The sequence below is a fragment of the Xenopus tropicalis genome, chromosome 4 (genome assembly GCF_000004195.4).
Source record: "Xenopus tropicalis strain Nigerian chromosome 4, UCB_Xtro_10.0, whole genome shotgun sequence".
NCBI classification, from domain to species: Eukaryota; Metazoa; Chordata; class Amphibia; order Anura; family Pipidae; genus Xenopus; species Xenopus tropicalis.
This window is the reverse complement of record NC_030680.2, coordinates 16,759,223-17,047,580: the sequence shown is the minus strand read 5'-3', so window position 1 is coordinate 17,047,580 and position 288,358 is coordinate 16,759,223. Positions and strand designations below refer to the sequence as shown.

The following is a 288,358-nucleotide window of genomic DNA, read 5'->3' as shown; positions in this document are numbered from 1 at the left end:
GGTTTTTTGACAAATTTTACTGACTTGTCCCAAACCAGACAAACTTGACCAGAATGCAACCCTTAGGGTGAAGACACACTGAGCTACTAGTAGCAGCTACTTTTTAATGGCTACTAGACTCCAGAAAATACCCTTCCATAGACACTACTGAGAATTGCCTCTGCTAAAACACACGTAGAGACAATTATCATTATCATTATCAGTAAATGATCAGCACTGTCTATTTTAGTAGCCGCGACAAGTAGCTGCTACTAGTAGCTCTGTGTGTCTGCACCCTTATGTTTCTGCACTACAACTTCAATGAATGGTTTTCTTGGATAATTAATATGTTTTGAGTATGCTGAGATTTGTAGTCCAAAAACAAGTAAATAAATGTGGTTGTATAGTAGGGTTTACTGTCCCTTTAAAGAAATATTGCACCCTTAAACTTTTCCCCAGTCAGTAGATTAGTTCTTATGCAAAATAATCCACCAATTAGAATCCCAGCTGATCTGTGAAAACCTGGATCCATGTTCTTTTTTCCTGCTACTAGAGTTGGACACTTAAATCACAGGTTTCCCAAAAGTCTGTCCTTTATCCCCATGTCAGATTCCAGTGCAATATTATGAAGCCAAAATACCATTTTAGTCTCCATATGTATGATGACAGCAAGTGCTGAAAATCAGCATTCTCATTGGTGAATTCTTTTGCTTCTATAATTAAACTTCTGTTCAGTAGAATTCTATTTGAGGAAAAGTATACCAAGCGTAATTAATTTCTGAATTTTCTGAACTTTCATAGAGATCTTGGGGGTGGTTGGGGGCTTTAAAGGGATGGTTTATCTTTAGTATGTTATAGAATGTCTTACTCATTGACTTTGCAATTGGTCTTCATTGTTTATTTCTCTTTGAGACTACAATGTAATTCCTAGTGTCTTTCTATTTAGTCCCTCTACTATTCATATTCCAGTCACTTGTTCAAGCCACTTACTGGTTGCCAGGGTAAATAAGCTAGCAACCAGATAGCTGCTAAAATACTAGACTGAAGAGGAGCTGAACACAAAGCTCAATAACTGAAAAACCACAAAAACGTATAAAATGAAGACCAATTGCAAATTGCCTCAGATAGTGATGAGCAAATCTGTCCCGTTTCGCTTCGCCATAACATTCGCAAAACGGCAAGAAAATTTGCGAAATGGCAAAAAATTTGCAAAACGCATTTGTCGCACATTATTTTTGTCGCCCGCGTCTATTTTTTGTCGCCCGCAATTTTTTTGTCCAATTTGACGCGACCGCGCCCGATTTTGACTTGATTTGACGCGCGTCAAATAAAGTTCCAAGAGACAAAATTTTCCCTGGCGTATTTTCACAGAAGTTCTGCGAAACAATTTGCCTATGGCGAAATGCGGAGATTCGCTGCAAATCCATGCCTGCTCATCACTAGTCTCAGAATATCACTGTCTAAAGCATACTAAGAGTTAATTTAAACTACCCCGTTAATGGAAAGCACCCTGGCTGATTTACCTGGACCGGTTACAGACAGACCTTTGCCCCAAACGCCTTGATTTTCTTTCTAATAAAACAAATCCCACTTACATTTGCTTATTTATTTCTCATCTATGTTAGGCTCAGGTTTATTTAAGCAAACATGTCAACCGCAATCATCTCTCACGCATCCTAATCTCGTACGGCACTGGCGGCACTTTCTTCGGATGGCGGTCGGGCGGAGGATTTCACCACGGTTTCCATTTCTTTTGCTGAGTATGAACAGAACTTTATTAAAAAAAGAACTCAACATCTTAAACTCTGACATTTTCTTTTAAAATCTCTCTCCCCGGCTACAAACGTTTGAAGGTCCCAAAGGCTTGGATCTGTTTTATATTTTAACATACTTGACAGCTTTAAAACAAGTGCCAGGCTTTTTCCTCAAAGAAGGTGCCGGAATCCCGGCATTCAAAGCCGCGTTAGAATATTACAAGGCTGGAGGTGTTGCGCTGACTATGGAGTTTGGAGTCGGCTTTAAAGGGGCGCCATCGTGAAAAAAATAACAGCTTGAATTTGTGCCTGAGAACAATGTAATGGGGTGTAAAGGAGAGGAGTTTTTGGAAGGAACATTTGATAAAGTTGTGGGTTTGTATCTGCATTGGGAAGTTTCTTCAAATGGTGAAGTCTTTTCCTTCTTGTTTCCAAAGCAGAGCATTAAAGCTATGGTGATGGGGTGCAAAAGGCCTGAATTCCCCCCAGGGCTTGGACTAGGGGCAGGCAGCAGAGGCACGTTCTCAGGGCACAGTTGGTGGAGCATTCAAGGGTAAGGGCACGCTTGGCAAGGAGATGAAACCAGTGTTGGGGAGTAGTGATGGGAGTAGACCTGTGGGACCTGTGAGTCCGGTGGGTTTGGGACAACCTTTATCCGTGGGCTAGTTCGGGCTGATGTCTCCCTTTCGCCCTCCCAGCCCAAGATCTTAGTCTGCCCAGTTTCGGCCTCTGGCAGCCTGTATTTATAAGTGCACGCCTTATTGCCCCACCCCCTTTGTGGCTTTTTATGATGGGTGGGTCAGACGTAGGTCTATAAATAGTGAAGGGTGAAATGTTTCGCCAGGCATGGATTTGCGGCAGAAAAATTCACCGCGTGTCCAAAAATTGTCGCAAGAATAGTTGCAGGAGTCAAAAGAATAGTTGTGCGTCCAAAAATTGTCGCAAGAATAGTTGCGGGAGTCAAAAGAATAGTTGCGTGTCCAAAAATTGTTGCAAAAATAGTTGCGGGGGTCAAAAGAATAGTTGCGTGTCCAAAAATTGTTGCAAGAATAGTTGCGGGGGTCAAAAGAATAGTTGCACTTCCAAAAATTGTTGCAAGAATAGTCGCGGGTGTCGCAAGAATAGTTGCGGGTGTCAAAAGAATAGTTGCGTGTCCAAAAATTGTCGCAGGAATAGTCGCGGGTGTCAAAAGAATAGTCGTGCGTCAAAAAATTGTCCCAAGAATAGTCGCTGGTGTCAAAAGAATAGTCGTGGGCGACAATTTTTTTTACGCGCAACATTTTCACCGTTTCACAAATCTTTTGAAAGAGTCACAAATTTTTCGGCAAACCGAAACGGGACAGATTCGCTCATCACTATCTATAAATACAGATGCCTTTGGGTTGGGTTGGGCACAGGTTGGGAGCAGGTAGATTAGGGTTGGGCACGGGTTGATAGAATGTCGACCCAAACATCACTAGTGAGGAGCCTCTGTGTTTCTGATTTGTAACTTGTCAGTGGTAAGGGGGGCGTGGCTTTGGGTGATGGCAGGAGTGAGGTAGGAGGCTAGTGATTGGGGGGAAGCTAGCAGGGCGGTAGGCCAAGTGCACCTAAGAGCGCATTCACTTACCCTGATACAGTGACTAAGGTGCACATTCCAACACGGTCGCCATGTTTTTTTCTATCACAATTCCCCATTCTTTCCCAGAATTTATGCGTGATTGTGTTCAATGGAAGGCAGTTGCGTTGCTTCTGACTCTGGCGCATGTGTGTACAATTCCTCAATTTGTATGAATTATAACAGCGTTGCATCATTTGTGCACGGATTTGTTTTAGGCCGAAAGAATCAAATTATTGTATTGAAAAACATATCTGCAGGGCCAGAATGAATTGTGTAGTTTCACAAGCACCAAGCCGCACATAAGGTATCCCATAATCCCCTTAGTTCTGCTAAAATACGGATATTTTCATGCATAGTTGATTCGCAATGCTTTCCCCGCCCCTTTTTTTTACTGTTTAACCCTTAATGATATTTTAAAATCTGACTTTTATTTCCCTTTCACACGTTTGTTTCTCGCTTTGTCGGGGGTGGGGGGGGGGGGGGTGGGAAATGGAGTTGGAAATGCCAAATGAGTTCACACAATGTGAAAAATGTGCAGTAAAATACATTTGGCTCAGGGATATTCATAAATTCCACTTTCAAAAAGGTTCATGCCAGACTTTTGCTTGACAGACTTGCACTAAATTCGAAATTTACCCACTGAATCAAAATTGTAAAGAGCTTTCTGGAAGGGCTTCCTTTTAACCCTTGGGGTTCAGGAGGCACTCTGAACCCCAAGCTGCTACAAGCTGCTACATGTGTCGCCAGTAAACACCGCCATTGCGCTCTTCAAAGTGCAGCCCGGAACCATAAAAGTAATGGCACCTGTCCGGGTTTGTCACAGAGGCGGGGAAGAGGCAGGGCTGTGAGGTCACTAGGTGGAACTATGATGTGGTGATCTGCAATTGGTCAATTGCCACATCAATCTCAATGAGTCCTGCCTGGTTTTCCTAATTCGGAAAAGGTTTTGACCTGAACAACCCTTCTGAAAACCGGGCCAATCACCACGTCATAGCCCTGCCCAGTGACATCACTGTCCCACTTCTTCCCTGCCCCGTGACATCACCGCCCTCCCCCTGCGGTCAGCAGAGGTGGCAACCCTAGCTGTAACTATTACAATCGCTATCACCCCAATATTGTTTCTCCTGCCAGAGGTGCAGGCTGACAGAGCTCTCACTCTGATTGGAGCCCCTGCTACCCTCACCGGAAAGGCGCTCCCATTGCAGGCAGCCATGTTGTGACACACGCATGTGCTTAATGGCCTAGCGCTGGTGGGGGATGTTTTTTTTCAAGAAAAACTATTGTTTCCCCCCAACTGGAGTTTGGGCTCTTTTACCCTGCACCTCTGGTGGGGGGAACAATATAGGGCTGATAGGTACCTGTATACCTGAGTCTGAGTGGGTCAGACCAACTTGACCTTAATTGCCCTACTTTTTAATATTAATATTTTTGTAATGAATGATTAAGGGAAGAATAAAAGGCTGATCCTTCTGCAACTATATCTGGCTATACAAATACTGAGTAAGCTGCATTAATTTTATTTTGTATGATGTTTGGAAAGTGAATTCTGCCTGGACAATCCCAGCAAACTGGTGGCCTACAGGTTGACAGAGTTGACTTGCACTTGACTTTTATCTTCCCCGGCCCAACCATTAGCCAATCCGACCCACCATACTAGTCATACTTACATACCAAGTATGCTAAGTAATGTTACTGGAGAAGGCAGGGAGGGGTTATAAATAGTGATGAGTGAATTTTTTCACCAGGCATGGATTCGCAGCGAATTTCCGCATTTCGCCATTGGCGAATTGTTTCACAAAACTTCCGTGAAAATTCACAGCGGAAAAATTTGTTGCACAGAATTGTGCGTGTCAAATTGGGCACGGGTGCACCAAAAAAAATTGGGCACGGTTGCGTAAAAAAAAAGGTGCAGTTGCATCAAAAAAAGTGCGGGTGACAAAAAAATAGACGTGGGTGACAAAAAAGACACTGGCGACAAAAAAGACGCAAGTGACCAAAAAAAAAATTGTGCAACAAATGCGTTTTTCACTAATTTTTCGCCGTTTCGCAAATTTTCTTGCCGTTTCGCGAATTTTATGGCGAAGCGAAATGGGACAGATTCGCTCATCACTAGTTATAAAGGCCAGAAAATGGCTGGAGGAAGAATGAAGGAGGTGCAGAGGTCACAGAGGGGAGGGCAATGGGCCCTCAACCTGCTAACAAAGTGTTGTGCCGGCCTTCACAATACTACAACCAATATCTAAGTGCTGGAATATGTAATCTGCCTGGCTGTCGGCTAGGGTTGCCATCTTTTAAAAAAATGTAATGCCAGCTTGGCTGAGCCTGTGGGGATATGAGTGACGGGAGGGGTGGAGCAATGATAAAGGGGCAGGGCTTTGCCACAATGGGGCAGGGTTATGGCATATGTAGAAGGATTGGGAGGCAGATTTTGGTCACATCAGGCCACAGGGGAGGTGTGAAGCCTGTAATGGGAGTCCAATCGATGCAGGTCTGGGCCTATATGGATGGGCCAGGAGTAGAACAAAAGGCAATTACAAATTTGTAATACTGGCCCCAACCCTGGCAGATGTTTGACTGAATATTGTTGCCCCAAAAATAGACAACAGTAAAAAGGTGCCCATATCATGGCCCAACATGCAGTATCCAACTGATCTGCCCTTGGATCGTTCCATGTATCCTGAGTCCCATCATTCTCAGCGAGCCAGTGACTGTCCATGAATGCTGGGTAACAATAGTTACAGCAACTGGAGGGGGGGCAGACATCTAACATCCTTTCTGTAGCAGCAGAACAGTGACAGTGTCTGTCAGATTAGCTGATAAATCAATTTATACAACAACACAGAATGTGAATTTAAGGTAGATGTGATTGTTACCGTAGCAACTTTGAGGAAAAATGATTGCCTGGAGCGTATTCGCTTCGCCCGCCGCACTTCATGATAAGGATTTAAACTAAAAAAAAAAAGAGAAAGGTAATCCTAGACATGGCAATTATGTCCAAAGTGGAAAAGGGAGTCTGCAAAGCGTTTAATAAGCACAGTGAGACAGAACACATGGACTTTATTGCTTGTGATAAACAAAAGCTATTTCTTATACAGTCCGAGAGCAGATGAATCGCTTTTGGGTTGGAGCAATGTCAGCTGGGTTACTCCATCCAACCGGAACTTTTTTAGGAGATTAAAAGCCACAGGCAAACAGGTGCTGCATAAACTGAGGGGAACAGTCTCCATGAATACTGCAGAGAGATACCTATATATATATATATATATATATCATGTATATATAACCAGCTGGATTTGCTGACTCCATTCAGTTTTGTTTGGTTCTGCATGAACTTGAAAAGAAAATCAACTGCTGTTCCAATAGGAGTTACATGGTCCATCTTCATTGCCACCGGCTGTCACTTATGTCATCAAAAAGCATCAATGAGTTGATTGGATTGGGAGCCAGCCGTAGCCCATAGGGAGCAGGAGATGCATATACTCCTACAGAATTTGCCTGTAAAACTTGGACCTCTAATCCAGACTGTAAGATCTGATCAGGCCTTACAAGCTTCCTGAAGGCCAGGAGGTGATCCAAGCCACAGTTTATACAGGAGCAAGTGGCCAGCTCCATGTTGTAGCTCCCATCATTCCTAAAAAGGGCAATCATTTGGGAGTTTCGGGTGAATATGAAGGACAGGGGTCAATGTACCATAAGCCAGTGATCTCCAACCAGTGGCTCGGGGGCTACATGTTCCTCACCAACCCCTTGGATGTTGCTCCCAGGGGCCTCAAAGCAGATGCTTATTTTTGAATTCCTGGCTTGCATAAATCCCAATCAAAACCTTCTGTTGGCTGCCGGTCCATATAGCCAATAATAGTCCTTATGTGGCACCCCAGGAATATATTTTATGCTTTTTACATTTGAATGTGGCTTACAAGTAAAAAAGGTTGGGGACCCCTGCCATAAGCCTAGCATAAAAAATGACTTTGAGTTCTCTGGTAGCCCATATTGCCCAATAACACTGTCACCAGCCTTTCCCAGTGCACAGATTTCCCATGTTTCCTTCCTTAACGTGTAGGTATCTTCTATATCTGATGGGTCTTTTGGACTTTTTTGCATAATTTCAAATTATGCCCCAATAACCCCATATCTTCCAATTAAATTTAATAGCATCACGCAAAAGCAAATTTATTGGTAATGATGAGAAAAACCTTAAGTCTACTAAAAAATCAATAAAACATTAATTAAACCCAATAGGATTGTTTTGCATCCAATAAGGATTACTTATATCTTAGTTGGAATCAATTACAAGGTTCTGTTTTATTTCTACATAGAAAAATGAAATCAGGTTTAAAATCCTGAATTATTTGATTAAAATGGAGTCTATGGGAGACGGGCATTCCGTAATTCGGAGCTTTCTGGATAACGGGTTTCCGGATAAGGGGTCCGATACCTGTACAACCAATCATACACCACCGCTGATAAATGTTTACTTGTTCGAAAATATCTGCAATTGTATTGATTGAGTGTCTCTGCTTATTGTTACTTGGCTCCTCGGCTGCTGAACGAGTTAAACGGAAGAGCCAGGCTTGTTCTTTGAGGATATGTAAAGTATTATTTCAATAAATCTAAATGCTTCTTTCATTGCTAATATAAAAAATGTCCTCTTACATTATTCAGATCCACTTACACCGACGCCGCTTAATAAGATGGTTCAGGGGAGAGAGTGACACAGTTAGCAAGCCAAGCACTTTCCCTTCAGCCTACAGGGAGAAATGGGTTTGAACGTAGCCGTGAATCATAAACAAGCTTATTCCAGCCGCCCAAGCCTATTCCAGTCTATATGCACTGAGCTCAATGGCCGTGTAGCCTATGTGAAGAATTGCAGTGTGCTGCACAAGGAGATTGCTAAAAGCCTTGCCTTTTAATTGTATTTTAGATTCACACTTTGTAAAACAAAATGACTATCATGGTGCCCAAATAAAATAGCAATCTACGTCTCATGTAGAACTTGGTTATTCACATAAACGAAAATGCAAGAGAGCAAAATGTCAACAAACTCATCATGAGAATAAACCTTTCTTTACTTGGGCTTTGGAACTTTTTTGTTTTTGTTTTGTAAGAAGGAGAACCCCCCAACCTACAAAGCCAACCATTTAAGGACTAATTTTGTAAAAGAGACAACAGATAAATGGGATATAAAAACCTCTATAAAGAAGTTCCCTTTAGCTTCTCTGTAATAACAAAACAGTAACTGTACTTGATCCCAACTAAGTTATAATTACCCCTTATTGGGGGCAGAACAGCCCTATTGGGTTTATTTCATGGTTAAATGATTCCCTTTTCTCTGTAATAATAAAACAGTACCTGTACTTGATCCCAACTAAGATATAATTACCCCTTATTGGGGGCAGAACCAGCCCTATTGGGTTTATTTAATGGTTAAATGATTCCCTTTTCTCTGTAATAATAAAACAGCACCTGTACTTGATCCCAACTAAGATATAATTACCCCTTATTGGGGGCAGAACAGTCCTATTGGGTTTATTTAATGGTTAAATGATTCCCTTTTCTCTGTAATAATAAAACAGTACCTGTACTTGATCCCAACTAAGATATAATTACCCCTTATTGGGGCAGAACAGCCCTATTGGGTTTATTTCATGGTTAAATGATTTCCTTTTCTCTGTAATAATAAAACAGTACCTGTACTTGATCCCAACTAAGATATAATTACCCCTTATTGGGGGCAGAACAGCCCTATTGGGTTTATTTAGTGGTTAAATGATTCCCTTTTCTCTGTAATAATAAAACAGTACCTGTACTTGATCCCAACTAAGATATAATTACCCCTTATTGGGGGCAGAACAGCCCTATTGGGTTTATTTAATGGTTAAATGATTCCCTTTTCTCTGTAATAATAAAACAGTACCTGTACTTGATCCCAACTAAGATATAATTTATCCTTATTGGAGCCAAAACAATTCTATTGGGTTTAATTACTGTTTAAATATTTTTTTCAGTAGACTTAAGGTAGGAAATCCAAATTACGGAAAGCCCCAGGTCCCGAGCATTCTGGATAACAGGTCCCATACCTGTATATAAATGGCCTGCAGGGTTCTATATAAAAAAAATAGAATTTCCTGCAACAAACAAAGATGAGAAGAACATTAGAGAAGGAGCAAAGTTATTGACCCTTGTCCCCACTGAAGAAGTAATAAAAATAGCAAGCTCTGTGTACATCAGCATTCCGACTCATGAAAGCAACGTTAAAGAATGAACTATTTTACATGTGAATGCACGGTTGTCATTACAGAACGAAGACATTCAGCGATGAAAGGCAAACGTGGGCTGCTCCTTGTAGTTGTTGTTGCCTCATTGATGCTTTCTTGGGTTCTTTTTTCATTATTAAGTGAATGTTTATGTCTTAGGGAAGCATTTAGACTTGGCAAGATGTTGGCAGTAAGAGCAGCAAATGGAAAATGTGGAAAATACAAGTGTTGACCCCACTCTGTGCTAAATATGTGAAATATGTGGTTTTTTGTATTTACAATGTTTATCATTTTATGCAGGGACATCCAGGTTACTCTAAGCAACAGCTTCCAAAGAAAACAGAAAGAGCTATCCTGAAGGAAGCTTGGAACGTAATGTACCTTTGGAACTGCTCCTTACATGGAATTCAGCCTTCATACTCTGGTTTCTTTCTTTACTCCCTAAAGCAGAAAATATGTAAGAAGGATCTTATTGTGCTATGTTGTCATAAGTAGATGGTTTTGGGACCCTCAGAGTCCCCTTCTCAGACTCAGAGATGATCTGGTCTCCAGAAATATATCTAAATATACATAACAGTGGTAGGGCCTTCATCCCCTTTGTCATCTTGTTTTAAACTAAGCAACAATCATTGTGATTGGATGTCTGTGACTGTACTACCATCAAGGGTTTAAATACCGCGGAATTCCCTACCAGTCATTTGAACTGAAGAAGCCGCTCGGATGAGTGGTGAAACGTTTTCAAGGTAAAAACTCAGAAAAGTCCAGTTGTTTTAGACTTAATTCTACTAGATACCGTATATTATGGCCTGCATGAATGGGAATGTTTATAGACATAAGCAACAATATAAAAATATAAATAGTGATGAGCAAATTTTTTCGGCAGGCATGGATTCACAGCAGAATTCCGCATTTCGCCATTGGCGAATTTTTTTGTGAAGTGCCTGCAAAATTTCACCGCAAAAAAAGATTGCGGTTGTGGAAAAAATGTTGTGGTTGCGTCAAAAAATTGTCCCGTGTGTCAAAAAAAGTAGTTGCTGCATCAAAAAAGTCAAGTTTCACAAATTTTTCGTAGTTTTGCAGCGAAATGGGACAGATTCACTTATTACTAATGATAAACAAAAATTCCCATGGGATAGGTACAAAATTTGTTGAAAAGAAGCAAAGTTCAAAAAAAAAAAAGCACGTCAAAAAAAGTTGCCTTATGTAATTTTTTCAGGAAGCAAAATGGACGACAGATTCGCTGATCTGTAATTATAAACAGGTAAAAAAATTGTTGAAAAGAACTATTGCTCTTGGCATTAGTGATGGGCGAAATGTTTCGCCAGGCATGGATTCACGGCGAATTTCCGCGTTTCGCCATTGGCGGATTGTTTTGCGAAAGGGATGAAAAAATTTGCTGCACGTCCAAAAATTGTCGCCGGCGTCAAACAAGAATAGTCGCAGGCGTCAAAAGAATAGCCATGCGATGAAATAATAGCCACGTGCGACAAAAGAATAGCTGCGGGCGACATTTTTTTTTGGTGCACAACAGTTTCGCCGTTTTGTGAGTTTTTTGCCTTTTCGCGGATCTTTTGAAAGATTCGTGCATTTTCCGGCGAAACGGAACAGATTCGCTCATCACTACTCGGCATATGTTTCCATTAGGAACAAAAAATACCTTTAAAGTAAGGTTACCCATCAGTCCCAATTCAAAATGGCTGACCCCATTCAGATTCCATGTTCCCATGGAAAAGTGAACACTGTCCCCGGATACCCCCGTAGCAACAGAGCTGCCTCTAGCCAACCGTTGCTGTTCCAGGACAGGATAAGGAATGACCTTTTGTAACCTAACCCCTTCCCACATCCTCCAAACTGCTCTGAAACGGGACTGACGGTAACCTAAATTTTATCCTATAGGAATGAACTGTTCAACTGCATTAAAAATGGTTGGGATTGTCAGGAAAGGGTGGGTAAATAGGAAAAATTTCAATCTACTGGGAATTCTTCAGAATTTAAGATTATTCCTCCATTTTGTTGCAGGTTAGGTAGACCTATTTACTGCCGACCTTTGAGATGCAGCATGGCCTTGGGACATCTTTATTAAGCTTTTACCTGAAAAAAATTCAATTTATACATTTTTTGGTGCGTTTTGGAAAAAAACCCATTTTATAAAAAGCTCAGTAATTGGGAATAAATCATTGACCAAATTAAAAAGCAATTAAGAGCGGTGGCCGTACTGAATGCAGGTTTCGTGCATAGGCACGTCTTAATTGTTTTATTTTGTAAATGTCATCTCTGGGATGGGGATATATTCCGTCTGTGGATGAGAACACAGCACCACTAGAGACCTTATAGGGATCTGTGGGCTTGTGTAAATACTGGATAAGAACATTAAGCTGTTTAGTAAATGGCGTGGCTAATAATAACACGCCACGCTAATAGAAATGTCGTTTAGATTTGGAGCATTAATTGGTGCAATATATAACAATTAGGATGGCACTGAGACGGTGCAGATGAATTCAACCGGCCTCTCTAAAGGCTTTATTCTAAACCATGACAAGCGCAGTGTCGACACTTGCAGCTCCCCTTTTCCACGGGGCACCAATTAAATAAAAAAGGCAGCCATTGTTCATTAATAGTGATACTTAACATAAGTTAACAGATATATGATTAAGCATAACCTATTGTTTCAGGTTGCTTGCAGAAATGGCACATGTCCTCCATGAAGACCAACCCTGACCCTGGGCCTAAAGTCTGGTTCCTGCCTTTTATTCAAGTCTTCATACAAGGTTATCCGCCTCCCTCCAAGACCCCAGGCCTACCCAGTTAGCAACTTACCTTGTCAACAGCCTATTTAACTAAGCACTGGGGATAAGAGTCAAGCTACCACCCCATTAACAGCCTCAGTAATCTCCTCCATGATCCACAGGGAGGGTGAGAGGGATGTGACTATGCTCCTGGTCTTCGCACACATAGAAACCGATCATTATTGTTCATTATTAAGTCCATTAAGTCCCATTAAGCCTGGGAAATTCCTAAAGGCGAATCACATCCCAGGGGACATTTCAGAAATACTCACTGACTTACCAGGCAGAAATTGGTGTACTGTATAACCAGTTGCAAAGATTACAAAGATTCGGCAACAACTGAGTTTAACAAAAGTTTCAGTAGAAAAGAACTTTAACAAACACAGACCTCTGCAGAAATGTACATAAGGAATTGGCAGATAAAATGTCCAGGTTTAGGCACAAGATCTAGGCAGGCAGCAAGCATACAGGCATGGGGTCAGGGCAGGCAACAGACAAGCGAGAATCTGAATGATAGGCCAGAAATCAAATATTATCAGAATAAGGAGACAATGACAGGGCAGGAACCAACTTTCAGGACAGAGGTTTAGGGCAGGAACTGGAAAGGAAGTAGGGACACTTGATAACAGTAAAAGACTAATGATCCAGCAGCAGGGTATGGGAGAGGAAGGCTTAAATAAGCCCTTAAGGGATAGAAGTGGTTGAGGATGTTGTGGAGAAAGTTGTCAGGAGAAAGACAGAGGGCTGATCTGATGATCTTTTGGTTAGGGAAACATTAGCAACCTCTTCCTAACCAGAAGAACCAGAAGAACATCAGATCAACCCTCTTTCTTTCTCCTGACAACTTTCCATGATAACAACATGGTCAGAACTGGAATAATTTTAGTCGATTAAACATTGCTTGGAAATTGATGCTTATATAGTGACGTGCAGTTATGGAATCTTCTACCCACCATGTTTGGATCTGGAAATGACTAAATCCTGACTCAGTGATATTGCGCGTGAATCTTTTGATTGCATCAGATGCAACTCCCCCTCGAGGCAGCAATTATAGCGGGGAAACACGGCAATCTGTGGATGAAATTGCACAATGTGCTTATGTTTATAAATGAGCCTTCTTGAGGGTGGTGGAAGCTCTATGTTCAACAGACTCGCTTGCAGACAAACAGATGTACTATAGCAGGGATCCCCAACCCATGGCTCAGGGGCAACATGTTGCTCCCCAACCCCTTGGATGTTGCTCTCAGTGCCCCCAAACCAGGGAGTTATTTTTGAAAACCTGACTTGGGGGTGAGTTTTGGTTGAATAAAAACAAGATTTCCTACCAAATAAAGCCCCCTGTAAGCTGATAGGGTGCATAGAGGCCCCTAATAGCCAATCACAGCCCTTATTTGGCTCCTCCGTGAACTTTTATGGTGCTTGTGTTGCTCTCCAAGTCTTTTTATATTTGACTGTGGCTCACGAGTAAGAAAGGTTGGGGACCCCTGTACTATAGGGAAGTACAAGGTCAACCACACTGCCCCTAGTGGGCAAAGGAAAAACCAAGATATCCATTGTTTTACTCATCAAAAAAAACAACATTCTTTATTTAATGATCCATAATTACCCATTAGATAATTACCCTCTCAGAGGGTCAGTAAGAACCATATCTCACGTACTGTATTTCATAAGAAATCTCCTATTTATGATAAAACACAATAGACTGGGCTGATGGCATTTCTTCAAAGCAACCTTAATGGGCTAGAAAATATTTAATGATGGTTGTTGACTGTGAATATCACAAACGATTTGATTTCCCTTCTCATCTATGCAGAAATAAACCTTGCATTGTAAAGGAAGGGGGGGGGGGAAATTGTCTCAGTTAATAAAGCAATATCCATGATAAGAACCTTTCTGTACGAGCCGTTTGGAAATATAATCCGTCCTGCGATGCCTTTGCCTCCATTCACAGGATCATTTTAGGGTTTTATTACCATCTCCCCTTGTACGCCACTGGAAATTTGCCTCCTAATGTCTGTAATGTGAGGCGTTCTGCTGATTCCTTGGTTTTGATTCTGCTCTTGGTTAACTCACTGCTGAGATTCTATCTTCCTACCTATCAAAGTCAGTGCGGAAAGTAAAGGGAATAAATAGCTCTTTGACAGTGTACTGAAAGAGGTAATTACTTTCTTCATTCTGGTTATGACCAAAGTTTTACATAGTTGAACTTCCCTGTAGCTTTTTCTCCATTACATTAATACAGCCTGCTGCTTAAAAGTTTAACCCGAGGGATCTTTTCTTTATAGGCCTGTGATCAGCTTGGTTTATTGACAGCCTGGCTTAAATTACTTCTTACAGGTCCCCGAGCAAGGATGGGTTTTAAAGAAAAAGAGCCGGGGAAAATGTCAGGCGTAATTCAACGTTATTTTCTTGTCTCCATCCGTTTTCTTTGCAGCGGTGATTCCCCAATTGAAGGAGCCACGATGTAGCAGGGGGTTATTTCTAAGGGACTCACCAATTAATAGGCATTTGAGCAATGCAGCCATGATGTTTGATAGTTGGACATTCCAGTTCTTAATAATCAATGTAGCTGGCTGGCTAATGAATTATTTGAGCATTCTCAGGCTCTAAAGGTGGCCATATACAGGAAGATTCACTTGTTTGACAAGGTTGCCAAGGTGGGCAATATCAGGCTAATTTGTTTGTTTGACCCTAGGGCCAAATGATCGCATATGGGCTGCTGAATTGGAGACCACATCAAGGAGCCAAGAAGGTCAGATAGAAAATCAAACTCAACTGATCGAGATCTGGATGATTTTTAGCCAGATCTTGGTCAGGTAGGCCCATTGGGGGTGCCCATACACAGGCAGATAAGCTGCCGAATGAGTCTAAAGGACCCTAATCTGCAACTAAGATCTGCCTGTGTATGACCACCTTAAGGGGGTTATGTAATTAAAAGCAATAAGTTTGCCCAGGAGCAGTAACCCATAGCAACTAGGGTTGAGCGAAATCATTTGTGCGGCATCAACAAAAATTCACCAAGCATTGCTTTCTTTGATGTGGGTGGATTTGTCCCCTGTCCCCCATTCCCCCCCGCGCACATGCACGAACATGTGATTGTCGCGTACCCCCCCCACTCGCGATCGCGCATGGGCAGGTCCCCATTGCTCCGTATGCGGGAAAAGTTTGGCATTTTGGTGCGGCGGGGTGGCATGCCACCCCCAAATTTGTGCCGCCCTAGGCCAGGCCTTTGTGGCCTTTCCACAAATCCGGGTCTGCACGGGTGGCGCTTTCTCTGACGCACACATTAATCTCTTGATGCACGCGTCCAAAAAAACTGTGCACGCATAAAAAACCTGTGCACACTTCAAAAGCTGGTTCGTGCATCAGAGAAAGCGACGCCAACGTCAAAGAAAGTGACACGTGGCAAAATGTTTAGTTGTGAGAATTATTTCGCTCCGCCCTAATAGCAACCAATCAGCAGGTTGATTTATTATTTACCTGTTTAAAATGAAACGTCTTATTGGTTGCTATGGGTTACTGCTCCTGGGCAAGCTTAGTGCCTTATATTACATATGGGGGTAAATAACCTCAAGATCCTCATCTTCTGGATAAGGGTTACTGGGAAATGCATAGTTCATTATAATGCTAAAATGAAGGTAGAAACCAAACAAAAAAGGCTTGATAGCTCTTTAAATTACCACAAATTTTTATGTGTGTTTTTTCACGAAACCCCCTTTATCTTCCAAGTGCCTCCCTCAGAAAGGACCCCTTTTAACCCCTTTGAACTGGATCTAATATCACCCCTGCAGCTGCCCCTTTGGCCTCTACCTAAGCTGGGAGACTACACACTGGATATGACATGGCCAAACATGGCGGCCGCCTACTTTGCGTTCTCAGATTTAGTACAGGGCAAGGGGGCTGGTGCAAGGAGATCATTAGATTTGGTTCAAGATGGGGAAGGGGGTCTTTCATGGAGGAGGTGGGGTTTAGCCATTATTTATGAATGAGAGTACTTTGTTAGCTGATTTCTAGCAAAAATAACGGCCAATGTCTTTGGCAAAACAAATGAGTCAGAAAAAATGCAGAAAAAAACACTGTTCTCTTCCCATTGACGCCATTTTCCAGTCTTTTCAGTAGTTTAGTGAATTTTTTGGCAAAGCAAAACGGAGCACCCACCCACCCACTGCGCCTTGTTGCGTCGTTGGGTCATTATAATATATTTATCGTGTATTTGTTTCTTCATCTGCTCATTTCTACCAACAGAACCGAATGAGAAAGAGATGGCATAACCCATAATCCACTTAAATGCCTCCCTTTCTGTAAATCTGGGAAAAGATTTCCGTATTCATTGGAATTGCGGTTCCTTTGTCTCCTCGAACAAGCGCTCAGTAATTGTGATCTACGCGCCTTACCTCAGCCCTGAACTCTGTGCTGCCAAGAGTGCTCTTACAGTCTGACAATGGATTTAATGTTCTATCTCGTATGTCTTGTTCCGGGCACAATTTCCAAACTCTTTTAATGACACATTATACTCCAGAACATTAAGGCTAAGTATTCAGTTGTTTGTATTGGTGGCTGGCAGTAGCAATAAATGGACTGGAATTTATAAGCTCGCGAGTTAGCGCTGTTGCCTTGCAGCACCGAATCTGAGCTCTATATACAAGGAACTTGTATGTTCTGGGCTTCATCCCGCTCTATAGAAATATAAAGTGTAATTAGGCCCAATGTATATGTGAAAAATGTTGATTTACTAAAATAAAGGGACAGATTAGTTTAAATTTGTCCTTTGATGCTTTGCGAAGGAACTGTAAAACTATATATATATATTCCATGATTGTTATATTTGCCTCAGGTGTCTTCTGGGGTGTTGTACATGCACACTGGCCTGTAGTGAGGAGTGAATCTGTCCCGTTTCGCTTCGATGAAAAATGTGCGAATCTTTCAAAAGAAAATGACATATGGAAAAAAAAATTGTCGCCCGTGACTATTCTTGCAACAATTTTTGGATGCGCAACTATTCTTTTGAAGCCCGAGACCATTCTTGTGACAATTTTTGGACGAGCTACTATTCTTTTGACGCCCGCGACTATTCTTGCAATGCACAACTATTCTTTTGACGCCCGTGACTATTCTTGCGTCAATTTTTTGGATGCGCAAATATTCTTTTGACGCCCAAGACTATTCTTGCGATGCACAACTATTCTTTTGACACCCGCAACTATTCTTGCGTCAATTTTTGGGATGCGCAAATATTCTTTTGACGCCCACGACTATTCTTGCGATGCACAACTATTCTTTTGACGCCCGCGACTATTCTTGCGACGCGCAACTATTCTTTTGACACCCGCAACCCGCAACAATTTTTGGACGCAGGCAAATTTTTCTGCAGCGAATCTTTTCATCCGTTTCACAAAACAATCCACCAATGGCGAAACATGGAAATTCGCCATGAATCCATGCCTGACGAAACATTTTGTCCATCACTACTGCCCAGCACTAGGGTGTAGAGGACTTCTATGTGTGTCAGGAACCCTGCTTGCTTGTTGCCATACCTACATAGTAACATAGTTACATAGTTAAGTTGGGTAGAAAAAAGACCAAAGACCATCAAGTTCAACCCTTTCAAGTGAACCCAGCACACACAAACCTATACTGACCTATCTATACATAAACTATATATACCAACATCAATACTAAATGCAGATTTTAGTATCATAATTGCCTTGGATATTATATTCGTTTAAACATCATCCAAGCCACTGCAGTTATTACTCAAGAAGCATGTATAATGGGGGGTGGCTCAAAAAGATAAGAGTAGGTAAATTTGTGAAGCCCTTTAGTACTATAGGGCTACCAGCTATGGGAAGGAGAAGCAGTTCTGTTCCTTATAACTATTAATTATCATTCAGACTTTTTCTACCAAAAAGATTATTCAATAAAAACCCAAGAATGACATTGCCATGGCACTACATGGCCAAAAGTGTCTGACCACTTGGATGTCCAATATTTAATTCATACACATTTAGTTGGTAGTGATGAGCAAATCTGTCCCGTTTTGCTTCGCCAGAAAATTCGCGAAACGGCGAAAAAATCCGCAAAATGCATTAGTCACGCATTTGTCACCCCCATGGTCTATTTATTGTCGCCCATGTCTATTTTCTTTGTCTCCTGCGCTTTTGTGACGCGACCGCGCCCTTTTTGACACGACCGTGCCCAATTTGACAAGCGACAAAAAAAATTACGTGGGACGAATTTTTCCGCGGCAAATTTTCACGTTAGTTTTGCAAAACAATTCGCCAATGGCAAAACGAAATTCGCTGTGAATCCATGCCTGCCGAAAAAATTCACTATTAGTTGGTCCTCTAGTGCCTCTTTGCTCCTGGAAAGTTTCCCACTGGAACCTTAGTGGTAGGGATTTGCTTCCATTCAGCCACAATGCTCTTGTGAAGTTGGGTACTGATGTTGGGGTTCAGGCCTGGCTGCCAGTCTGCCTTCAGTTGCATTCTACAGGGGTTTGAGTGGGTTGCAAAGTCAGGGTTCTGTGCAGACCAGTCAGGTTCAGCCACTTCCATTTTGCTTTGTTCATAGGGGACTTTCCCTGTAACTATTGCTACACAGCAGGAAGAACTAAACAAAAATCTTGGGTATAGTTAATCTTTCATTGTAATTCTTTACACTGTAGTGGCAACTTAATCTTAAAGAACCCCTGAAGATTATTACTGCTTCCTTAATGGATCCCCTGGACACTCTCCTTAATAATGTCATGGATCAAAGCCTCTTTCCCAGAATTCCTGTAATGTATCAGCACAGCCAAGAGTGACAAGAGCTACTGGGTTTTAATAACCATAGACACAAGTGGCACGTTGAAGGGTTGAACTTTGTGAACAAATATCTTCTTCTTCAACCCAACGTCTTTGAAGAGTACAGCCTGTTATCTAAAAGTATTGTTTTCATTCACATGAAGGGGAAATTATTACCCACCCAGAACTGCAACAGCCAGGCTGCAATGTGACTCGGAAGGAGTTGAGATAACAACAGGATGAGTTATTATGACATTAATATTGAACTGAATGTGAATAATTGCATTAATAAAGCATCTGAACTGTTCATCCTTCTCACTGCGAGTGATGGCTTCCTGGCCGCTACTCCTTAAAACTAGATTCATCTGTTTAAAAGGAACCAATGATTTATGGCTGATAAATCATATTCCATCGTAACATAAAAAACGAATATCTATATATTGTGCTTCCCTTCAATCTGCCCCAGATAGCAGTGTATTGGCTGCAGGCTGGTGGGTAATTGTAAGCAGAACATTTCATATTTCTATTCTGGGATTCTATCTGTGCCGTGTACTGAGATTCGCCGAGCAATCAAGGTCATTTCAATAATGGCATCAAAGTAAGAGCACAATGCAGTACCAGGGGCAATACTTTGATTGTAGAATAATTATACTTTAAATTGGGCAATGCGTGCCCAAACTACTGTGCCAGGAGAGGCTTTGGTGATTAGGAAAAGTAAGGAATGCAGAATAGGTGTAATAAAATATTACTTACCGGCGCTGCGGGGATGCCCACCGGGCCGTCCTCTTCCTGTGCCGGCATCTTCCTAGTGCGTGCCGCACACGCACTTTCGCGTTTTATAGGCGCATTCATGCCTGCGTGGTTACGCCAGCACACAATGGCACGAAAGTTAAGAGTATTTAAAGGGACATTCCCTACCGTTCATTGATAGGATTTCTTTCCTGGTGCCTTCCTGAGCCTTTGTGCTTTTGTATTCTGCTTGTGAATTCCTGTGTTTGACCCGGCCTGCTTTCTGACTATTCTGATATCCATAACATGACCCCAGCTTGTACTTCGACTTCGTTTCTGCCTCATCCTTCTGATTGATTACCCGGTTTTGACCCTTGCCTGTCTGACGATCATATTATCTGCCTGCCTCGACCCAGCTTGCCTGAATACGAACTTGCCTAACCCTATTGTACCGTGATCTTCAGCCTAACTGACTTTATTACAGTCGTGCCCCTTTGCTTGCCAGAACTTCTTGCCAGAACTTCTTGCCATGACAATAGGTTTCCCAGAGGGTAAAGTCCAGTCCCAAGTGCACAAAGTCAGGCTGCCAACCCAACTACATGCCATGTATGATCCTAACAATGCAATGGGGGTGTATTTGGAGGGGAATGAATGGCTGAAGAGGGGAAAAAATAAGGGTCGAGTGGCCTGGCTGGAATGGAGGTTGTGTGAGTGGTTGGAGGTAATAAGCAGGGCATTGGGCCAAGTAATATTGCTTTGGGCATCAATACTTTTTTGGCCCTGCTTTGCTTGATAAATACATGGTTTCCTGCTTACAGTTCCACCAAGCTTGGGGTTTTATGGCCAATAGCGATGGGCAGAAAAATGTGCCAGGTATGGATATGCAGCAAATTTCCGCATTTTGCTATTGCCTGATTTTTTCGTGAAACGGGCGACAAAATTTGTCGTGGAAAGATTCATAGCCTGTCCAAAAGTTGTCGCCTGCGTCAAAAGAAGTCTCTTGCCAAAAAGAATTTAGTCTCTCTAATCAAGAGAATTGTCTCTCTCATCAAAAAGAATTGTCTCTCTCATTGAAAGAATTGGTCTCTCTCATCAAAAAGAATTGTCTCTCGCCAAAAAGAATTGTCTCTCACATCAAAAGAATTGTCTCTCTCATCAAAAGAATTGTCTCTCTCATCAAAAAGAATTGTCTCTCTCATCAAAAGAATTGTCTCTCACATCAAAAGAATTGTCTCTCTCATCAAAAGAATTGTCTCTCTCATCAAAAAGAATTGTCTCTCAGCAAAAAGAATTGTCTCTCAGCAAAAAGAATTGTCTCTCAGCAAAAAGAATTGTCTCTCGCCAAAAAGAATTGTCTCTCAGCAAAAAGAATGGTCTCTTTCATCAAAAGAATTGTTTCTCACATCAAATAGAATTGTTGTGCAAAATTTTTTTTTTGATGCACAACATTTTCTTTGTTTCGCTAATTTTTCACCGTTTCGCAAATGTTTTGCTGTTTCGCTTATTTTTCACCATTCCGCTAATCTTTTGAAAGATTTGCAAATTTTTCAGTGAAGCCAAACAGGACATCACAAATGGCACAAGTATTTTCACGTGGTCTTTTCCATCTGGTGGAGAAATCCAGATACAGTACTTCTCTGCACCTCGTGTCATTAAGATGAGTAGACACCTAAAATTACCCTTTAGCCCCAAGAAGAACATTTACCCATTTTTGGGATTGACACTGAATGTCACCATTGACGACAGGGGGTGTCCATTCATCTAAATAAAATTTGGCACAAAGACTTATGAAAGATTTCTTCACCAATGGAGAAGCATTCCATGCAGCAATGACCTAGAGCTACATAATCCCCATGGCTGACATCACAAAAATGGGTGCTAAAGTTGGGTGCACACAGTGATAACCTTTCTCAAGTTCTAGGGCAATTCTCCCAGGAGCCCCCACTTTTCCATTTCATTCTTTCAGACTGTTCTCCTCTGCAGAGCTGATATATTTAGCTTCTGGTGTTTTTTTTCTCTTTGCTTTAGACGTTGTTTTTCTGCATTAGTAAATTACATTTGCTCTGTCTCATTTTGGTCTGCCAGAGGTACATTTATTTTCCACATCAGGTTTTGGACAGCATGTACAAAATACAGAATGCAAAAAAAAAAAAAAGCCCCTATGAAACAGAACTGCAAGGCAGGACACCTCGCGCAGAACAAATGGCGTTTATATATCCATACATTTTCATAAGGTCTCGGACAAAATTTCCATATCTTACTGAGAATGTAAAAATATGTCTCACACGGGAGTTCAATGTGAAGTTTGAGTTATAACCATAAAACATAAAGAGACAATGTGACCAACAATATTAGATTTTAAAAAAAGGTACCTTAAAAGCAATATAACGACAATACATTTATTTTAGAATATTTTAGAATCTGCCTGGTTTTCAGATTGTTGTCAGGTAATCCAGCCAATGGTGCTTGAGTGGTGCAGTAACCCCACCCTGGTCATGCCAGGAACCCCCTTCCCCTATCCCCTACTACTCTGCTGCCAGATTTAGTTGCCAATAGTGATGGGCAAAATGTTTCACCAGGCAAATTTCCACATTTAGCCATTGGCGGATTGTTTCACGAAATGAATGAAAAAATTTGCAGCGCGTCCAAAAATTGTCTCAAAAATAGTCGTGGGCAGCAAAAGAATAGTAGCACACCCAAAAATTGTCACAAGAATAGTCACGGGCGTCAAAAGAATAGTCGCGAGCGTCAAAAGAATAGTCGCGAGCATCCAAAGAATAGTCGCGAGCGTCAAAAGAATAGTCGCGCGTCCAAAGAATAGTTGCGGGCGTAAAAAGAATAGTCGCACGTTCAAAGAATAGTCGCGAGTCCAAAGAATAGTCGCGAGTGTCAAAAGAATAGTTGTGCCTCCAAAGAATAGTCGCGGGCGTCAAAAGAATAGTTGCGCCTCCAAAGAATAGCCGTGGGCATCAAAAGAATAGTCGTGCGTCCAAAGATTAGTCGCGAGCGTCCAAAGAATAGTTGAGCATCAAAAGAATAGTCGCGGGTGTCAAAAGAATAGTTGCGCGAGCCAAGGAATAGTCACAAGCGTCAAATGAATAGTCGAGCATCAAAAGAATAGTCGCGAGCGTGAAATGAATAGTCGCGCATCCAAAGAATAGTTGCGAACGACAATTTTTTTTTGCCAAGCAACATTTTCGCCGTTTCGCGAATCTTTTGAAAGATTCGCAAATTTTTCAGCAAAGCAAAACGGACAGATTCACTCATCCCTAGTTGGGAATTATCCTGCGGTGGTGGTGAAAAAATGTTCATTGACCTTGTAGCCACACAAGTGCCGCCCTAGGTGTGGGTCCTCAAGTGCCTCTATAGTCACCCCACAATACTAACAGCTAGGAGAAATAAAGCATTTTGATTGGTTCTGCTATTGGTAGTCAATGGCTGTGTTTGGAATCACACTAAGCATTTTGGTGACAATCTCAAGCAAAGTTCTACTTGTTTAATGAACATCTGCTCATTGGATGGTGGGTCTTACAGCTCCCGCCGTAACGGCTCTCCCCTTCCCATTGAGGTTAATTAGAATTCACTGGGACCTTTTTTTTTTTTTTAGTGATGTTCCGGAATAATGAAGAATTACTTGGCTGGTTTTCCTCGATCTCGTACTTAATAGGGCTGCATATTAAATAATTTCCAATCACCTCGTTATAATTAAATTTGCATTGCCTCGGGCTATTGTTCATATTTCCAATTCGTAATCTTTCATGGTAATTATGGGCTGTCATGAAACGCTTGGGATGTTTTTTTTTCTTTCTTTATGACACCATGTTTTTGGTCGTGGGCCTTATCTGTGATAGGTTTATGGCTGTTGGCTTATTGCTGTCAGCTGTTCCAGAACAGAAGGTGTCAAAGTAAGTTTTATGACCGAGTCCTTCAGGGTTTCTCAATGCCGATACAGCGTTTATACTCGGAGAATGACTCACGCAATATATTTTTTACTTCTTTGTGTCAATTTTTATATCTTCATACACTTTTGCTTTGGGGACATACACCATGTGGCCTTCTAGTCATTGGAATTGATTCTATAAGCTGCAGCCATCATGGCTGACACAGGTATTACTACATCATACAATCACATTCTTCAGAAGTCCATGCTTCTTACCCTGTGGCAAAAGTTTGGGGAAGGCCTTTTCCTGTTCCAGCAAAATACTAACTCCCATGGGCAAAGTAAGGTCCATATTGAATGGGTTTGCAGAGATGGGAGTGGAAGAACTTGACTGCTCTGCACAGAGCCTGACTTCAACCCAACTAAACACCCATAGGTTGAATTGGAACCCCGACTGTGAGTCAGGCCCAATATCTGAACTAGGGGGCACGTGTAACGCTGGATGGTGCTAGGCACATAGTTACATAGTTACATAGGATTGAAAAAAGACCAGAGTCCATCAAGTTCAACCCATCCAAGTAACCCCGGCACACACAACCTATACTTACCTATCTATACACTCACATACATAAACTATATATACAACCACTAATACTAACTGTAGATATTAGTATCACAATAGCCTTGGATACTATGCTTGCTCAAGAACTCATCCAGGCCCCTGTAGACATAGCTCTTGTCTGCCCACCCCTAGTCCAGGCCAGTGGCGTAACTATAGGGCGTAACTATGGGGGACACAGATCCCATGGTCAAAAGAGGTGGGGAACAAGGGGGCCTGGACAGCCTCTATAGCCTGCTTCCTCTATAGCTTTAGAAACCCCCCCCTCCCCACCACTCTCCTACCTGAGAGCTAGTGGGCAGGGAGTTTGGACGTGAGTGGGGGCAGGGAAGGGGGATGAGAGGGGGTGTGGAAATGGAGAGGTGCTTGCATTGTGCTCTGGGCCCCCCTGAAAAAAATCTTTGGAGGGGCCCAGTGCACAATGCAAGCACTACCCACCCCTCCCATTCCGCACCCACCCGCCCCTCACACATAACATGCTGGCTCAGAGAAACCGATAGTGATGTAAAAGGGTGGTTCACTTTAAGTTTAATATGTTACGGAATGTCCTATTTCTAGCAACTTTGCCATTGGTCTTTATTAGGTATTTTTTTATAGTTTCTGAATTATTTGCCTTCCTCGTCTACATCTTCTTAGTCACTGACTAATAAACTATTGCTGTAGCTTCTATTTATATTGGAAAGTAAAGACAGTTCTGCTGCCTGTTGGTAAAGTGAATATAGAGAACAACATAACAGCAGTATTTCTAATGTTCAGTAACTCCCGTCACTCCCACCGACCTCTAGTATTTACCCAGTCGTTCCAAAATGCGTATACTGGGTCCCTTTTAGCAAACACTATTCTGTGTGTTTTTCACCCATGTGTGTTTGGAATGTCAGCGATACAATGGTTCTCAGGGCTCCTGAGGGCGGCTATTCAGGCTTCTCCTATGTACAAATACACAGTGCTGTTGTCTTTGCTTGGAGCATTTATTTCTTTTTGAAGTCAACAAAGTCAACTATGCCCCATTATTCTCCAAGCTGACCCTCAGTTAACCCAACATCTTCCCCTACCTACCATTCCCCAATGTATTACAGTTCTACCTACAGTAGATGTGACCTCAGTTGGGTTTTGGTGGTTTACTAGCCATGTAATATTGTCTTAATCTGCTGATCTAAAAGCTTTCCTTCACCAGCATGATGGCAAATGGTCCAAGACAGAATTCAACAATCCAACAGGGTTCTTCCCTCACCATGGGCTGGATGGCCAATAGGGACTGGGAGAATCAGGAGGACAAAGTGTGCCGTAGAAAGAGATGGAATTGCAATCATCAGCACAATTTTCTGTTTTTGACTATAGAACTTCTATAGTTCCCATGGTTATACCCTGCTAGAGAAATGTCCAACCAGCAATGAGGATCTAGAGGACACACATTTATAGGTCTGTATGTTTATCACCAAGAAGGTGCTCCATCGCATGAGCAGAATGCCAATGAGCCTTCTGCATTGATGTCATATTGGAGTCATGTGACCCTAGGGCTGTTGGTAGGGTTAGACTGTCTACCTGCCCCTAGCAACTAAACACAAAGCTCATTCAAGTGCCAGTGTGGTAATGAAACCAATACAGATTTAGGGGTTGTTCTTGTTCACCTTTACATTAACTTTTAGTATGATGTAGAGAATGTTATTCTGAGACTATTTGCAATAGGTCTTCATGTTGTATTATTTGCATTTTTTTAATTATTTAGCTTTTCGTTTAGCAGCTTGGAATTTTAGCCTCTATCTGGTAGTTAGGGTCAGTTTAACCCAGCAACCAGGCTGTGGTATGAAAGAGGGAAAGGGATATGAATAGAGGAGGGACTAAACAGAAAGATGAGTAATAAAAAATAACAATAAAATTGTAACCTCACAGAGCAATAGATTTTTTGACTTCTGGGGTCAGTGACCCCCATTTGAAAGAGGATGAAGAGGTAAAAACTGTAAAAAAAAAATAGAAAATGAAGACCAGTTGAAAAGTTACTAGGGCTGGGGCATTCTAGAACATACTAACAAATTAACCTGAAGGTGAGCCATCCCTATTAATAAGAATCCACAGACAGTGTTTCCCTATAGAAGGAGTTATCGTTTTAGACATCAGTCATTCCACGCTCCACATAACGCCCCACAAGATAAAGAAGCACATGTTTAATTCAACGCTCCGGCATAAGGCAGTGCAATCATTGTAGGCAGTGTGGGGCTCAACTTATTTCCATTTTGATCATCTCTGCAAAAATAATCAGGAATCCTCTTGAGAGAAGGGCCATTTCCAGCCTCTCAGCTCCCGCGGATGCCAGGCCTGCGTTTCATGATTACGGGTTTAGCCCCGGCCGGAGGAGAGCGGCCTTAGCATTTAGCATCAAGCCATCAGTGGGGAAGCGCAATCAATAAATGCAACTGTTTCGCTCTAGGAAAGTGGATTAAAATCTCCATTTTAATCAATAGTAATGCTCTGCTTGGGGGGAAAAATTAGTATTAAATTATTTTAAGTTCTGCCAGAAGGGAGAAAACATATGTCACTATTATTTCTTCAGCCAGATATATTCTGTGTCATTGCTTTGAGTTCTAGTCGATTTCTGGTTGCCGTGAAACACTGCGTAGTGTGTGCTTATTTACTCTGGGTGTTTGTTTGTGTATCTGTAGGAGGAGGTGCTGCTTAGAAAGCCAAACAAGGCTTAGTATAATCTGTTGTATCGTTGTGAATGGTTGGTAATGGTGGTGAGCAGGGTTGGACTGGGCCACCAGAATACCGGGAAAAAACCCGGTGGGTTCCGGCCCTGGTGGGGGGTGCAGGGGACGCGGCCGGCAGGGCACCTTGGAGGGGGTGCGGGGTCACTGGGGTGGGAGCCCCCCAGTCCGACCCTGCTGGTGAGGATGTTTATGATGTTCATTAGCAGTGGTATAGTGTGTGTTACAATTATTTTATAACAGTTAAATACATATCTATATAAATCTATCCAGACCTGCATGTTGCAATCAAATAGGAGTCTGTATATTGGATAACCCAGGACATACCTGTAAATGGCAGAACTGAGCCGTGAAGCCATGATTACGTGAACGCAAGGTTTTAATGAAGACAAAATTGGCAGGCAGAAACGGAGTTCATAAACTGGGCTGGTAGTTGGGACAGGCAGCTGGCAAGCGGAGTTGAAGATCAGGCTAAGGCCAAAATTGGGAGATCTACAACAACAGGTCATGGAGGGGCACAGGAGAACAGGAACAGGGCAGGGAACTAGGGACCAGATGGGGGGTCTCAGGAACAGGAATCACAGGACGGTAAGATCTCAGCTAGTAAGCTTAATGACCAACACTGAGCAGAGGTCAGGGGCAGGCTTATAAAGGGACTTAATAGAATAATTAGCGGTATATGTGGTTAATGAGGTGGGCCGAGGAAAGAGCAGACAGCGGGAAGTACAAGAGGTACATAGGTAGAACCAATGAGGACCGGCCCAAAGAGCCTCCAGGGTTTGAATCCTGGCTGGTCCTGACACTACATAAGAATCTAGAAAACACTAAAATGCCCCCACTCATGTATACATTTGCAGACTCCTATTTCTTCTCTTTTCCTTATTGTTCCCCAAAGTGGCCAACTTTATAAGAATTTCTAAATCTGTGGTTGTTGGTTTAGTTCTATTCACCGGCAGTATTATACAGTGATATACAAGGACCAAGCTGGAAAGTCTTCTTTATATCTCCTATAACCATGACTGTTTAAGAGAACCTGGGTGTTAAAGTACAGTCATCACTAACATATTGTTTCTATTCCTGGGGCCCTGTTTAGATGGTCATAGGACTGTAGTGCTATATGGCCAATTCCCTGGCACACAGGGGCCCCTAGTTACTGGCCGCTCCTGGGCAGTAGGCAGGAACCCAATCTACTTGCCATTAGTTTAGTCTTCTATTTAGTCTTCATTCCCCTACCTGGTTGAGGGAGCACTGATACGATGGGCAAAACCATCATGCATCACATTGCCACTCATCAATCCCCCCATCCCCCACACCTAATTGAGGGAGAGGGCGATAGAGGGCGGGGGTTTGTTTTGGGCGCCCCTAAGCCTCGGCCCAGCAATGCTTGTGCCATTCACAAGTGCCCTTTTGTTCCTGTATATTAGAAATACCCACTTGCAGAACAGAAAGGCTTCAAAAATAAAAGAAACAAGCCTTCAGTTGCAAATTTAGGGAAATAATGAAAAGGAAAATGTGCTAGGCATTAATTAAAATGTACAAGGAACAAAAGTACCTCTATAACAGAACAATGACGTGAGCTAAATGCAACAGAATACACAAATCCAGACTAGAACATTTTAAGAGAGGAAAAAAAAAAAAAGAAACTCATTCAGGTATAAAAAGAAAGACAACCAGAAGCTGGAAGCTTTGTAATCAGGGATATAATGTGGGTTGGGGGAAGGAGAGAAATGTGTTCCACCAGTTCAAGCAAATAAGCCACTGCTAGAATCAAACAGCTGAATCATTTTAATGTAGATTGTAAGCTCTGTTGATCAGGGCCCTCCTGTGTCATGCCATAGACTGGGTTACATTTTTGAGCTCCCCATCAGAATTCAGAGGAAATTTCATGAGATAGTATAATACATGGGGCCAGTTTTATACAATCAGTAGACTCTAACTCCCATGTTAATTCATTTTTGGTTGAGCAAAAATGAGGTAAAATGAGGTAAAAAAAAAAATAAGCTTTATCAGAAAGGTCCTCTATCAAAAGAAACACATGATTTCTTGTCTTCTTTTGTGTAAACATGTTCTTAGGTATCAGACTTCCTCTCTAACAAAAACCTTCTCCTGTTCCCTCCTCCCATAAGAATTCACTCCCCCTCCCATAAAAATGTGTGATCTCAGCTACCAATGGCTAGAGCTGCAGAAGGAAGCTAGTGAGACAAATCAAAAATGGCAGCTGCTATCTTAAACAAACAGAGTGAGCTTCAAGGGCTCTTTACTCAGTTATGGTAAAGCTTTCTGCAGAATAAATATAGCATTAGGTGGCACTAATGTGGCAAATCTATTGGCAGTAAAATGCCAAAATTACTTTCCTTCACCTTCAAATATAGCCAGACGGCCAGGCAAAACAGAGGCAATGGCTGGTCTTGTTTAATAATAGACAGAAACCAATCAAAAGTTTTGTTTATTTCTGTAAGCGAAGTAGACTGTCTTGCACATTAGGAGACCACCGTGTTCTTTTAGGAAGAATTTCTAGACTTGCTGGTTCTCAGACGTGTCCCTCTGATGGAGCCATGCTCATGGTACTATGGGCACGTAACATTTCCCTTGCATCAGTAGGTGACGACAAGTTATTAAGCCAAAAATGTCCTGGCGCATGTAATGAAACTGTTAGCCCATGTTGCCTTGTTTCCTTGGTCTTTGCCCAAGTTGGCTTCTGATTATCAGTTCCAGCTAAAGCACGTTCTCTATACACTCTATTTCTGGTTTTGACTTCTATTTGATATTTGACTGATTCTCGCCCCAACCATGACCATGACCTGTCCTTGACTTTGTATATGTCTCACCCTAGTGCCATTATGGTTAGTTCTCTGAGGTGAGTTGAGTTCCTGTTAGTAAGGCAGCAAATGGTTCTGGGCCCTCCTAAAGGTGATGTGGAAGACTGGTGTTAGCTTCTGTTCTCAGAAAAGTCTGACTAGAGCTGACTGTCTGCTTGGATTCTGCTTTACAGTAGTAACAGTACAAGTAAAAACAACTATTGCTATTGAAGCGTCAGTGGGTAAGAACAGGGCTCCATTGCTGCCTGTGCCACCAGTGCCCCCTAGCTTGTGTGTCCGAGTGAAGTGCAAGTTAGGGGACTGGTAGGAGGTTCATGGAGAGACATCTAGGTGCCTCTCCCCATCGCTCCTCATAAATACAGATCTACTCAGGCAGCTCTGTATTCCTGGGGGGCGCAGGTCTCTTTCTAACATGCTGTTCAATTTCCAATGACCTTAAAGCAGAAGGTGGAATAGGCTGAAGATGCACCAGTCTAGGGCTCCTGCCTACCCCTAGTCCTGGCTGTCTTGCCCACGAGACCAATACTGATTTGAACTGTACCCCCCCATTTGCGGTGACCAGACAGGTTTCCTAGGGCAGCCAGCTGGCTTGGCCCATCCATGCCTCAAAGCTTAGGCTTTCAACAACAGCCCAGAACACACATATGTAGTGTCAGTGCCACTCAAAAGATGGCCTAACAAGATCAGAAGATGGGCAGATGCTGAGGACAACTTTGAAGCCATTACTGTTATAGGGCTGCTAAATCTCTGGGCCAGTACAGTAAGTTCAGAGTATAAAAAACTGCATTTCTAGCCATATTCTTTCTTACGCTTTAGCTCTCCTTTAGATCCGTGAAGAGCTGGGGAAAAACTGGGTCATATCACCATTCTGAAGTGAGGAAGGAACACGCGTCTTCGTGCTTCAAGCAAAACTGAAAATGATTTTAGAATGGATTTCACTTTCTCCTCAGGATCAACAGAAAGTAGGTCTGAAACAGATCAAACATCTCGCTACAAAGTATATTGTATTCTATTCTAAAGCTGGCATCTAACATACAAACCTCAAGAAAAAGGCAACACTGGGGGCATTTATTAAGGCTACGGAACAGCCAATAAAATGAATAAATCACATAATACTTTCACCTTTGGCAAATCCGCAATCCACTATTAATGACTGGTTCTCCTCCAGCACAAATGATTCAGGCCGGCTGCAAGCAAATCTGTGGATAAAACAGATTATTAATCAAACCAGTCTATTGTGCTTGAGTTGCTAGGATTAGGATTGGCTCACACCCAAAATATCCAGTTCAGGTGTAATACTAATGTTTATTGCTGTTTGAATACCTAGCAGGGCTTGTAGGAGATGGACTTTTTTCTGGTCCTTCATATCCCCATAACTACAGAGATAGTAGACCCTGCAGATGAGCAATTTCATCATTGTAGAAAAGGTCAACTTTTGGGGATGTAAATTAAATTTAATATGGGGCACAGTAATTCTAAACTACCAACTGCCCATAAGGATAAGATATAGAGCTTGGGGTGTACAAGTATATACTCTTTCATCCAGATATAGGCCTGATCTTCTACTCAAAAAGATCTGTATTTCTAGCTAGACAATAGGGCTCATTTATGAAGTGCGGGTACTCTAAAATGGATGCAATGGAGATTATAATCATTTATAAAGAAATTGCACTTTGCACACTGCCCCAATGGGTCTACACTTTGGCCCATATCGGTGAGTGTAGAATAGTATCTGTGAGCTTTAGATTAACTATGGATAAATAAGCAGTCAAAGGTCCAACAGCTTCAGTAAGGTATTGGTCTGGGCCGGTTAGATCCTAATCCCAGACAAAAGATACCATTCTGGAGTAAGGATAATGGGGAGCAGAGCAGACAATATGCAGTTTAGGGTTCCTCAGAGCTTACTGTGACAGTATCTGTGACATTCGTTTGGACATTAAGCACATTAAGCACATTGGTCATTAGTTGGAATGGGGAAGATCATTCTCATTTGAGAACATCAAATAATGTTTGATAGGTGGTCTTTCTGTAATTTGGATCTCCATTGAAAAATAATTTAAACATTAGTTAAACCCAATAGGATTGTTTTGCCTTCAACAAGGATTACTATATATCTTGGGTACTGTTTCATTATTACTGAGAAAAGGGAAATTATTTTTTAAAAATTATTCGGTTATAATGGAGTCTACGGGAGATGACCTTCCCATAATGCAGAACTTTCAGGATAAAGCATTCCCTTTATTGGGCCAGGTTACCTAATGATTAGAGCAAAAGAATGTAGGTAAAGATGGAGCACTCCAGGAACTCTTTTCAGTAAAAAATTATCTTTATTTGCGTGTCCATAAAAACATTCTTGTTGAACTACAACTCTAGCCTAATGATTAGATCTTGGGAAGTTATGGGAAAAGTCAGTTTTGGACAGATCAAGGCTTTTGTACCTTGGGCCAACAAATACTGTTGATCACACAGGGTTAGTACTGCTGTCAGCTACATTGGCCGATGTATTCCCTGTCTAACCAGATTTAACACTTCACAGATATTATGGAACACATTTATATATGAGTAAATGATCCTTTAGCCCCATTTATGGGCAAGTGGGCTACTCATGCTGGATTGCCAATGTTCAGCAAAGAACTATACTAACTCCAATATAGTGTGGAAATAATACAGTGAAGAATAACATCATATATATAAAGAGTTCCGTGGAATAAACAACCCAAAGGATCAGTATAAATATTAATTTTATTTCTGTGCCATGTGGGTTATTATTATTATTATTATTAACATTTATTTATAAAGCGCCAACATACAATAAGTGGGTTCCATACATTGGACATACAGAGTAACATATAAAGCAATCAATAACCGATACAAGAGGTGAAGAGAGCCCTGCCCAAAAGAACTTACAATCTACTTGTGCCTAGAGGGGCAACTCTCAGAAATAAACTTGCTCTCATCCAACAGAAAACACTACTTATTCTTATGTAAAGGGGGTGCATTCAGATCTAATGAAATTATTGAAAAAGGGGTTATTTTATTAAAACAATAGACCTTTAATCTTACCCCCTTCTTTGAATGGATCAGGGTGATCTTTCCAAAGGATACGTTGTATGATGACTTGGCATTTACTATGCACTGGTAGAACAAGTGGACCTATTGGGTTACACAGATATCCTATTTTATTCCCAAAAAGCCACTTTGGCCTGGCTGGGATGGGCTATCCCCTGCAAGAGCATCGTTCTGATATGTATCAAGCCCCACGTGCTGCGCCCTCGAGGCTCAGGGGAGCTGACTGCCACCTTGTGGTGGCCTCAAACAGAATCTGCCGTATTCAAAGCCTTGTTTTCTACATGTTCTCAAACATGACATGAAATCAAAAAGATCCCTTCCCTGCAAAATATCCTTCTATATAACTATAGAGATGGATTCCAATAAAATGGTGCAATACTATTTCAATTTCCTTGGATTTTTTTTCATATTTCCTTTTCCAATAAGCTATTTAATTAAACCTTATCTGTTTAATCACTTCTTGTTCTGCTCCATGGATCAGCAATTACTTGTTTCCTTTTGTACTTGTTTCCTTTCTTACCGCAAGGATTTAAACATCCTAGACATGTTAACCCCGTGCCTTTTTAAGGAAAACAATCCACTTACAACATGGCCTCATTGCTCTGCTGCATTATTATACATCTCCCTGACTCCTCCGCTGCTTAAAGAAAGAGCGCAGATAAAGAAGCCTTTGATGCAACAAGAGTATTTTGTAACAGTCATAAATATTTATATGCACATTCTCACTCAGAAGTGAACATATCCTTCTGCTGGTTTTTATATGCTGAGTGGGAACAGACCTTTGTGGCAATATAAACTTCATGGTGTCTTCATAGCGTTCTTCTGCGTTTTACACTAGTCTTCCCATATGGGGGGAATTCTGGTCACCAAATGAGCAGATCTTTCTTACCCACGTGGTCAGCCGAATGGAGCTGATTAGATCTTGCAGTCTGTGGGTTAACGATTGGATCACATAGGGGACCTGTGCACACTCAGCTATAGAGCACATCCATGGTCTGATGGACCCTTAGCCAATGGCCATATCAGAGTAGGTGACATATAAACTGAAGAGGACATTTTTTTGGTGCCAAACATGGACCAACCAGTTGCTGACTTATCACCTCTTGGCCAAGTCTACAGACAACTGGCCTCTGTGTGGAAAGCTTTACAGTAGAAGTAGGGATACCTGTTTTGGACAGGCAAGTACCAGGATCCCTTGCATCTGTGAATGCTGTGCCAAAATCTCTATTAGCTTACTAATGGGAACAGCACAAGTTCTTAGTGTATGGAGCTTAAGTTGTAATGTTGCATCCACAAACCCTTCCATCCATGGGCGTCCGCAGAAAATTTTCCAAGGGGGGGCAAGTAAGCTAGCATCATCCTGCAACAGATAAATATATATATATTTTTTTTTTTTTGCAGGATGATACTAGGGGAGGCTAAATATGGCCCATACACAGACTGACCTACAGCTAATGTGACACTTAGTGGATTCACTGCTGACGTAAAAAGTTAACCTCCCAACTACCTCTTGCCGTTCCCACTGACTCCCAGGGATACTGTACAAAAGTGCGGGTGGGGGTGCTTTTTTTTTTTACCCTAAAATGTTTAGTATTAGTAGTAAAAGTATTCATACGCGCACTTCTGTTAGGGGATCTGCAAACATTTGTGTTTGGGATCAGTTAGCTTAAAGGGGTAGTTCGCATTCGAATTCACTTTTATTTTTAATGGTTTTTCAGTTATTTAGCTTTTTGTTCAGCAGCTCTCCATTTGGTATTTCAGCAGCTATCTGGTTGCTAGGGTCTTATTTACCCTAGCAACCAGGTAGTGATTTAAACAAGAGATGGGAATATGAATAGTTAAGGGGCCTACTTGGAAAAATAAGTAATACAAAATTATAATAATAATAAAATTGTAGCCTTGCAGAGCAATATTTTTTGGCCCCCATTTGAAATCTGTATAGAGGCAGAAGAGAAAGGCAAATTATTCAAAAAAATTAATTAGGAAGACCAATTGCAAAGTTGCTAGGAATAGGCCATTTTATAACATACTAAAGGTTAACTTAAAAGTGAACCACCCCTTTAGATGTGTTTATGTTAGTTTTATAGCAAGAAAGGCAGTGGGTACTGACTCCCCATTATATACAGTGAGACGCAGTCCGTATTTACAAACCCAGCACATTATATGCCATGAGAAGCAGTGGGTACAGATGGCAGATATTCAGGCCCTGGCATTATAACACTGGCACTGATACACAACATTGGCCCCACTGTAACTAACTATAAATGAACAAAACAATGACAAAAAAAAAAAAAAAATAGTAAGTGCAAAAAACAACAACACGTATATAAACACACAATGAGCTTTTTCAGAGGGAAAGAGTTAACTTACCCTCCATGTGTTAGGGTAGGGGATAGATTATAAATTAAACAATTTAATGTCAGCTAGTGATTCTTTAGAACTGTATAGTACCTGTGGGATGAAAACTGCAGCAAAAGTTGAGAGTTGGTTCTCAGGTAAAGTTACAGCTGCAGATTCATCTTTTCAGTCTTTATTTCTGTTTCCAGTTTGCAAAATCTCCCGATCCCTGTGTGCATCTGTGCTCTGATTGGTCAATTTTACTGTCTGTCAAGGAAGCTGTGCTCTGATTGGTGAATCCACAAGAAGAAAGATCCAATCGGAGCACAGCAAAAACGGGCTTGAGGGGAAAGTGCAGAAACGGAGTAAGATTTTTGGTTTTTTTGCTACTTTTCCAGGGGGGGGCAAGTGCCCCCTCTTGCCCCCTTCTGTGGACGCCCATGCTTCCATCCCACCTATAGTAAAATATTCTTATACTACTATACTAAAGGTGGCCATACACGTAACGATCCGCTCGCCTGGCGAGGTCACCAAGTGAGCGGATCTTCTCCTGATATCCCCACCTACGGGCTGCAATATCCGGGGAATTTAGGCTGGGGGCCAAACGATCGAATTATAACGACTGTAATGGGTTCAGGGACCGCATCAACGAGCCGATGCGGTCCCCGATCCGACTAAATTTTTTAACCTGCCTGATCGATATCTGCCCAATTTTAGGCCAGATGTCGGTCGGGCAGGACAGTTGTTGTTGCCCCTACACAGGCCGATAAGCTGCCGAATCTGTCCAAGGGACTGATATCGGCAGCTAGAATTGGCCAGTGTATGGGCACCTTAAGGTCACAATGGGAGGTCATAAAATGAGCATTGTACAGTGAAGAAAAAGCAATGGCCCCAGGACATAGAGAACACCAACTGGAAAGTGCATAAGGGTTGATATTATAAGACATAGGGACATCTAGAAGGACAGTATGAAACTCATTCTAAAGTGATCTTCAAATGATAAGGCTGAGAATACTATTAAGCACCACAGAATTGGTGGCTAGTGGTTACTATGTGCAATGCCAGTAGTGCGGTGTCCATACCAATGTCAACAAGCTGCAATTGAACCTGCTCCAATCAAAAAAACCAAAACACGGCACTTTATTAACAGTGTTAATAGTGAAAACATTTTCATTTAAACAGTCATTATATCTATTGCAGTTTGTTTGCTGCATGTTCTGTTGTGTTCAGTTGTCTTTTGCGCGTCGGCTAGACAAAAGCTCAAAGGCCTCGGTGTCAATGAAGTGCATCAACCTCTGAATGTGATCAATAATGATGAGCGGGATGGAAACAAAAAGGAACCTGAACTTTCTATTAACCTTCATTTACAAACCAACCCAAAGATCAATAACCACTTTTTTTCTGGGCAAATGCCCCAACAGTGGTGTCACAAAAGGCTGGGAGATAAATAATAAATGGGCAAAAAGGGCATTTGCCCAGGGCCCACCAGAATAGGGTGACCATTAATGCACCTTACATCTGGAATAACTTTTGGCAGAATAATCCTGTAGAGATGGCGATTCATGACCGCATTTTAATCAACTATAGAGGTCTAGGGTATGGATACCCTGTGGGTCCAGGGGGGAATACCGGGGGAACATGTCTACTTCAGTAAGCACAGACTTCTGTGCTTGAGGATTTTTCTATTACAAATTTCTTGGGGCAGTGGGGGCCAACCAGTGGAATTTTGGTCCTCTTGGGAGACTCCAAAAAAGAAAAAGCCAAAAAATCATGGGGAAAGGGAAGAGTGATCTGAACCTCAGAATATTATTGATGGTGGTCCACTTTAAAATTCCCTGGTACATAACTGAAACCCTAAACCCTTCCCACTTTTGGTAAAACCAATGCTCATGTTGGTTCCAGGCTGAACTGGTCATCTCTAGAGAACATGGCCTGTAATAGTTTAGCTATCATGTCATTGTGAGACCAGAATATATATAAAAATATGTAATATATTTCATTGTATAGGTAGGTTTTATCCAAGGTACTTAGGCTTGTAACTCGCAGCATATTCATGAACAGGTTATTATTACCATTATAAATAAAATATGTGTTTTTGGTGTTGTATGTTTGCACGGGGAATTTCATTCAGCATGTTCCTCACACAATAACCATAATGAGATACTGTTTTGCTGCCATAGATAATAGAGCAGCCCAAACACTGATGAGCCCCAGTAGAGTAAAATAGATACTGGTAGGTGGGTAATTGTGATGCCTGCCAGGTATATACAGCCCAGAGCGCTACAGCTGTTGCTTATCTAAAACTCATATCATCTCAGTCAACCACAATGGGAGTAGAAGCTGAAGAACACCTGGAGAGATGTGAGTTGTCTATCATTTACTAATGCAATTTGCTCATGGTGGTGCTTGCAGAATCCAGGAAAGAAGAAGTCTGCAGGGATCTTTCTGAATAGATGAAAGCTAAATAGGTTTGTTATGAGCCTCCTCGTTTGCATATCTCCACCCACACAGGCTATTAGTTGTGTGTTTCTGTATGGAATGCAGTTTTATGCACTGAGAAATGCCTTCTATGAAGGTATCTACCTTCTATGCTCGTCACCTCAAAACTATGGCCGGACATTTCACTGCTATCCCCCCCATTGACATTTTTATGGTTTTTGCTAATGCAAAGTTTACAATGAAAAAGTAGGAGCAGAAAATGCAAAGGTGGTCCTCCTGTATCTTCTGATGTTCTGAAGGCCTCATTTATAACTCAATTGCAGTGTGCAAAGTGCAATGTAGAAGCAAGTCGCCATTTTTTAACCCATAACACAGCTATTTTTGTCCCATAATTCCAGTATTATTTTGGCTACTCCTCCCCAATTATACCGTATTGACACATATAGGGTGCATCTAGAATTTGAGGGTGTTTTCATGGCATTTGCATCTGATTTACTGGCAGCAAGCCTGATAGGATTATTGACACAACCTGCTGTGCAAACTCTGAAGCCACTGCTGGGCAAAGGGTGGCATAACTCCATGGTTCCCCAGGGTTCATAGACACACCATTTATTAGAAGAGGCAGGGTGGCCACCCAACCCAGTCATAAAACTTGGCTGTGATCAGGAGTGGGGGTGAAGTGACAAAAGTTCCTGCTGGGCATCAGGACTGAGTTAGCAGAGCCAGGGTTTAGCTGGATTATTGCCAGTGTCCTGTCGGCCCAGTCCGACCCTGTCTGCTCTTATGTAAATAACACCTTATGTGGATTTAGAGCCAACCAAAAGTTACGTCTTATGGCAGATTTACAACAGATCTTATTTTCTGTAATTCTGTGATATTTTGCCATTTCTCAATTGAAGGACATCATCTGCACATTGGGGGAACGTGCTACACAGTTGCCCTTTCGTTGTATATTCCCCCCAGGCAGTGCCATCTATGTCGTACACCTCCCACCCCTTCAAATTCCAACAGTAGAGACACAACACAAAGTACAGTAGGTAACTGTAGCACTATATAAGTTCTTCATTTAATTTCCTCCACCTCATATTTTATTATCAGGGATCTAGAGGTCACCAGTCGACACAGCAGTTTAAGGACTATTTCCAACAAGCGGAAATGAAATGAAATTGTCATAGGCTCAAAGCCCTGATGGGGTGACCTTGCTAAAGGTTTCTCTAATCTTGTCGGATGAACATGTTTATGCTTTGCACAGCTGGTCCCCTGCTCATTAAGTTTCTCCTAATCATATTTTTCTACTTAAATCCAGAGACAAGCCCAGTATGACAATAAGAAGAATTACATGTCAGTAGCATGAAACGGCCAGATCCATCAAGATATTTTTAGTCGGGGATGAAACATCTATATGCATCTATAGCGCTAACCCAGGCCAACAACAAATCAAGCTCAGCAATTATAATGTGTGTGTTCTGTAACCAACCTCTCAACAGGGATGCGGCACTCATCCGCCGCTCTTGGATCCTCGCTCCTTCTGCCGTTGTTATGCAACATGGTTGACTGTCATGGAGATATCAAAGAGAGATGGTTCAGGCTCAGTTTGACAGATCGGGGAGATTTGTTCCAGGAAAAATGCAAATAAATCAACTCAAACAGAACGAGGGAATTTAATATAGCAATTGCCTTTCTCTACCAGCCAACTGAATGTGCACGAAATTGCTTTCTTAATAAGTGTTCTTCTACTATCGCAATGCCTTAGGCTAATGGCACTCAGGGAGCGTTTTGTCCGCTGCTGTCACCCAGTGACTGTCAATTTGCCCCTGTCCACTTGCACCGAGGTCTCAGTGTCACTGTCTGTGTAACACAGGGTACTTTCTGGGTTCTTCCTGATGCCCCCCCTTCCATTAGACTTAAGGCGGCCACATACGTAGCGATTTTCGATCTTTTGCGCACAAAAGTTCCTTTCCTCCACAGATGTTCAGGGTCAATTGTCAGATATGGAGGTAGAAACAATAGAAATTCTACCTCCTTCTGCCGGTTCATCCCTGAACGTAGATTTTGCTCGGTGCCCAACAAAAATCTTTTAACCGGGCCGATCGAGTCGACCATTATCCGCAGCCTTTGCAATACCAGTCACCTCACCAAGTCGCCATACACGCACTGAATATCATACAAAACAAGGTTTTGCACTATATCATTGGTGCGTGTATGGCCAGTTTTAATGTACTAACCTTAAAGAAGAATGAGCACTAGACTCACTTTCTGTTGTTTAATTGTTTAGGCAGTTGGCCTAAATGAAAAGAACAATATAATAGTGGCCATGTACATGTAACATGTGTACATGTGGCCAAAATGTTACATGATGGGGTTGGAGTCTCAGAGTTCTGTATCCTCACTGATTGGATTCTGCTTATTAGAGAAATACCAGTGACTAAGGCTGGTCATACATATATACATGCTGGGCCAAACCAGGCTGATCCAATCATGGGTCCAAGTTGATAATTAATCATTATATGTTCTGACCTGACCAATAGATTTGTGGCTAATATTTGTCCACATGTCAACCTGTGGGCTATTAGGAAGAGGTCATACACTAGGCAACAGGCTGCCTGGAGTGGGCCAAGTTAGCACATTGTATTGGCCTGTGTATACCCTGTGCCATTAGTCTTAATGGAATAACCTTGTAGAAGAATTGAAGGGACTGTAGAATTACTGGTGAGTACCAAGTTGTTAGCCATCTCTTAGTGATTCTAGTCATTTATCTCTGATCTCAAGCCAGCCTTTCCCAGGGTACATTATGTGCAAGAGTAGCATGTCATTTTCTTCCCTGTCTCAGGAATTGCCTGTGTTAACTGAAGATGGCCATATGCACAGTATAGAAATAAGTGAAAAAGTTCTGTACCAGGCTTGGTCTTGCCCAGGAAGGCACAGGGGATGCCTGGGATGGGGAAGAAAATGGCAAGTAAAGTTCCCAGGGCCGGTGCATATTTTGTTGATAAGGTGTGTCGGCCTGGGGTATGAGGTAAGGAACTAGAACCACTGCAGGAGAGGGGTCAGGGTGGTGACATCATGGGGTGGGACTGTGACATCATAGGGGCATGAAATTGGTTGGACTGGGGAAGGCTGCAGAGAGAAGCAGAGTTTGATTGCAGAGCCCATTGCCCTTGGCCAGTTGGCCAGTCAAATACTCCCCAGGTGGCTGCCCTAATTCCACCTTTATGTCTTCTTAAAAAACCTTCCAGATCACATAGTAATCTTATAATAGGAAGATCAGATAGGCATATAGGTAACAAGTCACCGAGCATTTGCTTCTTCAATGAAAAGAATAATTAGCCAACAATTTATGAAAAGTTCCCCCACAATTAACTTGTTTTGCAACTTTCCTACCTCTAACTGCTGTTACTGATCCCAAATGTTCCTGATATCTGAAATTGGGCAACTAGTGTCGTGTATATAAAGTCCTGCAATGGGGGCAGGATAATGAGCTTTCATTTATGTGGGGGCGGTTATTTCCTGTTTCTCATGTCGCCGTCTCTACTTCCTGTCTGCCAGATGTCCCATCCTGCTCTGTGGTTGATAGGATCAGAACCACTATTTTTTCACAAGGCTGATGACAACGTTAATGGGATCCCATCATCTTGTGGGAAAGAAAAATCCACGGACGTGGGCTGTGCGTTTATAGCCAGTAGCACTCTAAGATTTATGAATAAGTTGCTATTTACTTGACCCAATTACATAATGGGGATGATGATATAGATCTGGATAGGGACAATTTCTGTTGGAACTCTGTGGCTCCTCTTCACTTTCTGCTGGTCTGATTGTTCATGTGGTCGACCCATGTTTATTGAAAGTGCAGCAACATTTTGGTGGTGTACCCCTTCATATGCCTGAAGAAGGCATATGCCCCCCCAAAACGTTGCTGCACTTTTACTAAACACATAGGGGCTAAGCCCCGCTTGCATTGTACTTGTGCCAAACAATAGAAAGGTGGCCATACACATGTATGTGTATACACAATTACACACAGGGAGGACATAATAAATAAATACAATAAATAAATATATATATATATATAAGTGCCATGTGGTATGAGACACAGTAGGAAGGAGGTCCCTGCCCCGTAGAGCTTACAATCTAAGTGGTTGGGTAACATACAGGCACAAAGTGGAAGGTAAGAGTGCACCAGGTATGAAAAATGTGTACACATAGCCAGTCTGCCTGATTGGCAATTATATGGCCATTGGGGTGGGGGCTCAGTGCTCTGTATTCTTACTGATTAAGTTATGCCAAGTTCCATCGCCCCACCACAAATACATGCCAAGTTCCATCGCCCCACCACAAATACATGCCAAGTTCCATCGCCCCACCACAAATACATGCCAAGTTCCGTCGCCCCACCACTAATACATGCCAAGTTCCGTCGCCCCACCATGAATACATGCCAAGTTCCATCACCCCACCATGAATACATGCCAAGTTCCGCCGCTTCACCACTAATACATGCCAAGTTCCATCACCCCACCACGAATACATGCCAAGTTCCGTCGCCCCACCACTAATACATGCCAAGTTCCGTCGCCCCACCATGAATACATGCCAAGTTCCGTCGCCCCACCACTAATACATGCCAAGTTCCATCACCCCACCACGAATACATGCCAAGTTCCGTCGCCCCACCACTAATACATGCCAAGTTCAATCGCCCCACCACAAATACATGCCAAGTTCCATCGCCCCACCACAAATACATGCCAAGTTCCATCGCCCCACCACAAATACATGCCAAGTTCCGTCGCCCCACCACAAATACATGCCAAGTTCCGTCGCCCCACCACAAATACATGCCAAGTTCCGTCGCCCCACCACAAATACATGCCAAGTTCCATATCCCCACCACAAATACATGCCAAGTTCCATCGCCCCACCACAAATACATGCCAAGTTCCGGTCGCCCCACCACAAATACATGCCAAGTTCCGTCGCCCGACCACAAATACATGCCAAGTTCCATCGCCCCACCACAAATACATGCCAAGTTCCATCGCCCCACCACAAATACATGCCAAGTGCCAACCCCCCCTACCACAAATACATGCCAAGTTCCATCGCCCCACCACAAATCCATGCCAAGTTCCGTCGCCCCACCACAAATACATGCCAAGTTCCATCGCCCCACCACTAATACATGCCAAGTTCCGTCGCCCCACCACGAATACATGCCAAGTTCCGTCGCCCCACCACAAATACATGCCAAGTTCCGTCGCCCCACCACGAATACATGCCAAGTTCCATCACCCCACCACGAATACATGCCAAGTTCCATCGCCCCACCACAAATACATGCCAAGTTCCATCACCCCACCATGAATACATGCCAAGTTCCGTCGCTTCACCACTAATACATGCCAAGTTCCGTCGCCCCACCACGAATACATGCCAAGTTCCATCACCCCACCACGAATACATGCCAAGTTCCATCACCCCACCACTAATACATGCCAAGTTCCATCGCCCCCACCACGAATACATGCCAAGTTCCATCACCCCACCATGAATACATGCCAAGTTCCGCCGCTTCACCACTAATACATGCCAAGTTCCATCACCCCACCACGAATACATGCCAAGTTCCGTCGCCCCACCACTAATACATGCCAAGTTCCGTCGCCCCACCATGAATACATGCCAAGTTCCATCACCCCACCATGAATACATGCCAAGTTCCGCCGCTTCACCACTAATACATGCCAAGTTCCATCACCCCACCACGAATACATGCCAAGTTCCGTCGCCCCACCACTAATACATGCCAAGTTCCGTCGCCCCACCACGAATACATGCCAAGTTCCGTCGCCCCACCACTAATACATGCCAAGTTCCATCACCCCACCACGAATACATGCCAAGTTCCGTCGCCCCACCACTAATACATGCCAAGTTCAATCGCCCCACCACAAATACATGCCAAGTTCCATCGCCCCACCACAAATACATGCCAAGTTCCATCGCCCCACCACAAATACATGCCAAGTTCCGTCGCCCCACCACAAATACATGCCAAGTTCCGTCGCCCCACCACAAATACATGCCAAGTTCCGTCGCCCCACCACAAATACATGCCAAGTTCCATATCCCCACCACAAATACATGCCAAGTTCCATCGCCCCACCACAAATACATGCCAAGTTCCGTCGCCCCACCACAAATACATGCCAAGTTCCGTCGCCCGACCACAAATACATGCCAAGTTCCATCGCCCCACCACAAATACATGCCAAGTTCCATCGCCCCACCACAAATACATGCCAAGTGCCAACCCCCCCTACCACAAATACATGCCCAGTTCCATCGCCCCACCACAAATCCATGCCATGTTCCGTCGCCCCACCACAAATACATGCCAAGTTCCATCGCCCCACCACTAATACATGCCAAGTTCCGTCGCCCCACCACGAATACATGCCAAGTTCCGTCGCCCCACCACAAATACATGCCAAGTTCCGTCGCCCCACCACGAATACATGCCAAGTTCCATCACCCCACCACGAATACATGCCAAGTTCTATCGCCCCACCACAAATACATGCCAAGTTCCATCACCCCACCATGAATACATGCCAAGTTCCGTCGCTTCACCACTAATACATGCCAAGTTCCGTCGCCCCACCACGAATACATGCCAAGTTCCATCACCCCACCACGAATACATGCCAAGTTCCATCACCCCACCACTAATACATGCCAAGTTCCATCGCCCCACCACGAATACATGCCAAGTTCCATCACCCCACCACGAATACATGCCAAGTTCCGCCGCTTCACCACTAATACATGCCAAGTTCCATCACCCCACCACGAATACATGCCAAGTTCCGTCGCCCCACCACTAATACATGCCAAGTTCCGTTGCCCCACCATGAATACATGCCAAGTTCCGTCGCTTCACCACTAATACATGCCAAGTTCCATCACCCCACCACGAATACATGCCAAGTTCCGTCACCCCACCACCAATACATGCCAAGTTCCATCGCCCCACCACGAATACATGCCAAGTTCCGTCGCCCCACCACTAATACATGCCAAGTTCCATCGCCCCACCACAAATACATGCCAAGTTCCGTCGCCCCACCACTAATACATGCCAAGTTCCGTCGCCCCACCATGAATACATGCCAAGTTCCATCACCCCACCATGAATACATGCCAAGTTCCGCCGCTTCACCACTAATACATGCCAAGTTCCATCACCCCACCACGAATACATGCCAAGTTCCGTCGCCCCACCACTAATACATGCCAAGTTCCGTCGCCCCACCATGAATACATGCCAAGTTCCGTCACCCCACCACTAATACATGCCAAGTTCCATCACCCCACCACGAATACATGCCAAGTTCCGTCGCCCCACCACTAATACATGCCAAGTTCAATCGCCCCACCACAAATACATGCCAAGTTCCATCGCCCCACCACAAATACATGCCAAGTTCCATCGCCCCACCACAAATACATGCCAAGTTCCGTCGCCCCACCACAAATACATGCCAAGTTCCGTCGCCCCACCACAAATACATGCCAAGTTCCGTCGCCCCACCACAAATACATGCCAAGTTCCATATCCCCACCACAAATACATGCCAAGTTCCATCGCCCCACCACAAATACATGCCAAGTTCCGTCGCCCCACCACAAATACATGCCAAGTTCCGTCGCCCGACCACAAATACATGCCAAGTTCCATCGCCCCACCACAAATACATGCCAAGTTCCATCGCCCCACCACAAATACATGCCAAGTGCCAACCCCCCTACCACAAATACATGCCAAGTTCCATCGCCCCACCACAAATCCATGCCAAGTTCCGTCGCCCCACCACAAATACATGCCAAGTTCCATCGCCCCACCACTAATACATGCCAAGTTCCGTCGCCCCACCACGAATACATGCCAAGTTCCGTCGCCCCACCACAAATACATGCCAAGTTCCGTCGCCCCACCACGAATACATGCCAAGTTCCATCACCCCACACGAATACATGCCAAGTTCCATCGCCCCACCACAAATACATGCCAAGTTCCATCACCCCACCATGAATACATGCCAAGTTCCGTCGCTTCACCACTAATACATGCCAAGTTCCGTCGCCCCACCACGAATACATGCCAAGTTCCATCACCCCACCACGAATACATGCCAAGTTCCATCACCCCACCACTAATACATGCCAAGTTCCATCGCCCCACCACGAATACATGCCAAGTTCCATCACCCCACCATGAATACATGCCAAGTTCCGCCGCTTCACCACTAATACATGCCAAGTTCCATCACCCCACCACGAATACATGCCAAGTTCCGTCGCCCCACCACTAATACATGCCAAGTTCCGTCGCCCCACCATGAATACATGCCAAGTTCCATCACCCCACCATGAATACATGCCAAGTTCCGCCGCTTCACCACTAATATATGCCAAGTTCCATCACCCCACCACGAATACATGCCAAGTTCCGTCGCCCCACCACTAATACATGCCAAGTTCCGTCGCCCCACCATGAATACATGCCAAGTTCCGTCGCCCCACCACTAATACTGCCAAGTTCCATCACCCCACCACGAATACATGCCAAGTTCCGTCGCCCCACCACTAATACATGCCAAGTTCAATCGCCCCACCACAAATACATGCCAAGTTCCATCGCCCCACCACAAATACATGCCAAGTTCCATCGCCCCACCACAAATACATGCCAAGTTCCGTCGCCCCACCACAAATACATGCCAAGTTCCGTCGCCCCACCACAAATACATGCCAAGTTCCGTCGCCCCACCACAAATACATGCCAAGTTCCATATCCCCACCACAAATACATGCCAAGTTCCATCGCCCCACCACAAATACATGCCAAGTTCCGTCGCCCCACCACAAATACATGCCAAGTTCCGTCGCCCCACCACAAATACATGCCAAGTTCCATCGCCCCACCACAAATACATGCCAAGTTCCATCGCCCCACCACAAATACATGCCAAGTGCCAACCCCCCCTACCACAAATACATGCCAAGTTCCATCGCCCCACCACAAATCCATGCCAAGTTCCGTCGCCCCACCACAAATACATGCCAAGTTCCATCGCCCCACCACTAATACATGCCAAGTTCCGTCGCCCCACCACGAATACATGCCAAGTTCCGTCGCCCCACCACAAATACATGCCAAGTTCCGTCGCCCCACCACGAATACATGCCAAGTTCCATCACCCCACCACGAATACATGCCAAGTTCCATCGCCCCACCACAAATACATGCCAAGTTCCATCACCCCACCATGAATACATGCCAAGTTCCGTCGCTTCACCACTAATACATGCCAAGTTCCGTCGCCCCACCACGAATACATGCCAAGTTCCATCACCCCACCACGAATACATGCCAAGTTCCATCACCCCACCACTAATACATGCCAAGTTCCATCGCCCCACCACGAATACATGCCAAGTTCCATCACCCCACCATGAATACATGCCAAGTTCCGCCGCTTCACCACTAATACATGCCAAGTTCCATCACCCCACCACGAATACATGCCAAGTTCCGTCGCCCCACCACTAATACATGCCAAGTTCCGTTGCCCCACCATGAATACATGCCAAGTTCCGTCGCTTCACCACTAATACATGCCAAGTTCCATCACCCCACCACGAATACATGCCAAGTTCCGTCACCCCACCACCAATACATGCCAAGTTCCATCGCCCCACCACGAATACATGCCAAGTTCCGTCGCCCCACCACTAATACATGCCAAGTTCCATCGCCCCACCACGAATACATGCCAAGTTCCGTCGCCCCACCACTAATACATGCCAAGTTCCATCGCCCCACCACTAATACATGCCAAGTTCCATCGCCCCACCACTAATCCATGCCAAGTTCCATCGCCCCACCACTAATACATGCCAAGTTCCATCGCCCCACCACAAATACATGCCAAGTTCCGTCGCCCCACCACGAATACATGCCAAGTTCCATCACCCCACCACAAATACATGCCAAGTTGCATCGCCCCACCACGAATACATGCCAAGTTCCGTCGCCCCACCACAAATACATGCCAAGTTCCATCACCCCACCACAAATACATGCCAAGTTCCATCGCCCCACCACAAATACATGCCAAGTTCCGTCGCCCCACCACAAATACATGCCAAGTTCTGTCGCCCCACCACGAATACATGCCAAGTTCCATCGCCCCACCAGGAATACATGCCAAGTTCCATCACCCCACCACGAATACATGCCAAGTTCCGTCGCCCCACCACTAATACATGCCAAGTTCCATTGCCCCACCATGAATACATGCCAAGTTCCATCACCCCACCACTAATACATGCCAAGTTCCGTCGCCCCACCATGAATACATGCCAAGTTCCATCACCCCACCACGAATACATGCCAATTCCATCGCCCCACCACGCATACATGCCAAGTTCCATCGCCCCACCACGAATACATGCCAAGTTCCGTCGCCCCACCACGAATACATGCCAAGTTCCATCGCCCCACCACGCATACATGCCAAGTTCCATCGCCCCACCACGAATACATGCCAAGTTCCATCGCCCCACCACGGATACATGCCAAGTTCCATCGCCCCACCACGAATACATGCCAAGTTCCATCGCCCCACCACGGATACATGCCAAGTTCCATCGCCCCACCACGGATACATGCCAAGTTCCATCGCCCCACCACAAATACATGCCAAGTTCCGTCGCCCCACCACTAATACACGCCAAGTTTACATGAAGATCCAACACTGAAGCCCCACAGACCAATACAAGGAGGCCTTTAGAATTAACAGGCATTCAGAAAAACAAGTGACAACGTAAAGCTGCGCTCGCTAATCATAATGAACCAGGGCTCTCTACCAACTAATTATAAAGGCCGGCAGGCAAATGGGATTTTAATTGTGCCAACCTCCCTGACATTAGCCAGATCCTCCAGATTGTTTTATTCAAGAAGAAAGGCTGTGATAAGCAAGTGTTGTTTTCTAAACACATTACTGCAGAAATAATAATTACATTCCCCATTCCTAAACATAAGGACTTGAGGTTGGCCCAAAGAGCCGCCTCCAACAATGGGCCCTGTGTTTGGGACATAAAGCTACTGTTAAGTTGCTGCGGTTTCATCGTGCCAGGCTGATAGGATTGTATCACCTTCCCCATCTCTGTTTGAAATGTGGAGACCAAACAATTCACCCCAACATTCACATTTCTACTCATAGTGCCTAGAAGCTCCCATGGCCCGTTTAGAGCACAAGGCAACCCCTTTAATGATATTTGGGCATTTGTATAAATGAAAGAAATGTACCATTTTTCAAAACAGTCCATGTTTTCCTTGGGGCTTATTTATACTTGCAAATTTCTAGCAGTAGAAAAAAGTCCCTTCTGCGGAGCTAGTGTATAGCCTCTGAGCTATAGACTTAAATGAGAACTAAAGTCTTACTAAAGAAATAGGGCAGAAATATTGCACATTATTTTTATGGCTTCTGTACCAGTGCAAGGCCCCCACAGCCCTTTAGCAGGGAAGATCTGTGCCCCCAAAGATGCCCCAGTAGCCCCCCATCTTCTTTTCTGCTGATTCCCTGCACATACTCTGTGCTGCTGGCACTTACCTGAGCTTAGGCTGATATAATTAATACAGATAATTACTATACGGCAGCTCAGAAACCAGTGCAATTAGATTCAGAATGTAATAATCTGCTATGTAGCATCAGCTTATATGACAGGTAAATCTAATTTTCTGCTTGATAATTTATGATGGTCCCTAAGCTCAGCTTCTTAACAGCTGCCCAGAGCCCACTGAGCATGTGCAGTGTCACTGACACTATCCAAAATGGAGAGCTCCTATTAATATTTAAAAGTCCTGGGCCATTGCTGCTTCTGAGATGTGGAAACTTTAGACTAGTGCAGTAAATACAGTAGATAAATTATAGCATTTTTAGCCATATTTGTTTTAGGGTTCAGTTCTCCTTTAGGGGGTCATTAAAAAGCACTTAGCCCAGTGTGAAATGCATGCTCTTGAACCCAATTGGCATGTTTGTTACCCACAATGCCAACTGACCACTGTGGGAACCCTTTGTTTCCAGGGTTCTTGTGCATTAATAGATGAAGGAGGAGTGGGAGGTGCAAAGTGCAACTATAAACAGTGTATGGATTCCAGTACCTTTAAAGGAGATGGCAAGCCAAAATTTATAAATGGTACTATTGAATAGAGCTACAACTGATAAAGAAAAACGCCACAGCTTTGGTTCAATTACAGCAAGAAAAACGTATGAAAACTTACTTCAAAGTTTTAGCTCCGTGCAAAGAATGGCGCGGCCATTTTGGAAGTGGTATGACTCTGGCAAACTGCAGTCGTAAATGACCCCTTTAGATGAGGCTGCTGCATAGAAACGCCAATCTGAGTCTTGTACATGGTTCTTCCGAACCCCACATCCTTCATTGTGACGCAGAAAATAGTCAGGGTTGGTGGGACAATGGCCACATATGTGCAAGAGGATCTGGGAGCCATCTTGATGACTTCAGTGGATCAAAGATGGTTGCCGTGATCAAAGGCCCCAAGCAGGAGGCAAAAAATTGGTAACATTTATGGAATAAAGCACCTTGAGAAATGGATATTTGGCATTATTTGATGATATGTGGATCATCTTCATTGTATATATATATATAGATAAACAATGAATCACACAGTGAATAGAGAGAAGATATTGATGTGAGCTTGTGTGCTGGTCCTTCTTATAGGTATTTATATGTTTTGAACTAGCACCTATTATTATACTGGTTTGGAGTCCGGACACACAACTTGACTTATGACGGCTGCAAATGGGAGATTTCATGTTTTAGGGGTTTGCTTTGTCCCCAAACTTTTTTACACCATGGCCCCCGGGGGGGACGGGGGGGAGCATTTTAGGCACATAATTAAGCAAAATAAACTAGCCTTTTTCAAAGCCATTTTCATTGTTTTTGAAGCCATTTTCATTGAAGCTGTTATCGACTTCACCTGGGATCCAACGGGGACCGGTTTGGCACATCCCACGGCCCGGTGGTTGGGGACCAACATTTTGTACAGTTCCTTGGTAACATCTCATTTTCAATGTGCATAATCCTCTCTATCATACAGCGCCCCCCGGAGCAAACCCAGTGTTGCATAAGAAAAAAGAAATACTCTTCAGCCATGTCGTCTGCATGTTATTACATGTGCAAAGCATGATTATGTAGGGCTCACAGGGCATTTCTGACACTAAGATCATGCAAAGCGACCACATTCGCTACGGCTGCTGATGTTCCTCGCTACATCTGTTCCCTGTGCCGGTAAATCATACACACTAACGACCTGAACAAATGGAACAAACACAAAGGATGACCATTTATAAAGCCCACTCTGTTTCCCAAAAAAACCCCCTCAGACTTCCAATTCCCCCATCATACGGGACAGCGAACGTTAATTGAGTCATTGAAAGAGCGTCTCCTCCATTCGTCAGGCTTTGGGCTGGAGAGCAGGCTGCCAGGAAACGGTTAATAGGAAGTAGAGAATCAATTAACTTTTAAATTAATCTTTGGCGTATACAGATTTAAGGCACGGCACTCAGAGGAACCCAAGCGTTTACGTCTAAAGCCTCGCAAGGGAATAGAAGCAGAAACCTCTCTCCGTACAAAGCTCGGAACAAAGATGAATTGTACCCAAATGTATCTGATAACAAATATGTTTATGGCAGGAACTAGATCCTTCCAGTTTATTTCTCCATGTTTAATACAGAGTAGCGATGAGCAAATTTTTTCACCAAGCATGGATTCGCAGAGGATTTCCGCATATCGCCACTGGCGAATTGTTTCACAAAACTTCTGCAAAAAAATGCTGTGAAAAAAATCATTGCACATCAAAAAAAGTCACGGTCACGCCAAATTGGGCGTCGTTGCGTCAAAATAGGCACGGTCACATCAAAATGAGCGCAGCCGAGTAAAAAAAAAAACGCAGGCAACAAAAAAGTTGTTTTTCGCCGTTTCGCTAATTATCGTCGTTTCCAGATTTTACGCCAAAGCGAAATGGGACAGATTCGCTCATCTCTTATACAGAGCCCAGGGTTGGACTGGGGGTTGTAGGGTCCACTAGACTGGCCCCCCCTGTGCCCCCCATGGTGCCCCCGCTGGCTGCATCCCCCACACCCCCCACCACCCGCCTGACATCCTCCCCTGAACATACAGTAAGTGAAACGCGTCAGGGGAGGACACAGACAGCCGGGGGAGCAGTAACAGGGATCAGGTCTGGCCCACCGGGGCCACCCAGTCCGACCCTGACAGAGCCCCACAGTCACGTCAAATTGGGCACAGTTGCGTCAAAATAGGCGCGGTTGAGTAAAAAAACAGACAGATTCGCTCATACAGAGCCCAGGGTCGGACTGGGGGTTGCAGAGCCCACTGGACCCCCCTTGCACCCCCAAGGTGCCCCTACTGGCTGCGAGCCATGTCCCCCACACCCCCCACAGGGACCCCCACCACCCGCCTAATATCCTCCCCTGAACGTACATAAGTGAAACACGTCAGGGGAGGACACCGGCAACCAGGGGAGCAGTAACAAGGATCGGGTCTGGGCCGCCTGGGCCACCCAGTCCGACCCTGACAGAGCCCCACACTATAAGAGCAGGCACAATACTGATAAAGCCGCCTATTAAATTTCCTTCATTTATTCCTGATCTCTAAGCACCCTGGGAAATCGCCAAGTTAGTATGGATTTTGTTTTGTTTATACATGAATTGCTTTGCCTGAGGTTGGGTAATTCAAACAGAGATGCTAATTCCTTAATCTGTTTAACTCTCTGTGCCCCGGAAACGAGCGTCAGCCCCCAAAGCGGCATACTGATGCCTTCCGAATGAGACGACTTAAAGGGGAACTACAACCAAAGCTTTTTTTGGCGCACAATGGGAGAAAGGGCCGTCCTAAGAAACTTTCCAATAGGCATTCATTAAAAAATATCAATGGTCTCAATGTTATTTGTAAATATAATTGCTAATGGAAGCGAGACCTGTCTGGCAGTTTCATTATCACTCCAGAAACAATGTTGCAAAAACTGCCTTCTGCTACATTGTATCCACGGAGACCCGAAAGGGACCAGGAACTGCTCTCAATGGCAATTATATCTACACATAACTCGAAAACCATGGGAAATCGTTAATGAATGTATATCGGAGAGCTGCTCGGAATGGGATTTTCTTTCATTGTGCAAAAAACCCGCTTTGAGGTGGAGTTCCCCTTTAAGCCCTGAACAGATGGTAAAAATATACATTTTCTGTTACGTTTTTTTTTTTCTTTTCTTCCTGTCTGCACACAATCTCGAGATCGATCGACTAGTTCGTCTGTGTAATGACTCTCCCATCTGTCGTACAGAGGGTCCTACGTTCTCTTAAAGAGACAGAGATCCTGGCAAAGATAAGTCGTTTGTTTGAAAGGTCAAAGTTGTGTCGTTGGAATATTAAAAACATATTTTCAATATTTTCTGGCAAAAAGAGGACTTTTTTTTTTTTTTTTAAAAATCGCCATGGCAACAGGAAACAAAAATCAGTTGGAGATTTGCTGTTAAAGTTAAAGAAAGTGAAATACATGGGGTTCTAGTGCTATATATACAGTTATACGATCCATTGTCAGGAAACCCGTTACCCAGAAAGCCCCAGAATACAAGAGCATTTCCCATAGACCTTTTTTAAATGTCTTTTAGTCCTTACTGACAAAATCCCTTATCCCTAAACAAGTCCCAAGCATTATGGGTAATGGATTTAATGCCTGTATATATATATGTATTTGGAATGAACAAAATCCACTATTTTCGGACCCCAATTCCTGCGTAAAAGATTCGGCCGAGTACGGAACTGAATCCGAACTTACATCTGAATGTAAATGTGTAAATTAGGATACGGAAGGGTTAAAGAGAAAAAATGTCAACTTTATTTATGTGAAAATCTATCTGTCTATCTATCTATCTATCTATCTATCTATCTATCTATCTATCTATCATCTATCTATCTATCTATCTATCTATCTATCTATCTATCTGTCTGTCTGTCTATCTCTCTACCTATCTATATATCTATCTATTTATTATCTATCCATCTATCTTTCTCTCTCTGTCTATCTATATATCTGTCTGTGTCTATCTCTATCACTCTATCATCTATCTATCTATCTATCATCTATCTATCTATCTATCTATCTATCTATCTATCTATCATCTATCTATCTATCTATCTATCTATCTATCTATCTATCTATCTATCTATCTATCATCTATCTATCCATCTATCTATCTATCTATCTATCATCTATCTATCTATATATCTATTATCTATCTATCTATCTATCTCTCTATCATCTATCTATCTATCTATCTATCTATCCATCATCTATCTATCTATCTATCTATCATCTATCTATCTATCTATCTATCTATCTATCTATCTATCTATCTATCTATCATCTATCTATCTATCTATCTATCTATCTATCATCTATCTATTAACTATATATTATCTATCTAACAATCTATCTATCTATCAATCATCTATCTATCCATCTATCTATCTATCTATCTATCTATATATCTATTATCTATCTATCTATCTATCTATCTATCTCTCTATCATCTATCTATCCATCATCTATCTATCTATCTATCTATCATCTATCTATCTATCTATCATCTATCTATTAACTATATATTATCTATCTAACAATCTATCTATCTATCTATCTATCTATCTATCTATCTATCTATCTATCTATCTATCTATCTATCATCTATCTATCTATCTATCTATCTATCATCTATCTATTAACTATATATTATCTATCTAACAATCTATCTATCTATCTATCTATCATTTGTCTATCTATCTATTAATCTGTCTGTTATCTATCTATCTATCTATCTATCTCTCTACCTATCTATATATCTATCTATATATTATCTATGTAGCTGTCTGTCTGTCTATCTATCTATCTATTTATTATCTATCTATCTATCTATCTATCATTTATATATTGATCTATCTATTTTTCTAACAATCTATCTATCATCTGTCTATCTATCTATCTATCTATCTATCTATCTATCTATCTATTATCTATCTATCTATCTATCTATCTATCTATCATCTATCTATTATCTATCTATCTATCTATCTATCTATCTATCTATCTATCTATCTGTGTGTGTGTCAGGAAAGGTCACTGGTATAACTGAACCCAAAATCCTTACCAGCTAAGTAACCATCAGTAATACATGTGTCTATGGCTCCTAAGGAACCGGTGCAGCCTGCAGCATGTACTCATTTCTAATTAGCCTTGCAGCACATTCATTAAGAGGTGGGTAATATTAAAGGGAAACCATCTGTACCCCAGGCACAGGGTGAGGAAGGAGTTAACGTCCCTATTCCTTGCTGCCCCATTACCCCTTGGGGAGACGCAGCCCAGTAATCCCAATACTTCCCCTGACTGTTAAATAGTTAACACCCCAGGCATCACAGCTTGCGTTCCTGCGCCATATCCATAGCCCCCCGAATGCCCAGAGATAATAATATAAAGTCAGTGGCAGACAGAGGGGAAGCTTTGCTAACTCCCATATGTGTAGTAACTATAGAGGGAGGAATGCGCATGATTAATTCCTGGTCTGTCAGCCCAGAGCTTTGTTGGATGTGAGGGAGACAGCAGCCTCCCCAGTCTCTGCTATTTCACCAAACCCTGTGAATGTAGCTGGGGAAAGTAAACATTACTGAGCTGCTAATCACAGGCTGGGAAAGAAAACAGCACTTCACTCCGGGATCTGCCCAGGATCAGACCCTCTCCCTCTGCTTTCCCGGCTGCTTCCCACTGGATACTCTTTGTCATTCTTTCCCCTTTCCTTATTATAGATTTTTTTTTTTTTTTTTAATCCTTCTTCTCACTTGGAAATGGGACTGATTTTCCAGCCTCTGTTCTTGCAGTTTGTGGCAGCGTCGTACGCTTTAATGGTGCTTGGCTTTCTGGACGAAACAGTAGAAAAAGCTATAAAATCCGAGGGGTATTGTAGCAGAATCCTACGAGCGCAGGGAAGCACAAGGAAAGAAGGTTACAATGAATTTAGCCTGAGAGTGGAAGGGGACCCCGAATTCTACAAACCAGGAAACACTTACAGAGGTGAGCGACTGATAACTTGAGTTTGTCATCTACAAAATTGGGCTAAATTGCCTTCATTACATAAATTCACTGAGAAAATGTAACATGGAAGACCAAGTGCAAAGAAAAGTGAGTTGAGAGATCTGGTTTCAAAGAGGTTCCGCAGCATGTGTTGGCTAATAAGCTTCCAGCTGCTGCAGAACCTCTTGACTAAGGGATACTAACTAAGTAAAAAAGAGGGTTGAGAGATCTGGATTTAAAGAGGTTCTGAAAGATGTTTGCTAATAAGCTTCAAGCTGCTGCAGAACCTCTTGATTAAGGGACACTACTAAGTAAAAAAGAGGGTTGAGAGATCTGGGTTTAAAGAGGTTCTGCAGGATATTGCTAATAAGTTTCCAGCTGCTGCAGAACCTTTTGACTAAGGGACACTACTAAGTAAAAAAGAGGGTTGAGAGATCTGGGTTTAAAGAGGTTCTGCAAGATCTTTGCTAATAAGTTTCCAGCTGCTGCAGAACCTCTTGACTAAGGGACACTACTAAGTAAAAAAGATGGTTGAGAGATCTGGATATAAAGAGGTTCTGCAGGATATTGCTAATAAGTTTCCAGCTGCTGCAGAACCTCTTGACTAAGGGACACTACTAAGTAAAAAAGATGGTTGAGAGATCTGGATATAAAGAGGTTCTGCAGGATATTGCTAATAAGTTTCCAGCTGCTGCAGAACCTCTTGACTAAGGGACACTACTAAGTAAAAAAGATGGTTGAGAGATCTGGATATAAAGAGGTTCTGCAGGATATTGCTAATGAGTTTCCAGCTGCTGCAGAACCTCTTGACTAAGGGACACTACTAAGTAAAAAAGAGGGTTGAGAGATCTGGGTTTAAAGAGGTTCTGCAAGATCTTTGCTAATAAGCTTCCAGCTGCTGCAGAACTTCTTGTGTAGGAGATGCTACTAAGCTCATATGCAAGGAAATTAGAGTTGAGAGATAGTTTCAAAGAGGTTCCGCAGCATGTGTTTCCCAATAAGCTTCCAGCAGCTGCAGAACCTCTTGCCTAAGGAGTGCTACTAAGATTATGTGCCGATAAAGGATAGCTGGGAGGTCTGGTTGACTAAGGGATTCTACTAAACTCTTGGGATTAAAAAAGGGGGGTTGAGAGATCTGGATATAAAGAGGTTCTGCAAGATGTTTGCTAATAAATTTCCAGCTGCTGCAGAACCTCTTGCCTAAGGAGTGCTACTAAGATTATGTGCCGATAAAGGATAGCTGGGAGGTCTGGTTGACTAAGGGATTCTATTAAGCTCTTGGGCTTAAAAAAGGGGGTTGAGAGAGGTTCTGCAAGATCTTTGCTAATAAGCTTCCAGCTGCTGCAGAACCTCTTGACTAAGGGATACTACTAAGCTCATGTAAAAAAGAGGGTTGAGAGATCTGGATATAAAGAGGTTCTGCAAGATATTGCTAATAAGTTTCCAGCAGCATCAGAACATCTTGATTAAGATGCTACTTAGCTCATATGCAAGGAAATGAGAGTTGAGAGATAGTTTCAAAGAGGTTCTGCAGTGTGTGTTTCCCAATAAGCTTCCAGCGGCTGCAGAACCTCTTGCCTAAGGAGTGCTACTAAGATTATAGTTATAAAGGATAGCTGGGAGATCTGGTTGACTAAGGGATACTACTAAGCTCTTGGGCTTAAAAAAAGGGGGTTGAGAGAGGTTCTGCAAGATCTTTGCTAATAAGCTTCCAGCTGCTGCAGAACCTCTTGTCTAGGAGATGCGACTAAGCTCATATGCAAGGAAATGAGAGTAGAGAGATAGTTTCAAAGAGGTTCTGCAGCATGTGTTTCCCAATAATCTTCCAGCAGCTGCAGAACCTCTTGCCTAAGGAGTGCTGAGAGATGGAGGGTTGAGAGATCTGGCTTTAAACAGGTTCTATAGCATGTTGCCTAACAAGCTTCCAGCTTCTGCAGAACCTCTTGCTTAAGAGATACTAATAAGCTCATGTATAAGAAAAGGAGAGTTGAGGGGTTCAAAGAGGTTCTGCAGCATGTTTCCTGATACGTTTCCAGCTGCTGCAGAACCTCCTGACTAAGGGATACTACTAAGCTCATATGCGAAAAAGAGAGTTGAGAGATCTGGTTTCAAAGAGGTTCTGCAGCATGTTTCCTGATAAGTTTCCAGCTGCTGCAGAACCTCTTATCTGAGGAAATAGGCGTATGTTCAAGAAAAGGAGAGTTGAGAGATCTGGTTTTTAAGAGGTTCCGCAGCATGTTTGGTAATAAGCTTCCAGCTGCTGCAGAACCCCTTGACTATTGGATACTACTAAGCTCATATGCGAGATCTGGTTTCAAAGATGTTCTGCAGCAGGTGCTGTCACCCCAGTTACACATTGAGGCACATAGATACTAAAACTTCTTTACTACCTTTATCCTTTTGGCTTCAGGATGAAATGTTTACATTGAAAGTCCTCATATTCCTGTTTTATAGTTGATTCTGGACAGAGTTCAAACCATCTGAGGCTAATTGCACTTTATTTAATAACAAAGATGACTTGGATAAGGCAATTACCTAGTAAAAGGTTTACCATTTTATGTATATGCATCTAAGTGGCTACGGTGCATTGGGAGGGAGATGCGCAGGTCAGATTTTGATGATAAGTTTAGACAAAGTGGAAGTGAACGGCTTCTTTTGTGCAACCTACATATTTCCATTCTGACAAGTCCAGGCAGGGGCTGTTATTGAAGGATGAGTTATTTGTATAGGAAACGTGTTTTTATTTGCTACAGTCTATAGATAGAATTTTTTGTTGACATAAGTGCAGTACGTAAGTCCTTATGAACAGCTAGAACTTGCCCCAATTCATTCTGCAAGTGTTGCTAAATTCCCATATTCCCCAATGGCACTTACACAATAATGCAACATGCAAAAACGTTGTTATTGAGATCCCAGCAAAGAGGCATAATGAAGGCAATTTGGACTATTGCTCCCTTCCAACCTTTTTTGGCGTAAAGCTCCATCCAAAGTTCTGCATGCATAGAGTCTGTATGCTCTTCCATCCTTATGCCATGTCAAACAGCATATTGGTAAGGAACCTGCTTTATGATAGATGTGACTGCAGTGAGTGTGATCCTGCACTAAGGATATGGGACATTCACTGGGTATGGAATGAAATTGTGAAATGATAGCAGATCGTGTTGTCTCTGTATAAACAGGGTGAATTTGGATCAGTTTGTTGTTGTCCACATAAAGAATTCCTTAAGGTCCCCATACACGGGCCGATTCTAGCTGTCGATATCAGTCCCTTAGACCGATTCAGCAGCTAATCAGCCCGTGTATGGGCACTACCGACAGGCCTGCCCGACCGATATCTGGCCTGAAATCAGCCAGATCTCAATCGGGCAGGTTTAAAAATCTAGTCAGATCGGGGACCGCATCGGCTCGTTGATGTGGTCCCTGGACCGACTTTGCCTATACCCGTCGTTATAATTCGATCATTTGGCCCCAGGATCGAATTAGCCTGGATTCTCCCAATATCGTCCACCCGTAGGTGGGGGATATCAGGAGAAGATCCGCTCACTTGGCGACATTGCCGAGCCAGCGGATCTGAAGGTGTATGGGCACCTTTGGTCTGATGATCCCGAATCAGTGGGTTGCTTGGCCACCGACCCATTGGATGAAGCTTCCAGTGGCCACAAAGTAGGTGCTTAGCTTTGAATTCCTAGCTTGAAGACAAGTTTTAGTGACATAAAACCCATGTATACTTACAAACAGAGCCTCCTGTAGGCTGACATGCCACTTAGGGGCTACCAATAGCCAATCACAGCCCAAATTTGTGAAGGTTCAAATGAAGTAAGTAAAAACATGTATTTATTGAATATTATATGTCCAATAAAAGCCTGACACGTTTCGTGCTACATGACATTTAGTCATAGGCTACTTGTGCACACCATACACATCTGGTTATAAATAAAAACCAACCAATGGGAACAGATGGGAGGGGAAAATACTTCTGTAGATAGACCCCTATACTATACCACTCCAAAAGGACTCAGAGACGACCCAAGTAAGTTCTGAGAAGCAAGCCACCTGCTGATTGAACATTTACCCTATCAGAGCCTATTGATATACAATATGATTGTATAGGTTGTGTGCGCTGGGTTTACTTGGAAGGGTTGAACTTGATGGACTCTGGTCTTTTTTCAACCCTATGTAACTATGTAACTATGATGTCTGCCTAGCCTAGAGGTGGCATAAGCATGTGGCTTCACATGCAAAATGTGCCTTGGGACAACATGGATGGCACTACAACTATGGGAATTTCAATGTGGTCTCATACATTTTGAGCTCTTAATCCCTAAGGGCTGTGCCAGATGGGGAGATTAGTCGCCCGCAACAAATCTCCCTTGTCGCGGGCGACTAATCTCCCCGAAATGTCATCCCACCGGTGAGAATGTAAATCGTGGCGGGATGGCATACGCGGCGCGGCGATTTGGCAAAATCGTTGAAGTTGCCTCGAGAGGCAATTTGGATGATCGCGGCGCTGCGTATGCCATCCCACCGGTGATTTACATTCTCGCCTGTGGGGTGGCATATCAGAGAGATGAGGCACCCGTGACAAGGGAGATTTGTTGCAGGCAACTAATCTCCCCGTCTGCCACGGCCCTTAGGGATTAAGATCTCAAAATGTATGAGACCACATTGAAATTCCCATAGTTGTAGTGCCATCCATATTGTCCCAAGGCACATTTTGCATGTGAAGCCACATGCTTATGCCACCCCTAAGCTAGACAGACATCATAGTTATATAGGGTTGAAAAAAGACCAGAGTCCATCAAGTTCAACCCTTTGTCGCGCAGCGACTAATCTCCCAGTCTGCCACGGCCCTAAAAGTAGGAGTATTGCAGAGGAATTCTAGAACATTTCTCTTAAATCAGCCAAGAATAATAAGAATAAGAAATCCCGGTCCCACACAAGCACTGGAATCTTTAGAAGCAAACTGTAATTTCTCCTGTTAATAAGGAAGCTAGTTGCATATGAATAAATGGGGGGGCACCCTATGTGCTCCTCAAACCTGAGATGACTTTACTGTACCTTAGTAATGTTTATTACATATCCATCCCTTGTTCTTATTTTAATGTCTTCATATAAAACCCAACACTTGGATTCACAAGTCCCTTTCCTCTCTTGTCTTAGATTTTTTTTTTAGTGTTAGCGTATTGACAGACACGCGAGTAGCCCTGGGAGGAACCTGGGATATTCTCTTGTCAACCTGGGAGATGCCACTTACACAGAGAATGGCTGGGGTAGATGGAAAATTGTTAGTTTTGCAGTAACCTCTGAATTCCTCAGCCATATGGAGACCTTGTACAGTCAAGGGAAGGTTATTTAAAGAAAATCTCATTTCTGCTGGGTGGAGCGGTATCTGGGTTTAACATCTGCTCAGATCTTTTTTTATTTTAAATAAACATCCGAGAAATGTATATAAATACGTTGCCCTTATGTCCTACGTATCCCTATCCTGTTTTTTGTAATGATGAGAAATTCCAGAGTTTGCCTTCTTTAACCATGTAAGTTCTAGAATACAATACAGGGGATAAGTGTCCTAAATATCATCGTGTAGCCACTCGACGAGACACTGCGTATGGCTAATTGATGAACAAGGATCCTTATTTATTCATAATGATGTTCAGGATTTATTTAGGTCGTAATTAATACCCTAATAAATCTCAATTAGATTTTTCTCCTGAATTCTTTATGGCTTTGTGATAAATCTGTACTTCACGCTCCCCAAGGTTTTATGACTTGTTAATGCTCAAAGAATTTATGATAAGCCAACAGCAGTGGGTGCCAAGAGTACCCCCCCCCCCCTTCCTTCCCAGTTGAAGAGTTAAACATTGGTCCCCAGGCTGCTGAATGTCTAAAGGCATATGACAAGGAAGAATTTAAGTAGAGAAACACGCCGGGCTGTCAGTGGATTTATCTACCAGCCTTGGGACTCTAATTTGCTACCTCCAGCTTATAAAAGGGAGCGAGAGAGAGAGAGAGAGAGAGAGAGAGAGAAGATATAGGATGGCATTTACAATCTGCTGAAAAAATGATAACTTCTACCTTCCGGTGAGGTCCATGGAGAAACCTAAAACGGTGGGATGAAAACAGCTGTTGGCCGCTCCTCTCCGGTGGCACAAACAGTTTTGATGAATTTCTCCAATATATTTGTTATACTGAAAATCATAAAGCAGAGTTGGTTGCAACGTCTAGCGGAGGCCAGAGGCAAGGCAATATTTCAGCATTAGCGCCTCTAGAGCCAGCCTGAAATATATTAGATCTCCCTCATATTTTCAGTTTTGTGAAGCTCGGAGCCTCTAGATTAAATGATTCCCAAACAGATAAAGGGAAAGAAAGATATCACAAACTTTTTTGTGGTCTCTATAACAAATTGCCCCCCAGTAAGTGTGGCATGTAGCGATGGGCGAAATGTTTCACCAGGAATGGATTCGCGGTGAATTTCCACGTTTCGCCATTGGCGGATTGTTTCAAGAAACGGATGGAAAAATTTGCCGCGGAAAAATTCGCCGCACGTCCAAAAATTGTCGCCGGCGTCAAAAAAGAATGGTAGCGGGCGACAAAATAATAGCCGCGGGCGACAAAATAATAGCTGCGGGCGACAAAATAATAGCCGCACAACAAAATAATAAACGTGGGCGACGAAACAATAGCCGCGCGACAAAATAATAGCCACAGACGACAATTTTTTTTGGTCGCCAGCATTTTCGCCGTTTCGCGGATCTTTTGAAAGATTCATGAATTTTTCGGCTAAGCGAAATGGAACAGATTCGCTCATCACTAGTGGCATGTTGATGTGTTTGTGTATTGGGTGCCCCCCAGTAGGTAATTTACCAGGGAAATAACTGGGAAGAGGTTCTTCATGTTGAGCAGGCCCTGCAGGTAAAGTTCTGCTTACTGGCAACCTAGTATAGTTTTGGCACAATGATGATAATGCAGATGTACTTGTGCCTCTCTCCTATGCCATCTGTTAGTGAATAAGTGAATGGTCCTCTTTGAAATGCCAAGGACAACTTGAATAAAAAGTTGTCCTTGGGATTTTAATGAGACATTTATGGCTGAACCTTGCCATACAAATCAGGAGGACCCAGACAAAGGCTGACTAATTCAAAAACCATGAATAGTCACAAAGGCTGACAATACCAGCGTACCTTGTTAGAACTCTCATACTTAATTGCATAAATGTGGATGGGGAGAGCATAGAAAGCTGACCCTCTCGCCTATATTTCTTATAATTGTATAAGCCAACCAGACGTTTGGTTTTAAAAGATCCCATTGGTGCAAAAACCTTGCTTAAACTGGCCGCCAGAATACCAGGCCATGCTCGAGTCCATCATTGACCACAGGGCCGGAACTAGGGGTAGGCAGAAGAGGCAGCTGCCTAGGGCGCCAGACCTGGGCCTGGGGGGCGCCAGACAGGAGCCTCTTCTGCCTACCCCTAGTCCTGCTACTTGTCATTGCCCCCACCGCTTGTAATTAGCGGTGGAGGCAATGACCGATCAGATCACACCCCCCCCCCTTGCGTTTGCTTTGGCGCGCATGCGCCGTTTGGGGAGAGGGGGAGTGGCCGAATGCCTAAGCACACGCAAGGGGGTGGGGGGGTGCAGGGGGGGTGGCCGACCGGGTTGCCTAGGGCGCCCGGTCTACTTGGCCCGCCCCTGATTGACCACCCACTGCCCACTTCATTTCTACACCATAGACCTTTGTAGCATCTTTTTCTCTTAGCAATTCTATGGTTCTAATAAGTGGTCCTTGAATGTCAACTACTCCAACGGGCTTAGTATTTTTAGTATTAGCAGTTCACATTGCTAAGTGCCGGATTTATTTTTCTTTATATTTAGGAGTAATAAGACTTTGGTGTGGCTAGTGAACTAAGGCGCCATCAGTATTGGCGGACCTTTTAGCTCTAAGAAAGTGTATCTGTGTGGGACTGGTAGTGCACATTGGTGTAATATTAGATTTTGAGATCAGTGCTTCATTAGCTTTCAGATTTCTTGATCATTTCTTCTTTTACTTTAATCTGGAAAATTTGATTAGACATGCACGCAGGCTTAACCAAACATGCCTTTTGCTTGCTGCCTCGTCTTCGAGTCCGTTTTCCTCTTTGAAATCAGTAATTTCCAACAACAGGGACCAATAGGCTGTTCTTTTATTGATTGATATAGTTGACAAGGGTCAGCCCCCTGCACTTTATTATTGTGATTCTCCCATTGAATATCAATAATATAACAATGCATGCTTAATCAATGTAACTGGTGTCCTAAGGAGCAGTAAGTGGGAAGAGGGATTTTACAAACTTAATGCACTTACATATTATTGTTGAGTACAAATACCTACTCTGTTTACTTACATTAATCTTTATATCACTGCGACCTACCCTCTCACCTTGGTCAGACTGCAAATCTTCTACATAGTGAAGACCAGGAGAGCAGTCATTGTTGGGCAGCACTGTCGAGAGTACTGATGTAGCTGTCATCATAAATGAATACCAAGCAAGTCAGCTGAAGCACTTTCCTTTGCGCTATTGTAGTCCTTTGGCCCACCACCAGAGGTAATTATTGCCTTCTCCATGTTTTAAGTGAACACAAAGCATATGCAGAAATGTGTTGAACCAGAATAATCGTTATTAAGATAACCATTTCCAAATAATAGCAAGTTAAGCTGGCCGTAGAACGATCTATTCATTACGAAAGGTTACACAAAATAGTTATTTGTTCAGAAGAGCCACTCAAGTGGTGGTCCAAAGGACTTTTCATAACTTCTGGACAATAGCATTATGTAGAAGATTGATGTATGAAACCTCATGGTGGGCCAAACCACTGACAATGCTAAAAGTCCTTCAATGTTTCTATCATAAGCTTATATAATATCTATATACATTCAGCTCTATCTAGCAAGCTCTGGATGATAGGTTCTCCAGTAGGAACGAGAAGACCCAGTCTAACACTAGTGCCTGCACCACTGTAGGCTGTGAACAACATACTAAGTTGAAAGATATCTTCAGCTCACTAGATTTTGTGCCCAGCCTGATGATCACTGTATAATTGTATCAGGTATTATATTACTTCTGAGTAGATATGGGTATTTTTAGACTATAAATGTGCAAGTCATTTACAAGTGGCATCATCAAAAAGGGGGCCACGACTGGGACATTGGGATATACTTGTGAAATAACTAATAACCCTTCAACGTATGTGGGAAATGATTCCATGAATGTATCTGCATCGGTTTCTTTGTAAAATATTGCTGATAAAGCCTCAGGAGCTCAACTGATGCCCAATATTATTTTGCAAACCAACACGATTTTCAGTAGGTTAAGGCCTAAATAATTCAAAGCCCCTTCGAAAGTTCATCCAAAGGCTGCTTATGTTTTAATAGTTGCTATGAACAATTTATAGCTGGTTTTATGAAAGTCCCATTGCCTGGTATGGCACTATGTGCTGCACAGGGGCCCATCTTGCAGATGTGCCATAGAGCCGTAGTGAATGCCAGTGAACTGCTTTCCTCTTCTCATTCATTTTGTTTAAATCTTCCACAAAAATAATTGCTGAGAAGGCTTCACGGGCTTCAGCAGGAGAAGCAGAATGTAGGAAGCCTGAAATCCCTTCATAAAACAGGGTGGGGAACCTATCTGTTGTTACAAGTGATTCAGCCTTGGAGAGCTGATACAACTAATATTCTAAAATACAGCAACTGCACAGCCGTCCAAAAATAATAACCTGCACATCCCACACACTACGGCACGCTGAGCCTTTCCAAACCAGCTCCAGCTGAGAGAGATTTGTCACTATCAAAGCAATGGAGAACTCTGGGGTCCGTGTAACAAAACAGTTCTATGGAAAACAGACACGGTGCTGAGGCTTCAAAGTAGAATTTCCATTTAAAGGGGCCGCCGAGGTTTATTTTAAACAGGTTTTAGTTCTTCAGTACTGGACAATACATTAGTCCTGTTTAGGAAACATAATTAATCCACTGAAGTCCATATATTTACAGCTATCACTAGACACTTAAGCTTATTGGTAGTAAGTCCAGGGGAAAAACCTGACTAATAACCAACCCAGATATTAAAGAAACCTAATTATTGTCCCCGGTTATTAAGGACAGCTGGCACATATACACACAACAGTGATAATGGAGAGGAGGGGGTTGTTGGTTAGATGGACTGAGGAGAAAAGGTGTCCAGGTCTTTGTTTTTGCAAGGTCCTTATGTGGTCCAGAGCCATATTTTGGGGTTATTTCATTAGACCCAGGAAAGATGTCCAAGAGTAAAGGTGCCCATACACCTTCAGATCCGCTCGCTTAGCGATGCCGCCAAGCGAGCGGATCAACTTCCGATATCCCCCACCTACGGGTGGGCAATATCGGGAGAATCCAGGCTAATTCGATCGTACGGGTATACGGGTATAGGAAAAGTCGGACTGGGGACCACATGTCGATGTCGTCCCCAATCCGACTAGATTTTTTAACCTGCCTGATCGAAATCTGGCCGATTTCAGGTAGTGCCCATACATGGGCCGATTAGCTACCGAATCGGTCTTAGGGACCGATATTTTCAGCTAGAATCGGCCCATGTATGGGGACCTTAAGGGGCACATTCAGAAACCACTTCTGTCCGGGGTCTGCCCATGGGCTCTGCATTGATAGAGAAATCTGGTTGGTGTTTTTCTTACTGCCTTACATAGGTAAGTACAAGGTCCAGATATGGTCTATGCCCACCAGTGCTCCCTAACTTGTGTTTCTGAATGAAGTTATGGGACAGGCAGGAGTGGGAATGTAAATGTCCAAATGTCCTCACCCTTGTGTGTTTAGTGCTGTAGTTCATTGAGTGAAAAAACTTTCCAGCTAAAGCTGATGGTCTGCCATCAAAGTGGAACCAACTGGGACTGCTATAGGTAACCCAATGAATTGACAAGGGGCTCAGACAATAAGGTTTTAGGTTTTGTTTAACAATATCTGTGCCCTTGGTGCTCTTTAAAACAAAACTCTGGCCCTTAACTATTTAGTTGCATGGGGTGCCAAGAATTCTAATGGCGGCAGAAGTAGGAAAACCTAGTGGCCCTAGCTTCAACTTAAGGTTATTCATTCACTGGCACAGAGGGCACCTGAATAACAGGAATGGATACACCTGACTAATGCCATATAGGCACACGGAGGATGCATAGAACTGACATTGTGTGCCTCTGCCTTAGGGCATACTGAGCTAATACTGGAATTAAATGAGGCTTCAAAGGTAAACATCGCAGCTCCGTGAGTCAGTGCTCCTCCCAGATGGCAAAGTGAATGGCAGGCATTTGTGCAAGTACTGAAGCTGGCTCAGCACTGGGAGAGCTTTTATGTTTTAACGACTTCTCTAATAAACTCCTTCACATCAGACCTTTTTTTAGACTCTTTGGGTCCCCACTAAGTGGCACACTAGTTGCCCTGACCAATTGTAAAGATAGCTCCCCTTTATTTTTGGGGACAACATTGCTACATGCATATCTTTCTAGCATTGATTCTAGCCCCACAGATTTATTCCAAGGTTATAGACACATATAAGGCATTTCTGAATATTACCTTGCCTTTTCAGCGATTCCCAAACGTTCATGCTCATTGGCCATTATCTTGCCCAGCAACCTGATTTCCCCTCTAAAGAAAATAGTGTGGGAATTTCTGCTTTAGAGGTTCAAATACTCTAGTTAATAGGTTATTGGCTTGTAAATAGGGCTATAGCAACATCCTTTCAAACCAATACTTGCCTGAAGATTGGTTCTATATTTCTCAGACATATTGGAAAACTCCATTGGGTGAGGTGTAGATAAGGCTGCTAATGCAATTCTCTTCCACCAGGTCAGCATAGGTCCCTGTTATCATTTAATCTTTGGTCTGGGGACCAAAATCTTGGATCAACTGTAAGATTTGAACTATATATATCTTACACAACCATATTTGACTCATTACCTGGGTGGCCAAAGAGCCACCAAGCTTTAGGTGGCTTAATGCCCTGTAAATAGGCCCATAATAACAGCTTTCCAAACCAATACCTAGCTGGAGATTAGTTCAGTATTTTTGAAAACTCCACTGGGTGAGGTCCATCTTAAGGTGCCCATACATGTGAATATCTGGTTGCCAAGCGAGCAGATTTTCACCCGATATCCCCACCTATGGGTGGGTGCTATTGGAGAACATGTAGGCTAATTCGATCGTTTGGACCTGGGGCCAAACGATCGAATTATAAAGGCAGCAATGGGGCAGTCAGTTCAGGGACCACATCAACGAGCCAATGCGGTCCCCGATCCGACTAAATCTTTTAACCTGCCTGATCTATATCTGCCCAATTTGAGGCCAGATATCGGTCGGACAGGCCCCTTGTTCCTGCCCCTACACGGCCCGATAAGCCGGCGAAACGGTCCAAGGGACAGATATCGGCAGCTACAATTGGCCCGTGTATGGCCACCTTTAGGCCCCTAATGCAATTTTCTTCTACCAGGTTTTCCAAATATCAGATCAGCCATATTTGGCCAAATCAGGCTTAAAGTGGCTGTACTTGTACAGTGGCCCGTCATTCATGTCATTCACATGTACTATGGATATCAGTCAGTTTGGGAATTGGGCATCTTTCAAAATTGTATCTAGTGCTGATGCACCATTGGTCAATACATGGTAATCTGCAGAGGAAGAACTGAAGAGGAGCCATAGCCGATCAGCTGGAGATTGTGCCAGATTGGCCTGTGTATGGTCACCTTTAGTGATGAACCTTCTTCTATGTGAAAGAAACGTATTTATTAGGCAGCACTTCGGCAAGGACATAACCGGAGAGCGGAATTGTCCATGGCCTTCTTTTTAGATCCATCCATCCCCTGGGAGCCGCCATAAATAAATTAGCTCAGTAAATTATTTCCTCCTTTTTAGCCCATAGGATTTATATTGTCATTGATGCCATGAAATATGGTTCATTATAAAGCTTGTAGGAATATCACAATAAATACATTAATTACATCTAGCGCGGGCAGAGATTCTCACGGTAATGCCTATATTTTATGTAAATACAGTAGATTCCCTCCAACGAGAATTCACGGCTCACAGTAAATCATCACTGTTTATGCAACATTTGCAAAAGTCATAATTTAACAAGACAGGTTTTGTACTTTCTGTTGAAATAATGAAGACCTTGCATGAATTTAGGAAAAAATGGAACAAGAAAAAGCTCTACCGGAGAAGGTATTACTTGCGCTTCAGCCTTCAGTAGCTCGGGGAACATCTGGGTAGAGATGTAGCGAACTGTTCGCCGGTGAACTAATTCGCGCGAACACCGGGTGTTCGCAAGTTCGCGAGTTGTTAGCAATTTGGGTTCGCGTGGCGTTTTTCCGCTGCGTTTTTTCTCGGCCTAAAAACGCCGCACAAGCCACACATGGCGTTTAGGAGTAAGGCACAATCAGGCTGAGGCCTAAAGTTAAGGAGGCCATACATGCTAAGATCTGCTTGCTTGGCGAGGTCATCAAGCGAGCCGATCTTCTCCCGATATCCCCACCTACAGGTGGGCGATATCGGGCTAATTCGGTCGTTTGATGCAGTCCCCGATCTAACTAAAAATCAAACCTGCTGGACCAACATCTGCCTGATGTTGGTCGAGGAGGCCCATGGTTAGTGCCCATACACGGGCCGATAAGCTGCCGAATTGGTCTAATGGACCCATATCAGCAGTTGGAACTCCCCATGGGAAGACCAATGTCTGCTTTAAGCCCATTCCTTAGTGGGTCATTACCTTTGGTAAACCACACCTTCACAGTTATTTGCATTAATGTTATATATATACCAAAAATCTTGAAACTGGGGATACAGAATTTACCAGTGTCAGACTGGCCCACCAGGATACCAGGAAGACTCCAGGTGGACCCAGGTGTCAGTGGGCCCTTCTGCTTACCCAATCATTTTGTCTTGTGTTGTTGTATCTGTGTTATTCTTTATGATAAAAAGGTGAAAAAGAAAGTCAAATGGTTGTATGGAAAGAGAAGAGACTTAGGGTGCCCATACACCTTAAGATCCGCTCGCCCTACCTACGGGTGGGCGATATTGGGAGAATCCAGTTTGGATTCTCCTGGGGCCAAACAATCGAATTATAACGACGGGTATAGGCAAAGTCGGTCCGGGGACCGCATCAACGAGCCGATGCGATCCCCGATCTGACTAGATTTTTTAACCTGCCCGATTGATATATGGCCGATTTCAGGTCAGATATTGGTCAGGCAGGCCCATTGTTAGTGCCCATACATGGCCGATTAGCTGCCAAGTCGGTCTAAGGGACCGATATCGGCAGCTAGAATCGGCCCATGTATGGGGACCTTAAGAGAATAAGGAGTTGTGTGTTCTGAGGGTTTTGTGGTGGGCCCCTGGTATCCCAGTTTGACACTGGTATTTACCCCTTGTGAGATGCAACCTAGTACTTGTGTCTTAATACAGACATTGGCAATAACAGATTCAAGCAACCCAGCACACTAACAAAGATAGGACCACACACAAGTTGAAGCCTGTTTAGATACATACAAATAGACTCAAAAACATGGCGATAATGCACACAGCCTCAAACTGATTGTCACATATGGTCTAGAGAGAATCTAAAGTAGTGGTGGTGATACATGTAGTAGTTATATTTCTTATGCAGGAAAATATGAATCCATTGAGATGTTTTATTCTATAGAATCCTTTGAAGCTGGTTCCTTGGAGGAGAATGTCCTATAATAGGCTGTAGTGCTCTTCTATTTAGAAACCCTTGAGTAACAAGTGTAAAAGAAACAAATCAACCCTTATTTGCCTTAATAAAAATGTTGGCTGGGTAATGAGGATGGAAAAGCAGGAATTTAGATGACTTGAATCAGAGGGGACAGGCAGCATTTAATAACTGCAGGCAATGGAAAAGGACAATTACGTTTGCTAAACAAGATGCAGAAAAGCAAGTCATTAGCAGTACAGGCAGATATTGTCTGTATCCAGTTGTTTGACACCATTTTCAAAAAGAATAAGCTACTCTTGTTTAGTTTTCAATAAGAATAATCTACAGATTGATTATGATTGCAATAGAATGAAATTGATCAAATAAAAACCAATAAGTCGCTCTGATGAAATAGGTCCCAAAGGCCCCATCTACGGGGACTACATAGATCAGGAAGGTCCAACCTCAAAGCCACCCATTGTTATTGACCTACAACTAACACCTTCCACTTTGGAATAGACTCACAATTTAATATGGCTGTGTTCATTTTATCTATAGGGCCTTTCTCCCGCTCTTGGGGCCCAGGACAAATGCTCTCTCTGTCATACCCCCAAAGCAGCCATGATTATCCCTATGATAGGTGCTAAGTGACTGCATAAGGAAGATGTGAAACCATTAAGCAAAGACGGGACAGGTGCTATCGACCACAACATCTGATATATAGGGGCATATTTATTATGTTGCGTAAAACAAACCCCCCCGAAAAAACGGCATAAAAAGCTGTGTAAAATAAACCGAGAAGATTGCCAGATTTTACACTGTTATTTTCCGTAAATTCCGGTGGAAGAAAAAAAGGCGTAAAAAAAATTACACCAATTTTACTCTGGGTTTTACACAGCAAAATAGATATGCCCCAATGTGTACTGAAGGGATCTCATACTGGTCTCAAGTGTAGTGATGGGCAAAATAATTCGCCAGGCCTTCACGGTTCACCATTGGTGGTTTATTTGGCGGAACGGCAACGTGTATAAATTCGCAGCGCAACAAAAAAATGTATGCCTGCGTCAAAAAAAATAATTTGTCGCGCCCGTAAAAAAAATAAGGTGCGTCAAAAAAATGACCGTAAACATTTTGCCAGAATTCGCTCATCACTACTCAAGTGAAAACAATTACAAAAATGACCCTTTAGGAAAGATAGGCTGTCAAAATAATCTCAGGCATTTCAATGAGGAATTAAGGAGGAATTTGGAACAAGGAAATTGCGCTCTTCAGAGAATTACATAAAAAATTGGAATAAGGGGAATTCGTTTGAATAGAAGATAGCAGCTAAATTGCAGGGAGTAAAGAATCAGAAGGTCAGGCTAACAAGGGAAACACTTCAGTGACTCCCGTAATTACTAATGGTACGTTCCTTTTTTAGATTCTCGAGTGGTGCCACTGTTCCCTGGATACCTGGCAGGGAATATCCATAAGACTTACAGTTATTTTAGTAGGAGCTGCCTAAACAATATTCATTGAGCCAGGGAATGGGACTAGTGAAAAGTGAATGTTTTGGGGAGAGGGGGGACCCAACTGATCCTGGAAAAAAATAGGGTTGCACCGGTTTCGACCCAGACAGTCCGGTTTTCGGAAGGGCTACCTGGGTCAATACTTCCTGCCTGGTTTCCCTAATTAGAAAAACTAAAGGTCCCCATACATGGGCAAATTCTAGCTGTCGATATGGGTCCCTTGGACCGATTTGGCAGCTAATCGACCCGTGTATGGGCACTACCGACGGGCCTGCCCGACAGATATCTGGCCTGAAATCAGCCAGATCTCGATCGGGCAGGTTGAAAATCTAGTCGGATCGAGGACAGCCCCGGACCGACTTTTCCTATGCCCGTCATTATAATTCGATCGTTTGGCCCCAGGGCCTAATGATCGAATTACCCTGGATTCTCCCGATATCGCCCACCCTTAAGTGGGGATATTGGGAGAAGATCTGCCAGTGTATGGGAACCTTAATTCTCAGTAAAATTGACGCGGTGATCGGCCAATTGTCAATCGCTATGCCCCTCTGCTGTCACAGCCCCACCTCCACCCGCAACATCACAACCCTACCTCCTCCCCGCCCCCACTGACGTCACCCCACCCCCTGCCCAGCTTTCTAAGCCGGCAAAGGTGGCACAAAAGAGACCTCATACCTAAAAAAAGTAGGTGAAAACATGACATTTTTACTCGCCACAATTATATTATCACTAAATTACTTGGATTTATCCTGCACCCATCCCCTGTCTGCCACCAACACCCAACCTGGGGCTGAATAAACTACAACAGACTGACATACTGTATGGATCGACTTAGTTCTATTGATTTTTATGGAAACAAATACCTGTTGCTGAGCAGGTAAAGGTAAATAAGCAGAGACGTGAATACATTGGAAACTCATCCATTCTGGCTGATACATATATACATGGAGAGCCAGATTCAATAAGATTTATGGTTTATTTCATGAAAGCTCAATAGAAGTCTATGGGGAAACTTGGAAGTGAATTGGTAGATATGTGTTTCTCATGCAAGTGGTTCAATCTGGGCTATAGTGAGAAAAAATAATTATTGATATTAGTTTCAGTTGCATTCATAAAATCTTTGGCAAATAATTATAAAGAGGAACTCTGGCTTCAGAATCAAAATTTGCCCCACACAACACAGAAACCCCTAATATCCCTATCCCTGTAATCTGTTCCACCAAAAAGTAAGAATAAATACCATTTTATATGCTGAAATCCAGCTGCAAAACAGTTCTTCTATTTCTGCATCATTTGAAATCCTGGCAGGGGAGGAGGGACTAAAACATTGATGTTACAAATTGTAACAACTTCTCCACAGCTTACAGACAGCATGCAGGAACTACATAACCCACAATGCATTGCACGGTGATGTTCCTTATCACGTGTGCAGGGAATTGTGGGATTGGGAGGCTGCAGGCTGAAGGCAGGCTGAGGGCAGTCCGACTACTGTTAATCCCTTTAATCTTTAATCTGAAGGGATTGGGTGGGTAATAAAGAACACACAAAAGAACAAGGCTCAATGTCAGGCAGCAGCTGCCAAAGCTTATAAAATAAGAATATAAAGGTACAAACAGACATTACTGCACATAACAGAACTTAAATTGGATAATATAATAAATTAGGGTTAATGGACTTCATCTCTAAAGAGCGGGATAACAAATTCGATTTTTTAAAAAAAAATTCTTTTGTCTATAACAGGGACACTGCTGAGCGGATGAGAATAATCTTTTCAAATAGATTCACAAAAGGAAATTCTCCAGGGAATTCTTTATTTCCGGGACAAAGAAAGTGACACAAGGCCATGTCTTTATTAAAAGATTATAAAATATGTAATACGGGTGCTTGTGCCTTATTGTCACCCTCTCTTCCTCTGTAAATCTAACATTATGGTATGTACAATGATCAAATGGTGAGATCAAATACAGACTTTGCTTCCGGCAGGGTTTGATTAGTTGCATATTGTGGTAATATGTCTTCCGTTTGTCTTGTCTCATAGAAAGCCATTATAAAAATAAAAAGAATCAACCCTCTGAACTCTTCATATGGATGAATACTGTACATTTCAGCCTGAAAATTAAACACTGTAATAGAAAGCAACATGTAGTTGGGGCAGGAGAATCGCTGAGCCCAGCAAGAGCAGACAAAGGGCCTGATTCACTAAAGTGCGATAAAAATTATCGCACACTTTTTTGCGTTAAAAAACTTATACAAAAGTACAGTAAATGATTTTTTGCAATAAAATATGGACTTACAGTGTTATTTATTCAAGTCTGTGTTTCCCCTAGAGTGACGCAGCCGCCAGTTTGCAGCGAAATGTTCATTTTTAATACAGTAATTTTCCGCAAGTATTGGCGTGTATGGCTAACATGGCGTGCGTTCATTTGCGCGACTATTTATATTTGGCTACAAGTGATGAAATGTTTCGCCAGGCACGGATTCGCAGCGAATTTTTGGACGTGTGTTGAATTTTTTTGCAGCGGATTTTTTCATGCGTTTCGCAAAACAATCCGCCAATGGCAAAACGCATGAAAAAATTCGCCATGCAAAAATTCACCGCACATACAAAAATTTATACAAGCGTCAAAAAATAATAGTCACGGGCAACAATTTTTTTGCCCGCACAACATTTTTGCCGTTTCGTGGATCTTTCGAAAGATTTGCTAATTTTTCACTAAAGAAACCAGAACACATTTGTTCATCACTAGTGGCTACTATTTATAAGCATCTACTATTTATATGCTACTATTTATATGCTACCATTTATATGCTACCATTTATATGCTACTATTTATATGCTACCATTTATATGCTACTATTTATATGCTACCATTTATATGTGGCTAATATTTATATACACCATTTATACGCGGCCACAATTTTTATACACTATTTCTAAGCTACCATTCGACTATTCGCGGGCGTAATTTAGCACATGTAACCGCAAATACCGCATTGAAATAGTCTTCGCGAGTTAAATAACGCATGCAATATCGCGCGTAAAAAAGCACGAGTATGCTTATAGTGAATCGTGCGAAAAATCGCCAAAATTAAGCCGCGGTAAAAATTTTAGCGCACAATAAAAATAGCGCACGTTTTATCGCCCTTTAGTGAATCAGGCCCAAAGACTTTAAAGGAGAATGCAAGTCAAAATGTAAAAAGCATACTGCCCAATAGTCCTCCTATTGTTTAGTAAAAACGCCACACTTTTGGCTCACCTAATCAAATATTTACTCAGTCGCACTTACTTCACATTTTCTAGAACAGGCAGCCATCTCTAAAAAGGTATTCTCCCTTCCTTTCCCTCCTTGCTTCATACTGCACATGTGTTTCATTCCCTCCCCCCCTCCCCTCTGCCAGATCCGCTTCTGATTGGCTGGTGAGCATGTGTAGCTCAGAACAGGAGACAGGATCACACACATGCTCAGAGAATAGGAAGGCTGCCGCTGGCACCTACAGGAAGGGGAGAGAGATTTCAGTGATGTCACTGTAGGATTCACCCTGCTGTAGGCTGCCAGCACCATATCTCAGAGAAGCAAGCAGAGATCTGAGAATTTAGATATGCAGTAAGTACTTAAAAAGAATGCCTTTAGACTTACTTTTAATTTATATTAACCTTTCATTGTCCTTTTATGGACTAACAGAAGAGTCTCCAGACTATTTCCATGTAGAATGTAAAATTATGGCTTGTATTATAGTTAAAAAAAACCCCATCTTTTAGAGGGTAAAGGTGCCCATACACGGGGTAATTCTAGCTGCCGATATTGGTCCCTTAGACTGATATTGCCCACTCATAGGTGGGTATGAATAAAACTCCTGGCAAGATTGATTATCATAACCTTGTTAGTGCTGCCCGACTTACTAGTGCCCCACCATGAAAGTACTACAGTGGCGACTCTGAGTCTGTGGTTCCAAATTTCTCTTTCATCAATGCCACAACATCCAATGGCAAGATACTAGGGAAGTGGCACTAAAAGCAGTGATCCCCAACCAGTGGATCAGGGGCAACATGTTGCTCCCCAACCCCTTGGGTGTTGCTCTCAGTGCCCCCAAACCAGGGAGTTATTTTTGTATTCCTGACTTGGGGGCAAGTTTTGGTTGAATAAAAACAAGATTTCCTACCAAATAAAGCCCACTGTAAGCTGATAGGGTGCATAGAGGCTGCCTAATAGCCAATCACAGCCCTTATTTGGCTCCTCCATGAACTTTTATGGTGCTTGTGTTGCTCCCCAAGTCTTTATATATCTGACTGTGGCTCACAAATAAGAAAGGTTGGGGAACCCTGGTCTAAAGTATGTGTAGCCTATGTACAAAAATACATTTATATAAGGAAAAAAATATTGGAAACATGTGACGTGAACAAAAGTCCTTGAGATAATAAGAAATATTTTTGTATTTTATATCTATGTGCCGAATGAGAGTTGAAAATGTTTTATTTCATTTACAGTAACTCTCCTGGCTGCCAGCCCAGCCTACTTCAGAGGATTCACGCTAATTGCACTGAAAGAGGGTAAAGAAGGAGAGAAGGAAGAAGACCACGCAGGTACCTTCCAGGTGAGGCTGCTGCTTCGTACGTCACCTTATTGTATCGACTGTTATCCTTATTGTTGTCATTAAAACACAGGGGTGGGCCGAGCCGACGGGGCTCCCAGTCGCCCACCTCACCCCTGCGCTATCGCATCGCATTCCCCCCCCTTTGTGATGCGAAGCGATAGTTCATTGCCCCCACTGCGTAATGACAAGCAGCGGGGGCAGGGTTGGACTGGGGTGTGGAGGGCCCACCGGGGCCCGCGCCCATAGCGTACCCCTGAGGGCCCCCCCAACTCCCCTTGCAGGGCCCCTCCAACCCCCCTCTCAGGGCCTCCCTAACCCCCCTCGCAGGGCCCCCCACCCGACGACCTTCCCTGAGCGCGTAAATATAACGCGTCAGGGCAGGAGCGTTCGGGCAGGGGGAGCGCTGCCGGGGCCCATTGGAGCCGGGGCCCACCGGGATTTTTCCAGGTGTCCCGGTGGCCCAGTCTGACCCTGGGCGGGGGCAATGAAAATGGAGCATAGACTAGGGGTAGACAGAGAGGCTCCTGCCTGGTGCCCCCCGATAGTTGCGCCCTAGGCAGTTGCCTCTTCTGCCTACCCCTAGTTCCGGCCCTGTTAATACATATGGGCCTACAGTATATTTCTACAAGCAGGCTACTCTTGGTAACTAATTGACCTGTGCTTTAAACCAAAACAATGGCCACTTGACTCATTTCGGGTTGGAACTTGGCCACATATTGTTTGGACAGCTACAGTGAATACACCTTGCTAAGAAAGGGTACATTAACTGAGGATTATCTATTTGGCCTCTTGAAACAGTAACACCAAAAAATGAAAGTGTATCAAAGTAATTATTATTAGAGATGTAGCGAACTGTTCGCCGGCGAGCTTATTCGCGCGAACATCGGGTGTTCGCAAGTCCGCAAATTCGCGAACTTTTGGCGATGTATGGAATAGCTTGCGTTTTTTTTTTGGCGTTATTTTTTTGCGTTTTTTTTTTTGGCGTTTTTTTTACAAAGTATTTTTCAGAGAAGTTTTTGCCCTTGATCCCCCTCCGGCATGCCACTGTCCAGGTCGTGGCACCCTTTAAACAACTTTAAAATCAGTTTTCTGGCCAGAAATGGCTTTTCTAGGTTTTAAAATTCGCCTTCCCATTGAAGTCTATGGGGTTTGCAAAGTTCGCGAATATTCGCGAGTTTTGGTGAAAGTCCGCGAACGGGTTCGCGAACATTTTTGGCGATGTTCGCTACATCCCTAATTATTATATATATATATGTGTGTGTCTTTAGAAACCCTCCAATAGTTATATAAACAAGTTGCTGTATAGCCATGGGGCAGCCATTCAAACTGAAGAAAGGAGAAAAGGCCATACCTTGGGGGCCATATCTGGCGAGTGGGCCATAGCTTGAGGATGCCTAATTTAGGGTATTTACACTATCCCTATATACTTACAGAAGCCCAAGCTAGCCACTTTAGGGTGTGCCTAATACATCCATGCTGCATGGAGCCAGTGAATGTTTAATTAAGAGAAAGATCTGGATGTTTTGCTTTTCCCCAAGAATTAAATAGATTGGAAAGTATTTCTGTGACATGTCTATCTGCTTTTGGTATTAAATGAAGACAAAAAGGAACACCAAGAGCCCCAATAGTGTAATATGTTTTTACAAGGAGTAATGGTAGAATAAACAAATAAATACTCACAAGCCAGGGTTACCAATAGGCAACCACTGTATAGGCAGGTGGGGAGATTGTCCTGACCCCACTCAGGAATAAGAAGTCGCTCTCTGTAGAAGGAAGAAAAATGGGGATAACACCCCTCCACTCGGGGTGGACTCGGTATAGTGATAAGACAAAACAGAGGCGCCAAAAGGATAAAATTAGCTAAAAACACTTAAAAACCCAATGGGTAATTCAGAGGAGGTAGTAGTAAGCTTACCTCCTCCAGGCAGACACCAACAAAAGTGGTAATTTTCAGTAATAGTTTATTCACAACAATATTGCAACGCGTTTCGCAGGCAGACAGAGGCTCCTGGTGTGTATATACAAAGACACTGTTTTTTTTTTTTTGTGCTTATTCTACATTGCCTGATGAAGCAGGAAATGCCTGCCAAACGCGTTGCAATATTGTTGTGAATAAACTATTACTGAAAATTACCACTTTTGTTGGTGTCTGCCTGGAGGAGGTAAGCTTACTACTACCTCCTCTGAATTACCCATTGGGTTTTTAAGTGTTTTTAGCTAATTTTATCCTTTTGGCGCCTCTGTTTTGTCTTATCACTATGCTTTTGGTATTAGGTAGTTTATTTTTCCAGGGTTAATAAAGATGTTTCTGGAACTGTACAAGAATAAGCAATAAATACAGATTTGCTGTCCCTTGCTCATGGACATTTCAAGGACGCGTCCGAGTTTATTTTCCATTAATTAGACAGCAGTATATGAAGGTACTGCGCAAATATTACATTACCTTTCTGCACTTTAACAAGTGACTACATGCTGGGGGTTTGGGTGTGTGCATAGGGAGCTACGCCAGTAGCCGAAGAAGAGAATGCTGAGTAAGAGGGGGGTCGCTAGAGCTAAAATTACATCATTTATGCTTTCAAAATATTCCGCTGGCAACCACCGGGGCCACCAAGAAGCTGGATGTTTAACTATTTATGTTGTGCTTGGGTTTAATGAGAATCTAGAATATGCTGAGCCCAGAATACTACATTTCTGAACATTTGCTTTTCTAAAATGCACAGGAGCTGCCATATTGTCTTAGAAGAGTCAAGCTTTATTGAAAACTACTATGGCTCCAGTAGGGGTTCGAAAATGGTCTTCTAATGCTAGCAAAAACAAAACAAAATGCCTAATTCACTTGGAAATATAGAAAATTGTCTTGGTTTTTCTATTTTAGTCATGTTGGACTCAACTAGTTGAGCGCTGTAATGTGTGTGTCTGAAGTTTTTGACAGATTAATCAAAATCTGATCTTTCAAATGATATTAAGGTTGGCTAATGATAATGGAAGGGCTTATTGGCTGACAACTTTGCAAGGGCCTCCTCTGTGGTTTGTTAACTCAATGTTACTCAGGCACAATCTAATTTGTATAATTAGAACTAATTTATGGAACATGAGTCACATCTGCTGGTCCTGTAACAGGTTCACTCCTTACCTAACTGGTTATAAATGCTGTTCAATGGTCCCCCTAGCTTCCATTCCTGATCCGTTCTTCACATCAGATGCTGTTCAATGGACTCCCTACCTGTTCTTCCATTCCCAACCCGTTCTTCATAACAGATGCTGTTCAATGGATCCCCTACCTGTTCTTCCATTCCCGACCCGTCCTTCATAACAGATGCTGTTCAATGGATCCCCTACCTTTTCTACCATTCCCGACCCATTCTTCATAACAGATGCTGTTCAATGGATCCCCTACCTGTTCTTTCATTCCCGACCCGTTCTTCATAACAGATGCCGTTCAATGGACCCCCTACCTGTTCTTCCATTCCGGACCCGTTCTTCATAACAGATGCTGTTCAATGGACCCCCTACCTGTTCTTCCATTCCCGACCCGTTCTTCATAACAGATACTGTTCAATGGATCCCCTACCTGTTCTTCCATTCCCGACCCGTTCTTCATAACAGATGCTGTTCAATGGATCCCCTACATGTTCTTCCATTCCCGACCCGTTCTTCATAACAGATGCTGTTCAATGTATCCCCTACCTGTTCTTCCATTCCCGACCCATCTTCATAACAGATACTGTTCAATGGACTCCCTACCTGTTCTTCCATTCCCAACCCGTTCTTCATAACAGATACTGTTCAATGGATCCCCTACCTGTTCTTCAATTCCCGACCCGTCCTTCATAACAGATGCTGTTCAATGGATCCCCTACCTGTTCTTCCATTCCCGACTCGTTCTTCATAACAGATGCTGTTCAATGGACTCCCTACCTGTTCTTCCATTCCCAACCCGTTCTTCATAACAGATGCTGTTCAATGTATCCCCTACCTGTTCTTCCATTCCCGACCCATCTTCATAACAGATACTGTTCAATGGACTCCCTACCTGTTCTTCCATTCCCAACCCGTTCTTCATAACAGATACTGTTCAATGGATCCCCTACCTGTTCTTCAATTCCCGACCCGTCCTTCATAACAGATGCTGTTCAATGGATCCCCTACCTGTTCTTCCATTCCCGACTCGTTCTTCATAACAGATGCTGTTCAATGGACTCCCTACCTGTTCTTCCATTCCCAACCCGTTCTTCATAACAGATACTGTTCAATGGATCCCCTACCTGTTCTTCCATTCCTGACCCGTTCTTCATAACAGATACTGTTCAATGGATCCCCTACCTGTTCTTCCATTCCTGACCCGTTCTTCATAACAGATACTGTTCAATGGACCCCCTACCTGTTCTTCCATTCCTGACCGTTCTTCATAACAGATACTGTTCAATGGACCCCCTACCTGTTCTTCCATTCCTGACCCGTTCCTCATAACAGATACTGTTCAATGGATCCCCTACCTGTTCTTCCATTCCTGACCCGTTCCTCATAACAGATACTGTTCAATGGATCCCCTACCTGTTTTTCCATTCCCGACCCGTTCTTCATAACAGATACTGTTCAATGGACCCCCTACCTGTTCTTCCATTCCCGACCCGTTCTTCATAACAGATACTGTTCAATGGATCCCCTACCTGTTCTTCCGTTCCCGACCCATTCTTCATGACAGATACTGTTCAATGGATCCCCTACCTGTTCTTCCATTCCCGACCCATTCTTCATAACAGATACTGTTCAATGGATCCCCTACCTGTTCTTCCGTTCCGATCCGTTCTTCATAACAGATACTGTTCAATGGATCCCCTACCTGTTCTTCCGTTCCCGACCCATTCTTCATGACAGATACTGTTCAATGGATCCCCTACCTGTTCTTCCATTCCCGACCCATTCTTCATAACAGATACTGTTCAATGGATCCCCTACCTGTTCTTCCGTTCCGATCCGTTCTTCATAACAGATACTGTTCAATGGACCCCCTACCTGTTCTTCCATTCCCAACCCTTTCTTTATAACATTCTTAGCTGTCACCTTCTAACGTTGCCTCATGATCTCTCTTCTTTGTATAATCTCCTTTTCATGTTCTTGAATTAATCATTCTTTCACGTCCCCATTCTTTTTTCTTCTGCGATACTACTAAATCCTTTATATTGTCTGAGAATCTGAAGGACTTATCTGGAAACTTTCAGGTTACGCATAACAGTGCGTCGTCAGCAGAATCCATTGTTAATTGTGGCAGCGATATCTCTCCAGTCCTGGAACATACGAAGCAATAGATAAAAGTGAAGGTAATTAATCCCCTTACCAGCATGGAGCCATATAATGAATTATGGCATTGCTTCCAGGGAAAATAACGAAACTGCTGGAAATCATTTTAGATTGATGTGTTTCCTTTATGGCTGGGGCCACACAAGCTTTATAATGAGCTGAGTAACTCATTATAATCAGCTGGTAACTAGGTACCAATAGGCTTGATTGCTTCCCAAAGAGGTGGACTATGCTATATATTTGGCCTATTGGACTTTATCCATAGAAAATAATAAAAACAGTGCATTTAAATGTAGGTTATGTGGTCCTTGTATAGATGTCTTTGAGGTATCTTTTGATATCTCTAGTGCAAGATTAATGGTTACCAGAACCAAGGTGTAAAAGGTATGGGAAACCAGAGATGAACCTACAGTAAATGGACCTAGAAGAAGGATGGTGAATGCAGTTCATAAAAGGCATTCATGTTGTTAGACTGATGGCAGCACCAGGTTAGGTGGCATTTTCATAAGTGAATGACTTGCTTGGTGCTCAAGTCCCACAAAGGGCACAGTTGATCACACTCTGGGCAATCACTCTTTGTAACCAATTGCCACAGTATAGTTTCTTCTCTAGAACGAGCCTCTGAGATAAGTTATTATCAGTTTCAACCAGACTGTCCAACATCTGCTCGCCTAGATATTGATTGGCTGTATAAATACAATCATTGATGGATGGATAAACAGCTCTCCAGCTAAAGACCTATGCCCTAGATATCCTATTAGGGGAATACATCAGAGGGCATTTCCAAATATCTTGAGGGAACATTACAGTCATACTTGCCCTACAATCACATCCTGCTTTAGCCTGTCTTTGCAACTCTAAGAAAAGTGATGACTTGCAGAGCTTGCTTATACTGTAAACTTGGCATTAAACATTTCATAAGAAGATACATTCTCTCTCACAGGTAAGAAGGACATGCAACATCTGATCCCAAGTGGCGTAAGGTTGTTTTTGATCACCTTGGTTATCTCAGAAAGCACTGTTTTCCATTCTTTGGAAAATTGGATGTGTTATCTGTGATATACAATTCCGCTAGGCAAATATTGCTTGGAAATGATGGCTTTCTGCCAGAGAATGCTTTTCCAATTCAAATACTGCTTTTATTAGAGAATGTCTTAAGCCAGGGGTCCCCAACCTTTCTTACTCGTGAGCCGCAGTCAAATATAAAAAGACACAAGCACCATAAAAGTTCATGGAGGAGCCAAATAAGGGCCAAGATTGGCTATTAGGGGCTTCTATGCACACTACCAGCTTACAGGGGCTTTATTTGGTAGGAAATCTTGTTTTTATTCAACCAAAACTTGCCCCCAAGTCAGGAATTCAAAAATAACTACTTGGTTTGGGGGCACTGAGAGCAACATCCAAGGGGTTGGGGAGCAACATGTTGCCCTGAGCCACTGGCTGGGGATCACTGCCTTAAGAGATGAAAAAATACCACGGAGGGTCCCAGTCCAAGAAAAAGATCTGTGCCTCCATTGTCCCTTATCCATCCATTATCTGTGGAAAAATAAGGTAGTTCCATCCTAATGTTTATTGTTTATATGTAAATCACTGTAGCTAGGAGACATTTTAATAGCATTAAGCTTTGGGACAAGGAGGAAAGCCCTGGGGTTCCTCTTGGATTGTGGAGACAATATGGCTCTTTAGCAGATTGATGGCAGTAGGACTAAAGGTGCCCATACACCTTCAGATCCTCTCGCTTGGCTGTCACCAAGCGAGCGGATCTTCTACCGATATCCCCACCTATGTGTGGACGATATCGGGAGAATCCAGACTAATTCAATCGAATTATAACGATGGATATAGGCAAAGTCGGTCGGGGGACCGCATCAACGAGCCGATGTGGTCCCCGATCTGACTAGATTTTCCCACCTATGGGTGGACGATATCGGGAGAATCCAGACTAATTCAATCGTTTGGCCCTGGGGCCAAACGATCGAATTATAACGATGGGTATAGGAAAAGTCGGTTGGGGGACCGCATCAACGAGCCTATGCGGTCCCTGATCCGACTAGATTTTTTAACCTGCCCGATCGAGATCTGGACAATTTCAGGCCAGATATCGGTCGGGCAGGCCCATCATTAGTGCCGCTACACGGGCCGATTAGCTGCCGAATCGGTCTAAGGGACCAATATCGGCAGCTAGAATCAGCCCGTGTATTAGGACCTTAAGGGTGTAGGTGGATCACATGAAGACGGGTGCCATTTTACTGGAGCAGATCGTGTCCTCCATCTCCAAGGAACAGTTGAGGGGGGGTTTGAAGATCTGAAGGGAACATTTTAGTAAGAGGCATACCATGGTATTTGGTGCTAGGGTTGTGGCAGTGTACTAGTTGTAAGGGGGGGGTGGAACTGTGGGGAGGTGCAGTCTCAGGGCTTGGATGGATATTTGGCATGTAAGTTGTGGTGTCAGGTGTAGTCTTTGGCAACTGCTGGATGGTATATCATGTTGGTAGATTTTGTATAAATGAAGTAAGCCTCTCAGTGGGCTCAAAGCCAGATTGGGGGAACTGAGTCACTTTGTTGTGTCTCCTTTGCTCATAATTTCAACACCATCGCAGCTGCCACCCTCTGAGAACAGTGAAAGCATTTTGAAGCAAAAGGGTCAATATTTTTGGCTTCCATCTGTTCGTGTATTAGAAAAAATACAAATAAAAGCCCTGAATGCCATCATTTATGGCCCTGAAACATCTCAAACTGATGGGGAAGAGCCCGGTTTAGTTTAGAGTGGTGCACATATTGTGGCTGCAATCAAAATAAAGAGCAATTATATCCCTAATCCCTCATATTATTTACAGTTATTCTAGCATCACACTGGTGATTGCGGTTTTTGTAATATAAGTGGCATAGAGGCACCAGGTCTTGTATCTCATAGCAACCAAACAGATGTTTACTTTCAAAAAGGTGATGAGTAAATGCTATGTAGTTGTTAGACTTTACTAGCTTAACAAATAGTTGTGAAGTGCAAAAAATGGCAGCAATCCAACATGTTTTTATCCCTTTGCATACCTTTGCATATAGCCTATGACTAAGTGCATAAAACGCGTCAGGGGTGATGCTTTTAATGGATCAATAAAGCCATTCTTTTAAAGAGAATATCCTTGCTGTCCGGTGCTTTGGAGTCGTCTTTGTCATATGATATATCTTCCCAGGCTACAGGTTCGGGGCTTCAGGCACCCGGACCAATTTTGGAACACGATGAGTCTTTCCCTAACCGATTTAACATATACACCTGGGTCCTTCACTTATATGGTATATATTGGATTGACTAATTGGATGAGCCTATTGGGTTTCTCCTTGGACACCAAGTTTCATACTTTTCTTTTTACTTATTTTTTTTTTTTTGGATATTTTTTCTGTATGGTTGGGGGACCCCACAAGTGGAGGAGGCAGGGGGCCATTGTTACGGAGAGCTTCTTCAGCTACATCGGACTCTGATCAAGTGGATCATACAATATATTTTCCCTACACCACACAAATGGGAGGAATCTCACCATAGAGAACATTCTTGACTGGGGAGAGGTCTGTATGGTTGGGGACCCCACAAGTGGAGGTGGCAGAGCTTCTCCAGCTACATGGGACCCTGATCAAGTGGATCATACAGTGTATGTTCCCTACACCACACACATGGGAGGAAACCCATTATAGATAGTGATGGGCGAAATGTTTCGCCAGGCATGGATTTGCGGCGAATTTTCGCGTTTCGCCATTGGCGGATTGTTTCGCGAAACGGAAAAATTTGCAGCGCGTCCAAAAATTGTTACCCGTGTCAAAAGAATAGTCGCACGTCGAAAGAATAGTCGCACGTCGAAAGAATAGTCGCACGTTGAAAGAATAGCCGCAGGCAACAAAAGAATAGCCGCACAACAAAAGAATAGCCGCAGGCAACTAAAGAATAGCCGCGGGCGCCGAAAGAATAGCCGCGGGCGCCGAAAGAATAGCTGAGGGCCAGAAAGAATAGCCGCGCGACAAAAGAATAGCCGCGGGCAACAAAAGAATAGCCGCGCGACAAAAAAATAACCGTGGGCGACAAAAGAATAGCTGTGCAACAAAAGAATAGCCGCGGGCAACAAAAGAATAGCCGCGGGCAACAAAAGAATAGCCGCGCGACAAAAGAATAGCCATGGGCGACAAAAGAATAGCTGTGCAACAAAAGAATAGCCGCGTGCAACAAAAGAATAGCCGTGAATTTTTTGCCGTTTCGCGAATCTTTTGAGAGATTCGCAAATTTTTCGTCGAAGCAAAACGGGAAAGATTCGCTCATCATTAATTATAGATTCTTAACTTTTCAACACCAAAAAATATATACCAAGAGAGTATGATAAAATGTTAGATTCTTTTGAGGTTAGCTTTAGTGATGAGCAAAATTATTATACGAAGCAAAAAAATGCCCATAGACCCCAATGGCTTGTAAAAAAAAATGTTGCCCATTGACTATAATGCATTTTGCTAAATGTTGCAGTTTCGTGAAACGTGACAGATTCACCCATCACTAGTTAGCTTGCAAATCTGTGAGGCACGTGAGTCTTTGTAGAGTGTAAGCTCTTTTGGGCAGGGCTCCCTTCCCCTCCTGTATCGGTTATTGACTGCTTTATATGTTACTCTGTATGTCCAATGTATGTAACCCACTTATTGTACAGCACTGCGGGATATGTTGGCGCTTTATAAATCATAATAATAATAATAATAGGCAGGAGAGATAACTGAGATTGGTAGAGCGGAGGAAACCTACAGGAACAGAAGGATTGAGAGGGTGCTACGCCATGTATGATGACAATGTAAGGAATATCATGGAGAAACTGATAAATGATAATGTCAAAGGCAAAAGAGAACACCACAAATTACAAAGTGAAAACTGACCTTTGCACTTGGCAGTCAGTAAGTCATTAAACATTTTTATGGGCTCTGTCTGTATGGAATGCATGTGAGAATAGAACAGGAAGGCTGGGGGTCAGCAAAGGTGAAGAGACAATGACCCAGATTATAAGTTTCTCAGCAAAATGGTCAAAGGCTGGAAAACCTTGGAAAACAAAAGTAACTGTTCATTGCCAGTCAAATATGGAGCTATTTAACCTGCCTTGATTTATTGTTGGTAATTATGCTTTTGGATTGTAATGGGGTAAAATTAGGGCAAGGAATTAGCCGACAAGCCTTCTGTTTCCATTACCAGTAAGCTTATAAAGCATGGCTTGAGGAGCTCGGTGCTATTTTCTAACCAGTAGTGAAGAATGATCTTTTCATGGGTTTCTTAGAATTGGTCATAATTATTGCAACCCAGTTTATAAGTTTCCCACTGACACTGTGTCGTTTGGAAGCTTTGCAAGGAACGGAGAGGGATATATATGCTGCAACTAGGAGAGGGATGTGCAATTTCTGGAGCAGTTTTGTTACTTCTCTCTGATCTAACAGTATAAATGTTGTGCCGTTCCAGTTTTCATATGTATTTTGCCTGACGAAGGGGCCTTAGAGCTCCGAAAGCTTGCAGTGTATTTTTATTGTTAGCCAATATAGGTATCATTTCTACAATATTCTTGTATTTGTGTTTTTTTTATTATTTTGGAGCAGTGAAAACACACGGAGCTACTAGTAGCGGCTACTTGTCGTGGCTACTAAAATAGACAATGCTGATCATTTACTGATAACTGTCTCTATGTGTGTTTTAGCAGAGGCAATTCTCAGTATTGTCTATGGCAGGGGATTTTCTGGTGTTTCATAGCCATGAAAAAGTAGCTGCTACTAGTAGCTCCGTGTGTCTTCACCCTAATAACTGAATGTAGTGTACAAAGTGCATTGTTAAGTTTACAGCAATAGTTGGGGCAATGCCAAGCGTCTTGTATCCACTGGCCTGAAGCATCATCTGTGACTTACATTCCTGTTATGGGGTCCAAAAGTCTTGAAGCACCTATGCTGGTTGAAAGATACTTACCTGAGATAGGAGAAATGTCACACATAATACCTAAGGCTTCAGGTATAGACCCTTAGACCGATTCGGCAGCTAATCGGCCTGTGTATGGGCGCTACCGACGGGCCTGCCCAACAGATATCGGCCAGATATCGATCGGGCAGGTTAAAAAATCTAGTCAGATCGGGGACCGCTTCGGCATGCGGTCCCCGAACCAACTTTGCCTATACCTGTTGTTATAATTAGCCTACACATTCCCCGATATCGCCCACCCATAGGTGGAGATATCGGGTGAAGATCCGCTCACTTGGCGACCTCGGCAAGTGAGCGAATCTTCACGGGTATGGGTACCTTAAGGCCATTTTCTTACTCAAGTCCCATTAGCACATGTAAAGGCACTTTGGGGTCAGTTTCCACTCAGTGTCTAACCAGGCTCAAAATTTCATCCCCCCATGTATCTTACTGATATATAGGTGGAGCACTGACAGAAGATAGAGGGACCATCAGTTGAATGAGCAAATGAATGATAACTGGCTCCCAGTGTGGGCAAAAACAATGTCTCACTTATTGGCCTGCTGGTCAGTTATAATGGAAATAGCCAAGTCCTTACTGTCTTTACTTTACTTTTGTCTTTACTGTCACATATATTCAAGGAACATTGCCTTAGCCTGGCACAGCTTAGTGTCCATCTTCCAAGAGAACTAGCAGTTCTTGGTGTGTTTGAGTTGCAAGTCGGATACTTATTCTGTAGCCCTGTATAACAGGAACAAACTATAGACAACAATATACTTATTCAAACTAATACCAATGGTATAAAGGCTGATTTATAGCCGGTGATATCTGTAGATCAGTTGGTAGTGCTCCATTGATCTGTTACAATGAGAATAATTTTTCTGGAGGAGCTGGTATCAAGACTACCTCTTATGACCTCTCAAAAACTCAAAAAACTATGGCATTTAAGATAATATATCACTGGTTTTCCTGAAATGACTCTTATCCATGAAAGCTCAAGCTAAATACATTAGACACTTAACTGGAGAAACCTTCCAAAATACATTTGCCAAGTTGTTTAGAAAGTAAAAGGAGCTTAAATGACTTTTGGGTTCTAATCCAGAAATTGCATTTTTTTTGCACAATAAAATAAAAGTTTGAAAGAATATACGCCTTCCATAGGCACAACTGGAACAATAAATGACTTTTTGGGGGTTAAATGAGAGCGAGGGAGCAGCAATACAAGAAGCCACCGACGTGAACACTAAATCAATAGTTAGAGTAAGTGTCACGTTTCACCCTACAGACTTGGCTGCAAATGACTTCCCAGCTGCTGAGGATCTAGTACATTTCCAAGGAAGCTCCCCTATCCAGATTTTATTTTCCCCCCCCCCCCCCCCCCAACATCTGGAGTACTTATCCTCTCCGCTGAGCAGAGTGGGGGATAATATTCGATTAACTGAGCCATGGTGAGAGCTGAATAGTCGAATAGTCTCACAATCTGCCATGACCCGTGTTGGCAGAACATCCTTGAGCAATTCATTTCAGTGTCACATTATTCCGATATAGATAGATCTATAGAGTACCAATATAAATATATACATTTACGGGACAAGGAGGTAGATATTGTTCTGTGTTGAAGATCTCTCTGGGGAAGAACGGCTTATCTCACAAAGGAATATCTCTTTATCTTGAATGTGAATCTATATGAGAAAGAAGGCTGCACTGTGGAAAGCTCACTAAAGGCATTCTGAGCCACGGGGATTACTGACTCAAAGGGATATATTCCCTGTGAATAATCAGGATTTACGTTGACTTTATTATACTATATGGGGCAGATTTATCAAAGATAGAATGGAGAATCCTGCAGAAAACCTCTGAGTGAAATTTTCACGGAGTTGATTAAATTAAGCTATCAGTTTAATCAAATTAAAGTTGCATTTGTGGCAAATATACAGTATGCCTAGGTGCTGTCACAATGCCCCCCCCCCAGTATTAGGCAAGCACTGTACTGTAGGTCCAAATGGGGACCAGAAACTTAGTTGGGATCAAGTACAGGTACTGTTTTATTATTACAGAGAAAAGGGAATCATTTAACCATTAAATCAACCCAATAGGACTGTTCTGCCCCAATAAGGGGTAATTATATCTTAGTTGGGATCAAGTACAGGTACTGTTTTATTATTACAGAGAAAAGGGAATCATTTAACCATTAAATAAACCCAATAGGGCTGTTCTGCCCCCAATAAGGGGTAATTATATCTTAGTTGGGATCAAGTACAGGTACTGTTTTATTATTACAGAGAAAAGGGAATCATTTAACCATTAAATAAACCCAATAGGACTGTTCTGCCCCCAATAAGGGGTAATTATATCTTAGTTGGGATCAAGTACAGGTACTGTTTTATTATTACAGAGAAAAGGGAATCATTTAACCATTAAATAAACCCAATAGGGCTGTTCTGCCCCAATAAGGGGTAATTATATCTTAGTTGGGATCAAGTACAGGTACTGTTTTATTATTACAGAGAAAAGGGAATCATTTAACCATTAAATAAACCCAATAGGGCTGTTCTGCCCCCAATAAGGGGTAATTATATCTTAGTTGGGATCAAGTACAGGTACTGTTTTATTATTACAGAGAAAAAGGAAATCATTTTTAAAAATTGGAATTATTTGCTTATTATGGAGTCTATGGGAGATGGCTTTTCCATAATTCAGAACTTTCTGGATAAGGGGTTTCTGGACAAGGAAACAATATCAATATTTATTGAATACATTTTGCTGCAAGTGCTTTCCAGGAAAAATATTGCTCTGTACACAGATGAGCAGGGCTTTCTCAACAAAATATAGGACCTACAGAGAAAGTGAAACTTCGGGTTCCGAAAACTGCACTCCATAAATCCCAGGCATGCCAGTAAGTTCACTGCAGAAATAGATAAACAATGCATTAGCCCCAGACATGTGAATTAGATCTCTGCAGTAATAGATGAACCTCCATTAGCCTCAGGCATGCCAGTTAGATCTCTGCAGTAATAGATGAACACTCCATGAGCCCCAGATATGCCAGTTAGATCACTGCAGAAATAGATGAACACTCCATGAGCCCCAGGCATGCCAGTTAGATCACTGCAGAAATAGATGAACTCTCCATGAGCCCCAGATATGCCAGTAAGATCACTGCAGAAATAGATGAACCTCCATTAGCCCTAGACATGCCAGTTAGATCTCTGCAGTAATAGATGAACACTCTATTAGACTCAGACATGCCACTTAGATCTCTGCAGTAATAGATGAACACTCTATTAGACTCAGACATGCCACTTAGATCACTGCAGAAATAGATGAACACTCCATGAGCCTCAGACATGCCAGTTAGATCACTGCAGAAATATATGAACACTCCATTAGCCCCAGTGGGGTCCAGCAGGCCTAGAGCCTACCAGTAGCCCGGAAGAGCGAGCCTGGGACAGGTGGAGCGGAGCGAGGCCATGACAAGGGGGGTGAATAGGGACCCATAGGAAGCTGGTGAATAGGATGCTGGGAGTTGTAGTAGCAGAGCATAAGGTGGGAGGAGAAAGAGGCCATATAAATAAATGAAACCGGAACAAGGCATCCATTACCTCGTGGCAGTAGAAGGGAGAAGACAGCGTTCCCGCCCGCCCTGGAGTACGGGATTTGGGGGTAGGTAATAAGTGGGAACTGGTTGATTAGTCGCAGCTTAAGGCGTGGTGGGGCTGCCCTAGGGGGAGCCAAAAAGGGGATAAATAGATGAAGGTACAGGTGTTTTTCTGGAGGGGCAGGCCTGGGGGCTAGGCTTTGGGGGGAAAACAGGCATAGTAGGCACAGGAGGTGGGAAAGTTTGGTTGTGGAGGCCTAGTCACAGGTTTGAAAGGCTTCGGCAATTGTCTAAGGTTAATTTAAGGTTAAGTTATTATAATGGTAAGAATTGTAATGCAGCCTTCAGCGGCTAAATGTTACGTAACCTATGTTTATGTGTAAAGTGTATTGAATTAAACATTGACTACAAATTTGTTGTGTTATCAATAAAATAAGCTGCGGCCTTTCCACCCAGAAAATGCAGGTTTGTCTTTTGTTTTGTGGGGGGGTAGACTGGGGTGTGGGTTAAGAGAAAAGGGGACCGTAAGTACAACCTCCCCATGTCAAGTATTTTTGTTGGCCAGTCCAGCCCTTGATGGAAGATGCAGAAGTCTTGCCATAGGAATATGATTATATATTGGCTTTTAATCTGAGATAAGTATTTATGACTTGCCTGTGTTAGCCCAAAATTACCATTACAAAAACAAAATCATTTTCTTAACACATGAAAGAGAACCAGACATTCCTCTGAAAAAAAACAGTAATTAAAAATCAAATGGCTTTAAAATTAGGGAAAGCCAGATTGTGATAACGTCTAGAGTGGAAAGTTTATGATCGATATTCTCAACTTAATAAAACGTTAGTGGTGCCATAAATCAGGGGAGGAGGGAGAATGTCACATTTTGGTAGTGGTGCCGAGCGCCCTGCGCCGCTATGGAGTTTCACCTCTCAGAGCCATAACTAAAGATTTATAAAACCCTCAGGCAAACGAATGCTTTTCGGCTCTGCCCTCCCGCCGCTCGCTGTGTTTTTAATGCGCATCCCAATGACTCCTCCTTGGGATATGAACACAAGCCACAAACAAAGGCAAACCACGATGAACAATTTAAAAAAAAAATCTATTTTTTAAAGACAGCTCCCTCCTCGCCGGCCCGGTGTGGGAGAATTACTCTTCCTAATGGGCCTGTTTGATTGTAATTCTACTCTACATATTTATGAGCTTCTTATTTGCTATGTCATTTGATATTATCCTACGTCTGGGCAGGGAACGTGGGGATGAAAATGCATTGGAACACAGCCTCAGCTCTCAGGGTTCTACTCAGATATTAAGGAAATTCATGTTCTTCGGAATAGGCAAACAGAACACGAGATCGCTGAATGGCACCCCGAAGCTTTTATGGTAATAGAGTGTCGTAATATGGCTGCTTGGTTCATTCAGCTGATGGGTGGAGGAGGGCTAAATGACACGGTAATCACTAGGGACATTGGTTGGCAGAGATTTTCAGTTGAGGCCCCCCAAGCATTGGGTCAGGGCCCCCTTTAGCTTATAGAAAGGTTATTAATTCAGCCATAGTTCCAATATTATCTAGGACAGCAATTGTTTATCCCAACACTTACTCTATATAACGTTCAAGATGTATATCCAGGTACATGTAGGGCATCATATTGGCAATCTCCCCAAATTTCACACCAGCTGGCCTTTAGGATTAGTGCCTGAGCCATTACTCCAAGTGCCCTTGGGGGACAGCCCCACAGCTTGGGGCCTGTTGCCCTACAGCAGGGATCCCCAACCTTTTATACCCGTGAGCCACATTTAAATGGAAAAAGTGTTGGGGAGCAACACAAGCATGGAAAAGGTTCATGGGGGTGCCAATAAGAGCTATAAATGGCTACTTAATAGCCCCTATGTGGACTGGCAGCCTACAGAAGGCTCTGTTTGGCATTATACTTGGTTTTTGTGCAATACTTGCCTTTGAGGCCATGGGGAGCTGTTGCTAGGGGTTGGCAAGCCACATGTTGCCCCCGAGCCACTGGTTGGGGATCACTGCCCTACAGGAACCCTACACTTCTGCTTCTGTGAAGGTAGATGAGATGGAGCTGTAAAATATATGGCATTTAAGTCTGCCGTGACTGCTTTCCAGTTAATGAGACCAGGCATATCTAATGCTAGTTATCCAAAACCCATAATAATATCAGGGAGGCATTTTATTCCATGGATCAGTAGGTGGTACAGAACATTTAGCTGCTAATGTGAAGCCCTAGCCCCAATGAACTTCTGTTACCCCAAATTGCCTAAAGCCAATGGAATAATCCAATCTCCTGGGACCAGTCATTCTGTCCCTGCAGTCAATATATAGTAATATAGTAGCTGTATTAGAAAACAGACAAGCCCATCACACTGGACTCTTCAGTAACATTATTTATTCTCATAAAGTGTAACCAAAATGCCACAAAGGCAATGCAGAGTTAAACCCATAGACTTTATCCTGGATCAGTAATCAAATGTGTCCCTTGATCAATAACCTTGGACTTCAACAACTACAAATCCAAGATAAGCTTCTCACGTGCATCCAAAGACACTCCTCGCTAGGGTTGTTACTCAGCCAGGATTGATAAAACACCAGCCAAGATCAACGTACTTGCCGGTAAATTTGTAAGACCCTCTTGTTCCACCCCTGATCCTCTTACCTCTTTTTCATCAAAACGGTCATGAATCAGCCTCAAGCATCATGATGCTCCCGAATATCTGTTGATGCATGGGAACCCTGGCAATGTTGGGCCAGGCTGAAAGAGTGCCCAAAGCCAGCTGCCCTCAATCTCACACTGCTCCCCGCTTAGAATCAAAAAAATCCTCCTGGGTGCCAACTGCTACCCTCACCCAAGGCCAGAATTAGGGGTTGGCGGACAGGAGAGGTACATGCCTAGCACGCCCATCAGTGGTAGCTCCAGGGTTCAGGGCTGGAACTAGGGATAGGCAAAAAGGTACAATACCTTTTTGCCTATCCCTAGTTCCAGCCCTGAACCCTGGAGCTACCACAGCATCCCCTAGTGGCAGCAATTATGCTGCATGGCCAATTGCTTGTGAAATATGAACTTAGCATATAGCACTTATGTAAGTAACTGACTTGAAGATTTCAGCATGTGTAAAACTTCTCCCTTTGCTTGTCTCTCAAGTTCCCAGAGCCCAATTAATCCATGTAAATCAGGGTATACATGAAAAATGCCTTCCAGCACTAATATATTTAGCTGTAGCTTTCCTTCCAATGATTTAACGTGGAGAAATTTCCTCATATCTATTAAATAATTCTGCAGAGAACTTGTATATTCTCCCTCCATTGTTTTCCAAATAAATCACTTATCACCTCTTGGCATAACTGGGCCAGGGAGAATCCCAAAAAAGCTCATGTCTTTTCCCTTGGCTTGATTAACCCCAAGAACATGGTTTCTAATTGGATTCAAGTCGCCCCATTAGACAGAAATGTGATCTAATAGTTCAGACAAATGACTATGTAACAATGTTCATTACCGGGTCCGATTGCTTTGCCGACATTCGATATATTACATTTCTCATGCATCCGCCACGAGCGAGGAAATTGCAGGCCTAAGAGAAATTGTTTTCTGTGAATATAAACAACTGTCTGGGAAAAAGAATCGGCTTCGTTTGCTTTCTTTTTTTTCCCTTATTTCAAGCTGTTTCTCTCATCTGTTGCATTCCATATGTTCCAGAATTATGACATTTCGGAATGGGTTTAATAGATTTATGGAACGAGGATCTCATAAAAAGTGTTTGTTGCGGATTCGAGAAGGGGAAACAAAAATGTTGTCTGGGCAAATTCACACACTAAATCCCATTTAATTACTTGCTACATTTATTGGCTTCATGTGTTGTTGGAGGGTGAAATGCGATGTGTATTTCTATGTATAAAACTGAGTAGGAAAGGTCAATAGAGGGGCTAAATAGGTGATTACTGGTTGTGTTTATGGCTTATTCTCACAACGGCTGCCATATTGGGCTTTGTGTGAAATACAATATTAGATGGAAATTGCCATTTTTTTAACCATATTGCAGAATTGTTCCCATCATTTCAGGCACACGTTGGGTTGGGCCTGTAGCAGCTTCACCTCAATACAAGGTACAGATGAGCCAATCTGTCCCGTTTCACATTTTGAGAAATGGTGAAAATTTCACGAAACGAAGAAAAATTCGCAAAATGTCGCTACCGTGACTTTTTTTTGATGCACCCACAACTTTTCTTGCTAAAAAGATTCAGCAGTGGTTTCATAGAATCCATAGCTGGTGAAAAATGTGGCTCATCACTAATGACAAGGGATACGAATATGCTTGCGTTGTAATGGAAATAAGGTGCAAGTAGGGCTGCAAACTGACCCATTTTGGACTGAGCAGCCCATTTTTGTTTTCTGGACTGTTTTGTTCAAAATCGCTTTTGTTTGGCTTTCAACTGTCTGAAACCTGGATACAAATCTGCCCCCTATACCCACCTGTAATGTAACCCCATGTATCATAGCCCGGCCCCTTACAGTCATGGAAGTCACAGACCGGCCCCTTACAGTCATGGAAGTCACAGAGCTGCCCCTTACAGTCATGGAAGTCACAGACCTGCCCCTTACAGTCATGGAAGTCACAGACCTGCCCCTTATAGTCATGGAAGTCACAGACCTGCCCCTTACAGTCATTGAAGTCACAGACCTGCCCCTTGTAGTCATGGAAGTCACAGACCTGCCCCTTACAGTCATTGAAGTCACAGACCTGCCCCTTACAGTCATGGAAGTCACAGACCTGCCCCTTATAGTCATGGAAGTCACAGACCTGCCCCTTACAGTCATGGAAGTCACAGAGCTGCCCCTTACAGTCATGGAAGTCACAGACCTGCCCCTTACAGTCATGGAAGTCACAGACCTGCCCCTTATAGTCATGGAAGTCACAGACCTGCCCCTTACAGTCATGGAAGTCACAGACCTGCCCCTTATAGTCATGGAAGTCACAGACCTGCCCCTTACAGTCATTGAAGTCACAGACCTGCCCCTTGTAGTCATGGAAGTCACAGACCTGCCCCTTACAGTCATTGAAGTCACAGACCTGCCCCTTACAGTCATGGAAGTCACAGACCTGCCCCTTATAGTCATGGAAGTCACAGACCTGCCCCTTACAGTCATGGAAGTCACAGACCTGCCCCTTACAGTCATGGAAGTCACAGACCTGCCCCTTGTCACTGCCCCCCTTGTTCAGTTTCTGCTACTGGCAAAGGGGGGCAATCCCAGGAGCAGGTTGCATCTGGCATATCTGGGGGCCTATTGGTGGAACCTGCTATGGGAATGCTAGAGATACCACCAGGTTCAGGGTGCTGGTCACTCTAGGGTAGAAAGGATGCATTGGCAACCATGTGGAAGGGCAGGAATGGGATTAGATGCAAATGCTATACTTGGCATTTCTGTCAATATGCACTCTCCTTTGGGTCCACCCATACTGATTGTCTAGTCAGCTAATCATTTCAAAGTATGTGAATGGCTGCACAGAATACAGTGTAGTCTGCAGCTTCCCTCTAAATGGATTATAGGTATGGGAATCCTTATCCGGAAGCCCATTATCCAGAAAACAAATCCAAATACAGGCAAATAGGTGATGTTAAGCTCTAAGCCAACAGCCCCTGTGGCATTTGCCAGAATCCACCAATTGCCAGTCCAGGCCTGGTGAGTCTCAGTGGCATGACTATAGAGGAAGCAAACCCCCACAGTCGCGGGGTGGCCTGGGAGGCGGGGAACCCAAATCTCTGGGTCTGCTTCTTCTGTAGGACACAGACGGGCAGAGGGAGGGCCTGGAAGTTGAGCACCAATTAGACTTGCCACCGGTTTTGACCTGGATAGCCGGTTTTCAGAAGGGCTGTTAGGGTCAAAACCTCCTGTCCGGTTTTCCAAATTAGGATTGATTGACGATTGGCCGAACACCGCATCATAGCCCTGCCCAGTGACATCACTGCCTCATCTCTTCTCTGCCCCCATGACGTCACTGCCCACCCCCTGCTCAGCGAAAAATGCCGGCAGAGGTGGCAACACTAGCACCAATCCCCTTTGTAGAGTTTTTTGCAGGGGGGCCCAGCGCCCGGGTTCATTACGCCACTGACTGAGCTCATGCTGCTACACAAGTACCTAGGTTCTTCTGACTGTGAGTCTGGGAGTAAATTGTCAACACTTCAATTCTATCCATCAAATGAAATAAAATCCTCTCCTTATACAAGTGTGTGGCACTCAGGATATCGGTGAAGTCCCCGTCCCTCACTGCCTGACAGATGGGAAAGCCAAGGCACATATTGTCGTGCATATGGACACAATGAATCACAGGAGGATTTATAATGCAAAAAGCAAAAAAAACCACTTGCGACACTGATTAATAAACCCAATAGACTCAATTCCATGTTTTTTTAATACAATTCTAATAATATCCCATAATAATATCCCATCCCCCGCATATGGTGCAACAGTTCTTTGCTTGATTTCTTATCTCACTCTGCAGCGTTTGCACATTTCCGTAACTCAGTGGTTTTTTTTTAGTGTTTTGGAAACCAACTTTACAAACTCAAAAGCTAGCGGCACATTTTTAAAGGGGAACTTCACCCAAACACAACTTAAGCTTTTTGAAAAGTAAACAATTTCAAGCAACTTTGCAATATCCATCAGTTTGATGATTTTTAATGTAATAATATGGTTTGGAACAGTTCCCTAAACCCCGCCCTGTTTCCCTGCTGATCTGGATGACAACTACATCCTCCCAAATCCCACAATTCCCTGCACAAGTGATATCAATAAGGAACATCACTGTGCAATGCATTGTGGGTTATGTAGTTCCTGCATGCTGTCTGTAAGCTGTGGGGAAGTTGTTACAATTCGTAACATCAATGTTTTAGTCCCTCCTCCCCTGCCAGGATTTCAAATAATGTAGAAGCAGAACTACAGCTGAATTTTAGCAAATAAAAATGGTATTTATTCCTACTTTTTGAAGGAAAAGATTACACTTTAGCTTTATGCTTACGAATGGCACTACAGAAAGGTCGGCTGATGTAGTCTGTCAATAAAAATCAAATAAATGGCAATAATTGTAGCACCGCACCATATAACTCCGCTGGTTAGGCCTCAGTTATAACATATTTAAGTTAATTTTATACATATTTATTTTATTCTCTAGCAATTTATGTGCAAGGCTTGGTATCCTGCTTTGTAAGGCAATCATTGGTGATGCAAAAAGTAGTGGGGAAAGGGGGCAGCCCTGTCTCGTTCCTCTGGACAATTGAAAGCTTGCTCTCATTCAAAGAAATAAAGGGGTCATGGAGATTTACTGGTATCTTTTTCTCTGGGTTCCTCTGAATTTATTTGAAACCAATCAGGGAGCAAAGATTTGACTAAATCAGTTTCTTCCTCCACTGTCAGTCATTGGTGTGTTGAATGGGACTAGTGGCCAATGGCAAAGAAGAGCGGCACTTGTCTCTAGTTAAAATGTAGCATTGCCAGGGAAAATTTGTCTGCACAATTTGTAGTGTGTAACCATTGTGGTTGTGTTTCCTATTGGCTTTTTGTAAAACCAGATGTGATTTAAATCTCATGACCAACATCTTTAAAGTGGGGGAACTAGAGGAGAATAAAGCTTCATTATACACAATTAATGTGGAAGCCTTTTGAAATCAATGCAAGGCCGAGCAAGCGTGTGTAATGCCATTCATTAAACCGCTAACACATGTAGACATGTTCTATAAAATGATTTATTCATTTTGAGCATTGAGGAACGCATAAAGGGCCTGTATAGCAAGGTCATACACAATACAACCTATTATTGAACGGGAGTGTAATAAACAATCATTTCATTTTGCAGATTATTGATGATGAAGATACTCAGTTTATGAGCAACTGCCCAGTGGCGGTGACAGAGAGCACGCCAAGGCGAAGAACGAGGATCCAGGTGTTATGGACAGCGCCCCCAATAGGATCGGGCTGTGTGATACTCAAGTAAGGAGTTTATACACATGTCTCAGTAATGCCGTAGCCTCATCAGCACTATATGGGATGTTGTAACATAAGCATATTGGAAGTAACCTCAAGGAGTTCAATGGCTATATAAAGGTCTATATATGGTAGATCTGGTAGCTTCAAATTGGCTTCCAATATCCTTGTGTTTTAAAAGGATGTGCGTAGTATATTCTGGTGTGGGTATATGCTGTGATGAGATATGTTTGAATGGAACACATTGGGCACTGGTCAATGAATTTGTACATGGCACCGACGAGTACCATACGCATAAAGGTGGCTATACACGTTAAGATCCACTTGCTTGGCGAGGTTGCCAACCGAGCAGATCTTTTCCTGATATCCCTACCTATGGGTGGGCGATATTGGGTGAAGTTAGGCCCTGGGGCCAAACAATCAAATTAGAATGCCGATAATAGGTGCAGTTGGTTCGGGGACCAAATCAATGAGCCGATGCGGTCCCTGATCCGAATTTTTTAGCCTGCCCGATCGATATCAGCCAGATTTCAGGCCAGATGTCGGTTGGGCAGGCCCTTTGTTTGTGCCCACACACAGGCCAATAAGCCACCGAATCGGTCTAAGGGACCGATAGCAGCTACAATCAGTCCGTGTATGGGCACCTTTAGCCTTCAGCTGGACTTATAAAGGTGGTCAGATCCCTAGCAACAATCAATAGCAGTGGCTCATACCACAAGTATTTGCCTTTTTTCCACCCATATTACCTACATATAAACAGAAAACAAAGTTTCCAAGAGGGACACATGTGAGGAAGGTTGAGATATCCATGGGGAACCGTCTCTAGGGCAAATACATCCTCATATTTGTCCCTGTCTCATAAATAAAACCATACATCACTGTCTGTATATTAAAGCCCTTCAATATCATATAGTATCCCAATTAAAACCCAGATGGATAAAAAAAAACAGATATCATCACTGAATAAATAAGGAATATATTTTTATCTCTGACCCCATAAACCATATTAGAATAGAAACAGATGATTCTATCTCCTCAAGCAGCAGTTCCAAAGGGTTCCTGTAATTGGGGTTTCTGTGTTGGACGGCTGTATTTGGTTTCCAGCCTAAATATTTGTTATTTTGATTCATACACTAAAATGGACTTATCTGTCCAGGAAACATCATTTCTAAATACTTGTGGATGGTCCAGATACTCTTTGGCAAAGCTCAGGCAGACTCAATGTTCTCATTCATTTCTTCCCGAAATATATGAAATTCAGATTAAGCAACAGGAATTTTTTCATGGTACCATGGAACTGAGGGCAAAGATTGTAACTTGGATAGACCCTTAATCTGTCACCTACCCAACAAACTGTATTAATACTGCATCTACTCTACTTAATACACATATATACACAAAAGTTAAAGGGGAAGGAAAAACATTTTGGCATTTCACTGCCAATAAATAGTGCCACCTAGAACGCTATATTTATTCTGCAAAAATCTTTACCATACCTGAGTATACAACCCTAGTTACTCCCTGCTGCAGCTCTAACTTTTGGTACATGTAGTTCAGATTACACAGAGTTGGGAGGGGGAGCACATTCTGATGGGGGGGGGTGCAGAAAAAGGGTGAGAGAGAGGAAGAGAGGGAGAGAGGATCAAACTTAGCAGACTCTTGCCTGTGCCTGCTATAGTTCCAGGGGTACCCAGGGCACAAATAAGCACTCACCCCAAATCCCCCCCTAACTGGCCTTCAGGCTGGACCCCCTTAGCCCATAACAGTGTTACAGATATATAGAAACATTGGGGTAACAGTCACCCTGCTATAGTTCCAGGGGTACCCAGGGCACAAATAAGCACTCACCCCAAATCCCCCCCTAACTGGCCTTCAGGCTGGGCCCCCTTAGCCCATAACAAGGTTACAGATATATAGAAACATTGGGGTAACAGTCACCCTGCTATAGTTCCAGGGGTACCCAGGGAACAAATAAGCACTCACCCCAAATCCCCCCTAACTGGCCTTCAGGCTGGGCCCCCTTTAGCTCATAACAAGGTTACAGATATATAGAAACATTGGGGTAACAGTCACCCTGCTATAGTTCCAGGGGTACCCAGGGCACAAATAAGCACTCACCCCAAATCTCCCCCTAACTGGCCTTCAGGCTGGGCCCCCTTTAGCTCATAACAAGGTTACAGATATATAGAAACATTGGGGTAACAGTCACCCCGCTATAGTTCCAGGGGTACCCAGGGCACAAATAAGCACTCACCCCAAATCCCCCCCTAACTGGCCTTCAGGCTGGGCCCCCTTAGCCCATAACAAGGTTACAGATATATAGAAATATTGGGGTAACAGTCACCCCGCTATAGTTCCAGGGGTACCCAGGGCACAAATAAGCACTCACCCAAATCCCCCCCTAACTGGCCTTCATTGTTAGGTGAGATTTCACTGACACAGTCTCTGTAATGGCCGGACCTCACTCCCACAAATGATTATGTTTGTTGTTCTAATCATTTGAGCTGCCTGAGTCTTCTATTGAGATTTCTTCCATGTAAATTCTGTTGGTTAGTGGAATTAATAGTTTGTGTTCATAGACATTCACAATCAAACAAGAAAATACACCATCATTTCCTCGTTTCATTTATCAAATGAAAGTCGCTGTTAATTTCTAGGTCTGACAGCTGTACGGCATTTCCTAGTCAACAGCAGCTGTCAGCGCTACCCTGGCTTCTTTCACAAGCAGATGTTTAATTTGACTTCGCTGATATTGTCAGATATTCCGAGCAAAGGAAGAAGGGAAAGAGAATAATCAGAATATTCATGATTGCAGGTCTTTTAAAAACATAAATCAAAGTGACAAATGACAACATGAAAGGAACTTTGTTGTGTTTTCAGCTCGTACATCTTTATCAGTTTTTCCCACACAAACCGAACAACATATTCACTCCATAAATTCATATTTTTTTTGTGAAATATATTGTGGAAACAAAAACATACTCACTCTATAAATTCATATTCTTTTTGTCAAGACAGATATTGTTAAAGCTGAAACTGTCTGTTTATATGGGTTCTTTCTCCCGATACCATAAATATATGTTCAAGTTACCATTTCTTGGTTGAATTATAGATATCAAAGGACCAGTAACAGCATATACTGTCAAATAATTCATTTAAACCGAAATGCCTGGTATTTATATTCTGTAGAATTTCTTAGGACTATATCGGACATTGGGGTCCAATTACTATTAGTGGGAAAAGCACCTATTACTGCTGTGGGACAAGATGGAGAATAAGGTGCAAGGACAGAGAAGAAGGAAGAAGATAGAGGCTCAAGAAGAGACTGATGCAAGGGAAAAGTAGCAAAGGGCGGCACAAGGAGAGGGGTGGAACAAGGGGGTAGAAAGGGGGAGGGGAAGCTGGGCCAATAGGGAAACAAGAGGGGTTTGTACTAGGGTTGGAAAAGAGAATGGCATGGAAGAGGGCGAGATGAAGGTGCAAGGGGGAGTGATTCCAATGCTGGTAGAATTTACAAGGTGGCACATGAAGAGAAGGCTGAAGATAGAAGGATAAAGAGTAAAGAGAAGAGGGTTTTACTGGTATTGGAGACTAGAATAAAGAATATTGCAAGGGCATATAAGCAAAAAAAAAAAGGTTTTGAGATAAAGTTGAAGGAGATAAAGACTGAAGGGAAGTGGAGAAAGAAAAATAACTTTAGGGGAAAAAGATTGAGCAGAGAAGAAGAGGAAAACAGAGGAGGTAATGGTGAGCTGAAGTGGTGGAAGGCAAATATCAAGAGTAACATAAAGTTGGGAGAAGAAAGCAAAGACTGATGAGTGACAGCCAAAAAGTTAGCTTCTTCTTAAGGGAAATGGCACATTTAGCACGTTCAGGTACTTTTAGCAGCACTTTTAACCAGCTCACAATGCGACAAAATAATCCCCGTTGGTGTGCTTTGTAATCCCCTGAAAGCACTTGTCATTCAAAAGTAGCCCAGAAACGTGGGGCTCACTTGCCAGACAGTATCCTAAAATATAGCCCCAAAATGTTCAAAGAACAAAGTATTTTTTCTAATTTGTTACAGTGAGCCACAAACGCTGCAGGCCATTTTCATCTGCAAATTTTCCTTGATGAGAAAATTGGGGCAAAGAAACGGGAATTCGAGTTTTCTTCTGTTGTAGATGGTGAGATGAGGTACCTGATGGTTTCAAGTTTTGTGAGATTATTGTCCCCTGTTGGGACTTCCAAAATATTATACATAGCATACCAAAATATTTCCACCACCAGTACATATATGGAGATATTTGCTCACCTGGAAAAGTATTGAATATCGGCTTAGTAATTTGACTTCATGACTTTGGATGAGCCCAATAGGTGGCCAAAGTATCTGGTTCTGCTCCTGGAAAAATTCCTGAGGAAGCAAATTTTTACTGTCTTTAGCCTGTGTTGGTCATGGGCCATGAGTTCCATGCAGACAAAAAAGCTTCTCTCCAAAAATGCCTTAAACATGGCACCCCTGTGCCCACATATGGTGCTGTTGCATGGGCATTGGCCATGCTCATTGGTTAGATGCCCCCCTCTGTTCTTCTGTCTCACCAGCACCTGACAGGGAGGGGGAGTCTTAAACTTGCAAGGTGTATGGGACAATGGTGGGTCATTGCTTCAAGTGAACAGTCTAATGCGTCTGGCTGGTAAATTACCAGCTAAGACTGGGGCCTGTTTAGAAATTTACCATTAATGCACTCTTTGGTAAATTTCTAATAAGTAGTCAATCCTCCCCCGGCACGGCTCTGATCCACCCCTTCCTAGCTCCCATATAGTGATGGGCGAAATGTTTTGCCAGGAATGGATTCGCGGTGGATTTTGCCAGGCGGAAAAATTCGCCGCACGTCCAAAAATAATAGCCACGCAACAAAATAATAGCCGCGGGCGACAAAATAATAGCCGTGCGACAAAGTAATAGCCGTGCGACAAAGTAATAGCCGTGCGACAAAATAATAGCCGCGGGCGACAAAATAATAGCCGCGGGCGACAAAATAATAGCCGCGGGCAACGAAACAATAGCCGCACGACGAAATAATAGCCGCAGGCGACTAAACAACAGCCGCGCAACAAAATAATAGCTGCGGGCGACAATTTTTTTTGCCGCACAACATTTTCACGAATTTTTTGCCGTTTCGCTGATATTTTGAAAGATTTGTGAATTTTTCGGCGAAGCGAAACGGAACAGATTCGCTCATCACTACTCCCATATACTAACCACTGTACAACCCTGCCCACTTGTGGCATAACTCCGCCCATCTATGTCATAATCCTGCCCACCTACATCACGACCCGCCTCCCACCCCAGTCAGTATCGATTTAATCTAAAGGTGTGTGTAACATATACATTTACACATCTTACCACTTTATTTCAGTAACAAGCAGGACAGATTACCTATCCTCATCTTCATCAAAACAACAGCCGCTCTAAGGAAATTCAATTCGTTTTTCTCGAAACAATCGTTGAAAGACAAAACATGCAAATGAGTCATCTTCCGTCTTTCCACGAGACAAACAAATTCCATCTTTAGAAGACTGATGATAAACATCTTACTTGCTTAAGGTCTAAGGTCTAAGATGTTGTTTTTCTTGCAGGCAAAGGAAATGATTGGCGCGTATTTGCCAAACCCATAAATCAAACATTTGATCTGAAAATTGCAAACTGTTTCAATTGCTTTTATTGTGGTAAACATGGTGGGTTTTTATGGGTCCTCGGCCTCTCCAGTTGTTTTATTTTCCCCTGCCTGGGGGCAGATCCATCTAGGCATGGCAGAAATGAATAACAGGCAGTGGTCAGGGGCAGGCTGAAGGCAGGGAGAAGTCAAATAAACAGGCCGAGGTCAATACCAGGAGATCCAACAGAGGTCAGGGACAGGAGCAGGGTATGGCACACGGAACCAGGCAGGAACATGGGCAGGAACCAGGCAGGTATGGGCACTGGATCAAGGAATAAGGCTTAATGATCAAACAACCAGGAGTTGCTTATAACAGGCTTATAAAGCCCATTAATTGTCAGATTGCAACCACCTGGGCTTACTGAGGGAGAAGGAGGTGAGAATGAACAAAGAAGTAAAGAGGGATTAACAATAAGTGTAGGACTGGCTCCCCAAGGTCTCCAGTGGCTCCGTAAGGTAATGCAAAACCTGCCTAATATACAGTCCAGAGTTCAAGCACAGGCAGGTCCTGACATTTGGTCAGGCCCTTTTTTTTTTACTGTTTTTTTCATTAAAACAGTGCTAAATATCACTGTGATGGACCTCAGAGGTCGATCATTCAGTGGGTCAGTAACCTTCCATTTGATTTAGCATTAACATCTCCATACCTTTACAGCCCCTGTTATTCCTAATACTTACCAATAGAGAGGCAAGGTGTACCCCATTTTATTATTTATACCAGCTATGTAAGGAATAAGACCTTAGATGCATTGATCTGCATATTTTTTGCTTCTGGTTACTTCTGGAACCTATGGGCAGTATGGGCTGGAATGGGAGGACATCATCTGGGGGCACAGATCAGGTGGGGATTGTGATGACTTCCAGTAAAGCAGTCTGGCAGGGGTAGGGGGGACTTCCTCTACCTGGTGGCGGCACAGGAGCAGCATTGTGAGAAGAAGCAGGATATGGGTACCAAAATGTAAGAGGGACTAGCTAAAGTTTATTGGGTTTCATGGACAGGGACTTTAGTTCAAAGGGAATGGTCTTCATTATATATAATGGAAAAAGTTTAATGGTAAAGGTGTTTACTGCATTAAGTGGGTTTCTGAATAAGTTGGCGGTAATGGCAGTGGTCCTGGGAAGCAATGGAATGTAATTATTATGGGCTGTAGATAGCTGAAAAGCTGGAGAAACTGGACAACTTGGGAATGGGTTCCTTTGGTGACAACAGGATGAAAACCACTGAGTTGGCTTACTGTGGTTGGTGGGTTCTGAATGTCATGTGGGTGCAGGGGTACTGAAGGAAGGCTCAGTGCACAGGATTGTAATCCAGGGACATTTTCATAGGGTTTTAGGCTTTTAGGCACATGTCTAATATATTAAGGGTCTGTTGGCGCAATCTGCTGTAGGAACCCTTAAAGGGGAACTTTGGGTCAGAATCCAGAGTTGCCCTCTATATTACCGCCATGTTCACATTGTTGGTAAGTCCAGGTTTCACCAGCATTAATAGGGGCACTCGCATTGGATTTAGCAGAAGAAACAGGACAGAAACATATGTCCATCTGCGTTTGTATATTACCCCCCCCCCGGAACCCTGGAACAGGGGAATCCATGTGTTCTTGGTTGAAACTAAGGGAGAATGCATACATCTGAAAACTAAAGAGATTTAAATCATACATATTTTTAATTAGGGATAATTCGTTACTTGCAAGTGCCTACTAGCCTATTTTTCAGCCTAATTGTTTGGAAAATGGATTTGCCGCTTTTTGTAATCATAAGACGTATTGTTATAGCTTGTTTTATAATTGTACAACTGAAGAGACGTTGAGTTAATTAACTTCCCTATAAAAAACCCATTTTCTACATATTTATATGTCGCAGTCTGCTTTCATGTGGTACTAGAATCAAAGCAAAGTTAGTGTTAGAATTTCATTTCAGTACGAAGAAGGCACGAGTGTTGTGGGCAAAGTGCAATTTCAGACAAAAATTACCATTCTTTTACCCATAATGCAATGGTTTCCCCCCACAAATTCAGCATTATGTCAACCACGCTCTAAGTTGTGTCTATTACAGTGCCTGATGGATCTAAACAGCCTTTTGAGGCTCATAGGATACACTTTGCATCTTGCATTTTCAGAGTGGGGGGGAGGGGGGGTGGTGTCACTTCTCAGAGAATGCATTTAGAAGAGCATTTGCATCCGATTCACTAGGTGAAATGTATACAATCCATTGTTGGAACCTTAGGGCTACCATCAGGTCCATGGAAGAGGTAGCCTAAGGGCTCCCTAGCATTAATGGGTGCAGTACTGCACTACTGATCAGAAGAGGCACGATGGACACATTGATGATCATTTGGCAGAAGGATGTTTTTCTTGTAACACTAGAACTTTCTTTTACTCTTCTGCAAGGGAAAGGGTGAAGTGAAAAGGCAAGGAAAATGAGCATAAGGAAGGGGAGAAAAGATAGCTGGGAGAGAAGAGTAGGGAGTAGAGATGGAGATGGTGAAGGAATCAGCGAGGGGTATAGACTATAGGAGAGAAGAAGAAAATATGGGAAAAGGGGAAAGATAAAATATAGGTAGAGAATAGTAGCAGACTGTGCAATTGTGAGAGAATGATATATATGAAATAATGTGGGGTAGTACAGAATATGCCAGGGTTGTGCTGTGTTACAACACTCAATTATCAGGGAGGGGGCTGTGTTGACAGAAGCTGATTAGCCAGCTAAAACAATTGATATGCACTGCCACATACTTTGGTAAACCGATGCATATTGGGCATCAAACTGTTCAGCAGATGGAAATATGGCATTGCTTTAAAGTGGGTGAAACTAGTAAGTGCTGGTGGGTGAGGCTTATTGTAAGGGTAAAGACACACTGGGCTACTAGTAGCTGCTACTTTTTCATGGCTACTGATCTCCAGAAAATCCCCTGCCATAGACAATACTGAGAATTGCCTCTGCTAAAACACACGTAGAGACAATTATCAGTAAATGATCAGCATGGTCTTTTTTAGAAGCCTTGACAGGTAGCTGCTACTAGTAGCTCCATGTGTCTTCACCATAACAGTGGGTGTGGCTTATTATTATGGGAGGAGCTTGTTTTTTGTCACCCTGTGCTACACGCAGCAGACATTTTTCACTCCAATTCAAGCACTGTGTTTGTATCTGAGCACCCTAATGAACTGTGTCAGTTTGCCATCTAGAGCAGGTCTAAAGAGCAGGATGGACACTACTGGTCATGAATGGGTTGAAAAAATCTCAACCCGACCCGACCAATTTCAAACGAGTTCAAGTCTGACTTAATTCTTTCCTATACAAAACCCAAACCCAACAGTGAAGGTGCCACTGATGTCATGAAGTGTAAGGGGGCCGCAGAAAGAAAAAGCTGAACGACAAGCTGAAGGTCTAAGAAGCAAGTAGACCCTTTTGAGGACCTGGACTCATTCAAACCTGTGCCTATGACTACGTATCTTTTGTATACGAAACGCGTCAGGACCATTTTGTTTTAAAGATTTCTACAATAAAGACAAGTTTTTAGTGGACCAAGGAGTGCGTGCCATTTCTCTTCAAACTAAGAAGCAAGTAGACCCTTTTGAGGACTTGGACTCACAACTGGTCATGCATAGGTTGAAAAAAAACTCAACCCTAACCCGACCGATCTCAAACAAGCCCAAGTCTGACTCGATTCTTTTCTATACAAAACCCAAACCCAACAGTGAAGGTGCCACTGATGTCATGAAATGTAAGGGGGCCGCAGGAAGAAAAAATCTGAGCAACAAGTTGAAGGTCCCTTTTGAGGAGGTGGACTCATTCAAACCTGTTCATCACTAATAGATACATTGGCAACCATGTGGAAGTGCAAGAGAACCCTAATGAATTGCGGGTACACTGGTAAATTTATTACTCCTTCTGATATTCTGATATGGTTTGCAGTTGCAGTTGGTCAACCTGTTCAATTCTTTTGGAACCCATAAGTAAAACCTTGTTAAAACCTTGGTATGGGTGTAGCACCAGTTCCTCACTGAATTCCATTGTATTCATAGAAACATCTATGTTTTCCTCTAAGCTCAGTCTCCCTAAAGAAACTTTCTGTACACAACACTGGATACCCAACCGATGGCGGTGACATTTCCCTCACCCATACGGCAGGCACTAGAGAGCTGGAGTGATTGCACATTTTTAATCAGCACGCTTGGAGAGCTATCATCAGAGTATCAAATCTGCTGCTGCTCAGTGAATAAGATTCCCTCAGAAATAGAAAGCTCTTGTCAAGCGCTTTGATTCACAGTTCCAATCTAATTATGAAATTGAGATTTCTTTTTATTTCATCTCGAAAGATTTAATATGTTTCCAACAAGCACCATTTCAGGCACATACCCAGCATATTAGTTTTCAATGGAAAGAGCAAAACAACTACAAATGCTCAAGGGCTTTTGTTTTGTTTTTTTTTTGTTCAACTTGAAGATGGAGAAAGAAAAAAAAAATCAGTCATAAAACAATGCAGTGATAACATAGTATTGACTTCAAAAACTCATAATGCTTTTATCACATTTTGGGGTTTTATGGCAACAGCTTCTTGATACAGAATGCCAGAAAATCTGTCCCTCTAGATATTGTGAGTTATATCTCCCAGCAGAAAGGGTTCGGCCATGTCTAAGTGAAAAAAATCTGGTCAAAACTCATTTTTTTTCCAATAAAGGAAGTTTATGTTGGATCATTTGCTTGCACTTTTGTACCAAAACTCATGGAGAGTGGCTTTTCTAGAACATGTGCTTGGTGGGTTCCATATAAGAGGGTGCAAACTAGTTGTGTTAACCAAATGAAAGACTGCTGTTGCTTAGCAAGATGGTTATCTACCAAAACCAAGAGCTACATTCTTGGGGCCCCCATATTGGATATTATTACACTGTGTATTAATGGTCTGGTTAGGGACCAATTATTCAAACTTCACTTGAGGCAGGTCCATACTCATAAAACGAATGGATTATTTGTAGATATTATAGCATATCGTCATGCTATGAGTAAGTGCTAGGTACAGCATGAAACGCGTAAGGCTTCTACTACAATATCTACATATTACCGACTCAGGTTGATCTTTTGTAATTGTGCCTCAAATGAAATTCAAGCAATTTAGAAAGTATGAAAATGAGCAAAATGGTTGAAATGTGACCGGTTTTTCATGTTTTATTCTGACACAACCCAACTTTGACAGCTTTTGCTTGAGTTCCTCACTTTATAAAGAACAACTATGGCCAAAATACTGATGAAATTTGTTCTCTAGGAATTCCATTCTTTCCTAAGAGAGCATGAAGACTCTTAGTTTGGCAAAATGAAGGAAATGATCAATATTTTACTGCCTGGCAACAACTGTTTTGAAATGATGGAATTTCACTAATGGTTTTCTGCTCTGACCAAAGTTCTATTACTGCATAGACATCAATTTAAATCCATTTAACAGCAACTTTTGAGGGCGAATTCAACATTTTGAGGCAGTGCCAGCATTAATTGGGAATGTTGGAAGGTAGCAAAGTAGTATTGTTTATAGGTTGGGGTCTCGGGAGAACCTGCTTATTTCCAACTGTTGTTTGTATACAATTTCCATAGCTGAAGGTTATGCTGGGATCCTGTATAAGCTGGAGTTAAAAACAAGCTGGAGAGTTATTGGTTGGACATCTCTGTTTTACTCTCCTTCAATATTCAGGGCTAGTGATGGGTGAAATGTTTCGGCAGGAAATGGTTTGCGGAAAAATTGTCACAAGAATAGTTGGGGCATCAAAAGAATAGTCGCGCGTCCAAAAATTGTAGCAAGAATAGTCATGGGCGTCAAAAGAATAGTCGCGCGTCAAAAGAATAGTCGCAGGCGACAATTTTTTTTCGCGCAACAATTTCGCAATTTCAAAAGATTCGCGAATTTTTCTGCGAAGCGAAATGGGACAGATTCGCCCATCACTATTCAGGGCCTCTTCAACTCCAGTTGGACTGTCCCACCAGGATACCAGGAAAATGCCCGGTAGGCCAGGGTGACAGTGGGCCCTTTTGCTCACCCAACCATTTGCCTTGTATGCCTATACCATGGCCATTACTCAAATCTATATGAGAAGAAACAGAAGAAATTGGGGAAAGGATAGATAATAGTATGTAAAAAGAAGTAATTAAGAGACTAAAGAAAGTGAGTGAGAAGGGGAGAGTTGGTCTAAGGTCTAAGGTTTTCTCCGACCCTGGCTCCAGTCCACATAGTCTGAGGGTCATTAATGTTATTGAGGTTTCTGAGAGTTCAGGAAAGGCCATGGCTTTATATCAGTATTTTAATGACACCTTCCTAAGGCTTGTTCCTCCTCTAGCCATTAATATGTATTTCTGGAGATCGGAAATATGCCTCCATATTAGATCAGCTCTACTGTTTCCCTTGCTTTTATCATCCTTATTCAAATGGTTTATTTATAATTTACAAAGCATATTGCATAATGTTGCACAGATGGCAGTCAGCCTTGTTGCTCAGCCTGGTGTCAGCTAGCACAGCTAGATCCTTATCAGCCCCAGATAACCCCTACAGTTTTGACATTTAACATATTCATTTATTTGCTGTATATTTGCATTTTTGTCTTGTTTCCCAAAATAGAGCTTCAACAGTATATTGTAGTAAACAGTGTCTAGAAACAGTGTAAACAGGTAATTTTCAGTTATTTGGTAGCCCCTATGTGGACTGGCAGCCTATAGGAGGCTCAGTTTGACAATTACACTGGGTTTTATGCAACCAAAACTTGCCTCCAAGTCAGGAATTCAAAAATAAGCACCTGCTTTGAGGCCACTGGGAGCAACATCCAAGGGGTTGAACCCCTTATAAACTCTATGTACCTCCTAAATAGAATGTAGAGGGAACATTATTGGGAGCAATAGCCATACTTTCCAACATTTGAAAAGGAAACACTGGGGGGCTTTTTAGGTCATGTCCTTCATCCACTTCCGTCATCTCCAACTATACTCAGACATGTACCTGTATGTAATAGACATGTTTTATAACTAGGAAAGTCTGCCACTCAGAAGGTTCCAAAAAAAACTGGGATAAAACCAACCGGTTCTATAGCAATTATGGCATTGGCATCTATAACCTATAAGTAGCTCACCTATTGCTGCACAGGTTATCCAGAAACCCATTATCCAGAAAGTTCCCAATTACGGAAAGGCCGTCTCCCATAGGCTCCATTATAAGCAAATAATTCTAATTTTTGAAAATGATTCTCTTTTCTCTGTAATAATAAAACAGTACCTTGTACTTGATCCCAACTAAGATATAATTACCCCTTATTGGGGGCAGAACAGCCCTATTGGGTTTATTTAATGGTTAAATGATTCCCTTTTCTCTGTAATAATAAAACAGTACCTGTACTTGATCCCAACTAAGATATAATTACCCCTTATTGGGGGCAGAACAGCCCTATTGGGTTTATTTAATGGTTAAATGATTCCCTTTTCTCTGTAATAATAAAACAGTACCTGTACTTGATCCCAACTAAGATATAATTACCCCTTATTGGGGCAGAACAGTCCTACTGGGTTTATTTAATGGTTAAATGATTCCCTTTTCTCTGTAATAATAAAACAGTACCTGTACTTGATCCCAACTAAGATATAATTACCCCTTATTGGGACAGAACAGCCCTATTGGGTTTATTTAATGGTTAAATGATTCCCTTTTCTCTGTAATAATAAAACAGTACCTGTACTTGATCCCAACTAAGATATAATTACCCCTTATTGGGGGCAGAACAGCCCTATTGGGTTTATTTAATGGTTAAATGATTCCCTTTTCTCTGTAATAATAAAACAGTACCTGTACTTGATCCCAACTAAGATATAATTACCCCTTATTGGGGCAGAACAGTCCTACTGGGTTTATTTAATGGTTAAATGATTCCCTTTTCTCTGTAATAATAAAACAGTACCTGTACTTGATCCCAACTAAGATATAATTACCCCTTATTGGGGGCAGAACAGCCCTATTGGGTTTATTTAATGGTTAAATGATTCCCTTTTCTCTGTAATAATAAAACAGTACCTGTACTTGATCCCAACTAAGATATAATTACCCCTTATTGGGACAGAACAGCCCTATTGGGTTTATTTAATGGTTAAATGATTCCCTTTTCTCTGTAATAATAAAACAGTACCTGTACTTGATCCCAACTAAGATATAATTACCCCTTATTGGGACAGAACAGTCCTACTGGGTTTATTTAATGGTTAAATGATTCCCTTTTCTCTGTAATAATAAAACAGTACCTGTACTTGATCCCAACTAAGATATAATTACCCCTTATTGGGGGCAGAACAGCCCTATTGGGTTTATTTAATGGTTAAATGATTCCCTTTTCTCTGTAATAATAAAACAGTACCTGTACTTGTTCCCAACTAAGATATAATTACCCCTTATTGGGGGCAGAACAGCCCTATTGGGTTTATTTAATGGTTAAATGATTCCCTTTTCTCTGTAATAATAAAACAGTACCTGTACTTGATCCCAACTAAGATATAATTACCCCTTATTGGGGGCAGAACAGCCCTATTGGGTTTATTTAATGGTTAAATGATTCCCTTTTCTCTGTAATAATAAAACAGTACCTGTACTTGATCCCAACTAAGATATAATTACCCCTTATTGGGGGCAGAACAGCCCTATTGGGTTTATTTAATGGTTAAATGATTCCCTTTTCTCTGTAATAATAAAACAGTACCTGTACTTGATCCCAACTAAGATATAATTACCCCTTATTGGGGGCAGAACAGCCCTATTGGGTTTATTTAATGGTTAAATGATTCCCTTTTCTCTGTAATAATAAAACAGTACCTGTACTTGTTCCCAACTAAGATATAATTACCCCTTATTGGGGGCAGAACAGCCCTATTGGGTTTATTTAATGGTTAAATGATTCCCTTTTCTCTGTAATAATAAAACAGTACCTGTACTTGTTCCCAACTAAGATATAATTACCCCTTATTGGGGGCAGAACAGCCCTATTGGGTTTATTTAATGGTTAAATGATTCCCTTTTCTCTGTAATAATAAAACAGTACCTGGTTTATTCAATATTTAAATGATTTAACAGACTTAAGTAATGGAGATCCAAATTACAGAAATATCCCTTGTTTGGAAAACCCCAGGTCCCAAGCAGTCTGGATGACAGGTCCAATACCTGTATATATCTTTATAATATACAGTTTGGTCATTTCCCAAACTGTAAATGGTGCTAAGTGATGTCATCAGTTATAATTGGAGCGTAGCGATGTCATTTCTGTCACATGACTAACTAAAACTTGTATATTATAATAAATAAAGTGACTTATAATACTGTATCCCTAAATGATATAGAGCCATGCATTTACTGTAAATTATGTTCTCATAAATGAACTCAGTGATATCATCTGTTATAATTGGTGCTTAGTGATGTCATTTATGTCATATGACTCACTTAAATGTGTGTATTTTAATAAATATGAGAGTTCCGTGACCTTTATAAAAGAACTTGACCTTAGGCCTTGTGCTTCTGTAAAGTCATGGAACTCCTCTGTGACTTATAATAGCCTTATATTATACAGCGTGGGGTACTTTATTCTAAATATATTTGCCAAAGTGTAAACTGATAGCACAGAAATCTGTAATAAAAGAGTTTGGCACAGTTCCCTAAGCCCCGCCCCCTGTTCCCCTGCTGATCTGGCTGACTACTTTGAGACTCAGATAAAATTAAACAGTAGTCGCCTGTCGTCAGCCTGCCTTTAGCCTGCAGCCTCCCAATCCCACAATTCCCTGCACATGTGATGTCAATAAGGGAAGGAACATCCCAGTGCAATGCATTGTGGGTTATGTAGTTCCTGCATGCTGTCTGTAAGCTGTAGAGAAGTTGTTACAATTTGTAACATCAGTGTTTTAGTCCCTCCTCCCCTGCCAGGATTTCAAATGATGCAGAAATAGAAGAACTGTTTTGCAGTTGGATTTCAGCATATAAAAATGGTATTTATTCATACTTTTTGAAGGAACAGATTACAGGGATAGGGATATTTGGGGTATCTATGTTGTGTGGGGCTCTTTAACAAAGTTCCCCTTTAGTTTAGCAGAAAATCCTCAGACAGACTCCCCCTTGAGGCTTTAAAAATACAGTACATTGTGGATTTTCAGCATGTTTTCTATACTCATTAGATCCCTATAGAGGCAGAAATCCATATACAGTATTTTTAGCTAAGCCCACAAACAGATAAAGGGTTACTTTGAATCCCTTTGTTATCTTCCTTAAGCCAAACAAGGAAAAAATTGTTTCATGTTGGCGGTTACAGAATAAAAATGACACGTAACCTCCATCCTTAGCTTGCTCGCTTCCCATGAAAGGCTTTAAATCAAAAGGAGCCTTCCCTTTTATCTTCTAAAGAGAGGCCCTGCCTGCCACCTCTATGGCTATCTCCATTTTAAAATTTCAAGAGGGAATAAAAATGAGTAAAAAAAAAAAAATATATATATATATAAAAAGGGGGAGTGGGGAGAATGCAAATTGGAAGAGATGATGTTAGCAGGGCAGGTAATAATGGGAATTGTATATAAATAGCTGCTTAGTTATAACTCATACATTATACATGGCAGTTCCATTGTTTCCTATGTGCTCAATGTTATTCCTATCTCCCTATTGTTATCAGTATGTTTAACTCCTTCCTTCCTGCGCTCATAGACCAAATATACACAGACCCCTCACTTCATTCTTCAGATGGGTTATGCACTTGCAAGACTTTCATTTTTGTGGTTTTAGAGGTCTCTGAAACCACAACTAAAAATTAATTTCCACGAATGTCAGTCATTTATACATAGGGGCAGATCAAAACACAAATTCGAATCCCGATTGGGAAAAATTCGTATTGGATGATCGCAAATATCACGAAAATGCTTACCAAAAATTATTGCTGTATTGGTGATACGAAAGTCACAACATTTTCGTTGAAATTTTCTCCGAAAGTCACAACATTTTTCGGTTAAAATACGCAAGGTACAAAAAAGTCGCAGAAAATACGAATGGTCCGATCGAACGAACGCTCGGAGCGTTCGTGGATTAGTAAATGTGCCCCATAGAATTAAAAAAAAAAACACATAGAAAAATATAAAAACCGTGACTTTTTTGTATTGTCACACAAATGACAGCGATTAGTGATGGGTGAACTAATTCGGCAAGCATAGATTCGCCGCAAATTTCCGCGATTTGCCAGTGGTGGATTATTTCGCGTAATGGGCGGCAAAATGTGTAGCGTAAAAATTGTTGCGTGCATCAAAAAAATGTGTCACTTGTGGAAAAATGATGTTGCGCATCAAAAAAAATGTAAAAACCGGCAATTTGTTTTGGACAGGTGCCATTTTTGCCATTTCGTTGATTTTTCATCACTTCAAGAATCTTTTTAAAGACTTTTTTGGCAATTTTTTTTCACGCAGCAAAGAAAGATCCAGTTGTAAAAGGGACATCTTCCATTGACTTCTACATAATCTCGACAGGTTATAGAGTATTTTTGCTTTCGGATTTATCACGGTTTTGTTGCAAAATAAATTGTGAAAAAAATCGAAGCAAAAAGAAAACCTGAAGCAAAAAGACATTTTGGGGCAAAAAGATAAAAATTGTGAAAAAAAATCAAGCATTGAATTCATTTAATTAGCAATTCAATAATTATTAAATTCAATTGAAGCCGCAACATTAAACTGAGAATATTTTTGAGTTTTCAAAATGCATCAATTGAAATAGTGATGAGCGAATTTTTTCGCCAGACATGGATTCACAGCGAATTTCCATATTTCGCCACTGGCGAATTGTTTAGTGAAAATTCAGCGTGGAAAAAATCGTAGTTGTGGTCGCATCAATTGTGCGCTGTTTGACCAAAATAGGTGCTGTCGCGTCAAAATTGGCACCAACACGTCAAAAAGGGCTCATTCACATAAAAGTTGTGCACTACAAAATAGTCGCGTGATGGTTGTGTTTCTCAAATTTTTTGCTGTTTCTCAAATTTTTCGGTTGTTTCTCGAAGCTCCCGGTGAAGCGAAATGGGACAGATTCGCTCATTCACTACTGGTTAGAAAAGACATTAGAAACCTCATGTAAGTGGGGAAAATAGTGAACACCTTAAATCGAAGGGATTTTATATTCGGAATCGGAATCTGATTGGAATTTTCTATGAAGTCTTGAATGAGAATAAATCCAAGCTAACGGCCGCACTGATGTTCCACTGTGGCATTTAGTAAATCTGTTCCTTATTTTCATAGGGAAGCAATAAACCGAAGCCGGAGGAGAAGCAGATTGGACTTGGTTGAAAAATGAGCTTTTACCAACAGGAGTAATATACGTTGTGCAGATTCCCCTAACCCTGCGAGCTTTATTCTAATACAGATTCAAACAGATACGGGGTTCTGCCTTATGTCTGTGGTGCTGAAATGTGTGGGATATTAGTATTACAGTACCTTAGGGTTCTAAGGAGATTGAATATTTGGATATACTGCTTTCATACCCTACAGCAGTGATCCCCAACCAGTGCCTCTGAGCAACATGTTGCTCCCCAACCCCTTGGATGTTGCTCCCAGTGCCCCCAAACCAGGGAGTTATTTTTGAATTCCTGACTTGGGGGCAAGTTTTGGTTGAATAAAAACAAGATTTCCTACCTAATAAAGCCCCTGTAAGCTGATAGTGTGCATAGAGGCCCCTAATAGCCAATCAAAGGCCTTATTTGGCTCCTCTATGAACTTTTATGGTGCTTGTGTTGCTCTCCAAGTCTTTTTACATTTGACCGTGGCTCACGAGTAAGAAAGGTTGGGGATCCCTGCCATACAGGATCCAACAGGACCAGCATTAGATCAGCTGTCATTTTCCTGCCAAAATCTGAAATGATTTGAGTAAATGGTTTGGAAAGTCAACACTTGGCATTACATTGGCACTTAGTTGCTCTTCCCCAGTCTTCAAACAACAAGTATCATCTGCCCCTTACTAGTGCTGTGATTTGGGTGGCCACTATACAGAACTTTTGGGCATTTGAATGATTTATTAAGGAGGCATCTCACATACTGGTAGCTTCTAAATCCGGTGAGGAGGTTAAGTCACAGTTTTCTGGTTCACCAAGTCCTACTGTGGGTTCAATCCCTGGAGGCAGCTCCTATGGTATCTTTGTAGTTTGGATAAGTCACTTGGCTTCATCGTTCTGTACCTTAGACAACAACCATATACTGTAAGTGGGACTGGGACATGACCTATATGTACATAATGAAAATACCACTTAAGATAAAATAAATCACAAATATTTACATGGTTAATAGATTTCAAGAATAATGTTCAACGTTATGTATTGGCGGTTGTGACTTTTTGACAACATAGGGGAATCAGCAAAACAGCAGCCAATCAGAATTTTGCATTGATTAGCCTCACTGAAGATGAAGTCAAATTTCAATATTTTTATGGGTTACTACCCCAGAGTTACACCTCTATAGCAGTGATGTGCAGGTCAACAATGCAACTGGCCCCAATACACATGTGCCTAAACCCTGCTAGAATCACATGTCAGTATGTTTTATAAACCCCCATCTGATGTCATCAGAGAGGATGGGGCAGGCCAGGCCTGAGTTTGTACGAGAAAGTGTCCATCAAGTCAAATGGAGTATACATGGGTGGTGATGAGGTTGGAGGCATCTGGGCCAGAAAGTGAAGTTGCCAGTGGCCAGGGCACTTGCCCTAATTAGGCCACCCATAACCCAAGTTCCATAGGTTTTGGCTGGTCTATATATCATTAAAGTCTTACTCCTATGGATCCCATAGTATCCATCAGTTAAGTCCTTCAGCAGAGTCTGCCCCCATTCTCGCTTATGTGTGAAAGCCAAGCAGGCAATTCATGTCTTCAGTCAACCCATTATCGTCACAGCAACACTCACAGTCCATCAAATGTCATATGTAAAAAAAAACCAAAACACTTATTTTGAACGTTTCATCATTTTATGACCTCCCAGCAAATATCTGAAGTGACACGTTTCGCCATTAGCCCCGCGCATATGGAAATGAAGCCATCAATTCCGGCTAAGTTAATTGTTGTTTCAGGCTGACATGTAAAACGGTGCAGTTAAACATGAAAGTGTGTTATTTTCCTATACTTCATGGAACGTCTATTAATAAATGATCTCCGCTCGCAGTGCTATTTCAGAATAAAGTAAAGCTGCCATTTAGGACTTGATTGCCATATTAATAATTCTCTGTCATAAAGTGAGCTCCTGAAATATTTAGGAGACGTTTGAAAGGTTAAGTAAACGCCTATAGACACCGAAAGTAGATTTTTGCGGTAAAAAGTAATAACATAACTATATAATCATGAGTAATGCTATTCCTTGGTAAGTGCACAACAACAAACAAGCTCCACCCACTTACTACCCATAATGATGTACATACATCTGTGAATCTCCTTCTTCAAAGTTGTGGTAATAATAGAACATTGTGGGGCTTACGAAGAGCTCCCTCCTTGCCTGGACCAGAACAAAGGTCCACCTGACCAGGAGTAGTGGCACTGTGAGTGGGACCCAGGCAGCCAGTCTTTATGATGATGGACCTCTGCTTCCCCAGACAATGAATTGACCTTAATTGACCACGATCATGATCATGATTGTAGAAGGGCTGCCTCCTGCTGCCTTAGTTTCACTAGCACCTCCTTGCCTGGACCAGAACTAAGACCCGCCTGGCCAGGAGTAGTGGCAGCACGTAGGGGACCCAGGCAGCCAGTCTTTGTAATGATGGACCTCTGCATCCCCAGACAATGGGTTAGCCATAATTGATCATGATTATGGTCATGATTGTAGAAGGGCTGCCTCCCACTACCTTGTGTCACTGGTCTCTCCCTGCCTGGACCAGAACAAAGGCCCACCTGACCAAGGCTAGAGGCAATGAGAGTGGGATCTAGACAGCCAACCTTTGTCATGATGGATCTCTGCTTCCCTAGACAATGGATTGGTCCTAATTGACAATGATTATAAAGTGTTCTCCAGCTAGCAGAACACCTTTTATTTACGTATTCCATGTTCAATTACTATGGTAGCTAATGGTGGAATTTGTCTTTGGGATGGTAATTGGATAAAAAAATAATTGAAACTTTTTGTGCCAAATTAAAAATGTATTTATGGAGTGTTAAATTAGCTTAGTGCCACAAACCCACTATTTATGGGCTGATTTGGACCCAAACTATTAGCTTTTACCACCATGGCACAACATCTGGTGATAATCTATTAAAAGTGGAAAGATGGCATATGGTGAACCATCAGACATATGACATCAACTCCATCTGTTTCTCCTTTAGCTAATGGTTGGAAACCCTATTGGATAAAGACTGCCCCAACTGCATCAATATGGACAAATACAAGTATGGGTTCAATATGTAATAGACTTGGCCTGACCAAAATGTTCACAGAAAGTCCAGTAATGTACATGAGGCCTTGTGTATCGTGTATGAGCTTCCATCTGTCACAGCTCCTTGTGTGATGGGTAAATTTGATTATTTTGCCAATTCCATGTTCCTCTAGCTTTAGGTAGAGTATATAAGACATGAGGTCATACCTACCATTAGAACTGGGTGCATTATCTTTCCACACCTCTTTCCTGCTTGCACCCTTTGGCCTCTGTGCAGTCCTTCAATCTCCTTTCTCTTTTTGCTTGTCCTTGCCTGACGCCTGCCTTGATTTTTCTGTGTAAGTTCTTATTAATGCTCCTTATTTTATACTTATATGAAGATGACATACAAAGAAGACCTTGACCACACTCAGGAGGCATAAGAAATTCATTGCAGGAATGTATTCTATCTCCATGAATGTATACAAAGTATAAGAAAAAGCTTGTATGAAATACAATAATCCTTCTCTATGGTAGGCACGTTCCTGCACTGATCATTAAACTGCCCTGTTGTTCCACACAATGGCAGACTAGAAGGTGTTCCGCAGTCATCTTGCTCAATTTGCCTTTTAATTTCAATTACTGTTATTTTGTAATTTCATAGAAATCATGCTCCGCTTGCCAAGCATTGATAACAATGTTAGTCACACAGCTTAAGTTTAGGAGCAGCACTTTGTTAACTTGAGGGAAAAGAATACAGTCACTGTGTGTGTGGGGCTGCTCCGGGCTGGTAATGAAATTGTAAGCTCATCAGAGCAGGAAGTAACTACGTCTTTATAACCTGATTCGTTTTTATGCAATAACATACATTTTCTTTGTTTTAACAGGGCGAGCATTGTACAGAAAAAAATCATTTACTTCCAGGATGAGGGATCTCTTACCAAGAGGATGTGTGAGCCAGGTGAGTTTATCAAACTTCTAACATCTATGCTGTAGGTTTTGGTCTAGAACCTTCACCTTAATAACTACTTTAGTGCTGCCCACTGTACAACCTGCCACTCCAGTAATAAAGTACCACGGTGAGGATGCTGTAGATTCTATGGTTCTGCGTTTGCATGTTTACTGGCTAAGGCAAGATCAAAGAGAACAACACAGAATTTTTGTAGACATCTTGAGTTCCTTCTAGACCCATCTATTTACAGTACTTCTGCCCTTTTTATTTCCATCACCGCCAATCTTTGGTTACTTGAAGCAAATTATCCCTCATCCCCAGGGCAGATGTACGGTACCAGTGGGCATAGGGCAAAGGATGATGGGCCCCACACCCAACCAAAAAATGAATGGAAGTACTACTCTCAGTCAACTACCTTGAATATATAAAGGCAGGAAAACATAAAAAGGTTTTTGGTTACTGAAGTAGATGTGAAGCTCACGTGCACCCTGGGGGACACCACAAAAAAACCACAGCTAATAGTGATGAGCGAATCTGTCCCATTTCATTTTGCCATAAAATGCGAGAAACACCCAATTTGACTCGACCACGGCCAATTGGATGCGACCGCACCCAATTTGATGCGACCGCACCCAATTTGATGCGCGACAAACAAAAATTTCAGCGTGACGTGAAGTTTCGCCAAAGGCAAAATGCGGAAATTCACTGCGAATCCATGCCTGGTGAAAAAATTCGCTCATCACTAACAGCTACACTTACAATACCAACTTTATAGTAAAAAGATACAGTAGAAATATTTATTTATATAAAAGTATATTCAAGTAAAAAAGAGGAAAATAAAAATAGTTTGTGGAACAAGGACCAGCACTAGGGGTAAGCAGATGAGGCAACGGGGGCGGCAGTGTGGAAAAAGTGGCAGATATGCAGATCAGTTGGTGGAGGATGCAGGGGTTTGGTTTGTAAACTGAGCAGCAAGCGTGCCGATTTGTACAAGAAAGAGTGAGTGAGTGTGTGGTGGTTGCTCAAACAGGGGCCTTGGATAGTGTTCTCTTGGATGTTAGTATTACTTGGCCAAGCTCTGTGAAGCGGTCATCCATGATGGGTCTGCCTATTCTGAAGAATGTTTCAGTCATAAGTTATAGATCATGAAAAGTCTTATAGTGGGCCAACCATGTTTGTGGGTCCTGGGCCAATTCCCCTTTTGGCCATTTATTAAAATGTCCCCACTCATCCCGGCTTTCTTCACCTTATCAATACTTCTTCCTCTAGGGCTTTCTAGTACACAGATAGACTTGGGCTAACTGGCGATAATAAATGCATCATAAAAACATTGTTAGGTGACTCATTCCACTGAACAATTCTAAACACAAGAGTACATGAAATGCTGGTGTCTATCATACAATCCATGGTAAAATCATTTAAACAATGTTTTTCATTCTAAACATCATTACTAAGGAAGAGGAAAGTATCTACTGCTTGATTATATCTTAAGCACCCTGATTGTTTCTTGAGTGCAATCAAATGTCCATGTAATGTTGGTGGCTAACACGTACTAACTGTAGGAATTGCTCCTCAATAAATAAAGTGCATAGTAAGTAATATTCTCATTTCAATTACAGACTTGACACTGGAAGGGGGAAATGAGAAGCCAATCCCAGATTGTTGTGCCTGTGGGACAGCTAAATACAGGCTAACGTTCTATGGAAACTGGTCAGAGAAGACACATCCAAAGGACTATCCCAGTGAGTATTAGTACATTGAAAATCCCTTATTGAAATGTTTACTACATCATGCACAGCATAAATAATGTTATATCTAATGCTCACAATGGGAGACTGGGTAGTCGGTAGCCCGGAGACAGTTGTCCACCAAATAAAAAACTACAAGGTTTCCAGTTTTTGACAACAATTTTTCTGCCATTGAATAGTTTAACAAATCAGCCTGGGTAACCGCTGGTTTTAACAAGTAAAACTGTTGGGCAGGTTATATTATTTGGGCTAAAACTCTTGCAGACTTTTTTGAAAATCAGTTAAATGTTTCAAGAAGATGTGTCAGGAACTATTCAATACCGGGTTGCATTTATCTGTGGACCAACTGGAGGCTTTATGAGCTTCTCCTTGTGAACTGTTCAAATAGTCCTAATAAGTCTTTCAATATTGACTCTGCTATCTCCTCCTACTCCTTGTTTAGACCAGCTGCTGGTAATTATTTTAATAAGGGCCTATATAAACCTGCCTCAAGCTTCTACCAGTTGTTTGGTCATTAAGCTTCCTAGCTGTGTCTATTAGGATATATTGAGGTCTTGATCCTCTCCTTGGTTCATGAGTTCCTGCCCTGATTCAAGAGTTTCTATGCAGTTCTTTTGTGATTCCCTGGTTCTGACTTCTGGCCTGTTTATTGGACTCTGTCTTGCCTGCAGCTTGCCCAGATCTTGGCCCATTATTAGACTCTACCTCAACCTTAGTGGTGTTTTTTTCTACATGTTCTGTAGACTTCTCATGGCCCCATTTACCACCATTACCCAACCTATGGGCTCCAGCCTGTCCACCCATGATCTTATTGTTGCAGCTATTGGCAACTAGACACAATACATGCCAAATGAAAAGCCAATCAGTTCATTAAGTCATCTTTCTTGACTTTTTAGTGACCTAAGTGAGGTGGAATGATGTACAGGTATGGGACCCATTATCTAGAATGCTCGGGACCAAGGGTATTCTGGATAAGGGGTCTTTCCCTAATTTGGATCTCCATACCTCAAGTCTACTAAAAAAGCAATAAAACATTAATTAAACCCAATAGGATTGCATCCAATAAGGATTAATTATATCTTCGTTGGGATCAAGTACAGGTACTGTTTTATTATTACAGAGAAAAGGGAATCATTTAACCATTAAATAAACCCAATAGGGCTGTTCTGCCCCCAATAAGGGGAAATTATATCTTAGTCGGGATCAAGTACAGGTACTGTTTCATTATTACAGAGAAAAGGGAATCATTTAACCATGAAATAAACCCAATAGGACTGTTCTGCCCCCAATAAGGGGTAATTATATCTTAGTCGGGATCAAGTACAGGTACTGTTTCATTATTACAGAGAAAAGGGAATCATTTAACCATTAAATAAACCCAATAGGGCTGTTCTGCCCCCAATAAGGGGTAATTATATCTTAGTCGGGATCAAGTACAGGTACTGTTTCATTATTACAGAGAAAAGGGAATCATTTAACCATGAAATAAACCCAATAGGACTGTTCTGCCCCCAATAAGGGGTAATTATATCTTAGTCGGGATCAAGTACAGGTACTGTTTCATTATTACAGAGAAAAGGGAATCATTTAACCATGAAATAAACCCAATAGGGCTGTTCTGCCCCCAATAAGGGGTAATTATATCTTAGTTGGGATCAAGTACAGGTACTGTTTTATTATTACAGAGAAAAAGAAAATGCATTTTAAAAATCTGAATTATTTGCTTAAAATGGAGTCTATGGGAGACGGGCATTCCATAATTCGGAGCTTTCTGGATAACGGGTTTCTGGATAATGGATCCCATACCTCTACATAGAAAACACTACTTGAATTTCCTTCTGTGTCATTAACAATTGACTTTTATTAAATTGCTTCTAGAAACTTTAAGAACCCTTCAGCAAATGTATCCGGCCCCTCATTTCCATTGAGAGTGGGGATGCTTTGATGGAATCTCATGATTGTTCGTCCTCATTTTTAAAACCAGGCCTTTCATGTGATGCATTCCCCCATATTACATTTATAATCCCAACGGGATTTGTCACTCTCTCTGGAAATATTCAGCCACGTGATGATTGACTTCAACTGTTTTGCTTTATACAATCCCACTGTTCCTTATAAAGGCTTTGACCTTTAGCTCATAGGAAGGGAAGGAAAGCCTTAATGAGATGCCTTATCTGTAGACTTCAATACTGGAAGACAGAATTGCGCCTACTGCTTACATCATTGACTTTTCCCTGTTGCCGCGTTGCCAGTCATATAGAGACAGGATATAAAGACGGCTGTTGCGGGGAATATGATTCCAGTGGTTCTTTATGAAGGATATTACATTTAAAATCTCTATATGGGATTTGACAATGCAGATATCTATAATGTACTATCAAATAAAAGACAATTTAATAATCCTTAGAAATAAAGTAACATTAAAGACTGGGTTTACTTTGTACCCTTGTTCATTCGGTATCTATAAATATACAATATACAGAGCCTACACGCGGCACTAAATTAATGCAGAAACACTGTATTTTTTTCCCTATTTACCTTTGTGTTCTAGCATTTTCTCCAGAAAGAAAAGACTGTCGGAATGTCTGATAGATTAGCATTTTACATAGATTACATTTAATTGGGATGACTGATGGGGTCACTGACCCTGGCAACCAGAAAACAGAGGCAGTTTATTTTTTGTTGCTCTATTTATTTTATTGAGACCCGTTCCATTAGAGTAAGAACATGGGGGACACGTGCCTACCTTCAAAAAGTCCAAAAATATCTTTTGTATTAGACTGCATATAGCACGTGGAAATGCCTTCTTTCATAGTTACATATAGTTACATAGTTACATGGGGTTGAAAAAAGACCAGAGTCCATCAAGTTCAACCCTTCCAAGTAAACTCAGCACCCACAGCCTATACTGACCGATCTATACACTCACATACATAAACTATATATCCCAACATTAATACTAACTGTAGATATTAGTATCACAATAGCCTTGGATATTCTGCTTGTTCAAGAACTCATCCAGGCCCCTCTTAAAGGCATTAACAGAATCTGCCATTACCCCATCACTAGGAAGGGCATTCCCCAACCTCACTGCCCTCACCGTGAGGAACCCCCTACGCTGCTTCAAATGGAAGCTCCGTTCCTCTAATCTATAGGGGTGACCTCTGGTGCGCGGATTGTTTTTATGGGAAAAAAGAACATCCCCCATCTGCCTATAATCCCCTCTAATGTACTTGTACAGAGTAATCATGTCCCCTCGCAAGCGCCTCTTTTCCAGAGAAAACAACCCCAACCTTGACAGTCTAACCTCATAGCTTAAATCTTCCATCCCCTTTACCAGCACATCTCTGCACTGTCTCCAGAGAGACCATTGACTTTGATGGTTATTTCCTGTATCCTGTCAAGACCCTGCCATGTAATTTCATGTGTCTACAGGTGGGTATCTCCACTTGAAGGTCCAACTAAACTGGCCCTCAGGTTGATCAGGGGTACCATTGCACCAAGCTCCATTGCCACATTGGCTTAAGAAATAAAAAACAGTAACTGAATACCTGGTATGAATGTACAGCTATGGAAGGAAACCCTGGAGTCAATATTTAAACACATAGTTGCCTCCAGAGACAGATTAATACAATATAAATTTCTCCATAGGGGATAACCTACACCAAAGGTATTGGCAAACATGTCCCCGACCCAAGTACATGAATGCCCCCTCTGCCACCAATCCCTGGCAGACTTTATCTACATGGTGTGGTTATGTAACAAGATACAAAGATTCTGGACAGCTTTGGCGGAATACATTTCTGATTTGGCCAGTACCCCTATTACAGTAACCCCAAATGGGATGCTATTGACCCAAGTTAGTGACCTAGCCCTGGCAATTGCAGAAAGGGCTCTCATTTCCATTCTCTTTCATGTGCTTGGAAAGGCACTCTGCCCCATCCATACAGTTTTGGGTGAACCAGATGAATCAAGTGGTGCCCACATACACGCTCCTATACATCGAGAGAGGTTGCCCAACAAAATTTTAAAAAATCTGGTCCCCATGGCTGGACAAACATAGTAAGTAGTGATGAGCAAATTTTTTCGCCAGACATGGATTCGCAGCAAATTTTCCGGAAAAATTCATCACGCGTAAAATTTGTTTGTCGCGCGTCAAATTGGGCGCGGTCGCGTACAAAAAGGGTAGACGGCAAAAAAAGACACGGGCGACCAAAAAAATTGCGCCCGTGGTTTTTTTTTGCAGCGACCGCGCCTTTTTTTATGCAACCGCACCCTTTTTTGACGCAACCGTACCTGATTTGAAACGACTGCGCCCTTTTTTTGTTGCGTGAACTGCAGATGATGATGGATTTTTCTGAAAGAGTAAGTCAGATACCCGAAGCCTATGATTAAGTGTGCTTGCGCACGAAACGCGTAGGCCGTGATGTTTTTAATTGCAAAAGTAAAGGCAATCTTTTAAAGTGGTTATCCTATCGTCCGGTGCGTTTGGAGTCATCTTTTTGGTTTATAGATACCCGAAGAACATGTTTACAAAAAAGGAGACAAGAAATCCTGTGTTTCTTTTGATAGAGGACTCTGTGAGTGCTTATGGCTGTATTTACCTAGACCTTTCTGATAAAGCTTACTTAGTTTTTACCTTTCCTTTTCCTTCAAGTTTCCTTTATTTGTTCTGTTAGCAATACTATAAAGGAAAAGCAGATGAGCAGATGTAGATGTTACATAACAATATAACAGGAAACATTAAGGGTTATCGACTGGGATACGAATGGCTTATACCTGTATTTAAGTACCGCTCTTTTGATGGCCGTCTTGCAGACTGAAAACCAATTCTTTACAGGGATTATAATAAGGATTTCCATCTCCCAATAGTTCTAATGTTAGATAATCATCTCCAGCAGAGGTGGGTTGGGGAAGAAATAGATTCTTGCCGGAGCCAAACACAACACCATTTAAGGTTGTAAAAGCATCGCCTTTATTTATTTTGCTTTATCAAAAACAAATCGACAATCCTGTTCACGACCCATCAGGTTTGTGGGCTTTGGCTGTACCGTTACATAGAACGAGCTATTACAAGAGGCTAAAGAGAAATTAACCATTTTTATTCATTGAGGGAACAAACCTATACATTCCAGCAGTCATATAGCAGTAATATGGAGCCCGCACACTGTAACTGTAGGGCATAAATGTTTAGTACGCCATAAATGGAAGCACTACAGTCATTTCAACAGTAATTGTAGGCTGCTAAAGGGTAAGTATCACTTTTTTATTGAAGCGGTGTACATCTGATCTTTCATTTAACATGAGACTGTGTCTGTGTTTATTTAAAAACCTTTTTATTCTAAAGAAAATTAGGCTAGAAGGAAACGGCCGGACAATAAAAAGCAAATGTAAATCTCTCTTAGGGTAAAGACACATAGAGCTACTTTGTAGCAGCTACTAAAATAGACAATGCTGATCATTTACTGATAATTGTCTCTACATGTGTTTTAGCAGAGGCAATTCTCAGTATTGTCTATGGCAGGGGATTTTCTGGAGTTTAGTAGCCATGACAAGCAGCTGCTACTAAGTAGCTCTGTGTGTCTTCACCCTATACTGCTTTCTCCTGCTGTGGACTTTCAGGTATGATTTATCCATTAAGAAGCCAATGGTAGCAATCAATTCCAACTAGCGATGAGCGAAATTTTTCACCAGACGTGGCAAAATGTTTTAGGGCTCTAGCACACGGGGAGATTAGTCGCCCGCGACAAATCTCCCTGTTCACGGGCGACTAATCTCCCCAGATTGCCATCCCACCAGCGAAAATGTAAGTCGCCGGTGGGATGGCACACGCTGCGCGGGCGATTTCGGCAAATCGCCGAAAATGCCTCGCAAGGGAACTTCAGCAATTTGCCGAAAATCGCCTGCGCAGCGTGTACCATCCACCGGCGATTTACATTTTCGCCGGTGGGATGGTAGTTTGGGGAGATTAGTCGCCCGCGAACAGGGAGATTTGTTGCGGGCGACTAATCTCCCCGTGTGCCAGAGCCCTTAGGGTAAAGACACACAGGGCTACTAGTAGCAGCTACTTGTCACAGCTACTAAAATAGACAATGCTGATCATTTACTGATAATTGTCTCTATGTGTGTTTTAGCAGAGGCAATTCTCAGTAGTGTCTATGGCAGGGGATTTTCTGGCATTTAGGGCTCTGGTACACGGGGAGATTAGTCGCCCGCGGCAAAACTCCCTGCTCGCGGGCAACTAATCTCCCCGAGTTGCCTTCCCCCTGCCATCCCACCGGCGAACATGTAAGTCGCCGGCGGGATGGCAGACGCGGCGGGGTGATTTCGGGAAATCACCGAAAAAGCCTTGCGAGTCTTCACACATTTTTCTGTAGTTTCGTGAATTTTTCACTAACTATGAAATATTATTTGTGAAAATCGTGGTCACGTCAAAAATTTTTCCATAGAAACGGGACAGATTCGATCATCACTAACTCTGATATATTATAGGTAATATAGAGGGGAATGACCAGAATCCTCAGGGGGCTGGTTATATTAATATCCTTTGCAGCAATGCCGTTTTTCAAGGATTTGAGCAGAGAGTTTACTTTGCTTTTAGTTGTGGCTGCACACGCCACCTAGTGGCAGAATAAATAATCTATCTATACTTAAATGTATTCAATTAGGGCTGGGATGGAAACATACAAATTAGGGATGCACCAAATCCAGGATTCAGTTTGGGATTCTGCTGAATCCAAACCTTTTGTGGCAGGGTTTGACCAAATCCAAGCCCTTGGCTGAACCAAATCAGAACTAGTGATGGGCGAAATAATTTGCCAGGCATGGATTTCTGCGTTTCGCCATTGGCAGATTATTTAGTAAAATGGGCAACAAAATTTGCAGAGTAAAAATTTGCCCCGTGTCCAAAGTAATGTTCATGCGTAAAAAAACAAAATGCCGGGACAGATTGGCTCATCCCTGATCAGAACCCTTAAGTGACTTTAGGCCAAATAATTAGGAAAACCATCAGTTATTTTCTGTGTGCTAGTGATGAGTGAATCGAAACTGCGGAAATGTCACACGTAAAGAAAAAAAATGAAAAAATTGCAGGGGAAAAAATGCAGTCTTAACCCTATTTGATATTTGTTAAATACATTTTTTTTGGAAAATTCAGTTTAAAAATTCTGCCATTGTAAGCTGCAGACAGTCTGTAGAGTTCAGTGGGAGCGTATCTTCATGCAAGGTCCCCAATTGCATTAGAATAATGATGCCACTTTGACCAGCCAGCCAGCAAATCACCAGCTAGGGCCAGTGCCGGTATTACAAATGTACCCCCTTTTATGTAGAGGCCTGCTCCTGCCCTGCCCATGTCTCCACCCCATCCACCCATTCCCTGCCTAGCCCACCCATTTCCCCACCCCATCCCCCCCATTCCCTGCCTAGCCCACCCATTTCCCCACCCCATCCACCCATTTCCCCACCCCATCCACCCATTTCCCCACCCCATCCATCCATTCCCTGCCTAGACCACCCATTTCCCCACCCCATCCACCCATTCCCTGCCTAGACCACCCATTTCCCCACCCCATCCACCCATTTCCCCACCCCATCCACCCATTCCCTGCCTAGACCACCCATTTCCCCACCCCATCCCCCCATTTCTCCACCCCATCCACCCATTCCCTGCCTAGCCCACCCATTTCCCCACCCCATCCACCCATTTCTCCACCCCATCCACCCATTCCCTGCCTAGCCCACCCATTTCCCCACCCCATCCACCCATTCCCTGCCTAGCCCACCCATTTCCCCACCCCATCCACCCATTCCCTGCCTAGACCACCCATTTCCCCACCCCATCCACCCATTCCCTGCCTAGACCACCCATTTCCCCACCCCATCCACCAATTTCCCCACCCCATCCACCCATTTCCCCACCCCATCCACCCATTCCCTGCCTAGACCACCCATTTCCCCACCCCATCCACCCATTTCCCCACCCCATCCACCCATTCCCTGCCTAGACCACCCATTTCCCCACCCCATCCACCCATTCCCTGCCTAGCCCACCCATTTCCCCACCCCATCCACCCATTCCCTGCCTAGACCACCCATTTCCCCACCCCATCCACCCATTCCCTGCCTAGACCACCCATTTCCCCACCCCATCCACCAATTTCCCCACCCCATCCACCCATTTCCCCACCCCATCCACCCATTCCCTGCCTAGACCACCCATTTCCCCACCCCATCCACCCATTTCCCCACCCCATCCACCCATTCCCTGCCTAGACCACCCATTTCCCCACCCCATCCACCCATTCCCTGCCTAGCCCACCCATTTCCCCACCCCATCCCCCCATTCCCTGCCTAGCCCACCCATTACCCCGCCCAATTATATATATATTGACCGCAAAACTAGGTGGCAACCCAAGCTACAGGCTACTAACAAAAACAACAAACAACTGTTTAACCTTTATGTGCCTATGATTGTGGAATCTACATTACTGGTGCCTTAGGTTCTAGGCTTTAGCACTTCATTCTATGAATAAAAATAGGAACAAAACCCAGACGCGGGAGAGCCAACAGGAGGTTTAGAATAGGACGACAGTATCCGTACCTTTTTTAAATTCTGCTCAATTTTGAAAAGTTTCATATTCATTATACATGGGGCAAGTATCTGCAGTGTTTCCCCCTTAAGGCGAAGGCCGCTCTGAGCTACGTGTTTGTTTGCATTGGAAAGCGGATTCCCTTGGCCAGGCGTGTGTTACTCTCTACTTGTTCCAAACTTTCCAGCCTCGTGCTGATTATCAGTCTGATGCCTGGAGTGCACTTTGTTCTCTGTGTCTGTTTCGCGTTGCGGTTGGAACATATGTTCCATGAAATGTAATTCTACTGTGAGGAAAGAACAATGCAGCGCCAGATCCATTTGGCAACTGTACTTATCCCTGTTCATTAGCATTGGTAACGTTACATAACGCACTGGCATAATGCAGCTCTGTGCCGCGGGTACCGGGAAGAGGAGACCCATAATTAATCATAGAACAATATGTGGGGTGGTTGGGAGGTGGTGCATTTGTGGGTAATAATTATCTTGACTGGTGAATAACTGTTCTTTTTATTTCACTCCAATGTGAAAAAAAAGACTTAAAATCACATATCTGGGCTCATTTACAAAGGGGGTAAAGGGCCAGTGAGCAACTCTTTGCCTTTGGAACGGAGCACAAAGAGTTGAACCTGTTTCTGTATGCCACGTCGCTTATACAGAAGGGGCAGCATAAAGGCAGGACATGGGCATCCTCTTGCACCCCAGAAACCTGTATTTAACACCAGCACCTGCCTGGGCAAATGCTAAGTACATGGAATCTGTGCAAAGTCAGGCCAAGGAGCTTTGGCACCAAGGGCAATCTGCACTCCACGGCCTGGGTCAAATGCATGTGGATCAACAGAGACATGTTTTTTTAATGGCATTAGTGCAATTAACTTGCAATTAATTTGTAGATTGTAAGCTCTTTTGGGCAGGGCTCTCTTCACCTCTTGTATCGGTTACTGATTGCTTTATATGTTACTCTGTATGTCCAATGTATGTAACCCACTTATTGTACAGCGCTGCGGAATATTTTGGCGCTTTATAAATAAATGTTAATAATAATAATAATAATCATAATTAGCTGATAATTGATTTGATACAGAAATTACAACTACAATAAACATGAAATTGCACCCCCTTTTCTCAAAATAGTTGCCTCTGCTTGCTACCTACCCCTAGTTCCAGCCCAGCGCCTGTGCCACATAAAGCACAGAGCAGTTTGCACAGCAAGGGGTGTAAACTTGCCCTTTAGTCACCTACTAGTTGTACAATACCCATAGTCAAAGAACCATGAAGTCACTAAATATACATCTGTATGGTCTTTAGGTTGAAATATTGAGGCTAACTCCTGCTCTTGTATTGAGCCCCATTGGCAGACACTTATAATGAGGCCCAGTCACACACAGGCCAAGTGGGCAAAGGGAACCCCATTCAGTGGGAGGTAGGCACCCTGGGTGCATAATCATTGGGCATTGTAGCGCTTCATGTGTGGCTTTTTAGCATTAGTAAGACTTCCCACTATTCATTGTGAGAGTCCTTAACTACTGGACAACTTTGATATATTGACCAGTAGGGTTCTTATGAGATTAACTAGTAATTAGAAATTGCGCCTCTCTGAGCGCCCCTGGCATCTTCTTCTAAAGGACTATTTACTTCCCAGTGTCAGTTCCTAATGACAAAGAAGGAAACAAAATCTTTTTATATTTGTCTGAAATTGTATTATCACCCGACGACTCTAGAAATACTTTCCATTTTTATCTAATCAACTTGATTGCAGACCATCATTTATCTGGTAAATCACCTCTAGGAGAAGAGCTGGAAGTTGCCAAGAAAGAGATGAGGTTGGTTCTGCCGGGGAAGCAGCTGTAAGAAAGGCTCTTATATTAAGGCAGAAGGGAAATTATTGCAGTCGCAGTAATGAAAATGAGTATCTAGAGGGTCAGTTTTGGAGGGTTTGCTGTTGAGATGAATGTGATATTTGGGGTATGGGGCCGGCCAAGCTATAAATACAGATGTTGCCTTGCCAGGGCCCCCATTAACTCATAAAGAGGTTACACACACATGAAAACAACACATATTAGACTTTCAGTCATAGTTTCAAGAATATATAGGTCATCTAATAAGTCTTCACTCCCATATATCATTCAAATTGTTCTCCAAGCTGGACATCCAGGAGTATCCAGGGGAGCAAATGGGCATTCAACCAAATATCTTCCTAACTGACCTTTAGGCTGGGTCCTCTTGTCTGAGGCTCTGGACCACCCCGGAGGGAAGAAAACCCTTGAAAATCTTCAGCGACACACTTAGATCAGACATCATGGACACATTCAGTCATTATACACAAAACACTGACTTGATCAGTGGTGATGTTTTACTTTTGGACTGCATGCATTTTGACCCCTTATTTTGAGTTGTAAGCTATACATGTCTTCAGAATAGCTTCAAAGTGATATCCCAAAGAGTTCTTTCTGAAGCCATTTGTTAAATCATGGCTGCCTTTTCTCCAAACACTCATTGAGGACCTCACAATTTGCCAAGTTGACTGTAAAATATTGATTTCTAACATATTGGCATGTGTAGCCAGCTTTAGTGTTGGACAATCCTAAAGCAGTTAGGTTGTAATTATTTCTAAACTCAACAACAAAATGTTTTCTTTCCCACCAGGACGAGCCAACCACTGGTCTGCAATAATTGGCGGGTCCCATTCAAAGGAATATGTTCTTTGGGAGTATGGAGGGCAAGCCAGTGACGGTGTCAAGCAAGTAGCTGAGTTGGGTTCTCCAGTCAAAATGGAAGAAGAAATACGGCAAAAGGTAAGGAAACCAAACCAACTATCATTGCAAAACGTGCAGTCGGAAACCCCTTTTGTTGTTTCTCTCAATAATATCTGAATGGGGTTTGGCATCTCCAAACAGGATCTTTATAATTGTGCTGTGGGTTGTACTGTAAAAGAGAGAGTTTCAGACCTTATGATATTTCCAGCAAATTTATTAATTATTGAGTTTGTGAATTCAAGAGTTTTTTCTAATTCTGATAAATGTGCATTTAAAAAAAACCTGAAAACTCGCTTATTTATAAATATGGACAAAAACGAAAAACTCGAAAAATCAAAAACTTGAACATTTTAATTGAAAATATGGTTTGACTTTGCCTATGACAACTCCCATTGACTTCTACATAAACTCACAAGCTTTTAGATGCTGAAGTTTTAGTTCTCAGGTTTTTTGCATTTAATAAACTTCGGACGTTCGAGTTTTCAAATTTCGGAAGTTTTAGCCCAAAAAAAACTCTAACTGGAACTGGAATCTCATGGTCGTGGGCACATGCCCCACATTGGGCGCCAAACTGCGGGATGATGATGTCACTACACCAAGGCCATTGGTGCCACTCAGGGTCGGACTGGGCCGCCGGGACACCAGGAAAAACCCAACCCTTGTCGGTGCTCCCCCTACCCGACCGCTCCACCCCTGACGCATTAAATTTACGCACTCGAGGGAGGACGACGGGTGGGGGGCCCTGTGAGGGGAGCTAGGGGGGTCCCTAAGGGGGGGTGTGTTAGGGGAAGCGGGCGGCAGGGGCACCCGCAGGGCCCCTGGGGCAGTAGCCCTGGTGGGCCCTTCACCACCCCCCAGTCCAACCCTGGTGCCACCATCTTGAAGAGGAAAGAAGCGCCAATGGGCAAAAACAGTAGCAACTTTTAATAGCGCATTGCCGGCACAAAGTGCAAAACACACAGCGGATTGTACCCATTTTTTGCACTTTGTACCCTGACCTGCATGTAATAATTGACCTCTGTTGATGCAAAGGAACCATGGAATTGTGACCAGCCTGGACCTGTTGGTAATTCCAGAGTTCCCTTAGCCAAGTTATTAGCTGGGACCTTATGAATCTTATGATCTCTTATTCCAAACACCAAAAGGAACTCCATTTGTGCCTGCTGCAAAAAAACATGATTTATTTTTATATGTCAGATACTGTAGTATTGCCCTCCTTTGGTGCAGTATTCACTTACAGACACATTCTAAACATGAATTCTCTCAGTTGTTCAATTGGTGCCGCTCGCTCTTTAGAGCATTTAGTAAATAAGCAAAATGACCGAATGGGCTTTATTTTACGGCACACAATTTTCTTAGTCCCATCTTCCAGTAATCTTTATTACTCCCCCCCCCCCACGCTGCTAATCAATAAGCGTTTCCAGACTGCTTTTAGTCATTCCTGCGGGCTTTTTCCCCTTACATACGCATGACTGTAAATATGTTTGTGTTTACCTGAAGACAACAATTATCTACAAAGTGGCTCTCTGTGATAGACCCGACTAATGGGCGCGAGTGATTCAAAAGCCGCACACACTGATCTGCTGAAGAGCCAGCTGCATCATTTTCTTTCATCTCTAATTGGGGCTTTTAGTAAAAAAAAAAAAAAGATAGAAAAGAAAGAATAAAAGAAAATGACACCTGTTGGGTCCATCTTCTTTCCCCCAGGGATGGCAAAGCCCAGGTTGCTTCTATTTATGCTGAGACATTGGTCTCATGTTGGAACAAAATGAACCCCCATTCAGAACTAAGTGAATTATTGAGTTTTTCTTATAGGACCATCGGGGCATTAATAAATAGTAATGCTGGTTTCTGAATGCATTGGCTCTGGGGCAGGTGGAGGCATCAATTCTAGAATATAAAACTGTAATCAAACAACACTGCGCCATATTATTCTCTCCTATAGGGAAAAGCAAGGGATTGTCACTTAATGAATTATCTAAATTTCTTGCTTTACTATATGTACAGTAAGGGCCTTCTTGAAAGTGAGAAGGTTGCAACGGCATTTAAAGACATAAATGAGCCCTATAGTGTAGCTTACAATATGTTGGGAACAGGGCACTGAGCTGCCCTTGCAAGTGTCAATCGATTTGTACAAGATCCTCAACCAGCTCAGCTTTTGTGGTTAATCAGCGTGAAAGTCGGTGACGTATTTAAGAATAATTTCCTTAGAGAAGACACATAGGTCATGGCAATGCTTGCTGTGTACAGCTTTGGCCAAATGTGATCAAATGAAGCCAGGTTTCTAAATCTGCTACGTAATTGCTAGATGCGTTTCCAGCTCGCCGGAGCGTAGAGCAGATACAGTATATTTGGATTGTAACTTTTCATGGAATAAAGTTCCACCCTGGCTTTGTGGAACAGACCAAAGCGTGACAAATTGGTTATTTAGTGCCGTGTAATGGCATCCGTCTTGTTTTGTTTGGAAAAATAATACACTTGTTTATTTCATTATTAATTAGCCTGCAGAGGAGAATCCAACATACCTAACTATAATAGCCCCTTAGCAGATACCAGTTTTTACAGTTTTCCAGACACTGTCTGTAGGTGTTCAGTTTTTTAAGTGATAATTAGTGATGAGCGAAATGTTTCACCAGGCACCAGGCGTCAAAATAAATAGTCGCGGTGTCAAAATAAATAGTTTGCCGTCAAAAAAAAATTCCAGGCATCAAAAGAATAGTTACAGGCGTCAAAATAAATAGTTGTGCATCAAAAGAATAGTCGCGGGCGTCAAAATAATAGTCGCGGGCGTCAAAATAAATAGTAGCAAATCAAAATAAATAGTCACGGGCGTCAAAATAAATAGTAGTGGGCGTCAAAAGAATAGTTGTGGGCGTCAAAATAAATAGTCGCGGGCGTCAAAAGAATAGTCGTGGGCGTCAAAATAAATAGTCGCGGGCATCAAAATAAATAGTCGCAAATCAAAATAAATAGTCACAGCGTTAAAATAAATAGTCGTGCGTCAAAAGAATAGTCACATGTCAAAAGAATAGTTGCGGGCGACAAATTTTTTTTTCACGGGACATTTTCACCTTTCGCAAATTTTTTGCTGTTTCACTAATGTTATAAAGATTCGCTAATTTTTCGGCAAAGCGGAACGGGACAGATTCGTTCATCACTAGTGATAATGCTTAGTGTTCCCCCCTCAATTCCGGTGGTTTTTGGCTGCTGGATCTGTTCCACAGTCTCTGGCTGTTGACAGTACTGAGCTTTGGTCCCCATTTGTAGACTCAGGGGTTGAGTGACTCATAGGTAGGGGTAGAACTTCCCTGGTCAACCCCCTTCCCATACAAAGTAGAAGTAGGGTTATTGCAGGTTAAGGGGGCAGCAGGGTATTGGAAATATAACCATGTTTGAATTAAACTAGCTATACATGGGTAAATCCACTTATTTGTGGAGGTCAAAGACTGGGTTGATCTTTGTTGTCGATGTCTCCAGCTTTAGGGTTGGAATGTTGGCAGTAGCTTTCAGCCAAGGTTCATTATACTGATACTTGAGTTGATTCACTGAAGCTGTAGTTAAATGCTCCTGGAGATCTGGTCATTATAGCTTCAACCAACGTTTGTGGGTATATAAGTTGAATGATTTTTCCAATGTTTTTGGACATTGTAGATGAGTGCTGAAACCCACGAAAGTGGCTTCTGCAGCTAATTGCTATACCTACTGGCTGAGGATGTCAAGCTCTTCAGCTAACCTGGAGTTGGAAAGTTGGATGAAAGTTGAACGTTCTAGTCACTGCTTGTGTATATGATATAGCTCAGTGTTCCAAAGTATGTTGGAGGGTGTTCAATTAGGAGGAAAATTCAAGCCATTGTGTGTTGATTGTAGTTAATTGTACCCGCACATAGATAATTACAGTTAACTTCTAGAAACATTATAGTCCCTCATCTTTAATTTACTACCAGTTGACTAAGTTTCATTCAATTAGCATTCTGTATGAGTACTACATTTTTTTTTTTTTTAATACAGATAATTCTGCCCACAGTGCCATTGTGCTGAAGTGGAGACAGCACTTTGGGCAGCCATTGTTCCTCTCCATGCCTCAGGAGGGACTTTAAGTCTCCACTCATGTATTGTTACTGTAAATGTGTCTCTTTTAGTAAAGATAGCATCATTGGTCTACAGTAGCAATACTGCGCCCATCCAATTGGTCTAAATATTGGAGGTAGGTGCCCATTATTACATTCCTGACTTGGAGGCAAGTTTTGGAAGCACAAAGCCATTTTTACTCCAAGCAGAGCCTCCTGCAGGCCAGCAGTCCACATGGGGCTACCAAATAGCCAATCACAGCCCTTGTTTGGCATGCCCAAAGAAGGTTTTTTATGCTTGTGTGGCTCCCCAATACTCTTTACAGCAGAGTGTGGCTCAAGAGATCCCTGGTGTAGGGTAATAGTCCACAATGAAAAGCCCATGTGCCTTTCCCATGTCTCTGATGGTGGATGAGGTGAGTGATGGTGGATGTGGGGCCAGCATACGATCTGCTGCCTCATGTGTCAGTCACAGCCATCCTAAAAGGAAAAATAGAAAAATAAAGATAATTGTCAGAATATTCTGACTTAACACTTTGCCAAAATAAGATATTTTTCTCATTTCTCCTTTAAACAAAAAAATGAACTGAGCCAATATAAGATTATACCCGGAGGCTCATGTTTTTCCTGGAAATCAGCACTTAATCCCATCTAAGCCTTTTCAAACCCTACCTGTTTGGATTTGATTTTAAATCAGTGCCTTGCTTTCTCTCAGTAGAAGTATCTCGGATATCTGATGTTAATACATAATTTGCTGGCCTGGCCTATAGCTGATATGAAGAAGTCGGAAGGTTAGCTAAAAACTAAAGATCAAAAGAAAACAGATGCATCCTATATTTATATAGTGTTAATGGGCTATGCTTTCCAAAGAGAGCTCCGATAGACAATAAAGATAACCATTTTGGATAAACATAAACGTAAATAGTGCAACAATAAATAATAACAGCTAACATCACCCATATCCAAGTTACACCAGGAATCCCTGCCAAGACCAAATGGCTACCAACTGGGTTGCCTCTAGTGATGAGTGAATCTGTCCCATTTCGCTTCGCCAAAAAATAAACACAACAGCAAAAATGACGGGCGTCAAAAAGAATTTGTTGGCTGCGACTATTCTTTTGATGCTCAACTATTCTTTTGATGCTCGACTATTCTTTTGACGCTCGACTATTCTTTTGACGCTCGACTATTCTTTTGATGCTCAACTACTCTTTTGATGCTCGACTTTTCTTTTGACGCTCGACTATTCTTTTGACGCCCGCGACTGTTCTTTTGACGCGCAACAATTTTTTCATCCATTTCGCGAAACAATCCACCAATGGAAACGTGGAAATTCGCCACAAATCCATGCCTGGCGAAACATTTCACCCATCACTAGTTGCCTCCCATGCCGGCCACATTCTGCCAAAGCATTGGGTTGGCACAAGAGAGAGGGCAAACATAATTCCTCCTTCCTGGAACCCTTGTCCAAGTACACCACAACTCACCATTAGTTCCTTTAAAATAAAGCTGGAACAAAGGTCCTTCACATCTTCTGCAAGCAGAGAGTGATGCTCAGAACATAAACAAGCCCCAACTCATGCTGCACACTGTATCACAGTATCACAGAATAGGAGAGAGAGTCCTTCCTGCTACACAGAGTAGGAGAAACAATAGGTTATCTGAAAGCAGTTCTTTTGTGTAGTGCTGACTCCTTCTGAAAGCTCAGAGGACACCTACAAAAGCACTTTAAGCATACACAAAATTCACTCAGACTTCCCTCTAGTCAGAACAGAACCCTCCCTCAATGGAATTTAGCAGTACAACTAACATAAAAACCACTCCACATCCAAACATTACTTACCCCAGTTGCTAAAAAGGCATAGTGATTTACATCCTATATATAAAATATATGTTAAACTCAGTAGTAATAAAAAAAATGAACAGCGTGATAGTACTGTATACGTTAACAAGATAAACTGCCATGGGCGACTGGTCAGATAAAACACGTGAAACAGTATTTTTTCAGTGATCCTTAGGGGGTTTAATAATAGTATCCCCTCAAAGATAATATTTAACAGAATTACTCCCTTTGGTTGCAACTAAGAAGAAGATGCAAATACACTGTTTTATATCCACAGTAGCCTGAGGTTGAGAACGGTGTCCATTCTGGGGAATCTATTATAGCATGAGAAGCTTGAAATGGAATCCCAAGCAAATATATACGCACATCTCTGTTTATAATGTATCTATTTCCCCTTCTAGGCATTAAATGGATGTAGACACTGTTCAACCATGATGTTGTTCAAAGCAGATCAATGTGTCAATTCATCAGGACTGTGTCAACTGCTTAGAGACACTACTGATTTGGAAATGGATGAAAGGAAAGAGCATTGCTATCTAGTTAACCCAATGGGCACTTCACAAATCGTTAGTTAGTAACAAGGAATATTATTTGTTTATAAGAAAAAAAATACGAGTGATCATAAATCCGAACTTGAGTCTTCCTCTTTGGTGTTTGATGACAAAGTAATATCAGCACAGCAAGCCAAAGGCACACAGTAATCTCCCTATGTTACCTATAGGTAACAGCAATATGGCTGACTAAGGAATGAAGGAAGGAAAAAGAACACAAGTGAGGATAAAAAAAAAGTAGGAAGGAAGGAATGAAGTAAGAAGGAAGGAAAAAGAACACAAGGGAGGATGAAAAAAGAAGGAAGGAAGGAAGGAAGGAAGGAAGGAAGGAAGGAAGGAAGGAAGGAAGGAAGGAAGGAAAGAAGGAAGGAAGGAAGGAAGGAAAAAGAACACAAGGGAGGATGAAAAAAGTAGGAAGGAAGGAAAAAGAACACAAGGGAGGATGAAAAAAGAAGGAAGGAAGAAAGGAAGGAAGGAAGGAAAAAGAACACAGGGGAGGGTGAAAAAAGTAGGAAGGAAGGAAAAAGAACACAAGGGAGGATGAAAAAAGAAGGAAGGATGGAAGGAAAAAGAACACAAGGAGGATGAAGTAAGAAAGAAGGAAGGAAAAAGAACACAAGGGAGGATGAAAAAAGAAGGAAGGAAGAAAGGAAGGAAGGAAAAAGAACACAAGGGAGGATGAAAAAGTAAGAAGGAAGGAAAAAGAACACAAGGGAGGATGAAGTAAGAAAGAAGGAAGGAAAAAGAACACAAGGGAGGATGAAAAAAGAAGGAAGGAAGGAAGGAAGGAAGGAAGGAAGGAAGGAAGGAAGGAAGAAATGAAGGAAGAAATGAAGGAAGGAAGGAAAAAGAACACAAGGGAGGATGAAAAAGTAGGAAGGAAGGAAAAAGAACACAAGGGAGGATGAAAAAAGAAGGAAGGAAGAAATGAAGGAAGGAAGGAAAAAGAACACAAGGGAGGATGAAAAAAGAAGGAAGGAAGGAAGGAAGGAAGGAAAAAGAACACAAGAAGGATGAAGTAAGTAAGAAAGAAGGAAGGAAAAAGAACACAAGGGAGGATGAAAGTAAGAAAGGAAGGATGGATGGATGGGGTAGGTAATGAAGCAAATGTATATACATCGGGCCCATGCCATTAGAAAAGTAAAAGTGAATGGTTGCTATTAGATAAAGGTCTGGGACATTCGTGTTCATATTTGCACATAGGACTGAATGCATTCAATTCACATCCCTTTCCGCCCCTGTCCTATTAGGGCACAGGTTATTTTTTGCATGTAATAAAAACAGCTTGCTCTTAATGAGGCATTATGCCAGGGCCCAGTGTGAGTCATGAATTTATTAATAATAATGATATTTGGATGAAAACAAACAGCTGTGTTGTTATGGAGATTAGCATTACCTGCGGTGTGCTACACAATTACAGTTCCTTTGCTATATATGTAACTGATGGGAACTGTCTCTATACAGAAGAAAACTTTCAGCATAGATTTATATTCAAATAAATGCCCACTTGCAGCGGATTCTATCCTAAACAATGCTCTATTTATAAACGAGTATCTTGGCTATTAGTAGCTGCTTGTTAATGTTGCTTTTACAAGAGGGAAGTGGATACAGTGAGCTTGGGCATATGTGAGCCTCAAAGGGATTTTGTGGATCCCAGTGTGGCCAATGTCTCAATAGATTACCATGTATAACCCTGCAATAAGAAATCATGGGTCCTTTTCCCAATATCCTTTGTGTCTGAGGCCCTAACATTGTGCATGTCATAGGGACAGGAGTTACTAACTTGGGTGCTTACTTGTATGAGCACACTTGCCCATAGCAATGAATCAGATCTTTGCCTTGATATCCTATCTTCTAGGTGATCAAACCAGCCCCAGTCTTGTGTTGAAGTCCCCATACACGGGCCAATTCTAGCTGCCGATGTCGGACCCTTAGACCAATTTGGCAGCTAATCGGCCCGTGTATGGGCACTACCAACGGGCCTGCCTGACCGATATCTGGCCTGAAATTGGGCAGATCATGATCGGGCAGGTTAAAAAATCTAGTTGGATCAGGGACCGCATCGGCTTGTTGATGTGGTCCCCGGACCGACTTTGTTTTGCCTATACCTGCCGTAATAATTCAATCGTTTGGCCCCAGGGCCAAGTGATCAAATTACCCTGGATTCTCCTGATATCGCCCACGCGTAGGTGGGGGATATCGGGAGAATATCAGCTCACTTGGCGACATCGCCAAGCGAGCGGATCTTAAGGTGTGTGGGCACCTTTTCATGTAGTGTACAAAGCCATTATCAGCAGTGGTGTTATAACTCACTAGGTCACACTACAAACCTGTTGTAAACCATGTTAACGATTGCCTATGTCACAGCTATCTTTAGTTGTGGAACTCTTGCATAGAACTGGCTGCATCGGCATGGACCCATTATTGATATAACAGGTGCAGCCTATTGCAATTGAGGTGATGCTGAGCTGCTCACCATGGCAGTCCTAAGCAGTAGAACAACAACTAAGAAGGTACAGGTTGAGGAACACTAATATCAACTGTTATTGTTGGCAACTTCTCTTTCTGCTTCCGTCCCAACTTGGTTTATTCCATTCTTCCTACCTCAAGACCACCTACAGATGCTTGGGCTGCTCTGTGTACTCATACTCAATCCAGACGAGCAATTTACTTGTCTAAATAAGTAGCTACAAATGTTAAATAAAGAAGGTGGCTGCTATACCCCCCACACTTGTGCATCAACAGGAACATTTGTTGCTAGAGGTTCTCCAGTTCTCCAGTCCTTGCTGTTGGTGAAGAGGCGAAATTCTGATAACCCTAAAAAAGTTGCATCCCAACATTTTCTGACATCACAGGTCTCAATCGGTACTCATGATTGGCTATGTAACCCAGTATGGCTCTATTTATGTAGCTAACTCTAGTGGGGAGATAGCTACCCCTGCATAGTGCTCAAGGTAGTCCCCTTAAGCACTATGCAGGGGCAACTATCTCCCCACTAGAGTTAGCTACATAAATAGAGCCATACTGGGTTACATAGCCAATGATGAGTACCGAGAAGTTATGCAAAGGAACAGACAACTGGATATTATTTTGTTTATCTTGTCTAATTTAGTTCAATATGTACAATAGACCCCCTGCCCCATCAGTAAACAGTTTTATACCAACTAACAACATCCATGATTCCTTCCCTAGCAAGCCAAACCCAACAGCATCTCGTATGAGCTGGAGAATCAGCATCTTTAATTGCAGTGCTCAGTGGTATTTATACACAGTGAGTAGAACATCATTAGAACTGCACGGCTAAAATAAATGAGTCTTAAATGTCAAATTAGTGCATTTTTAACTATGTAACTTGGAGAAGGCAATCAATCAAATTCTGAGTGCGTAATTATATTTCTCATCAATGTCATTAATACTGCTCCTGACAAACAGGTGTAGTCATAAAAATGATGCAGTGTAATGTGTCATGCAAAATGAAAGCTATTTATGATTTTCCCATCTACGATAGTTACTATTAGTTATATAATCGGATTTGCCTGTGTTTCTGTATTCTGTTAAATCTGCTTGATGGTTTAATTTACTATTTATAAATCATACCAAGAGGGGACATTACAATGATGATACAGTCTGCCATTCTTCAAAAAAACGGTTTTATTTGGGAAATTGGGTATCCAGTTTAGAAAGGGTCCAGTACAGGGGCGGGCCAAGCCGACTGGGCACCCTAGTCAACCCGGTTGGCCACCTCGCCCCTGCACCTTCCTCATTCGCCCCCCCTTTGGCGCGGGGTTCGCGTTGCGAATCTATGGATCATTGCCCCCACTGCGTAAAAACAAGCGGCGGGGGCAATGACTAAAGAGCGCGGACTAGGGGTAGGCAGGAGAGGCTCCTGCCTGGCGCCCCCCAATCGTTGCGCCCTAGTTTTAGAGTTTTTTTGAAACCCCGACTAGACTCATTTCCATGAAAACCAAGAATATCTAGCCATTTATTTAAAGATCTGAACTGAAGAAGCTCAGACAAAAGACAGATGTGGAAAAAAATGCAACAAAATCCTATTTTGACAAAAAATAAAATAAAAACAAATCGCAAAAAAAAAATAAAAAAATCGAGTGTTAGTAAATGTCCCTCTTTGTGAAGAAGACCTCTTGTATTCATATTTATAATGTTTTATCTCTGTACTCAAGATCATATGGGAGATTACCCCCCATATGTAATAAAAGGCAAAGGAACAGTAATCCATAGCACCCAATAATGTTTTGTGCTTTTAAACAGGTGACCAGAAAATTCTACCTGCTGATTGGTTACTATGGGTTATTGTTCCTGTGCAAACCCCCTAAATGCTATAATATGTAAGCTTTAAGTTGATATTTTGTATTTAACTGCTTCATTTTGCAGTTTGGAGTAGTGATGGGCAAATTTTTTTGCCAGGCATGGATTCGCACCAAATTTCCGCATTTTGCCATAGGCAAATTGTTTAGTGAAACTTCAGCGAAAATTTGTCATGAAAAATTTGTCACACGTCAAAATGCGGTCAAAATAGTCGTGGTCGTAGCAAAATAGACACCGTCATGTCAAAATGGTGGCGGCCTTGACAATGAAATTCACGCACGCCAAGATAGTCACTCAACAATTAGTTTCGCAAATTTCGTGCCGTTTCGCACATTTTTCGGTAGTTTCACAAATTTTTTGGTACTCTTGCAAATTTTTCGGGAAGTGAAAAGGGACAGATTCGCTCATCACTAGTTTCGAGTAGAGAAACATATTTTTCTATTTTGAATTCTTTAGTATATGTACGTTCCAAAAAGACGCCGATTTCTGAAGTCAGCATACTGTTTGGGGCTTTTCCTACACATAAAAGGGATGCCATGTGTAGGTGAAGCCTAATTATCAGCCTGGAAAATGTGTATTTGTTATTTTCATTTTTGGGTCTCTACATGTCACAAATTTTAATGTTGATCAAAAATATTCAGAAGACCTCTGGCATTCCAATATATGATATTTTATCTTTGTACCCAAGAACATGTGGGAGATAAGATGCTGTAGATGCTTTTCTAAACTTTTGTAAAGACTGTTAATGTTAGCAAAGATCTCTATTTGTAGTTAGTAAAGATCTCTTTAGAAGTCTGAAATAGGAAAGACACGTTCCAAAATGATATTGGTTCCGTGGGTCAATATTCTGGTCTTGAAACCTCAAGTATGCTTATTTCTGATGCGGTGCTTTGACCATTTGCCATGAAAGTCGGGAATCTCCATAAAACACGTTCAGGATACGTTCTAAACCATTTATATTTTGTGTATATACAAAAAAACCTGATATATTGCTCTATTTTACAAAAAATATGTCTTTTTTCCTATTTTTTAAGTACTAAGTACAATGTGCAAGGTGCCTATAGACTTTCATGCTAAAGCAACTCAATGATGCTCGAGAACTTTTGAGCAAGGGAAGTCATAGAAATGTTTCCATTCCAGAAGCTAATGTGCCCATTGGATATATCTCTGTAATAATTTCCTTTTTGAAAAATACTTAGGTCTTTGCAGGGGAGACGCAGTTTTTGGTTGAGATTAAACTAAATGTATCTTCTTTATCAGCCCCTAAGTAATACACTTCAACCCAGTTGCCATTGATGAGTTTAGTTTAAATCCCATCATTGCATAGCATTTCAACAAAATTATCAGTTGGTGGTAAATTATAATAACTTCTATTGTTTTGCCCGAAAGACTTTCTTCATTGTTGCATAGGAAATGATGGGATTTTGTCAGAACAAAGCTAGGTTTTCTAGAGCAACCCATAACAGCTACAACTACTCTATAGCTGGCCATACACAAGTAGCTTTGAGCTGCCAATTCAGCCCCTTCAGATTGATGTGACTGCTTATTTGCTGTGTATCGTGCCTCCCCAAAAGATATCTGGCCATTGGATAGTTTGGGTAACTGCATTAGCACACGTGGTCCTCTCCTGATGCGCTGCTCTCCATTGCCCTGCATAGGCCAGCCATTTTGTCCCATTTATTGGCCAAACAATCATGACGTAGTCAAGGACGTTGTAGAGGAAGTTGTCAGGAGAAAGACAGAGGGCTGATCTGATGTTCTTCTGGTTAGGGAAAAATTAGAAACCTCAGATACCTTTTCTATCATCTTTCCTAACCAGAAGAACATCAGATCAGCCCTCTTTCTTTCTCCTGCACATTTCTTTGGAATTAATGCTTAATTAAGTACTGTGTTGAGTAAACAATACTCCTAAAGTAGAAACTTTACAGAAGGAATAGACAACTTGAGAACTTGAGAAGTATAACCCTCCCCACTGAGCAATGAGAAAGTCTGTCCTTCTCGTAGAGCAGTGTTGCAGAAGGTTCCGTGTTTATGGTTTAGAATATCAGATTTGTTCTAAAGCAATATTTCTCATGTCAGTTAGCTAAATTGACTGTTTTACTGATCCATTCAAGCAACAACTTACACAAAGACAGCCTGTCTAAGTGATATTTCCTTAAATGACAGCACAGCATTGCTCTGTGAAATGTCTAGAAAGCTGATTTATATCGCCCTTTTCCCAATGATATCACTGTATATTTCTTTAAAAGGCTTTTATTCTGCTAAATGTCAAAACTCCTACAACTTGACAAGTATGTTGTTTTCTTGAGTACTTTGACTGTAAGTATTAACTAAAATCCACCAGGACTGGATATATATCAAGGGCTCCTGAGCCCGTCTCAGTGGCCTATGACAGCTGACATACTTTTTGCCAATTTATGTATTGTATCTAAATTCATATTTTTGGCATTCTCACTGAGAAGTGATAGGAAAAATTGACCGACTAAATCATTTTTCTCCTCTGACCCTGATAAGACAATAAAATGTGATTTGCAGATACTAAGAAATATTTTCATTCCGCTTGGATAATGTGTTCTGGGGAATTATACATTAAAGTGACACTGTATTTATACTGCAACTTTTTCTGGGGGCATTTTATAGAGAATCACACTGCATTTATAATGCCATGTGTTCTGGGGCCATTATATACTGTATGAAACTGGGACTGTATTTATCCTGCTATGTGTGCTTGGGTATTATACATGAAATTGACACACTATTTATACTGTCACTTGTTCTGGAGGCATTATGTAGAAAATCAGCACTGAATTTATTCTAGCATGTGTTCTGGGGACATTGTATATAGAATTGGGACTGTATTTATACTGACATGTGTTCTTGGGTATTATACATGAAATTGACACTGTATTTATACTGCCACTTTTTCTGGAGGCATTGTATAGAAAAGCGGCACTATATTTATTCTAGCATGTGTTCTGGCTACATTATATACGGATTTTGCACCATATTTATCTTGTCCTGTGTTCTTGGGTTTTATACATGAAATTGACACAGTATTTATACTGTCACTTGTTCTGGAGGCATTACATAGAAAAGTGGTACTGAATTTATTCTAGCATGTGTTCTGGGGACAGTGTATATGGAGTTGGGACTGTATTTATCCTGCCATGTGTTCTGGGGTATTATACATGGAATTGGCACTTTATCCTTCTATGAGTTCTGGGGTATTATACATGGAATTGGCACTGTATTCATCCTGCCATGTGTTCTGGGGTATTATACATGGAACTGGCACTGTGTTTATCCTGCCATGTGTTTTGGGGTATTATACATGGAATTGGCACTGTATTTATCCTGCCATGTGTTCTGGGGTATTATACATGGAATTGGCACTGTATTTATCCTGCCATGTGTTCTGGGGTATTATACATGGAATTGGCACTGTATTTATCCTGCCATGTGTTCTGGGGTATTATACATGGAATTGGCACTGTATTTATCCTGCCATGTGTTCTGGGGTATTATACATGGAATTGGCACTGTATTTATCCTGCCATGTGTTCTGGGGTATTATACATGGAATTGGCACTGTATTTATCCTGCCATGTGTTCTGGGGTATTATACATGGAATTGGCACTGTATTTATCCTGCCATGTGTTCTGGGGTATTATACATGGAATTGGCACTGTATTTATCCTGCCATGTGTTCTGGGGTATTATACATGGAATTGGCACTGTATTTATCCTGCCATGTGTTCTGGGATATTATACATGGAATTGGCACTGTATTTATCCTGCCATGTGTTTTGGGATATTATACATGGAATTGGCACTGTATTTATCCTGCCATGTGTTCTGGGATATTATACATGGAATTGGCACTGTATTTATCCTGCCATGTGTTCTGGGGTATTATACATGGAATTGGCACTGTATTTATCCTGCCATGTGTTCTGGGGTATTATACATGGAATTGGCACTGTATTTATCCTGCCATGTGTTCTGGGGTATTATACATGGAACTGGCACTGTGTTTATCCTGCCATGTGTTTTGGGGTATTATACATGGAATTGGCACTGTATTTATCCTGCCATGTGTTCTGGGGTATTATACATGGAACTGGCACTGTGTTTATCCTGCCATGTGTTTTGGGGTATTATACATGGAATTGGCACTGTATTTATACTGCAACTTCTTCTGGAGCTTTGGCACTGTATGTACAGTATCTTGCCATGTGTTCTGGGATTGATGAAATTGCCTTATCTTTATGTGTCCAGGGGTTTTATATATGAAAAAGGCACTACATATATCCTGCAAAATGTTCAGGGAGGTATTTTACATGAAGTTGCCACCATATTTATTTGTGCCCTGTGCTCTAAGTAATTATACATGGAAGTGGCCCTTGCATAGTATGAAAGACCCTATGTAGATATCTCCCCAATCAGTATATGACTCTCTGCCTATGCTGTATTGTTATCAACATTTGATATGTTTATATTTAGGTGGACATTATAGGGAGCATAGTTATGACTAATTCAGAATGTTAATAACCAGTATTATATGGTTTGATTTTTGTTCTTTCTTGGGAATTGAGGGTCATTCCTCAAGGCATCAAGTATTGTTTATGAACTTGTAATATGTGCAATAAAAACCTAGCTTTTGGCCTGAGGAAGCCACATTATCAAAATGCATTTTAAAAAAGACTGCTTCCATCTTCAAAAAAGAGAACCTTTTCTTATTATAAAGGAAATGTAATCAGAGCAGACCCTTATGAGGCTTCTCCTTGTCTCTGACTCTTTCTCACATTCTCTTTCTGTCTGTCTTCCACCCAATCTCTATAAGCCGCTGCCACATTCCCTGATACTCACTGTCATGTAATGGAAAATTGCACTAGACTAAGAAATCCAAGAAGATAGAATTCATTCTCTTGATGGAGACTCCTAGCAGGGCAGTAAAAGAGCCTTCTTTGCAGCCTTTCCCATAAAGCTCTCATTGACAACCCACCTCAAGGCTATTTATTTACACATAGACAAGGCTAGAGGCAAAACTAATAGCAATATGGCATCCCAAAGGCTGTTGTTGGTCCCAATTCTAATAGGATGCTGTAATATAGCAATGGCTAAAGGATATATTTCTGTTAACACTCCCTATGCAATTCCCAGACTTCAGTGAATATCACCCCATGTGCTCATATTATCATTGGTAATATGGAAATCAAAGTTTGCTTTGAATTCCCAGGCAATAAATACTGCATGAAAATATCCATCTTATAGGCATTGTTTTAGCCAGTAAGAAAAATCCTACACAGCTACATGTTTTTAGAATTAAGAACTTGTTGACATAATGCCCATTTGCTTTAAAGGAGAAGGAAAGGCTAATAAAGAGTTAATTCCAAGCTGCAGGCATACCTTCAGTTGTCTCAATAGTGCCCTTAAGTCTTTTCATATTTCTCCCGTTCAGATGATCAGACGCCTCATAGGAAAAAAAATGCTGAGCTCTGTAAAGAAAGTTCCCATAATGCCTCGCTCCTGCACCAAGAGCAAGACCGGTGTGCATGCTCAGTTAGTAAGGCTATGAGGAAGCTTCCTGCTGATTGGCTCAGATCCACATTCCTAAGGAGGGGAGTGAGTTTTTAGCATTCCAGAGGGAGGGGGGAGCAGGAGAGGAGAGAGCTGCATGTCTCTGGCACAGGAAAAAGACACAACAAATCTTTTGACAGAGGACTCAGTGCAGCGTTTCTGTGAGTGCTTATGGCTGTATTTACATTTTGATAAAGCTTACTTAGATTTTACCTTTCTTTCAGCTTTAATCATATTCCCTTTGGAACTGTTCCCTTCTTCTTCTGCAAAGTACGTGTAGCTGTACACCTAAGGCTGTAGGACACCAGGGGCGTTTTGTGGACCACGGTTAAAACACTACATTTTAAACATCATGAGAGACGAAAAACTTTGATTCATCAAAAGAACATATTGTAAATATACTCGCTGAATTCCATTATAGAGAGTTAATCCCTGAGGTCTCATCTCTTGCTGAGTTGATCATTTTTCATTTTCCCAATCTTTGGTCACTTTCTGACTCATTTTCTTGATTCTTTGTCTCTTTTTTCATATGAATAGAATTTTTTTTCTCTGCTCTATAAGCGTGAAGAGTATACATACCCTCTAGTTCTAAGCCAAGAATTAACTCCCAGAATCACTCCCAGTGGTATTTAAAAAATAATTTCTATGCATTGTGAAGCACAAAAGAGAAGACGAGTGGGGTAATTTACAACCAGAATTGCCAGGTTTTTCCTACAATTTTTGCACATTTTTTTCCCAGAATTACAACTAGGTTGGTTGTCAAATCTGACTCATCCCGTCTCTTTAGCCCTTTGAATTTGGCTCTTCCAGTTGCGGGCTTGTATGTACAGTGCGATCACATTTTCGTTGCCCATAGCAAACATTAGCAGGAGGGCTACGGGAGACGTGGCGCGCGGGGGGGCGGGATACGCAGTGCAGGGGAGGCTCGCTCATTTCATGCACGTGAGCCAGTGACAGTCTGCAGTCTCATGAGCAGCAGTAACTTCCGTAAGTTCTGTAAAATTTGGCTCTCAAAAGAAATTTCAATCCCTGTTTTGTTGATATTTGGCTCAGTTGACTAATAAGTCATTTCTGGTGTTCAGCATAAAGTGATGTGCGCACCCAATTCTTTAGACGCAAGTGTGCTGGACCTATTGAGGCTGATGGAACCCTGGAGCTACCTTCTGGTCTGGAGAGGGCAGTAGCTTCAGGGTTCCATCAGTATCCTGAGTCAATAAATGCACTCAATTCTCATTGAGAGAATGCAACTGCACAATAAATGACCATAAGTGACGCCTAATGACACTTGATTAATGTAGAAATGCAATTTATTCTATGTTTTACACCTGGATGTCAAGCACTACACTAAGGGGGTGATTTATCCATGTTCCAGTCTTGATTTTTTTTTCATGATTTGAGTTTTATGGTTCAAAAACTCGAATGTCTGGTATTTATTAAGTGCAAAAAAACCCCCAAAAACTCAAATGTAAAACGTCACCATCTAAAAGCTTGGGAGTTTCTATAGAAGTCAATGGGAGTTGTCCTAGGCAAAGTCAAGCCATATCAAGATATTCGCGTTCTCTGGGGTTTTTTTTCGAGTGTGTGAAGTCAAAAATTTGAGTTTTTATATTTGCACGAGTTCCCTATTAATAAGCAAGAGAGCATTCGATATGCAAGTTTATTTGATTTAGAAAAATGAGCTTGAATTCACTCGAAAACTGATAAATAAGCCCATAGGTGATCCTATAAGCCTGTTCAGCTTACTGTTCTCCAGTAGGCATCTTGCTCTCTCCAATAGAGATGTAACCACAAATAAATTTGCAGTTTAATCTGTATCAGTGTGAGATTGGTGTCAATTGGATATGAACCACATGTAATTACACAACTCACATCGCTTGTGCTCGTTACCGTCTCTTTCACTGATCTCCAGTTCCTACAGATGGAGAAGACTTTATCTAGACATTTAGAGGTCACCATGTCCTGCCTTCACTTCATTTGTAGAGATGATCATCAGACCTTTTTCTATTTTCTATAAAATTGTGGGCTGTCCATTACTGTACCATTTTGTTCCATTTGAGTCATGTGATGTCAAGACAAAGATGTGCCCAATAGATGTGCCCATCTATTTCTATTTGATAGTGTTACACAGTGTTTCATGCCCCAGAGGTTATAATTAGTGATGGGCAAAATAATTTGGCAGGTATGGATTAGTGAATTTCCGCATTTCGTCATTGGCATATTTTTTTGCAAAACGGGCAACAAAATTTGCAGCGGAAAAATTTGCCATGTGATACAAAATTGAAGCTTGCGTCAAAAAAAATTGTTGCACGTGTAGGGGGTAGGGATTTAGCTAACCTAAAAAAAAAAGAACTTACGCCAAAAAGCGCGAATATTCGCGAACTTTGCGAACCCCATAGACTTCAATGGAAAGGCGAACTTTAAAACCTAGAAAAGCCATTTCTGGCCAGAAAACTGATTTTAAATTTGTTTAAAGGGTGCCACGACCTGGACAGGGGCATGCAGGAGGGGGATCAAGGGCAAAAATTTCTCTAAAATTTACTTTGTTGAAAAAGCGTTGCGTAAAAACGGGCAGACCGAGCGGAAATACGCGGCGTTTTTTGCTATTTTGCGCTATTGGCACCATGGAAACGGGATTTGCTTACACCAGTACTAGGCTGAAAAACGCCATGTGTGGTTGTGCGGCGTTTTTTAGGCTGAGAAAAAACGCAGCGAAAAAAAAAACGTGGCGAACCCAAATTGCGAACATACACGGAAAGTTCGCGAACTTGCGCGTTCGCGAACACCCGATGTTCGCGCGAATTAGTTCGCCGGCGAACAGTTTGCTACATCTCTAGTAGGGGATCAGAGAACCCTGTCCCATGGGCGTCCGCAGAAAATTTTCCAAGGGGGGGCAAGTAAGCTAGCATCATCCTGCAACAGATAAATATATATATATATATTTTTTTTTGCAGGATGATACTAGGGGAGGCTAAATATGGCCCATACACAGACTGACCTACGGCTAATGTGACACTTAGTGGATTCACTGCTGACGTAAAAAGTTAACCTCCCAACTACCTCTTGCCGTTCCCACTGACTCCCAGGGATACTGTACAAAAGTGCGGGTGGGGGTGCTTTTTTTTTTTACCCTAAAATGTTTAGTATTAGTAGTAAAAGTATTCATACGCGCACTTCTGTTAGGGGATCTGCAAACATTTGTGTTTGGGATCAGTTAGCTTAAAGGGGTAGTTCGCATTCGAATTCACTTTTATTTTTAATGGTTTTTCAGTTATTTAGCTTTTTGTTCAGCAGCTCTCCATTTGGTATTTCAGCAGCTATCTGGTTGCTAGGGTCTTATTTACCCTAGCAACCAGGTAGTGATTTAAACAAGATATGGGAATATGAATAGTTAAGGGGCCTACTTGGAAAAATAAGTAATACAAAATTATAATAATAATAAAATTGTAGCCTCGCAGAGCAATATTTTTTGGCCCCCATTTGAAATCTGTATAGAGGCAGAAGAGAAAGGCAAATTATTCAAAAAAATTAATTAGGAAGACCAATTGCAAAGTTGCTAGGAATAGGCCATTTTATAACATACTAAAGGTTAACTTAAAAGTGAACCACCCCTTTAGATGTGTTTATGTTAGTTTTATAGCAAGAAAGGCAGTGGGTACTGACTCCCCATTATATACAGTGAGATGCAGTCCGTATTTACAAACCCAGCACATTATATGCCATGAGGAGCAGTGGGTACTGATGGCAGATATTCAGGCCCTGGCACTATAACACTGGCACTGATACACAACATTGGCCCCACTGTAACTTACTATAAATGAACAAAACAATGACAAAAAAAAAAAAAAAAATAGTAAGTGCAAAAAACAACAACACATTTATAAACTCACAATGAGCTTTTTCAGAGGGAAAGAGTTAACTTACCCTCCATGTGTTAGGGTAGGGGATAGATTATAAATTAAACAATTTAATGTCAGCTAGTGATTCTTTAGAACTGTATAGTACCTGTGGGATGAAAACTGCAGCAAAAGTTGAGAGTTGGTTCTCAGGTAAAGTTACAGCTGCAGATTCATCTTTTCAGTCTTTATTTCTGTTTCCAGTTTGCAAAATCTCCCGATCCCTGTGTGCATCTGTGCTCTGATTGGTCAATTTTACTGTCTGTCAAGGAAGCTGTGCTCTGATTGGTGAATCCACAAGAAGAAAGATCCAATCGGAGCACAGCAAAAACGGGCTTGAGGGGAAAGTGCAGAAACGGAGTAAGGTTTTTGTTTTTTTTGCTACTTTTCCAGGGGGGGGCAAGTGCCCCCTCTTGCCCCCTTCTGTGGACGCCCATGCCCTGTCCCCTGTTTCTCAGTCTATGATCTCATCCAGCCTAGCTACAGCCTGGGGAGGGATCCGGTTGGCTGGCTGCCCCAGTGCACGTCTGGGAGAGGTGTGCCTAAGTTTTGGAGCCAAAAATCTAGGGGGGGGCCCAGCACCTTATAAAGGGAGCCCCTGCTGTTGTTTGCCAGTGCAGAGGAAGAGTCCCAGAGTGAGCAACCAGCATAAACTGTGTGAGTTCAAACTAAAAGGAATCAAAGTCTGCTGGGCTGCCAAGGTGTAATAAATCCTCTGTGTGTGTGTCCCCTGGAGGAACAGGTATTGCATTTGCCTGCTACATGGGAGCAGCCACCCCTTTCAACAGGGAAGGTATTCTGGGGCAGGTAGCGCTACCTGGGGGGGACTAAAGAGCTCTTTAGAGAGATCCAAAGTGGGCTGGGCAAGTACAGAGACTGTGCCAGTTGTGGATAGCCCTCCCAAATTTCCTCAGGAAAGGATTATCAGTCACCCCAAAGCTGTTCTACTGTTTATGTCCAAAAGTTATATAAAGTTTATCTTTGCTGCAAACCGTGTGTTATTATTTCCTAGTGGAAATCCTCTAGAGGAGTGTTCCTCAGTGTCCACTAGGTGGAGGCACTGTGCTGTTCCCAGTTCCAAGTATCAATATCACTTTGAGAACACATATCTCCTGCCATACAGCGCAATATTAAGTGAATGTGCCAAGAAAGGGTTACACACGCTTAAAAAAAATGATGCACATTGTCCGCCATGGCTGGCTTGGATCATCTCTGAGTATTTCTCCATGCATTTTGTTTTGCTAGAAAAATCTATTTCTTTGCACTGGAAAAACACCATGGGAGAAACGCCAATGGCAATATTATTATAATTTCTCTATGCTTCTTGTTATGCAAGAGGAGAAATGCAGAGAAACGTCCCCTGACTCCAGTGCATTTGGTATACATTTTCAGTGTATTTCTTCGGCAAAGCAAAATGGACCATTTTCGCACATCTCTAGAGAAAAGTATGATATAATTCGAAACATTTACTGTAGAAATTCCAGTAGGTTAGAATGTAATTATACCAATTCCAGTTGCCACCAAGGTTATATTGCACCAAGAATGTCACAATGACCTGCTAATTCAATATACAGCCCTGTAAATCCAAGCATCAGAAAAACACATTCCTAGGAACAGATTCAATGAAAAAAAAAAAAACCTTCCTTTCCGCTGTCAAAACTGTGAAACTTCTAAAGCAGTAGCAAATGTACCCGGAAGGATTCTGTGGTTCTTGGAAACATATTAGAGGAAAACACAAAACAGCTGAATCCTGAAAATAATGTTCAATTCGCGTTCACCGGGTAACAGCAAATATTGCCGCTAAGTGCATTGTCCGCCTTTGTTCTGCAGACAATATCCATAAGTTTCCCAGAGCTTTCTGACATTCGCCTGCCTCTGAGGTAGGAAACATTAACAGAAGCGGGTCTTGGTTAGACAGAAATATATATATATATATCTTATCTGGGAGAGTCAGTCATAATCATTAGACATAATGTGAGCGCCTCAGGACCAGAGGTAATATTGGAATGTATTTTTGTCCGAGCTAGAATAACATGGTAGAAATTGTTCTCCAAAGCAATTTTAATTGTTGATTTATGTTGGTGTTCTTAGAAGTGTACACAGAAAGGAGGGCTTTATTCCTTGGTACCATTTATTGGCTTCTCTTCTTATTAGTCCAGTGGATCTCAAACTGTAGTTCTGGGCATGGAGCAGTGTCGCAGTGGCCTCAGCCTAAAGGCCATATTGGATTGGAGACTCAGTGTATCAAAACCGGAAGCACTCACATGAACATTTGGCATCAAAATGACATTTTCCATGATTCTTAAGGTGCAAGTTTGCTGCACGTATTGACACAGCCCACAGTGAACACTGGAACTACTACCAGCTTGAAGCAATAACTCTAGGGATCCCCTTTGGCTTCTCTTATTTGACCAGTGGATCCCAATCTGTGGACCTGGCTCCTTTTGGAAACCTGGCGCAGTGTCAGGGTGACCCCAGCATAAAGGCCATGTTGGGTGAGATTTAGGTATAGCACCTATTTACTCTTCTAGGTACCACTAAATGTCCAGCTAGAAGGTCAGTTAGAAGTGCAAATGCAATTCTGGATGCAATACACCATGTTTTGCACCCATAATGAAGTGTTTCTTTCCCACAATTTCAACATAATTGTGACTGCTTGCAATTCCGTTTCTGTTTTGATACAAATCAGATGCAACTGCACTGAAATGGCATCATTTTGTGCACACAGTGTCAAAATAATATCCGCCAATGATTCTTAGGTACAATTTTGCTGCACATAGTGATGATGGCCACTCTGAACAACAGTAGCACTGCTAGCTCCAGGGAAGTCCAAGAAGCATCTTTAATGAATAGCATCAATACTAAAATGATGGGGTCCATTTTTGTACAACAGCCTGTTGTGGTAAATGAGCGCTTTGGTGTTTAAGCACTTATTTGCTCCCCTAGATTTTTTTGGAACTATTGATGAATGACTGATTCACCAACAGTAATATTTTATCTATATCCAGGATCGGACTGGGGGGTGAAGGGCCCACCGGGGCTCCCACCCCAGGGCCCCTTCAGGTGCCCCCGCTGGCGGCATCCCCTAACCTTCACCCCAGGGGCCCCCTAACCCCCCTCGCGGACCCCCCATCCGACGTCCTCCCCAAGCGTACGTAAATTTAACGCGTCAGGGGAGGAGCGGTCAGCAGGGGAGCGCTGGCAAGGGTCGGGTCTGGGCCCAGTCCGACCCTGTCTATATCCCAAACTTGGTATGAGCTGAGGGTGGCTTAAACAGAGGTCCAACAAAGCCAAAAGCAATTAGCAACCAATCAACAGGTAACATTTACTTATACATTGTTTCATCTTGGCCATTTTTCCTAAGAATTAATTTATTTTCTATATAACTGTGTATATAAATTCATGCTTTCGCTGCAAACTAGTCACAATGTCTCAAGCGAGTGTTCATTAATACTAATGTGATGTGCCGCATTGTGACATGACTATATGATGACAGTTTTTTAATAGCATAACGAGGCACGCGAGACAGGTCAACATCACAAGCCAAGACCTGTGGGAATAGCAAGAATAAAATGTATGCTTGTCCAGTACTTTCTCTTCTGTAACAACAAGGCCATGGGTTGACAGGGGTCGGGGAAAGTATAATGAATGGGCAGGAACACATATCGAAGATAATAAATGGACCTCTAAAGGGAAACTGATGTCTATGAGACTGATGCCTATGTGATTATTTGTTAGTTTGTCGTGGTGTATGTATTTGATTCATTTGACTTGGGTTGCCAAGGGTCCACCAGAAAACCTTTGACATGTTTCCTTCTGTCTTCACTCTCTTTCCTCTCTCTTCACTTCTCCTTACATATAAGCATCTATAGTTCCTTCCATTTCTTCTCTTTGTTCTTAAATAGAAATGTGGAATGGCCATGGCATAGACATTCAAGGCAAATGTTTGGGTGAGCAGGGGACCCACTGACACCTAGGTCCACCGGGAGTTTTCCTGGTAACCCCGTGGGCCAGTCCAACACTGTTTATCTGTAGCAGCAAAGCTGTAAACTTCAGGCAGAAGTGGCACACAGAATGTTCAAAGTCTAGAACCCATTAATATTTGTTTTCAAACTGCAGATTCATTCTACTTGGTTGTATGTTGCTATGGGTTACTAGAACTGGAGCAAACTCTTATTATATCAACAAAAAATCAGTTGTCATTTGTCCAGTGCTTTAAGCAGTGGTGTGATTATTGTGATTACACCCAGGCCTGCATCCCCCATGGGGCCGTGGCAGACATGACAGTGGGCAGCACAAGAACATTGGAAGGAAAAGGGAAGATATTCATGATGCCATGTTTGTGCCCAGAGGGTGAAGGAGGCTAGGTTGTGTGACTCTAATTAGGCCATTGGCTTCAAACTCATGTGTCCAACTCCCTGCTCATTCTCTGACCCAGGCACAACACCCCCTATTGCAACCACAAATAAGAGCGATGTGGTATGCAGGGGGTCATGGTGGGGGTTTTGCAACTGGGGGGAGAAAGGCCAGCGACTGGAATGGCTGACAATTGAGAGGACAGCACCAGTGGGCCCAGGACACCCTGCATGACTTAAAGTGTGCCAGTTTTGTACTCCTGACCTCCAAATATCTGTCTGAACCCTAGATTTGGTGAAAGAAATCTAGTTGGCAGGTCTGTGGGCATCTAATCAGCCTTCCATGGCAGAATGCGGATAAGGTGCCCTTTATATTTAAGGCTCTGAATAAAGTACTGCACAAATGTACAACTTGAATGCATATTATTCTGTTTGATCATGTGAAGCTAATGGATAAGTGAAACTCACAAAGCACTCACATTTACTATAGTTGTGGGCAAAATAAATACAGTATGTTCTAATTACAAATCTTAATAGTGTAGAGAAACACAAATCTAGCAATCACTGGGCAGGAGTTACCTACAATTAATGATCTGTGGGAAAGGCACAGTGGACTTGGGCTTGTTCCGATAATGAGAGATAAAATTGCCGATACCATAACATAGACATGTAGCACTGGAATGATCTAGGAAGAAAACATTATTCCAAGCTGTATGTCTTCATTAAATTAAGCCTCCAGTTTTGTTTTGTATTTGACTAATGCAAATATTAAGAAGTGAATGTATAAATATTTGCTTGATTTGCTTTCTCTAGCTTTTGTGAAGGTGATATTGACTCAAACAAGCTGCCAAGCTGCCATTGCCTAGTCAAAACCTTCCTTATAATTTCCCATAGCTCTCCTATTGTGTTAGGCTGAGGTAGCCAGCAATCTGAAAGGCATAATATGACATCATTGGGGAAATTAATTACAAATGGGCACCAATCGACCTACATACCTACATGTACAGATGTTCATAATGCACTGAGATCCTGAAGTCCGGAAGCTCAATTGCCAAGTAGTCTAAAGTCAACTTTAAGTGATAAGTGAAGAACTCACATGACTATGATTATTACCCAGCTGTACAGACCCCAGATTACACCTTTACAGGTGAGGAGCAAGTAGGACTTACATGCTGTATACATGTAGAGAGGTGACGGCCACTCATTGGTTGTAGATAATGGCCTGTAGCTTAATGGAAATCCAGACGAATTTCCTTTATAACTATGGTATTCCAGGCATACAAGGTTGGATTAGTGAAATAAGGTTCACTGGAAATGCAGGATGTCCTTCCCCCAAGCCAGGTATCTGCAACTCACCAGCTGTTACTGTACAACTGCGAGGATCTTTCCAACAATTGTTACTCAATAAAATATGTTCTTTGTACACCAATGATGCTGATGGTCCACATACCCTCTCTATTCTCACCACTATAACCTGCCCTACAGATAGCCACATGCAGGAACCTCGATATCTGATCTTTAGCAACAGTTTTCAAAGATCAGGGAATTGATGTGAGCAAACCGATAAGCTCATTCTATCAAAATCGTTTATTACCACCGATCAAGCCTTGAATGATTGCTTAATTCAGACCTTCAATATAACAAGTGGTCTGAGATATAAAATATTCTTCATATAACAGTATATAGTTAAAACAAACACCATAGGGAGAACCCCAAGAAGAAGACAACGGAAAATGGACCTTACCCAGTAGAACACCAACAGCAATGATCCTACTGGAACTTTCTCTAAATGCAAAATCAGATGGAGAGCACCTCATACCTTTTAACATTTGAAAATAGAAAAACCGGATATTCCATCCACCCAACCGCACCTAGTTACAACAGAACACACCCCAAACATGTCTATAAAGATTTTCATTCATCCAGGTCATGATATACAGTACCCCAAACAGACAAAACAGTACCAATTTCCTAGCTAGTCCTCCCTTGGAAACAATTGACGGGGGTACTGGACTGGCACAACATAGCCATGAATTGTAACATGGCCTTCAAGTACCGCCAGGGTCGGACTGGAGGGCCCAGCACCCCCCAAGGTGTCCCAGCCGCATCCCCCGCACCCCCTACAAGGGCCCCCACCATGGCCCCCTAACCACCTGCCCGATGTCCTCCCCTAAGCACAAAAATGACTTTCAACACTTCAGGGGAGGGACACCGGCAGCTGGGGGAGCGGCAAATGGTTTGGGTCCCTGCCACCAAGGCCCACTGGGTTTTTTCTTGTTACCCTGGCAGCCTAGTCCGACCCTGAGTACCGTTCCTCAATAGTTAGCATTTCTACATTTGGGTTTCTGGGTGCAATTTTAACTAGAGCACTCTCCGTCTGTAGAGGAATATTAATTGGCTCCTTATGTGATTTACAGTAAAGCATAAAACTCTTTTCATACCCCCGCCCGCCCAGGTTTTGATTGAGATCTGGTTTATGCCTCAGTCATACAACAAAACTTTTTATTCCCAACTGTCTGAGCCAATTAATGTGATGTGAAGGGAAAAAAAAATCCCCCCTTCCATGCTTTGTATCACATAAATCAGAATACATAACAAGCATTGCTATTTATCCTTCTGCTCACTACTAACGCATGATGGTGATGATGATGTGCAAAGATGATTGCAAATCTCCTGCCTGTGATTGCCGAATCACATAAGGAACTGCATCAAGAAGCCTAAATTGAAGATAATTTGACAAAAAGAAAAAAAAATGCAGGAGCTATGCTCCTGTAACAGTGCACTTATCCTATTTACAGTTATTTTGAGATATGGAATTGTTATAGTAAACATCCTCGGGGTACTTTTCTTTCTTAGTAGTTTTTAATTTATTTACTTTAAAGGGAAACTCTTAGGAAACATAGAAATATATATACTATGGCTTTCATATACAAAGTAGATAGAACAGACCTTATGAGGTGTCGAACAGGAGTGGCTAAGGTTTCCAGATCATCTCTTCAGTGCAGGTCACATAGCATAATGGGACAACGTAAATCAATTTTTACTTCAAGGGTGGCATGGTGGCTCAATGGGCTTCTAACTTTTAATCAGACCTGGGCACTCTTTGCAATTAAATGTTATGCTTTCCCCTTGGGTTTTTCACTGTGTATTCTAATTTTATCCCACTCTCCAAAAACATACAGATAGACTCCTGATGAAATTGACTGTAGTGTATTGTTCACTCTTGATGAAACTGACCTTGGATGCTGTTGACTCTTAATGAAATTGACTTTGGTATGTTGTTGGTTCCTGATGAAACTGACTGTAGTATTTTATTGGCTCTTAATGAAACTGTCCATAGATGTTGTTAACTCTTGATGACATTGACCTTGGTATGTTGTTGGCTCTTGATGAAAATGACCTTGGTACGATGTTAACTCTTGATGAAATTGACCTTGGGATGTTGTTGGTTCCTAATGAAACTGACTGTAGTATTTTATTGTCTCTTAATTAAACTGACCATAGATGTTGTTGACTTTAGATACACTGACCATAGATGTTGTTGGCTCTAGATGTAATTGACCTTGGTATTTTGTTGGTTCCTAAAAAAACTGACTGTAGTATTTTATTGGCTTTTAATGAAACTGTCCATAGATGCTGTTAACTCTTAATGAAATTGACCTTGGTATGTTGTTGGTTCCTGATGAAACTGACAGTAGTATTTTATTGGCTCTTAATGAAACTGACCATAGATGTTGTTGGCTTTAGATAAACTGACCATAGATTTTGTTGACTCTTGATGAAATTGACCATGGTATGTTGTTGGCTCTTTATGAAATTGACCTTAGTACATTGTTGACTCTTAATGACTTTGGTACTGTACGTTGTTGGTTCCTGATGAAACTGACTGTAGTATTTTATTGGCTCTTAATGAAACTGTCCGTAGATGTTGTTAACTATTGATGACATTGACCTTGCTATGTTGTTGGCTCTTTATGAAACTGACCTTAGTATTTTGTTGGCTCTTAACCAAATTGACCTTAATATGTTGTTGACTGTTGATAAAATTGGCTTTGATATGTTGTTGGCTTTTTATGAAATTGACTTTGGCATTTTGTTGGCACTTGATGAAAATAGGCCTTGGTACGTTGTTGACTCTTGATGAAATTGACTTTTGTACATTGTTGGCGCTTGATAAAATTGAATTTGGTATTTTGTCAGCTCTTGATAAATTTGACCATGGTATGTTTTATATAAATGCTAGGTTTCCGTTGGTTTTCGCTGTGTATTCTAATATTATGCCACAATTGTCTGTGACATATGGTTGCTCTATGGCAATGAGAACCTATGTTTAAGTAACTTTCATTCCCTTTGACAAGTTATGGGTGGGGTATATGATATTTTATATATCAAAGCAAATGAAACCCCATATTGCCACCCAATGTAGTCCATACATATATTTAGCCTTAGTTGAAGGGTATATAAACTGTCATACAGAAACACTTTCCAATATAAATGTACAGTACTATTTCCATTATGGTCAGAACACAGTATTTTTTTATTCTCTGTCAGGTTCTCAAAGGAAGGATAATTGTTGGATAAACTGCCAGTATATATCAATGTAGCTTTCCCCCGGAGATGTTGTTAGCCAAGAGACATCCAAGCTTATGAAAGCCTACAACGTTATAATAAAGAGATCAGATTTTATTATTTATTTCTCTCCTAGGAAAGTATCTTCGGCATGTTTGTCCTCCTGGAGAGCACTCAAGGGCCAGGGTCCTCCAAACATACCCACCTGTGCAAATACCAGCTCCTCTTTCACTTGTGCACAAAGCTGAGTGACAAGAGCACATACAAGTGACATGGGCTGCAAACATTTTGTTCTCTCTTGTCTGGTAGAGAGCCTCTGCATTGTATCAGATACATTGGCACACTGACAAGAAGATGTATTGAGCTGCTTAGTAAGGTGTGGTGCCAGATGTTTTGCATGGCAACAGAAAAAAGGTGAACCTAAACCTAAAAATGAATATGGCTAGAAATTCTGTATTCTATATGTTGAACTTATTATAGCAGCCCAGAGGTTCAGCAATGCTATAACAGTAATGATTCAGGCCTTCAAAGTTTTCCACAGCAGATCTCTATCTTGGATTTTATTAGGCCATCTTTTGAGTGCCAGTGGCACTGCATATGCTCAGTGTGCTCTGGGCAGCAATTGAGAAACCTTGCAGTGGTCAAAAATCATGAAACAAAGAATGAGTTCAGTCTATTGTAGAAGCCAATGCTACATGGTAGGTTATTATATTGTGATGCAGATAGGGATGTCATTGGCCTTAGGTTTGGGGGAGGGGCAGTGATATCACTTGGGGGTGTGGTAATCACACAACAGGGCAGGGAAATGGACTGGCTAGGTGGGGAATGGGTGGATGGGGCAGGACAATGGGCAGGGGAATTGGCAGGGCAGAGGTGACCTCTACTTGAAGGGGGTGATCAGCCACAGAGAGGCTCAGGAATGGAGAGGTTTGTATGTAGGGTTTCAGAGGTTGGGTAGAAACCCTATATGCAGAATGCACTGATTTCTGGGCTGCCATGTAATATAACTCTCAATTACTTATCAGCCTCGTATTGTGACTTTGGGTGTCAGCCCCTTAGCTGAGGCATTGTGGGAACTACAGTCTAGGCTGGAAGAGAGCTGACTCTAGGTTCACTGTTTCAAGAGAATAAGCAGTGCAAAAGAGGCACTAACAGGCCCTGCTTTCAACACCTATAACATTTCCAGATAAATTCAGAACTGAAAACTGTATGTCATTTTTATTGGAAAGTTGCTTAAATTGACATTTTTACATTTTCTTTCATTATTTCTGTGGTATTTCCCTTTAAGAATTCAGATTGCTATAACCCCTGACTGCGCCAAGATTTAATGCCCATGCCGAGTGGGGAACCGGTGTAATAAAAAAAGGCATTGAAACTCTTATTTATCTCAAGTTTTTATGCAAGGGAAGGGTAAATACCATAGTAAGGCCACCAGGAAAAAAGCCATATTCCTCCTAATAATAGAAGTGCTTGCTCAGTGTGACTGGGTGCTGGAAAAACGTCTAATGGATCTCATGTGGGGACATTAAATAGAATTCTCTGGAGGAGAAAATTGTACATTTTCTGAGCCTGGGAAATTACAATTCCACTTTGGTTTCCTAAATGAGTCCTAATGCTTTCCCTTTTCTTAGAGCCAGTTCTTATTCACATTGGCCCCCATGGAGCTTACACTTTAAAGCCCCTATCACTTTCATACACACTACGGTCAGGGTTACCAGAAGCCAATGTACCTGCCTGTATGTTCTTGAAATACCCGGAGGAAACCCATGGCATGGGGAGAAAAGGCATGGGTTGGTGGGGCAGCAATGGGCCCTGGGTGCCCAGTCTGACATTGAATATGGCACATATAATTCATATGTATAAATATAAAGAGAAGGAATGTGCACCCAATGATCTCTAGTAAATGATGATTAAGACATAAGTTCTTTATGGGTGTGAACGTAACAAGAAGCGATCAGGTCCCCACAGCAGCTGGACAGAGTAACAGCCTCTACAAGCCCAGAATTAACCGATAAACAAATAAACATGCAGAAAACCCCCCCACATATCCTTGGCACTGGGGCTAGACAACAGATTGAACATTATGCCCTTTAATCTGTTACTCGGTTCTTAATGCACATTGTTTGCCTTTGTGTATAGGTTATTCTGCAAAGGAAGCCAAATTTTATTCTTCATGCCTTGACTTATTTATATGAGATGGGCTGACATACTGCTTGTTCTGATCATTATATCTAAAAAGCATATCCATTAAATACATATTGGTCTGCAATTACCAAGGTAGGGTAATCTAATAACAGGTGCAGGTTTAGTTGCATCAATTCTTTTGACGCGCAACAATTCTTTTGACGCGGGCACCAATTCTTTTGACGTGCAACGATTCTTTTGACACGGGCACCAATTCTTTTGATGTGCAACAATTCTTTTGATACGGGCACCAATTCTTTTGATGTGCAACAATTCTTTTGACGCGGGCACCAATTCTTTTGACGGGCAACAATTCTTTCGACGCGGGCACCAATTCTTTTGACGCGCAACAATTCTTTCGCCGCAGGCAGCAATTCTTTTGACGCACAACAATTCTTTTGACGCGGGCACCAATTCTTTTGATGCAGGCACCAATTCATTTTATGTGCAACAATTCTTTTGACGTGCAACAATTCTTTTGACGCAGGCACCAATTCTTTTGACGCAGGCACCAATTCTCTTGACGGGCAACAATTCTTTCGACGCGGGCACCAATTCTTTTGACACGGGCACCATATATAGTTACATAGTTACATAGTTACATAGGGTTGAAAAAAGACCTGTGTCCATCAAGTTCAACCCATCCAAGTAAACCCAGCACACCTAACCCACACCTACCAATCTATACACTCACATACATAAACTATAAATACAACCAGTAATACTAACTGTAGATATTAGTATCACAATAGCCTTGGATATTCTGATTGATCAAGAACTCATCCAGGCCCCTCTTAAAGGCATTAACAGAATCTGCCATTACCACATCACTAGGAAGGGCATTCCATAACCTCACTGCCCTCACCGTGAAAAACCACCTACGCTGCTTCAAATGGAAGCTCCGTTCCTCTAATCTAAAGGGGTGACCTCTGGTGCGTTGATTGTTTTAATGGGAAAAAAGAACATCCCCCAACTGCCTATAATCCCCTCTAATGTACTTGTACAGAGTAATCATGTCCCCTCGCAAGCGCCTCTTTTCCATAGAAAACAACCCCAACCCTGACAGTCTAACCTCATAGCTTAAATCTTCCATCCCCTTAACCAGTTTAGTTGCAGTCTCTGCACTCTCTCCAGCTCATTAATATCCTTCTTAAGGACTGGAGCCCAAAACTGCACTGCATACTCAAGGTGAGGCCTTACCAGGGACCTATAAAGGGGCAAAATTATGTTCTCATCCCTTGAGTCAATGCCCTTTTTTATACAAGACAGCACTTTATTTGCTTTAGTAGCCACAGAATGACACTGCCTGGAATTAGACAACTTGTTATCAACAAAAACCCCTAGATCCTTCTCCATTAAGGATACCCCCAACACACTACCATTCAGTAGATAGTTTGCGTTTATATTATTTCTACCAAAGTGCATAACTTTGCACTTATCAACATTGAACCTCATTTTCCAGTTTGCTGCCCAGTTATCTAATTTTGTCAAATCGCTCTGCAAAGCGGCAGCATCCTGCATGGAACTTATAGTTTTGCACAATTTAGTGTCATCAGCAAAAATAGAAACAATACTGTCTATGCCCACCTCCAGGTCATTAATAAACAAGTTAAACAGCAAAGGCCCAAGGACTGACCCCTGCGGTACTCCACTAACCACACTGGTCCAATTAGAAAATGTTCCATTTACAACCACTCTTTGTACTCTATCCTTCAGCCAGTTCTCTATCCAATTACAAATATTATGTTCTAGGCCAATATTCCTTAATTTGATCATTAACCTTCTGTGAGGTACTGTATCAAACGCTTTAGCAAAGTCCAAGTAGATGACATCAACTGCCATTCCAGCATCAAGGTTCCTACTCACCTCCTCATAAAAGGCAACTAAATTAGTCTGGCAAGATCTGTTACGCATAAAACCATGCTGGCACAAACTAATAGTATTGTGAACTGCAATGTATTCAAGTACCCTATCCCTTATTACCCCTTCCAAAAGTTTTCCTACTACTGATGTCAGACTAACAGGCCTATAGTTTTCAGGCTGAGAACGGGATCCCTTTTTAAATAACGGCACCACATTAGCAATCCGCCAGTCTCTTGGCACCATGCCAGACCTCAATGAATCCTGAAAAATTAAGTGAAGAGGTTTGGCAATCACAGCGCTCAGCTCATTTAATACCCTGGGATGAATCCCATCCGGCCCTGGACCTTTGTTTACCTTTACATGTTCAAGTCTCTTTTGAATTTCCTCCCGAGTGACCCATGCGTCAGTAGCTAAATTACTAGAACTGGGCATATTACAAGGGAAGCCTTCATTATCTGGCTCCTCAGATGTATAGACAGATGAAAAATAAGAGTTCAAAATTTCAGCTTTTTCCCCGTTTTCATCAACCAACGTACCCCCCCGTGATAATAAAGTTCCCACCCCTTCTTGCTTCATTTTTTTACTATTCACATAATTAAAAAATAATTTTGGATTCTTTTTACTCCTAGCTGCAATATCCCTTTCCATCTCTATTTTAGCTTGCCTGATAGTTTTTTTGCATGCTTTATTTGCTTCCTTGTACCTGATGAAAGTTTCCGCTGTCCCAGCTAACTTGAATGCCCTAAAAGCACGTTTTTTCTTACCAACCTCGACAATAACACTTTTATTCAGCCATAAAGGTTTTGCTTTGCGATGCCTCTCCTTGCTTACTAGGGGGATATACTGTTGCGTATACCTACAAAGCAATGTTTTAAAGATGTTCCATTTTCCTTCTGTGTCTAACCCCATGAAAAGCCTTTCCCAGTTGACACATTGCAGAGATGCCCTTAAACTGGCAAAGTCTGCACGTCTAAAATTGAGTGTTTTAGTTACTCCCTTATAGCGCTGTCTCTGCAGCATTATCTCAAAGGAGACCATGTTGTGATCACTGTTCCCCAAATGCTCACCCACACAAATGTTAGAGATAAGTTCATTATTATTAGAAATCACCAGGTCCAAAATAGCGTCATTCCTAGTGGGTTCTTGAACTGCCTGAAATAAAAAGTTGTCATTTAGCATATTTACAAACCTACTAGCTTTTTCTGACTTAGCCACCCCATTACTCCAGTCAATGTCCGGATAATTAAAGTCCCCCATAACAACAACTTGACCCAGTTTTGAAGCCTCCTCCATTTGCAACAATAGCTGGGCCTCATCCCCCTCATCTATACGGGGTGGTTTATAACATACACCAATGATCATTTTCTTTGTGACCTTCAGCCCTACTGAAATTTCTACCCAAAGAGATTCGACGTTTTCATTTTATGTGCAACAATTCTTTTGACGTGCAACAATTCTTTTGACGTGCAACAATTCTTTTGACGCAGGCACCAATTCTTTTGACGCAGGCACCAATTCTTTTGACGCAGGCACCAATTCTTTTGACGCAGGCACCAATTCTTTTGACGCAGGCACCAATTCTTTTGACGCAGGCACCAATTCTCTTGACGGGCAACAATTCTTTCGACGCGGGCACCAATTCTTTTGACGAGCAACAATTCTTTTGACGTGCAACAATTCTTTTGACGCAGGCACCAATTCTCTTGACGGGCAACAATTCTTTTGACGTGGGCACCAATTCTTTTGATGCGCAACAATTCTTTTGACGCGCAACAATTCTTTTGACGCACAACAATTCTTTTGACGCGGGCACCAATTCTTTTGATGCAGGCACCAATTCATTTTATGTGCAACAATTCTTTTAAAGCGGGCACCAATTCTTTTGATGTGGGTGCCAATTCTTTTGATGTGGGTGCCAATTCTTTTGATGTGGGGGCCAATTCTTTTGATGTCGGGGCCAATTCTTTTGATGTGGGGGCCAATTCTTTTGATGTGGGGGCCAATTCTTTTGATGTGGGTGCCAATTCTTTTGATGTGGGGGCCAATTCTTTTGACACGGGCACCAATTCTTTCGAAGCAGGCACCAATTCTTTTGACGTGAGCGACAATTCTTTTGATGTGGGCAACAATTTTTGGACGCACGCCGAATTTTTCCCACTATAAATTTTTTTATACGTCTTATAAAAAAATCCGCCAATGGGGAAATGCAGAAATTCGCCGCGAGTCCATGCCTGCAAAACATTTTGCCCATCACTAGTGAAGATCTAGTAACCCCTAGTAACCAGCAGCTAGTATATAATGGCCTTCAGCCGTAAAAACACAAAAACGTAGTTTGATGAATTAATAAAAGCCTCAATGGTAACCAGAGGGCTACTGACATCTTTGGGTAGCACAAAACTATGAATGGCAAGGCCAGTTAGAAAACCCAAACGTACTGTATCTCTAGTCTCAAGCTCAGCAAGGCCTTAATGCAGATGTTTTTGCACTGAAGTCCTTTGAACAGAGTGTGTGACAAAAGTACCCACATTTTTCTCCCTTCTTTTGCTTTGTTACTTTCCGGGTCCCATGATGCTGTGCTTCACCATCGTGCAAATGCATACGGTGAGAAAAACAACATATGGATTTTTCACATGAAAACTGCCTATCGCTTTCAGGAATCCCACTTTAACAGATGGATGGGAAAAGGCAAGGCTACACATCTCTACCGTAGGGATAGGTTCAGATATTTGGCACTAAGAGGGTTAATGAAGAATGATTAATTAGAAGAATTAATGCAAACCCAATCTGGCTTCCTTCCTATGAAGTGTTTGCATTCTCTGTATCATTCTTAGAGTTTAGGTCTTTTTTTTTACCAAGAAATGGGTTTTGCTAAATGGTTGCTGGTCTCCTAAACTGACCTGGGTCTGTCCCATGAATACAATGCGGCTTGCTTTGGCAGCACAGTATTCACGAAGGGAAGTCAGGGCACCCACCCCACCTCGTAATTATCCTGTATCTTGCATTATAACTCCAGTGTCTAGTGCTAATGTGTATAATAAGGCACTCTTATTCTCTATATTAACCTACGTAGCTCTGAAAATAGTATAATAAATGATCCTAGCATCTCATTACCTCCGTATAAGGGCAAGATGATCGCGGCTCTAGGCAAACATGAGATAATTGTAACTGCCGGAGAACATTAGAACGTGAGTTCTATGCAAAGGAATAGCACAGTTACTATCCGACTGTTTCGGAGAAGATGGCAATATAATTGGCACGTGCCCGATACGGGATTTAGAGAGACGTCTTAATGTGAGCAGCAGGAAAGGGCTTTAATTAAGCTGAAAATAACAATACAGAGGGAGGTGGATTATCTGATCTCCATGCAGGTTTCTATCTTATTTTTGCCTGAGCCAGCAGTATCTTTATATATCTACATCTTGCAGCGCTTTATCTTATCCTGTTCGCCATTGTCTTGCTGTACCGCTGGGTATGAAGCGCTGTCGTTTTGTGATGATACCCCTGGGCCATAATTACCGTTACACCTTCAAGCCATTTTCAGTAACAGTGCTGCTGTGTAGAGTTGAGAAATGCTTTACAATTGGCAGGGTTAAGGTTAAAGGGGCAGTATACCCCATTGTTCAACACGAGTGCAATGAATAGGACTAGTGATGAGCGAATCTGTTACGTTTCGCTTCGCCGAAAAATTCGCGAATCTTTCAAAAGATCCGCGAAATGGCGAAAAATTCACGAAACGGCAAAAATGTCGTGCGACAAAAAAAATTGTCGCCCGCGGCTATTATTTTGTCGCGCAGCTATTGTTTCGTCGCCCGCGGCTATTGTTTCGTCGCCCGCGGCTATTATTTTGTCGCGCGGCTATTGTTTTGTCGCCCGTGGCTATTATTTTGTCGCGCGGCTATTGTTTCGTCGCCCACGGCTATTATTTTGTCGCGCGGCTATTGTTTCATCGCCCACGGCTATTATTTTGTCGCGCGGCTATTCTTTTGTCCCACGGCTATTGTTTCGTCGCACGCGGCTATTATTTCGTCGCCCAAGGCTATTATTTCGTCGCGCGGCTATTATTTTGATGCCGGCGACAATTTTTGGACGTGCGGCGAATTTTTCCCCGGCGAAATTTTTCCTCCGTTTCGCGAAACAATCCGCCAATGGCGAAACGTGGAAATTCGCCGCGAATCCATGCCTGGCGAAACTTTTCGCCCATCACTAAATAGGACTTGTGTTGAACATAGTTTTGCCTATTGCCCTATGCTATTTCCTGAACTAAACAAGGAAAATGAAGTTACTCCATGTTTCTAACTTTCTGGCTCTTGCGAGGCAGATAATCAGATTATGCACTGCAGATAATCAGATAACCCCCATAATGGACTCCTGCTCATCTCCAAACAGTCACAGCAAAGGGTAGAAGGGAGGGCATTGCTTATACAGAGCTCATTGTCTCCAGTTAAGCTTATTAAAGGGAAGGCAGTATGTGTGAAAGCAAAATAATTCTCTGTTACTCTTTTCAGGGAATATGGTTGTTATGGTTTTCTGACCTCAGTTCTGTGAATCCATAAATTCAATACTATCCTGGAATTAGCACATGATCTGTCTTAGGGTCAGTTAGCACACATGTACGCACACAGGGCTGCCATTAGGAGGTAGGGTTACCCCAGTATTTGACTGACCCTGCTGGTAAATCACCAGCTAAGGCTGGGGCCAGAATTGCAAGTTTACTGGCAATGTCCCTTCCCTGACCCTCTCTGCTACCGGATCGGCCTACCTATGCCCAGGGTTGAACTGGGCCGCCGGGACACCGGGGCAACCCAGACCCGACCCTCGCTGGTGTTCCCCCTGCCCGACCGTTTCTCCCGACGCGTTAAATTTACGCACGCTCAGGGGAGGACGTCAGGTGGGGGGCCCTGCGGGGGGGGTTAGGGGATGTGGCTGGCGGGGGCACCTGCAGGGTCCCTGAGGCAGGAGCCCCGGTGGGCCCTGCACCCCTCAGTCCGACCCTGCCTATGCCGCACCCATATTCCCACACAAAATAGGTGACAACCTTAGGAGGGCATGATTCCCAGTGTTCCCCTGCTGAACACAAATGGCGGCCCACTGTTTTTGTATAGCATCTCACTGGGATGTGCCTAACAACTTGTGATAATCTGCTTGGATATCAATGGTTATTTTGCTTTGATACTACAGGTGAAGCAGTCGAACAAACATGGCCTGCAGGAAGCAGGAAGAGGAAGTTGAAAGACAAAAGTTAATGCCCTTAACCAAAATGTCCACACAAGCTAAGGTTATTACACCTAGGTAACTTTCTTTGTCCTAGAAGCCTTGAGTTAAGTCTGGGCCGTTAAAATTAAGGTCATATCTATAGGAAGCTTATGGGCAACTGAATAGAATCAGTACCCTATTTGGTTTAGTCACGAAAGCAAAAGGGTTCATAATTACAGGGAACTAACAGTAAACTCTAATGTTCCCTGAGTATCGTATTGTTCCCTCAGGTATAAGGCAGAGCTTTCCTGCCCTGACAGAACTTAATCTATCTGAAATGACACCGGCTGTTTTCTGGCATCCGAGGGAAGTCATTTGCCAGCGCGCTCCTGCCCCCCGTGACCTGCCGTACAGCCGCTTTATGAACAGGCGATGAGTCAGAAAAAGAGGAGGAAAAGCACTAAGAAAATTACATTTTTTCCTTTCTAGCAGGAGCAAAATGAATAAATAAACAACATAAACATAATTCCAAAGATTTAATATGACGTCCTCTCACTCATCTTCCCCCTCGTCTCAATAGTCAGTAAACTAATCCCTTGGGCATCACTATGCAATGTGCCTTCATAGAAACATCATTATCTCTGTTTTAATAGGGAGAAGAATATACTACAGTCATTGTCAGATTGAATGTATTTTGCCTTTACGGATTAAAGGAGAAGCAATAGACTTCAATAGAAAATAAATGTAAAGGAGCACTTTTTTGCTATTGCTGCTATTGTGGGGTAACTTACCCTGACACAGAAAGCTAATGCACGTTCGGACGCCGTCGTTTTTTTTCCCACAATGCTCTGGTTTTTCCTAGAACTTATGCGTCAATGCAGGCATTGAATCAGACTGTACGCTGCAACTGGGATGGGGGGCCCCCAAGATGGCAATCATACATTCTATGATCTATGGCAATATAAGGGTTAATGTTTTGATGACAAGGGTATGTAACAAATAAATGTCTCAGATAAATAGAGCAGGAAAGGAACTGACCCCTTGTTCTCGAAAAGTGTTTCTTTTAACAATTGTTGGACTGCAGCTCTCAATGTGGGGAAACAATGCTATGGAAAGTTTATGTCCCCTTAAATACATGAGAGAAGTGAACCAAAAGCCATTTAAAGACACACAGCATCGCACATCATCAATTCTCTCAGCCATCACATAGTCGTAGAAAGTGGCATAAGTTATTATTACACAGGCATATGGCTATAAAACACTTCCAATAACTGTCTGCCTGACTCAGTGTGAAAAATATCTCTTATAACTTTATTATTTCACTTTGAGTCTATTATGCTGAGAAACGCTTTAATAGTATTTATTGTCACTTTCTCTCCGAGCCATTAGAATGTGATTGAGGTATTTGTATAGAAAGCGCTGCTTCTTGCAATCACTTTCCTGTCTGATGTTCAGCCCTCTGATAATGTACTTTGTGCTAGAATCCAATTGTACACAGAGGAAAGGCACTGGAATTAGGAGAAAGGAGGATGCAGGAAGAATGGAAAAGAAGGAAAGAATGGAGGAAGGAAGGATGAAGAAAGGATGATGGAAGGATGAGGGAGGAAGGAATGAATAGAGAAAGGAAGGAACGATGGAGAAAGGATGATGAGAGGATGAGGGAGGAAGGAAGGAATGAATGGAGGAAGGAATGATGGAGAAAGGATGATGGAATGATGAGAAAGGAAGGAAGTATTAGGATAGTGGTAGTAGAATGGGTGGAAGGAAGGCATGGTGCAGGAAGGATGGGGAAGACAGCAAGGAAGAAGAGAGGAAAAAGCAGGGGGAGAAATGACAAATGGATGGAAGAATGATGAAGGGACGATAGAGGCAGAATAGGAAAGGAATGATAGAAGAGGAAAGTTGTAAAGTATAATGGAAGAAAAAAAGAATGGGGAAAGGATGGATGAATAAAGAAAGAATGAGGGAAGGAAAGATGGATTAAGAAGGATGGAGGAAGGTTGGAGAAGGAAGAAAGGATGGAGGAAGGAAGCAAGGAAAAAAGAAATGAAGGAAGGATGAGGTAAGAAATTATAGATGGAAAAGGATGGAGGAAGAAAGGATGAAGGAAGGAAAGATGGATGAGGAAGGGGGGGTGAAGGAAGGATGAAGGAAGGAAAGAAGAATGGTAGAAGGAAGGTCATAGCAGATTTAAGTTCAGAATGCCTTTCCTGAGAGAAATGATGAAATGATTTAAAGGTACAATGGCTCTTCCATTATAATCCTGAGCTTAATTTCTGATGCACACAGTAGCTCTGGGGGTCCAATCCTGCAGGCAGTATGCCTGTATATCAAGCCTTTTATTAGTGGTCCGGATAACTCCCTCTGCACCTCCTGTTGGCCATCAATCACCATTAAAGTGCGAAAGTAATTCAACTGCTCCCATGGGCCCCTCCAGGAGTAAATACCTTGTCCATTTTCAAAAGCCTAAATGGACTGTTATTAGGGATGTATTGAACTCTCACTGATAGTAGGCTTCCTCCTGCAGAACAATTGGATTGCTGAGTGCTGAGCAGTCAGTTACAATAATGCACAGTCTGCCTGTCTTTGGAATTCATCATGGGGCCTGCATGCTTCCAAATTTATACTTTAATTACTTGTCTTATCCGTGGACCCCTTTGAGTTGCATTGTGCATTGTTCTGTCCAACAGGTGATTCCATGGCATTTGTGCCGAGTGAGTTGATCAGTTAATGGTCTTTGACTAATGGCCCATCTGTTTTCCACTGTGAACAATCTGGGCAGAATTATAGGTGCTTGTTCCAAATTCTCTCTTAGCCTGACTGTATTTGATGGATTATCTAAGTACAATACATAACCAGATAGGTAAACTGTGGCTAACAATCTGTAGGGTTCGTCTGATCAGTGCATCTTGGAGGAGGCAAGGGTGGTACCTGGTGACCAAGGACTGGAGTGATAATTGTGATGCTAAAGCCTATGGCACTTGTGGCATAGATGGCATTTCCTCAGAAATACTCCACCATCTTACTGTCCTGCACCCACCACCTTGCTATGTCCCCTACCCTGACCTGCTACCTGAACTCCTTGATAAAGGGGTTATTGTGCCCCGAAACGTTGCACCTCCGCAATAAAGATTTCTATAGGGCTTGTCCCATTTTTGCAGCTCTGAGTGCCAGTGCTTTTTTGTGGCTATTGGAATTTGGGAGAGTGCCGATCCCTCCAAGCAGTGTGCACCGAGCGTCAATTTTTTTGGAGAGCTAAGGGTGTGCGGGTAGGATCTCCTGTTCTTCCCCTGCTACCTGAACTCACCAGCAATGAGTTTATTTACCATCTGACATGGGACCTACGAAAGTAAAAGTGATGTCACAGTGGTCCAGAAGTGACGTCACTCCAGAGGGAGCTTAACCTAGTAAACAGGGCCGGAACTAGAAGTAGGCAGAAGAGGCACGTGCCTAGTACGCAACCATGGAGGGGTGTTAGGCACGTACCTCTTCTACTTCCCTGCTTCATGCCCTCGCCTTCCCACTGCCCTCCAATGCCTTGTCCCTTACACTGTCAGCTCAGGAGGGAACATGCACATGTATGCTGACAGTAAGGGAATGGGAACGCAATGGGAGAGGCGACTAGCCACGTCCCCAGGGTGGCTGGTCGGCTAGGCCCGTTGTTGCCTTTAAAGAGAAAAAAAGCTCTGAAATCAGCAATTTTGAGTAAGAAAACCGATTTCATGTTTTGATTAATTTGCTTTTTCTTACTTAATTCTACTTGATGATAGCTAAGCCATGTTGATAGAAAAAAGATAATATATTAATATATAAATGTTTTCTATTTATTGGCCAGATTAGTATTTCCCAAGGCTGAAAACCGGACAGTCGAGAGCCACGCAGACCTAAGAAAAACTAAACTGTTTGGGTCAAAACTGGACAGGTGGTAACCCTATGTATAAGTAATAACAATTAGGGAGTGCTGACTTAAATGTTATATTTGGGGCCCTAGGGCCACTGAAATAAAGAATTGGACTATATAATCCCATGTAAACAGAGTTAAAGGGGCACTAGAATATTTCATTAGGATCCTTGCACCCCTAGGCAGGCTGCTGCTACAGAGTTAACAGTTGGTTGGCTAAATTTGCTGGGAGGATGATGCAGCACAGACACAAAGCCCTAAATCACTCACTTTAGCAGGAAATCATAAAAGTCTAGCATATTTCTCTGATTTGGGACTCCGGCCAGCAGCACAGGGAAACACTCGGGTTGTTGAGGCACATGGTGTTCTGTTCTAAAACCTGATTTGCTTTGATCTCAAACGAGCAGCTTATAAATTACAAACACCAATTTCACGGTGCAATTAGGACGCTATAAATCTTTTAACATTTCGGAATAGTAGTGTTTGCCCGTGCTGCATGCCAATGCGCCGGTTGAGGGCCAAGATTTACGGACGCAATGTGAAATGGGGCCAACATAAACATGTTTTTAGGCTTTTGGACTCGCTCAGGATTCTGAAAACTGACTTGCTGGAAGCACGTTTATTTGCAGAGACTCCGAGAGCGCGACTTTGACTTGTTTTATTGTTTCCATTAGTTTGATGAGTTTGGTTATTTACTGAGACTGTTGGGTTTTCTGCAGCTAAATTATACAGCGGGTGCCATGTTGGTGGTGATACAACTGGCTGCATCTCCTTGGCAGAGAATCGTACCAGCATACAGAACCTCCACATTTTTTGGGGAGCCAAATCAAACACACCCATTGTCCTTATTCTGGTTGAACATCCCCTTATCACATGCCCAAAATGGGTGGGTATATGCCACAAGAAACAGGGGCCTGGGCCTTAAACAGATACTGACACCAGAAATGAAACCTTTTTTTACATCATAACACTGTTTTTGCATGACCTTTATCATTTTGCCAAAAAAGTATTTTGCTTTTACATTCCCAATCTGATTCCCCATGTTCCTCTATGAGGGGGCGGCCATATTTGTGCAGCATTAGAAGCTATAACTGAAAGGCTGAGAAGGGACAGTCAGGTGGGCAAAACAGTCGGGTTTAGGAACTTCAAGTAACAATTACTTACAAAACCAACCCTAACAGTGAAAAAAGATCAACATGACCTATAGGTAGATTCATAATTGGAAAAGTCATTTTTTCGTGTCAGTATCACTTTAAAGGGGAACTCCCATCAATGTGTTGGACCCACCCTCTAATGCAGACGTTGTGTCCATATGCACACAGCTTAGGAATAGTATTCCCCTTATTGGAGCTTTATTTATCCTCCTTGCACTTCAGTATAGTCGCTCCAAGCGATATTGTGTCTGTCCTGCCTCTTTTGCTGAATCGTGCACAAGGGCAACTATTGACGAACCTGGGAGCTACCGTTACCCTCATGTGCATATGCAAGCGGGTTCCGGTGGGTTCCCTAGGGCACCCAGCAGGTTCGGCATGGTACTGGTCATGGGCGCCGCTTCAGTGAGGCGAAATGGCAGCACCCCCCAGGGCATCAAATAGCCATTGTGCTCTCTACACTAACTATGCGGCCCCTCCCCGCAACCCCCTCCAGCGCTGTAAAGGCAAGCGTGGGGGGGGGGGGCCCAAGGGGGGGTGGCATCAGAGGAGCCAACTCACATCAACTCAACTCAGCGGCAAGAAACGGCCCTGGTACTGGTTGCATGGTTCTGACACAAGGCAATAAAATTACGTTGCATGTAATTCTTTGGGCGCAAGTACCATTATTATTAACGCGTATTTATAAAGCACCAACATATACCACAGCACTGTAAAAAAGAAGGGCATATACATCAAACACTCAGATTACATACAAAAATACGTAGAGCTACTGGTTGGTTTGGAGGTTGCGGTAGCTCCAGCATTTCCCTGCTTCAAGAGGCGCAACTGCAGTTTATTCGGAACAGGAGGCAGGAAGGTCTGAACGACACTAAGCAGAACTATATGGAAGTTTGAAGACAGTCGTTTGATGTATCTTTACTGACTGTGATTTTTTATGCAACTGACAGCGAGGACATTTGCACAACTGCAACTGCAGTAGAGGACATTAATTAAAGCCAATGGCTATTAATACTCAAACCCATATCAATAATAAAAGCCAAAGGTACACTGGCCATTTAATGCTGTCTTATACCGTATCCGATCTTCTATGTGCCGCCTTAAATGCCGAGACTAATTTGCTCACATGATTACTTTATTACTGAATTGCTTTAAAGTTAACTATTTTGGACCCTGTGCCCAGGCCCGGGCCTAGGGAGGCACAAATTTAGGGCCGCCCCACCGCAAAATAATTTTTTAATTTGGCGCAATGGGGACCTCTCCCCACTGCACCGTATGGGACTTTAAATGTTTGAGCATGCGCACTTGCGCTCGCAGCCGGGGGGGGGGCACGGGGTGGCCACGCGTTCGCGCACTGGGGGGGGGCGCCAATGTGGGTGGCCTAGGGGCGCCGGCAATACAAATCCGGCGCTGCCTGTGCCTATTTCGAGAGAGAGACAGAGAGGGAGACAGAGAGAGAGACAGAGAGAGATAGAGACTGCACAAAGCATGAATGTGGGACAGCATGGGCACCGGAGAAGGAACCGGTCACAGGCACAAATTGCTATTGGGAAAAAAACCCCACAACAGATGAAACGAGAGCACGCAGCAAAGTTCTCCGAAAGTTATCAAGCGCCATCGCCGGCTCCCCTACCTGATGTCGGAATAAGTTGAGATTAATTTGTTTCCCACAGTAACATTTGGGGATTCTGACGTTGATTTATTAAAACTCATTTGAGCTCCTTTGTGGAGCAGCATTTACCGGCAGTACTGCGTGTGCTCTATAATTTTACTAGGCTCGCCGCAACCAGCCAACAGAACCGCATAATCATCAGCTTTAGACTCCGCGGGGTGCGATGTATCACTAACGTGCGCCTCTGAACATCTAAGTGGGAAAGAGCAAAACAAAGGACATGGGCAGCTTTTGGATGAAGCATTTTCCCTACAGCCAAGGGCACATTTACCTACCTAAATGCAGTGTGCAGAATTTCCCAGAATTCCGGCATCATTGCAGGTACAAATGGGTGATTCTGTTGACTGAAGTTGCATCTGATTCACCAAAATGGAGGCAGTTGCGCTAATTATTTTTCAAATCTGCCAGGTGTAATTTCTGGTGTTTGCTGGCATCATTTACAGTGTTCGAGATGTGAATGACATCTGGGCTGGATTTCCAATCTAGGGGAAATCCCGGCTAATTTATTAAGGTGGGTATAGGCAAAGTCGTCCGGGGACAGCATCAACGAGCCGATGCGGTCCCAGATCCGACTAGATTTTTTAACCTGCCTGATCGAGATCTGGGTGATTTCAGGCCAGATATTGGTTGGGCAGGCCCGTCGGTAGCGCCCATACACGGGCCGATTAGCTGCCGAATCGGTCTAAGGGACCGATACTTGGCAGCTAGGATTGGCCCTTTAAAGTATGGAGATCCAAATTACGGAAAGACCCCTTATCTGGAATACCCTTGGTCCCAAGCATTCTGGATAACGGGTCCTATACCTGTACTGGTTAACCCCTATCCCAGTCCCTGGAAGCATCTTCTGCAGCTGCTGCAAAGGGCAAGTATGGCCGCCATTCAGGTCAACAGCCCAAACAATCATAAAAGCAGTAAAAAGGAGCCCTGCACCATGGCCAACATGGAACATTGACAGATGAAATATTAAAAAGTCCAATTAATGAATTGACCACTTTCCATTGTAAATAGAAACTGGTTGGAATCATCCGCCCAGCATCCCCGTCCAGAAATCATATAAATCCTCCTTCTTTCTGAGCGTCTTTGATTTCCCTGCAACCACTGATCTCATTTTTACAGACTCGTAATATATTATATAATATAGTATCAAATACCTGGATGATTAAGGGATAGACTGGGATAAAGATTGATACTCTCTCATAATAAGTACGTCTGTTTTATTTGAGGCAAGTAAGCCCTAGAAATTCCCATAACATATTAAATATAATGAATATAAATGATGCTTGCATGTTTACAGTGTTATTAATGCCGCAGTGGTTGACTGGTTGAAGCCTGCCTCCCATCTGTTAAAGCTGCAAAGTTTGGGATATTTAATGTCAAGAGCAAATGGAAGTAAATTAATCTTTTTTAAACTTCAGCATCATTCCTGTCTGCACCCGGCTCCCATATGTTGGGTGTTTTGGACCCAATAATTGTACCATATGTTTATAAAGTGTATATACAAACTCTATACCAACAGTAGCATTTAAGTTAACTCTTACTTTATAAAGGGAGTCTGTATTGGCTTATTATGGAGAAAGCTACTTAGACTGCAATCAGTATTTTTTATGCATTTTGCCCTCTACATGGGGCATTGTGCAAATAGCCACAGGCCTGCAAGGCTCCCTGTTGAATCTAGTGTGGCCTGTGTTAGGGCAAATTAGATTCAAAAGGCCCGGGTGTATGGTTGCCAGCTTCGTTCATTAATGAGACCAAGCAGGGAGGGAGTGGGGTGGGTGACATTAGTGGGGGGGGGGGTCAGGGTTCCAATTGGTCTTCATTTTTTATTTGTATTTTTTTTTAATGATTTCACGGTTCCAGCAGCTCTTCAGTTTGGAAATTCAGCAGCTATCTGGTTGCTAGGGTTCAAAGGACCTTAGCAACCAGGGAGTGGTTTGAATAAGAGATAACATAGTTTTTTGGCAGCTGGGATCAGCTGGGATCAGTGGGTGTGGGGCCCCTGGGATGGGAGCCCCAGTGATCCCTGCACTCCCCAGTCCGACCCTGATCTAGGGGAGTCTATTGCCAACAAAAGAAAGTTCTTCTGTTGTTTAAGCGTTAGCTTTGCAATAAATAGAAATAATATCAAATATTTTGATGCCTCTCCCAAGCATGACTAATACAGAGCTTGCCCTCGCACTGCTTGTGTTGCTGGCTGGGCAAGTGTTCTCTCATTGCCTGGAGAGATAAAGGCCACACAAACACACTTTTAAGGCTCAAAATAAACTTGTTAAGGGGATGGTAAATGGCTTAGAAGGTTATTTATTTAATGTGTAGGAGCCCTGGACACAGCAGGAGAACTTTAAGTCCATATGGCTCTATGCAGACTGAAGGCAAGATGGAAGCTGTAATGCGCGTATGATTAAGCAGGCGGAAATGCTTCGAGCAAAACCCCTCACGGACTGGGGGGCAAGTGCTTCATTTGTTACGTTTATGCAAGGAGTCACTTACAAATATTGTGCTTGCTAGTTAATTTGTAATATGCTCAAATTTAGCCCCAGGCCTGCCCACCTAAGCCCTTCTCCTGCCCCAATCCTACCTTTTCCCTTCCTCCATCTCCCCTTGATCCACCCTCTATAACTCCACCCTCTGTCACCCCATAGCCCTGCCCCTTTATACATCACCCATCCACCTATCACGCCACCATTTGTCATGCCCCCTTTTTGGCTCACACCACCCTCTCACTTTTAGGTAGGAGAGGAGCTGGGGAGTGGGTGATACAAGCGGGGCGGGCAGCCTGGTACTATAGTTTCTACCAGGGTTGAACTGGGCCCAGACCCGACCGCTGTCGGGGCTCCCCTGCCTGCTGGTGTCCCTCCCCTGACGCGTTTCACTTTTGTGCAATCAGGGGAGGACGTCGGTCAGTGGCTGGGGCCCCTGTTGGGGGGTTGTGGGGGACAAGGCTGGTGGGGCACCTATGGGGGTGCGGGCCCCTGGGGCGGCAGACCCGGTGGGCCATTCACCCCCCCCCAGTTCGACCCTACTTTCTACGACTATAGAGGAAGCAGACCGTGTGGTCGAGGCCCCCCTGTCCCGCCAGTGTGTATAGTTACACCACTGTCAAGCATTAATAAATAATTTCCTACTGGTTAACAAAATTAATTGAAAGTGCAAACCCCTCCCCCCATAACTTAAATATGTAAAAAGCAGAAAGATATGCACACTAGCATTCCTTTATAGGATACTTTTAAACCGTTAATATCTTTAATTTACATTGCAAAAGCACTTAGAATAGCACTCTCATCGATTCACTTATTTTAATGGTTTACTTACCCTTTAAACCATAACAAACTCACAAGGTTTGTTTCCAACATCAACAGATACAGTACGAGGGTTTTTATTCTTCCATTGGATTTATTGTTTTATTATGAATGGAGAAACAACTGGAAGCTGCTACTATTGTCCTAGAACCCACGAAGCAAGAAGCATTCATCCTGAATTTATAGAATGCAATATAAAATAATTGGGATTCTGGGGGCGTGGCTTGCCTTGGAGCTGAATGGCGGTTTGATCACGCTGCTCCGTAAGCATACACCCGATCCAGACAGCAACCGCACTGTTAGAGATGGGCAAACCCCAGAAATCGAGACCGGAGAAGGAGAAGAGCTCGGGGAAAAAACAGCAGATGTCACAGGCTGAGTTAACGCCACTGTTTTTTAAGAGAAAACCCGATCGCTCTGTTTCCAAAATGGCGCCCGCACACGGAGGTATAGAGGAAGAACCAGACACTGTTAGGGAGCCGTCTGACCAAGAGAGCGACTCTGAGGAGGCACCTGACATCCCTACATACCTGGCTAATCTCCCCTCAAAAGCAGATATAAAAGAGATGCTGCAAGAGGTAACAGCCACACTGAAAGAGGAAATACTGGATATCAAGAGAGATATGATATCCCTGTCCACACGTGCAGACGACATAGAGGCAAACCAAAGCAAGCTGACAGCAAACCAAAAAGCTATATACACACACATCCAGCAACAAGATCGCCTAATACTTGAGCTCCAGAGGCAAACTGAAGACCAAGAGAATCGAAGCAGGAGAAACAATATCAGAGTAAGGGGAATACCTGAAACAGTCCAAAATGAGGAAACTCACGCTGTGCTCTTGCAAATATTTAACAGTATCCTCAAGAAGGAACCTGACTCTGAAATCAAAATCGAGCGGGCTCACAGAGTACAGAAACCCAAAGCTGCCCCACTGAATGCTCCAAGGGACATATTATGCTGTTTGCACAACTTTGCCTTGAAAGAGCAAATTTTATTGAAAGCAAGAGACATAAGCAACCTCACTTATGAGGATAATACAATTAAGCTCTTCCAGGACATCTCTAAAACTACTCTCACAAAAAGAAAACTCCTAAAGCCTCTCACTGACACGCTACGAGACAACAATATCCCATACAGATGGGGATATCCCTTTTCGCTCACAGCTACTAAGGATGGAAACCAGGCGATCATTCGCACACCTATGGACACAACCAACTTTATTAAAAAACTCCACCTCGACGAGATGGAACTTCCAGGATGGCTACCAGATCAGGGGAATACGCTGAACTTATCCTTCGAACTACAAGGAGAATGGTCCCAGGCAACCCCCAGACGCACTCCTCACACCCCGAGAACGCCAAGGAACAGGACCAGACAGAGCCAAAATCAATAAGGACGGTAACTTAATTGTCAGGCCCTAATAAGATGCGGTGAGACTGGACAGGAGGGGTAACAACAAATAGTTGACTACCCCCCACAGTCAAACCAGAAATAGAGACAACTGGGTATCAATATAGGGGTATACCCTCAACACAAACTCCAAGTTTGAGAAAGGTTACTCAAAAAAAAAAAAAAAAAAAAAAAAAAAAAATGATGACTTCTTATATATATATATATGTTATTATTTGCATTTGTATTTTATACTTACCTCTGTAAAACTTATTGGTTGACACTCCCCTGGCCCAGGACTATTTTGGATATAAGCATTTAAAGAACACAAACCCCATCTCTATCCCACTAGAATTAAAGGGATCGGGAAATGCTTGTAAGATATGGTATTGGAACAACAACCCCACATCTCTCCACCCAACCACGTACCCCCCACGATTAGAGTACTCAGTACTCACGCCGCTGCCAAACTGCACCAGCCAAAGGGCAATGCCCTAGTAAGTCTACTGCGGCAATTGGTGTACACCATACTTGTATATATGTTCCCACAAGTTCATGCCTACCCTCCTTCTAACCCCCCATACCCCTTAATACAACCCACCAAGCTACCAACAAGTATAAGCGATATGTAAAAGAAAGTAAAGTTACAATATTAAAATGATTGATACGACAATACCAGATGTGCTAGAGTGTACAGTGGTGTCTTATAATGTAAACGGCCTGAATGAGCCGATTAAAAGAGCCCAGATTTTTGGCGAATGCAAAAAAGCCGGATATAAAATTGTAATGCTTCAAGAATCCCATTTTAAGGAGAATCATACCCCCAAGATCTGCCTTAAACATTATCCCCATATCTATCTGAGCAATAACCCTGTGAAAAAGGCCACAGGAGTTATTACTATGGTACACAAGGACCTTCCTTTTAAACAAATAGCGACACTAATAGATAAGGAAGGAAGGTATATTCTCCTTAAATGTTACCTAGGAGAATTAATATGCACCTTTGCTAATGTCTATGTACCCAACCAAGGGCAGATCCCCTTTCTAAAACAATTCATGAAGATCTTAGGGAACTTCAAAGAAGGCCTACTTGTATTAGGAGGAGACTTCAACCTAGTACTTAACCCTCTGACTGATTCCTCCTCTGGCAAAAGCAATATATCACATAAAGGCCTAAAAGAAGTTAAAAAAATGTTATCAAATGCACAAATAATAGATCTGTGGAGAGCTCACAACCCCAAAGGAAGAGACTTCACACACTTTTCCAAAACTCATTCTGTTTATTCAAGAATAGATTATTTATTCGCTTCTCAATACTGGCTCCATTTATTTGTACAAACGAAAATAGGCATTGGTACATTATCAGATCACTCCCCACTATCATCAAAGTTTATCATCCCCAAAACAACTAAACCAGAATTTACCTGGCGTTTGAACGACTACCTGTTACACAAAGAGAAGTTGAGAGAACAGATCAAAACAAATATTACACAAATAGTACAAGATAACTCCTCTTCTACAACCTCCCCGGGTACTGTATGGGAGACTGTGAAATGCGTCTTGAGAGGTCAGCTTATATCAATATGTAGCAATCTGAAAAAAGAAAAAGAAAGAGAAATTAATAAACTTATAAAAGAAATAACTTTGCTAGAACAAACCCACAAGGCATCCCTATCCAACAACAATCTCTTAAAACTAGAAACAAAAAGACTTCAGTTAAAATCAATCCTAGATCAAAAAACCTATCAAGCCTACATGAGATGCAACCACAAATTCTATGAACTGGGTGACAAGTGCAATAAACACTTTGCTAATATAATCAAAAAAATACAACCACAATCCCAAATCAACTCCATTAAAGGAGAAGGTAACACTACTATCTATGATACTAAAGGAATAGCTTCAGCCTTTAAAAACTATTATCAACAGCTATACAAAATCAAAACAACAAATATAACCCAACAAAGCTCAGACAAAATAGATGAGTTTATAAAAAATGCCAAACTACAGCAACTCCCTCTACCTGACGCTGAGCTAATAGATACCCCCTTCACGCTAGAAGAAATAGAAAAATCCATAGAAAATCTCCCAACTGGGAAAAGCCCCGGCCCAGATGGCTACACAGCACTCTATTACAAAAGTTTCAAGAAAGAACTGTCCCCCCTACTTTTGGATTATTTTAACTCCATCACCCCAAATAATGGATTCCATCCACAGGCACAGGAAGCCCACATAACAATCATTCCTAAACAGGGCAAAGACCCACAACAATGTGCCAGCTACAGGCCTATATCCCTAATAAACTTGGATATGAAGCTATATGCCAAAATAATTAATAATAGGATAAAACAACATCTACCCTCCCTGATTCACCCAGACCAATCAGGATTTGTCCCAGGGCGGGAAGGAAGGGACAACACTGCTAAAATAATATCACTCATACATTATGCAAAATCAAGGAAAATCCCAACATTAATCCTAACCACGGACGCTGAAAAAGCCTTCGACAGGGTCTCCTGGGAGTTTCTAGAAAAAACTTTAGCCGGCTTTGGGATAGGTCAAATAACTAGACAAAGGATATTAGCACTTTATCAAAATCCAACAGCAAGAATTAGGGTTAATGGCACACTCTCCCCAACAGTACAGATATTTAACGGCACTAGACAGGGATGCCCCCTATCACCAACATTGTTTGTCTTAGTAATGGAAACCCTGTTAAACCATATAAGAAACAATCAGAATATTTCGGGTCTTGCTATCAAAGGGAAAGAGTTTAAATGTGCCGCATTCGCCGACGACTTGCTATTGTCTGTAACAAAGCCTGCCATCTCCCTACCCAATATAGTTGCCCTACTTAAAACGTACGGAGAACTCTCTAACTTCAAAGTGAATTATTCCAAATCAGAAATTCTGAATATAAATATCCCAGACAAGACAACCATTCCACTAAAACATAGTTTCTCCTTCCAGTGGGCTAACAAAGGAATAAAATATCTGGGAGTTACAATCACGGCCAACCTAAAAAACTGCTATCAAGACAACTATATCCCATTACTATCGTCACTACAAAACTTGCTAAAAAATTGGAATAGATTGCAGCTGTCTTGGTTCGGGAGAATACAGGCTATAAAAATGATGTTTATCCCCAAAATTCTGTACCTATTCCAGGTATTACCGATCTATATTCCCACAACCTATTTCTCCAATATAAAATCTATGATCACGAGGTATATATGGGGAGGCTCCAATTCGAGACTAAAGTACAATATCCTCACCTTACCGAAAGAAAAAGGGGGCCTCTCTCTTCCAAATGTTTACAGGTACTATATTGCAGCCCACTTAGTACGCACTCTAGACTGGAGAGACAAAACAAAAAATAAAGACTGGTGCACACTTGAACAAACGTTCGCACCATGCCCCTTAGAGAACCTTCTCTGGAGCACCAAAGCAAAGATATCACAACTCTCAGGTGACCACCCACTGATTGAAGCCACACTAAGGGCATGGCAAAAGAATAGAGACATCTGTAGTCTCTCAACCCAACCCCATGTGCTGCAACCCCTACTGAATAACATAGACTTTAAACCCAGCATGGAACCAGGAAATCTTACTAGGTGGAACTTTTGGGGAGACAGATTAACGAGAATCAGTGATTTTGTAAAAGACAACAAGGTAATACCACTAGCGGAAATACAGAAAAGATGGGGACACCACCCCAGAGACAATTGGAACTACAACCAACTGCATACATACATTCAAGCATGCAAAGACAAACAATGGAATAGAACTCTTTCATCTTGGGAAAGAATAATAGACTCAATAGACACAAATAGGACACTGACTAAACCACTATCCACAGCATATAAGATCTTATCAAACTCCTGTGTACAACCCCAAAAAACTTACTGCCAAGCGTGGGAGAAAGAACTTGATACCAATATACCCCCATTTCTATGGGACAAGATCTTTAGATTAACGTACAGAGCATCTAGAGCTTCTAGAACTAATGAAGCAATTTACAAACTGATAACCAGATGGCACCACACTCCAGCTAAATTACACAGAATCTATCCCAACAGTTCCCCTCAATGCTGGAGGTGTAACAACGCTGAAGGCACACACACCCACATATGGCTGAACTGTAAAGAAATAAAGGAATACTGGGACAAAGTTCTAGATACAATAAACTCAATTACCCACCTCTCCCTCAAAATAGAAAACTCCCCTACTATAATGCTATACATTACCCAAGACGGAGACAATACAATAACAGATCCACTTACCTTACACCTCCTACAAGCAGCAAAATCACTGATTCCGCAGAAATGGAAATCCCCAAAACCGCCAACCTATAAGGAATGGCTAACAAAAGTAGAAGAAATAAGAAAATTAGAGGAAATATCACATCTAATACACAATAATAGCAACACTTACCGAAAAACCTGGAACCCCTGGGCAGAATGCCTAAACAAAATGGGTAAATAAATAAATAAAGAAACAGATGCCACAAAACATCACACCTAATAACGTGCTCGACACCACCCCCATCACACAAGGTAACTTTCCTTGGAAAATTAAACATGAATACACACCTGAAGACGTTTATCTATGGAAAATGATTGTAAATAGCAATATAGCAAGAACTTGTTGTTAGCTTAGAAATTTTTGATTTTGAATGTACAACATGTTTCTATTTTTATTATGCTCCCCCCACCCCCTCCTCTTCTTTCTGTATCCCTTCCCCCCACCCCTGTTGACAATCTGAAAATAAAAAACATAGAATTTAAAAAAAAAAAAAATAATTGGGATTCGCTTTACACGACCGCCATTATGGCTTCCGCCAAGTTTTAGCTCCGGCAAACTGCCATCGCCATTCTTTCCGCTAAAGACGTCTCAATAATACTTTTGTTGTTGAAACCAATTAAAAAGTTGCACAACTTTAATTACTTCCCATGCCCCCCCCCCCCCGGGGGGCAAATATAATATGATCAAGTATAACACAATATCACTTACAGCTCGGTGTCAGCATTTTGGGGACTCTCGACTCTCTCGCTAATAAACTCATTAAAATCGCAAATGTCAGCGAGTTGCGGGAGAAAGCGAATTACAAATATATTTATGTAGACTAATGGATAATTATACCAGTTGCGCTCGCTAAGTAACAGCAGCCAGACGGAATATTCCGCTGAACTATGGCGAAGGCAAATCACCTGACACAAATGAGACGCAAATTTAAAAGCGCCGATACGTTTCTGCATAATTCACTTCTATCTGAGCTTAAGGATTTCAGATTGAGTTTTATTGCCGTCAGGGGGAGACAATAGAAATGACTTAGCGAGCATAGCGAGTAACCTTGGATAAAGCATAATAAGCGAGCGGCTTACGGCACACTGGGTGCAACGCAGAACGCGTGGGATATGTAAATATAGGAAGAAATTAATTAACATCCAGTTTAAAGGTAATGGTTTAAGCTGATATTTTGTAGGGGAGACCTATGGGAAATCATGTATGGGATCTGTTATCCAGAATGCTTGGGGTTTTCTGGATAAGCGGTCTGTCAGTAATTTGGACTTGAAAGGAGAACTAAACCCTAAAAATGACTATGGATAGAAATGCCATATTTTATATACTGAGCTTACTGAAGGCTAAAGGGTCAGCATCTAAGGGTGAAGACACACTGGGCTACTAGTAGCAGCTACTTTTTCAAGGCTACTAAGGGCCAGGAAATACCCTGCCATAAGGTGGCAATACACGGGCCGATTGTATCAATCCCTTAGACCAATTCGGCAGCTTATCAGCCCATGTAGGGGCCGATGGATGCACAATCCACAGGCCTGCCCGAACGACATCTGACTGAAATCGGGCAGATATCGATCGGGGAGGTTAAAAAATCTAGTCGGATGGGGGACCACATCGGCTCATTGATGTGGCCCCCGAACCGATTGCGCCTATTACCGGCGTCCTAATTTGATCGTTTGGCCCCGGGGCCAAACGACCGAATTAACCAGATATCGCCCACCCGTAGGTGGGGATATTGGCAGAAGATCTGCTTACTCAGGGTCGGACTGGGCCGCCGGGACAAATCCCGGTGGGCCCCGGCTCTAGTGGGCCCCGGTGGCCCACACCCGACCCTTACCTGCGCTCCCCCTGCCCGACCGCTCCTGTCCCGACGCGTTAAATTACAAGCATTCGGGGGAGGACATCGGGTGAGGGGCCCTGCAAAGGGGGAACAGGGGGGCCCTGGGAGGGAAGGGAGGAGGGAATTAGGGGACACGGCCGACGGGGGCCCTTCACCCCCCAGTCCCACCCTGTGCTCACTTGGCGACCTCGCCAGGTGAGCGGATCTTAACATGTATGGCCACCTATACACAATACTGAAAATTGCCTCTGCTGGACACAGTTATCAGTAAATGATCAGCATTGTCTTTTTTAGTAGCCAAGACAAGTAGCTGCTACTAGTAGCTCCGTGTGTCTTCACCCTAAGAGCTGCTGCCGCATCCCACACTTCTCTTTGTGGCCTTGAAGGGAGTGCTGCGGGGGGGGGGCGGAGCCTCACATATGGCAAACCTAAGGAGGAGTGACTGGATTCTGGTCTAAGCATGTTCTTCTGCCTATAACAGCCACCTCTGGCCTTAGGCCTGAACCTCTGCTACTTGGGTGCTGCTAGGTCTAGAATCCAGGCACTCCCGCAGGGGCAGGCAAGGGAGCCAAACGTTACTGCAGGGAAGGAGCCAGTAAGGACGGAACTAGATGTAGTCAATCAGGCCGGGTCAGTACCAGATAGCAGCAGCAGAATTGTGAGGCAACTCAAGGTCCAGGAACAAGCCGGGGTCAGAACCAAGAAGCAGGAAGCAGGAAACAGGAACGAGGAAACTGGAAAGAGAGCACCCAGGAACAAGTAAGCTTGGCCCACAATGAGAAGTGACTGAGTGCGGAGCAGAGGGTTATATGGGCAGCCTAATGGTTAACACTGAGTACCTGAAGGGTGAAGACACCTGGAGCTACTTAGTAGCAGCTACTTGTCACGGCTACGAAACACCAGAAAATCCCCTGCCATAGGCGATACTGAGAATTGCCTCTGCTAAAACACACAATTATCAGTAAATGATCAGCATTGTCTATTTCTGTAGCCGCAGCTGCTACTAGTAGCTCCGTGTGTCTTCACCCTATTGGTTAACACTGACCAGATTAATAACAAATTAAACAAGCAATGCATACATGAATATGTAAGGATACCATAGCAGGGAACCAGGAGCTCAGCTGTGTGCTCATAGAGAGTACCTGAGCCAAGGGCCCGGCCACTGCCACATTGAACACCCCTACCTGCCCCCTCACCGCTCTGCACATCCCACTCTATTGATGTTGCAATAGTCAGTCAGTTGTTAGTCTTAATAAAGCCAATAAACAGTTTCAACATCTATATGCAATCCAGATCAGCTTCCAGATGCTGGGCACATTAGTGGGGCGCAGAGGGTGCACGTCTGACGAAATTGCAATTGGTCTTCAATTTATATTTTTTGTGGTTTCTGAAGCATTTAGAGTTATGTTCAGCATCTCTCCAGTTTGGGGCATATTATATTTATGTATTTATGTAACTGCAGTCACAAAGCAGCCCCCCCCCCCTCCACCCACCGGTGCAGCTGGGCTGAGAGTAAGAATTATTAGTGACTCTAGGAAAGAAACACAAACAAGGGACTTGGCTGTAGGATGTGATATGTTGCAACGGAACAGATGCTCCGCGTACAGGGCAGATTAGGCACCGATAGCGACAGTCTGTTCGCCGGAGGGACAACTGCGCCGCTCTAGCCACCTGCGCGGTTACATAACAGCATCTAATCATCTGTCCTTTCTAGCAACACCTATCTTTGTGATAGATAGAGACATAGATGATAGATAGATAGATTAAAAAAAACAGATAGATATAGCTAGATAGATAGATAGACACATAGATAGATAGACAAAAACAGATAAATTATAGATAGATAGATAGATAGATAGATAGATGATAGATAGATAGATGATAGATAGATAGATAGATAGATAGATAGATAGATGATAGATAGATAGATAGATAGATAGATAGATAGATAGATAGATAGATAGATAGATAGATAGGTAAAGGCTCTTTCCGTAATTTGGATCTCCATACCTTTAGTCTACTGATGAAGTAATTCAAACAAATAAATTAAATAAACCCAATAGGATTGTTTTGCTTTGTATAAGGAATAATTATATCTTAGTTGGGATCAAGTACAGGTACTGTTTTATTATTACAGAGAAAAGGGAATCATTTAACCATTAAATAAACCCAATAGGGCTGTTCTGCCCCCAATAAGGGGTAATTATATCTTAGTTGGGATCAAGTACAGGTACTGTTTTATTATTACAGAGAAAAGGGAATCATTTAACCATTAAATAAACCCAATAGGGCTGTTCTGCCCCAATAAGGGGTAATTATATCTTAGTTGTGATTAAGTACAGGTACAGTTTTATTATTACAGAGAAAAGGGAATCATTTAACCATTAAATAAACCCAATAGGGCTGTTCTGCCCCCAATAAGGGGTAATTATATCTTAGTTGGGATCAAGTACAGGTACTGTTTTATTATTACAGAGAAAAGGGAATCATTTAACCATTAAATAAACCCAATAGGGCTGTTCTGCCCCCAATAAGGGGTAATTATATCTTAGTTGGGATCAAGTACAGGTACTGTTTTATTATTACAGAGAAAAGGGAATCATTTAACCATTAAATAAACCCAATAGGGCTGTTCTGCCCCAATAAGGGGTAATTATATCTTAGTTGTGATTAAGTACAGGTACTGTTTTATTATTACAGAGAAAAGGGAATCATTTAACCATTAAATAAACCCAATAGGGCTGTTCTGCCCCCAATAAGGGGTAATTATATATTAGTTGGGATCAAGTACAGGTACTGTTTTATTATTTCAGAGAAAAGGGAATCATTTAACCATTAAATAAACCCAATAGGACTGTTCTGCCCCAATAAGGGGTAATTATATCTTAGTTGGGATCAAGTACAGGTACTGTTTTATTATTACAGAGAAAAGGGAATCATTTAACCATTAAATAAACCCAATAGGACTGTTCTGCCCCCAATAAGGGGTAATTATATCTTAGTTGGGATCAAGTACAGGTACTGTGTTTTTATTACAGAGAAAAAGAAAATAATTTTTTAAAATGTGAATTATTTGATTAAAATGGAGTCTCTGCGAGATGGCCTTCCCGTAATTCAGGATAATGTGTTTCCAGATAATGGATTCCATACTTGTACTATGTAGGGCAAAATATATGCATCTTTTACTTGGTCCAACTTATTGCTCAGTCTCATAGCAGCTTTTCATGTTCTGTTCCATATTCTTGCACGTTGGAGAGCAAACTGTGTAACCAAAGGACTCGCGCCATTTGACATGTATGTGAACGGAGAGCTGATTTATGCTGTTTGGGGTGGGAAACAGCAATGACTTGCCTTCTTCCTGTTATTCTTTATTATATAGGGCAAACATGTTGCACCGTCGCTTTATACAGAGGGGCTCAGATAGGAAGACGAGTGTATGAACCGTGCACCAGTTTGGACACCAAATTGCACTTTCAGCCCTCCCCCTTCCCATTAGTGGTCAGGACAGTCTGTGCTTGAGCCAATCACATTCCCAATTTAGGCAAAAGTGTAAAGGCCTTGTGGAAGGCCTGGGAGGGTTTGTCTGCCTCCCCCCATAACTTCAGCCATGAGGCATGGGCACTTGGGCACCAGCGTAGGCATATCCATAATTCCAGGGTTCCCCAAGCAAGTATGAGACCCTCCCCTGATTCATCTAGTTTGCACACTGAGTCTTCATGGCCAAGGAGATGGTTGTGATTCTCACAAACACACTGAGCCTCGTTTCTCTTGCCCCGAAGGGCCATTGCATTCAATCACCATTTGCCAACATTTCTGGTGTTACTGTTGTTTTAATACTTATTTCGGAAAGGATTTTTTACTGTGAGAGCTGTGAAGTTGTGGGATTCCCCCCCCTGAATCAGTTGTACTGGCTGATACATTATATAACTTTAAGAAGGGGCTGGATGGATTCTTAGCAAGTGAGGGAATACAGGGTTATGGGAGATAGCTCTCAGTACTAGTTGATCCAGGGACTGGTCCGATTGCCATCTTGGAGTCAGGAAGGAATTTTTTCCCCTCTGCGGCAAATTAGAGAGGCTTCAGATGGGGTTTTCTGCCTTCCTCTGGATCAACTAGTAGTTAGGCAGGTTATATATAGGCATTATGGTTGAACGTGATGGACGTATGTCTTTTTTCAACCCAACTTACTATGTTACTATGTTACTATGTAATACTGTATGTCTGTATGTATATAACACTGTACATACTTTGTTGTATCTTATTTATAAAAACAAAAAAACTCACTTTAGCATGTCTTATATGCCCCTTTATCATATACGGGTGCCTCTGTGCCACCTTGGCGCATCTAAACTGTTCCAAAGTCAGAAAGGCTCAATGAGGCAGCTGTCACAGATCACAATCTGCCTTCAGAACAACTCATTTATCCCTGTAAGCTCCGAGTGCCAGCTCACTCCCTTTATCTATCAGTCTCATAGGCACTTGCACAGGAAAATCAATTGTTCTGGTAAAGGCAATAAGCCCGAGTTGACTAATGCCGCCTGTCTGGCCTAGAAACCGCTCAGCCACTTACACAGCGCTGTGCATCTACGTCCCGAAGGCGAACCATTGTATCAGAAGGGCCCAGATTTTATTGTATTGTGCAGTAGAACTTTCTGTTGAACTTGTAACACTTCTTGGCTTTTCTGACTGCCAGAGAAGCAATTGGTTGCGAAGGGTTGTAATTCAGAGCTGCCCTCCTGTCAGACTTGTGTAATTTCCAATCCTGAGTCTCCGACTCATTAAACCCATGTCCTTGCAGTTCTGTTCATACTGAGCCATCACGGCTATAGGGTTCAGCGCTGGATAGTACTCACCTGTCAGTGCCGCGCACCCTTTTCCTTCCTTTTGGCCAAGGATAACAGCACATTATACACTTTACTGCAGGAGCCAATCTTCCGCAATCTAATTTAATTTGTAAAGTGCCAGCTACTATTTATTTCCATCGGGCAGGCTTATATTAGATTGCACATTTATAGACTGAGGGACCTTGCCCCACATGCACCCAAGATAAATAATAGCATTGATATTAATTGCCAATACACTAACATTTTCTTGCAGAACTGGGCTTAATAAAGGGGACAAGCATTGCTTTAGGGTATCTCTTTATGGAGGCTATTTATAAACTTAAAAGGGCTAATTTAGGAAGGATCAGCAGGGTGCAAAGTGCAAAAAAATAACCCAGGCCCAAGGCACTGAGCGTTTTGCACTGTGCACCCTGCCAGTTCGGCAGCACTGTATTCAGGAGGGGTGGGCTGGGTGTGGCATGTAGGTGTCCCCTTGGCCATCTCCTAATAGTGGTAAATGGGACTGCCAGAAAGCCGCAGTACCTGGGTCTTGGGTACATTGCGTTACACCCTTCCCCCTGGCTACATCCTGCATAGCTTCTCAGCTTAAAGAATAAGTAAACCTCATAAGTTGATGTCAAATTAATGAGAGGGCTATTCTAAGCACTTTTGCAATTTACATTCATTATTTATTTCTTTTTTTATTCCAAGATATTAAGGGTAAAAGTACTGTTAATATGAATGGATTTTATTACAACAGCGCCACCTGCTGGTCCTTTCTGAACATGATGTAGTCAAGGACATTGTCAGGAGAGAGAAAGAGGGCTGATCTGATGTTCTTCTGGTTAGGGAAACATTAGAAACCTCAGATAACTTTTCTCACGTCTTCCCTAACCAGAAGAATATCAGATCAGCCCTCTTTCTTTCTCCTCGACAACTTCATGTTTGGAAAGTGACCAGCAGGTCAGTATTTTTAACCCTCTTGGAATAAAAAAATTAGTAAGAAATGAATGTAAATTGCAAAAAATAGCACTTTTGATTTTACATCAACTTATTTTAAAGGTTTACTAATCCTTTAACCTCCTTTGCCACTTTCATTTATAGGCTTGCTCCAGCTCCATACAGTGACATGCAGGTTGGTTAGTGGTATGTAAGTGATATATGGTCCTTGTGAAGTAGATACTTAGATTATCAGTGCACAGATAATCCCCTGTGCATATTGGACTCCTGCTAACTAGTGATGGGCGAAGTGTTTCGACAGGCATGGATTCGCGGCGAATTTCCGCGTTTCGCTATTGGCGGATTGTTTCGCGAAACAGATGAAAAAATTTGCCACGGAAAAATTCACCGCACGTCCAAAAATGGTCGCCGGCATCAAAAAAGAATTGTCGCGGGCATCAAAAGAATAGCGAAAGTTTCGCGAATTTTTCGCCTTTTCGCAGATCTTTTGAAAGATTCGCGAATTTTTCGGCGAAGCGAAACGGAACAGATTCGCTCATCATTACTGCTAACAAAACATTCACAACAAAGGGTGAAAGGAGGGGGTGTATATTGGGAATATACCTAAAAAGGTCCAAACATGGAAGAGCTACATTTCTCCTGTTTTCCCTCTTTAGCTTAAGAAATAACAAAACAAAAAAAACCTCAGTCATCTCTGACTGCTAGCACAATTGTGTGGGGCTCTTTAACAAATTTTGGTTCGGAAGGTGGAGTTCCTTTCTAATGGTCAAAGGGCACTCATTGCACTTCCGTCTGGTTGCATTGTTCAAGCTCTTCTGCCTTCTGTTCCAAATCAAGTGCAGTTGCACCTATTGACACAGATGAACCCTGGAGCTACCGCCACCTCCAAACCAGGTGGTACCTTCAGGGTTCTTACAGTGCCCTGGGTCAATGTGACACACAAATATCACTTGCATGCTAAATGCTGGAAATGATGCCAATGGGACATAGAAAATATTCAGTCCAATAGTGTCCAATTTTTCTTGAAGTCTTAACACATAAGCCGCAACAGTACCAGGTGCAACTCCTCCTGGAGACCAGAATGACATAGGAATTAAGCCTCTGCCTGGTTTGGATGGATGCAGATAGCAGAACCGCCTCACAAACAAATCTTGCTATGAAATATAAAAAGTAGGTGTCGTACAGTTGGTTTCACAACGGACTTGCTAACAAATTAGCACTTTGGCATTTGAAACAATGTTCGCACAGGGCCAAGGTTTGTTTAGTCCCGGGGGTGTTCAGCAATGTTTATTTTATTGTTGCTTAAGGTTTTCTCTGGCTCTACAGAGAGACATTCCTCTTGTTTATTTTGTCATCTGGGAAAATCTCCGATATTAGTAACAGCCTTAATCTGTTTATAAATGCATGACAGAATACCGGGGCTTGCCAACAAGGCATACTTTCCCTTAGATATTAAAACCGATAGCTCGGCCAAGTGTTTATTTAGTGACTGAGACACAATCTCACTATTGTGAGGGTGATATTAGAATGAAGATGGCTTCTAATAAAGCCACAGTGGCACGATCAGCCTTGAAATCAGTCTAGGAAAAATTCCTTGTAAGAGATGGATGATCGACAAGCAAGGCCAGGGGGGAAAATAATGAGGTTTTGTATTTTATTGTTGATGGTTAGAGTTACAAAAATGACAGGTCCTTCAGGTTCAGCATGTGTAGAGTCTAGTACAATCCAGGCAAATACAAACCCCAAGCAGGATATTGCCTTCTGGAGGTAAAAAACGTTATTGTTGTTGACCCTAAAAATAGGAATAGTTATGTACACATAGATAAATTCATAACAAAGCTTTCAACTAAACTTTCTGATCTTCTGTGAGTCTAGGACCTTCAAACTGGACCCTCCAGTTGTTGAGATACTGGTGGAATTGAACCAAAGACAACAGAAACCTGAGCCAACTGATAGCCCTTTCAATGTGTGCCTCTGTTGGTACAAATGAAACCCACACTTTTGCCAAGTCAATCAAACGGCCAATGCACTGATAAGTCAGATCAGTGCAATTCATTATTCTACATGTGTGGCCATATTGCACTCCTATACAACCAATGGTCTTGGTCATTCAGATATTAGGTAATGAGACCCATATGCAGCAGTATTGCTAAGCAATCAATACCAAGTTTGGTTGAGATTTACAGAACTTGACTGCTCTCATGTTAAATAAATCCTTCCAGCGCTGATGCTTAACATTTATATCATATTTACACAAAAATATATATTAAATTCAAGGGTTGAGAACCAGGGGCAAGTGGCATAGGCATGTGGCAGGGGCGCAATAAGAGGGGGAAGTGGCCTGGGAAAGGGTGAACCAAGAGCATCGGGAAAAGCAAGCAGCTGGGGGCCTTTGTGGACCAGTGGGTTTGGACAGTATGGCGGGGAAAGGAGTAAAATGAGTGAGTAGGGGGGGGGGGAGCAGGCAGGGCAACAGGCTAAGAAGTGTTGCCGTGATTGCCAATACTACTTGAATTGGTTTTCTGGTCCAAGTGAAACTTCCTTTAACGGTTCTCTATGGGATAGCTATTTGTGAGATGATATACTCCCAAAATGATCCAGAGAAGGAACTCTGGTGGGGAAGACTCCCTCCTACATTTTCCATTGCCATGGAATGCCCTAGTGGCTGAAGCTCAATCACTGGGTTTTAGAGCACAACCAGGGAATGGGTCAGCCTCTAGGGCAAGGGTCCCCAACCAGTGGCTCAGGGCAACATGTTGCTCCCAAACCCCTTGGATGTTGCTCCCAGTGCCCCCAAACCAGGTAGTTATTTTTGAATTCCTGACTTGGGGGCAAGTTTTGGTTGAATAAAAACAAGATTTCCTACCAAATAAAGCCCCCTGTAAGCTGATAGGGTGCATAGAGGCTGCCTAATAGCCAATCACAGCCCTTATTTGGCTCCTCCATGAACTTTTATGGTGCTTGTGTTGCTCCCCAAGTCTTTTTACATTTGACTGTGGCTCACGAGTAAGAAAGATTGGGGGCCTCTGCTCTAGGATATTCCAAATAAATAGAAATTTTAGTAACAATCCTGGATTGTTGTTTATATCTCCTTCTGATTTTCATGCAAATAAAGTCCTATCAACCTTCATTCTTTTCTTGCTTCACCTTATGAGGCATCCCTTGTACTTTTGAGCGTGCTTTTAACGGAAATCCAAGTGAAGGCAATCAGATACATCACACTGAGATGAGTGAGTATAAAACGGTAATAATAGATGGTGAAGGAAATGCTAATATATATAAATTTCTGCAACTTAATAGCAGATACAGACATATTAGGGGAACAATAGCTGCTTAGGGGGTTCCAGGTTTTCTTACTGTCATTGTAGATGTTCCCGAGCAGAGAAGCTCTGTGGGGAGAAGGTGCTGAACATTATTCATTGTGTAGTCTGGCATTACAAGTAGCTTGTGAAAAACTGAGGGAGGCATTGCAGTTCCCTGTAGGAGTTTGAATTGTCACTCATGTAATTGTGCAATTATTCTGTGAAGACCTTGAATACTGAGCAGTAGTCGTGTCTCCAAGCACAGCCAGTTCTGTGTTAGAACAGCCAGTTCTGTAGGACACTGCCAAGGCTCCAAGGGACAGTTTAGGGCCATAAAAAGTCCCATCGTACATTTAAAAGACCTGCTGTGGAAATGGTGGAAAGGGACACACAGTTATAAGAATATCATTTATTAAACCTAACAATCTAAGGGAAAAAAAACTTTTCAATATAAATTAGTCACAAATGTCATGGCTATTAGGAGCATTATCTGTGCACCACTTGCTGGTCCTGACTACATGTAGAGTTATGGGACCTGTTATGCAGAATGCTTACGGCCTTGGCCTTTTTGGATAAGGGATCTTTCTGTAATCTTGATCTCCATGCCTTCAGTCCACTAAAAAATGATTTGAACATTATTTAAACCCAATAGGTTTTTTTGCCTCCAGTTGAACCATATCTAAGGGGCAGATTTTTCAAAATGTCGAAATATTCTCATTTTTATGTTTAAGAAACCACGAAAAATGATTTTCCACGAATGGCAGTCATTTATCAAAAGATCTGTATTGAAAAAGTAGAACAAAAAAAGTTGTGGAAAAAGTCAACCCGAAAAGCTAAGTATCAAAGAAAGATCTTCCAGTTGTAAAAGAAACAGCCGCCATTGACTTCTACATGATCTTGTCAGGTTTTAGATGGGGTATTTTCAGATTTGGAATTGTCTTAGTTTTGTCGCATAATAAATCTTGGAAAAGCTGTGACTTTTTTTTTCTGCAACTTTTCTTTGTTTTTTGGCAACAGAAAGCCCAACCTAAAAAGTTGCATATTAGTAAATGTGTTGCGCTGCCATCTAGCAGTATTTCAAATTGTTCCCTTGTGTTTTCTGGACTTCTGGGCTTGTATAAAAGCACTTTAGTGAAAATCTCCTATGTCCCTTGCACAAGTGCAAGTCTATACAGTCACAAAGGAGTCTTGGGAAATGCTACAAAGATGTTGCGCCTGGACCAGTGCCATTTTAACTGAAAAGGAGCACCAATCTGTGGAAACATAATGGAACTAGTGAAGAGCGAATTCTTTCGCCAGGCATGGATTCACAGCAAATTTCTGCATTTCAACATTGGTGAATTGTTTTGCAAAACTTCCGGGAAATTGACCACAAGAAAATTGGTTGCACGGCAAAAAAAGTTGTGGTTGTGTCAAAATACGCAAAGTCAAAAAAAGTTGCAGTTGCATCAAATTGGGAGTGGCCGCAACAATGACAAAAAAGTTGGACAATTTTGCCGATTTTTTGCCGTTTCGCAAACTTTCCTGTAGTTGCGCTAATTTTTTGGCAAAGTGAAATGGGACAGATTTGCTCATCACTAAATGGCACCACTCCTTGTCGGCTAACCAAAGAACATGCAGGCATTGTAAGCATTGGTGTCTTGACTGGTGTCAGAACTACTGGAGCTCAGATCAACCACATTGCAGAATACCAGAACCCTGCTAATTGTTTTGCCGACGTGGAGTCATCTTCATTAGGACCAGGGACCAGATCCCACAGTTGGGTCTCATCAACCTTGCATGGCCTACAAAGAGAGTTTTAATTAGAAAACCTCCATGCTGACTTTGGGGGGAAAAAAACCCTCAGAGCCAACGTTTTTCAAGAAAAGTCACTGGTTTGGCAAACTCTGAAATGTCCAACCTTTTATCTTGCAGCCTGTTTAAAGTACAATGTTGCTTCTTTTTTGTTCTCTACACTAAAGACGAAGAAGCCACATTAACTAACTTTTGAAATGTTTCACTTGAAATCATTTATTCACTTCAATTCACTTGGGTACATTTTCAGGCTGTATTTGTTTTGCTTTACTAGTAGCTCAGAATGGATGGCACAAATGAGAAACCATAAAAAAAGAATTGCCTTTGAACTATCCAAGGTGCTGATTAGGAAGTCACACTCTCTCATTTTGATTTCTCAGTCAATTAGCTGATTGAGAGCATCTGTTCAATTCTGATTTAAGTTACTCCAAAATGAGCCTCGACTGAAAACTGTGCGGCACTGTTTGTATCACTGATGCCAAAGTGTATTTGAGGCAAGGCTAAAAATAGGATTCTTTCATTGTTTTATAATACTCTGTAGACTAAGGTTGCTGGTTGGAATGCAGGAGAAGACCCTTCTCTGGGACCTTTTTTCTAAGAAAGGATTAGCACTGGGCTGTAGACCACAGTCAAACTAAACTACAAGAACTGGTGCAAGGTGCAACATTTGGTGCCACCATTTTCCCACAATGTTTTTCTCCTAGAATCTGTGTAAGGCGCTCTGCCGGTCCGGTGCGGTCTCCTGCCTTAGGTCGTGCTGGCCGGCAGACGCTTGTTACTAACTCCCTTTGCTTCCAGGCTGTTGTGCATTCTGGTAGACAGCAACGCGCAACTGTGCATGTGCGATGATATTGACATGAGCAGTTGTGCATAATGAAGCCTAAGACACCATCTTGGTAAATGTTTGTAAAGGTTCCTTTTTCCTTATTGTTTTTGGCGCCAACTGTTTCCTCATTCTCTCTTTGCCCAAGCTGGCTTCTGGTTGTATCAGTACCTGCTCAAGCTTATTTAATTGTGAATTTCTGGTTTTGACTTTGGCCTGGTTCCTGACTACGTTTCTAGCTGGCTGCCTCAACTTTTGACTATTTCCCGACTATTATTTTGCCTGAACCTTGCCAGTACCTCGTATTTTCACATCTGTACTCTGAAAGTTTGCAGGGTCCCAGCTTGGACAGCAGCAGAAAGCTCTGGGACCCCAAAATGGCGTCGGTGAAGACCGGAAGGGCTGGGTGCCCCTGCTGTACCGTAAGAGTCAGATTTTGCATCTAGCGGTCTCGTACAGGTTCCTGCCTAACTAGTACGTTACAATTTGGTTTTATTGTATCTTCAACTTGCGGGTCCTTTGTGGAAAAGGAATCCTAGATGTAACACCTGTCATGGATAGGAGTAAACTATGGGGTTGTATTTCTACCACATCACATCCAAAAGATGCAGAAAGTAACACTAGACATCACAGTAACAATGTTACAGGTATGGCATTTTAGTCCTATATCCTATTAGGTTCCTTCAGGAGCCCAGGAGCTTAGCACCCCCTATGCATCCACCACACCATTACCCATCTGTGATAGAGTTGGTAATGGTCATAGACTATGAGACTTGTTATTAACAAGGAGCTGGTCCAATGACAAGCCACTTAAGTACAATGATGTTGCACTCAACCCACCGTATAAGTTGCGCTGGTGGTAATCTAGAGTACCGATCCAAAGATCCCTTTCCTGTAGAGAAGTCATACTTGACCCAGTGGGTTCAATATGCTGTCCTATGTACATATGTTTGTTGGCTGAAAAAAAATCAGATTACACTATGCAATTATTGGGGTGCTACTGGATTCTTTTCTATTGAGCCAATCAAGTAGGGTGCTGCTGTGGATAACACAATGAACATATTTTCTGGAATTGTGCCCTTCCCCATTTCAAGCTGAACCCTAGGACGGTGCCCCTGCTCCCTACTATCAGTGCAAGCCCGCGGTCCTTTATATTTGAATCCCAATATCCATTTACGCAACCAAACTGGAAGAAAACATCCAGTGAAGTTCAAGGATATAGCTACAATCCAAGATTTATTTTTTGAACGATTTCAGCACAAAATCAAATATAGAAAGCAAAATAACATTTTGTCCTTTGTATCGTGTTCATTGCCACGTGCAAATTCTTTGTGCTTCTAACCACGAACAGATGACGGTCAAACAAACTGACGGACGCGCTGCCTTAACCGTAACTGAATACAATGCGCTCAACTATTTCTCATTTGATTTAAAACAGAAACCTGAGTTGGACTTTGCCTGAATCCAGAACAAACTGAATTATATTGGGTCGCATACCAACTGAATTAATGGCACCCAGGGAAGAATCATGTATTTATCCTATTTGCGTTAATAACCACAATATTGTATGAAAGAGAAGTCAAACTGATTTATCAAGGCTGGTATGAATAAACATATGATTCCTTCACATTAGATCTACTGTATAAAAGTATTGAAGGTTATGTAGAATAAGAAATCAGAAATCTACAGGTATCGGACCCCTTATCCGGAAACCCGTTATCCAGAAAGCTCCGAATTACGGAAAGCCTGTCTCCCATAGACTCCATTTTAATCAAATAATTCAGAATTTTAAAACTGATTTCCTTTTTCTATGTAGAAATAAAACAGTACCTGTACTTGATCCCAACTAAGATAGAATTACCCCTTATTGGGGGCAGAACAGCCCTATTGGGTTTATTTAATGGTTAAATGATTCCCTTTTCTCTGTAATAATAAAACAGTACCTGTACTTGATCCCAACTAAGATATAATTACCCCTTATTGGGGGCAGAACAGCCCTATTGGGTTTATTTAAGGGTTAAATGATTCCCTTTTCTCTGTAATAATAAAACAGTACCTGTACTTGATCCCAACTAAAATATAAATAATCCTTATTGAATGCAAAACAATCCTATTGGGTTTAATTAATGTTTTATTGATTTTTTTAGTATACTTAAGATATTGAGATCCAAATTACGGAAAGACCCCTTATCCGGAATACCCTTGGTCTCGAGCATTCTGGATAATGGGTCCTATACCTGTATATTATAAAGGGTATTAAAATTGATCTTGGAATTCCATGGTGTCAGGAACCTGGGGCCACTGAAGACCACCAAGGGCTCCTAGTTCTTGAAGGGTTAAGTAAGGACCAAAGAGAAAGCTGAACTGGGACATAGGCAGGATAGGTGCTCAGCAAACTGGACAACATTGTCAATGTACAGGCAAGGGACGAGGTTACAGCACCATTTTATTTATTAAGTGCACTATTATTGTCCAGATTTAATTTTCTCCCCAAGTAGCCAGTGGCCTTTGTCTGTGAGAAGGGTAAGAGGTTGCCAGGAAGTTAAAGTAGCCATACACATACCAATAATGATATTTCCGAAAGATCGTTATTGGTATGTGTATGACCACCTTTAGTTTAATACTCATTCCCTTTTGAGCTGAGTAATCCTTAGGGCACAGCTAAGGGATTGTCTGATGTTGAAAGAATATTGAGCAGGAAATGTCAGCGACACATTGGCTGATGGTTTTAACCAGTTGGGATACTTTTTCCCAAACTGGTCCCATATCTGTTCATCTGGGACCAAAAGGAGCCATTTGATGTTGTGATGCATATGTAAATCAATTTTGTGGATTATTGCATTGTATGAAAGGCTGTGTGTAACAAGCCCTTTGTCATTTGTACATAGTGGAACCATTTTGTTTTCCATGTTCTAGTAAATCTCCTCATGTTCCAATTACCAAGTGCCATTATTGTGCCATAAATAGATGTTCCTATGGTCCTTAGGACACACACATCTGGTAGGCCTCAAGTTGGATATCCCTGGTGTATGTTATAGACATCCCAGCATGATACGGGGCATAGGATAGCTGCCTTGTGTAAATGTGGGAAAGGCAACCATGAAAATGTTTAATGAATCCGGTTATGGCAAAACAAGTTTTTTTCAAAACCCATCAGTTAATAGAGCTTCTCCAGCAGAATCCTGCATTAAAATCAGTTTTTCAAAAGAGCATAAAGATGTTTTTATATTTAATTTTTAAATTTCACATGGGGCTAGCCATATTCTTCATTTCCCAGGGTGCCACAGCCATGTGACCTGTGCTCTGCTAAACTTCAGTCACACTTTACTTCCGTGCTGCAAGTTGGAGTGATACCCCCCCTCCCAGCAGCCAATCAGCAGAACAATGGGAAGGGAGCAAGATAGCAGCTCCCAGTAGGTATCAGAATAGCACTCAATAGTAAGAAATCCAAGTCCGGCTTGGGACTCCTCCAGTTACATGGGAGTAGGAGAAACAATAGGTTAGCTGAAAGCAGTTCTAATGTGTAGCGCTGGCTGAAAGCTCAGACTCAGGCACAATGCACTGAGATGGCGCCTACACACCAATATTACAGCTACAAATACATTTGTTGGTTCAAGAATAAAAGTTTAAATAGCAGAGTGAATTATTTGCTATGTAAACAGTGTAATTTAGAAATAAAAAGTATATTATAAAAATCCTGACGGTATCCCTTTAGAATGACTTGTTAAGATAAACACATTCTTCGTACCATTATATAAAGCTAGCCATACATAGGTCAATATTCCCTACCAAGTTGAAAGCTTATCACCCCATGTATTGGCCCAAACTTATTTCCCCCAACACAGATTACAGATATTATAGGACTATATCTGACAAAACAATTACTGCTTTGCTATTATGGTGCTGCAATTGCTTTTTTACAAGGGTTTATGGCTCTCATCCAATGAAATCATTTTTACATATTTCAATTAGTATGAAGATCATATTAGAGACTGTTAGACAACCACATCCATAATACAATATAAATAAATACATATATTTGAATTGTATGTGCAGATATTGTAGAAGGGCATTGGTATTAAAGAACTTAAACCATACTGGATACTACACATTGTTGGGAATTACTGCGTAAATACTTTCCATCCAAAATGGCTACATTGTTAAGAGAAAACAGCATGGGATAGGTCATTTAGAGATATCTTCTTTGACATAATTGTTCGGAATAAAGGAAAGCAACTATGTTTCACATTTAATGCATCAGTGACGCGCAGGGAGTCGCAATACTGAATCATTTTCTCTTCAATGGAATATAAAACTAATGTGCTTTAAACCCCACAGGGAAGGCTCTTGAATTGCACAAGCCTGTGTATAAGTGTTCTTTAATAGGGCCTCAAACCTCCTCTGGAAAAAGTCCTAGACACCCACATATTGTGTTTATCTACTGTGAAATCTAAATGAGGAATATTAACTAGGACAGCCTTTTAACCGTTCAGATGCCTGTCTGACTATTTGTCAGTGGTCATGGGTTATATGAGTGAAAAGAAGATGAAAGAGAAGGAAAAGAAAAAAAAAGACAAAAAGGAAGAGTAAAACTAAAAAAGAAAAAGAGAGAGTAAGATAAACTAGAAAGAGAAGTTTGAGAACAAACTTCACGTTGGTTTGCAAAACATGTGAAGTTACTGAATGGAATGTGATTGGCTGTTGTTGGCTCCACCTAGTTTTTCACAGTCATATAGTAATACACTGTGCAAATTTTGGGGGCCCTGGTTTTAAGGAGACATATCCCATAAAAATTCTGAATGAGGATGGCAGCAGTTTAAATTTCCCAATTTAAATCAATTAGATCAATCTGATTGGCTGTTGGTGGCTCCATCCACTTTTACTAACCATGACCTGCAGTCCACCAGTGACCAACTGTGAAGAGTTAATACTGTGAGAATGGAAGCATACTAAATTCCCTTATTGGAAGTTAATAAGGAAAACGGCTGTTTGTAACTCCGCCCACTTTCGGGCATCCAACAAATATAATTTTTTCATTCGGGGTGACCCCCATGACTATGTGGTTCAAGTTTGGGGGGTGTAGCCTCAAAGCTGTAAGTGTGGCAGCACTTTGAAAATCTTCCCTGTCAAAGGCAATGGAAAAATTGGGGTGCTCGGAGCGGCGCCACAAAAAGACGGGGGGCGGGATCGCATAGAAAAGCACAAGCAACCTGCTCCGCTATAGGGCGAAGAAGTGTGGGGAGTTTGGGTGTTGTACCCCTAAAACTGTAGGAGGAGTAGCGTTTAGAAAATGGGGGGCGCTAAGAATAAGAAGAAGCGAAAGAATAAGCTGAAGTCGAACAACAGTATGTTGGGTTTTTAAACCAATATAAAAAGAGAGAAAGAAAGAGTAAGCTTAAAAAAGAGAGAGAATGAGAAAGGAAAAAGAGGTTAATAAAAAAATGAGAAAGAAATAGTAAGCTAAAAAAGCAAATTGAAAAGTAAAAGAGAGCAAGAGAATGAAAGAGAAAAATAAAGAAAAGCAGAAGAGTGAGAAAGAAAAAGAAAGAGAAAGAATGAGAAAGAAAGAAAAAGCGGGACAGTGAAAGAGGAGAAAGAAAGAGAAAGAAAAGGGAAAAAATAGAAAATGAAAAAGCGAAAGAAGACAAAGAAAGTGAAAGAAAAAGGAGAAAAAAGTGAAAGTGAAAGAAAAAGAGGGAAAGAGTAAAAGAAAGAGAAACAAAGAGAAAGAAAAAGGAAAAAATAGAAAATGAAAAAGCGAAAGGAGACAAAGAAAGTGAAAGAAAAAGGAGAAAAAAGTGAAAGAAAAAGAGGGAAAGAGAAAAAGAAAGAGAAACAAAGAGAAAGAAAAAGGAAAGAAAGTGGATGACAGTAACCAGATTACAGTTCAGATTCCAAACTGCCGACCTGCAAAACCCAGTCAGATACATTTGGCAATAGGCGTACATAACCCAACTCAGTTATTTGCTGGCAGATACCGGTTCTATTAATGGGCCATTTACTGTACGGACTTCATTACATCCACATCGTTCCTAAGGAAAACATCACATTTAACCCCAAGAGATTCCATCTGTTCTAACCCAGAGGAAGGTTAACTCTGAAGCTATGGAGGTTACACTAGCCCAGACTCCCCGCTATAACTAAACCCTTCCTGATCCCACACTGACAATTAGTAGGCTTTTTGGATCAATTGACATTTAATTATCTCACAGGTTTTCTGTAGCACCGAACATTTTGTGTTGGAAAACACTCGACTAAAACCTTCTCACATTGTTACTGATGGAGATATAGCTCTATGAACACCATAATGTTCCCGTACTGATGTGGGCACCTTCACGGGCGGCCTGTTACTTCTTTAGTTATTCCCAATATTCCCAGATATCTCTCTAGATGCAAAACATGCCCCATCCCATTTTTTATGGTGAATAAAAATGAATTTGGTTCCTCCGTCCCCCATTATCATAGTTAATATGTTTACTTTACACTAATTCCAATGCAATACACTCTTTCTATTCTCTCTCACTTATTTTATATTTTTGTTCATGGGTGGATTTTAATAAAAACTAAACCAGTGTCCATGAGTTTCCTTAACATGAAGCTGGCACTGCATTTATCCTGCCATGTGTTCTGGGGTATTATACATGGAATTGGCACTGCATTTATCCTGCCATGTGTTCTGGGGTATTATACATGGAACTGGCACTGTATTTATCCTGTCATGTGTTCTGGGGTATTATACATGGGATTGGTGCTGTATTTATCCTTCTATGTGTTCTGGGGTATTATACATGGAATTGGCACGTATTTATCCTTCTATGTGTTCTGGGGTATTAAACATGGAATTTGCACTGTATTTATCATTCCATGTGTTCTAGGGTTTTATACATGGAATTGGCACTGTATTTATCCTGCCATGTGTTCTGGGGTATGATACATGGAATTGGCACTGTATTTATCCTGCCATGTGTTCTGGGGTATTATACATGGAATTGACACTGTATTTATCCTTCTATGTGTTCTGGGATATTATACATGGAATTGGCACGTATATATCCTTCTATGTGTTCTGGGGTATTATACATGGAATTGGCACTGTATTTATCCTGTCGTGTTCTGGGGTATTATACATGGAATTGGCACTGCATTTATCCTGTCGTGTTCTGGGATATTATACATGGAATTGGCACTGTATTTATCCTGTCGTGTTCTGGGGTATTATACATGGAATTGACACTGTATTTATCCTTCTATGTGTTCTGGGATATTATACATGGAATTGGCACGTATATATCCTTCTATGTGTTCTGGGGTATTATACATGGAATTGGCACTGTATTTATCCTGTCGTGTTCTGGGGTATTATACATGGAATTGGCACGTATATATCCTTCTATGAGTTCTGGGGTATTATACATGGAATTGGCACGTATATATCCTTCTATGTGTTCTGGGGTATTATACATGGAATTGGCACTGTATTTATCCTGTCGTGTTCTGGGGTATTATACATGGAATTGGCACTGTATTTATCCTGTCGTGTTCTGGGGTATTATACATGGAATTGGCCCTGTATTTATCCTTCTATGTGTTCTGGGGTTTTATACATGGAATTGGCACTGTATTTATTTCTATGTGTTCTGGGGTATTATACATGGAATTGGCACTGTATTTATCCTTCTATGTGTTCTGGGGTATTATACATGGAATTGGCACTGTATTTATCCTGTCGTGTTCTGGGGTATTATACATGGAATTGACACTGTATTTATCCTTCTATGTGTTCTGGGGTATTATACATGGAATTGGCACTACATTTTTACTTCAATGTGTTCTGGGGTATTATACATGGAATTGGCTCTGTATGTATCCTGCCATTTGTTCTGGGGTATTATACATGGAATTGGCACTGTATTTATCCTGCCATGTGTTCTGGGGTATTATACATGGAATTGGTACTACATTTTTACTTCAATGTGTACTGGGTATTATACATGAAATTGGCACTGTATTTATCCTGTCGTGTTCTGGGGTATTATACATGGAATTGGCACTGTATTTATCCTGCCATGTGTTCTGGGGTATTATACATGGAATTGGCACTGTATTTATCCTGTCGTGTTCTGGGATATTATACATGGAATTGGCACTGTATTTATCCTGCCATGTGTTCTGGGGTATTATACATGGAATTGGCACTGTATTTATCCTGCCGTGTGTTCTGGGGTATTATACATGGAATTGGCACTGTATTTATCCTGCCATGTGTTCTGGGGTATTATACATGGAATTGGCACTGTATTTATCCTGCCATGTGTTCTGGGGTATTATACATGGAATTGGCACTGTATTTATCCTGCCATGTGTTCTGGGGTATTATACATGGAATTGACACTGTATTTATCCTTCTAAGTGTTCTGGGATATTATACATGGAATTGGCACGTATATATCCTTCTATGAGTTCTGGGGTATTATACATGGAATTGGCCCTGTATTTATCCTTCTATGTGTTCTGGGGTATTATACATGGAATTGGCGCTGTATTTATTTCTATGTGTTCTGGGGTATTATACATGGAATTGGCACTGTATTTATCCTTCTATGTGTTCTGGGGTATTATACATGGAATTGGCACTGTATTTATCCTGCCGTGTGTTCTGGGGTATTATACATGGAATTGGCACTGTATTTATCCTGCCATGTGTTCTGGGGTATTATACATGGAATTGGCACTGTATTTATCCTGCCATGTGTTCTGGGGTATTATACATGGAATTGGCACTGTATTTATCCTGCCATGTGTTCTGGGGTATTATACATGGAATTGACACTGTATTTATCCTTCTAAGTGTTCTGGGGTATTATACATGGAATTGGCACGTATATATCCTTCTATGAGTTCTGGGGTATTATACATGGAATTGGCACTGTATTTATCCTTCTATGTGTTCTGGGGTATTATACATGGAATTGGCGCTGTATTTATTTCTATGTGTTCTGGGGTATTATACATGGAATTGGCACTGTATTTATCCTTCTATGTGTTCTGGGGTATTATACATGGAATTGGCACTGTATTTATCCTGTCGTGTTCTGGGGTATTATACATGGAATTGACACTGTATTTATCCTTCTATGTGTTCTGGGGTATTATACATGGAATTGGCACTACATTTTTACTTCAATGTGTTCTGGGGTATTATACATGGAATTGGCTCTGTATGTATCCTGCCATGTGTTCTGGGGTATTATACATGGAATTGGCCCTGTATTTATCCTGCCGTGTGTTCTGGGGTATTATACATGGAATTGGTACTACATTTTTACTTCAATGTGTACTGGGTATTATACATGAAATTGGCACTGTATTTATCCTTCTATGTGTTCTGGGGTATTATACATGGAATTGGCGCTGTATTTATCCTTCTATGTGTTCTGGGGTATTATACATGGAATTGGCCCTGTATTTATCCTTCTATGTGTTCTGGGGTATTATACATGGAATTGGCGCTGTATTTATTTCTATGTGTTCTGGGGTATTATACATGGAATTGGCACTGTATTTATCCTTCTATGTGTTCTGGGGTATTATACATGGAATTGGTACTACATTTTTACTTCAATGTGTACTGGGTATTATACATGGAATTGGCCCTGTATTTATCCTTCTATGTGTTCTGGGGTATTATACATGGAATTGGCACTGTATTTATTTCTATGTGTTCTGGGGTATTATACATGGAATTGGTACTACATTTTTACTTCAATGTGTACTGGGTATTATACATGGAATTGGCCCTGTATTTATCCTTCTATGTGTTCTGGGGTATTATACATGGAATTGGCACTGTATTTATTTCTATGTGTTCTGGGGTATTATACATGGAATTGGCACTGTATTTATCCTTCTATGTGTTCTGGGGTATTATACATGGAATTGGCACTGTATTTATCCTGTCATGTTCTGGGGTATTATACATGGAATTGACACTGTATTTATCCTTCTATGTGTTCTGGGGTATTATACATGGAATTGGCCCTGTATTTATCCTTCTATGTGTTCTGGGGTATTATACATGGAATTGGCACTACATTTTTACTTCAATGTGTTCTGGGGTATTATACATGGAATTGGCTCTGTATGTATCCTGCCATGTGTTCTGTGGTATTATCCATGGAATTGGCACTGTATTTATCCTGCCGTGTGTTCTGGAGTATTATACATGGAATTGGCACTGTATTTATTTCTATGTGTTCTGGGGTATTATACATGGAATTGGCACTGTATTTATCCTTCTATGTGTTCTGGGGTATTATACATGGAATTGGCACTGTATTTATCCTGTCATGTTCTGGGGTATTATACATAGTATAGTTAGTTAGTTACATAGTTACATAGGGTTGAAAAAAGACCTGTGTCCATCAAGTTCAACCCATCCAAGTAAACCCAGCACACCTAACCCACACCTACCAATCTATACTCACATACATAAACTATAAATACAACCACTAGTACTAACTGTAGATATTAGTATCACAATAGCCTTGGATATTCTGATTGATCAAGAACTCATCCAGGCCCCTCTTAAAGGCATTAACAGAATCTGCCATTACCACATCACTAGGAAGGGCATTCCATAACCTCACTGCCCTCACCGTGAAAAACCACCTACGCTGCTTCAAATGGAAGCTCTGTTCCTCTAATCTAAAGGGGTGACCTCTGGTGCGTTGATTGTTTTTATGGGAAAAAAGAACATCCCCCAACTGCCTATAATCCCCTCTAATGTACTTGTACAGAGTAATCATGTCCCCTCGCAAGCGCCTCTTTTCCAGAGAAAACAACCCCAACCTCGACAGTCTAACCTCATAGTTTAAATCTTCCATCCCCTTAACCAGTTTAGTTGCACGTCTCTGCACTCTCTCCAGCTCATTAATATCCTTCTTAAGGACTGGAGCCCAAAACTGCACTGCATACTCAAGGTGAGGCCTTACCAGGGACCTATAAAGGGGCAAAATTATGTTCTCATCCCTTGAGTCAATGCCCTTTTTTATACAAGACAGCACTTTATTTGCTTTAGTAGCCACAGAATGACACTGCCTGGAATTAGACAACTTGTTATCAACAAAAACCCCTAGATCCTTCTCCATTAAGGAAACCCCCAACACACTACCATTCAGTAGATAGTTTACGTTTATATTATTTCTACCAAAGTGCATAACTTTGCACTTATCAACATTGAACCTCATTTTCCAGTTTGCTGCCCAGTTATCTAATTTTGTCAAATCGCTCTGCAAAGCGGCAGCATCCTGCATGGAACTTATAGTTTTGCACAATTTTGTGTCATCAGCAAAAATAGAAACAATACTGTCTATGCCCACCTCCAGGTCATTAATAAACAAGTTAAACAGCAAAGGCCCAAGGACTGACCCCTGCGGTACTCCACTAACCACACTGGTCCAATTAGAAAATGTTCCATTTACAACCACTCTTTGTACTCTATCCTTCAGCCAGTTCTCTATCCAATTACAAATATTATGTTCTAGGCCAATATTCCTTAATTTGATCATTAACCTTCTGTGAGGTACTGTATCAAACGCTTTAGCAAAGTCCAAGTAGATGACATCAACTGCCATTCCAGCATCAAGGTTCCTACTCACCTCCTCATAAAAGGCAACTAAATTAGTCTGGCAAGATCTGTTACGCATAAAACCATGCTGGCACAAACTAATAGTATTGTGAACTGCAATGTATTCAAGTACCCTATCCCTTATTACCCCTTCCAAAAGTTTTCCTACTACTGATGTCAGACTAACAGGCCTATAGTTTTCAGGCTGAGAACGGGATCCCTTTTTAAATAACGGCACCACATTAGCAATCCGCCAGTCTCTTGGCACCATGCCAGACCTCAATGAATCCTGAAAAATTAAGTGAAGAGGTTTGGCAATCACAGCGCTCAGCTCATTTAATACCCTGGGATGAATCCCATCCGGCCCTGGACCTTTGTTTACCTTTACATGTTCAAGTCTCTTTTGAATTTCCTCCCGAGTGACCCATGCGTCAGTAGCTAAATTACTAGAACTGGGCATATTACAAGGGAAGCCTTCATTATCTGGCTCCTCAGATGTATAGACAGATGAAAAATAAGAGTTCAAAATTTCAGCTTTTTCCCCGTTTTCATCAACCAACGTACCCCCCCGTGATAATAAAGTTCCCACCCCTTCTTGCTTCATTTTTTTACTATTCACATAATTAAAAAATAATTTTGGATTCTTTTTACTCCTAGCAGCAATATCCCTTTCCATCTCTATTTTAGCTTGCCTGATAGCTTTTTTGCATGCTTTATTTGCTTCCTTGTACCTGATGAAAGTTTCTGCTGTCCCAGCTAACTTGAATGCCCTAAAAGCACGTTTTTTCTTACCAACCTCGACAATAACACTTTTATTCAGCCATAAAGGTTTTGCTTTGCGATGCCTCTCCTTGCTTACTAGGGGGATATACTGTTGCGTATACCTACAAAGCAATGTTTTAAAGATGTTCCATTTTCCTTCTGTGTCTAACCCCATGAAAAGCCTTTCCCAGTTGACACATTGCAGAGATGCCCTTATACTGGCAAAGTCTGCACGTCTAAAATTGAGTGTTTTAGTTACTCCCTTATAGCGCTGTCTCTGCAGCATTATCTCAAAGGAGACCATGTTGTGATCACTGTTCCCCAAATGCTCACCCACACAAATGTTAGAGATAAGTTCATTATTATTAGAAATCACCAGGTCCAAAATAGCGTCATTCCTAGTGGGTTCTTGAACTGCCTGAAATAAAAAGTTGTCATTTAGCATATTTACAAACCTACTAGCTTTTTCTGACTTAGCCACCCCATTACTCCAGTCAATGTCCGGATAATTAAAGTCCCCCATAACAACAACTTGACCCAGTTTTGAAGCCTCCTCCATTTGCAACAATAGCTGGGCCTCATCCCCCTCATCTATACGGGGTGGTTTATAACATACACCAATGATCATTTTCTTTGTGACCTTCAGCCCTACTGAAATTTCTACCCAAAGAGATTCGACGTTTTCATTGGTAATGTCTTTATTACATGGCTTTAAGTCTGACTTTACGTAAAGACAAACCCCTCCACCCTTTTTAATCTCTCTGTCCCTCCTAAAAAGTGTATACCCATTTAAATTCACAGCCCAGTCGCATTTATCATCCCACCAGGTCTCAGTGATACCTATTAAATCATAATTTTCAATACATGCAATAGCTTGCAGCTCCCCTAATTTACCCGACAAGCTACGCGCATTAGCCAGCATGCAGCGGAGATTATTACTTCTCCCTCTGATGTTTACATTAGCTAAGGGAGAATTAGAGCTAAGGCAATTATGAGACTGCTTTCCTTGTAACGGAAGCTCCTTATCTGATAAACTATATGCCCCCCTCACTCCTCCCCCACAATCCTTTGCTAGTCCCCCTACCCCGTCTACACTAATTTTCCCATGGAATTCTAGCTCACCCACCCCCCCCTTGTCTAGTTTAAACACTCCTCCAACCTCTTAACCATTCTCTCCCCTAGCACAGCAGACCCCCTTCCATTGAGGTGCAATCCGTCAGGGCTGTATAGATTGTACCCCAAGGAAAAGTCAGCCCAGTGCTCTAGGAACCCAAACCCTTCCTTCCTACACCAAGACTTTAGCCACGCATTTAGCTCCCTAAGCTCCCGCTGTCTCCCTAAACTTGCACGCGGCACCGGCAAAATTTCCGAAAAAATGACATTGGAGGACCTTTGCCTAATCTTAGAGCCTAGATCCCTGAACTCACTCTTTAAAGTCCCCCACCTACCGTTCATTTTGTCGTTAGTACCGATATGTACCAAGACAGCCGGGTCTTGCCCAGCCCCTCCCAATAATGTGTCAACCCGATCAACCACATGCCGAACCCTGGCACCAGGAAGACAGCAAACTGTCCGGTTGAAGCGATCCGCTTGACAGATTACCCTGTCCACTTTCCTAATGATCGAATCCCCTATAACCACCATCTGTTTAGGCCTAGCTCTGCTCTCCTCCCCACCACTACTAGTGAAACTGGTCTCCCGGCTGTTAGAGAGATCAGCCTCACCTAGAACCGCCAATCCAGAGTTCACACTCCCATCTTCTTCACACAATCTGGCAAATCTGTTGGGATGCGCAAACCCTGGAGCAGCCTCCCTTTTCCTTTTCCCCACACTAGATTTCTAACTGTCACCCAGCTTACTGCCCTATCATCCTTTTGCTGCTCCCCTCCCCCCCTACTATCTGACCCCACTAGTTCTTGTTCAGTTAACAAGAGACCCCTCTCAAGATTGTTGATTGAACGCAGTGTTGCGACGTGTTCCTCTAGGACTCTAACGCGAGCCTCTAAAGTGGCAATTCGCTCACATCCACAACAGAGGTATGCACTTTGGAACTGTTGTTCCACAACTGCATACATGTGGCAGGCTGTGCACTGTGTCAGACCTTCAATGTTGCTACCACTCATTCTCCCAGTTACAAGAACAGTTAAACAAAAATAGGTGAAAGGACTTGTAGTAAATACCTTGTTTTACCTTGTTTTTAACTCCCTTAGTGTTTAACTCCCTGAGTTTATAACTCCACTTACAGAGTCCCACTTAAAGAGCAATCACTTACAGAGCACCTACCACCAGAGCAAGCTCCACTGGAGTGCCTGTGGTTCTATTTATGCAGTCTGTAAAGGTGAACTAATCAAACCCCACCCTCCTCAAGCTGAGGGTAATTACAAGGGAATGTAACCTGCTGTAAGCCTATGGATCCCACAAACTTTGTAAATTAGCTCCAAAAACAACAATTACTTATGAAAAAAATAAATAAAACCCAACAGTAAAAAAACACAATGGTTTTGATAAAGTTAGTAAAGAATACTTATCCCTTTTTAGTTGAAATGAAAGCAAGTTGATTCAACCAGCCACCAGCCTGTTAGTAAGCAGCTCACTGGACTGCCTGTGGTTCTATTTATGCAGTCTGTAAAGGTGAACTAATCAAACCCCACCCTCCTCAAGCTGAGGGTAATTACAAGGGAATGTAACCTGCTGTAAGCCTATGGATCCCACAAACTTTGTAAATTAGCTCCAAAAACAACAATTACTTATGAAAAAAATAAATAAAACCCAACAGTAAAAAAACACAATGGTTTTGATAAAGTTAGTAAAGAATACTTATCCCTTTTTAGTTGAAATGAAAGCAAGTTGATTCAACCAGCCACCAGCCTGTTAGTAAGCAGCTCACTGGACTGCCTGTGGTTCTATTTATGCAGTCTGTAAAGGTGAACTAATCAAACCCCACCCTCCTCAAGCTGAGGGTAATTACAAGGGAATGTAACCTGCTGTAAGCCTATGGATCCCACAAACTTTGTAAATTAGCTCCATGGAATTGACACTGTATTTATCCTTCTATGTGTTCTGGGGTATTATACATGGAATTGGCCCTGTATTTATCCTTCTATGTGTTCTGGGGTATTATACATGGAATTGGCACTACATTTTTACTTCAATGTGTTCTGGGGTATTATACATGGAATTGGCTCTGTATGTATCCTGCCATGTGTTCTGGGGTATTATCCATGGAATTGGCACTGTATTTATCCTGCCGTGTGTTCTGGGGTATTATACATGAAATTGGCACTGGTGTAGTTTGAATATTTGAAGACAAAACCTCCGTAAATACAAAGACTTTCCCTCACCCTAGGCTTTTGTACCTTTAAAAGGTATTTCTTCACTTTCCATCAATAAGCATTTTAGATTTCCCATTATTATAAAAATAAATCCCATTCAGTTCCAGATTTGTAAGATATTAAGCAAAAAAAACCCTTTATTTAACACCTTGGCTTGTTCTTATGCAGGTAGAAAATAGCACTGCGGTTGTGCTGTGAATGTCAGGTCACCTAGGACCCAAACTGCATGCAAATAGATCCACTCCTAACGTTTCCCTTTTGTGGAGAGGCCGCATTAGGCTTTAATTGCTCTGGTCTTGTGCGAAATAAAGGAGCAATTAAGTTGTCGAGGAGACTATCTGTTTAAACAAGGTTATGCCCGACCGGAAAGGGGATGCGGTTCAGAAATAAAAACGCGCAGAGAATGCAATGTAACTCCCATTTACAATTCAAGGCCAGGGAAAAACGCCAATTACTCATAATTTTTTTTTCTTCGTTTAATTGGGGAATACATAATGCGGGGGGAGAGCAGAAAAAGACAAAAGGAAAATGAGTATCTGAACAAGTGAGAGACGTTCCGCAGGGAGACAGAAAAACCTTTTAGAAACATTTACTAAATGGCTTCTGTGCATTGCTGTCTTGTTAAAGGGATCTCCTGCTTTCTTTATTGTATATTAAGTGACTTACAGTTATAGAATTCTGTGCTGCTCTAAAACACTTTCAGCTGTGAAAATGATCAATTTTATGTTGCAAGGCATCCAGGGGTGCATTACTGGTACAGGTATTGGATCCCTTATCCGGAAACCCGTTATCCAAAAAGTTCTGAATAATGGAAAGGCCGTCTCCCATAGACACCATTATAAGCAAATAATTCTAATTTTTAAAAATGATTCCCTTTCTCTCTGTAATAATAAAACAGTACCTGTACTTGATCCCAACTAAGATATAATTACCCCTTATTGGGGCAGAACAGCCCTATTGGGTTTATTTAATGGTTAAATGATTCCCTTTCTCTCTGTAATAATAAAACAGTACCTGTACTTGATCCCAACTAAGATATAATTACCTCTTATTGGGGGCAGAACAGCCCTATTGGGTTTATTTAATGGTTAAATGATTCCCTTTTCTCTGTAATAATAAAACAGTACCTGTACTTGATCCCAACTAAGATATAATTACCCCTTATTGGGGCAGAACAGCCCTATTGGGTTTATTTAATGGTTAAATGATTCCCTTTTCTCTGTAATAATAAAACAGTACCTGTACTTGATCCCAACTAAGATATAATTACCCCTTATTGGGGCAGAACAGCCCTATTGGGTTTATTTAATGGTTAAATGATTCCCTTTTCTCTGTAATAATAAAACAGTACCTGTACTTGATCCCAACTAAGATATAATTACCCCTTATTGGGGGCAGAACAGACCTATTGGGTTTATTTAATGGTTAAATGATTCCCTTTTCTCTGTAATAATAAAACAGTACCTGTACTTGATCCCAACTAAGATATAATTAGCCCTTATTGGGGGCAGAACAGCCCTATTGGGTTTATTTCATGGTTAAATGATTCCCTTTTCTCTGTAATAATAAAACAGTATCTGTACTTGATCCCAACTAAGATATAATTACCCCTTATTGGGGGCAGAACAGCCCTATTGGGTTTATTTCATGGTTAAATGATTCCCTTTTCTCTGTAATAATAAAACAGTACCTGTACTTGATCCCAACTAAGATATAATTACCCCTTATTGGGGGCAGAACAGCCCTATTGGGTTTATTTCATGGTTAAATGATTCCCTTTTCTCTGTAATAATAAAACAGTACCTGTACTTGATCCCAACTAAGATATAATTAATCCTTATTGGAGGCAAAACAAGCCCCCAAAAATTGGGTTTATTCAATATTTAAATGATTTTTGGAGATCCAAATTACGGAAAGATCCCATATCCGGAAAACCCCAGGTCCCAAGCATTCTGGATAACAGGTCCCATACCTGTTCTACAAATGGCTGATATCTATATTTCTATAATAGGAATATTAAGAGGTAAATGCAATTTAACTGTGCTTCCTTTCCATACAGTTTCCATTACAGGGGTTGTTCACCTTTGAGTCAACTTTTATGATTGTAGAAAGTAATATTCTGAGACAGTTTGCAGTTGGTCTTCATTTTTTTTTGTAGTTTTTTAATTATTTCAGTTTTTGTTCAGCAAATCTCCAGTTTGGAGGTTCAGCAGCTATTTGGTTGCTAGGATCCAAATTACCTTAGTAATCAGAATATGGTTTGAATGAAAGGCTGATTTATGAATAGGAGAGGACCCTGAATAGAAAAATAAAATAAAGTAACAACAACAATAAAACTGTAGCCTCACAGAGCAATAGTTTTTTTCCTGCTGGGGTCGGTGACCCCCATTTGAAAGCTGGAAAGAGAAGAAGAAGGCAAATAAATAATACAGATTAATTGAAGTACATTGCTGGTAAATATGTAATACCAGCCTTGGCAAGTATTTTACTGGCTACGCTGGTAAAATCCTGGCCCACTGGCAACCCTAGGCATAGCCACCAACCATACCTAAAGCAACATGGTCAGGTAGTTATAATATATCTGTGCAAAAGCCTGTTAGCCGGTGTCAGGCAATCCTAAAACCCAACGGGATGATGATGTTTTCTCATTGGTGCCACAGAATAAATAAATATATGTGCTCCCCTGTGCCTGTTTATTGATATAACTGACAGCCATTCTGTTTCTCTAATTTACAGGGAGATGAAGTGCTGACCGTAATCAAAGCCAAAGCGCAGTGGCCGGCCTGGCAGCCCCTCAATGTGTAAGTGGCAAATTATTTTTGTGACAAAATTTTAATTGCAATTTTTCTGTTAATTATAAAAAGCACACACCTATACTTACTGTAGATAGTACACATATACATTGCCTGTTGATCACTGAGCAAATTGTTGGCTAATACAACACTGCATACAGGGGCATTTTTGGCCCCTGAGCCACCTGACGTTGCTCCTCCGATTCCGCCCCCCGCACTTATTTTTACAGCACCAGAGGGGGTCCAGGAGGGGCTACATCGCCAGTGTAGAGGGCGCAATTGCACTCTCTGTACTACCAGAGCCGAATTTCTATTTTAAAAACTGGAAATGTGGCTCTTAAAGTTACGAGGATCAGCGTTTTGCCGCCCCTGGTAACTTCGGGCGCGCTGCCTCCTAAGGCGAGTTTCTCAACTGACTGCATATCCAGTGAGCTCATAGAGGCAAAACACAAAGGCCAGTGTTACTGGAAATGTATGGTTACATGTCTTGCTTACTGCCATTTGCCTCACTTAGGGGCAGATTTGTGTCAAATTTGAGAAAACTCAAATGTGCTCTTGTTTAAGAAAAAATGGAAAAAATGGAAAATAGATTGAAATTTTAAAAACCTCTATATGAACTTGCCAGTATATTTTATGAGCTTAATTAATTTATCTTGATTTTTGGAAAGTGGAATTTTTGGTGCAAAAAAATCAAATAGCAGTAAAAACTCTTACCCCCACAGATCACACCCCCATAATGAATTCTCTTGTATTGTTCTTGCCTGAGACACAGTAGACTGGCGGAGAAGGCAATAGGTTATTATAAAGGCTGAGTATGTCTCCATGTAAAGTATGCGGGGGGGCTAATGTGTAAACAATCCATGGCATCACTAAGGACCATCTATATAGACTGTGGCGTAACTATAGGGGAATCAGACCCTGCAGTCACGGGGGGCTGGACCACGCAGTCTGCTTCCCCTATAAAAGTACAGACATACCTGCTGTTCTTCTACCTTAGAGCAAGCGGCTGGGGCGAAGGGGACACGACCAGGGGGAAAAAGTGTTCAGGTGGGCTGGGGAGGATTGCAGTGCGTGTTGGGCCCATCTGAAGATGTATTTGCGGAGGGCCTGGCGCCATATAGTTACAGCACTGTATAAGGATATTATTCCAGGATATTCATGGCTCTTTTATATTATAACCTTATAAATTGTGCATTTTGATGTCAGAACAGGCCATTTATAACTTAAAGGTGTAACTAAGCATCTGTGCCACCAATAACTACAACTATTGAAAAAGGCTGAATCCTGGATTCGGTGCATCCCTAGCCTCAATACCACCACATCTGTGAATTCCCCCCCAAGGTGCTCTTCCTCCTTAACTAGTCATACACCCCATCTGGCCGGCAGTGCCTCTGCGCAACAGGGGGCTACGCTTTACTGAGTAAGTGATTTACACTTATATGTAATGCAGTTGGGTGCTTAACACTATTTACCTACATTAATCCAAATAACAAAGAACAGTAAAATATGTGGGGGGGGGGGGGGGGGGGGGGGGGGGGGTGCAGTACATATACATCATTTCCTAATAGCGCCACACAAAATAAAAGACTTACTGTAAATGCCCATCTATATCTGTAGCCATTCAATATGTAAGATAATATTCCAAAATAACTTTGTTCCAAACAGTCTGATCTTTTTGCCAGGCATGTACATAACATTCCTTCCATCTTTCCATCTCTCTGGGATACATAAATTGCTCCTGAGCCGTTCGGGCAGGCTGACAGCGTATTTATTTTATTGGAGATGCCAGCCTGTGATTTCCCTGCTCACATCTGATTGCTGCCCGTCAGTGCTGTACACTTCAGCCTCGTTCTCTGGGGCTGGAGACGGATTTACGGCCACCCTGACTTTCATTGGGAACAAAATTATTTTCTGCTTAAACTGAAAATCAGTTAGAAATAAAAATATCTCTTCCACGTATATAAGTCATAGACGAACTGTATGAACCTTGAGATCCAGCAGCCCTTGCCGTGAAGTGATAAAGCTCCCCTTACTAAAAGGGGTTGTTCACTAATTAACTTTTAGTATGATGTAGAGAGTGCTATTCTGAGACAATTTGCAATTGGTCTTCATTTTTTATTATTTGTGGTTTTTGAATTATGCTCCAGTTTGGAATTTTAGCGGCTATCTGGTTACTAGGCTCCAATCTACCCTAGCAACCAGGCAGTGGTTTGAAAGAGAGACGTGAATATAAATAGAGGAGGGCCTAAATAGAATGTTAAGTAATAAAAAGTAACAATAACATTGTAGCCTCACAGAGCAATAGATTTTTGGCTGCCGGGGTCAGTGACCCCCATTTGAAAGCTGAAAGGAGACAGAAGAGGAAGGCAAATAATTCAAAAACTATAAATTATAAAAATGAAGACCAATTGAAAAATTGCTAAGAAAAGGCCATGCTACATGTTAACCTTAAGGTGAACCCCCGAACCCCTGTAAATGTGCACCAACATCATGATTCTAGCCTTGGCCAGGGTCGGATTGGGGGGTGAAGGGCCCACCGGGGCTCCCACCCCAGGGGCCCTGCAGGTGCCCCTGCTGGCCACGTCCCCTAACTTCCCCACCTCCCAGGGGCCCCCTCGTATGGCCCCTACCCAACATCCTCCCCAGAGCGTCAGGGAAGGAGCGGTCAGGCAGGGGGAGCACCGGCAAGGGTCGGGTCAGGGCCGCCGGGCCCCGCTAGAGCCGGGGCCCACCGTGATTTTTCTCAGTGTCCCTGCGGGCCAGTCCGACCCTGGCCTTGGCTGATCCCAAGGGACATGTTCTAGTAAATGTAACCTGCTTACTGGTTGCTATGGGTTACTAGACCAGTAGCAAAGTTTGTACCAGTTATTATATTACCTCCTTAGATTCAGCTCATGATCCATTAAACATCGTGCTTTACCCACTATTTCCCCTAGGTGTAGTTCACCTTAACATTAACTGTTAATATGCTGTAGACAGTGGTATCCTGAGAGTTTGCACTTGGTCTTAGTTTTTGGGTTGGTTTTTAAATTGGTTTACTTTTTGCTCAGCTACTTTTAGCAGCTATTTGATTTGATTTCACCCTAGCAACCAGGAAGTGGTGGGAATGAGAGACTGGAAGATGTATAGAAGGGACCTGAAATGAAAGACACTCAAGAAAACCTAAGCAATAACTATAAAATTGTAGCCTCGGAGAAGCAATAACTTTTTGGCTGCCGGGGTCGGTGACCCCCATTTAAAGACTGTAAAGAGGCAGAAGTAAGTAATTTAAAAACTATAAAAAAGGGAGTTCAGTTGATAAGTTACTGAGAATAGCATTCTTTTGCTGCAATGATAGTGAGGGGGCTCCAAGACAGGGCCCCAAGATGGCGGCCTTAGCATGGCTGTATTTTCTATACGGGCACCAAGGACGACCTTTGGGTGCCTTTATAAGAAATATAAGCTTAACAGAGCTGAACTGGTGGGGTTCTCTGGGGTGCTCCTCTATTCTGCACTGTATTGTGTATACCCTGATCAGCAAAGGGTGGGGTTGTAGGTCCAGTGCCCATGGCAACAATGAAGCCAAATATAGCAATGGGCCCTAGTCTGGATTTTATCCCAATTCCTATTCACAATCTCACCTCTCCATCTGTTGATCTCTCATTCAGGCACATTCTGTGGCAAATATTCATGGCAGTACCCCTTTAAGAATATACATATACCCAATTCCTATCAAACTTGGCCTAAATGTATTCACGTACCCAAAACCCGAGCTCTTTGTATTGCTGCAGGTATCTCAGCACAGCGCCAGCTCTTCCCATTAAGCCATCTCTCTGCTCCAAAGTGCTGATTTGGCCACTTTCTGTGCATTTACCTGTATATTAGGCACGCATTCTGCCCAAATGGGAAATCTATTTGCTGGCTAAAATGGGTTTTTTGGCCCTGAATAGAGAAGTAGAAGTGAGAAGCTCTTGCATACAATAGGATGGCTGTGTTCCGTAATGGGAAGCGAGGATATTGCCGGGATATGTTCATTCTGCTGCGGAAAATGGATAGGTAGGCACTTTCTTATTTCCATGGTAACAGAATAGTGTTTAAGGGGTTGTTATCAAATATAAGGCAGCGGAGATGTGTGCGGCACAGAAAGGCTTTTTTGATGTAGCAAACTCAGCGCTTGTAGCCGGCGGATCAACAAGAGAAGCAGACGCACAAAAGCGAAGCGTAAGTTAACAACCGGCCCCGGAAAGATCCTCTTCATGTGAAGTAAGCAATTTAGCCCATTTAATAACTCTATTTTCTGCAGCTGACATTTATATCCTGGATACATAACTGGCCGACAACAAGCTCTTATGTAAAACCCTTTTAGTAGTATGTGCCATTGATAATCCTAAATAGAAGCTGCCATTTTAAGAATTAAGGGCCACCCCCTGGGATCATAGGATTCACAGTGCACACAAACAAGCCAAGGCACACATACATGCTAGGCCCCATCAGCCAATGAATGGGCAGAGTTCTGCCTTAATTTGTGATTGTAATTGATAACCTTCTTCCCTAGAAAATGCAATTATAATAACTGAGGGACGTTGGCACCCCTGTGCCAATGTTATCTGCTGATAAGACTTTTCCTTGGCACTGTCTCTTTGAATATTATCCTGCAGAGAATGCTCCAGGATGTGCGCCCCCTGCTTCCGCGGATTGTTTCGTGAAACAGATGAAAAAATTTGGTGCAGAAAAAATTCGCAGCGTGACCAAAAATTGTCCCAACAATAGTCGCGCATTCAAAAATTGTCGCAAGAATAGTCGCTGGGGTCAAAAGAATATTTGCGTGTCCAAATTGTCGCAAGAATAGTCGCAAGAACAGTCGCAGGCATTAAAAGAATAGTCGCGCGTCCAAATTGTCGCAAGAATAGTCGCAGGCATCAAAAGAATAGTCGCGCGTCCAAATTGTCGCAAGAATAGTCACAAGAATAGTCGCTCTTCAAAAGAATAATTGCGGGCAACAATTTCGTTTCCGAGTGACATTTTTGCCGTTTCGCTAATTTTTAGCCATTTCGCGAATCTCTTAACAGATTCACGAATTTATTGGCGGAGCAAAATGGGACAGATTCGCTCATCACTACTAGTAACCCACAGCAACCAGCAGGTAGCATTTACTGGTCAGCTCTTTCAAACCCAGCAGCTGATTGGTTGCTGTGGGTTACTAGGCCTCGGAACAGTTTGTGCCTTTAATTACCCCATACATTAGTTAATATTTTATCAGGCGCCTCCATAACACCTGGAGGTAAATGCAGAGTTCCCAAGGTGGGAGGAGAACACTAGATTTAACCCTGTAACTGCTGAGTGCCAGCAGCTAGCCCCCTGTCTGGCAGCACTGTGGCTCACTGGTACTTAGTTGTCCTGCTGAGTGCAGTGATTTCATGTATACAAACTACCAGGCTTTGCACTTATGTGGGTGCTTCAGGCACTTACACAAACTGTGTATCTATTTTCTGCCTGCCAGCACCCTGATATCTGTCATGGAGGCACCCATATGTAACAAACATACATAGTACAAAAACCCATAGGCACTAGCCTGAGAATGTATTTTAATTAAATTACATTTAATTAGATATATATACACAACCCAGGCATTCTAGATCTTTAATAACTCACATCATCGTAGAATTTACAATCTGACTTCCAAAACAATGAACAGTTACTTAAAGGGCCAGGTGTTATTGGAGATTGCAACCCACACATCACAAGGGAAGTGCCCAAACCCAAGGCCTCCTTGCCGGCTGTGGCACTATAGGGCCATGCATAGGTGGATTTTCAATAAGGCTAGAGGCCAAGCCTCCCCAAACCTGCTGGGCACCTTAAAAATACAAAAAAAAAAAAAAAAAACCTCACTCCGTTTCTGCACTGTCCTGCAAATCTCCTGTTCCGCCAAGCCGGTTCTGCTGTGCTCTAATTGGATCTTTCTTCTTGTGGATTCTCCAATCAGAGCACAGCTTTCTTGATGGACAGTAAAATTTGACCAATCAAGACACAGATGCAGACAGGGCTCCGGAGATATTACAAACTGAAGGCAGTGCAGAAATGAAGACTGAAAAGAAGAATCTCACCGACTCAGGCGCTATACACAGGCGCTATACCCAGGCGCTATACCCAGGCGCTATACACAGGCGCTATACCCAGGCACTATACCCAGGCACTATACCCAGGCGCTATACCCAGGCGCTATACCCAGGCGCTATACCCAGGCGCTATACACAGGCGCTATACACAGGCGCTATACACAGGCGCTATACACAGGCGCTATACCCAGGCGCTATACACAGGTGCTATACCCAGGCGCTATACCCAGGTGCTATACCCAGGCGCTATACACAGGCGCTATACCCAGGCGCTATACACAGGCGCTATACCCAGGCGCTATACACAGGCGCTATACACAGGCGCTATACACAGGCACTATACCCAGGCACTATACCCAGGCGCTATACACAGGCGCTATACCCAGGCGCTATACACAGGCGCTATACCCAGGCGCTATACACTGGCACTATACCCAGGCACTATACACAGGCGCTATACTCAGGCGCTATACACAGGCGCTATACACAGGCACTATTTCTCGTTAGTTACAGTGGGGCCAATGTTGTGTATCAGTGCCAGTGTTATAGTGCCAGGGCCTGAATATCTGTATCAGTACCCACTGCTTCTCACTGCATCTCACTGCATATAACGTGCCTGGGATGTCAGTACCCGCTTTCTCTCTCTCAATAAAACTAACAAACACATCTAAAGGGGTGGTTCACTTTTAAGTAAACGTTTAGTATGTTATAGAATGGCCAATTCCTAGCAACTTTGCAATTGGTCTTCCTAATTAATTTTTTTTATAGTTCTTCAATAATTTGCCTTTCTCTTCTGCCTCTTTCCAGCTTTCAAATGGGGGTCACTGACAAAAAGTATTACTCTGCGAGGCTACAATTTTATTAGTGTCATTTTTTTATTACTTATTTTTCCATGCAGGTCCCTTAACTATTCATATTCCCATCTCTTGTTTAAACCACTACCTGGTTGCTAGAGTAAATAAGACCCTAGCAACCAGATAGCTGCTGAAATACCAAATGGAGAGCTGCTGAACAAAAAGCTAAATAACTGAAAAAACATTAAAAATAAGAGGACCAATTGCAAATTGTCTCAGAATATCAATGTCTACATTATATTAAAAGTTAATTTAAGGTGAACTACCCCTTTATAAAAAGTATAAATACTTTTACATCCTAAGCATTTTAGGGTTAAAATAAATCCCCCCCACCCGCACTTTTGCGCAGTATCCCTGGGAGTCAGTGGGAACCACAAGAGGTTGTTTGGAGGTTTGTTTTTTTACACCAGCAGAGAATCCACTAAGTCTCCCATTAGCTGTAGGTCAGTCTGTGTACATCTTTAGCCTCCCCAAACAAACAATTCACCCTTAGCCTATGCCCCTTCCCCTGAGAGTGAGGAAGTTATAAAGAGGGAATACCAATTCTAATATGTGGCCTGTACAAAGAGATGCCATAACACTATACCAGCATGGGTATTCCTTGGTACTAAGCATTAGCCAGCAGGAACAGCCCTCTGTGTTTGCTCATAGCCTGTATATAGGGGGAGATACAGTAACACCATGACAGTGTGTCTATTTCAGAAAGAACAGCCCCCTAACTGTGCCCATAGCCTGTATAGAGAGATACTATAGGGCACTGCCCTTGGAAGGCTACCAGGCTGCCTACTGTATAAATACCCAGGCCCAGACTCAGAATAGCCCCTGGCATTTCAAGCACACAGAGGCCCAATCAGCCCCCCCCCCAGGCCCAATAAATAGTGAGCCTATAAGTGCCCCATAACGAACAAAACACGTTAGGCTGTTTCTTGTTCAAATAAATGATTTTTTTAAATATTACTTTTCACTACTGCTTCAATTATTGGTAGGAGGCAGTGTTTGTGGGGGCTGTATGGGGTTTGGGTGGATCATGGGCATGAATTTGGGATGACTAGGGCAGATCAGGGGTATGACCATGTGAGGGGGTCCAGATGAATGACACTATGGGGCCCCAATAACAAAACAATGATGCGCACACACGGCCATGCCCTTGATTAGGGTCGGACTGGCCCACCTACTAACCGGGAGCCCTGACCCTAGTGGGCCTCACCAATAGCAACCTTTAGAAATGACAGGTCATTCTTTCAATCAGCAAAGCTCTAATACAGGTATGGGGACCTGTTATCCAAAATACTCTAGACCTGAGGTTTTCCGATAAGAGATCTTCCCATAATTTGGATCTGCATACCTTAAGTCTACTAAAAAATAATTTATACATTAAATAAACCTAAGAATAATAAATGTTTTGCCTCCAATTAGGCAGTATTTCCTAGCTACAACTCTACTGCCCTCACCTTCTGTCTCACTGCAGGTACAGTAGTAGTTGTAGAGTTGTAGTGGGCCCTGCCCCAGACCCGATCTCCGTGGCGCTCCCCCGTCCAAAGATCTCCCTCCCCCATCGCTAGACTAAAGCAGGTGCTATGATAAAGATCACTATGACTGGGTTCAGACTTATTCTCTGATTTTTATTTCTTTATCCTTTATATCCCTCCCCTGCCCCCTGATTCCACCTTCTTTTTAGTTACCCTTTTCCCTTGCCCCACAGGTCTCCACCCTCTCTAAACCTCCCCGGCAATACCCTAAAAATGCAAGAACACACTTCAAATATGTTTTGAAATATTTATTTATAAAATAGATTTATTTATGTATTTATAATAGATATTTGTGTATTTTAGATTTATTTATATTAATTTAGGTTGGAAAGGGCTTACTTACATTAAGTTAAAGTTTTAGTGTAGATGGAATGTTCCTATTTAGTAGTTGATCCAGAGGAAGGCAAAAACCCCCATTTGAAGCCGGAGCCAATTTGCCTCAGAGGGGGAAAAATTCCTTCCTGACTCCCAAAGGGCAATCGGACAAGTCCCTGTATCAACTTCTACTATGGGTTTATATGTTTATGTCAGTGTCCCTGTATGTAATCCTTTGTTTAAGCTAAATAATGTATGGGCAGCATTTTTACAGAGCTAATGTTGAATGAAGAAAGGGGGCCATGAGTGGAGGTATAGTAATTAGTAATTAGGGTTCCACTAGTGGAGCTGTGGTAGTCTATAAATAAGATAATGATAATTAATCTGTAAAAGGAGGCACTGTTTGAGCTGAGGTAGGTGGAAGTGCTGGTGGTGTATCAGCATGATGTTCTGCCTGCAGAAGAGCCAGCCGGGTTGCCTAGGGCGCCCAGTCAGCTTGGCCCTCCCCTGTGTGGAGTTGCAGTACTGTCAATAGAAGATACCACTGGTGGAATTATGGCAGTCTAAAGTGGAAATAAATATGGTGAGTGGAGGTGGGGTGGCAGATGGAGCTGTAGGTGCTGGAGGTGTGGTGGCAGATGGAGCTGTAGGTGCTGGAGGTGTGGTGGCAGATGGAGCTGTAGGTGCTTGAGGTGTGGTGGCAGATGGAGCTGTAGGTGCTGGAGGTGTGGTGGCAGATGGAGCTGTAGGTGCTGGAGGTGTGGTGGCAGATGGAGCTGTAGGTGCTTGAGGTGTGGTGGCAGATGGAGCAGTAGGTGCTGGAGTTGTGGTGGCAGATGGAGCTATAGGTGCTTGAGGTGTGGTGGCAGATGGAGCTGTAGGTGCTTGAGGTGTGGTGGCAGATGGAGCTGTAGGTGCTTGAGGTGTGGTGGCAGATGGAGCTGTAAGTGCTGGAGGTGTGGTGGCAGATGGAGCTGTAGGTGTGGTGGCAGATGGAGCTGGAGCTGTGGTGACATGATGGAACTGAGGAGCAGTAGACAGAGAAGGGGCTGGAGGCAGAGCTGTATCAAAAGTAAAAGCCATGGGTGGAATGGTGTTAGTTGGAAAGTACCACTGGTGGAGATGTGGCCCTTGAAAGTGAGACTGCTGCTTGTGTTGCATGATCTTAAGCAAAGGCATCACTGATGTAGCTCCGGTAGTCTCACAAGTAGCGGCTGATCCTGGAGCTGTAACATAAAATAAAAAAGTAATATATTTTTATAAATATTCATTAACAACAATGGCATTAAAAATACTTTTATGCTCACACTGAATGCTCTGTTGCACAGGACTGGTTTACAGTACAATGGGTGCCAGAGATTACATATATAAAATAATGTATATTTCTAAGCCTTTAAAGGCCAAATCAATGTGAGAAATGCCCCTTGGGGTGTCAGATCTGGGAAATCAGCTTTGTCACTTCAGCCAGGAAATGCACTCATTACCCAAAATCCACCTCTTAGACACTAACATTCCTGCCAATGCACACACACACACAGTGGGTAATAGGGGCCCAAATTGGAATTTGTCCATCGGCAAAGGAAGTGTTGGCCTAAGGCTCTGTAGGCCCAATGTATAGGGATATTTAATGGAGACGGTACCTTTCTCTGTGGGTGTTTCTCCGAGGATCTTATTGCGGAGACTCATCCTGGGCTTTAGATGTTATTGGCCACAGGCTCAACAACAAGGAAAGCCCTCCAGTGCCATTTGCTGAGCCGCTTTTTCTTCTGCCAAGGTCTTGTGTGCGCAGAAGTAACAAGTGCGACGCAGCTGTTTTCTGGCCCTGGCTCTTGCCTGCAGAGCTGCTTCCTTCACTCCTGTATAGAAAATAAAGTCATAGTAAGAAAATTACATTCCTTTTGTTCAGTTATTTGGAAATACATAAGACAGAGTATACTTTAATATGAGCATGGCCAGACCCAAACTTGTGGTGTGATGGTACCAGTATAATCGGCCATATTACTCCCTTGGGTCCCTGCACACAAACCAATCATCACACAGAATTGTCAGAAATCGTGACCAATCAGCACTCAGCTTGAAAAATCCTTGCCATTACTCTCCTAATTAGTATGGGTATTGCTGCATCTTGTGTAACCTCTGGCTGATGCAACAGTTGCGAGGGCAACTGCAACAATCTGTGACCCAATGCAAGTTGTCTTGTCGATTTAATACTAAAATGTAATGTTAAGGTGATGTAGCCCTCAAAATATGTTCATTATCCCTAGCGGCACTATAATATTATTATTATTAACATTTATTTATAAAGCGCCAACATATTCCACAGCGCTGTACAGTAAGTGGGTTTCATATAGCATAACATATAAAGCAATCAATAATCGATACAAGAGGTGAAAAGAGCCCTGCCCAAAAGAGCTTACAATCTACAAGGAGAAAGGGTTGAGACACAAGGTGTGGGAATGCCCCATGTGAGAGGTGGGGCACAGGGTATTGCTTTTAGCAGCACACTGAGGGTATTGCTAAACCAGATTAGGGTAAACTTCTCTAAATAAATGTGTTTTTATAGAACTCTTGAAGGCAGAGAGATTGGGAGAAAGTCTGACAGTTTGTGGGAGCGAATTCCAGAGAAGGGGGGCAGCCCTTGCAAAGTCTTGAATGTGAGCGTGTGAGGGGGGAATGAGAGAGGAGTTGAGGAGCAGGTCAGTGGGGGGGTAACAAGCGGGTTGGATGGTACCTAGAGATAAGTTCTATAATAAGCCCAACAGCTTCTCAGTTTAGTGTTCGTGATGGTGCAGTCGTACCACATAGGATGGTGTATATCCTGGATGGCCTCTTCTGCGGAACCTGAAGATGTTCCCGGATCTCAGCCCTGACGATCTTCTTAGGCAGCAGTCCAGCGATGAAAGGGTGCTGCAGGAGCTCCTCAGCGCTCCATCGCTCCGCAGGATCCTTCTTCAGACAGGAGTCCAAGAAGGACACGAATTGTTGAGACCTGGGAAAAAAGGAAAAAGAGCTTTTAGCTTTATCTGGTGAATACAGAGCCCATTTCATTCAGCTCTGAGTTATGGGAACATCTAGTGACATGAGCTGGGAAGGACTCACCAGGTGTTGGCTCGAAGCTGCGGTGGTCGGCTCTGGATTATGATGTCCTCTGGATTTTTATGGTTGTAGTGTGCTGAAAGACAAAAACGCATATATCAGATCCATCCATGTCTATATACTGTACTATTTATTTCATCTAAAGAAAAAAGTGGGTATTTTAGCTGAAAATAGCGAATAAATCCCAGTTCTTCCCATTCTGCTACAGAATATCGGCTGCTCAAAGTATAGAATAAAAATCCACAAGTACCCACAATTGTTGTGATTTACTTACGTGGCTTTCCCTCGGCCATTTCGATGGCGGTTATCCCCAGCGACCAGATGTCACACTGGAAAAGAGACACCAAAGAGCATTAGAAGGAGAGAACTGGGTTAGTGGGTGATTCAGTTGTTACTGGGGTGGTTCTTCCATCAGTGCCTGCATACAATGAATGGAAAATGTAGAATCAATTAGAACTGGGCCACTTAGCACCAGGCCCAGACTGGCAATCTGTGGATGCTGGCAAATGCCAGATGGGCTGCTGTAAGATGCCATAGACAGTCACTATTTATTGGGCTTGTGGGGGGCTGTTTGGGCCTCTGTGCACTTGGAATAGCAGGGCCTATAGTGAATCCCCGTCCGGGCCTGCTTAGCAGTGATGGAAGAAATGGCCCCAATGGCTTTATGTTTAGTTCCCTTGTAACCTGAACTGCCCCTAACTGAATGCAGCACCCATTTGTGCAGAGAGGAGGGGAGAGGCTGAAGGAAAGTGCCATCGACTCCTCCCACTGCTTCTATGTCCCATTAACATTGATAGGTAAATGCACCCTGTTGTGCATTGTGCAAGTATTATAGGTACAACTCACTTTGGTGTCATATGCCGGTTCCTCGCCATTCCACCTTATGGCCTCGGGTGCCATCCAGTGTGCAGTCCCGTCAGGCTCCTTGCACAGTCCAGTCTGTGGGTCCAGGTCCCAGCAGAGTCCAAAGTCGACTGAAATTACAGATTATATTTATCAATGAAAAAATATTTTTTTTTAAATACAATACAATAAAAACCTGAATGATGAAGTTTTACTCACTCAGCTTCACTCTCCCCTCCTTCGTCAGCATGATGTTCGGGCCCTTGATGTCCCTATGTACGGCCCGGTGCTGGTGGATGTGGTGGAGCCCCTGGGGGGATTGAGATGTAGGTTATAAGAATATAACGGACATAAATCTAAATATTCCCAAGAGTGTAAGACATTTTAGCAGAATGATGATCTGTAAAAAATAAATAAATATATATGTAATGCAGAATCATAGATGAGTCTTTAAGGGGTTATTCTGGCCTTACCTTTAATACTTCCCTGCAGATGTAACCAATCCAGGGCTCCTTCAGGGATTGGCCGTTGTTGTTGATGAGATCGTGGAGGGAGCCTCCCTCACAGAACTCAAGAACAACCTGCAATAGAAAGAAATGGTGTCAGGCCGGGGATTATATCTCCTCCAATGGAGATCTCTTTGGCACAAGAGGGAGGAACAAGATACAGCAAATAATTCCTTACTTCCAGGAACTCCGATTGGCCCTCCCTCAGTGGAGCCTGGTAATAGGCTCCGTGGAAATCGGCGACGTTCTTGTGGCCGCCGAACTGCCGGAGAAACCTCAGCTCCCTACACACCGACTCCTCATCCTGGGGTGGAATAATAAAAAACCCCTTTAGCTCCCATAGGCAACCCCACCAATAGGAATGATTATGGAGAATGGAACTAGAAAGATTCCCTACCCAGCTGATGTTCGCCATCTTCACGGCCACCACTCCTCTGCGATGATGGAGACCCTGTAACACAGACAGAAAGGTGTCACTTATATTCAAGAAAGGGCCCCATGTGGCCCCAAAACAGCAGTCTGATATGCCCGCCTAAAGCAGCCCAATGTGTGATGAGCCAAATGAATGGGTTTGTGGGCACAGCAGGGGCAGCACTTTCACCCCTGACCCCTTACCTTGTAAACGGCTGCAGCGCCGCCCTGTCCGAGGAGCACACCCTTGGTCAGCCGACCATCAGGAGGCTGGAAAATAGAATAAAAGGGGGATTTTATTGATGACATAATATTCCCCGGTGGTACAAAATCTGCAGCCCCTACAGCAGTAGCAGTGAGTGGGGCACAGTTTTACCCTCTTTTCTACTCACCTTATAAATCTCGGAGAGGGGTCTTGATCCTGCCTCTCGCTGTGGGAAAAGAGAAAGATTCTGTTACATTCTATACTCTGTACATCCAGACCCTTCATTCAAATGGAACCGTAGCGGCTCCCTTACCTTCCTCCAGGGGGCGCAGGATGGCATTGCGCCCCGGTCTTCTTGCTCTTAAAAGAGCAGTTGGGTATAAAATAGAGATATCAGCAGACGTCTATGGAAGATGTTATTTCCTAAAAGCGTCAAAAATGAGTTGGAAACTCGCTGAATATCTCTAAAAAAAAATCACAAAAAATCTCGCCAAAGTCGCTCAGAGTCGATCGGAATCGCTCGGGATCACTCATTTTCACTTTATGGGGAGAGGGAAAAAAGAGATTGTGAGCTCATATGTGCCGGCCCTCTCTGCTACACACATCAGGATACACTGCCTTATATAAGTACTCACACCCTCGACCAGTTCTCCCATTTTACAAACAGACCCTAAATGGCATCCTAAACATAAATCTGTGCAATAACAGCATATAAGGTGAAGTTCCCCTTGAAATGAGAGTGAAACAGGTTGCAGCATTGCCCTGTATTTGGCACCATCCCTCCTCCCTTCTATTATAACATGAGGCCCAGTCCCTGCTGATGAGGAGCAGCCTCACAGCAGCACGATATCCCCACCATACTTTATTGGTCACAAACAACTGAGCGCCATAGGTTGGAGATCTGACAGGGAAGCAGGGAGCCGTAGCAACAGCTGGGGGGCCACAGGTTGGGGAACTGACACTGTTATACTCCAATGCGCTCCTGTCATGCCTGGCACTATACATGGCACCCAGCTGTAAGGAGCGGCTGATGGGGCAGATGTGCCATTTTGTACTGACCTCCTACCTGCCTAATATATATATATAGGAGCAAAATAACTGTGGGCAAATCTCTGGGCAGAGCAGAACTTCTAGGAAACAAATGGCCGGGCCTATAAACTGATGCCGGATAGTGAGGGGACCTGCTGATCTGTTCCCATCTAAATCTCACCCGTTTATGGCAGCGTCAGACTTATGGCAGCGTCAGACTTATGGCAGTGCCAGACTTATGGCAGCGTCAGACTTATGGCAGTGCCAGACTTATGGCAGCGTCAGACTTATGGCAGTGCCAGTTGGAGGCTGGGAATAGGGCAGCTCTGAGACTTGTAGCCCAATACCCTTTAGCCCTGACACTTACATACAGTGTAACTTACAGAGAGAAATAAGAAGATCAATAAATTGATTGAAGAGGAATCTGGAACCAAATGCCTTTTTATCCTTCTGTGTATTTATCCCTAGAGGTTTGCAGTCTCCCTGCTCCCCCATTCCTCCCACCAACCCCAACTCTCCCATAATGACATTTTATATTAGAATAAATACAAACCCCAGACTGATACCCCAAGTGCCACCCAGAGTCCCACCCAGTGATTCCCTTCATTTCTGCCATTATTTCCCTTAATGCCCCCCCCCCAGTGTATCAGTGCTCCACCCACCTCTGATCCCAGAAATAAAAATGAGAAATCAGGGCAAGTGCCAGAGTGAGCGTTGGTGGCAGGGAAATGGCGGCTGAGACCTGTCCCTTAAATTAGGCTTTTTAAAAAGAGAAAGATACATATTGAATAGTGCGTATCAGGGGCATTAGATGATGGCCCAATGAGGGAGCCACAGTAGGTATAATAAATATAAAAATATCACAAAAGGTTCCCAGCGATGAGTTCTCCCCCCTCGGCTGAAGATTCCCATCATTCCCGACCCCTGACTTGCCGAGCGGTAACATAAAAGTTCAGGCACCATTGGATACCCCTGTTTGAGTCACTGGGATATTAGAGTTACAATAATGAGAAATAAACCAATTTAGAATTATGGTTGTGTTTATGATTTATTTTCCTATTAAACAGACCAACTGCATTAAGCTCACACTGTGCAACACACTCACATCTGACATATTAGTAGAAATTGCCATATTGCTGCCACATCTGAGTGTTCATTCACAGGAGCATTAATTACTCTGCTTTCCTGGTGTCAATGAAAAATGGAAGAGGCAAGTGGTATGGCAGCTCCACCCAGCAAAGGGAGAGGGTAACATGGGGGCAGGTATGAGGCCAATGCCGGATAAAGGTGGTTTTGGTAGAGGTTCAAAAGGATTTTATTATAAAAGGTTCATTAAAGGCCTTCCCAAATTACGGGGCACTTACATAAACCTTTATATACATGGGCTATATGATGATAAAAGTACACCCACAGCAGGATACACAGTTATACTTTCACATATAAAACACATGGCTTCCCAAATGTAGTTGTGTCTTGCAAGTTAGAAGGCAATTGTATAAAAAAAATAGCAGGAGGGAAATTGGGCTCCTCCCCCTGTAAGTCACCTGTCTAGATTTACTATAGAAGAAGAGAACAGGACCAAAGACGATTTATACCAAATGTGCAAATATTTTTCTTTATTTATAGCTCAATATTGTTTAAACTGCACCCGTCTACATGATTTAAAAAAAAATAATATATAAAATTCTTCTTTGAAATAAGTCTGAATCTTTGATCTTCCTCCGAGCGTTCTTGAGATCACACATGTACGGATACTGACTGAGTTTCGTAGGCTCATTGGACGCCATGATGTACAAATGGGATGGAACCATTGGTTTGAACTGAGTCTGATGGATGGTTGGGGAGGGTAAGAGGCGGGGATTGATGCCCACGGCAACTTGGTAACGACGCCACTAGGGTGAGACAGACTGTAGGTCGGGTGCTGTAGAATAGGCCTTGAGGTACATGGAGAGGCAAGAAGGTGGGCTACGGGTGCGGCACTGCTCAGCAATGCGGATGGGGGGTACGAGAGAATGGCAGGTTCTCCTCCAATGTGGGTGCTTCCTGCCAGGCGGGTGGGGCAGGTGGGAGGGTGACAGCAACTGTGGGTGGGACATAAGCCTTCTTCCTTGTGTTGTTTCCATTCCATTCCTGATGACCAAATACAAAATGCTGCACCTGTCAAACAACAGGGGAAATACCCATATTTATTAGATAGCAAAAGATTCTACTCACATACAGAGGTGAATTCTACATAATATTTGCACTGCACTTGGTCACTTTGCTCCAAGCAGATTACCCCAGGGCAATAGCGAATGAGACCAAATACCATGTATGATTTTGTGGGCAAAAATAAGACTTTCTCCATTTTGCATCTTGCTCACGGGACTTTAGCTCGGCCGACACTGATCTAGAACATTTATGCCACCATTTCTCCTTAGAGATGTTATGGGGTTGTTATAGGTATATTACAGGGACAATGAGTTTCTAAGCTGGCTTCCTGGATACATATATGTATTCCTGTGCAGATATGGCAACCCTCCGCTTCTACTCAGCAACACACTCATAAGAACACAAGACCTAATTTACTCATTTACTGTTGATGTTCTGGGTTTCTCCATTGCAATGGGGAGCTCAGAGGGTTCTATCATGTTTAGTGAAGAGCCAATGTGGCCAAAATTAGAGAAACTGTTAAAAGGCGACAATTTCACACATCAGAAATTCCTGACAAAGCTGCTCTTAAAGGGGCTGTCGTGTCCTGAAGAATCAGAACTTGGGGAGCCAGTCACAGTGTCGCAGCCGCTCTCTGGTTCATCATCGGATATGCTGTAAAACTACCCCTTCAAGCTAACTGATCCCAAACACAAATGGATGGAGAACCCCTCCCAGAAGTGCACATATGGATACTTTACATCCTAAGCATTTTAGGGTAAAAAAAAGCCCTCGAACCCGCACTTTTGCGCAGTATCCCTGGGAGTCAGTGGGAACCGCGATAGGTAGTTGGGAGGTTTGTTTTTTTACACCAGCAGCGAATCCACTAAGTGTCACATTATCTGTAGGTCAGTCTGTGTACGGCCCATATTTAGCCTCCCCAAACAAACAATTCACCCTCCGCCTATGGGGCCATGTCATGTTAAAGCCGGGGCAGCTGTAAGGCCAATGGGCAACATGTTGCATTTCACCTGCATTCAGCGCTTACATGCACCTTTCCAACTACAAGATGAGGGGGATCTGAATTCCCCAAACAGTCCCCAGTGTGTGTATATGAACTTCATCCATTTCCCAGCAGAGCTGAACCTAATTACCTCCCTTTATTAGACCACAACCTGTGCGACTTGCTAATCAGTGGCCAATAGTTAGAACTTGCCTTCAGGGGGCTCAACAGACGGCAACATGGGAGATACTAGATCTACCCTCCTTCCACATCACTTCCCGCTGTTAATTTTAATTGCTTTTTTGCTTAATTTCAATACAGACTGTGACACATCAGTTACAATGTAGGTGTGCCGTGGGTTAGTTACATGCAAGCAGCAGCAGTCGGAGTTAGGAAATAGTTGTTTCTATGAAGCCCTGTAAGATGGATCCTTCCTACAGTTGATTCTGGGGCTGCTGCCACCTAAAGTTTTGCCCCTTTGTTCATAATATATTGGGGTAACTGATAGCAGCCCAAAGCATGGATATTAGCAGAAAAGAATAAGGGGAGCTACTGGGGGTATTTGCTAAAGGGCTGGCATGGCCTTGGGTTGGTACAGCAGGTCAAAACATAAGCAGGCTCATCAGCACTGATGTCGCCCCCTATCTTCCACTCTGTGTATACAACTTTAGTGGGTCCAGAGGGGGCCACATCGCTACTGCAGAGATGCTATTTTAAAAAAGGAAAATTTGGCTCTTGAAGATACCAGAGGTGGCTTTTTGTTGCCCCTTGTAACTGGCTGTGTCCTGTCACCTGAGGCGAGTTTCTCCCCTTACCCCATGGCAGGAGCAGCCCTGGGGCTCATTTACGTCTGCAAGCTTACTGGGCAACTTGCGCTTTTCAAACAAGCAGTCTAACAAAATAGGAACTTCTCCACCAAAGAAGGAGGGTGAAGGAGGGTGAAGTTTTGGGGAGGCCAGAAATATAAGGCTATTAGTGATGTGTGGGTTGGCCTGAATCCTGTGGGATGAGTTGGATGAGTTTGGCCAAACATCACGGGGTGGGGAAGAGGCAGGACCATGCCGTCACTGGATGGGTCTACGATGCGCTGATTGCGATTGGCCAATCACCGCATCAGTCTCAGTGAGTCTTTCCCCATTTTCTTAATTTGGAAAGCTGGGCAGGACCCAGACATCTCTTACGAAAACCGTGCTGTCCGGGTTAAAATTGTACAGGTGACAACCCTATATGTCAGCTAAGGGGGCAGCTCAGGCTTGGGTCTTCTCAAGTCCCTTCTCAACCTTGGACAAAGACCAGGTCAAGAAGTTGGGGGGTTAGTGGGTGGGTCTCTTTTGGGGGAGTTGATCTCTTTCAGGGGAATCTAAACCTCTGTAAATATGAATTATTCCCCTGCTTATGCTCCCCTCATCCGCACCCACCCCCGAGCCACTGCTCTAAGGTAGGTTTATGGTCAGATGGACTTTTAATACTCTTAACAGCAATAAATCCAAATCAGTAATTGATTGGGTGTGACTGCCTTGTGGTTTGGGGTCACTGTTAATGAGAATTTCTCATATATTTTGAGCACCCAACCCCAATAAAAAGGAAATATATTTCGTTGCCAGCCCTGCACCAGGGGTTAAAGTCCTAAAACTCTTAACATAAATTCTTTATCACCCGCCAGGGCCTGATGGCAGCTCAGCCCGCCGCTGCACGGCCACAGAGAGCTTTTTCCCCCCCTCTCCTCCATGCATTTTTTAATATCCGTCACCTTAAGCGGGGTTATGATCTTGCTGGAAGTCAGAAACAAGACCACAGTGTCATTTAATTGCCCAGTCACTGGGATCTTCTGTGTGTTTTCCAAAAAGTAATTATTTGTTAAGGAGGAATATATCTGCCCGAGACGCTCTTCTAACAGGCGGCCGGAGTGGAACATTATTGATCTGCGGCTGGAAGTGGTAGGGAGGCATCGCTCTCTCCTTCCCTCTCTGCAGTAATTGCTACAGGAATCACTTCACAAGGAATTGCTATTTACCTGAATAATAGGTTCTCTGAGACCCAGGCAAGTGAGCAATAGCCAGGCAGCTTAGGAGCAGTACATCTGTGTAGTCACTATAATAGGCCTGTAGAGAACCGCCCTGTATCCAAGCCCCAATCAGATTTGCGAAGGAGGAAAGCAAAATCATGTTAATGTACATTTACACTGAGCATTTTATAAAGGTTTCCCCCACGTACCCCCACAGCTGTGCTCTGACCTTGTGTTCTTGCTTTGGACAGGAGGGCTGCCCCTTCAGCTGAGTTCTCAGTGGACAGAAGCCGTCACCTGATGTCCTTCCTGGCCATGATGGGTCCCAGCCCAGACTGGAACGTAGGCCTTTCCTCTGAGGATCTCTGTACCAAAGAGTGCGGCTGGGTCCAGAAGGTCATCCAAGATTTGATCCCATGGGATGCAGGCACTGACAGTGGGGTAACCTATGAGGTAGGTGCATTTGTTTTTGCACTTATATTGAGTTGGACCATATCTACCAGCATTTCAAGATGGGAGGAGATGGAGCTCATGTCCTTGGTTAACATGGTCATTTCCATTTATATTCCAACACACCTACAATCTGTCAGAAGCCCTCCCACTTTTAAACAAGCCCCACCCTTTTACAGTTTGATATAGTATCTACAAGGTTTGTCCTGTGGTGCTTGGGGACTGGAAAAGCTGGACAAGAAAGCCTCCAGTGAAGAAGAAGTGAAGAAGAAGCCTTGACGGGCAGGCCACCCCTAAAGTTTTACCACTCACAAATCTGTTATGTGTGGTTAAGTGTTTTCCATGATATTATTGGGGCTGTAACATTGAAGTTGACAGTGGCTTAACTTGATCACCCCAGGGCCCCAACCTAGAAATCTGATGGTGAAGCCTGGGGGGATTAGTGGCCCTTAACAGGTCCCTTCTCTGTCAGGGGCCTGCTGTAATTATAGATGATAAATGTTAGTTTTGCAGTATATATATAGTATTTTGATGGAGCTGTTTATTAAAGGGGATGTAAACCCTGCTGCACTGCTCAACCAAACTTTACTCAATTGTTGCTGGACTACAAATCCCAGAATAATGTAATGCAGTTTTGCACAATAAACCTTTTCCTAAGCTTTTCCCCAAATCTTTGCAAAATGCGAAAAAATCCTGCAATGAGAATCCCAGCTGATCTGTATAAATCTGGCTCTTTGTTCCTGCAGTTGGGAGCATTAAATACAGTTTCCCAGCACTGAACAAGTCTGTCCTTATCCCCATGTCTGATTCCTGTGCCATATAATGAGGGGAAAATGCCATAATTATCTCTATATGTAAGGTACCAGCAAGATGCTGGGAATCAGCATTCTCATTGGTCAATTCTTTTGCACTTATAATGAAGTTTTTTATCATTGGTGAATTTTCTTGCATCTATAATTGTGTTTTTTGGCAACTTGTATAGCAAAACTAGCGTTTACAAGCCCTATAAATACAGTATAACCATCTCTCCAAAACAGATTATCTGTCCCTCTACTTTTGGGGGTGCAATTATTTATTTCCAAGAATATGCATGTTTTTATATTCCAATTATATTTCACTTATAAAAAGTAGGTCGCAGGCTGGCAGACAGATGCATGGGGAGCTCATAGGGTTAAACCTAAGTGCTTTTAGAGGAGAAGCCGACTTGGATTTCTGTGTTATCCAGACCATGTAGTTCAGGTTGTCAGATGATATTAAGGCTTATATATCTAATACTTATCTTATGATCATGGAACCAATAACCCCTTAAATGTGGCGCATAAAGCAGATTTATTTGCAGGAGGCAGAAATGCGCTCGCTGTAGCCACCTATAAGTCAAGGGCTGGAGATGTATGAGGAGGAAAATTCCAGCAATAACCGAGTCATTGGGAGTTTATGATAGTTGGCAGATTAGTGTTAAAAATGTCCCCAGTCTGTAGTTCTGTAAAATAGCAAATCGGGAGCCGGAGTTTTCTTTCGTTCGCCAGCAGTAAAACGAATATCTGCTCTTTGGTTGGAGAAAGACATACAGAATTCTTAGTATAGTTCTACGGGGGCACTGTCATCAGAATAGGGAGTTTGGCCTGGAAACAAAGTTATGCAAAGGGGTCTGCAAATCTGGGCTATCCCAATAAAGTCTTATATGGGCTGTGGGTTCATCAACCTATAGATGGGCCTCAAACAGTGAATGGTGGATGCCAGTCTCAATGGCTTCAGGGTAAGATTTGAGAAAATGCTTCTATAGTAAGCTCTCCTAGATGTTCAGGAAGCCCAGTCAGAATGCCAGTAAGGTCATGTGGTTTCCATGATATCATTGGGGCTATCACAGGGAGGGTGACAGTGGAGTAACTTGACCATCCCAGGACCGCAACATAGAAATCTGTTGGTGAAGCGTGGGGGCATCAGGGGCCTTTAACAGGTACCTTCTTACCCTGGGGCCTGCAGCAATCATAGGGTCTGCTACCACTAAATTAACCTCTCTAGAAGCCCAATGCAAAGACAAGCTACAACAGAGGGGTTGACAGAGGTGTAACTTGACCTCCTTAGAGCTGGTTCAAGGGTCATTATGGGCCTCTTCTTTCCCTTCAATGGCAGGTCCTGGTTCCTCTATAGTTACCAGGCCTGGATTTGTGGCGAGGCCACAAAAGCCTGGGCCTAGAGCAGCACAAATTTAGGGAGGCCACCCCTCCGCACGGAAATTTTGCTCCCATACGGAGCAATGAGGACCTCTCCCCATATGTGAGTTTAAATGTGGGGGGGGGTTGCAAAGAATGGGTGTGCCTCGGGGTGCCCGCATAAGAAATCTGGTGCTGATAGTTACACCACTGGACCTCTCCAGTGGCCCAGTTTCTAGTAGTGTAGGCTGAGAGGAACATGGATCCTTAACAGGTCCTATCTTTCCCTGGGACCCCCTTGCAGTCATAGGGTCCAGTCACCCTATAGTTACACCACTGGGAGCCGAGCCCAAAGGCATCTTAGGTTATTGGCTGTCCATAATATTACTGGCGCTGTAGAAGTTCACAGTGGTGTACCTTGAGCTTCCAAGGACCCCAATATAGAAATCTGGTGGTGCAGACCAGGGGGGTCAGGTCCTTAGTGTGATCCTTCTCTCCCTGGGCCCCCTGTAGTCATAGGGTCTGCTTCTTCCTCCCCTATAGGTACTCCATTGGAGGTTGATATGGCAATGATTTTAAAAGCCCACACACACAGCGAAAGCCCCCTGTGTACACACCATGCTGTAGCATTGAGCTGAAATACAGAAAAGAACAGATTAAAGTTAAAGCTACTGTTTTAGGTTATTTTGAAATCAAATGTCCTAAGGCAAAAATGCCTACAGCAGTTGCATGGCTTGATTTGAGTAGGAGAGAAGAAGCCATGTGTGAAGAACAAAAAAACGGCCCGCACCCGCTGAGCCTTTGTATTTATAGAGCAGCGACTGCCCCGCCCCTCTCTGATGTCATTAAAGGGGCAAGGCACACAGGAATGAATCTACAGATATCAATGGTCGAAGGCAGAAGCTTGGCATAGTAAGGTCGCGTCCGGGATGGGCGCATAGTAAAGTTCAACCCAGACCTGCTCACAGCCAGTGAAAGTTGTTTGGATGCTGGCCTTAACCCACCGGGTTTTGGTCTGGTCCGCACATCACTAGACAAAAGGGGCATTTGCCCTGTTAGGCCTAGGGTTGCTACCTTTTACAACAATGGGACCAGGCTGGGGGCAGTATAATTTCAGGGCAGGGTGATGTCAGGGTGCAGGGCCACTCAGGGCCCACCCAGGACCTGCTCCTATGTGGTAGAGGTAAGCGCAGAACAGGTAAGGGGGGCCAGCGTCAGAGCTGTGAGAACATTGCCTCAGGCCGCAGAGAGCAGCTAGTTACTAGGGGCAGCAAAAACTTTAAGAGCTAAATTCCCATTTCTTGAAATGGCCCCAAGAACACCACTGGGCAGTGACATGTTTTAGGTGGGTTGGTGACATCACGGGGTGGGGTTATGACATGGAGATCAGTGACTGGATGATTTCCATTTATCACAGAATCTTCAAATTAAGATACCTGAACAGAAAACTTTCACCCAGACCGCCTTCCTGTAACCCAGGGTATCCGGGTGAAAACCAGACAGGCGGTAACCCTAGTTGGGCCCCCTATTATAAAAGTGGTTTGTGCCTGCCTGTTGGGAAAGGGCCACATTAACGTGCCCAGGCACTATATTATCAGGAAATGAAACCAGTCAGCATGGCGCTAGTAGTATTAATACCAGTTGTATTTTCTCATTCAACCCTTTCCTGAAATGATCCACTGTATCTGCCAGCACGTGGCTAAATAGGGAACCTTCCAATCTGTCATCCCATCGGCAGGCCCTACAATAATCCCCACAACTCCCCTATCGATCGGAGCCATTTGGTTTCGCTCTGCAGACATTCCGAATGCTTCTTCATCTGAACACGGTGCCTTTAATAGCAGGAAGGTTAATGTGTCCGACTATGTATCTGCACCATTACTTTTCCCCTGGCCTGGGAATACTGAAGCCTCGCAATTGCTTACATTTTCAGAGAACTATTGATTTTTAAACGCTGCCTCTTCTTTTTATTTTTAATGGGAACAGGCGAGCCGCCCGATATATATTTCTGAATTCAATTAATTTTCTAGCTAAATTCCCCGTATTTGGTGCAGACAATTCGATTGCCCTTGATGCTGGTGGGAATGGGTCCACGGGAGAATTTGATCTTTAGGTTTCCCTTGGGAGGTCCTAGACCCAGAATAGAACCTGCTGCGTCTCCTTTTGAGAAGCAGGGCCACTTAGATGGTTCCATTTCAAGTTAATTGGTGAATGATTGCATGGAAAGCCTGATCTCTCGGAGCTGCAGAGTCCTTTTGGTCGCCCCAATTTCCTGACCTGATGGCTTAGTGTTTCTTAAATAACTTTATTGGCTGTATATGTTTTAAAAATGTACTGTTAACCCTGGGTTGTGCAAACTCCCCTTCTCTCTTGTTTGCTTTCTCAGTAAAGGACTACAGGACAACAAAGCAGTCATTGTTTTAATTAATGTAGCTTTTCTTGACCAAATTAGCCTCCCCGCTCAATATCTGAGGGGACCATTCATATTTCATTTCACAAACTTGGAAAGTCTCATTGACAGAAGATCCATTCTGTGGTTGTGGTCCGTGGGTGGCAGCTCTGTACGGTCATTGGTGCACGCCCCAAGCATTCTTATTATGTAGATAGTAAGAAGCACAGGCCTTTTATCCCTTTTATTGCTTCCCAATGTAGAATATAACATGAAATAACAATGCACAGAGGGGCCCTTAAATTCCAGTTCCTGCACAGTCAGGAAGGGTTGGGTTTTATCGAACGAATCCTTGTAGAAACTCTCAGCTTTGAAAGTCCCTGAAGGAGATGCCAAGAGGCATTATAGTCTCAAAGAGTTCTCTTTGAGGTTCTGCATACTTAACAGTCTTATTTGGCTGTCCAAGACCACAGACAGTTTAGTTTGACAGTCCCAGACCTTCTAGAACCATGTGTAGCTCTCCTAGACCTTCTGTAATCCTGTGTGAACCTTTCAGACCTCCAGCAATGCTATTTGGCCTCTCCACATCTCCTACAATCCTGTGTTGTGGCCCTAGACTTCCAACAGTCCTAATGCCAGACCCAGACCTCAAACAGTTCTATTTGACTGTCCCAAACCTGAAGGGTCCCATCTAGACCTCCAAACCCCAATAGTCTTATGTGTCTGTGTTATGTAAGGCAATTCCAACTCACAGGGTGCTCGATAAAAGCATTCTTGGCACTCTCTTTTGCTGATAACCATTACCTCCCCCTCCCACAACTGCTAGTGTAAGTTGCTGTAATTGGCTCGTGCTGAGAATAGACTGAAAAAGAACAGCACAGACAAGGGATAAACAACATATTAATCAGAATACAGGCCAAGGTTAGAGATAGGTAAAGATCAGCAAGTTCAGCTTGGCCAAGGCACCATAGCCAGGAGCACAGACAAGTCAAGATTAGAATCCATGACAAGACTAGGAAAAAACCCCCAAGGCAAACCAGACAAGGAATAGGAATCAAGTAAAAGGAAAGAAAAGGATAAATAGGAAATCAGTAATAAACCCCAAAAACTCACTAACCGAGACCAATATTAGGCAAGGTAGGACTGGGTTGGAATTAGTGGTGCCTATTGCTTCATGCAGTGCAGCCCCAAGTGATAATAATGAAATATTAAAGTGGCTAGCCTTTGTTGAAATAAACTTGCAGGGGCTTGCAGACTGCCCACTAAGCCTATATGTAAGGCAAGGCAGCCACAAACCATGAGGTTCAGAGTTCAAATCCAGCTGTGGAAAGGTGCTAATAAAGGAGAGCAAACTGGATGTTACAGAAAGTGCCAGCTGATTGCCCCCGGGACCATTATTCCATTGGCATATCTGCCACAGTCCAACATGGCTGCCCCAAACCCACAAATCCGTCCCAAAGAGGCTGTACCATATAAAGTAACCCTAACCTCTCCCAGCACCATCGGGATTATGTCCCTGACTGAACCAATCTGTTATAATGAGTTATGAGTCTCCGCAAGAGAAACTCCCCTGCCAGTTACAATATGTCTGAGAAACATGTTTATATTCTTTCTTTTTTCAAAATAACTTTCCCTTCATTGGGCTGGCAGAGACATGAATGTGGAAATGGTGCTCTTGCAGCCGACGATGAATCACTGAGAAAAAGCTCCGTTTCTACAATTTTCAGTCCTGTCACAGAACTAGGCGCTGGGCACGATGGAAATAGGCAACTGATGTGCTGCCAGCGCTGAAAAAGAAAATATCCGTGGATTTACAGAGAAAAAAAATATAACATTTTGAGCAAATATCTGAAATATATTCAGAAATTCAGAACTTGATTTCACATAGTAACCCCATAGCAACCAAGAAGCGAGTACAATTTTCTTCTGAATCCCCCCAGAAGTTGTAGGACTTGTTAGCAGACTAGCGGCCAGTTTTGGAAATGTAGTATTTTTTCCTGCATTACCTTTTGTACCCGGGGGGTATGCCACACTTGTTGTACATGGGGTATTAGTCCAATAAGGAGCAGAAGGCTTTCCAGGGGTGGGACATTTGTCACTGAGGGACCAGCTATGCAGCAGACACAGGCAAGAAAACTGTCTAAGTTCCATGGACTGAAGTAGAGAGTGACATTACTAGGCCTATAGTGCATAGTGCAAAGCCTATAGTGCTCACGGTGCAAATACTGGGCCTACAGTGCAAATACTGGGCCTACAGTGCAAATACTGGACCTACAGTGCAAATACTGGGCCTACAGTGCAAATAATAGGCCTAGAGTTCAAATACTGGGCCTACAGTGCAAATACTGGGCCTACAGTGCAAATAATGGGCCTACAGTGCAAATATTGGGCCTACAGTGCAAATAATAGGCCTAGAGTTCAAATACTGGGCCTACAGTGCAAATACTGGGCCTATAGTGCAAATACTGGCCTACAGTGCAAATACTAGGCCTATAGTGCAAATACTGACCTACAGTACTGGGCTCACGGTGCATATACTGGGCCTACAGTGCAAATACTGGGCCTACAGTGCAAATAATAGGCCTAGAGTTCAAATACTGGGCCTACAGTGCAAATACTGGGCCTACAGTGCAAATACTGGGCCTACAGTGCAAATACTGGGCCTACAGTGCAAATACTAGCCTACAGTACTGGGCTCATGGTGCATATACTGGGCCTACAGTGCAAATACTGGGACTACAGTGCAAATACTGGGCCTACAGTGCAAATAATAGGCCTAGAGTTCAAATACTGGGCCTACAGTGCAAATACTGGGCCTATAGTGCAAATACTGGCCTACAGTGCAAATACTAGGCCTATAGTGCAAATACTGACCTACAGTACTGGGCTCACGGTGCATATACTGGGCCTACAGTGCAAATACTGGGCCTACAGTGCAAATAATAGGCCTAGAGTTCAAATACTGGGCCTACAGTGCAAATACTGGGCCTATAGTGCAAATACTGGCCTACAGTGCAAATACTAGGCCTATAGTGCAAATACTGACCTACAGTACTGGGCTCACGGTGCATATACCGGGCCTACAGTGCAAATACTGGGCCTACAGTGCAAATAATAGGCCTAGAGTTCAAATACTGGGCCTACAGTGCAAATACTGGGCCTACAGTGCAAATACTAGCCTACAGTACTGGGCTCACGGTGCATATACTGGGCCTACAGTGCAAATACTGGGCCTACAGTGCAAATACTGGGCCTACAGTGCAAATACTGGGCCTATAGTGCAAATAAGCCAAAGGTGAGCAACTGTGGGGTGTTTTTGCATGCTGTTCCCTCTGTATATACAGGTGGCCATACAGTGCACTATAGGCTGATAAAAGCCCCTCTAGACCATGTCAGAATCTTATTGGCACCGATTTGGAAAACCAAGCAGGCAGTTTTGACCCGGGTAGCCCTTCTGAAAATGTAGCTGTCAAGGTCCAAACCAAACAGGTGGTAGTCCTACACTCATGTGATTTGATTATTGGCCCAGGGAACAAATGATCCACCATGCAGGTTGCCAAGTAGAACTAATCTTCATTAAGTAAATTTCCTGTTGGCCACCTCCAAGTTTGCTGGTTAAGTGTCATGGCATTCTTGCATTTTCACTGGAGTTCACCCCAGTGCCCACTACAGGTATAGGACCCATTATCCAGAATGCTCGGGACCAAGGGTATTACGGATAAGGGGTCTTTCCGTAATTTGGATCTCCATACCTTAAGTCTACTAAAAAATCAGTAAAACACTACCGGTAATTAAACCCAATAGGATTGTTTTGCCTCCAATAAGGATTATTTATATATGGAGTCTATGGGAGACGGGCTTTCCGTAATTCAGAGCTTTCTGGATAACGGCTTTCCGGACAATGGATCCCATACTTGTACTTGTATTGCTACTTGCACTCCGGGGCCCCTCTGCAGTAACTTGGGCACCATAACCAAAATATATGGAAGGTTTGGGAGTTGTAAAAGCTGCACAGGTCTAGTAATCAATAGCAGCCAATCAGAAACGTTCATTTGTCACCTGTTAGAAATCAAGCATGTGATTGGAAGCTCTAAGTATTGATAAGCCTCTGCTTATATCGTATGGGCCTGATTCTGAAACGATAACACGTGTTCCTATATTTAGTACAGAAATGATTGCAGTTTGTCCTGATGCTGCGAAGGAGTTCAATGATTTATAACACTCTCTATAAATGTCAGGCTATTTTATATCTTTGTATTTTTGTATTCCTGTTCTTTTTTTTAATATTGTGCCCTTTAATCACTCAATATTTTTAAAGCAGTGAAAATAATTCAACTTATAGTTTGGCCTTATGTAATTAGAGAAGTCATAGGAATATAGGAAGGATTCTTTTGTGTGTCTCTGCTGCCTCCTACTGGGCAACTGCTGTACTGCATGCAAAGAATACGTGAATTATTTCTTTACTCTGATATAGTGCTAATTCTAGTCACTTACCCCCATATATAATAGATGGAACTGACCAGGTGCAGTAGCCCATAGCAACAAATAAGTCTAAAACAGATGAACAGTAAATGATACCTGCTGATTAGATTCAATAGATAACACCCCAGGGTGCAGTGTGCAAAGTGCCAATTTGGCTGCAAATTGCCATGTTTTTTTACCCATAATGCAGTGTAATTTTGCCTGCAGTTCCAGTTGCAAATGTATAGTAATCTCAGCCCTAAAAAATAAAAAAGACAGAGCGATGTCTGGCAATGTAGTGTGTCCCAAGGAAAGGGAATTAGTGCAGGTAGAGTTTTCTCCTGTTTGATCAAATGTGCAAAGCAGGTTAATGATTAATTACTTGTGTATTGTTCCTAAATGTCGTAGTCAATTTTATGCCTCTTTTCCAAGTTGTGAAGAGGGTCAAATGAAATTAATGACTCCCCTGGCAATAAATGTACCCCCCCTAAGGACTCAAAATATTTCCCAGGTCCCACTTATCCTCCCCCTCTGTCCTCTACCTAAGCACTAACCAACTGCCACCTTTTCCTAGGCCCCTTACCAACTGATGACAAGGAGGCGGGGGGCGGGACCAAAAGGGGCAGGCCTGTGAAGCATTTGGGGGTGGAGCTGCTACACCATTGGGCAGAGAAGGAGAATCAGCTAGAAGGCAGTGCCAAAGAGGTATTGGGCACAGTGAAGAGGGGGCTTAATCTGATTTTTTCCTTGCAAAATGTCCCAGACTGCCCTGTCTGTATATTCATAAGAAATGTGGGGCAGTGTACAAGATGGGGGTGCCAGGGCCAAAGCTGACCCTTGGTATGCCAGTTCACCCCCCCCCCCAAATACCTGTAGCTACCCGGCAGTCACATGGTGTGGCATTCCACATGCCAGGGAAATCCAGGGGCGAGGGCATTACCAGTTTTATAGATGAAATCATGGCTGTTCATAAATCAGACCTCTGATTGGTCGAGGAATATAAATTCCCAAGCACTTGAGCTATTAGGGGGGTGCCTGAGGATGGCAACCTTTCAGCCAATGCAGTGCAGTCGATTTCATATATATAATATATACAATAGAATATGTATTTAATACATCATGATGAATAGCTCTGTTAATGCTTTATTTGTTCTTTTTTTTCTAGTCCCCGAACAAGCCCTCCATTCCCCAGGATAAAATCCGACCCCTGACCAGCCTGGATCACCCGCAGAGCCCTTTCTACGACCCGGAGGGTGGCCCAATCATACCCGTAGCTCGAGTCGTGATTGAAAGAATTGCGAGAAAGGTAAGTTGTGAACAGGAAGAGTAATAGGAAAATGTTCTTCTAAAGGTGTCGCCGTCCCTTTAATGCCCAGTGGAAAGAATAAGGGAAACTAACCCCCATATACAGAAAGCAGAGTCGATAGGATTTGTATCAGAACTTAATACTCAGCCCTGTAGCATCAGCTTCAATTATATATTGTTTTTAGGGTTTAGTCTGTCTATCTATCTATCTATCATCTATCTATCTATCTATCTATCTATCTATCTATCTATCTATCTATCTATCATCTATCTATCTATCTATCTATCATCTGTCTATCTATCTATCTATCGTCTGTCTATCTATCTATCTATCATCTATCTATCTATCTATCTATCTATCATCTATCTATCTATCTATCTATCTATCTATCTATCTATCATCTATCTATCTATCTATCTATCTATCTATCTATCTATCTATCATCTATCTATCTATCTATCTATCTATCTATCTATCATTGATCTATCTATCTATCTATCATCTATCTATCTATCTATCTATCTATCATCTATCTATCTATCTATCTATCTATCTATCATCTATCTATCTATCTATCTATCTATCTATCTATCATCTATCTATCTATCTATCTATCTATCTATCGTCTGTCTATCTATCTATCTATCATCTATCTATCTATCTATCTATCTATCATCTATCTATCTATCTATCTATCTATCATCTATCTATCTATCTATCTATCTATCGTCTATCTATCTATCTATCTATCTATCATCTATCTATCTATCTATCTATCATTGATCTATCTTTCTATCTATCATCTATCTATCTATCTATCTATCTATCATCTATCTATCTATCTATCTATCTATCTATCATCGATCTATCTATCTATCTATCATCTATCTATCTATCATCTATCTATCTATCTATCATCTATCTATCATCTATCATCTATCTATCTATCTATCTATCTATCTATATCTATCTATCTATCTATCTATCTATCTATCTATCTATATCTATCTATCTATCTATCATCTATCTATCATCTATCTATCTATCATCTATCATCTATCTATCTATCTATATCTATCTATCTATCATCTATCTATCTATCTATCTATCTATCTATCTATCTATATCTATCTATCTATCTATCTATCTATCATCTATCTATCTATCATCTATCTATCTATCTATCTATCTATCTATCATCTATCTATATATCATCTATCTATCTATCTATCTATCTATCTATATATTATCCATCTATCTATCTATCTATCTATCTATCTATCTATCATCTATCTATCTATCTATCTATCATCTATCTATCTATCTATCTATCTATCTATATCTATCTATCTATCTATCTATCTATCATCTATCTATCTATCTATCTATCATCTATCTATCTATCATCTATCTATATATCATCTATCAATCTATCTATCTATCATCTATCTATCATCTATCTATCTATATATTATCCATCTATCTATCTATCATCTATCTATCTATCTATCATCTATCTATCTATCTATCTATCTATCTATCATCTATCTATCATCTATCTATCTATCTATCTATTATCTATCTATCTATCTGTCTGTCTGTCTGTCTGTCTGTCTGTCTGTCTGTCTATCTATCTATCTATCTATCTATCTATCTATTTATCATCTATCTATCATCTATCTATCATCTATCTATCTATCTATCTAACTATCTATCTATCATCTATCTATCTATCTATCTATCTATCTATCATCTATCTATCTATCTATCTATCATCTATCTATCTATCTATCTATCTATCTATCTATCTATCTAACTATCTATCTCTGTCTTTCTATCTATCTCATTAGTGCAGACTTTATATGTGATGCAGAAGCTAAACCATATGAAAAACACCATAGAGGCGGCAGTTAATCGCTCCTTATCTCCATACAGGAATTACAAGAGCTTATCCTCGCCAGTCGTTAGTTAACATCACATGAATATGCTATCCTGTCAGGCTGCAGGGGTTAATTAGTGACTGGGCTGCTCAGAAATGCAATTCTCTCCTGCCGCGGCGGTGGGGCAGTATATTAATCTGCTGTTAAATGTCTGATTGCTCCCAGGGAGACCAGTGCAATATTGTGCCCGACAATGTGGACGACATAGTGCCAGATCTGGTAACGGAAGAGAAGGAGGAAGGTAAGTGCCTGACTGTGAGCCGGAGGCAACACCGACTATGTTACCCTGAGATATAAGCAGATATGGAGACTAGAGGCAAAGTCAGATATATCAGCTCTTTCCAGCTGAGGAAATTAGCACCCGATATGGCCAGAGCCAGGATAGGTCTGGTCTCCAGTGGTACAACTATGCAGATGGAGCACTCTGTGGTTATATCAAGGGGAGCACTTCAGCATGACAACTTATGGAAAAAGCATAATAATCTTTTTATCGGACAGACACGATAAGGCATTAGTCAGCCACGTGACCCAAACGCTCTATGTATAAGCCACAAAGCCCAATGGCAGAATCTTCTTAGAGGCCTCCAGCCCCCAAAACTTTGGGGATGTTCATCCGATCTTACAGATGTTACAGAACCTTATACTTTTCCCCAGTAAAAAATGTATTAAAACGTCATTTAGTGTGTTCCTGATAGAAAGCATAGAGGCAACGTCTGTATATTGAGCATCACTCAGCATACCCAGCACATTCATTCCCATATATAATAAAAAGGCACTAAGTTTGCCCAGTAGCAGCAACCCATAGCAACCAATAAGATGTTTTGTTTTAAACAGGTGACCAAGTTATTCTACCTGCTGATTGATTGCTATGGAATACTGCTGCAAATGCTATAGAAAATCCATGCCCCAGGTGCATAGGAAGCATCCTATGTTGGAATTAATTATTGTTTGCAGATATAATATTCTCTTTCCGGCAATGGTGACAAGAACTGAGTATGATTGTTCTATTATTTCCCCCTTCTATATTTTCTCCTGCAGCGACTGTATATAAATGTTGCATTTGGTTGCCCTTCACTGCCCTCCAGTGGTCATAATGCGGCACTGAGGGTACAAAGACTTTTTGTTATGTTGAACTATAGTGAATATAGTGAGCTGCTCCTTATCTAAAGAATAACAGGCTTTGCTGAGGGAAGGTCGGGGTTTATTTACTTTAGGGGGCCACTGATTTGTATTTTTGCCTTGCTTGGCAGGAAGTAGAACTGTTTTTCCTGTTAACTTCAAAAAATGTATAGCTTGTTAGAGATTATTTCTATTTCTGCTTATAGATGACACCCCAGAGACCTGCATCTATTCCAACTGGTCCCCCTGGTCGGCCTGCAGCTCAGCAACCTGCGACAAGGGCAAGCGGATGAGACAGCGAATGTTAAAGGCTCAGTTAGACCTCAGCGTTCCCTGCCCAGACACTCAGGACTTTGAACCCTGCATGGGTCCCGGCTGCAGCGATGATGGTACGTTTCAGTCTTTGGTTAGGCACGCTGTGCACTTTTGCAATTTTCATTCATTAGTTATTTATTTTATTTATTCCAAGATATTAAGGCTTAAAGTACTGTCAAAACGAATGAATTTTGTTGCAACAGCGCCACCTGCTGGTCAGTTTCAGACCATGATGTTGTTGAGGAAGTTGCCAGGAGAAAGAAAGAGGGCTGATCTGATTCTTCTGGTTAGGAAAGATGTGAAAAAAAGGTATCTGAGGTTTCTAATGGTTTCCCTAACCAGAAGAGCATCAGATCAGCCCTCTTTCTTTCCTCTACTTCATGTTTGTAAAGTGACCACCAGGTGGCGCTGCTGTAACAAAATTCAGTCATATTAACATTACTTTATCCATTAAAGGAGAAGGAAAGGCTAGTAAAGAGTTAATCCCAAGCTGCAAGCATATATTCAGTTCTCTCAATAGTGCCCTTAAGTCTCCCCATTTTTCACCTGTTCATATGATCAGAAGCCAAACAGGAAGAAAAAAGGCTGAGCTCTGTAAAGAAAGTTCCCATAATGCCTCGCTCCTGCACAGACACCCAGACCAAGTGAACATGCTCAGTTAGTTAGACTATGAGTCAGCTTCCTGCTGATTGGCTCAAATCCATATTCCTAAGGGGGGGGAGTGAGTTCTTAGCATTCTTGATGGAGGGGGGAGCAGGAGAGAGCAGAGAGCTGCGTGTCTCTGGCACATGAATAACAGACACAAGAAATCTATACACAGAGAACTCAGTGCAGCGTGCTCAGTGCTTATGGCTGTATTTACATAGACCTTTCTGATAAAGCTTACTTAGTTTTTACCTTTCTTTCTCCTAATAATATCTTGGAATAAAAAAAACTTTTTTACATCAACTTATTCTAAAGCTTTACTTATTCTTTAAAAGCATCAGTGGGTGTATGTAGGAGCTATCATAGGTGCAACCAACCCGCTTGCTTAGGCTAGAATGTACTAAGCTTTGTGCCATAAAGCAGTTGCACCCAGCTGAGAGTCAGATTTACTGTGTGTTTCAGAAGCCTCTACCTGCATGATGTCAGAGTGGATCACCTGGTCGCCATGCAGCGCCTCCTGCGGGATGGGAATGAGATCAAGGGAGCGATATGTCAAGCAGTTCCCAGAAGACGGCTCCATGTGTAAAGTCCCAACAGAAGAGACTGAGAAATGCATTGTCAACGAGGAGTGCGGTAGGTTCCTTGCCCCAGAAAAACTCCAGTTGCCTTCCTCCAATACTTCATAGTAAGAATATAGGATTCAATTTACATAAAGGAGAAGGAAAGGCATTCTGGCATTTTGTTGCCAGTAGAGTTAGTGTAAGCTAGAAGGTTATATTTATTCTGCAGAAAGCTTTACCATACCTGAGTTAACAGCCCTAGAAGCTCCCTGTGTTTGTTTAAGATAGCAGCTGCCATTTTAGTTTGTTCTTGGTAACTTCTGTGCTGCTGTTAGCACAGATCAGTGCAGAGAGGGGAGGGGGAGAGAGCAGAAAACTGAGGGGGAGAGAGGAGAGATGGGAGGTGGAGGACAGAAAAGGGAGGGGGAAAGAGGAGTAAACTGAGCAGACTCGTGCCATGCCCTGAAGGATTTTTCTGATACAAGGAAGTGTGACACAGAAGACCATGTGTACACAAAAGAAGAAAAGAAATCCTGTGTTTCTTATGAGTGCTTATAGCTGTATTTAATAGACCTTTCAGATAGAGCTAACTTAGTTTTTACCTTTCCTTCTCCTTTACGTTCTTCATCAGTAGATTACTCACAGAAAAAAAGCCTTCAGATAAGGCTTAATTCTTTGTTATGGCCGGAGTGATCCAAGAAATTTGAATCCAAAGAAATGCAGTATGCCTTCACACCCCAGGCCAAACAAAGGAGAATGGAAAGCTAAGATAGCCCACCCTGTAATCCATGTAAAGGGCCACCATTTACTGTTTCACTTTTTGTTGGAACTCCATTTCAATAGAGGGAAATGACCGCACTTTTATTTTCATGATGAAAGTATTGGGGGTACTTGTGGTTGATAGGACTGACATTTTGCCTTCGGTTCATTGTGCCCCTAGAGCCGAGCAGCTGCATAGTCACGGAGTGGGCAGAGTGGGAGGAGTGCAGCGCCACGTGCGGGATGGGTATGAAGAAGCGCCACCGGATGATAAAGATGACTCCAGCAGATGGATCCATGTGTAAAGCCGACACAACGGAGGTGGAGAAATGCATGATGCCCGAGTGTCGTAAGTCTTCCCTTCTCAGAACCACTCTGATTGGCTTGGAGGATTGTTTGGGACAAGGGCACATTTTATTATTTCCTTCCAAACTAGATGTGATCATGGGCTTCATTGTACACTGCCCTTGTATTTGTGAGTTTATATCTACAGATCCAGACAGATATATATTTATATAGTATATATATATATATAGTACCGCACTCCACAGGAATATATATATATATATATAGTACCGCACTCCACAGGAATATATATATATATATATATAGTACCGCACTCCACAGGAATATATATATATATAGTACCGCACTCCACAGGAATATATATATATATATATATATATAGTACCGCACTCCACAGGAATATATATATATATATATATATATATATATATATATATATATATATAGTACTGCACTCCATAGGAATATATATATATAGTACCGCACTCCACAGGTATATATATATATATATAGTACTGCACTCCACAGGAATATATATATATATAGTACTGCACTCCATAGGAATATATATATATATAGTACCGCACTCCACAGGAATATATATATATATATAGTACCGCACTCCATAGGAACATATATATATAGTACCGCACTCCACAGGAATATATATATATAGTACCGCACTCCACAGGAATATATATATATATAGTACCGCACTCCACAGGAATATATATATATATAGTACCGCACTCCACAGGAATATATATATATAGTACCGCACTCCACAGGAATATATATATATATAGTACCGCACTCCACAGGAATATATATATATATATATATATATATAGTACCGCACTCCACAGGAATATATATATATATAGTACCGCACTCCACAGGAATATATATATATATAGTACCGCACTCCACAGGAATATATATATATATAGTACCGCACTCCACAGGAATATATATATATATAGTACCGCACTCCACAGGAATATATATATATATAGTACCGCACTCCACAGGAATATATATATATAGTACCGCACTCCATAGGAACATATATATATAGTACCGCACTCCATAGGAACATATATATATATAGTACCGCACTCCACAGGAATATATATATATATAGTACCGCACTCCACAGGAATATATATATATATAGTACCGCACTCCACAGGAATATATATATATAGTACCGCACTCCACAGGAATATATATATATATATAGTACTGCACTCCATAGGAATATATATATATATAGTACCGCACTCCACAGGAATATATATATATATATATATATATATATATATATATATATATATATATATATATAGTACCGCACTCCATAGGAATATATATATATATATATATAGTACCGCACTCCACAGGAATATATATATATATATATATAGTACCGCACTCCACAGGAATATATATATATATATATATATATATATATATATATAGTACCGCACTCCACAGGAATATATATATATATATATATATATATATATAGTACCGCACTCCACAGGAATATATATATATATATATATATATAGTACCGCACTCCATAGGAATATATATATATATATATATATATAGTACCGCACTCCACAGGAATATATATATATATATATATAGTACCGCACTCCACAGGAATATATATATATATATATATATATAGTACCGCACTCCACAGGAATATATATATATAGATAGTACCGCACTCAACAGTAATACTTGGGAAAACTCAGAATTTATTTAAAAAAAACTGAACAAAAAATTCAATAAATTTGGGAAAAGTATTCCTGTTGAGTGCGGTACTATGCTTTTCTGTTGAACATATTTTCCAGCACCGGGCAAGTTGTTACATTAGTTTAGGGAGTGCTCCTCTCCTATTCATCTTCTATTCAAACCACTGTTTGGTTGCTAGGGTAAGCGGGACCTTAGCAACCATGTAATAGTGTAAATTCCTGTGTACTAAATATAGGGTATGGTAATATTAAAGTAATCCTTTAAAACAAGTTGATTTAAAGTTGATGAGGGTCCTATTCTAAACATTTTTACAATTTATAGTCATTATTTATTTATTTATTTTATTCCAAGATAGTAGGGGTTTAAACGACTATTAATAGGAATACATTTTGTTACAACAGCGCCACCTGCTGGTCACTTTCCGAACATGAAGTAGTTCAGGACGTGCAGGAAGTTGTCAGGAGAAAGAAAAAGGGCTGATCTGATGATCTGATAGGTGGCGCTGTTGTAATAAAATACATTCATACCATGAGTACTTTTAACCCTGAATATGCTGGATTTAAAAAAAGAGTGTAAATGACAAAAGTAGCACTGTCATCAATTTGACATTTACTTGCTTTAAAGGTTTACTTATCCTTCAAACCTAATCCTTAATAATCAAAATGGATAACGGACTGCAGAAAGAATTTTACCATAAGAAACCTTAATACAAGAGCTGTGCAAAGTACAGTCCATTTCCCTTGGACCAATAAAAGCCATTTTCCAAACTTCTGCTGAGCTCTAATGAGCCCCGGAGGAGCCTCTGCTCAAGCAACTTCCATTCTGCACTTTGTAAAAGCTTTTCCCTCACAAATGGCTTCTCTCTGTGGGTTATTGTCATCTCTCCTTACACATGCAGTAATGATGCATAGACCATTGGCTGTCCTCTCTCCGCTCCCCTTGCAGAGATAATGTAGAAGCGACCAGTCTGGTAATCTCAGGGTGATTTATCACATTTCCTGCGCCCGGTTTAAAGCCACAATTTATTATCATTACGTAGTTACGGATATGCACCGAGGAACCCGCCCAGAGCAGATAGTTTCCAGGACACAATAGCCCTGTGAGTTAATGATTCAAACACCCCCTTCCCCGGGCAATTTTATTGGTGTTACAGGCTGGGAGATAACAGTTTTGGAAGAGTAGAAGACACAAAAAAAGTCACAATGTCTTGGGGGGGCCAAGGATTCTTCCAGTGATCATTATGGAGAGATCCTGTTCTAGAGTGAAAAAGCAGCTTTTTTGTTAAAGTTCAACTTTTCACTTAAGTGAAGAATCGGGAAAAGGATCTCCATGGTGCTCACTGGAAGGACCCCGGCTCAGGGTATAAGGTAAGTGACTACAATAATTGGGTGGTTTGTTCGTTTGGCACCCCTTCAATGATTGTTGACTAGTGATGAGCGAATCTGTCCCGTTTCACTTTACCATAAAATTCGTGAAACGACAAGAAAATTTGTGAAACGGCAAAAAAATTGCGATTTGTGTGATTTTTTTTTTGTCACCCGTGTCTATTTTTTTGTCACCCACACTCTTTTGACGCAACCACGCCTTTTTTTTACGTGACCACACCCAATTTGACATGACCGCACCCAATTTGACGCAACCACACCTTTTCTTACGCGACCGCACCCAATTTGACATGACTGCACCCAATTTGACGCAACCACACCTTTTCTTACATGACCGTACCCATTTTGACAAATTGGGTAACACAACCACACCCAATTTGACACGACTGCACCCAATTTGACACGAACGCACCCAATTTGACACGACCGCACCCAATTTGACACAACCACACCTTTTCTTATGCGACCGCACCCAATTTGACACAACCATGCCCAATTTGAAGCAACCACACCTTTTCTTACGCGACCATGCCCAATTTGACACAACCACACCCAATTTGACACAACCACACCTTTTCTTACGCAACCGCACCCAATTTTACACGACAGCACCCAATTTGACGCGCAACAAAAAAACTTTTCACAGAAGTTTCTTGAAACAATTCGCCAATGGCGAAATGCGGAAATTTGCTGCGAATCCATGCCTGGCGAAAAAATTCGCTCATCTCTATTGCTGACTTTCCTTCTCCTTCAATTTGGGAAGTTTTATTGTAATAACATTGAGCAAATCAGTTAACCGTCCTTTTATATCAGTAGTTTCAGCGGGTCTTGAACCTTAAAAATCATGATTCCCTCTACAGTAATGCAGTAATATTGATATTTCACTTATTTATAGCCATTTACATCGGGACGTGTCCACAGTTTGAATACAGTTCCAATGTGTCTCTGGAACTACTGTCAAAACAAGAACTATTGAGTGTAGGGTTTTTATCGGTGAGAAGCCACACAAGCCTAAAGTTTGGAGGAGGAGGAATAATGGTGTTGGGCTGCTTTCCATAGTTAGGGGTCAGGGCCTCTAGTCCCATTGAAAGGAAGCCATATAATGATATCCGTAACCATTCCCTGCTTCATACTTTCAGACAGGAAAGTGTGGTGAAAGCTCTTTGATAATGTCCCAATGAAGAAATGAATGTTTGCTGAGATGGAAGTGGATTAACAACCACCGCACCAATGTCCAGTGAATGACCTGGGACACCAACTGCAAGCTATCACCTACCTTCACTAATGCTCTTGTGGCTGAATGGAAACAAATCCCACCAACAACTTTCCAAGGCCTTCTTAGAAGTGTAGAGGCTGTTACAGCAGCAACGAGAAGATCAACTTAATATCAATAGCCTTGGTTTTGGGAAGAGATGTTAGGGTGTCTGGATACTTTTGGCCATGTTGAGTAGCTTGGACTGAGGAAGAGTTCCCGCTGTCAGTCTGTGCTGGACTCTAGAAGGGCAAGTAATTTGAAAGATATTGGTGAAACACATACATTCTTTCCTACAGTCCACATGTCTACTATGTGGCCAAAAGTATCATTTATATCCAAAACTATCTGGACATGTCCTCAGTTCCAGTTCCAATGTGTCTCTGGAAGTAATAATATCAGAACAAGAATGTGTAGAGTGTAGAGTAGCCACACAAGCCTAAAGTTTGAAGGAGGATGAATAATGGCCTGGGTCTTTCCATGGTTAGGGGTCAGAGCCTCTAGCTCCATTAAAAGGAAACCATAAAATAACATTTGTGACAATTCTCTGCTTCCTACTTCAAGACAACCATTAGTAAAGACTCTTTAACAATGTCCCATTGAAGAAATGAAAGTTCGCTGAGATGAAGGTGGATAAACGTCCACCGCACCAAACTACTGTGGATGAGATGGGACACCAACTGCAAGCCATCACCCACCGTCACTAATGCCCTAATGAGATTGCTGAATGAAAGCAAATCTCACCAATAATGTTCCAAAACCTTCTCAGAGGTGTAGAGGCTGTTATAGCAGCAAAGATATCAAAGTCATATTGTTACTCTTGGTTTTGTGAAAGAAATGTTAGGGTGTTGGGATACTTTTGGGCATGATGAGTAGCTTGGGCTGAGGGAAAGTTCCCGCTGTCTTTATCAGTCTGTGCTGAATGGGTGATGGGTGAAAGGGATGGGTGACACGTACTTCCTACCCTTCAGTCCAAAAGTAAAGTTAATTAAGGAATCATGCTCACTGCAGAGAGAAAAAACCATAACATGCAGGAGAAATGATTAAGTAAGTTGCCCATTTCTTCATGTTTTCAGGTGGTTTCCATCTACAATTTATTATTATGCGGCAAAAATACATTTACTGATGTAATGATCTCAACAAAAGCCCAAAATAGTTGTAAATATCTTTTTGTCATCCGCAGATACTATCCCATGCGTGCTGTCACCTTGGTCCGAATGGAGTGATTGCAGCGTTACCTGTGGCAAAGGTACCAGAACCAGACAGAGAATGTTAAAGTCCCCGGCGGAACTTGGAGATTGCAACGAGGAACTGAAACAAGTGGAAAAGTGCATGCTCCCTGAATGCCGTATGTACAGGGATCTCTCAGGGTGGGGGGGTATTATCTTAATCAAACTCAGTGCATATTGACCCAACCCTGCCATCACTGTCACAAGAGGAGGATAATTGTAGTCCTACTCTCCCCCAGGGATTGTGCTTGGGAGATGGATGGGGCACCTACTCCAAGCCCAGTGAAACCTGTAATTACTGCCTTCACAGGGATGTGCAAAATATGGCACAGATATAGTAATACAAGTTCAAAATGCAAAGAGAGAGCAATGGGGCAGCTTCTATGCTCCGCTCTTCTCTTTATTTATGATTTCAATCAATGTTCTCTCCTGTCTCACACTCCCTATTGGAACCAGGTGGTTCAACCCTAGGCCGATCTAGGCTGAATCCATGAACACAGAAGTTGTACATTTTTCAGTACAGTACAGTACCTGTACTTGATCTCAACTAATGTTTAAATGATTCCCTTTTCTCTGTAATAATAAAACAGCACCTGTACTTGATCCCAACTAAGATATAATTACCCCTTATTGGGGGCAGAACAGCCCTATTGGGTTTATTTAATGGTTAAATGATTCCCTTTTCTCTGTAATAATAAAACAGTACCTGTACTTGATCCCAACTAAGATATAATTACCCCTTATTGGGGGCAGAACAGTCCTATTGGGTTTATTTAATGGTTAAATGATTCCCTTTTCTCTGTAATAATAAAACAGTACCTGTACTTGATCCCAACTAAGATATAATTACCCCTTATTGGGGGCGGAACAGCCCTATTGGGTTTATTTCATGGTTAAATGATTCCCTTTTCTCTGTAATAATAAAACAGTACCTGTACTTGATCCCAACTAAGATATAATTACCCCTTATTGGGGGCAGAACAGCCCTATTGGGTTTATTTAATGGTTAAATGATTCCCTTTTCTCTGTAATAATAAAACAGTACCTGTACTTGATCCCAACTAAGATATAATTACCCCTTATTGGGGGCAGAACAGCCCTATTGGGTTTATTTAATGGTTAAATGATTCCCTTTTCTCTGTAATAATAAAACAGTACCTGTACTTGATCCCAACTAAGATATAATTACCCCTTATTGGGGGCAGAACAGCCCTATTGGGTTTATTTAATGGTTAAATGATACCCTTTTCTCTGTAATAATAAAACAGTACCTGTACTTGATCCCAACTAAGATATAATTACCCCTTATTGGGGCAGAACAGCCCTATTGGGTTTATTTAATGGTTAAAAGATTCCCTTTTCTCTGTATTAATAAAACAGTACCTGTACTTGATCCCAACTAAGATATAATTACCCCTTATTAGGGGCATGACACTCCTATTGGGTTTGATTAGTGGTTTATTGATTTTTTAGTAGACTTAAGGTATGAAGATCCATATTACGGACCCCTTATTCGCAATACCCTTGGTCCCGAGCATTCTGGATAATGGGTCCTATACCTGTACATTATAAAGGACTCTAGACATCTAAACCAAAATGGACCGATATGAATAAAATATGTTTTATCTCTTTTAGCTATAAGCTGTGAACTGACTGAGTGGTCTTACTGGTCGGAGTGTAATAAATCGTGCGGTAAGGGTCATATGATTCGCACACGAATGATCACAATGGAGCCACAGTTCGGAGGCGCCGTCTGCCCGGAAACCGTACAACGCAAAAAATGCAGATTACGAAAATGTCAAAAAAGTTCCGGGAATGAGCGAAGGCGTTTAAAGGAAGCCCGAGAGAAAAGAAGGAGTGAAAAAACCAAGGAAGATGCAGATGGAGAACAGTACCCTGGTACGTAAGAAACAACCACTAAACTGAAATGTCTCAGCTCCCTCGGAACATTAGGATTCATGATGGGAGCAGCAGACAGTCTTTGCTCAATTGTTCCCAGCTAATGTGTATCCATAGAAACAATGAAGACAATGTCACGGTAAAAGCACCTTTTCAAAAAGTTGAGCTCGGTTGTGAGCAGTTTGAGTTTTTGCGTTGGCGTCCCTCTCTGCTCGCATTGTTTGGCTGCGACACAGGCCTACACCTTGATGAGAGATTAGAATGACAAATGTAGGCGTATCAAACCGGAGACGAGACTAGTTCGAGCGATTAAAACCTTTGTTATCTAAATGCTTTGATCAAATGAGATGACTTCTTGGAACAAAGTATTAGGAAATCAAAATAAAGTTTCTCAGTAAGGTTTGTTCTGCTCTTGGTGCTTACGGTACAGAACCTTTATTTATTAAAGAGGGAATATAAACAACCCAAATCTGAAGGAGCAGGAAGAGGAGTTAGCCTAAAGGTTAAGTGCCGGAGACCTTGGTTCAATGGCAACTCCTTATGACCATTGATGTTAGCTAAGGTGGATACACACAGGTCAGAAACACTGTATGGCTGCCTTTCTATTGTTCTAAGCAGTGGGCCACCATGAATGCACAAATAGTGTATGGACACTGTTAAAAACCCTATTGTCCTGGCATACTTTACCTTTCACGGCTGCACTAAAGTGCTTTGAGCCTCCTGGGGAACTCAATGCTCACAACCAAATACAACTCATCTTTCAGCCATTGATTCATGGACCCTTGTTTACGTTATGTGTTTTCAACCAGCCACAAGCTCAGGGTACTGGCCAGGGTGCAGAGTACATGATGCTTTTTAACTAAGGAGTAAAAGAAGGGCAGCTATGTTTTATGGTTTGATAAAGAAAAAGTCAATAATATTAAGGGTTTTCTGGGTAGGAAGATATATTAATACAGTATTTTCTATGGAATGTTGAACCAAGTAGACTGGGTGATAAACCTTATCCATAGGCCCAGCTGACATCACTCCTCTTCCTTAAGATTCCAGATTACCGCTAGTATTGATGATTTGGTAAAGAATCCTAATAAACCTAGCTGATTCCATTCCAGATATCTTTTATGGATCTTGATGGAACCTTGTTCCTTTCTTTCTTATTCTTCATCCATTTGTATTGGTCTAATGCAAGCTTTCTAAAATACAATCGTTTATGCCCATAAGGCTATACATATTAAGCAGTAGGCCCAAGGGTTCTGGATTTTGAAGCACTGTATTCCAAAGAGAATGTTTATGGGACTCCTGTAGAATCTTTACCATGTCATTTGCCTACTGTCCAGCTTTAAGAAGTCCTCTAGGGATCAGTATATGGATTCCAGGTCACCATATTTATAGTAGGGGTACAAGAGAGGCCAGTCAGAAGAAGATAATAGGAGATAAAGTCTCAGCCTTGCTGATCTTGTGGATTAAAACATCGTCCATGGAAAGAGCCTTAAATAGTCACTAATTAGATGTTCAGAATCCTAATAAGGCCATCATGGAGATAAAGTGTCAGAAATTATAATACTGGGAGACAGAAAGAGTGTTTAAGAGACTACAACAACAAAAAAAAAACATTGTCCTCTACAGCACTGGAATCATCAAATATTTGGGTCTATTTTGCTTCTCATATTTTGATTCTGGGAATGAGCATGTATATGGAACTCCTGTAGAATCTTCACTATGCCATTTGCCTACTGTCCAGGTTTAAGTAGTCCTCTAGGTGTCAGTATATGGATTCCAGATCACCATATTTATAGTAGGGGTACAAGAGATACCAGTCAGAATAAAATAGAAGATAAAGTCTCACAGCCTTGCTGAACTTTTGGATTAAAACATTGTCCATGGCAAGAGCCTTAAATAGTCACTAATTAGATGTCCAGAATCCTAATAAGGCCATCATGGAGATATAGTATCAGAAATTATAATACTGGGGGTCAGAAAGAGTGTTTAGAAGGAGGAGGTTTGTGCAGTAGAGGCTGAGGTGGAGGTAGGCCTTAGTAGTAGTAGCTGGTGCCAGGATAGATTCTGTAATAACTCCCTCTAGGGTTGTTAGTAGAACAGGTTGAGGCTCCAACAAGGAGAGCAGAAGGGTTAGTACCTGTAGTGTCACCCACCAGTGTAGGGCATCAAGTGCTCAGTATCAGGGATAGAGATCCATTGAAGAGCAACCCTTTGAGTAAAGGTGCCCATACACGTTAAGATCCGTTCGCTTGGAGGGGTCGCCAAGTGAGCGGATCTTCTCCTGATATCCCCACCTACAACAAAAATCATTGTCCTCTACAGCACTGGAATCATCAAAGACTCAGGTTTTTTTGCTTCTCATATTTTGATTCAGTTGAGGCCAATTCTTCTGACATAGTTGTTTTCTTTTTTCTTTTTCAAGTATGTAAAATGAAACCATGGACTGCATGGACGGAATGTACCAAATTCTGCGGCGGGGGCATCCAGGAGAGGTTCATGACTGTGAAGAAGAGGTTCAAAAGCTCCCAGTTCACTAGCTGCAAAGACAAGAAGGAGATACGGGCTTGCAACGTCCATCCATGTTAACCGGCTGAAAGCGGGATGCACTACAATCGGAAGTCAACCTTATTAGATATTTTTTATCATAGAATATATACAGTGCTTTCATTTTGCAATGTACTTTTGCTTACGATTCTTGCAGGAGCAAGAACTATATTTTCTAAGTATCCAGTTGTGATTACTGACTTGTCAGCTTAGTTCGATAACAATAACCTTCTATCACTTGGCCGTTAGCAAGAGAGACCGACTCTGGACAAGTCACGTATCTTCCTTAACTCATCACACACGTCGTTAGTAATACATATATAATATGCATGCAAGAGAAAATCACCCAATTAGGACAAACCACCCGTGCTTGTTCTTTGTTTTCCAATAGACCGGACGGAGGAGTATTCAAGACACTCCCAGCTGTACATCTGCTTTGTTTGAAATAACTCATTTCAATGGATTTTGTTTTGGTTTTTTCTTTTTTTTTTTTTAATAGGCTACGCATGTGCTTAACGAGATCATTCTAGTTTGTCGTAAAATGTTAAATCTACTGATATTTAGAAGAAATTCCAAACGTTTATGGTGTAGCGTGTATCCGCAACTTGGTATCCGCCATATTCTAAGCACAGAGAGGGATGAACTTGAAATTTCAGATTTTGCTGTAATGAATTGACGAGGTTGCACTTTTATGGGGGTACGTTTTCCCAAGAACCTCATACCGGAAGTTTCTTGGGGACCTTTTGGTGCGAAGTTCATACAGGAAGGTTCTTGGGGACCTTTTGGTGCAAAGTTCATACAGGAAGGTTCTTGGGGACATTTTGGTGCGAAGTTCATACAGGAAGGTTCTTGGGGACATTTTGGTGCGAAGTTCATACAGGAAGGTTCTTGGGGACCTTTTGGTATGAAGTTCATACAAGAAGGTTCTTGGGGACCTTTTGGTGCCAAGTTCATTCAGGAAGGTTCTTGGGGACCTTTTGGTGCCAAGTTCATACAGAAAGGTTCTTGGGGACCTTTTGGTGCCAAGTTCATACAGGAAGGTTCTTGGGGACCTTTTGGTGCCAAGTTCATACAGGAAGGTTCTTGGGGACCTTTTGGTGCCAAGTTCATACAGGAAGGTTCTTGGGGACCTTTTGGTGCCAAGTTCATACAGGAAGGTTCTTGGGGACCTGTTGGTGCCAAGTTCATACAGGAAGGATCTTGGGGACCTGTTGGTGCCAGGTTCATACAGGAAGGTTCTTGGGGACCTTTTGGTGCCAAGTTCATACAAGAAGGTTCTTGGGGACCTTTGTGTGTCAAGTTCATACAAGAACCAGCCGGTACCAGCTTCTAGAGTGAAGATGATGAGGGTGAAGTCATTATTAACAATCAATATTTTATTATAGGTCCTTTTTGTTTCCTTACCTAGGCAATGACAAATTCACCCAAATTGGTTCACCCTTGTATGAAACCAAGCTTTTGGGTACTTAGGAACTATTCGAATACACGGTATAATAATGCAGTTTTTACATTCAAAATGGAGGGTAAAATGATATTGGTCATTGAACTTGACATTAGTCTGGCCTTGGCATTGCTTCTTTCTTCTCTAGGCATCATAGCAAGGCAAAGCTTATGGTTCTCCCCTGTTGTCACCACAATTTTTGTTCCTGCAGCTTTTGAGCCTGAGAATGTCTTACAGTAACAACATTGGCTGTAGGGTTGCCACCTGTCCGGTTTTGACCCGAATAGTCGGGTTTTCAAAAGGGCTGCCCGGGTCAAACCCTCCTGCCCGGTTTCCCAAATTAGGAAAACTCAGGAGGACATTGACGCGGTGGTTGGGCGATCTCTGCATCATAGCCCCGCCCCCTGATGTAACAGTCCTGCCTATTCCCACCCCCTGATGTCATAGCCCCGCCACCTCCCCACCCCCTGTGACATCACCGCCACCTCCTGCCCGGCTAAGAAAGCCAGTAGAGGTGGCAACCCTAATTGGCTGAAGTTAACAACCATTTCTGAATCCCCACCATATTAGGTTGTTATTTTATTGTCAGTATTACACTACGCCACATTTTGTCTGTTGTTCACTTACTGTTTATTTCTTGATTGCTTCTTTTTTTCTACAATGTACATGTTTGCATCCATTAATATACATATAAATATATTGGTATATATTAAAACTGTGATATATGCAATCCTGATGTTATCAATTAGCCATAAGTTAAAAAATGAAAAAAAAAAAAAATATATATATATATATATATATATATATATGTGTGTTCATATATATATATATATATATACAGGTATCGGACCCCTTACCCGGAAACCCGTTATCCAGAAAGCTCCGAATTACGGAAAGCCTGTCTCCCATAGACTCCATTTTAATCAAATAATTCAGATTTTTAAAACTGATTTCCTTTTTTTACGTAGAAATAAAACAGTACTTTGTAATTGATTCCAACTAAGATATAATTAATCCTTATTGGGGCAGAACAGGCCTATTGGGTTTATTTAATGGTTAAATGATTCCCTTTTCTCTGTAATAATAAATCAGTACCTGTACTTGATCCCAACTAAGATATAATTACCCCTTATTGGGGGCAGAACAGCCCTATTGGGTTTATTTAATGGTTAAATGATTCCCTTTTCTCTGTAATAATAAAACAGTTCCTGTACTTGATCCCAACTAAGATATAATTACCCCTTATTGGGGGCAGAACAGCCCTATTGGGTTTATTTCATGGTTAAATGATTCCCTTTTCTCTGTAATAATAAAACAGTACCTGTAATTGATCCCAACTAAGATATAAATAATCCCTATTGGATGCAAAACAATCCTATTGGGTTTAATTAATGTTTTATTGATTTTTTAGTAGACTTTAGGTATTGAGATCCAAATTACGGAAAGATCCCTTATCCGGAATACCCTTGGTCCCAAGCATTCTGGATAATGGGTCCCATACCTGTATATATATATATTTTTTTTTTTATGGTACATTTATGCAGTTTTATCATTAAAACTGTGATATAGGCCAAAAAAAAATATATATATATACAGTATATTTTTAATGGTAAATTTATGATATAAAATAAGGAATACAATAATATATATAAAAAAAAATAAATGTATATATATATATATATACAGACAAATCTGTAATGGTAAATTTACGGTAGTTAATCAGGCATACTCATATACCACCACAGGGGTCTTTACCAAAAAGATTAATATAATAGATATATATACATATATTCCACTTTTTAAATGGTAAATTTATGGTATAAAATGAGGCTTTTATATATATATATAAATTATATAATGGTACATGTATGGCTAACTGCTTTTTAACATTCAGTTTGCATATATAACAGTTTTAATACTAAATGATACCAAGCAAATTGGGTATATTGATGACATTTATTACAATAAAAATGTAAATAAACAACAATGACACAATATCAAACATTATTTTTGCCTATAGAAGATCATTGTGCAGATCAGTAACCCCAATAGCCCTTCAATAACGTTTTCCCCAAGTTCCTCTGCAGTTTGTACCTGTACTTTTATATTTCATTGGATAAAGTAGAAGATCTTTTTTAAAAGAAAGTTTTCATTCCAAGTTGAACTCTGGTCTTTAATCTACACTGGATCCTCTGTTTCAGGCGCCCCACTGCTAATAATATGGGAAAAATATCCTTTATAAATTGGCTGCTACAGGTTCCTTCTCCTGAAAGGCTTCTAATTAACGATGAGCGAATCTGTTCCGTTTCACTTCGCCGAAAAATTCGCGAATCTTTCAAAAGATCCGCGAAACAGCGAAAAATTCGCGAAACGGCAAAAATGTTGTGTGACAAAAAAAATTGTCACCCGCGGCTATTGTTTCGTCGCCCGCGGCTATTATTTTGTCTCGCGGCTATTGTTTCGTCGCCCGCGGCTATTATTTTGTCTCGCGGCTATTGTTTCGTCGCCCGCATGAAACGATCCATCGTTTCGTGAAACAATCCGCCAATGGCGAAACGCAAAAATTCGCCGTGAATCCATGCCTGGCGAAACTTTTCGTCCATCACTACTTCTAATGACTCCGAATGTCCCTTTGCTGCTACGGTGCAGTGGCGCTCAGAGGGCTGCCATAGCATTAGTAGCCCAGATAACATACATTTTTTATTTTGTTTTAATCTCCTTCTGCCTCCCTTTGTTGCTATTGTATGTTGTACAGTAGATCCATCTAAAGGCTGTTATTAGGCATGTGTTCCAGATTATACAATTATATTTATATATTGGTTTAAGCACAATTTCATTCAGGGTCGGACTGGGGGGGTGAAGGGCTCATCAGGGCTCACCTGCAGCTCCCCCCGCCGGTCACGTCCCCTAACCCCGCCCCTCCACAGGGGCCTCCCTAACCCCCCTCGCAGGGCCCCCCACCCGACATCCTCCACTGAGTGTGTACATTTAACGTGTCAGGGCAGGAACAGTCGGGCAGGGGGAGCGCCGGCAAGGGTCGGGTCTGGGATTTTTCCCGGTGTCCCAGCGGCCCAGTCCAACCCTGATTTCATTTGATTTCCTTTTCCAAATGTTGGTTTAAGTGTTGGTTGGACAGAGTTGGACTGGAGGGTGCAGGACCCACGGGGGCTACCGCCCCAGGGGCCCCATACCCCCAAGAGGCCCCTGCCAGCCGCGTACCCCACCCCCTAACCCACCACAGGGGCAGGAGCTGCGTACCCCGCCCCCTAACCCACCGCAGGGGCCCCTCTCTCAACATCCTCCCCTGAGCACACACTAGTGAAATGCGTCGGGGAGGACACCGACGGCCAGGGGAGCAGCAACAGGCATGGGATCTGGCCCAGTCCGGCCCTGTGGTTGGAAGTGATGAGCAAATCCGTCACGTTTCGCTTTGCCAAACAATTTGCGATTTTTTCAAAAGGTTTGAGAAATGGCGGAAAATTTCCGAAACGGCGAAAATGTCAAGCATCAAAAAAAATTGGCGCACACGTCAAAAAAAATGGCACAAACAACAATTTTTATTTTGATGCGCGACTTTTTTTGACAATTTTTTTTCGCCCATTTCACAGCGAATTTCCATGTTTTGCCATTGGCGGATTATTTCATGAAACAGGTGACAAAATGGGCCACGTAAGAATTCACTGAGACAAATAAATTGTTGCGTGTCAAAAAACATAAATTTGTGAAATTTCCGAAACACACTGAAAATGTCGAGCAACAAAAAAAATTGTCTTTTTTTTTTTTTTACGTACATGTCAAGAAAATGACGCACGCAACATTTTTTTTTGATGTGCGCAATTTTTTTGACAATTTTTCTTTCCGCCAACAGTGAAACATGGTAAATCGCTTGCCGAAGAATTTCACCCATCACTATTGGTTGGTTGATAATACAGAACAGTATTTTTTAAGCATTGACTTACATGCAACATATTCCTAGTGATGTTTAGTGATGGGCGAATTTTACAATTGGCGGGTTGTTTCACAAAACAGATTAATTGGTGGATTATTTTGCAAAACTTCTGCGTAAATTGAGCGCAAAAAAAATTGTTGCGCATCAAAAAAAGTTGCGGTCGCATCAAGAAAAAGGCGTGGTTGCATCAAAATAGACGCACGCGACAAACAAAAATGTACACAACAAAAAAATTGCGCGACGAATGCTTTTCGGGGATTTTTCGCAGTTTCGAGAATTTTTCACCAAAGCGAAACGGGACCTATTCACTAATCACTAGTTATTTTCCATGAAACTTCCACAAAGATTCAAAGTGGAAAAATTCTTTGCGCGTCGAAAAAAGTTGCAGTCATGTCAAATTGGGCGCAGTCTCATCAAATTGGGCGCAGTCTCATCAAATTGGGCGCAGTCTCATCAAATTGGGCGCCGTCTCATCAAATTGGGCGCAGTCTCATCAAATTGGGCGCAGTTTCATCAAATTGGGCGCAGTCTCATCAAATTGGGCGCAGTCTCATCAAATTGGGCGCAGTCTCATCAAATTGGGCGCAGTCTCATCAAATTGGGCGCAGTTTCTCTCATCAAATTGGGCGCAGTTTCATCAAATTGGGCGCAGTCTCATCAAATTGGGCGCAGTCTCATCAAATTGGGCGCAGTCTCATCAAATTGGGCGCAGTTTCATCAAATTGGGCGCAGTCTCATCAAATTGGGCGCAGACTCATCAAATTGGGCGCAGTCTCATCAAAATGCCTGTAAAAAAATGCCTGCGTCAAAAAAACCCTGCGCAACAAATACATTTTCACAAATTCTCGCCATTTAGAGAATTTTTCAGCGAAACGGGACACATTGGCTAATCACTAGATATTTTCCATGGTTCAGTTTCGCTTCGGTGAAAAATTCACGAAACTGAGAAAAACCCCCGAAAAGCATTCGTTGTGCAATTTTTTTGTTGTGCACATTTTTGTTTGTAGCGTGCGTCTATTTTGACGCGACCATGCCTTTTTGTTGATGCGTCCACAACTTTTTTTGATGCGCTACAATTGTTTTTGCGCTCAATTTACGCAGAAGTTTTGCAAAACAATCCACCAATGGGGAAATGCAGAAATCCATGGCCGCTGAATTATTTCGCCAATCGCTAGTAGTGATGAGTGATTTTTTTTACCAGGCATGGATTTGTAGCGAATTTCCGCATTTCGCCATTGGTGGATTATTTTGCAAAATTCTGAGTAAATTCAGCGCAAAAAAAATTGTCGCCCATCAAAAAAAGTCGCGGTCACATGAAGAAAAAGGCGTGGTCGCATCAAAATAGACACACGCGACAAACAAAAATGTACACAAAAAAAAATTGTGCGACGAATGTTTTTCGGGGATTTTTCGCAGTTTCGTGAATTTTTCACCGAAGCAAAACGGGACGGATTCACTAATCACTAGTTATTTTCCATGAAACTTCCACAAAAATTCCCAGTAGAAAAATTCCTTGAGTATCAAAAAAAAGTTGCAGTCACGTCAAATTGGGCGCAGTCTCATCAAAATGGGCGCAGTAACGTAAAAATGGGCGCAGTAACGTAAAAATGGGCGCAGTTGCATAAAAAAATGCCTTTGTAAAAAAAAACCCGCGCAACAAACACATTTTCACAAATTCTCGCCACTTCGAGAATTTTTCAGCGAAACAGGACACATTCGCTAATCACTAGATATTTTCCATGGTTTTATGCAATTGTTTTTTTTTTTTCATCTTTTTTTTATTAAGTAAAGTAAAAATTTGCGTTTTTTTCAATTCCAAGGTTATTAGAAGTAGAAATTATTCAAAAATTTCACAAATACGAATTTTGATAGATAACCCCCTAAGGACCATATTTAGAAATCTGCGAGGTAAGTGGGTAGAAATACAGTTTTATAAAATATAAAATCCTACGTGATTTGGTCTCTCACAGCCTCTGACTCCGAGTTGTAGAGTTTAAAGGGTAAATAAATATCAGTGGGTCCCATAGGAATGTCAATGAATTTCTTTCTATTTTTTGTCATTTTTGTTGTGTAATTTTGATAACTCCGTCATGAGAATTTTTCCTACCAGAGTCTTGTGTAATTGTTTTCTAGTTGGATGTTTAACACGCTATTATTTTGGAATAAAGACATCTTTACAAAAAAAAAAATGCCTTTTTTGGTGTTTTCACTTGATTTTTAATGATATTAAGGTCTATGGTTCCCAAAGGTCCCCCCAATACCAGCAGCCATGTCCCACAGGCACCAAATCACCAATATACCATTAAACGGGACACATAACGGTTCTACAGGGTTAAGGAATGGGATTACAGATATGGGATCCGTTATCTGGAAACCCATTATCCAGAAATCTGTGAATAAGGGAAGGGCCATCTCCTATAGAGTCCACTGAATTCAGCATTTTAAACAATATTCCCTTTTTCTCTGTACTTGATCCCAACTAAGATATAATTACCCCTTATTGGGGCAGAACAGCCCTATTGGGTTTATTTAATGGTTAAATGATTCCCTTTTCTCTGTAATAATAAAACAGTACCTGTACTTGATCCCAACTAAGATATAATTACCCCTTATTGGGGGCAGAACAGCCCTATTGGGTTTATTTAATGGTTAAATGATTTCCTTTTCTCTGTAATAATAAAACAGTACCTGTACTTGATCCCAACTAAGATATAATTACCCCTTATTGGGGGCAGAACAGCCCTATTGGGTTTATTTCATGGTTAAATGATTCCCTTTTCTCTGTAATAATAAAACAGTACCTGTACTTGATCCCAACTAAGATATAATTACCCCTTATTGGGGGCAGAACAGCCCTATTGGGTTTATTTAATGGTTAAATGATTCCCTTTTCTCTGTAATAATAAAACAGTACCTGTACTTGATCCCGACTAAGAAATAATTACCCCTTATTGGGGGCAGAACAGCCCTATTGGGTTTATTTAATGGTTAAATGATTCCCTTTTCTCTGTAATAATAAAACAGTACCTGTACTTGATCCCAACTAAGATATAATTACCCCTTATTGGGGGCAGAACAGCCCTATTGGGTTTATTTCATGGTTAAATGATTCCCTTTTCTCTGTAATAATAAAACAGAACCTGTACTTGATCCCAACTAAGATATAATTACCCCTTATTGGGGCAGAACAGCCCTATTGGGTTTATTTCATGGTTAAATGATTCCCTTTTCTCTGTAATAATAAAACAGTACCTGTACTTGATCCCAACTAAGATATAATTACCCCTTATTGGGGCAGAACAGCCCTATTGGGTTTATTTAATGGTTAAATGATTCCCTTTTCTCTGTAATAATAAAACAGTACCTGTACTTGATCCCAACTAAGATATAATTACCCCTTATTGGGGCAGAACAGCCCTATTGGGTTTATTTCATGGTTAAATGATTCCCTTTTCTCTGTAATAATAAAACAGTACCTGTACTTGATCCCAACTAAGATATAATTACCCCTTATTGGGGCAGAACAATACAACTTCTACCTACGCTTAGGTAGGATTTTCAAGTGACTTATCCCTATCCCTTCTAGCTGGACAATGTCTGTTACAGGCAAAAAGGGGTTAGAGTGTTCCTACTGAAAGCAGCGTCTCTCCATCCCTGTCTGCACTGCTGGTTCTGCCTCGTGAAACAGTGTGGCGCAAGTCTGTTAGTTCAGGTCTGGAGCAGTCCCGGTGCATTAGATTTGCTATACTATTCTGCGCCTTTGCCTTTTTACATTTCCTCCTCTAGATGGCGCCCATAACCAGCAAATGTTCAACCCCTCCACCAATGTGCCCAGGCACTGGCACCAGTCAGAACATTGGCCCAACAGCCATAGGGAGATAATTAACTACCATAGAAAGCACAGGATTTTTTTTTTTATTCCTGATTTGTGAAATACCTGGGCCAGAAAGTGTCATGTTCATGTAGCAATGAATAAGATGATATAAATACCTAAGGTGTCTTGCTATTTTATGCCATGTTAGAGATCCACACCGCACATATAAGTTTTATGTGTCTGTTTATTTTGCCTCCACTGAGCCTCCTTATCTCTGTTGGTATTTACAGGTGGGCAAATGCCAAAAATGCCCCAAGGTCCTATAAGCCTAAAGTAATGGGGTAAGACTGGCTCACCAGGGGCTGTTCTGGTAGGCCCAGGAAATTGCCCATCTCCCCATTATTACAGTATATCCACCATGGGCCCATATAAAAGCCTATGCCATTTGGAGCCCTTCTATATCTAGATAATGTGAGAGTGGGAACAGAGTGCCAGCTTCTCTGGTGACCCCTTGGCGGATCAGTTTAATACTTGTTTTCAGGGGGAGAAAGTCAATATTTGTTAATCTGATCAGGGTCGGACTGTGCAGCCGGGACTCTGGGAAAATACCCGGTGGGCCCCAGCGGCCCAGACCCAACCCTATTGCTGCTTCCTCTGGCCTCCGATGTCCTCCCCTGACGCATTTCACATACAGGGCCCTTGTGGGGGGGTTAGGGGTGCACGGCAGGGGCCCCTGTAGGGGACGCAGCTGGAGGAGGCACCTTGGGGGGTTTGGGGCCCCTGGAGTGACCCTGAATCTGATGACAGTATGCCTGTAAGTGGGCAATGATTTTCTAAAGTGGCGTAACCATTGGGAGCCGAGCCCCATGCAGACAGGGTCAGACTGGGGATCCCAACCCAAGGGCCCCAGGTCAGACACCCCGTGTCTGTGTGCACCCCGCCCCACGCACATTGCATTGTGTTTATGTTATTAGGCCCACGTTCAAGGCAGCATTAAGAGGACCTGGGCCAGCAGGCCCCACTGGGCCAGTCCGACCCTGCCTGCAAAAGTTTACCCTACCCTGCATGCGGATTAAAACCATATAGCAGCCCCTGTCACAGCTTCTGGCCCGGGCCCCCCTTGGCTTTCAGGCTCTGCTGTATGGCAGTTACACCACGGTTGGCCTAGGCATTCCAGCTGTCATATATGGTGGCTGAGGGCTATTATGGCACCTTTGCTCACATTATGGACCAAAAAGTCTCCCTAGTGATTAATTCCAGAATTTGGCCTCTGCGTAACCGCCAGTAACAAACTGCCAGCTAAGAGGCGTCAGCTGCTTATTTTTGGCTGGAATTCTGTGAAGGGCACCTACAGTGATAACGGGTTCCACATAAGATCTGGGACCGATGTGACAGTGATCTGATCCATGGTTGCTGTACATTTCTGAGCCATAATCACCTGCCTTATTATGGGTGCCACTTGTTCTATAGAAGGATCCCTGTTGCTAAATGTTATTCTGTTGCCATTTGGAATCCTACCAGTAGGTGTCCCTGTAGGACTGGTCTCTCTCAATATATATATAAAATGCCCCTTTCTAAAATAGATACAGTAGGATGAACTCTGTCGTTTCTTAGGGAAAAAGAGTGCCTTGCAGGGTTGATAAGAAAGGTTCTGAGAGGTTCACTTCCCCTTTGAACTGACAGGGAGCTTCAAGCTGCAATGAAATAAAAATTAATCTCCAGCCTCTGAGATCTCCAGCTCCTCAGTAACTTTGTTTTGTAGGAGTTTCAGGGTATCCATGAATCTGCCTGTTATCTTAAGAAATATCATGTAAAGAATTTTGGGCACCTGGTAATTGTAAGCTCTTCTGCAGCACAATAACACCTAGTGATACTCCCACTGGCAACTAGAGGGCGCTGCTGTTAGGCTTAACCTCTTACCCTGGCATCTCCATGAATCCAGTTCATGAATCCTGAAGGGGCAGCTACTGATAGAAGCTGGGGGGGGGGTTGGGTTTGCCGGTATTTGATTGGCCAAGCCATTAAATCACCAGCTTGGGCTGGCACTGGTATTACAAAATTACCGCAGTGTACACTATAGCTGCTGCTGCTCCATTTATAATTCCCTTTACTGTATCTCCCTTCCTCCCCTGACTGTCTCTGCTCCTACTCACCCCTCACAGGCCTGCCTCTGCTCTGCCTATAACTCCACCCACTCTGCTCATTTTCCCACCCATGTTCCAGCCCAGTCCACCTTTTTTCCATCCAGTCCGCCCATTTTCCCACCCCACACATCATAGCCCCACCCCTAAGTAACATTAGAGCCCGCCCCTGACCTGAAGGCCAGTATTAGGTAAAAAGGTAGCAACCCTAGTGGGGGTCCAAAAGGGGGGTGGGGTCTTGGAGTGACAGCCCACATGGGGCCCAGATACCCCAGTGTGACGTTATTGAGTTATTGAGTTATGCTGGGGACTCCTTGAGAATACCTGGGGGTCACACGCTTTGGTAAACTGCCTGTGAGCTGCGCTAGGCCAACCGGTGCCTATCTTTATCATATTTTATCTGCCCAATATTATATCTGCCCAATATTGTATGTGCCCAATATTATATCCGCCCAATATTATATCCGCCCAATATTATATCCGCCCCATATTTTATCTGCCCAATATTATATCTGCCCCATATTATATCTGCCCAATATTATATCTACCCAATATTATATCCGCCCAATATTGTATCTGCCCAATATTATATCCGCCCAATATTATATCTGCCCAATATTATATCCGCCCAATATTATATCTGCCCAATATTATATCTGCCCCCTATTATATCTGCCCAGTATTATATCCGCCCCATATTTTATCTGCCCAATATTGTATGTGCCCAATATTATATCCGCCCAATATTATATCTGCCCAATATTATATCTGCCCAATATTATATCTGCCCAATATTGTATGTGCCCAATATTATATCCGCCCAATATTATATCCGCCCAATATTATATCTGCCCCCTATTATATCTGCCCAGTATTATATCCGCCCCATATTTTATCTGCCCAATATTATATCTGCCCAATATTGTATGTGCCCAATATTATATCCGCCCAATATTATATCCGCCCAATATTATATCCGCCCAATATTATATCTGCCCAATATTATATCTGCCCAATATTATATCCGCCCAATATTATATCTGCCCAATATTATATCCGCCCAATATTATATCTGCCCCCTATTATATCTGCCCAGTATTATATCCGCCCCATATTTTATCTGCCCAATATTATATCTGCCCAATATTGTATGTGCCCAATATTATATCCGCCCAATATTATATCCGCCCAATATTATATCTGCCCCATATTATATCTGCCCAATATTATATCTGCCCAATATTATATCCGCCCCATATTATATCCGCCCAATATTAAATCCGCCCAATATTATATCTGCCCCATATTATATCTGCCCCATATTATATCTGCCCAATATTATATCTGCCCCATATTATATCCGCCCAATATTATATCCGCCCAATATTATATCCGCCCAATATTATATCCGCCCAGTATTATATCCGCCCCATATTATATCTGCCCCATATTATATCTGCCCAGTATTATATCCGCCCCATATTTTATCTGCCCAATATTATATCCGCCCAATATTATATCTGCCCAATAATATATCTGCCCCACATTATATCTGCTAATATTATATCCGCCCAATATTGTATGTGCCCAGTATTATATCTGCCCAATATTGCATGTGCCCAATATTATATCTGCCCAATATTATATCTGCCCAATATTATATCTGCCCCCTATTATATCTGCCCAGTATAATATCCGCCCCATATTTTATCTGCCCAATATTATATCCGCCCAATATTATATCTGCCCAGTATTATATCCGCCCCATATTTTATCTGCCCAATATTATATCTGCCCAATATTATATCCGCCCAATATTATATCCGCCCCATATTATATCTGCCCCATATTATATCTGCCCAATATTATATCTGCCCAATATTATATCTGCCCAATATTGTATGTGCCCAATATTGTATGTGCCCAATATTATATCCGCCCAATATTATATCCGTCCAATATTATATCTGCCCAATATTGTATGTGCCCAATATTATATCCGCCCAATATTATATCCGCCCAATATTATATCTGCCCAATATTATATCTGCCCAATATTATATCCGCCCAATATTATATCTGCCCAAAATTATATCTGCCCCCTATTATATCTGCCCCATATTTTATCTGCCCAATATTATATCTGCCCAATATTGTATGTGCCCAATATTATATCCGCCCAATATTATATCCGCCCAATATTATATCCGCCCCATATTATATCTGCCCAATATTATATCTGCCCAATATTATATCCGCCCAATATTAAATCCGCCCAATATTATATCTGCCCCATATTATATCTGCCCAATATTATATCTGCCCCATATTATATCCGCCCAATATTATATCCGCCCAATATTATATCCGCCCAATATTATATCCGCCCAGTATTATATCCGCCCCATATTATATCTGCCCAATATTATATCTGCCCCATATTTTATCTGCCCAATATTATATCCGCCCAATATTATATCTGCCCAATATTATATCTGCCCCACATTATATCTGCCCAATATTATATCCGCCCAATATTGTATGTGCCCAATATTATATCTGCCCAATATTACATGTGCCCAATATTATATCTGCCCAATATTATATCTGCCCAATATTATATCTGCCCCCTATTATATCTGCCCAGTATTATATCCGCCCCATATTTTATCTGCCCAATATTATATCCGCCCAATATTATATCTGCCCAGTATTATATCCGCCCCATATTTTATCTGCCCAATATTATATCCGCCCAATATTATATCCGCCCCATATTATATCTGCCCCATATTATATCTGCCCAATATTATATCTGCCCAATATTGTATGTGCCCAATATTGTATGTGCCCAATATAATATCCGCCCAATATTATATCCGCCCAATATTATATCTGCCCAATATTGTATGTGCCCAATATTATATCCGCCCAATATTATATCTGCCCAATATTATATCCGCCCAATATTATATCTGCCCAAAATTATATCTGCCCCCTATTATATCTGCCCCATATTTTATCTGCCCAATATTATATCTGCCCAATATTATATCTGACCCATATTATATCCGCCCAATATTATATCTGCCCAATATTATATCGGCCCAATATAATATCTGCCCAATATTATATCTGCCCCATATTATATCTGCCCAATATTATATTTGCCCCATATTATAACTGCCCAATATTATATCCGCCCAATATTATATCTGCCCAATATTATATCCGCCCAATATTGTATGTGCCCAATATTATATCTGCCCAATATTTCATGTGCAAAATATTATATCTGCCCCCTATTATATCTGCCCAGTATAATATCCGCCCCATATTTTATCTGCCCAATATTATATCCGCCCAATATTATATCTGCCCAGTATTATATCCGCCCCATATTTTATCTGCCCAATATTATATCTGCCCAATATTATATCCGCCCAATATTATATCCGCCCAATATTATATCTGCCCAATATTATATCTGCCCAATATTATATCTGCCCAATATTATATCGGCCCAATATAATATCTGCCCAATATTATATCTGCCCCATATTATATCTGCCCAATATTATATCTGCCCCATATTATAACTGCCCAATATTATATCCGCCCAATATTATATCTGCCCAATATTATATCCGCCCAATATTATATCTGCCCAATATTATATCTGCCCAGTATTATATCCGCCCCATATTTTATCTGCCCAATAATATATCTGCCCAATATTATAAATCGCCCAATATTATATCTGCCCAATATTATATCCACCCAATATTATATCCGCCCAATATTATATCCGCCTAATATTATATCCGCCCAATATTATATCTGCCCAATATTATATCTGCCCAATATTTTATCCGCCCAATATTATATCCGCCCAATATTATATCCGCCCAATATTATATCTGCCCAATATTGTATGTGCCCAATATTATATCCGCCCAATATTATATCTGCCCAATATTATATCCGCCCAATATTATATCCGCCCAATATTATATCTGCCCAATATTATATCCGCCCAATATTACATCCGCCCAATATTACATCATCTGCCCAATATTATATCCGCCCAATATTATATCCGCCCCATATTATATCTGCCCCATATTATATCTGCCCAATATTATATCTGCCCAATATTATATCTGCCCAATATTGTATGTGCCCAATATTGTATGTGCCCAATATTGTATCCGCCCAATATTATATCCGCCCAATATTATATCTGCCCAATATTATATCCGCCCAATATTATATCTGCCCAAAATTATATCTGCCCCCTATTATATCTGCCCCATATTTTATCTGCCCAATATTATATCTGCCCAATATTGTATGTGCCCAATATTATATCCGCCCAATATTATATCCGCCTAATATTATATCCGCCCAATATTAAATCCGCCCAGTATTATATCTGCCCAATATTATATCTGCCCAATATTATATCTGCCCCATATTTTATCTGCCCCATATTATATCCGCCCAATATTATATCCACCCAATATTATATCCGTCCAATATTATATCCACCCAATATTATATCAGCCCAGTATTATATCCACCCCATATTATATCTGCCCCATATTATATCTGCCCAGTATTATATCCGCCCCATATTTTATCTGCCCAATATTATATCCGCCCAATATTATATCTGCCCAATATTATATCTGCCCCATATTATATCTGCCCAATATTATATCTGCCCAATATTATATCCGCCCAATATTGTATGTGCCCAATATTATATCTGCCCAATATTTCATGTGCCCAATATTATATCTGCCCAACATTATATCTGCCCCCTATTATATCTGCCCAGTATTATATCCGCCCCATATTTTATCTGCCCAATATTAAATCTGCCCAATATTATATCCGCCCAATATTATATCTGCCCAATATTATTTCTGCCCAGTATTTCATCCGCCCCATATTTTATCTGCACAATATTATATCTGCCCAATATTATAAATCGCCCAATATTATATCTGCCCAATATTATATCCACCCAATATTATATCCGCCCAATATTATATCCGCCCAATATTATATCTGCCCAATATTATATCTGCCCAATATTATATCTGCCCAATATTATATCTGCCTAGTATTATATCCGCCCCATATTGCATCTGCCCAATATTGTATGTGCCCAATATTATATCCGCCCAATATTATATCTGCCCAATATTATAAATCGCCCAGTATTATATCTGCCCAATATTATATCTGCCCAATATTATATCCGCCCAATATTATATCTGCCCAATATTATATCCGCCCAATATTATATCCGCCCAATATTATATCTGCCCAATATTATAAATCGCCCAATATTATATCTGCCCAATATTATATCCACCCAATATTATATCCGCCCAATATTATATCTGCCCAATATTATATCCGCCCAATATTATATCCGCCCAATATTGTATGTGCCCAATATTATATCTGCCCAATATTATATCCGCCCAATAGTGTATGTGCCCAATATTATTTCTGCCCAATATTATATCTGCCCAATAGTGTATGTGCCCAATTTTATATCTGCCCCATATTATATCTGCCCAATATTATATCTGCCCAATATTATATCTGCCCCCTATTATATCTGCCCAGTATTATATCCGCCCCATTTTTTATCTGCCCAATATTATATCCGCCCAATATTATATCTGCCCAATATTATATCTGCCCAATATTATATCCGCCCAATATTATATCTGCCCAATATTATATCCGCCCAATATTATATCTGCCCAATATTATATCCGCCCAATATTATATCCGCCCAAAATTATATCTGCCCAATATTATATCTGCCCCATATTATATCTGCCCAATATTATATCTGCCCCATATTATATCTGCCCAATATTATATCCGCCCAATATTATATCTGCCCAATATTATATCCGCCCAATATTATATCTGCCCAATATTATGTCTGCCCCTTATTATATCTGCCCAGTATTATATCCGCCCCATATTATATCTGCCCAATATTATATCTGCCCAATATTATATCCGCCCAATATTATATCTGCCCAATATTGCATGTGCCCAATATTATATCTGCCCAATATTGTATGTGCCCAATATTATATCTGCCCAATATTATATCTGCCCAGTATTATATCTGCCCCATATTTTATCTGCCCAATATTATATCTGCCAAAAATTATAAATCGCCCAATATTATATCTGCCCAATATTATATCCGCCCAATATTATATCTGCCCAATATTATATCCGCCCAATATTATATCCGCCCAATATTATATCCGCCCAATATTGTATGTGCCCAATATTATATCTGCCCAATATTATATCCGCCCAATATTATATCCGCCCAATATTGTATGTGCCCAATATTATATCTGCCCAATAGTGTATGTGCCCAATATTATATCTGCCCCATATTATATCTGCCCAATATTATATCTGCCCAATAGTGTATGTGCCCAATATTATATCTGCCCCATATTATATCTGCCCAATATTATATCTGCCCAATATTATATCTGCCCCCTATTATATCTGCCCAGTATTATATCCGCCCCATTTTTTATCTGCCCAATATTATATCCGCCCAATATTATATCTGCCCAATATTATATCTGCCCAATATTATATCCGCCCAATATTATATCTGCCCAATATTATATCCGCCCAATATTATATCCGCCCAATATTATATCCGCCCAATATTATATCCGCCCAAAATTATATCTGCCCAATATTATATCTGCCCAGTATTATATCTGCCCCATATTTTATCTGCCCAATATTATATCTGCCCAATATTATAAATCGCCCAATATTATATCTGCCCAGTATTATATCTGCCCCATATTTTATCTGCCCAATATTATATCTGCCCAATATTATAAATCACCCAATATTATATCTGCCCAATATTATATCCACCCAATATTATATCCGCCCAATAATATATCTGCCCTATATTATATCTGCCAAAAATTATAAATCGCCCAATATTATATCTGCCCAATATTATATCCGCCCAATATTATATCTGCCCAATATTATATCCGCCCAATATTATATCTGCCCAATATTATATCCGCCCAATATTATATCCACCCAATATTGTATGTGCCCAATATTATATCTGCCCAATATTATATCCACCCAATATTATATCCGCCCAATATTGTATGTGCCCAATATTATATCTGCCCAATATTATATCCGCCCAATAGTGTATGTGCCCAATATTATTTCTGCCCAATATTATATCTGCCCAATAGTGTATGTGCCCAATATTATATCTGCCCCATATTATATCTGCCCAATATTATATCTGCCCAATATTATATCTGCCCCCTATTATATCTGCCCAGTATTATATCCGCCCCATTTTTTATCTGCCCAATATTATATCCGCCCAATATTATATCTGCCCAATATTATATCTGCCCAATATTATATCCGCCCAATATTATATCTGCCCAATATTATATCCGCCCAATATTATATCTGCCCAATATTATATCCGCCCAATATTATATCCGCCCAATATTATATCTGCCCACTATTATATCTGCCCAATATTATATCTGCCCAATATTATATCCGCCCAATATTGTATCTGCCCAATATTATATCCGCCCAATATTATATCCGCCCCATATTATATCTGCCCACTATTATATCTGCCCAATATTATATCTGCCCAATATTATATCCGCCCAATATTGTATCTGCCCAATATTATATCTGCCCAAAATTATATCTGCCCAATATTATATCTGCCCCATATTATATCTGCCCAATATTATATCTGCCCCATATTTTATCTGCCCAATATTATATCCGCCCAATATTATATCTGCCCAATATTATATCCGCCCAATATTATATCTGCCCAATATTATGTCTGCCCCTTATTATATCTGCCCAGTATTATATCCGCCCCATATTATATCTGCCCAATATTATATCTGCCCAATATTATATCCGCCCAATATTATATCTGCCCAATATTGCATGTGCCCAATATTATATCTGCCCAATATTGTATGTGCCCAATATTATATCTGCCCAATATTATATCTGCCCAGTATTATATCTGCCCAATATTGTATGTGCCCAATATTATATCTGCCCAATATTATATCTGCCCAATATTATATCTGCCCAGTATTATATCTGCCCCATATTTTATCTGCCCAATATTACATCCGCCCAATATTACATCTGCCCAATATTATATCTGCCCAATATTATATCCGCCCAATATTATATCCGCCCCATATTATATCTGCCCCATATTATATCTGCCCAATATTATATCTGCCCAATATTATATCTGCCCAATATTATATCTGCCCAATATTGTATGTGCCCAATATTGTATGTGCCCAATATTGTATCCGCCCAATATTATATCCGCCCAATATTATATCTGCCCAATATTATATCCGCCCAATATTATATCTGCCCAAAATTATATCTGCCCCCTATTATATCTGCCCCATATTTTATCTGCCCAATATTATATCTGCCCAATATTGTATGTGCCCAATATTATATCCGCCCAATATTATATCCGCCTAATATTATATCCGCCCAATATTAAATCCGCCCAGTATTATATCTGCCCAATATTATATCTGCCCAATATTATATCTGCCCCATATTTTATCTGCCCCATATTATATCTGCCCAATATTATATCTGCCCCATATTATATCCGCCCAATATTATATCCACCCAATATTATATCCGTCCAATATTATATCCACCCAATATTATATCCGCCCAGTATTATATCCGCCCCATATTATATCTGCCCCATATTATATCTGCCCAGTATTATATCCGCCCCATATTTTATCTGCCCAATATTATATCCGCCCAATATTATATCTGCCCAATATTATATCTGCCCCATATTATATCTGCCCAATATTATATCTGCCCAATATTATATCCGCCCAATATTGTATGTGCCCAATATTATATCTGCCCAATATTTCATGTGCCCAATATTATATCTGCCCAATATTATATCTGCCCCCTATTATATCTGCCCAGTATTATATCCGCCCCATATTTTATCTGCCCAATATTATATCCGCCCAATATTATATCTGCCCAGTATTATATCCGCCCCATATTTTATCTGCCCAATATTATATCTGCCCAATATTATATCCGCCCAATATTATATCTGCCCAATATTATATCTGCCCAGTATTTCATCCGCCCCATATTTTATCTGCACAATATTATATCTGCCCAATATTATAAATCGCCCAATATTATATCTGCCCAATATTATATCCACCCAATATTATATCCGCCCAATATTATATCCGCCCAATATTATATCCGCCCAATATTATATCTGCCCAATATTATATCTGCCCAATATTATATCTGCCTAGTATTATATCCGCCCCATATTGCATCTGCCCAATATTGTATGTGCCCAATATTATATCCGCCCAATATTATATCTGCCCAATATTATAAATCGCCCAGTATTATATCTGCCCAATATTATATCTGCCCAATATTATATCCGCCCAATATTATATCTGC

The 288,358-nt window shown here is 42.0% G+C and overlaps 1 protein-coding gene across 1 annotated transcript; it reads left to right on the top strand.

The window, feature by feature from the left end:
* The first annotated feature begins 55,550 nt into the window (after positions 1–55,550).
* Positions 55,551–269,618, top strand: spon1 (spondin 1, extracellular matrix protein). Its single transcript, NM_001097272.1, is given in 16 exon segments — positions 55,551–55,977; positions 76,691–76,797; positions 99,510–99,643; positions 121,567–121,640; positions 123,251–123,373; positions 134,613–134,761; positions 220,858–220,922; positions 241,186–241,387; positions 251,553–251,693; positions 253,799–253,874; positions 254,959–255,141; positions 256,175–256,345; positions 257,213–257,380; positions 262,928–263,092; positions 264,609–264,872; positions 267,292–269,618. Coding segments are annotated over 16 exon segments (2,412 nt in total). The 5' UTR covers positions 55,551–55,751; the 3' UTR covers positions 267,456–269,618.
* Positions 269,619–288,358: the final 18,740 nt, after the last annotated feature.